The 262592-nt window shown below is 48.6% G+C and overlaps 1 protein-coding gene, 1 long non-coding RNA gene and 1 pseudogene across 2 annotated transcripts; 2 read left to right on the top strand and 1 right to left on the bottom strand.

Annotated features, from left to right (window-relative positions):
* Positions 1 to 4357: 4357 nt before the first annotated feature.
* Positions 4358 to 11692, bottom strand: LOC146199684 (uncharacterized). Its single transcript, XR_014704765.1, has 3 exons — positions 11588 to 11692; positions 9565 to 9714; positions 4358 to 4706 (listed from the first exon to the last, which is right to left on the bottom strand). It is a non-coding gene; the product is annotated as an uncharacterized LOC146199684 (long non-coding RNA).
* Positions 11693 to 39279: 27587 nt separating this feature from the next.
* Positions 39280 to 114110, top strand: LOC146199683 (apoptosis regulator Bcl-2-like). The gene is made up of 2 exons (XM_084595187.1): positions 39280 to 39914; positions 111441 to 114110. Exons 1-2 carry the CDS (start codon positions 39483 to 39485, stop codon positions 111585 to 111587), a joined length of 579 nt encoding a protein of 192 aa, XP_084451313.1. The 5' UTR covers positions 39280 to 39482; the 3' UTR covers positions 111588 to 114110.
* A 10500-nt stretch (positions 114111 to 124610) lies between these two features.
* Positions 124611 to 134215, top strand: LOC146199682 (polypeptide N-acetylgalactosaminyltransferase 5 pseudogene; annotated as a pseudogene).
* Positions 134216 to 262592: the final 128377 nt, after the last annotated feature.

The following is a 262592-nucleotide window of genomic DNA, read 5'->3' as shown; positions in this document are numbered from 1 at the left end:
GAAAACTGCCTCATTAAAACAGTGTTTGTAGGCTGCATTCGTTTTTTCGAATGACTCGACAGCGCACATTATTTTCATTCCTGTACAGTTTTTTTTTATTCCTTTGCCACCGCCTAGCGCGGTTGGAATGGTCAAACTCTAAACTAATAGGCGGAAAAAACTATTTTTTTTTTGTTTATTGGCGATATATATGTTGTGCGCCATATAAATGTACCGGGGCCTTCATGCTCGCAGTCTGCACGAAAAACTCATTTTTTTTTTACCACCGTGTGAATGCCCAAAACTAAAATGGTAACCTCGCGAGTCTTCCGGCTTTTCATTTTCCAGTGATTGCGTCTAGAAAGTACATACATCGTATTCGGTCCTTTCTCCAGGTAAACAGACGATGCTGCGCGTAGTTCCTTATGGATAATACAAAAGCACTAGAACAATAACATCGCTGAGAAAATGGTCATTTGTTCCTTCAACTTGAGGCAACGTACGTTTTCCTTCTCGGCAATGAAAAAGCTACCTTCTAATCACTAATTTAATGTCACATGAACATGCTATGGCGACACGATTTTGTTTTTATGCGCGTTCTCACTGACAACTGGATTTGTACTATAGGTTACGTATAGATGCAGGGATGTAATCGGCGTCCAATACAGGCATATTGGGTCGTGAGTGCTAGCCGGTCTGGGGTATACATATGTGGTCGCACGGTCGTGCTATCATTAGATATAATTGTGCGACAAACGTACGCGCCTGCGACGAAATCTGCATGCATGCCAATAGGCTAAAACCATAAACACATATAGCTGACCCCCAAAGGTGCGCCGCATATGACGAATCCAGACAGTTGCAGCGGTACGTTCTTGAATGCGTTATAGTAATTGTCGTCCCGTACGTGGTACTTGGTGAGGTCCGAACGATCGGCTGAAATGTTGTCGGAATTAAATGCCGCGGTTTGGCGTCCAGCGCACGTGTATTCAACCATAAAAATGGAGAATTTGTTTTGATTGAATGGTCAACGGAAAATATTCACTTCGGCAGCCCATTAAAGCTGCGTTTTTAGGATGGCAATGACATTTGCGAGATCAGGGGAAAAAGTGGTCCATCGTGGGCAGTTTTCATACAGGGATAGCTAATACTGGAAAAACACAAGACAAATTGCAATTGTCCATTACAGCCAGTTTAAAACAACGGAACGGTCAACGTCGGAAGAACACCGGACACCTTGGTCCATTGTAGCCAGTTTTAAAAACTGAACGGGCAACGCCGGAAGAACACTGGACAACATGGTCCATTGTAGCCAGTTTTAAAAAAAAAAGAACGGCCAACGACGGCGGAACACAGGACAACTTGGTCCATTGTAGCCATCTTTAAAAAAACTGAACATCCAATACTGGAAGAACAGAGGATAACATTGTCCATTGTAGCCATGTTTAAAAACCGGAACATCCAATGCCGGAAGAACACAGGACAACTTGGTCCATTGTAGCCAGTTTTAAAAAACGGAAAATCCAATGACGGAGGAAGGCAGGACAGCTTGGCCCATTATAGCCAGTTTTAAAACCCGTGCGACCATTATTGGAGGAACAACGGCAGTCTCGGTCCAACATAGACATCCTGTATGTACAGCAGTGCCAATATCGGGTACTCACTGTACATCTTGGCCCAAGCTAGCCAGTGTTGGCTACTGGCAGCGCCAACACTGGGAGAGCACTGGCTAGACTGGGCCATTGTTGGACATTGTGTTGACTGGCATGTCCTATGTTGGGAGCATGCTGGTTAGGCTGGCCCAATGTAGGGCCACTGCTTGCCGTCGTACTTACAACATTGGCCCAATGCTTTGTGCTGCCGTTTGCCTGACTCTCCGCTTGTTATAGACTATAGTTCATTTCCTTAGCTTGTTTTGCCGTTCTCTTAAAACAACACAGATGTACAGGAACCGCCTGAGGAGAAATATGGGTGACGTATTGGCTAGGCCCGGCGCTAACTTTATCACCGGTGAGGATTTGTCAGTGAGATACTAATGGCTTGGATCATTGATCTCAGAAATCTCTTGCATAATGTGCCAGTTAAAGCTTCTTCCGTGTTTTTCGAGACGTGTGCCTTTATTCATTCGTTCGAATAGAACGGGAAGAGTCACCTATCGCTCAAATACAATAAAGAAAAAAATCCGGCTCTCTTAAAAATGAACCACTGCGAGCGCTCATCAAACCGTTTTTTTGTGTGTGTGTGTGTGTCACGAGCCACTCCATTAGAAAGAGATTATTTTTCGTGCACATGAACTTCTCTTACTTCTAACAAGTGCGAAAAGTTCTAACCAATTCGAGTTTCAAACTGAATAAAATTACAATTACCAAAGAAAAAAATAATAATAAACTCCACAGTATTAGCCCTGTATACTATATCCCGAGAGCGCAGAGTCCGGGTCGCAGTCTCCATCATACTCGGCCGGCAAAGGGGCTTAATGCGTTTCCCGAACAGCAGCTCAGCCCTGAGCTCTATACACGTTGGTCCGGGCAGCGGCCACGACGTCGGCGTTATATCTCGGCGCTCGAGTCCAGCTCCCCATGTCACGTTTACGGGCGGGATTGTCGGGCAGCCCTGACGGATAGTTCCTGGAAGCGCTTAGGCCTCTCTCGTTTTTGCCTTTGTTACTGTTCTTCTCCGCCCTCACTTCCCGCCCAGTTTGCCGGTCGATCACGTCCGGTGTTGTCGATAACGGGCGGTCCTGCGATGCTCGTATCGATCTTGTACACACGCACGCACACGTATGAAGGTATAGAAAACTATAGAATGAGCGGGGTCATCGAGGTGCTCGGAGTGAGAGGAAAATGATCTTTTTGCTCCCTTTGGCAAAGGAGCGATGGTATCTCCGATCGGCGCTGCTTGCACTTGTCCATTTTGCACTTTACTGTCCTTAATCGTGCACGGTCCTCTGTTTGCCGCTTCGGCGTTTCGCGCACGAAAGAGAAAAAGGAAACGAATTCTATAAGAACGGACGGGAGCAAATGGGGTAAAGTGCCATACCGTGTGTCAGAAACAAAATAAAAAAAAATGAAAAAGTTGCGTCATTGTTGGCTCGTGTTGATAGAGAGAAGCACTGATGAAGTCACGCTGTTGAGATAAAAGAAACAATGTCACCAGGATTACAAAGAATTCGCACGAAGAATAATTTAAACTGACTTTCTCCAGGATAAATTTTTACATTCACAGGCAAGTCCTTGTATTTAATTTTACAATCTGACGCCTCGGAATGCTCCACTTTGTGGCGAAACTGAGACTGCGGGTCAAGTACTAGCGATGTGTCCAGCATATTATCGCGAAAAGCTAACGTCAGCAGCTTTCTTGAAGCCCTTTGGCAGTTGCAGGCCTCTTTCGAAGGACTTACAACCGCTTGGCCGTAGAATTTGGATGCTCTATAAGCAATGCTGGCATTTTTCCGCTTCCTAGAGAGACATGGGTCTCGACTATAGCGCCTGTGATATATAAGTTCCCGTGCCTGTGTACGTTTTCATACTGCTACTGACCACATGATCGCCCCATCACGATCATCTTTATTCTCCTCTTCCCCTTCTCCTTCCCAAGCGCAGAGTCGCAGGCCACACACTCCAACTTACATCCGACTTGTATGTCCTTGCAAGGAATAAAACAAGCTGTTAAATCCGAAAAAAAAATGACGTACAGATAGCTGTGGCAGCGAACATAGTGTTTTGAGTTCTACTCTCCGACGCTTAACCTCTGCACTACAAATATATTTAGAGCAGCACACCAGCATTGGTCCAACAATGGTTCATCACAGGAAAAGAATGGCATCAATATTGGACTGATATTGGCATTTGGGCATTTTACTACATTCTCCATTCTTGGCCCATCTTTCGTTCCAAGATTGGTCCAGTGTTCAACCAAGCTGGAGCCACCAATGTAGGCACAATATTCGACTTTCCATTCATGCACCATGATTCTTGCCAATACTGTCCAGCATTATACCATCATTGTATTACCAATATTTGTTTAATACCAGCTATTCCATTGATGGCCCATTGTCAATGCCAGTATCATACCAATGGTTAGCCATTGCAGGTGCACTGGCTACTCCATTCATGCCGCATATTGTCGATACCAATATTAATCCAATGGTTTGAGTACACCGGCTACTCCATTCATGTGCCATTGATGATGTCAAGATTACACATTTTGTGGCACTGCCTGTGCAGGCCATAAAATGCAGCCTTTTTCATTCTAGCCATATTCGTGACAGCACATCGAACTTGCTGGGACAATGTTGGCCTTTCAAATAGGAGTGGCCATATAAATTCAAATTGTTGCTCATGAGCAACCAGTAGATATTCACAAAACAAGGGCATGGTTCACAAAAAGATAATATTTATTGCAATTGTTACTATAGACGGCAGTTGTTACTAGCCAGCGCTGAGGGCACACACAGCAGCAGTTAGCGGGGCAGTGGCAGGGTTGGTCAGGGCAGGGCGGGCTCTCGGGAAGTGGAAGGGGCCAGGGAGCTGGAGGGCACACTCATAGGCGTAGTGAGGAGGCTGACCCTGCAATTGCATTCACAGGTGGCATGCCTGGTTCGCCAGGGGAGGTTTCAGCATAACGCCTTTTTCTTCCACCCCCCCTGTCACAGGAACCAGGCAGCCACCTGCGAATAAATGCGTGTGCCTCCAAATCGTCCACCCCAACTTTTTCGCAAATGGCACCTGCACAAAAACAATGAGGAAACAAAATTTACAACACTATTACGAGGCATATAAAATGGCGCGCATTATTTTAGGAAGATGTAGAAAATTCCAGGATTCATGTACCGAAATTTATGGTCAATGAGAAACACTATACTGATGAGTTCCAGACTAGTTTCAGCTGCCTTAGGTTTATTAGGATGAAAGACGCACACACATTGCATAGCATGTGCCCTGTTGCATTTTGATCGCCTCCACAGCAATACGGCCGAGACAGCCAGTGTTTCATCCCACACTAGGAATTAGTGCTTGATTATCGGCTGTCTCCGCATATGACTGGCGCGCTAGTTTTTTGCCGCTCCTATGCTTTCTGCGATGTGCAAACAGTTTATACTAATAATCGTTACCAAGAGAATGTTCGTCGACCATTTTCATTTTTTTAAATGGCTAGATATAATATACACAAGCGATCTAAGCCCACGACTGCTGCACTGGCCGCTGGTTAGCTGATATACGCTTTTGACTGGTTTTGTGGGTAGTTCACTTAAACGGGAGCTCACTTAAATGGGTAGCTCACAGGTGCATCATTTTTACACATATACTGCTTGTCCAAGCAAATTTGATCCAAGGGATAAAAAAAAAACATTTCGGAGGCAGGCAAAGGAAACCAGATATATATTGCTGGAAGCTACCTTGAGCGCCACAGAAAAGGTTTTGTTTGGAATCCTTATTGACATTATTTACCTAAATTCCAGATTAATGCCTTACACAATAAATGGTGTTGCTACTTTGAAGAGTACCGGCACAATCCACGTTTGAATATTTGTGATAAAGAACCCTCACGTCTGCATTTTGAACGCCAGATACAATAGAAAACCACGAAAATACAGAAATCTGATTCCCGGACAATACAATTGAGGACTTGGCTTGGCTCGACAGCCCTGTGTAGCGTTAGAACTACAAGTTGCCTATGGTTTCTTCGTCCGCGCCAGCACATCGTCCAACAAGACTGTATTTGTATTTTACAGCTGAAAAATACTGTTAAACTCATTTATATCCTTACCGCTTTGTAGTCATTAGCCGCATTGCAAAGTTCGGCGCGCTCATTGTAACTCGAGCCTTCATGTGCGCCAAAGGGCCGACGCGAAGCAACCATCGCCAGCATATCACCCTTACTCATGCATGGGGCTAGCAATCTTAGCGGCAGGTTGTTTTGTCCGCTCAAAATCATGTTGTGAGCAGCACAGTTGAGGTGCGCGAATGGGCTGGTAACGGTTTCGGTATCTACATAACCCGGAATTTATCTACAGCTGGAAAAAAAGGTACACATGAGGTTTCTAACCGCAAATATTGAAACAGGGGTTTCCGAACGTGCTCACCGACTCTGTAAGTCCTATTTATTGTCTAAAGTGAATATTTAGTACTTGAAGCGAATAACCTCACTTCCCCACGTACAAAATAAAAATTTTCTGCGCTGTCCTAAGTGGCTGCCAGCAATGCACCACCGGTTTCCATCGTCTGTTTCTAATGGTTTATTTATAACCCTTGGCTCAAGCTATGGGGCGCAGCAGGTGTAATGTAGCTTGAATAAAACCTGCAAGAGATCATATATATGGGTAAATTTGTAAGGTTTACAGATTTCACTTACAAATTCTACAGGAATCGCGTCACTGCGGCCTTTCTTTAAAATTGACACGTAATAGCGCTATATTCGTGGCTAAAATAAAGTAATCAACTGCATTAATTCAGCTTAGCAAATGCAGCTGTAACAGAAAGTGAGGGCTGGCTACACCTAAGGTGTGCCTAGCTTTCTAATTTTCTTAGATGGCACAACCGTTCGAAATATGGCATATTAAAAAAATGCCCTTGATATTCGCTTTCTCACAGCGTATTATGGGTGCCTTAGATAAGAAACATAATCGAGGTCCCATGGCCATCTTTCGTTTCCAATGAAATTCTTATATGTGGTGGGCAAGTATCTAGACACAAAAGAATTAACCTTAGTTTTTCAAGATACGCGCAGTTTCCTCGAAAAAAAAAAAACAATTGTATGGTATATCTCTAGAGGTAGAAAACGCTGTTTTTGCCATTTCAAAATGTTGCAAGTTTGGATACCATGATTTTGTCATCTGCTCTTTTTTACTCACTAAATATATGCAGGTTTTATATTTACAAACACTATTAGAAACCAATTTTGTTTTTGCAGTTGTGTTATTAAAAAATCGCAAACTTTTCTTCAGGAGCGATACGCTGCAAAAATATTCATTTTCAACCTTATGTACTGGCATATGATGCATTAGGTTGGTTGCACTAAATATGTTTTCACTTCCTGACGCATGTTTTTAATTCCAGGCAGTATCTGGAGCTCCAGACCACTAGGTGTGTTCTCCACAACGCATCAAAATTGCTCAGAATTCGAAAAGAGCAGTAAAGGGCAAATTTGCTGCAATTAAAAAAAGATCATCTTCGATTTTCTTTCAAATCCCTCTCAAAAATCTTCAGTACCTCAAAAATATCACGGACTAAAAAGTGTTGCGTTATACTGTTTAAAAATATAACATTAAATATTAAACCAAGTGCTTGTGCTGATAATGGCCAAACTCAGCCTGCATTCTTGCAAGATCCAATAATATCTTGGCACAGAAACTATTTTTCTACATTATCTAGGTTCCATTCTTTATTTCTGAAAAAATTTGAAGCTCTAGATTTGTGTGTGTATCTGCATATTATTTTGAAATTGGACAAAAGTAAGAAAATGGTAAAATAAGGAAAACTGATTAGAATTGAAGAAACGGCCGCAACATCAATTTTTATCAAAATCTGTGGAAACAATGCAAAGTACTTTGTTAATTTGAGTCACTAAATATATTGAATTCTGTAAAATGTAATATTAGAAATATAAAAATGCTTGTTTTTGTTCTATAGATGTGCTTATATCGCTCTCCCTTATGGAATAGGCATCAAAACTTCAATTTAGTATTTGCTTAATTTAGTAACATTTTACCTTAAGTAAAATTTAAAACATTGTCAGCGCTTAACACCGTTTTTTTGCTTCTGGGACAAATACTTAATATAGCTTAAAATGGTATTAATTCACTATTTCTGTCAATTTCATGGCAGAACGCAAGTGAAGGCTGAACTTTTTCTCTTTCCTGCATTCTTTTTATTGCTAGGTGCAATAGTATTCAATCTAGGTTATTAATATATTATTCCATTTGTCAGCTTTGACCACCACTAACAATACTATATTTTTGAAGATGATTTTTCAATGTGTAGTTTTTATAATTACAATCTTAAGCAAATCGCTTTCCAGCATAATACTTTTGGTGGCGTTACAGAGAACACACATAACAGCTTAGAGCTCCAAATTCTGCCTTAAATTAACAATATGACCTGCGTAATAAACACAGAATATTTTAGTGCAAACAACGCAATGCGTCACGCCAGTATGTAAGGTTGAACATTAACATTTTTGTAGCGCGTTGTTCTTGAAGCAAAGTTTGCGATTTTTTACTAAATCAACTGCATTAATGAAACACACTTTTAATACTTCTTATACAAGTAAACGTTACCCAAATGCGGTGAGTAAAAAACAGTGGATGACAAAATTTTACGCAACCAGCCGGCCTCCAAACGTGCAACTTTTTGAAACGACAAAAACGGCGTTTTCTAGCTTTAGTGATAGGCGTTTTTTTTTTCGAGAATACTACGCCGCATCTGGCAAACCTAAGGGTCATTCCTTTGTGTCGAGACAGTAGCCCACGACATAGGAAAATTTAATTAAAAAAAAATGGGCATGGCACCACGATTACTGTTCCTGTCCGAAGACATCCATATTTGTTTTCATTTCGTCTCTTCAACAGGCTGGTTTAGCCAATGCGGTGAATAAAAATATCATCGCATATATTAAAGATTTTCGCGCTATATGTTATACCTAAAGCTCCCTATATTGTCACAACTGTCATACATTATTTGTAGCTGAAACATTACAAAAGGGATTCGATTGCAAATTGTTCGCTAATTAAATAGACGTACGAGATGACACACGTATACTTTGTAGAATACAATTTAGGAAAGAGCAGATACAAACTGCAGGCGAATAATGCTATGATATGGAGCATATGTATTACTCCGGTTAACAGTAAAAAAATCAACTTTTAACATATTAATATATTCGACAAAATATTGCATGCTCACATAGGAACACAATTAATGAGCTCATCCACGCATCTAATGTCTATGGGCATTAGACGTGTGGATGACTTCGTTTTATTCTAATTCGTGCGTCACTCAAAATAATTGAACGAGAAAAAAGTTAATGTCTACACAATTTTCAGTGAGTATACCCCAAATTATACTAAGGTGCTGGTGCTTCATATATGTCACATCACCTAGCAAGTGAAATGGGATAACAGAAGTAATCAGACTCTAACCCTGATCAGCATTTCGCTTTTGCACCATCTTTGTAAGTTTTTAGGCAGGCTTATCCACTGATTAGCCTCTTCCTTATACCCCTGCCACCCACAAGACACAAATCTTCTGGGGGTATACCGAACTGTTGGTTTTCGCACCAGTGATACAACTTAATCGATCCATTTATACGTAGAAAACACTCTCGATGCGCACCTAAAAAAAATGAAAGCATGTATGTGTAGGTGAATTCATTCACCGGCGATTTAATAATATGATTTGAACAATAAAATCAAAGGATCACACTCGAAGTAACAAAAAAGTGGTGGAGAGATAGGAATTGAAGCAATGAAAGGCGGTTGCTTTCTGCAAAAAGCCAATAGCAAGAGGTCCGCCGTCTATAAGAATAGGCAATAAAAATAAGGCATATTTAAAGGTGCATGCAGCAGTTACAGTGATGCAGTGCTACCTTTTTTTAGGCAGGCTCTTCCGCTGATTTTCTTCTTCTTTATTGCCCTTCCAACCACAGGACACATATCTTCTGGGGGTTGTCGGTTTTCGCACCAGTGATACAACTCAATCGATCCACTTCTACGTAAAAAACGCTCCCGATGCGCATCTAAAAAAATGAAAGCATGTATGTGCAGGCAAAATCATTCACACATGATAAAACAATATGATTTGAACAATGAAATCAAATGATCACACCCAGAGCAACAAGAAAGTGGTGGAGAGATAGAAATTGAAGCAATGAAAGACGGTTGCTTACTGAACAAAGCCTATAGTAAGAGGTCCTGCGTCTATAAGAATAGGCAATAAATTAAGGCTTGTTTATAGGTGCATGCAGCAGTTAAAGTGATGCAGTGTTACCTTTCTGTTTCACTGCAGTGATTGGTATAAATATTACAGCAATTGCTAGGCATCTCAGGTAACCCCATTGAAAACTTCATCCGAGGTACCGAGGAGCAGTGGCGTGTTATTTGCAGCTGTTAACGGAAAGACAGGCTATCGTTTGAGTGCATGCGCATTTCCTCCTTTTTGTATACTTGAATAAAAGCGACTGAACAGTGAGTGTTGTAAGAGGTGCAGCGTCCCTAGGAATGGGGAACAAAATTAAGTTTTAGTAAACAGAGGTACAAAAAGAAGCAAATATGCCTGCAATAATAGCATGATGGCCTACCTTTTGATCAACAGCTGTAAACAACCTGTCACTGCCAGTCGGTTCTTTAGATAGGCTTATCAATGCCAGAGCTTAAAGCTAAGAGCAATATGAGTAATGTTTATTGCGGTCACGGCCGTAAACAATTCTAGCGGAACACTCCATTACTGTAACTATTCAACCGTCCATTTGTACATATCGTTCATTAAAGAACTATGCACATCATATTAAGTTGCTCTTTTCTACTCCCAAATGATTTCCTATAGAATTAGAATACGTGGATCGCTGCTTCGGTTTCAACATTCTTGCACGATGGCTATGGCGTGCACTTCATGCATACGGTACGGCACGTGAGGTACAAAGAGCTGTAATTGCCGAACAGGCGGACCTGACGTCCTGTCTTATTTCGCCTGAAAGTGCGCGCCGTCATCGAGCGCTTCGCGAGCAATATATTTCGGACGATATGGTTGCCTCATACCGGCCGTCAATGTTTTGTACATTGTGTCCCGCGTGCACGTTGTTTACTTTGCAGTGACAGGGACGCAGTGCACACACGGCTGATGTGCCTTTTTGCTTGTATTGTTATTTTCCCCCGCCCTCGAAGGGCGTCTGCGAAATCGCTCTCCTATTGTCGCCGCTTTCTGATAACGCCCTCACCTGAAGGCACGTGCTCAGAAGGGGGGCGTCGATTAAGAAAATTTTGAAAAGGGGCTCACTTGCGCTGTTCACGGCTTTCAATTCCTCAATATGATATTAACCATTATAAAAGTGGAGGTTCATTATGACTTAATTATAGCCTAGTCATCAAGCGGCATCACGCACATGTCTGCCCCACTGTAAAATTCGCTTGCGCAGACGGCACGAACAGTTTTCAAAACTTCGTCTGTACATCTGAAAACAAAAAACTGCCCTTAACTCTTAACAAAATCCAAAAACTGTGTGAACATGGCTTCCTGCGCGCAGAAGAGAGGCTGTCCAAAATATATGTACAAAGCCGGGCGCATAGTATCTGGTTACTAATTGATTGCGGCGCGCTGCACAGTCAAAAAACTGCCCAAATGGCTGCCTGCAGTGTTCTGTCACGTGTTGGTGGCATACACACCTGTTACGCACGGCTCCTCTGTTTTCGGCGCAAATGCTATTCATATCGCAGCCAGCAAATAAGTTCACGCACTTGCTTGCATGTAACCCGGACGAAAATTCGGTTAGTTCTTGAAGTCATGCTTCGCGCAGTTGTTTCGAGGAGAATAAGGAAAGAGAACATTTGGGACTGGTAGGAGATTATATAGAACCAATTATGAAGCAATGGCATGCTGCAAAGATATATACTCACGGTCTAAGATGACGGCGTTCACTGAGTATGATAATGCCGATGGTACCCCGCCGTTGCTGTAATCCGTACTCCGGCGACATTTCACAGCTCAGCTATTCACTGATATGTAGCAAGCACCAACCGGAGCACATGGACATGTATAGGCGCAAGAGAAAATTATGCACAGCACAATGAAAAAGAAAATTAATGAGGGAAGAAATTAAAGAAAGGTTTAAGAAGCTGTCACAAGTCTTGTAGCGTCTCCAACAAGCTCTGAAATGAACGCTTCGGGAGGAGGCCGCACAGCAGCGCAGCTGGGGATGCTGTCTGTTGTGTCTTGCACGTAGACGCGTAGGCGAGGGGGAACAGCGACCCGCTCAACCAGCGCGTGATTCCCGCCGCGGTGTTGTGTTCGCAAGGGCTGCGCGTGGGAACGAAGGACCAACGACCCTCTCAACATTCCATTCGTCCTTTACCCAGCCCTCTTCTGCTTGCGCCGGCCAGCCGTGACTTCGGACCGTGCCGATGAGCGGCCGCCAGCGCGCACCGCTCGAGTCGAGTTCTAATAAATAGTTTTGTTTTGTGTGTTCGCAAACGCATTGTTTCTTCAAGCCAACCACGGACAAACATTTTCTAAAAAAATAGAAAGCCTCCCCATCTACCATCCACATTCTTGCGTAAATCCATACAGCTGGTGCATCGACAAATGCGCGCGTCCCCTCCCTTTCGCCACCTATGATCGAACAAAGGATGGTCGTTCGACCTTTTATATCTACTTCAAAATATTATATACTGTTGCGTGATGACTGATTAATAATGTCAAAGAGGCGGAGTTCCGAGCTTCTCTTCTATTCTGGCCAACTTTGGTTATAGATTATACAAATTATGCTCAAGTTAGATAGCTGTAAATTATCCGACTAAATATATACATGTTTTTATTTGTATTCAGTTAATGTTCGCTTTTCGGGTATGAGTAGATGTTTTTATAAAAATTCTAAACATCGGCCCAGGAAACGAAAATTTTCCTAATTTGCAGGCCTTTATTACAGAAAAGGTTCATGGTAGAGCAGCAATAATTCCACAATATGTTCTCAGCATAATTATCCGCAAACAGCTAAAGCTCATATTTTTAAGACATTTGGATACAGAGATACGATCGCGCTAATTTACAGAAAACAGCGAACAGTGAAAATTTTTAGGAAAACAAAAACAGTTTTCACATTGTTTAAACTTTTTCCACCTATTCTACACTACCTCAGCTTTCAAAACCATTAATACACCTTGCATAATTTTGTTGCGCAAGTAATTATGGCCACATCGATAAAGCCTTTGTCCAATTATAGCGCACCGCGCTGTTGTGAACATTCTACGGAATTTGTGAATTGTTCAAGGTTTTTAAATTTTGGCATATAATTTTGTAACAGGGAGAAATATATTTACAAAAGAGGATTAAAGATATATACATTGAGGAACAGCCAAGGAGCCAGGCTACGAGGGCCGCCCATTCGACGCACTTCTTTTTCTTAATCTTCCACAAACGAGAGCGCCACTTCGTCCTCATCATTCTCCAGCTGTAACAATATTTCTTCGCTCATGTTTTGTCTCGACTTCGCAAATCGACGGTGACAGACACAGCAATGAATGATTCAGAATCAATTTTGTGCGCGTCGAGGTCCTGAAGCGCTGTGGCATCAGGCAATACACAGACGTTTTTCGCAATCACCTTCACCTTAACGCGGATTGCACAAAAAGACGATAGCGTTCAATGAGCAAGCAACGTATGCCAAATCATTTTAGTAGAATGAAAGAATTGGAAAGGGCATGGAAAACTGCCTCATTAAAACAGTGTTTGTAGGTTGCATTCGTTTTTTTCGAATGACTCGACAGCGCACAATATTTTCATTCCTCACAGTTTTTTTTTTATTCCTTTGCCACCGCCTAGCGCGGTTGGAATGGTCAAACTCTAAACTAATAGGCGGAAAAAACTATTTTTTTTTGTTTATTGGCGATATATATGTTGTGCGCCATATAAATGTACCGGGGCCTTCATGCTCGCAGTCTGCACGAAAAACTGTCATTTTTTTTTACCACCGTGTGAATGCCCAAAACTAAAATGGTAACCTCGCGAGTCTTCCGGCTTTTCGTTTTCCAGTGATTGCGTCTAGAAAGTACACACATCGTATTCGGTCCTTTCTCCAGGTAAACAGACGATGCTGCGCGTAGTTCCTTATGGATAATACAAAAGCACTAGAACAATAACATCGCTGAGAAAATGGTCATTTGTTCCTTCAACGTGAGGCAACGTACGTTTTCCTTCTCGGCAATGAAAAAGCTACCTTCTAATCACTAATTTAATGTCACATGAACATGCTATGGCGACACGATTTCGTTTTTATGCGCGTTCTCACTGACAACTGGATTTGTACTATAGGTTACGTATAGATGCAGGGATGTAATCGACGTCCAATACAGGCATATTGGGTCGTGAGTGCTAGCCGGTCTGGGGTATACATATGTGGTCGCACGGTCGTGCTATCATTAGATATAATTGTGCGACAAGCGTATGCGCCTGCGACGAAATCTGCATGCATGCCAATAGGCTAAAACCATAAACACATATAGCTGACCCCCAAAAATGCGCCGCATATGAGCGCACCGAAAAGACGAATCCAGACAGTTGCAGCGGTACGTGCTTGAATGCGTTATATTAATTGTCGTCCCGTACGTGGTACTTGGTGAGGTCCGAACGATCGGCTGAAATGTTGTCGGAATTAAATGCCGCGGTTTGGCGTCCAGCGCACGTGTATTCAACCATAAAAATGGAGAATTTGTTTTGATTGAATGGTCAACGGAAAATATTCACTTCGGCAGCCCATTAAAGCTGTGTTTTTAGGATGGCAATGACATTTGCGAGATCAGGGGAAAAAGCGGTCCATCGTGGGCAGTTTTCATACAGGGATAGCTAGTACTGGAAAAACACAAGACAAATTGCAATGGTCCATTACAGCCAGTTTAAAACAACGGAACGGTCAACGTCGGAAGAACACAGGACACCTTGGTCCATTGTAGCCAGTTTTAAAAACTGAACGGGCAACGCCGGAAGAACACTGGACAACATGGTCCATTGTAGCCAGTTTTAAAAAGAAACGGCCAACGACGGCGGAACACAGGACAACTTGGTCCATTGTAGCCATCTTTAAAAAACTGAACATCCAATACTGGAAGAACAGAGGATAACATTGTCCATTGTAGCCATGTTTAAAAACCGGAACATCCAATGCCGGAAGAACACCGGACAACTTGGTCCATTGTAGCCAGTTTTAAAAAACCGAGAAAGCCGAGAAAGGTATTTATCAAGGCAGCCAGTATTTAGCTTTTCGTCGAGCTCCTCAAAAGTTGATCGACCGGCCGCCTGTGTCGCAAAAATAAAACCGCAGAAACGACCCGGCGGCTCCGCAAGGAGACAACACAGAGCGATACTGACAAATAACATATTGAGAACACACTTGACTTATATGGATCAGACGCGTGTAATCTGACAACAGTCATTAAGTGGATTGGTGCACGTAAACATAAGCATACAAAAAACAACGATCACAGAGCATTGTAATGACGCTGGAAAAGCACTACGAACTATGCCGAAGAAACTTAGAGTCGTGTAGACAGAAAAATGAATTCTCTTCCAGAATGGACACCGAGGACTGCTAACACATTCATGAGGCTGTGACCCCAAGATAGCCTCAGCTTCGACTATTTTTCGTTTCACCTGCCCCTTTCCAGCGTCCTATAATATGTGGGCAATTAAGCTTAGGATAGCAGTCAGTGAAAGGCCAGACGTGGGCCAGTCATGCTCCCCCAGGTTTCTTCAGAGAGAGCGCAGGCTCTTGCAAGCGGGTAGTTTTAGATATTATACCCGTCTGGCAAGAAGCGGCCGCAGCTGAGCGGGATCTTATACACGACGCGTGTTGCGCATGAAATATACCTGAATGCGCCACAGATTATGGTTTCAGAACTCTGCTTTCCAACCGAACTGCTAAGTTTTTAAAGCTTACAAGGCGCAGACATAAGCCCACCAACCATACCTTTAACTGCTGTCCTCCGTGGCAGTTACATCTTTTCATTTTTTGTTTTTTGCTCTTTTTGATTCTGTCGTCTTTGCGCGGTTTTCAGGTCATCCTTGTGCCGATTGGTATCGGTTAGTTTGCACTTGTATTGTGTTCTCAAGTTTCCACCCACTTTAAGGTTTACTATCTTTTTGTTTTTTGTTTTTTTCTGCTTTCATGCCATCTACGACGTGGCTGTTATCGTAGCGCTTGCAGTTGCTTCGTATGCTCATGTTCACACTCTGTGTGGTCTCCTTGCATCACCGTGTCGTTTCCGTGGCTTTATTTTCACGATGCCCCACCAACTGGCCTCAAATCACGCTCTTTTAAAGGAGTGCAGATACCAACATTTCGAGTTCTGGTTTTATGGTTTTACTTAATGCCTTGGTACCCACTGATCATAAGACGTGGTATAAAAAGTTCCAGCGCGCCATGAATGATTAATTACTCAGCGATTTAGCATGGTCAGTTTCGGTTTCCAATGTTATCAGCGCGAACTGCGGCGTGACGTCGACGACGCGCGCGCGCAATAAGTTAGTGATCACGTGACCTCCAAAACTTGTGGCGCGGAGGCGTAAGCATTTGTCTCCTTTGAAAAACACGTGCGCGACACACCACATGCGTCCGTGTTGACCATGACATCGTAGTCGTCGTCGTCGTCTTCATCTTCGTCGTCGTCATCGTTGTTTTCTCCATGGCCATCCTCGCCGTCAACAAGCGACGTCGATGATGTATGGGAGGAAAATTTTGCCGCCAGTGCGGGCCTACAAAACCATTACCGGTTTGACCCGCTGGCGAGCCCGTCACAAAGCCGGCCACCCCATGGTCCGGGCAACGCCGTCGAAAACGAGGAGGCCGGCAACCAGGGTTACCGCCGAGGCAACAACTGGTATTAGTGGTCGATGCAATACATGCTACAGATTCGCTGCTTACCGCCAGTTTGTGCGGTGGGCCTACCACCGGCTTGGCAAATATAACCTAGTAGTACTGCCAAGCTGTGTAGTAAATGCTGTAAGGGAAATATTCCCTTCAGAGGAGTATACGGGATTCATGTATCCTCGATTCCAATAAACATCTCGCACGAAAGATATAGGTATCTTTAATTCAAGTTGCCATTTTTCATGAAGACATAAAAGAGTGAAAAACGTGAAAAACGGGAAAAACGTGAGTGGCAGCAACAAAGGTACAGAACAAACTGATGAGGCACACACAAAAAAGCATGCTCCTTAAGCACATCATATACAGAAGCGATACAGGATCATACAGAAGCGATATCGGATCATGGAGACAAGGTAACATAAGGTCAATTATGTCACATGTGGCGCTAACAAATAAGCTCACCAAATACAGTAAAATATTGAAGCTATAGCAGGTGCTGATAAGTAAGCAACCCATGCATCCACCCAACTTGTTTAAGTGAGAGATGATGGAGTCTTACAGCACTTTCCAAAGGCGCAATCGTCGTCGTGATCATGTCGATGCCGATGGGTGCGGCATAAAGGGTATTTCTCCAGGCATACGAATAAAATCAAATTAAAATATGTTCCAAGCGAAGCCTGCGGATAAAACTCGCTGTAAAGTACCTCGGTTCATTCAGAAGTCGAGTCGCATCGCCATCTCAGCTTGAAAATTTGGTGTCTCTATCCCTTTAAATTACGTCTGTGTCGATTCGCACGAATATCTAGAGAAGAAAGCTGCACGTTTTGTACGAGACTATTGATTCCGCTCGTTCGTTTAATTAAGCTCATTAGCAGCCGTGCATAGATACATTTCCAAATTCTGTACGCACTGGGAAGGCGACAAACTGTAAAGGCAGGATATATGTCGGCGACGTACGTATTTAAGCTGTAAAATGGCGTGTAAAGCCTATACGGAGAGCCAAGCCACATAGAAGAGTGGCTCATGTACGTATTTCTTGCTGAATAATACAAATAGTTGTTCAAAAATATTTTATGTCATTAAAGATGGTACAGGCCTCTAGCTTACACCATTTTATGCTGCCTTTACGCCCTTTATGCCACTATCCATAGTCAGTTATCGGCGCATACCCCAGAAATAAGTAGACGTAAGTAGGAATCCAAAACTGACAAAAATAAAAAAGAACCCGGAAAAGGGGGGGGGGGGGGGGGGGGGGGGGGGTGTCCGGGAAACGAGGCAGACGTAAATGACAGTAAGCCCTATCTAAATAACCAAAAGTCACTAACTTTTCAGCTAACACATTAGGGTAGTCAGGGCTGATAACTACTCATCTAGGCACTTCATGTTATTGGCAATGGGAAGTGTGAAGCTGTGGACAAGCCAATGCCAGGTCAGTTTCTGAGACGGAAAAAAGAACGTTACCTAAACCTCTTTAACGCGAAAAAAAAAAAAAAAACGCTGATTTCTTTTTTTAATCACAAAAGCAAATCTGCGGGCAGAAACCTCGATGGAAACTCGACGTCCGCTGATGATATATGGCAGTGGCTATGGTGCCCAATTCGAAGCACCCCGCCGGGGTGGCGCAGTGGTTACAGAGCTCGACCACTGTTCCCAAGGATGCGGGATCGAATCCCGACCTTGGCAGCCGCTCTTCGCTGGAGGCGAAAAGCAAGGCGTCCGTGTGCTGTGCGATGTCAGTGCACGCTAAATAATCCCAGGTGGTCGAAATTTCCGGAGTCCTCCACTACGGCGTCTCTTATAGCCTGAGTCGCTTTGGGACGTTAAACCACACAAACCAACCAACCAACCAACCTACCAACCAACCAATTCGAAGTGTCTGCGTTAAGTTTTATTTGATACATTATTTTTCTTCACCGTTTTGTGCAAGAATAAGCACAATCATCTCCAATTACATGGCCGTTTCTAAGAGCGAGTGAGCAAAAGGAAGTGCATAACATTACACTGTAGGGCAAGCAGTTCGAATTTGGCGTCATGGTTACTTCAAAACATGTCATCAGTGGGCCTCTTGTTCCTTTCCAATTCCCTTGCACCTTATGGGTTCAGTTTAGATTATATGCGGGAAAAAATGCCGGATTCCTTAGCGCCAGGCTTTAGAAAATGAGTTTTTCTTCATTTCAAAAAAATTAAAATGGCAATGACATATAGGCCTTCGAACACCCCATTGGCACTACCATCCAAATGTGTTAATTTGAGAAGTTATATAGTGATATTAGTTAATTAAATAGCCTATAATTGGAAGGATTCCTGCAATAAATTACGTCCGCTGCGGCATTAAATTTGTTTCTGAAAAAAAAAAACAATTTCAGACTCCCTACCTTTATAAATTTTTTATGGTTCAATAAAACACCCGGTATAAAATTAGTCATTCGATGCAAGTATGTTTTAACAGATCAGTCATTCAGGAAGGTGTCAAAGGCATGCATTGTTCCGAAAAGGGGTGGTCATTCTTTTTTTTTTTTTTTTTTTAGGCTGACCGCTGCTCTTTCCTTTTGTATTCGCGTTACTGAATTTATTTAAATCCTGAAGATGCATAGTATGTGCAGTCGAAATGGTGCCCTCAGCGGCCGGTCATCGAAATTTTCACATGCAAAAGTTTTCTTTCAATATCTTCAACGTTTTGCGCGACAGACGCGGGAGAGAATTAGAGCACGGCATCAGCATTCCACTTCCGCAGGAAGCCGTCGACGCATGCGCAGATGGCACCGATGAATGACTACCTGAATCCGCGAAGCGTAGCTCGGCCTTCGCATAAGTGGATCACGATAGCGTAGCGCGCATCACGCTAAGCTAACTGGCAACGTGCGTCGGGCTGCCTGTATCCATGCAGAGCGCCCTTCATTCCCCGTCTCATGGCTTCAAGGTAATCCTGACGAAACGAAGGTTGATGCACTGACGCCAAGCTTCTTGTAAGGCAGCTTTTCAACCATTACGACGTTCGAGGGAGTGTGCCACCGCTTCTTCTGAATTGTAGCATTTTGACGCGCAAGGGTACGGAACATAATTTATTCTATTTATTCAAAGCTCATACGATCGCCCTTGAAGGGTTGGTTATCTCAAAAAGCTGGTCTACGTCTCTCACAGCAATTATCGTGATTCTTTTGTTTCGGGTATTTTGGCAGAAAGAAATAGGGTGGAAAACGCCAGGCCACATATTATAAAGAGCAAGTGAGCTGCGGCCCATGGGCTTGCAGTGTGATGAGTATCTTCATTCACGTCGACCAAAGACATATTTGGTCTTACCGAGAGCTATATGGCTTAGCCGGTCATAGCTTGCTGCGGGCTCACTGACGTCTCAGCTCCCGTTCTGCTGTACGTGACCTCCCTCCGTGCCGCAGATGAGAGACCAGAAGCTGATATAGTCCGACCTCATTCGCGTTGCTTTAAACGCGGTTTAAGATTTAAAAAAAAAAAAAAAAAAAAAAAAAACGAGAATAGAGAGGTCGAGAGTGAAGCAGAAATCCTATCTGATGAGGACACTTCTTTTTTTTTGGATCTATAACTTTCGACCTCGATTTCTGTTCTGTTATTTTCATTGCTTCATTCTTTTTTTTTTTTTTTCTCTCCAAAAGCGAAGTCAGCAGCAACTGTAGTTGATGGCAGGAACTGATACTTCTCTTTGTTCTCTAAACAAAAAGCAAGCACGATTCGGACGGTGACTCTACCGGGAGACGAGATTGGCTATCTCGCTCGTGTTTTGCTCGGCCGAAACCGCTTCTGCGCTCCCGTCAAATCTGCATACGTGTGGCCGCTCGTGTGTTCCTCCCACACGGCCGAGCTATGAGCTGAATAGGATGCATTACGGACCTCCGCCACTCTTTGCAATCTGGGGCGTGATCAGTACACAAGCTCGGAAACCGACATACGCTTTCGGGTCTGGTTGTTGGCAGCCCTACTGTATGCACACGCTGTCGCACACCCGACAGCTCTTTGGTGCCCGTTGCCTCTGTTTTCTCGCTAAGCATACATAGGCTCATCATGCAGGCCTTGCAAAACATACAACGCTAAAGACAATTATTGTGCCCTCTTTTCTGAAGTACTCAAATGCAAGTATATGCACAGAGGTGGTCGATCTGGCTGTCTCGTATACTTTCGTTTCTTCTCTTAATGTATTCGCTTCTATAAAATAAAACATCGTTAATAATAATAAAAAAAATCTGTCTAAATAGAAGGTAGCTTTTCGTATTCAGCTTAACCTCCATTAGATACATATCTGCTTTATCTAGAAATTATTATTTTATTATGCAGTGCATAATAAAATAAAGCGGGCGCATGATGTTTGTTCTAGCGTCGTTTTCTGTTCCCGACACAGTAGTGGGCGACGTACAAAATGAGTGATCCCATTTGTGCTGAACAAAGCTGATGCTCTACAGCCTTGGGAAGGAACAGCAGTTAACAACAACTAGCGAAGCACATGAAGTGGCAGGCGAATATGTGTATAAGGAAAGGACCATGAAAGGGAAACTATGAGAATAAGATTAGGATATATTGAATTTAGCAAGTAGCCGCAAATTAGCAGGTTACCGGTGTCGCTCAAAGGAAAAGTATACAACAGTTGCATCTTACCTGCACTCACTTATGGGGAGGAAACGTGGAGGCTAACGAAGAGGGTTCTCCTTAAGTTGAGGACAACGCAGCGGGCCATGGAAAGAAAAATTGGTAGGGGTAACATTAAGAGATAGGAAGCGCGCAGAGTGGGTCAGAGAAATAACCCAAGTAACTGACATTCTAGTGGAAATCAAGAAGAAGAAATGGGCATGGGCAGGATATGCAGCGCGAACAGAGGATAATCGATGGTCGCTTAGTGTAACAAACTGGATTCCAAGGGAAGGTAAGAGTAGCAGGCCCCGGCAGAACGTTAGGTGGGCGGATGAGGTTAAGTTCGCAGGGGTCAAGTGGATGCAGCTAGCACAGGACCGGCCGTTAATTGGAAGAATATGAGAGAGGCATTCGCCCTTCAGTGGCTATTGTCCGGCTGAGTGGCAGACTTTATTAAAGTTTATATACGAGCTACACTCTTCCTACGCTATATAGGCTCGACAGGGCTTATCCTAATATGCATTGTTCTGAACGCATTGTTCCATCAGCAAACAAATTGCATTATATAATTTTCGATCAACGTACTATTTTTTTTCGTGGTGAATGGGCAAAGCAGCCGTATCTGCAGTCTGGTTGTTCAAGAATAAAGCTTCATGATAGGGGCCACGTCATAGTGGAGATACTGGCGGAGACGAACGTGTGCCTATATGCTATCCACTAATGAATGCAGATAATGCTGAGGTCACTTACATATATAAGGTGAGAGATATGGAAGGAGATTGTCGCTTTTTGCTAGATTTTAGAGGTTCCTATGCGGGTCAGTTTTCTTACCTGCACCGATTTACGCTCGTGTACATGCGGATACGTTTTTTTTCTTATTGTTATTTCATCAAACAAAATATACTGCTGCTTACAGTAATTTTTCATTGCATTTTGGTCTATATCTGCGCTGAACAACGCCTCTCGATCGAAGAAAACTTTAAAGCGAAAGCCGGTTTCCGTTGACATTTTTACAGGCTGGTTGCTGCATAAGTGGACTTGCTTTTTTTTTTTATTTTAGCAGACAGACAGCGCAGGAAAGAAAGAAGCCCTGTACGCTTCGCTCTTCACTGCGCTGTCTTTCTGCGCTAAAAAACAATCCGGTTTCCGTGGCTACGCTCACAATTGAATCACTTAGCAGCCTAGCCTTTAAGCCATTCGATTATAAGGCCGTAAATACATATAATCAGCGCTTATGAAAAAAATATAAAAGACTGGAGCTAAGAGAAGCGGCATGCCTATTATTAACAGGTATACTGCAGCTCGTCGTACGGCTGGATTTTTGTTTGTTTTAGGATATAAGTATATAGCAGCAGCTGATAAGCCCCGTGCCTTCCATATGGTCCACTCCATATAGGGTGCCCTTCGGAAGGTTCCATATCTGATGAGGGCCCAGGGAAAATGCAGGAGCGATCTTTCCCATCGCGCGGTACAAGAGCAATGTCAACAATCCGGTCTGCATGCAGTATAATTACAAGGTCACACCTGTTCCGACGTACGCGCGTGCGCTCTGGTGAGTGCACGTTTTCTCTCATTTTTAAAACTAATAAGCTGGATACTAAATAGATAACTGCCGCTCAAGGCTGGCTAGCAACAACGTTGTGGTTGACAGCTGAAACGAAACGGAAGACACCATCGTAGTTACTGCCGGGGATCATAAACGGGAAGAAATTATTCTGAAAATAAAACACAAGAAAGCTATTTTATGTCGCCTACAGAACGAACATCAAAATTATTGTTTTTGGTAAAATAGGCGACCATGTCAAAAAATGAACAAAAAACGGAAATAAAACACGAATTAGGCAATTATTTATTAAATAGCCGGATCGAAACTAAAATAGTCCCGTTTTTACGTTAACCCTGAGCAGCAAAAAAAAAAAAAAAAAGAAGAAGAAGAAAAAAAAAAAAACAGTGATAAAGCTCGAAGCTCCAAAGCCTTGCTGCCCTCGAGAAGTATATTGGTCTGCATTAAAGAAAAGAATAAAGCGTGCCTCCTCATCCTTCGTATCTCGGGGGTACTTCGTGATGAAGAAGCAATATTTTTGCGTTTTTTCCTCGCCCTTCGTTGTTGCTGCCCAAACTATATGTACGAGCTTATCGAACGAATGAGGTGAAAAGTGCAAGGTATCATCTACGAATGCGCGGCTCTTTCAGATCCGCAATAGGCCGTTACAGAGCTCCGTAGCAAAAACATAGTGCCCTGCGACGAAAATGAAAGTATACCAGGACAAAAGCCAATGCAGCTACGACAGTGAAGGGGATCGAGTTAAACTTATTTATGTAGTTCCTTAATAGAGTTGAGTGGGTTTGAGAGAAGGCAAGGGAATGTCCTTGAGGCAGGCGAGACAGTTTTGCGCAATCGAGGCCCCCCAGCTTCTCTGACGGGCTTGAACTGGCCGGGTGTGCAATAACGTCGGGCTGCGTCCCTTACATGCAATAACCCGTACAGCGGAGGAGGCCAGTCACCGCTCCGGATGCCCCATCGCTGATGTTATCAGCGCATAGATCCTCGATTGCTGAGGCCGACCGACATACCTCGAGTCGTGTCTAAACGTGCCATGACGTCGCGCCGAGAGGACAGACGCCTGGGCTGAATTGCTGCTCGGCACGTTGGCTCGTCGTGCGTCACGAGCCAAATAATATCGTCGAAACTCGCAGACATCGCAGTTTTGGCCGCGCGTTATTTTCGCATTTATCTAAGTTGCGTTGTAAGAATAGCGACGACTTTCATTAATAAATGCGCGCATCTCTACAGCGGCCGCCCTGTCGCAAATAGAGATTTCCCTTGCGAAAGAGAGCTGCGAGTGGGTAGCCTTTCTATAATGCCAGCCCAGTGTGTACTATATACAAATGATACAGAAAAAGGCTAGATTTACCTTCTTAATTGCACTAAGTATTCCAGCGCCGTTCTTTTTTTATTGCGAAAACAATACTACTTTCACTTTCAAGCCTTTGCGGTGCGACGGCTGTGCACATGAAATGACCTTTCGAATGACCTCTGTGTGACGTCACGCCTCAAAGCTGGGCGACCAACTCGCGCCGTCCGTGAGAGACGGCGGTGCGCATGAACAGCGGCCTAACTCCCGCTCTCTCCGCCAGGAGCGCCACAGGTGTTGTGACGTTATACAGCTGTATACAGAAACGCGGATCGCTATGCAATAAGAGAAGTGCAAACAAAGAGCCACATCTTTACAGACCATCACAGCGTCTTCATTGGCTTAAATAAAATTGAAACATAAAGTGACGCCATGTCGTATCCAGAGTGAATCATTGTATAACCACCACAGTCTAAACATAACAAGCATATACATAAGCACCACCGCCAGCCAAACATTAGCTGAACCTGGGCGTAGCCATGGGTATTGCTTTCGCAACCTAGCGGTCTTAACCAAGCTAAGCCTCTGCCAACTTTTTTTTATATATTTACCTGAACCGTTTTCCCAAATATGTTCATCCACTTCCTTTTTGTCGAGCGCCCCGAAGAAACACCGAACACATTATCCTTGCGCAATAGCCTGCGCTGTTCTTCTTTGTTGCGCAGCATTTGTGCAGACAAATTAAGCCCACCCTCGCATCTGTGTCGCTTCTACTACAATCTCCTTTTTACTTCAAGCCATCTCCAACTCAGCTGCAGTGGCAAAGCACAGGCGTTTTGTTTTGCCTTCTGTTTACGACTATACCCTCCACCTCTCCTCCGAAGGAATTCCGTTGCTCCCGGTCTTCAGTTTCCCTCTTACACCCGGGGCGCTTTATTGATGAGGTCCTGTATTAAATTAGAGCCGTCTCTTTGTTATCTGGTGCACACATGCGCAGACATAACTATGATGCCTGGATGCGAGCACGCTAGACATAAACACGATAGCAGCGCCACGCACACCTTCGCTTGCTTTCCACTGAGTCTTCCGTGCGTACGTTCGTTTGCGCCCCAGAGGGCTGCACGAAGATTTTCTCTGTTATCACACTTTTTTCCCCCTTTTTCCTCTGCTTTCTTGTCCGCGTACTCCCCGTCCGTTAGAGTTTTCTCAGGGCGCTGTTCCTCCCAATTAGGGAACACTTTTCTCACCTCGGCGATACTGCCCCTCAGCGATTTGTTTACCTGCCAGCAGTCCCTCAGGACAGACCTTTTGCACTTTATGACGCTTCCCCTGCATGACGAACGTGTGTCTTTGTGTTGCAATTTTCTTTAAAATTAACTTCGTTTACGTCACTGTATACGAACTGAACCGAGAGCCGCGGAAGCTTTTGTTCTTGTCATTTACCTTCAGGATTTTTTTTTTTTTTTCGGTGCACGCATTTATAGATGGTTTAAAAATGCGGACGGCTGGAAAGAATGATGACGCTATCTAGAGAGAGAGAGAGAGAGAGAGGGAGAGAAAATAAACGCACATTTTGCACAAAGTTTATCGATAAGAACCATGCAGGTTAGTCGGTGTTTCTCACCATCTATCACTCTTGATTCTTTTTTTACTTATTTCTTCTTGCTACTGCACTTTGAGAACCGTGCTTTCTGACAGGTACGCTATGGCGTTCGCATGCGGTTATATCAGCCTTCGCTCTGCACAGGGGCTGCGTGGCAGCGGCCAGACGTCGTAACACAGGCGCGAGACGAATGGGCCGTCTAATTACACATGACGTGAGTGCGCGCGCCCGCGCAGTATCCCAGCCGCTTTACAAATAGCGCACCGCCGGCCGCTCTCGCACGCAATCTCGGACGGTCAGGACTGCGCTTAATCAATGTCCGCTCCAGCAATATTTCTTTTCACTCCCTATACGTCCAACGAAAGGTCGATTGAGGCAGCGCTGGTTCGGAGCAATTTACTATGAAATCTCTTTGCGAGTGTATACACTATTGAACGGAGTATTGTTTAATACAGTATGGAAAGAGCACTGGAAAGTAATCGCTTTTGATGGCTTGTCAGAGACAAAAGAATAGCGCAGTTAAATGGAGTCGATAGCGTAGGATAGGGCCCCCAGTGAACTTGAATTGAAGTATATATCCTTGTTCAATGACACTTGCCTCTGAGGAATAGTTGGCTCACTACAGCTCCCACGAAGAAGTGTAGCGGGGCAGTAAACGCACGAAAGCGCGCAGAGAGCCTTCTACGGCCTCACTATCTTTGCGGCAGACTTCCTGACCTCGTCATTCAACCCGGCCATGTCCTTCCCCAGACTACTTTTGTTTTTCCTTTTTTTTTTTTTTAAGTCCGCACTGCTACTATGTGAGAGACATGTCCAGCTATCTCATCAGTGTATTGCATGCGTGCTGTCGGTCTAATTTCCACTTCTTAATCTTAGAGGTAGCTATCACTATCCTCAGCTTACATTCTAATCCTCACTGATTTCTTTCGTACCTTGCAAGGCAGTTTAGAACAGTGTCGGCGGGGATATATATAGCGATATTCTGTGCACCCCTCGCTTTATCGGCGTCAGTGTTATGCGCATGCGCACGCAGTGGCACCTCGCTATTCCCTTATCCCACTCTGATATAGTGACACCCTATAATTTATACTCGTAACTGAGCCTTTCCTCATTTATGTCATGCCATAGCAGTGTATATCCTACCGCACGTGCGTGATACAGGTTGGAGAAGTCAGTGACCAAACAAAATCCGAGCATATCACTGTAATGATGTAATCTGACAAAAAATAAGCGCTAACGAAGCGTATATTATTTTGGAGAAAAAGAAAGGGCGTAATAAAAACGGATGTTGGACAACTCAGCACGAGCAGGTTGTTTGAGCTATTTTGTTTCCAGCCTTTCACATACACTTGTTCGTGTCTCATTTGAAATCTTGCCTTCTTTCTTGATTCATTCATTTTTTTTTTTTCTGCCCTCACCACTTAATTTACCAAAGCGTTCGTTTCCTTTCGCGACCAACAAGCACGTGTATTGCTAAGTGCTGCTCACTCCAGAGTGACTACACCACGAGGAATGCGGAGTTGCGTAGTTGTAGAAGAAATGTACGCGTGTGTAGGAAACACGGCGCGGACGGAAAGTTACGGGCCGCCAGTACAGACGCTTGCACCCAGCCGGTTTTTTTCCCTTTCTCCTCCTCTCCACCATTTTCATGCACACGCGTACGTCTTCGGCGCGCTCATTGTTTACAAGCAAAGTGAGAAACGTGACCTGGATGGACACGGAGGAAAAGAGGAGGGTCAAAAGAAAGAAAGAAAAAAGTGAGAAGCGCATTTTTTTTTTTTTCTACCACTTCATGACATCTTGGTTGTAACTATTATTCCTCACACGAAACAGACATCCCTCAGGATTGGTTCTACGAAAAGTTCCTCGTCAGCGTCCTGTTCTTTGAGACTCGTGGGCGGTGCTACGCAACAGGAAATGACACGCACGGGTCGGCAGCAAGAACATGGACGTTATGCGTGCGGACGGGAGATGGATACGATTGAACAAATAATGACTTGCCAAGTGCTCCTAGCATGCCATGCCACCCTAGTGGGACTACCCGAAAAGCAAGATGCCCGTGGGCTGTGCGATTTCTGTGCACGTTAAAGAAATCCAGGTGGTCGAAATCACCGGAGCCCTCCACTACGGCGTCTCTCATAGTCTGAGTCGCTTTGGGACGTTAAACCCCACAAACCAACCAAACCTAGTGGGACTACCGTGCCGCAGGCGTTAGGTTTTACTTTCAGACAGCCGCAAGGAGGTGATGTGGTCGACAGGGAAGTGTCACATCGGGACTAAATAGCTGCAGAGAGATAAAAGCATCGCTTTGAGAAATGGAGAAGGCTATCAAGATAGATGGTGTTGGTGGCATTGATGCGACGGCGCTACAGACGCAGATTCCGCCACAGTCTGGACTTAGCTAGAATTTTTCTTGTCCACACGTAAGAAAACGGGAAAGCCTTGCAACCAATCCAATGCAATCCAATACACGCCCTCACGGCGATCTTGTAAAGGCATCACCAACGGCGAATGCAATAAAGCAAACACACGCAAAGTCGTTCGTAGTAGAGCAACGCAAAAGCAATCTGAGGCTGAAGAGGAGAGTTAATAAAAATGCGTTCTTCTCCCTCTCGGAGTTCTTTCAAAGTTATACACAATGATAGAATACAGTATTACGCAAAATACATAATTCGGCAGAGCATTGTGGCGTTGTTACCGAGGGCGTCGACACTGTGAGCGTGTTTGTAATCGACGCTATTCGAGATTGCTACTGCAGAACCGCATACTCGAAACACATATACCAGTGCTCGCAACCAACTGAAAAAGCATTTCAATGGGTCGTGGGCCTAGTGTAGGCTTATGGTGGTCGCCATCTTGTGCGGCATGACGTGACCTAAGGTGGACCTTAGGGTGGCTGCCATCTTGGGTGGAATCATGTGACCTAGTGTGGGCCTTATAGGGTGGCTGCCATCTTGGGTGGATAGGGCGACAACTCATCAGGGTGAACACTGCTTCGGGCTTAGAGAAATTCTAACTCAAGACCTTGGTGGTCACGTGATAAAACCAGACAAACCAAACGGGAAATCGTAAAAAGTGAGTAGTAAGAGATCACGGTCTTAAAATGCATGCGAAAGTGTAGAAGGGGTAAGCAGTGCTACGCACCTACTTCGCATTTGATTAACTATGCTAATTGGAATGTTTTTCTTTCGATTCGCCCCCGTATTCACCGCTTTAGGCGCCGTATTCTACTCGCTGGCGCGCTGACGACCGGAGCTAAAAGCATTTTACGCTTAATAAACGTATAAAGAACTTTTAAAGAACTAGTCTTACCTATGCTCATCGCAACCTGTCGCTAAATCAGCGAATTAACGGAAACATCACTGCCCATCAGTCAGGAAATATTATTAAAGTACGTAGGGAAATTATACGCGTCACAGTGCTTCCCCAGCTGAGTCGCTGAGTGTTTAGACCTCAACTTTTGCAGAGGAATGCTACTTGGTCGGCAGTATTTTATTATTCCAAGTTTATTTGACGTGCGTGCCTGGTTCGGTCAGAAGGAGTTGGATATTCATATCGCCTGCCACGGCGGCGCAGCAAAACAAGACGCCATTGCAGCGATGACGCTGGTGGTGTCATCTCGTTTTTTTTATAGCAACGCTGCCGCAGAGGTTAGGTGAAGGAATGTGCGCGAATTGAGTTCTTTTGTAGATGGGCTTGAAAAGCTTTATCAACTGCTTTTCACCAAGACTTACTTTGGCCAAATTTGCACTAAACTTCAAGAATTTTCTTTGTCAATCAGCATAAATCTTTTTGAGCTTGGAAGGCAACGAGATGACGCCACTGGTGCCATCGCTGTGATAGCCGCTTGTTTTGCTTCGCTGTAGCCGCAGAAGATGACAACATGCGACTTTTCCAATCGAAACAAACAAGCACCCGAAACAAATTTGGTATAAAAAATCCTGACGACCAAATGCCCTTTCTGAGGGAAATTAGACCTCTGAGGAATCAATGGTTTAGCTGGGAGAAGCACGCTCAACACGCTTTATAACTGGGGCTTAGAGGGAAACCTGGCTGTGCTGCACTTCATACACCATGGACTCCTAGGGCTTGCCGGGAAGACAATTAGGCTTCGGTGTGATAATAATAATGGATTCACAGGAATGAAAAGGTGGACACCTGAAATGGGCCTTGAAGAGATGAGGAGGATGGGATTGAAAACGGAAAGAGAGAGAGAAAGAGGTGCCAAAGTGGAGGGTCGGAGTAATTTTGAGCACCTAGGGGTTGTTAAACGTGCACTGACATCGCACAGCACACGGGCGCCTCTCCATTTCGCTTCCATCGAAACGCAGCCGCCGGCGGCTGCTTCGAACCAGGGCACTCGGGAACAGTAGTCAGGCATCTTTACCACTGTGCCGCCGTAGCTGGGCGCGCTGTTCTACGTATCGGATTTTTTGTTCTTAAGTGTCGTATTCGTTGATGCTTTGCGCGCTTTGGCGTCGTGTGATTATCCAGCAAAGCACGCAATGAGATCCGAAACATGCATCCGAAGGGTGCAGCGCATCGAGTACGATTACCGTAAAGGAGGCGTAAGTACAGTAACTAATTCTGTGTGGTAAAATTCACAGACGATATGTGCTTTCGCTTTGAGAGCGTCGATAATTTCACGCGAAGAGCGTATGAGCTCACCCGCCTTTTTTTGTGTGTTTTTGGCTGTATACGATCGAGAAAACGGAAACGATTCAGCTTTCGTTTCCCGTCGTAACTAATGATGGCTGCTGGGAAAACATCGATTTGTCTCATTCACAAAAGCAGTGCGCATGGATCGAGGCAACAAGCGAAATTCAAAGAACGCATTAGCCAGTCCGCATGCCGTTGGAATAGGAAGCTGCAGATTTACCAGCTGCTCTGAATGGTAAGCGGAATTCCACGCTGTTGTGAACTGCCATCTGGGTGGTTCATTGCAGCATATATGCTGAAAAGCTGGGTCATTCAGCCAATTCGGCGTGAACACGGAAACTGAAACTACACCACTGAAACGATTACACACACACACACACACACACACACACACACACACACACACACACACACACACACACACACACACACACACACACACACACACACACACACACACACACACACACACACACACACACACACACATATATATATATATATATATATATATATATATATATATATATATATATATATATATATATATATATATATATATATATATATATATATATATATATATATATATTTGCAATGCGAAAACGAAAGCTCCTTTTGTACTATTTCAATAATAATAACAGTTCACAGGAAAGGCGCAGTGTCTGTCACACTTGTTCTGTGGGCACCGTGGATACCTGAACCGCGCCGTAAGAGACGGAAGGTGGGAGTGAAAGTGGAGAGAGAGAAATAGATTCCGTAGAAAAGGTTGCGGAGTAATTTCGGCCACCTGGGGATCTTTAACGTGCACTGACATCGCACAGTCCACGGATGCCTCCATCGAAACGCAGCTGCCGGAGGTCAGGATCGAACCTGGGAACTAAGGCACAGTAGTCGGGATCTTTAACACTGCGCCATCTCGGCGGGGCTACTATTTTAGGCGCCGCCAACAATGTTTTTAAATGAAAATCTGTTGGTGTTGTGCGTGCGTGTTAAACCTGCTTCTGCACATCTTTTGTGTTTCCCAAGGGGCAGCGGTTGTTTTCTTGTGTAGGTGCTTGCAAATGGGAGCCGTTCCGTACTTCTAGCCTCACCGTGGTGTTGCGTGTCGAGGGTCCGCTAGCTGTGGCTCGGGTCTGCAGAGGGCTGGCTCTCAGCTGCAAAGGTGAGACATGGGGTCAGGAACAAAGAAGCATCAAGAGAAATGTATTCTCATTCTTAACACACACACACAAAAAAAAAAACGAGAAGGGTTCAATGCTGCTGAACCGAATATGGAGCGAAAGCATTAGCTGTTGTTGTTGTCCAAATAACATATGGCACATAACCACAGAGGGGGATCGGCCAAGAATTGGGCAGCAAAGAAATTTTTTGAAGTATACTTTCATGATGATAAAAGAAGAAACAAAAAAAAAATAAGAATGTGATTGCCGGTGACCGAGGGTTCTTCTTGAAGGGGGTCAACGGGCCACGGACCACGCGACGAGCGGTTAGACCTGACGTAGTATTTATTTCGCAATAAAAGAGTGCAGAAAGACGTCACATCGTCGAAGCAATGTAGAGGAATGACAGTAACAATGGGGCCGGTCCACCACATCCTACCCCCTTCGACCAATGAGCGTAGCTTTCTCTTCTGCGCGGGCGTTGGGAAGAGTCGAAGAGGCGGATAAGTCCAACCTCGTTGCCGGTGGGGGGGAATTCTTTTGGGTTTATATTTCTCACACGAACTCAGACCGGAGTGCGCGGCAGTTCTTGAGCTCTCCAAGTCTGCCCGTCCGGAGGTAACAACAGCACGGTCAGTTGACGGCGCCGGGCACAGACGATTAAAGTGTGTTCGTGTGTGTGTGGGGGGGGGGGGGGGGGGGGATGTGGTCTGCCGCTTCTACCGCGGCGGCAACCATCGCCCGACCTTGGATACCCGTTTCGGATGACGTTGTGGTTGTGTTGAGAACGCAACACCGACGAATGGTGTGGCCGCTGGCGCCACGACGTCGCCTCGCTGCGGCGGCATCGACAGCACCGCTCGCTGGGGACGCTCGGTTTACTAGGTGGGGCTCCTCCGGCAAACAGCGGGATACACGATCTCAATAGTGGTGATTTGGCGATTGCATCGGTTCTTTGGCGCGTTTTGTGCACGCGTTCTGTGCGCGCCTGTACTCGTTCTTGTGAAGCGAAAAGCTTCACTACGAGGGTCAGAGTCGAGCTTCGCGTATGCCGTATGTCGTATGCCGCGACCGACCTACCTGTACCTGGCATTAAAAGAAAAGTCCACACCCCAGGACCCGCACTTTAATACTTCGCCGTTGAGCACATCTGTGCACGCTACAGTCAGTATTGCCACATCTATACTGATGGCTCTGTTACAGCTATTTCTTCATCCATCGGCGTGTGGATACCATCAATGCACACCACAATCTCGATAACACTCAGTCGCCGCACTTCAACTGTGGCTACTGGGTTAACAGCGCTGAAAGAAGCTACTCTTCTGCAGCTGATATAGTCTGATATATTCTGCAGCAACCCCCTGCAGCATGGGTTATCTTCAGTGATTGTCGCGCTGCACTGCAATTGCTTAAATCATCAAGAATTCAGGAAGAGCTCGTCATTGGCATAAATAAGCTGCACACTGATGCCTATGACCTGAGTCACAGCATTGTGCTACAGTGGTTACCTGCTCATTGCGGCATCGCGGGCAATGACTACGCCGACGCCGCTGCAAATGTACTACCAGAAGACTCCTCAAGGACAATTTCGATTCCATTCTCACGAAGAGATACAGCAAGGCTTGTAGCCACTGAATGAAGGAGATTGCAACGCTCTCTGTGGTGCGACCCGAACCATCATTACCGTCCGTCCTCTACACCGAATAGATCCCACTTGCGCCTTTCGAATTCCTCACAATTTGTGCATGTGCCATCGTAACTGTCTACACCGAATCCGCTTGAATGTGTCATACACAAACTACTTTTTACATAAAATAGCCATAGCGAGCAGCCCTCCGTGCTCTACATGTGATGTGTGTGAATATTTCGAACATTTGGTAACCCCCTGTCAACGGTTTACTGTACATCTCAGGACACTGCGTAATAATTTAAGCTTACCTAAAGACACAACCTTGCTCCTTGAATATGTCCTGGGTCCTTGGTGCGACGGATCATCGGCTGCGCTAGCTACAAAGGCCTTATTAACTTTTCTCAAGGACACAGGGTTGATCGAAACCCTTTAAAACTAATCTGTGTGTGATTATGTGCGTGTGAAAGTGTGCGACACCGATTCTTTTTTTTTTCTCCTCCACTTCCCCCTCCCCTCCCCCACTTCGTCATCATCATCCCTCAACCCTCATTAGGAGTAGCATGCTAGGCTCACCACCAGGCAGACATCGCCGGTTTCCATTAAAATATACATCTTTCACTCTCTCTCTCCGCGACCGAGTGACGTCACAGCCAAGGCCAGCTGCGCAGCCCTCTCGCCAAGCTCCGCCGGCGTTGCAGATGCCCATAGGAACCCATGTCTTTGGAAGTCATCGTAACTATCACTAACCATCACTTATTAGTTAAGGGATGTTCTAACACTAATCAAACATTAACTAGTACTCAGAAAGTGCAAGTCATGGTTAACTATTACTAACGAATAGTAATGGTTAGACGTTTCGAGACGTCCATAGCCGTCACATGGTGACGTCTCGGCCGTGGCGTCATCAGCAAATGTGACGTCATCGTGGCGTCACATCCGGTCATGTATAATAACCGGATATGATAATGACGTCACATACGATCAGGACGTCATGACTGGTGGTGACGTCACCAGGAGATTCACCATATAATCTCAGATTTATGCGGGGAGCACGAAAGTCCCCTTTTAGCCGCGTAACATAAATCTGAATTGTTCGTTAATAACCCAAAGTACCTCCGCTGCAAGATTAGCGGGGAGTTTCATATTCAGGTGGAGGGCAAACCGGTGCCAAAAGTAGATCAGATCAGGATTTTGGGGACGGCCATAACGGAGAGGTCCTGAAAAAAATTAGAAAGTTACGCGATGCAAACCCTCGGGGCTCTTGAGGAGGGTCGCCACTAAAGGAAGAGGCCTCAAGGAGAGAAATTTACTAAAACTAATCCAGGCATACCTAATAAGCAGAATCAGTTACGCCACGCCCTACCTGAACATCAAGGCCGGCGAAAAAGAAAAGTTAGACTGCCTGATTCGAAGATGCGTTAAGAAGACGCTAGGACTGCCCATGGGTACCTCGAGCGAACGACTGCTCGAACTAGGGGTGCATAACACGTGGGCAGAATTGGCGGAGGCAGCGCGAGTCTCCCAATTAGAGAAACTAAGCACGACCGAGACGGGCAGGGTAATCCTTGCAAAAGTAGGCCTCAGCCCAGACAGGGGAGTTCAAAAAAAAGTCAAAATTAATAGGGAAATCAGGAATGCCTTGGTAGTCCCCCCTTTCCTAGGAATATGCATCCAGAATTTAATGTCGAAAGAAGGGTCAAACGAGCCGAAGCTCTAGAGCGACGGTTCAAGAACATGGGAGCAAAGGAAGTAGTCTATGTTGATGCGGCAAGTGGCAGAACAGGTGCGGCGGTATAGCTTCGGTAGTCGATGGCCGAAGGGCACCGGTATCCGCGGCAGCCAGCAGAGGCCGCAACATAGAGACTGCGGAGGAAGTTGCGATAGCGCTAGCTTGCGTAGGAACAGAAGCCAAGTTCATAATTAGCGACAGCAAAACTGCCATTCAAAATTTTGGTAAGGGGAGGATATCGCCGGAGGCGGCCAAAATCCTCACCCAAAGAACGATAAATAGGAAAATTCAGTTAATTTGAACACCCGCTCACGCTGCCGTCCCTGGTAACGAGGCGGCTCACGAGCTAGCCCGAGCTCTCTACTTCCGGGTAGCCGTCGAGCCCCCCGAACACTGGGCATACGACGAGCGTCTGCAAAATTACGGGGAAATTATCGACCATTATAAATTGGGACGTAGACTGGTGCCCCCGCCAGATGTTAGACTAAATAATAGAGAACCTGTCGCGTGGAGGCGGCTACAAACTAATACGTTCATGAACCCGGCCTGGGCGTTTCACGCGCTACCAGACCTTAGGGACAATGATCTCTGCAAGCACTGTGGGGCGAGAGGGACCCTCGACCACATAATTTGGGAGTGCCCACAATAACCAGGGATAGGGCAAAACATTACAAGTAGAGAAGCCTGGGATATACCCTGCTGCGAAGCGCGGACCCTGCGATCCAGCACCGCACCGTCCATCTTGCGGAAGAGGCGGCCGCAACAAGCCAAGGGCTATCTTCCAGCCTCTAATCCGCGGGCGCACGACTCCCAGTTTCCGATGGAATTAAAAGTTGTACAATCAACCAACACCATATAATCTGGGAATGTGCTAGCTCTCCAGGGGCTAAAACAAATATAAATTGTTGAGAAGCCTAGGAAGCCCTGCTGCGGAGCGAGGTCCCTGCTTCACAGCAACAAGCTATCCGCCTGGCGGAAGAAGCCGCGAAGAGCCAAGACCTCTTTGGCTGCTTCTGATCGCGGAGGTCTCGGCTCCCGTCCCTTAGGCCTGCGTGCCGGGGGCGGGGATTTGGAATTTTGCCACCTTATCTGGTGGAAAAATAAAGTTATCACATCACATCACGAATTAGCCCGAGATCTCTACTTCCGGGTAACCATGGAGCCGCCTGATTGCCAGAACATAGACGAACATCTATTAAATTATACAGAAATAGTCGAAAATTATACACAAAGCAGAAAGCTGGTGCCACCACCGGATAAGCGTCGGAGCAACAAAAAAGCGACCGCATGGCGGCGTTTACAGGCAGGAAATTACATCCACCTGGTCTGGGCCTTTCAGGTCCAGAAATATGAAAGACAGGACGATAAATGTAAGCAATGTGGCGAGAAAGGGACCCTCAACCACGTAATTGGGGAATGCGCAAGCTCCCCAGGGGCTAAGACAAAAATAGTAAAGAAGCCTGGGAAACCTTTCTGCGGAGCGAGGACCCAACTCTTCACAAGCAAGCCATCCGCCTGGCGGAAGAGGCCGCAAGGAACCAAAACCTATTTTAATAATAACAATAATTGGTTGGTTTGTGCGGTTTAACGTCCCAAAACAGTTCAGGCTATGAGAGACGCCGTAGTGAAGGACTCCGGAAATTTCGACCATCTGCGGTTCATTAACGTGCACTGACATCGCACAGCACACGGACGCCTTGCTTTTCGTTTCCATCGAAAAGCGGCCGCCGAGGCCGGGATTCGATCCCGCATCCTTAGGAACAGTAGTCGAGCGCGGTAACCATGCGCCACCACGGCGGGGTTAATAATAATTGGTTCACGGGAAGGGGAAGGCCCAGTGTCTGTCACACGTATTTGTTTCTGTGGACACCTGGGCCCGTATTTCGAGTTTGCGTCGTTATCGAAAATGTCGCTATTTCCCCGACGTCAAGTCAGCTGATTGGTGTAAACGCCTAAACATGATGTTGACAGCTCTTCCGGTTCCCGTAGTGGCAACGCCCGGTTCCGGCTTTTTGACCAATCAGATATCAGATGGCTCGATGTCAAGTGAGATAGCGACACTTCGATAACGACGCAAACTCGGAATACTGGCCCTGAAACGCGCCGTAAGGGAAGGGAGGAAGGTGGGAGTTGAAGTGGAAAGAGAAAAAGAGGAGCCGTAGTGGAGAGGTACGGAGTAATTTCGACCACCTGGGGATTTTTAACGGCGCGCGCTGACATCGCACAGCACACGGACGCCCCTTCATTTCGCCTCCATCGAAACGCAGCCGCCGCGGTCGGGATCGAACCCGGGTGCTCCGGCAGGTAGTCGAAATTACTCCATAGCCCTCCACTACGGCTCCTTTTTCTCGCTTTCCACTTTCACTCCCATCTTCCTCCCTTCCCTTGTGAGACAGTGAGACAGTTACCGCGCCTTCCCTTCCTATAAATCAATCAATTGGCTCAGCTACAGAGCCAGTAGTAGGCCCGTGCATTTTCTTTCCCTTCTTCGTACAGCCACAACAACAGCCGTCAGCTATAAGGACCAAGCGGGAACAAGTGCGCTCCAACGCCGCCGGGCGGCGCTTCTTGCCTTCCGCGAGTGGCAAATGCTGCGCCTTACCTTTCCTGTAAACGAATTACAGAACGCCAGTGAACTTAGACACGCTCGACATGGAAACTAAGAAGATTTAAGCTGCCGGCCAACGGCACAGAAGACTAGAAATTAACTTCTGATCCGAGGTAGTCACTGCTTTTCGCTACGTATATCCAGGCTTAACAGAGCTAAGCTATCTTTCATTTTTTTTTTCACTGCGTCGCCATCATGAATCGAGCTTCTGATTGTTGTTTTCCCATTGCCTGTCACTAAAATGCACGAAAAGATGCCAAAGGGAAAGCTTCGGTACAAAGAGACTTGCTTTGAGCGTAAAAGTTGTTACCGCTAGAACAAGGTACGTGTATTTTAATGTTTACAGCGATATCTGATGCGTACGCATTTGCAGAATGGAAACGAAATATCGGAAGGGACGACGGAAGGTGAACGCCAGCTGCTGTAGTTTGCGAGAAGCATTTTTAGAGCAGTTATATATTGAGCGCATGTTAAGTGTCACCGTAATGTCCATTGGAATGGAAAGACGCAGTACCTCTCACACTTGTTTCTGTTTACACCTGAACCGCGCCGTAAGGGAATGGAGGAAGGTGGGAGTGAAAGTGGAAAGACAGAAAGAGGAGCCGTAGTGCAGGGCTGTGGAGTAATTTCGACCACCTGGGGATCTTTAACATGCGCTGACATTAAAGAGAGGAGACAGGCAGGCCACCGCCGCTTGCGGCGGGGGCTTGCCTGCCACCGAAATTTTATCTGTTGTAGGCCGTCATTGCACCCGCCACCGCTTCGGTGGTGGACGATGGCTGTTTCGGCGCGCGTCTTTCTTTCCCTCTTCCTTTTCTTCTGTATTTTCTCTTCTGTCTATGTCAGCGCACGTTAAAGATCCCCTAGTGGTCGAAATTAATCCGTAGCCCTCCACTACGGCTCCTCTTTCTCACTTTCCACTTTCACTCCCATCTTCCTCCCTTCCCTTACGGCGCGGTTGTGGTGTCCACAGAAAACAAGTGAGACAGTTACCGCGCCTTTCCCTTCCTATAAATCAATAAATCAATCAATCTCTTCTGTCTGCACAATGCAGCGGAGGTGGCTCAGCTACAGAGCCAGTAGCAGCTAGGCCCGTGTATTTTCTTTTCCTTCTTCCTCAGTCACAACAACAACCACAACAACGCTGACATCGCAGAGCCGCGGTGGTGCAGTCGTAGGACGCCCGACTACTATGCCGGAGTACCTGGGCTTGATCCTGACCGCCGGCGGCTGTGTTTCGATGGAAGGGAAACGAAGAGGCGTCTGTGTACTGTACGATGTCAGCGCTAAAGACCCTGAGGTGGTTGAATTACCCCGAAGCCCTCCCCTACGGCTCCTCTTTCTCTCTTTCCGTTTTTACTCCCGCCGTCCTCTCTTCCCCTACGACCCATTTCAGGTGTGCACAGAAACAGGTGTGGCAGCCTACTGCGCCTTTCCCTTCCAGTGAACCAATTATTATTATTAACTATTATTATTCCTCTCCTGTAAACCAATTATAGTTATATGTAGCACTGCAACGAACGCCGATGACAGCAAAAAATAGAAGAGGAAGGGTAGAATAGACATCTGAGACCCTATAGTTTTCTTGTTTTTTAATCTCTTGAATAACATGCAGGCCGCAGCTTTTCAACAGAGCCACTGTGACAGGCAGAAACGAACCGCACGTATCGAGAAATGGGGGTAAACGATTCGCATTCTTCCTGATCCATGCTTGAGGTTCTGCGCTGACAAACTATGCTGCGACCACCGCGACGCTGGCGACTGCTACGAAAGCCATGCGGCGCTGGGATGGCCGATTTTCTATGCGCTTTCTCATCCTTGCCATCGCTGCCCTCTCACCCTCGCCATTACGAGCGCTGAGTATTTCGCCGAGCTACCGGCAGGCGGCGAGGCGCGTCCGGCTCGGAGGCGTTGCTGGCGTTGCCCACAACTGTCTGAACGAAGCAGCCGTCGCGAAAAGCTCGAAGCCGGCATTGAGGGAGCCGGCAGTCGACTAGGCGTGTAGCTGGTGTGCGTTGTGAGTGCGAGCGTCCGAAGGCTGAGTACAGTTTTTCTCTTGTTCTTGTGCCCATAGCCGCCGGCGTCGCCACCATGGCCGTCAGCGAGGCTGAGAAAATCCAAGTGAACGAAATCGTGAATGACTTCATGCGTTACCAGCTAAACCGGCGCGGCCTGCAGTGGAATACGTGCCCGCCATTGCCGCGGCCATCCAAAGTGGCTCTCGTCCTGCGGACACTCGGGGAAGAATTCATCACCAAATACCGCGAGGAGTTCACCCAGATGTGCGGCCGACTCGACATGACTCCCTCTGTGGCTCAGACGGCCTACATGGGCGTCCTGAACGAGCTTTTCAGCGAAGGGATTACGTGGGCACGCATTGTGGGTGCATTCGCCTTCAGCGTGGAGCTCTCTGCTCTCTGCGTCGAAAAGAACTGGTCAGATCTGGTGGACAGTATCGCATCCTGGCTGTCCTCTTACGTTTGTACGAGGCTTCTTCCCTGGATAAAGGACCACCAAGGATGGGTGAGTATATTTTAACCAGGCGATAAAAGCCGCCCTCATTATGCGCGCGCATTCGATTGTGAGCCGGCGTTTTCAAATCCTCACTCAGCCTGCTAACGACTCGGCGAATGGTCATGTTCGGTTAGCCTCAATTTTGGTGGTAACATGAAGCCCTTGACCATTCTGGCGCAAAAGAATATAAAGGTATGTAATTGTAATGCAACCGTTAGTGCTCTATCCGAACTAATATTACGAGTTATTTGCTCTGAATTTAGGCAAAATCGTTTTTGACACCGTTAAAATCTCCTCCGAGCGGTGTGACGTTGTAGTAAAGCACCTTCCGATATCGCCTGCGAACTAGGAAATTAAAATTTGTGATCTTGTAGGTAGCCAAGTCGACGTTCAACGTGTATTTGAGTAGGACTTCGTCCATTTGCTGAATTCAGCGGCTGAAATGTTTTGCTTACGAAACGAAGGTTCGCAAACTACAAAGGTTACGTGATGCATCGTCGTACCTACTGCGCCAATTTTCTGCTTTGCTGTGCATTGTAGAAGCAGGCAAATATCTCCAGCCTTGCGTATTTTCGGATCCCTGCGCGGTCGCGTCGTTCTGTTGCGGCGCTGGGGAGGACGCTGTGGTTGTTTCCAGCAAATAAAGCTGGCTTTTGCGAGCCATTGTGGCGGCGCGAAATGGAAAAGCAGTAGCGTTTGTTACAACGGCGCTGGTCAAAGTGCGGTTCATCTAAATAACGAGATAGTCCTCGCTCCTGTGAGCGCATTCCTTGAGCGCGTGGCTCGCAGAAGCGTCTCCTTGCCCAGTCAATGGGAGTGTCGGCTGTGAGCCACTTCCGGCTCGTTCTGAGCGCTTATCGCGTCGCCAGGCAAAGCCCCTCATCCCCTCCGGCGAGTTCCCGAGCCTATCTAGCGGATGCTGCCTTCCCGGCCGGTCGAGCTCCCGCACTGCTGTTGCGACGGCCGATGCTTTTTCCCAAGTCAGCGCGTGCACCAAGGCCCTCAAGAACGAACCCCTCGTCTCGGCCATTCATGGCCTGGCGCATCGGAAACACTGGAGTCGTATTTCTGTTATGTATAAGCCGTGACTGACCCCGATAATATGTATACGGCCGTTTGTTGTGTGTATATCAGAGCTGGAAGAAACGTGGCGTCCTAACGGTTCGTGCAATTTCTGTAGCACGGAAACCCGCCGACTTTGCCCCTTCTTGCGTGCTCGGAGCTGGAAGTGCGTTCGCCGTCATCTCGCCCAGCTGTGGTTGGCATCAGCTCGGCGTTTTCCGCACGCGCGTTCACGGGGCCGTTCTCAATACGTGCGCAGCGCGCCTCCTGGCCTACTGCGCAGCGGCGTCCTGTTTTTCTGGCGAGCTTCGAGGCCGGCCGGCCTAAGCATGAAATGGTTCACTCTGGACGACGCGCGGAGCGTGGCAACCTAATTAACTTGCGCGTTCGATTAAACAGGCCGAAACGGCGCTTGATTGCGGAAGGCTTTGGCTGCGCGCCGTCCGTTGTCGATCGAAATGAGTGGGGGGGATACGCAGTGGCTGCGCATTTGCTTGGGAGCTGCCATGTCACGTCGCCTGCCGAAAGACCAGCGTTCCGTGTTCGTCTGCAAACGGCGCGTTGTTTCCAAAGCGAGGCGCGCAGTTTCCACATGCTCGCTGTTATCTCGAGATGTAGGCTTGTAAGCTGGCAGCTACCGTTGCACTGCCTCGGAAAGTTGTCCGCGTCTGTGACGCGTCTTGTTTCTGACATTTACTTGCTATCGCTGTCTCCGTTATCACCCGTGGATACCTTTTGGGCCTGTTCCATGTGATTAGGCGTTGTCTGCGGGGGTGTCGGTGCGTTGCGAATTTTCCGGAGACTCCGGCACTGCACGTTTGCATGCTTCCTCAAAGTTGAAAATTCTTTTCCCGTGATTATTCGCGTTCTGTTGGGAATCGTTATTATATGGCTGACACTTCTGGCGGTTCGCGTTCGTGCGAAGGGTGGCGAAGTTCATAAGCGGGTCCTTTTGTAGCCCTTCTCACACAGGCTTATTTTTGCAGTAACGGCGGACTTTTCTTTTTAAATCATATCAAGTAGGCGTTGTTGTTTGGACTCGATCCTGTCGGCCAAGCTCTTACACCCAACGTCCGCACAGGACCGCAGTGATCCTCTGTCACACGAGCAAATTTAATGTCATTCGTATCGAATGACATTAGCATCTAATGTCATTACTCCCCTGCTACAACGAGAAAATTTATTGTCATTAGGTTCGAAGGACATTCTTCATTGCATCAGTTTGGGGAACTCATTAGCATTCGATTGCGAACCGAATGTGTACTCTTGACACCAGATACGCAGCAGAAACAAGCAACGCAACATATTCTGCGCACAGTGAAATTAAAAAATTATATTTCTGGATTTCTGTTTTAAAACCTCTTAATTTAGGTGTAAAATTATTCGCACTGCAGGCTCTCGCGGAACGGCATTACTCGGTCACAGCAGTGGTCCAGTCATGGCAGCGACTCACGATCATTTCCGGCTCTTTGTTCCTTGGTGGCCGCATCTCCCCGTATTTATCTCGGAACTATTTAAAGTTGTGACTGAGCTTTTCACAGTTTGGACGGCATTTACATGCTTTACGTGTCTCCGTGCTTCTCCGCGCTGTGTATCCGCGCTCCGCTGTATTCAGCCATATTGTTTGTTTAAATTTATCGAATTTGTGGGTGACTCAGTATTTGGCTTGGATTTTTAAGGCTAAAGTGCTACAGCGCAGTCAAAAAAAAGTATCGCTTGAGTTCGTACAGAAATGTTTTGATCAGCTTTAAAATGTTACACAGGGATTTCAAACGCCTTTATTATAGCTGATTTTTTTATAGCTGATCGTAATTGCCACCATTTCGAATGACATTTTATTTTACCGTGTAGCATCGAAAGAAACCGAATGACATTCGATGCATCGAATGACATTAAATCTGCTCGTGTTACAGAGGTATTAGTATTGACATTGTTTATGTTGGGGGGGGGGGGGGGGCTCTCTCTGGTTCAGTTGTGTGTTTGTGATGGTTCTGTATTGCTAGAAACTTATTTATTGATTTGTGTCAGTATGGTTCGCTTTTTAAATATCGTTTATGGGGGTTCTCATTTTGCAACTCTTAGACTGGTTTCTGTGGCCTAGGCTAAAGCTGCTTTTCGACTTGTCTTTTCGTCGAAAGCTCCTTGCTTCCGGCGCTTCATTAAAACAGTGCATGGCGGCGTAGCTGAACATATGCCTTCCATTATGCAGCGCATGTCTTTGGGGCTTGTGAGAATACCAGGTAATCTAGCGGCACATTGTCTTGGAAACACCGAACACCAGGCTGTTAGGCGCTAAGAAGAAAAGACAGTCACTTGAAAGCCCGCATGACCACCACCATTATCCCGTTCGCGCGTAAAGGTTTCTTTAATGCAACGAAATCCCTTGCACGAGATCTATCATACTCAGTGAGATTCCGCGAGATGTTCTTGTCTTGCGTTCCTGCCATCTGAAATCCCACACTTCAACGCGCGCCAAGGAACGCCACGCGACAGGACCGATGGTGTACATAAGTCAAAACTCTCACTTGCCTAAAAAAGTGCAACATACTGCGCTTTTCCGTTCTTGTCAGCTAATTATGGTTACATGTAGCACTGCAACGCCGATAAGAGGGAAATAAGGAGAGGAAGGATAGGCTTTCGCCGTTACCTTGTTAAGAGACATCTAAGAGACGGTCAAATATTTTATTGCGAAAGCAATAAATACTACGTCAAGTCTAACTGCTCGTCGCTGTGTGCTTCGTCCGTGGTCCCCGAGCTGGCGGAGGAGCACCTAACAGAAGAACGCTCGGTCACCCGCAGCTAATGCTTTCGCTCCATATACGGTTCAGCAGCTTTGAACCCTTCTAGTTTTTTTTTTTTTTCTTAATTCGTTCCCACCAGCTTTGCAAATCACCCGAGAGTTTTTGTCAGTGCTGCGTTACTTCATCAGCTCGCTCTACTGGCATGACAGTGCTCGCGTTGAGCACTGAAATATGTCGACGCCCTCAGAAGCAAGCAAGCATGGGGCGTAATGGCGAGCCTTGGTTGAGTCCTGGCATAGGCCCGTTTTGGCTCAATTGTAACTGCACGCTTCGGCGGCGGCAGGGACTAAGTATAAAGACCACACCTTCCCGAGTTTCGTTCCTCGCTTGTCGCCTGAGGTAAAAGGGGCGATGGTACCTGTTCTCCGCTGATGAGGCTAGCAAAACCTAGTGTTACGACCAAGCATCCGCATTTGCGCGCTCTATTGTTCGCCTGTGGGCATGGAAAAGTTTTGTGAATATGTGGTGATGGTCCATTGGCTCTAAGTGAGCCTGTTTCCAGGAATCCTGTTTTGTAAGCATGTTTTGCTTTGTGGACAACCTGCAAATGCCAAATTGGCCCTGCCAAGAGAACGTCTGGAAAAACACAAAGAAACGTCCCCCTGCGGGAAATAGCAGGAAGTGCTTTCTTTTGTTCACCCTTCCAGTCGAGAAGTGCTATCCTCCAGTGATGAATGCCTCCTATCCAAAGGAGACGACAGAGTGACATGTCCGCTGACGTGCAGGACAAGAGAAGAGCATGACTCATACGGCCATTAAGTGATTTCCCGGGAATGCAGGAAAGATTTGCAATTGTCGAAAAGGGACCATGTTGGGAGCCCTATGCGGCGCCACGTGCACTCGGGTTTCTGAGAAGTAAAACCCCCATAACCAGCCTGTGGTTTCTTTGCTGAAGAATAGAAATGTACCTCCTCTCCTCGCCGTTCCCAAGCTTTTCCCGCCAACAAGTGATCACGCCCAACGAATGAATGCCGGACCAGTCAGTGCTTCAGACCATCAGTGCAGTGATGTGTTCGATTGGATGCCGATACCTGAGGGGCGTGCCCTGGATTTGGTTGGTCAGCATCTTCAGAGAGGGGCTGGACATAGGGGGTTTTTAAGGACGCTGCAGAGCACGAAATGTCGCTCTGAGCCCTGGGTAAACGGCTCATCCAGTCGCTTCTCGCTATGAACTCTTAACGCTTGCCATTTTGCTGATGTACCCTTCTTTTTCGTGTAAATATTGTAAATAAGTTTTCTCAAAGTGCCATTAAACCTGCTTGTACATATTTCACCAACTTCGAAGATTCAATCCTACTTCAACCCCGAGTCTCTGCACGCTACCAAGTGAAGGCCGGGTCGACTTAGTCCCAGCGTCACGACAACTGGTGATCAGCGGTAGGATCTGAATCTACAAGCACAACGACTGGTGCCCAGCGTTGGGATCTGAATCTACAAGCCACAACATCTGGTGATTGGAGGTGGATCTGAAGCTACAAGCCACAACACCTTGTGATCGGAGGTGGCATCTCAAGCAACAAGCAGGAGCAACAATCGGCCAAGAGGGCAGCTCGGAACATCGATCGCATGTGTGGGTGAGTGCTTGGCTTTTCTTCTGATGTGGACCAGGTTCTAGAACAGGGTTAGATTTTAGAACTGGTAAAGAGAGTGTGGAAACGCCTTTAGGTTTGGTAGTTTGCACTGTTGTTTTGGAAGTAGCCGACACTCGGAGCGATCATGGACCTACAAAAGCTGCAGAAACCGGAACTGTTGCAATTGTGTGAGGAATTGGGAATTGATACAAGTGGTTTGGCACGAAAACCTTTGATTATAAAGGCAATCACAGATTTGGGAGCCGATGATGAGGAGCTCAGTGAAGCATGGAACCTCATCGGTCAAAAAAAGGAACAGCTCAGACAGCAGAAGGAGCGGGAAAAAGAGCAGAAAGAGCGGGAAAAAGAGGAAAAGAGGCGTGAGCGTGAACTTGAGAGGGAAAAAGAGGAAAGGGAGCGCGAACGTGAGTGGGAAAAAGAGGAAAAGAAGCGTGAAAGAGAAGCAAAAAAGCTGGACCAAGAAATTGAGCTCCGGAAATTAGAACTAGAGTTGAGCAAGAGGTCGGGCAATTGTCCCCAGCTAGCGGTACCTCTTCTCAACAAGGAGGCAGATTTCAAGATGTCAAAGTACATGCAGCCATATGTGATATCAGGGGATATCGGTCTGTATCTGGCTAACTTTGAGCGAACCTGCGAAAAACTGTCCTTCCAGCGAGACACTTGGTCTCAGAGATTATTGACGGTTCTGCCCTGCGAGGCAGCGGAGGTTGTCGCGCGGCTTAGCAAGGAGGACGCGGACAACTACGAGAAGGTCAAGGCTTGCCTTCTGAAAAAGTATAGGCTTAGCGCCGAGGCGTTCAGACAACGTTTTCGGAAAGCTAGTAAGACCAGGGACGAGAGTTACCCTGAATTCTTGTACAATTTAAGAGTAAATTTGGGCGAGTGGCTAAAGAGCACAGATTCCTACAGTGATAGGGACGCTGTAGTCGAGCGAATTCTTTTGGAGCAGTTTTATAACTGCCTCCCAGAAAAAGAAAGAAATTGGTTACAGGACCGAGGCGAAATTAAGTCGGCAACTGAAGCTGCCGAACTCATTGAGGAGTACGCTTCGCGCCGACAATTCAGCAACCCAGCAGTAGATAGGCTCCGCAAGCCCAAGTTGAGTGTGAATAACCGTCAGAAAAGGCACTTTGCTAGATTTGCAAACGAAGAAAGGAAGGCTTTTTCGGGCAAACGCCTTAGAAAGGACGGCAGTGAGAAAAGTGAGGAAGTGACCAACGCGCAGAACACAAAGAATAAGTTTGAGGCTAGGAAGCCGCTCACATGCTTTAGGTGTAATGAGCAAGGTCACATTGCCGTCAACTGCCGGAAAGAAAAGATTGCTTTCTCGTATGTCAGTGACTGCGATGAAAATATGCAGCTTTTGGAACCTTACATGCATGACCTAGTAGTCAACGGGAAGCCTTGCAAGGTACTGCGCGATTCGGCCGCAACGATGGATGTTGTCCATCCGGCGTATGTGTCACCTTCCGACTATACAGGTCAGTGTGCGTGGATCCGCCAGGTAGTGGAGGAACAGAGTGTGTGCTTGCCAATCGCGAACGTGGTCATCGAGGGCCCTTTCGGCAAGTTAACAACCGAGGCTGCCGTTTCAGGAAAGCTTCCTAAGTGCTATCCGTATTTGTTCTCCAACAAATCGGACATGCTACTGCGAAAGAGGGGCATCCTTTTCGGAGACAGAGTTGTGCCCGCCTTAACACGTTCAAAGGCGCGAGAACTAGCTACACTGCTCATTCCAGAAAAATCCACAGCGGAAGAAACGGCAGTTAAAACTGTGGTCGATGCGGAAGATAGCGGGTCGGAAAACTTTGAGAGCGAGGCATCTCAGATAAGTCAACTTAAAAGCGAGCTTGATGAGACGCGGAATGAGGACGTTCTTGAGAGTAACCTCTTGCCGCCAGTCTCTAGTAATCTCACGAGACTACTAAGTGGAACCCGAGAGGACTTAGCTATGGAGCAAGCCGTGGTAAATCTAACGTTAAACATTCCCGAGGAGATGGGGGACAACTTGATTTGCCTCAGCGAAAAAGGAAGCAACGCTCAGGAGCTTCTCAGAAAGACGGAGCAGAGAGGAGAACTAAAGAAATCCCAGCTGTCCGATCTGGGCGAGATAATAACAGAGTTTGAGGCCTGCTTCGTGGACAGGCCAGGCAGAACTGATTTGACTGAGCACGATATTGAGCTGACTTCAGACGTGCCAGTGCGATCAAGGTGCTACCGATTTTCTCCAAGGCAAAGAGAAATTCTGGATATGGAAGTAACTCGCATGCTGGAATTAGGAGTAATAAAACCCTCGGAAAGCGATTATGCTTCGCCTATGATCTTAGTAGAAGCTCCAGGTAAAGACCCTAGGCCTGTGGTAGACTACCGAAAGCTAAATTCTCTCACCAGGGATCAAGTGTATCCTATTCCGAATATTGAGGAGAGAGTAGAACAGGTCAGTAGAGCGGCATATGTGACTACGCTGGACCTTACTCGAGGATACTGGCAAGTACCGCTCACTGAACGCGCCAGCAGATACGCGGCTTTCGTCACTCCGACGGGCAGCTACCAGCCAACAATGATGAGTTTCGGGCTCAAAAATGCTCCATTTTGTTTTTCCCGACTCATGGATAGGGTTTTAAAGGGGTGTGAAACATTCGCGGTGCCTTATTTAGACGACATTGCGGTTTTTTCCGACTCATGGGCGGACCATATGGTACATCTAAGAGCTGTACTGAGCCTTTTGCGTCAAGCTGGACTAACCGTAAAGGCCGAGAAATGTTGCCTGGCAAGGGCGACCGTAGACTACTTGGGTCACAATGTAAGTCAGGGTTTCAGGAAACCCAGCGAGATTAAGATTTCTGCGGTAGCAGACTACCCGCGGCCGAGCACGAAGACGGAAATTCGAGCATTCCTAGGTCTGACTGGGTACTACAATCACTACATCCCTAACTATTCAGCTTTGGCTAGCCCTCTGACCGACGCTCTCCGCAAGACAGAACCGACAAATGTAGTCTGGGACGAACAAAAGGAAGCCTCCTTCGTAAACCTGAAGGCTGTGCTGATTAGCCGTCCGGTATTGCGAGCTCCAGACTATGGCCGAGAATTCACGGTCCAGTGTGATGCCAGTGATCGAGGGTTAGGTGCTGTTCTCTGCCAGAGAGATGACGACGGTAATGAGCACCCCGTGCTCTACTTGAGCAGAAAACTGAGTTCTAGAGAGAGGGCTTATTGCGCGTCAGAGAAGGAATGCGCTTGCATTGTATGGGCCATTCAAAAATTGCAGTGCTATCTTGGAGGGGCCAAATTCACCGTAGAGACGGACCATTGTCCCCTGGCTTGGCTGCAAACTGCGACATCGAAGAACAGTCGCCTTCTTAGGTGGAGCTTGATTTTACAGCAGTACAATTTTGAAATAAGATACAAAAAGGGGAAGTTAAATGGGAATGCGGACGCGCTTAGCCGCTCTTTCTAAGCGGTCCGAGATGTTCCTCACCATGTATCCAAATTGATAATCAGGTTTTTTTTTTTTTTCGTGCGCTTGAATATAGATGACTATGTAAAGCAGCACGTTTGGTTTTCGAGGCATACGTGGGTCCTGAACGTCTTGAGAGTGGGCTTTTCTCGAACAACAATGGCAGTTTTCTTTTGACCTGGTCTCTTCAGACGGGAGCCGAGTGCTTGCTTCGACATGTGGTTGAGTTTCAGATAGCTCAAGCAATTTGGCCTACAACAATCAAGACAACGCGACAAGCAACAGCGAGCTTCAAGCGTTCACGTGCAGGCCATTAAGTCGTCTCTTCATGCAGCAGCTGCGGCTGCTGCCCTCCGAGTCTCTTCTGGCGGGGGAGGAGGCTGTTACGACCAAGCATCCGCATTTGCGCGCTCTATTGTTCGCCTGTGGGCATGGAAAAGTTTTGTGAATATGTGGTGATGGTCCATTGGCTCTAAGTGAGCCTGTTTCCAGGAATCCTGTTTTGTAAGCATGTTTTGCTTTGTGGACAACCTGCAAATGCCAAATTGGCCCTGCCAAGAGAACGTCTGGAAAAACACAAAGAAACGTCCCCCTGCGGGAAATAGCAGGAAGTGCTTTCTTTTGTTCACCCTTCCAGTCGAGAAGTGCTATCCTCCAGTGATGAATGCCTCCTATCCAAAGGAGACGACAGAGTGACATGTCCGCTGACGTGCAGGACAAGAGAAGAGCATGACTCATACGGCCATTAAGTGATTTCCCGGGAATGCAGGAAAGATTTGCAATTGTCGAAAAGGGACCATGTTGGGAGCCCTATGCGGCGCCACGTGCACTCGGGTTTCTGAGAAGTAAAACCCCCATAACCAGCCTGTGGTTTCTTTGCTGAAGAATAGAAATGTACCTCCTCTCCTCGCCGTTCCCAAGCTTTTCCCGCCAACAAGTGATCACGCCCAACGAATGAATGCCGGACCAGTCAGTGCTTCAGACCATCAGTGCAGTGATGTGTTCGATTGGATGCCGATACCTGAGGGGCGTGCCCTGGATTTGGTTGGTCAGCATCTTCAGAGAGGGGCTGGACATAGGGGGTTTTTAAGGACGCTGCAGAGCACGAAATGTCGCTCTGAGCCCTGGGTAAACGGCTCATCCAGTCGCTTCTCGCTATGAACTCTTAACGCTTGCCATTTTGCTGATGTACCCTTCTTTTTCGTGTAAATATTGTAAATAAGTTTTCTCAAAGTGCCATTAAACCTGCTTGTACATATTTCACCAACTTCGAAGATTCAATCCTACTTCAACCCCGAGTCTCTGCACGCTACCAAGTGAAGGCCGGGTCGACTTAGTCCCAGCGTCACGACACTAGCAAGACGCCTCGTGCTACTCGTTGCAGGGAGAGCTTGAGGCGTCTTAACATTTTGGCCGCGCGCGCGTCGCGTTCCATTTATAGTTGGCGCGAGGTGTTTAAACTGCCACTGACCTGACGGGTGTCCGGAACAGCTGGCGCGGTGCCATTGCTAAATGCGAATAAACAGCCGCCGTAATCGTAGCAGCAAAGAGCCGCCCCGTTCGAAACGCAGAGGAGCAGGCCGTGCGAAAGTGCCCCAGGCAATCGGAAGAGGGGGAGGAGACCTTGGTTCCCTATTTCCGAGATCATTTGCCTCTCGTGTTTTGCTTCGCCAACTACTCGACGAAGTTGGCTCAGGAGAGATTGCGCGATGCGAGTCTAAACGCTTCTCACCGTCCCTGCAGATCTCGCAGCGAATCCGTTACCAGCTAGTTTCCAATTCGCCAGTGGGCGCGCGGGTTATTTTTTCTCTTTCGCTGCTTTTCTACCCCTCGGCGCGTTGTTTGGCCTGCACCGCTGCAGGGCAGTTTTTTGTGCTGCCTGCTCGCACGGGCTGCTGGCTTCCTTCAAGGTGAATCGCTTCGAGCCTGATCCTCTATCTCGTTCTCCACTGGAGTTGCGGCGCTGTCGCGTTTGCGGCCGCAAGCTGTTGTGCGACGGCAGAAGAAAGAAAAAAACTCCGGATGTTGCCGCATTTTATTTTGGCTCCGGCGCAGCCCGGCGGCGCCCCTGTTTTGGGAACGAGCAGGACAATTATCCGGCGACGCTGTTGGCGCGAGCCGCCGGCGGGTAGCTTGATTACGAGATAAAAAAAAAATAATAATAATAAAGAAACGCCGCGTGCAGGACTCGGTAGTGTTCTGTACATCTGCAAGCTTTTTATATCGGACGCGGTTAAATGTCTCGTGGTCGACGCGTTTTCTCGGGAATGGCTTGCGAAGAGTCTGAACTACCGTGCCGTGGAAGTAAGCTTTTTGAAGGTGTCCGATATGGTGCTGTATGAGTTTTAGCACGTTTCGCTCCCGAATCGATGCAGACGGCCCAGATGATGTGAAAGCTACGCTCTGTGGCGACATCAAGCTGCCGCTGACAAGGCTTTATTATTTTTTATGAACCTGGAGCGCTTCCAGGGTTACCTAGAAAAAAAGAAAAAAAAAACGCGCCCCGGTAAGCGCTTCCGAACGCAAATCTGGAGCAGCTGCACTTCCGCGCTCCGGTCACGTGCTGCGCGCTCGCTCACGCCAGCATTGCTTGCCGCGGTCACGCGTGCGTCTCCGTTGCTGGGCTGTGGTGTGCGAAGCATCTTTGCGCGTCGCCGCACGGTTCCGCAGTTTCTGAGCCCGCGCACGCGCGACTCGTATCGCGACCGGAGGCGAGCTTTCTGCTGCCCGACAGCCAGGTAGAGCGGCGCAGCTGTAGCCGCTCGGCTTTCGAAGATGAGAACGAATTGCTGCTGATGGCAGGGGAGGCGCGCGCTGCCTCGCGGTCGTTCAACCTTTGCTGCTGCTGGCGCTGCACTAGTCGTGAGAGCGTAGGGGCGTTCTTCAGGTGTGTTCTCCCCGTAGCTTAGCTGCGGCCATGAACCAGAGCTGGGTGGAGCCGACACCTTTTTCGTTGCCGCGGTACTTGGTTTCGCTCGTTGCATGTGATGTGCTTAGCTCGATAACTGCCGAACACAGTAGTCGTTGTTCTCGTGTTTTAATCGCGATCAGCTGCGGTCGTCTCATAGCTTAGGTTTTTTAGGTTGGACTTCTTCGCTTTTCTATTAGGGTCGCGAACCAGGCGGTGTTGTATACCCTATAGTGCGTACTGCGGCCGTATAAGTGTCGATCCGCCCAGCAGCGGCAAACGTCGAGGTCCGAGTTAACGGATGCGCTCTTGGCAGTTGGCGAAGTCGCCTCTTCCGTTGCGACGGGCGCCTTAATTGTCTGCCTGCAGTGGCCCTTTTCTGGGGCAATCATTCTCGTGTTCCCCGCCTGCGCGTCAGCGGTAAGGAGGTTAAAATGTGTTCGCTGGCAGGTCTGACTCATGGACGGATCACGCTGGCTTTCTGTGCGCGCTTCATTGGACTGTTGTGTAGTCCCGCTGACTCGGTATGTTTATACTGCGAGAGTCGGCTGGCAAACTGAGTTGGACATCCGGTTGGCGTTGGCTGCGGCGGCACTTAAGGCCGCATTGTTTTTTTCCTTTCCTTTATAGCCTCCTCTTCTGGCAGCATGCGCTCTAACGAGAGGGTAATGTTCTCTTAACCGGCGTGGTTATAACCTTCCTTGTCCTGTCGGCTGCCGCTGGAAACGCTGCGCGAAGCTCACTGTGGCGCAAAACGGACAGGGTGCGCCTTGAGCTGTCGCTCAAATTCTTTGCTGCTTCGTCACGAACAAAGCTTTTAACGCGCAGAGTCTGTTTTTCGCGAAGCGTTACATAATGCTATGGCCAGTTCGTCCTCATTTTACTCCCTTTCTCCGGGCCTGCGCAACAAGCGTGACCATGAACTAACTCGACACGCCTGTGGTGCCCGTCCGGTGCGGCCAGTTTTTCAAGTCTTGCCTTTGATGTAGTGATGTGAGTTGATTCCATTTCATTGCAGCGACTTACAGATTGTGGCGCTCCCTCTCTGTGTCATGACTAGCTCCCGGTCATAGTGATGTAACTAGTTGGCGCACCTTTTCCCAGCCAGCTGAGTAGTTTTGGGACTATATACAGCCGCACACACGCCATACTTTCCTCCCTAGCTCACACATCAAACGTTCATTTAACACAACTATCACCCCCCTCTCTTCTCTTTCCGCGCGCTTCTTTTATATATATATATATATATATATATATATATATATATATATTCGTAGTCTGGCGCGTGTTTATCGCATCCGTGTCCTGTTTTACGGGCGTGGTTAAGCGCGGTTTCAGTTTTTCTTTCTGCTCCGTGCGCGCTGTGTCCCCGCGTGGGTGCAACGCGTCTCTCGTCTCCGTGTTGTGCGTGTGCTGCGCTTTCTGACATGTGCGGAATAGTATCAGGTTTCGCTCTCTGGCCGGATTGTTCGTTGTGCCTCGTTTGTCGGCCGTCACGCCCTGTGGGACACCCCTGCTGCCAATCTGGATCGGATTATTATGTACGCTTGCGTGCATACTATTTCCACCGTGGGAAACGCCAACCCGTCCTGCTTGGCCTGGTCTGTTTTGTTCCATGCGTTGTCGCGTTGGACGGGAATTTGCTAGACCGGGAAAAGCAAGGGAGGCGGAATGCGGCGAGGCTTGTTACTTCGTCGGGTCGATCGGTGATCGAGTTTTTCGCGCCAAACGAGGCGGGTTCACGGCAGCCATTGGTAGCTGTGTAGAGAGGGGGGGGGGGGGGGGGGGCATCCACCTATACTTACCCGAAACCCAGCTCACACCGCTCCCTTATGTGAGACGTCCATACGTATTCCGTTCATGGAATCCTCCGCTTCTTGAACGGCATAGAGTAGCTTTTCTCATTGTGTTCCTCCGCGGCTGTGGTATGCGGTCACCGCCAGCACAGATAGCGTGGCTGGCCTGCGTGTTATATGTAGAATGAGCTCTTCCCTCCTGGTGCTGTGTGCCTGGTCCGCCACCACATAATGGCTCTGGCTGCGTTATGGGTGTCTGCAGCGCCTTCCGAGAATTCCGGGTCACGTGACCGGGCCTAGGCGCGCAACCCATCCGCGGCCGTGTGCGCTGCCCGTGGGAGGCAGGCTGGCATCTCGATCGTTCAGGCGGGCAGCATCTGCGGCACCGCAGACGCCAGGCCGAGCTGCTGCAGACTCCGCGCCGCGCTGCGCTCTTCCCTTCCCTCCCTGTGCTGGCGGCGGAGTGCTTGTCTGCTGCGGCGCTGCGGTTCGCCGCGAAGAGCGTTCGCCAGCGCTCACGCCCTTAATGGTTTGAGAAATTCGCCGCCGCTAGGTTCCCAGGAGTGCCGCGCGCGCGCGGATTCCCTGGGGACGATGACGCCCTCATGAAGGGCCAGTGGTATGCGTCGCACCTCCTTGGTATGCGTGCGTCGGATGAGCGTCGTCTCCGTATACCACACTTGAACTGAAGTCGCTGGGGTTTCTCGTTGGATAGCCTAGTAGGCATTGTTCGTACCTCGGAATAGTTTTCGAAAGGCCTCAACGCGACCCGTGGTGCAATATGCCTTTGTATTCGGCGCCGTCGGCGTGACGGGAAATCATGCGTCGCCTCGTTGGCGTCACGACGCGTCTGACGACGTACTAACGCGCGGTCTCGAGGTTCCAATGTTATATAACATCCGCGATGGTCGACTTTGAGGCAGCGTGACGAAACTCTCGCACTATTCGAATGACGGCAAGAGCATCGTGGGTGATCATGACAACCCGTCGGCCTCCTTTGCTTTGCTCGCGTATAGTTGCAAACATATGTGGTGCCTGCGGAGCTGACTGCTGTGCAGATGGCGGTGGTCCCTGTCAAGTGGAAAGCCTTGGTAGCGCAGTCGAAAGAGGAAGGCTTCGTGTTTCGTTCGTGTGCACTGCGAGGAAGGAAACGGAACACATCGTGTGCGCACAGAAGAGCCACGGTTGTGGAGGAGGAAAGGCACAGCAATCCGGGGAGAGAGAGCGAGGGCACGTCGCCGTGCGACCACCATAAACTCGGCAGGGGGGATGTCCGTAAATCACTGGGACGTAATCGCCACGCGGGTTCGTGTGGCGGCGATGGTGTGCACGCGCGCCGCTCTTCTGCGCTGCGTTAGTGTGTATAGCTTTGCTCCGCGCCGCATCTCACTCCGCTGGCGCAGCGGCGTTCCGTTCGTCGTCGTCCATTGCTTCGGTTCCCCTCGGCACGTTCTTTTGCATGTATCCCCCTTCGTTCGCATCCTTGCAAACCACGAGTGAAGGCAGGGAGGGGGTGCATAAGATGGCTGGCTGGAGTCGCGTGCTCTGGCTGCTTGCCTCCCTTTTCTTGCCTCTCGCGATTTGCATCTTCATCCCAGGGTCGTGTTTCCGTTCTTTGCGAGCAGCAATTTTCCCCCGCCGGAACTTCTAGACCTCCGCCTTTCGGCTTCCCTTATTCCGAATGATCTCCTCGCTCGGTTTTTGTTTCTTTTCTTCTTAGGTCTGCCTCTTGGCCGTCGATATCTTCAGTGGGACACCGCAGCGACGAGCTGCTGATTGATTTCTTTCTCTGTCGTCACCCGTTGGGGGCTTCTCAGTTTTCCATGCCGAGTGATAGTGTGAGAAACTGAAAAAAAAGTACGGACAGCAGCATGGGAGGCGTCGGTTTCACCGCGAGTCGAGCAGTGATGTTTGCAGTCTCGGTCTCTCTCCTCGCGTAGCGGATATAACGGCCCGTGAACTCCTCCTCCACGACGTGCGGAGCCGCCGCGCTGATCGTGCGTCGGCGGCTGGGTGCGTCGCTTGTTTAATCATGAGCTGGGCTAAGTTGGGAGCGTCATTTGCATGCGCCGGCTTCGCCATGCAAATGCCCGTCTCCTCCTCGGCGCTCGTCTCCGTCGCTTTTGCTCCTCTTTCACTCTCCCTCTGGTTCCTTGTCATATACATGCGCTGCTGTGAGGCGGACGTGGGCCTCTCTCCTTGGGCGCGTGAAGCCCTCTCGAATATGGATTGCGGATGTGATGCTCCGAAATTTGTACCGCGATATTTCCACCGTTGTAAACCGCACCAGAACATCTTTTCGTGTTCGCTTTGCCGTGCACAACGTGTCGGGCTCAACCAGCGTGCTTTTTTTTTTTTTATTTAAAAAATGCTGTTGCGGCACTGCAGCGGATGGGCATGAGTGCGCGATAGCCGCTACGCAGAGAATTTTTCGCGACCACTTACTACGACATGGACGATAGGTACGTACTGTTTGCATGCGACCGGTGTTGAGCTTGGACGCTTGCGACGTTCAAAAAGACTACCTCTGGATTAAAAAAAAAAAAAAAAAAGAGAAACAACGGCTAAAATTTCAGGCGGCGTAATCGCGTACTACGAAGTGTTAACGTTCTCTTTCTACCAGTCATCACAGGTGCAATTAAACTTCGTGCGCTTGATCGCACGTGCCATCAGGGGGCGGAGAGGCTGCCGACAGAAAGTGCAATGCGCGAGCGGACAGTGTTTCGTCGACTTCTTGGTCTACCAACGTTACGGCGGTCAACCGCCAGTGGCCGCCGTTACGAGCTGTCTATTCGCTGTAGCCCTCCGCTGAAAAAAACCTCCGGCTGGCCGGCAGCCAGACCACAGAGCCGTAGGTAGAGGGCCTCATCTCAGGCTCACCGCGGGGTCCCTGACTATCTTGCTCCCGAAGTTCTTCCGGTCGTAACCATAGAGGGAGCACTGGTCGCCCCTCGTGGACCGTGCGGGTTATCCGGACGTGGCACCTCGTGTCCGAAACCAGTGGTCGTGCCGGCGCTCGTAAAAAGCCCCGGCGATCTCTTCCTTCCGCCCGGCCATCTCGAGACTTCTGTCCCTCTGAGAATGCCTGTTTCTTTTTTTTTTTTTTCGCACAACCGTCGCGGCGGAGTTTCTCCGTCATTTTGGTATACGTTCGCTTTGTCCAGTCTTCGGTGTTGTGCCCCAGGCGGTGGTGGTATGTGCCGGTAGCTTTTTTTTTTTTTTTTTTTTATAGCTTCACATTGTGCCCCCTCTGCGTTCGGCGTTGTTTCTCTGTCACCTCGTATCTATCCTTGGTTCTCATCGTGGGTCAGCAGTGCGCCTCTTTTCCTCCCTCGCTTGCTCGGTGTTGTTTAGCACGTGTCTAGTAAGCGTCTTTTTAGTCTTCGTTATTTTCAGACGCCGTTGTTTTCAGGCCGCGAGTGTAACTCCTCGCGCTTGCTTATTTGACCAGATAGTGCTAGAAACGGCTCTAGCAGGCACATTAAAGGCGTGGCTGTAATTCCTTCACGCTTGGTTGTGATTTTTTTTTTTCTTTTTTGAGGGCTTAATCGATATTATTAGCTGATTGCGTGTCCGTGCCAGCCATTAGCGGAATGATTGCTTGATACCTGTGCGGCTCGGGGTTCCAGGCCCCTGGCGCTTTCAGCTGCGGTGCGGGTCTCTGTAGCGTTGGTTGTGCACTGCTCGGGGCTGTAGTATAGTACGATGCGCCGCCGCCAGGCGCACACCGGAAACAGGAAGCGCGCTGCTTCCGACGGGCGTGACACGGCCGGCGTGGAAATAGAAACGCTGAGGAGGAGGACGAGGAAGTGGCCGGGGCTGCTAACGCCGGAAAATGAGGGCGCAGGGTGGTGGGATATGGCGCTGCTGCTGCGGGGAGCCCCTCCCGCGCGGAAGCGCGCTCATTGTCTTTTGCTTTCGCCGTTTTCTCGTGCGCCTGTGTAAAGCAGATATTCCAGCTGTTTGAGATTTTTTATTATTATTATTATTATTATTATTTATTTTGATACTGATTTTGTTTCGATGGTGGTGGCGTAAACCTCACGAAAAAAAAGAGGGGGGGGGGGGGAGTTGTCAGCGCAGTAGGGCGCCATCTCCCCCATTTGGTTTATACCGTGAGTGGGAAATTCGTTGTTTCTTTACCTTATTTTTACTTCCCAATGCCTGTGCGGCCCCTATTAAGTCTGACGCGCTTAACGAAGACAACGAAGATGCATTGAGTTTTGACGACGTGGGAGAGAAGAAAACGCGATAAGTGTTCCCTTTTTTATTTTTTGTACATCTGCGCCCGTATTTGCGAACCATCAGGATCCATTGCAGCATCTTTTCTTTCTCCTCTTAGACAGGTCTGACTGTAGCGAGCTACGTGATGAGAATGTTCCCATGCCTAGAGTCTGTTCCCACCGCAAGCGAAGGTTGCCGGGAGAGGGGGCCGCAGAAGCTCCCGGCAGGTCTCGAAGCCGACCGACAACAGGACCGAAGTATATTACACGGCGCGAATGTAAAGGCCCGCCTTTATCGCGTGCGTCTGCAGTGATGCCTGCCGTACGGAGAAGACTGCAGTGGTCCCCTTCTCTTTTCGCGCTACTGAGATGATACGAATGTCTCCAAAAGGAAACAAAGTATTTCAGCTGCCCCACCATTTCGCGGTCTCGTTGCTGCTCAGTCGGCGGTGTACTATTGTGGACAGGCTGGTGGGAAGATATAGTAGAGCAATAAATGCGCAGGTGTTGATAGTCATCTCTCGACGCAGGCGACACGGCTGCCGGTCGCAGAGACTGCTTGGAGTTACTTCAATAACCTCGCGTGAACCTGGCCTATGTGCGTTGCTCTAGGGTGTAAATCAAAAAAGTACCAGGCTCATTTACTACATCTGTTCTCTTGAGAGGGCTTTCATATAAGGCTTAAGACGGCGCCGGTGAATAGACAATGACAAGACAGAAGTCGGGATGGGAATAGTGCACTGTTCATGGTTCGCACTGTTTTCGTCGTCCACGCATGTCTTTCGTACGGGCCGGAGGGCCGTTCAATTCTAAGACTGTGCGAAGCCTGGTACTTGTCTGCAGCCAATTTCAGTGCCACTCTCGAGCTTTTATATACTCTGGAACGAAGTTTGCGTTTCGCTGATGCGGAGGCGCACCATCGGGCGGCGGTTTCTCTTCTCTTTGCGGCGTGGCGAGTAGGCGTCGTGCCTGTGACTGAGAGGAAGCCCACCCTGCTGGATCGGCTGAAGAGCGCTGACCGAGCAGGCCGTGACGGGGCTAGCGGCGTCAGCAGCTGCGGCGGCCACCGCTTCCGCGTTCTCCGCTCTTCCAGGCCTCGCCATCTTTCGCTCCCTCCTTTTTTTTTTCTTTCCTCGCTCAGCCAGCCTGTTTTTCTTTCGGCCCTGCTTGCCGCACTCGCTTTCGACCAGCTGCTGTGCTGCTCTCCTGCCGCGCCTGCTGCTGTTCCTCCGAGGACCATGTACCAAGCGCCTGCGCGTTCGGCGCTTGCATGGCGGGAGGTGGATGCGTTTGCCCTGCGCCACATGCGGCCCGCGAGTGTTACTTTGCTAGCGACCACCTCAGGGGCCGTGCGTATTCTGTAGACCTACTTAATCTTATGCACTACCGTAGCCTAGTGGTAGGTATTCCCTCCCGGCTACGCTCTAATCAACGTTGGGTGACTTGTGACGCGAAGAAGGGCGGGTCGTCACGAAGCAAACGGGGCTGAGGCGTTTTTGGAGATGCGGCCAAACTGAAACCTGGAACGAGCGGCGCCGACCGTGGCTGTATGGAGACGGGAGTTCTTGTAGTATATTGGTCAAGCGGCACAACAAGCTTTGACGCCCCGGCAGGTCGTGCGTGTATCGTAAGTTGAACTCCATGGGATGGCACCTGCATTGTGCGTCGCCTTTTTAGCCCGCTTGTGGCGTCGGCGGTAGCCGGTCCGCAGGGGCGTGGCGGTCTTTTCGCCCGCCTTGATCATGCCGCTCCTACTGCAAAGAGAGGGGACGATTGTGACTGCACGATGCCGCTTCTCCGGATGAGTGACGGCGGCGGCACCGTTTCAGCCGCGGTGGACCTGCGAGAGACATTCATCTCGCCTTATTAGTTATTAGGACCCAATTAGCGTCCGCGCTGAAGCGTGCATGCAAGCTCGAATCCCCCCCCCCCCCCTCTACCCCTTTCCACACACACACTTTCTCGTCCCGGATGTTTGTATATCACGCGGCGCGTAGTTTCGAGATATCTGCGACCCGTGTTGGTGTCGTTCGTTGGACTTCGCAATGCAGGTGCTAGGCTGCGAAATCAGTTTCGACGCTTTTATGCTGTTTCGGTAGTTCTTCTTTTTTTTTTTTTTTTTTTCGTTTGCTACCGGAGGGAATTTGCGGTCGTATCTTGCGCAGTTATGCCATTCAATAATCCCCCCCCCCCCCCCCCCTCTGTTTTTTTCTTTTTATCATCGGGGTGTTGACGCCGCATTGAACCGCTCTTGTCCGCGGCGTATATGTTGATAATTGTTTGACGTGCTCTTGCTGCTGGTGAGCAGGTCGACATCAGATTGCGTACGAACGGTTTCCGTGGTAACCTATGACTCCGATCTTGCTCCCATTTTCTGTCTATTGCTGCATGTTCACCCTTTGTCAAAAGTTTAGAGCCCATGGGGTTTACTTCTGATTTATACTGTGTGGCTCGTAATGAATTCCCAACTTTCCAAACTTGCTGAGGGCAAGAAGATTTTCCGCCCTACCCTCTTCCATGACTAGGACTTCCACAATTGTTGAAGAAGTCATAATATACGGCTTAAAAGCAAACCCTCTGGGCTGTAAACCTTTGACAAAGGCTGTACATTGGTCGGCTGCACCGATCACACTTCCTTCCTTTTTTCTAAATCTGGAAAAACAAAAGAGCCACGAGATCTTCTTTTTTTAAACCTGGTAGGATACTTTAGCGGTGCGCATTCTTATCGCTGCCTTCAATTTCTTTTGATCCTATATATATATATATATATATATATTTCGCCACTTTCAAGATGCATTTGCAGCACATCGCGTATCGCAAAAGGCTAGTACAGCTACGACGTCACATCTTGACTTGGCGCGTGTGCTTCGCACTCTCTACAAGAAAGCGAAGCGTGAAAGCTTTCCGTACGACGCAATTCATTCGCACCTCCCTCTCGATTCATTTCTGGGCCTGGTGCTAATCGGAACGTCATAGCTCAGCCCCCCCTTCCTCTTGTCTATCGGGCCCCGGGGCGGTAAGAGGAATCGGGGCACGTGTATCATCGAACAGCGTAGCTCCGTCTAACCGATGCCGAAAAGCGGGGTGGGTGGGCGGCGAAATCGAATTACGGGGCCAACCGCAGCAGCCGCGTGCTCTTGTGCTGTACACGCTGCTCTCTCCTTCGACACTATCGCAGCGCCCTCTCTCAGCCTGATCTACTTGCGTATGCTTCGCTACCGGGCGTCGCTCATCTACCGCGTGTATAGCGTCGGCACAGGATCGGAGAGCGCGAGAAGAGCAGAATCCGTCGTCGCCGGCGGCCGCCGTTATCTCATTCCCTGTGCGCACGGGCTCGCATCCATAATTCACGTCTTCCGTCTCCCTGCACGTCCCGTAGGAGTTCGCTCTCGATATCTCGGGAACATTTTTGTCGAAGTTTCTGGCTTTGGAGCACATTTTCGTGGCCTTTCCAAAAAGGGGGAGGGTGGGAGCAGGAGCTCTAGCCGAGGTGGTGGAGCTTAGGTCCCTAGTGCTGCTCTGCCATCTCCTTCGTTAATTGGTTGGCTGGCTCCTACCCTTCGTTTTGCACCGCTCTCATCCTCCGTGCCCAGCATTCGCCGAGTGGTGCGGCAGATCCCTGACGCGTTGCTGAAGGCACGGAAATAAGTCTCGAGCTTGTAGTCGGTCACTGGCAATCTTTTTCTGGGGCGCTTTTATTTCGCGACATCAGTTTGTTTTGGAGTGTGAAAATTCTATTGGTTTGTGCAACTCCTGGAAGCTTGGTCGGCTCTGAGATATGATCCGCTACTATCTCCCCCGCCCCTAACCCTTGTCATCGAAATGGAGCGCGGATTCATCCCCGAGGCGCACCTCATTTCCCTTGGCAATCACATCACATCACTTTATTTACCTTAAAGACTCCATTTCGGGGGTCCTGATAACGTAAAAATCTAGTCTCAGTGGAGGTTTAGCATTTTTCGCACATGCTATCACAGACGTTGTAATCCCAGTTCCATATTGTGGAACAAGGGTAAGTGCGCAGCAGTCAGTCAGATGACAATCCGGCTACGTCTACGCTGGTCCTCTGTGCTTGAAATGTCGCCGAAGTGTTCCATGCACGTCTTCCTTCTGGATAACCGGAGTTGCGGCCGTATGAATGGCACTGCGCGCTGCACGGGCCAACTGCTATTCATTGCAGTGCTATCTTGAATGGAGATGGGAGTAAGGTCTGAAAGGACGCGGGCCAGTGCCGCTCGTTGCGTGCACCGTCGTAACTTGCCCGCACGGCCAGTGCGCGTAGAAGGCGAACTGGAATCTTACGTTCACGGCGTACCGTCATTAGCCCGTTCGCTTTGTTTCGTGTCGGTCATGTTTTTCTTGTTACCCTTCGCTGCGCGTCCTTCCCATTGTCTCTGGGTCCCCGCGTGTCACGGCGTCACTACACCCTCCCGCCGTTCTTTTCCCCTTCTATAATGGCCCTAATCAGCGACGCTGGCTCGTTCTTATTGTGATTCTTGAATGGTCCGCGAGAAGGGACGATGCGCATCGCCTCTATGAAGAGAGAGGGAAGGGGACCAAACTTAATCGTGTTGCCGAAATGACGTGAGCGCTTTCTCCCTGGCCCGTTTCTTCTTGGACCGTATCAGCTGACGACGTTCAAGATGTTCCCCTCTCTTGTTCTGCTCCAACCCCCGCCCTCCCTTTAATGCTCGTTCGGGTTCTTCGCTCGAAATCGCTGATCTCTTGATCTACCCCCTCGCCCTCACCATCATCTTTTCTCATTTGCTCTGCCCTGTCGCCAAAAATTATTTGAGCCTGCTCCTCGAATCGCCTCCCTTGCTGAACCCACACCATCCTCTCAACTTTGTTCTCCTCGCCCATCTGGCGTCGCGGAGCCCATTGTTTCGCACTCCCCGGCGCTCGTTGGAAATTAGGGCCTCGACAGTGAGTGCCAGAGAGGCCGAGAGCCCTGGAAACCGAGCCCGCGCGTACGCACGGCACAGGGAGTGCGAGCAGCGTCATTGTCTTCGTTCCGCGCCGTTGCGTGCTTTAACGTGGTGTAACGCTTATCCCCCCCCCCCCCCCCCCCCCTCCGCATGCTTTCTCTTCCTACGTGCTCGCTTGATAGGCCCGCGTTGCTTGTGCCTGTCGCTGTACTCCACTTCTGTGCCCTGAACCCGGTCCTTCACTGAGAGCGCTTGTGTGCGTGCGTGTGAACGTCACTTGCTTGCGTTGGTTGCGTGCTCTCTCGGCTGGGAAAATGGTTTTCTTCGCCATGCGAATAAACAGTTGGTCCGTGCCCTGCCTGTGTTATCCTCTTCTCCTCATCCTCTTTTCGCCGAATTCATTCTTGCGTTCCCTGAGCGTGACGAAGATGGCTGAGAGCCTCAACGGAGCAGTGCAGCTTTCCGCCACTGCGAGGGAGAAGAGGTGGCCATCATAATAGCGAAAGCCGGCTTTCGTCGTTCATGTGCTGGGAGAGAACTGAACCACGAGCGTTTCTCCTTCCGTTTCCTCCGTCTCTCGTACCGTTGCGCCGCGCTGGTCGTGAATCGTCGTAGTCGTTCAGACTCGTTCTACGGCGATTTGTACCAGCACTGCATCCCGTTCGGAAGTGCTGTACGCCTGGCCGTGGAAATGGTCGTATCACGTTTTGCTTACTGCCGAGGTGCGGTGTGTCCCAGGCTCATGCGCGCGTCGGGACACTGCTTCTTGGCGCGCAGTTCTTCGCTAAAGCCGGTCTGCCGAATTTCGGAGCCTATCAATAAATTTTGATCATCATCACCATCACCTGAAGAACCAGTGCCGCTTTTTGACTTGAGTGGAATGTACAGTTTTAAACATTTTCAACCTCTATTTACCGCTCGTACCGATCTCCGTAGTAAATGTATACGTGCTGGCTTTATTTCTGCTACAGGAGGTGCTGGGCGTTTGCTGCCAATGTTCGCGTGTTGCTTCACGCTAGGCGGTTTGCGTTGTTTAACATGGGTGTATGGGGGCGTCATGCCGCGCGCAGTTTCTTGAGGCACCTCTCCTTCGCACTTCCACCCTTTCTTGGACCGCGGCGGGTGGGCACGTCTTTGCGAGGTTCTGCCGCGTGGATCCGCATTTGTTTTGAAAGCCCGGGCTTGTTTTCGGGGAAACTTGGGAAGAAAGTAAAATGTAGGGAAAGTCAAGCAAGTGGAAAGGGGTTACTCTTTCTCTTGCTTGCGGATTGAGCAGAGGGGATGCCCTCTCCTCGTTCATCTCCCTCCCGCTCTCGCGCCTCCTTGCGTCACTTCCAGAAATACGGGCTGTTGTACACTCCCGCTCTGCCTTGGCTCTCGGGAGAGGCGAGTATTTACACCCACTATATACCGCCGCCCTTCATCCGCTGCGGCGGCAAGGGCCGAACGAGCTGAGTCACGCGGACCGCGTTGAACCACGGCGCCTACGAGAGACGCTTATGGGGCGGCCAGAAATTTATTAGCGTTGTTATTTCTTCTTTTTTTTTTACCCTCGAAGTCGGTTGTAGTGCATACGTCGCTCTGCTAGTGCTGGTCGTAGCTTGCACAAGCATCTTTTTCCGGAAGGAACACGAGTCGTGTTGTCTGTGTCGAGAGGACGACTGGCGTTCGGCGCTTCTTTTAATTTTTTTTTTTCGTTGTCTTAGCCTTTTCCGCGCGTGGCTCGCTCGTAAAAGCGCGTACGCGTATACTTGGACGCGTGCGTGCGTGTGTGCGCGGACCTCCCACTACGTGGAGAGCGCTGAATTGCTCAATGCGGCCCCTTTGTTGTGCGAGCGTCTCTCGCTGCGACGTGCGCGTTGCGGTTCTTCGGCGAAAAGGGCGCGCGCACTCGAAAACTTTCTCTCGCTCTTCTTGCTGCTGTTGTTGCCGGGGTCGGGCCAGTCCGCGTCAAGTTCCGTGACGTCTGGCGAGGCAGCAGCGCTTCCGCGTGCGACCAGTTCGCCTCTTGCCTCGCGCATTTAGCGGTCGTGTCGTTTTTCGGAAAGGGTTCTCGGGAGCTGCGTCGAGTGCGTTTTCGCAATAAAGCGCTGCACTGCGACGCTCCTGTTGCTTGCTGGCCCGAGAACCTCTGAAGTGTACACGATTTGGCCGTGAAATAACTTACAGGCGTCTGTGGGTACTTTCCCGATTTCGTCTAGCTTGTCTTTGAGATAACGCTGCCTCTGTTCATAGGCTTCCGTGGATGGCGCAGGAGTGAGACACGGCTTGGTGCTTGGTTCCGCAGGAACGCGTACCAGTTTCTTCCAGCGCGCATCGTCTTTCCAAATTTACGCCCCCCTTTTTTTCCCTCGCGGCGTCTTCCGGGCGCCAGGTGCAACCGACAACAGCAGCCGCCGCCGCAGCGGAAGTCGACTTCGAAACAGGGGAGAAAAATAGAACCTGCTCGGGGACCACGCAGGAGAGATTAGGCTGCTCGAGAAGGGTGGGAAGAGTGAGTGGGGTGCGTGGAAGATTTCTTGGTCGGGTGGAAGTGACAAGAGCTCTGGGTGCAGCGGTAAGAAAGGCTGGGAGCGAGAACTCGAGCCATTTTCGGTGCGGCGCCCTTGGGAACCTTAGATGAGGATGCAGTGATAGACCCGAGCGTTGGAAGCGGCATAGTAGTGTTTGCTGCGGTAGACTTTTACCGCTGGGTGCGTTATCGCAGCAGTGATAGACCCGATCGTCGGAAGCGGCATAGTAGGTAGACTTACCGCTGGGTGCGTTATCGCAGCCTGCTGCTACCGCGCAGTTCGCTGGTTTCCGATTCGGGCTCATCGCCCGCGACGACGCTGCTGTCGCCTTTCCGCGGTTTTCCTAGAGCGATAATCGCGATATGCCGTACCTATGCCCAAGAGGCACGCGCAGACAGGCGTATTTCCTGATTGGCATCACTGTGTTTACCAGGATGCAAGAGTTCCAGTTCTAAGCGAGCTATCGATGGCGGTTGCGCCAGCTATCTTAGCGTGGTCTGGTGCGCTCAACGAATGCTGCCTCGGCGGTCGCGCCTGTGCGGAGTGTTGTAGTCGCATCCAGGGGCTGGCTCACGGCATAGGACTACGTGTGTTCCATCAGATCCGTTATATTGGCTTTGGAAGGTTGTCGAGTTCCTGCGAGTCCGTCCGTTCCGTACTGCTCGTCAGTCGTTTCCGCAGTACTGTCGCCTCCGCAATGGAGTACATGAATCGCTCCAAGTGTTGTGCTGCGTCGTCTTGCAAGGTACGGAATATAGGTAGCCCTTTGTTTTGAACCCTAACAGACTCATCATGACGCCTTCATAAGGAAAAGGAATGTGATCGAGATAAGCCGTAGCTTCCTGGAAAACCTGGGAGGCTGTGGACAAGCTCGCACATCAGTTCATCTATAGTCGGCAAAGGAAGCTGCATCAAGGAGTCTCGGGTTGCTTAGTCACGCTTATGGGAAGATCTCCACCTCCGTGACCTTGAGCACGACCGTTCCGTGTTGGCTGGTGCATGTGGCAGTAGCAACAATGAGGGCCCCGCGTAAAGGTCGTAGGGTAGCGTCTTGCGTCCGCGCGGCAGCTCCCGTAATGACCGCGCGGCCTCGGTGACAGGGCAGGAGCAGCGATTGCGGTGCGATTATGGGCCCGCAACGGACGTCTACTTCCGGCGCTTAACGAACTTGTACGCAGGAGGAAGAGGGGGCACCGCGCCTTCTGCAGTTTTCTCGCATGACAGCTCCGCGCTCTAAAAGCGTCGTGGTGGCCGTTGCTCAAGCGGAAGACTCGTGCGTGTATGTGTCCCTTTCGCCAGGACTGCGAGGGCGGCTGGAAGAGACAAAAGGTCGCCTTGAAAGAAACAGCGGCCCTTTTTGTCCGAAACCTTCTCTCCCTCGTTGGGCATCGGGGTATTATGCAAGCAAGCAAGCGCTCTGTGCAGGTGCTTTTCCTCGCTAAGCGCCGCGGCTTGGCGAGGCGGGCTCTTCGTACGCCTCCGTCGTGTGCGACGATTCGACTCGCCCTCGGTTTGGCCGCCGTTGCCACACGCACGTCGTGTGTGATTGGTCGGCAGCCGCTTGCCTTTTCTTTTCCTGGGAGGCGACGACGGCGGCAGGTGTTTTCGCTTTTCCTCCTCTTCCTCCCGTCGTCGCTCACCTGTGGGTCGCCCCCCCTTTCTCATTATCATTACGGCTGCGTCCAGCGTGGGTAGCTTCCTCTGCGGAGTCTCGTGCGTAGTCTTACTATGTAACCTCCCTCCTTGCGTAAGGACAGTCACGTGGCCTTTGTGTACGAGCACGTGACCGCTTGCAGCGAGGGCAGTACGCATCGTGTACGTTCAGTGGTAGCTCTCAAGTTTTCTGCGCATTATGACCATCGGGACATTGCAGGTTCTCAGCAGTACGACCGCAGAATCATGGGGATTTTTCCGATGCGTGCGTCTGTAGAGAGAGAATCCCCTTCAGCGCCAGCTGATCGGTCAAGCCTGGAGCGCCTTATTCTCCAATGGTTCCCCGGAACGCACCCTCTCTCTCTTTCTCTCTTATAGTATGGTCGTGTCAATACTGGCGTCGGAAGTCATCGCTCCCGCGTTAGCGCAGCTATGTCTATTCCTTCGCGAGCGGCGCGCAAGGGCCGTCAACGTCGCGCCATGTCGACCAGTGGCGACACATCGCGGCGTGACAAGCTGTCGAGGAAGCGCTCCCGGCTCCCCATCCGTCGGGCTTGCTTGCCGTAACTGCGGGCGTGGGCAATTTTTTGACCTCGAGAGCACCCCCGCCCCTCCCAGGAACCGTTGGCCGTTGATCTCCAAACAGCGCAGCTCGCGGCTTTTGGGCTAGCAGCGCGTTTCGCGAAGCAAACACCTCTGAGGTCATATATGTCGCTCTCCTGCTAAGTCATCTTGGTCCGAAAACCATCCTGGTGCGGTTCTTTTCCCCGAAATGGCGGCCTTCGTCACGCTGCACGTGACGCGCGGAATGATGCTGTCGCTTTCTTTTCCCGACCTGTGATGAGGGCGCGCGACGCTGCTACCGCGTGGTGTATTCCCGGCGGTGCCATTCTTGCGGGACGGGAGCAACTGGCGGCGGCGGGGTTGACACGCGCCGCTGGCCAGCCGCCGCGCCCGCCTGCCCAAAAATACTTCCCGCGCCACGGAGGTGGCTTGCCAGGTCGGGGAGCCAAGCCAACACCGGGGCTCGCGCGATCATCGACCGCGGTTCGCGTGCGCCCCTCTAGCGTGTCTGGGGCCGGGGGCGACGTGGGCGCGTGACGTACCCCCTTTTCTCTCTGCCTTTCGGGGAAAACCCGACAAAAACGAATTCCAGGTGGATTGTCGCACACTCGTCGCCGTCGTTTATGGGCAAATTGCTCAAAACGTGGAGCACCACTGCTTAATACGTGCATACGGTCCTAAATTTCGCCTATTTATAGCATATACTGGACTCCGGACTTCAGGAGCTGATCTACAAAATTTTGAGAACAGGATCGATTACTGCGTATCCCTAGAAGTTATATGGCATGTGACACACGCACGCACGCACACACAAAACGAGACTGGTCCAATACATTATTGCACTTATAGAATCGGTTCGCTGTGACATCACCTTCAAAGTAGTCTCCTTCAGCGTTCACACACATTCGGTGCTGCCACTGGTGGTAACCGTTCTCGAACGAGGGTTTTGGAAGGCCCTTCAGGAGAATGGGTTCCCTTTAAGCAAGATTTAACTTTAGGAAATAAAAAAAGTCACATGGAGCCAAATCAGGTGAAAAAAGGAGAATGCTACATCACGGTAATGTCTTTGCTGGTCAGAAACTGCTTGACAGATAGGGCCATGTGAGCGGGTGCATTGTCCTGGCGCAACAGCCATCCGTCACTCCACAGCGGTGACCTTTTTCCAAATGTTTTCACGAAGTCTCTTTAATGCTTCAATGTAGTAGTGTTGATTAACAGTCTGACGACTGGGAACCCACTCAATAATTACAATTCCACTCTGCTACACACTTAGTCTCGTTTCTTTTGCGTCACACTTCGTATACCGCAATTGGTTAGTCGTTCCGCTTATTTGACGGCAACACCTTGATCAAAGTTACCGTACCATTACCGTTGCATATCTTCAACAATTAATACGTTAACACTTCTCTGATCAACGTAGAAGTGTCGGGAACTGTAAAAGCGTGCACCTGACTCGCCCGACTGGCACGCCTTCAGAAATAGCGCTCCGAAAAATGCATGCAGAGGCGCGGAGCGAGAATGCATCATAATGTTGTGCCGAAGTCGCTGCGAGGACTCTTCATTAGCTGTCACCAGTCAAGCTACTTTGCCGGTCAGAGAGGAAGAGGATGCAGCGGCGGTGGCGGCGCTCGTGGTGTCTTCTCTCCATTCATGTTCGCGTCAAAAAGCTTTCTTTCTGGTCGAAGCTGCACTCTGAGAGCGTCGTTTTTGTTCTCCCCGTTGGCTGCTGCCATGCGTTTTGCGCGAACGCGTGTCGCTACTCCGCATGCGAAAGCACCGGCGCGGAATGCCGCTTCCCGTGTTGCCCTTTGTTATCGGCCTCCTCTTCCTATTGTCCGGCCGCCAAGGCCTTGGACCCGCCATTGTGCGCCCCGCAACGGTTTAAGAGCCGCTGTTATGCGCCCGTGCGTCACTCGGCTGCTGGCACATGGCGGGGTTGCCACACAACGCCTGTGTGGGGAGCGCATGCTGCGCAGTGCTGCCAGTAGGGCGCGAGATTCGAAAGGTCGTATTGGTGAAGGCGACGCAGCATCGCGCAGTTGCCGAACTGGCTGGAAATATCTTCTCGGGGCTAGAGCTACGCGCTCTCGGTATGCTTATGCTGTCGATAGGCTATGCTTTCGGTGCACCGTGCTCTCGGCACTAAGACGTGAGGACGCTTCGTATTATTTGCTCGACCTCGCTCGCAGGATTAGGCCGCGATATTGGCCCCTTTTATTTCACGTCGATCAGTCACTTTCCACGAGAGGATCGTTTTGCTCAAAAGGTCCACCCCAACTGCGAAGTTGAGAGCAATGGGGCGAGCCTATATGCATAACCTGCGCGCCCTTTGCCTATAGCGCGCCCATCACTCTCCTCGCATCGCCGTCGTAAGCAACCACCGGGCTAATTTCTCCCCATCCCTAATCCTCGCCACACACACACATACACGCGTCTATTAAATAGCGCCCGGTGCCGCCCGAGCTTCCTGTTTTTGCTGTCGACTCCGCCGGTGCTCCGCGCCTCTGTTCTTGCTGCATGCTAGCTTCGAAGGCGCGCTGTTTGTCCAAAGTGCTTGCACAAGGCACCCGCCGCCACCGCTCGCTCGTTGGGCGGGGGTGTCGAGCATCTCGCGCGGCGCGCATTAGGGTGCGCAAAAAGCAGCAATAGTCGAACCGGCGGCCGCTAGGCGCGCGGGGATCCGTAATGACGACCCATTAGGTGGCCGCTGAGGACAGCTTGCCGCATGCCGCATGCCGCGTTTTCTCGCCCGTAATGCGTGTGCGCCCTGGACTGCATCAGGTGTGCGAGTGAAGGCTAGCTGGAAGTACTTGGACTGTACTTGAGATATGGACTCCATTGGAGAATAGGGCTGTTAAAGACGGAAAATGGAATCGATTCGTATATCTGGAAGATACTGCCAAATTACCTGCTTGTAGGGCAAAACATCGGCTAATAAAAATGGAATAAAATTATGAGAAATAAACTTACACTTATCGTGGAAGCGTACTGCGGCGTCCGCATGGCCTTTTCTTTTTTTTTTTTTTTTTTTGGGGGGGGGGGGGGGTTGTGCGAATGGGATTATATTTTGAGTCGCTTGCGGACTACTTAACTTCACGTTATAGGCGAGTGCCACTGCCATCTCGCGAACATGTCCTCATACGTGCGGCGGGCGCTTTGCGAGCCTGGTTGCCAACCTGCGAGGAGATACGGCAGGTTTCTGACATTGACTCCGCGCTGCGGCATCCGTTGCATACCAATGAATCCGGCGACGCGTACATCAGGACAACGGGCGCCCGCGGTTATTTCACGCTGGACCGCCGCGGAGGAGTTTGGTAATTTGTCGCGTGGGATGCAGATCATCGCGTTTGGTCGGTGACGCGTGTTTTTTGCAGCAGGCGCAGCAAGCATTCTTTTTTTCTTATGCTTCCGGATATACGGCTTGCCTATCGTCTTCCTTGTGCCTTTGAGGGCGATGTTTTGTTTCCCTGTACTCCATCGAAAATTTGATTTGAGCGAGCCTGCAGACTCCTTATAAAAAAGTACAGTGTCGGCTTTTCACGTGTCAGGTGTTGAGTACGGCGAGATGTTTTTACGATGCGAACTTGGTCGGTCATGGTGCCCAGAACCCTCCTTTGTCTCGCCCCCCCCCCCCCCCCCCCCCCCTGTTTTTTTCAATAGCTCAAACCATAACTATGGTTAGGGGAAAATGAGAGGTGGTTCCATGCTGCTAAACCAAATGTGGAGCGAAAGCATTGACTGCGGGTGACCGAGCGTCTTCTTCCCCTTCGTCTTCTTGTTCCTCTTCTTTTCTTTTTTCCGTCTTCTTTTCCTTACTCGTTTTCCGTTTTCTTATTCTTTGTCTTCTGGTTCTTCTCGTAGCTACGCCTCTTCACGGCGTAGCTGCTGCCACCCGAGGTCTTGAATACCTACCGCAGCGTAGCTTTAGCTACTAAAGGAAGAACTTAGTCGTTTTGTTTTGCTTTGTTGGAATCTGCCGGCCAGCCGTGAGATAACTCCGCCTCGCTGCCGACGTGCCTGAATCTCTCGGAACGCTAGGATGCAGCTGTGCTTAGTGGGGGCCCATTAGGGACGACCGGACCTAGACGAAAATGACACGGCACGAATCATTGTTTCTGGAATCGGTGGCGACGCTAGGGATCACTTTGCGTGCTGCGCGTCCTTCCTCAATCGCGTGCTGCTGCGCGTGGCGACCTTGATTGCCGCGAGCCTTGCATGCGCGACCTTTTGTACCTGGCCACCCGCGGGGACTTTTTAAATCTGTTGTCGGTGGCACGGGGACCGGTGCGGTATGCGCTTGATTGCGTGGACCCGGAGAAAGCAACAACTGCGAAGCCGCGGGCGCCGGGAGGGTCTCGCGGGAAGGTGTGCCCGGTAGGCGACGAGTGCGTAATAAGCTCTTTCTCTCTACTTCAGGAAGGTAGGTGGGAAGGGTGGCTATGCAGCTCTGCGGGGCTTGGACTGTCGAGGTGGAAGGTCGCGCGCCTCGCGAAATCGGCGGTAAATGCGCACGCTTACGCGATTGGGCCTTTTGTCTCCGCGCTTGGCACGGTCGCGACGCGCAGGGAGCAGGTGCTTGCATACCTATCGGCGCGCGCCGAGAGATGGATGACCGTATCCTGAGGCGCCGCCGACTCTTGCATTATCGCGCCGCGAGGCTGTGCGGGTATTCTCCACGGGCCCGGCGAAATGTAGGCGTACTTCTCCCGAGACCGACCGACTGACAAACACCTGCGAAGGATGATGTAGGCGTCTGTGTTGAGTGTGCGTGCGACGCGCGCGTGTGCGTGGGGTTCGCAATATTCCCGGGGCGGGTGTTGTAATGGTTGGTGGGCACCCCCTGTTTATTATTTTATTTCGTTCGCTATTCGCTCCCTCGGGGCCCGTATCATTCTGGCCAGCACCACGTGCCGAGCGTGAGTCACGGCGCCTATAGCTTTCGTTGAGTCCTGTCCTATCTCGCCTGGTGGGGTGGCGGGTCAGCTGCGACGCGCGCGGTTTTGGTGGTGGTCATCCTGTCAAACGTCAGCTGCTTGCCGTGCGCGCTTTCCGGCCGTGCACGTGTGGCTATTAAAGTTAGAAAGAAACAGGAAGTAGCCAGGAGAAACTGAAGATTTCTCGGAGGGTTGAAGGATACGATCGCCAGCCTCGTGTGGGCGTGACCGACTGTTCTCTGTCGTGGCGCACGACAGGAAACGACTGTCGTAGTCCACTCAGGTAAGCACAGAAGTGGCTGTCATGGATGCAGTTTAAAATGATCTTGTTTCTTATAAGAAGGCGTGGTGTCTTCACTGCCTTTTCAAGTTCGTGTTGCTGTCTGTAACTTGTAGATTTCAGACAATTATGTCAGCAGTCCCGTCGTGCCCCACGCATACCAGCAAGAGTTCGGTTTCAGAGAGATGCCTACCTTTCTTGTTGCGTAATGCTGAATGCATTCATAGCTTCTGCCTGATCCTATTGATTCCTTTCCAACCCCCACTTCTCTCCCCTCCCCCCGATCTTTTTTTTTTTTTTGTTACTTGGTCTTCTCCGTTGGCGCAGAGATTTTTCTCCCGCAGTGTGCGAGTTGGCAGCGTGGATCCCGAGCTATCCATCACGGCGGGAATTCTCCGCGCGAGGCATCCCTCAAGAATGGCCGCGCATCATGCGCTTCCCGTCTCACCGACCGCGCTGCGAGTTTTGTAGCGGCAGCAGCAGCGTGCGTGGGGGTGGAAAGATCTCCCCTGCCTCTGAAGGCCCCGGCGCGCATGCTTGGATGCGGACGGCCGAGAGGCTCAAATCCATCACGTGTGAACACGCATCCTTCGTCCTCGGCTGCTTTTCCCCGGCCGGGCTTGTCGATGCGGGGGTTGAATCCGTAGCTAGCGCAACTGTCAAGGAAAAAAAAGGTCTCGGTCGAAACGGAAATGGAAAAAGCCCGGCGTGCTCTTCCTTTATTAGCACATGTGGATACAGAGAGAGAGAAAGATGCGAGCGTGCGGAATGTCATTTTCGAGGCGCCTCTTTCGCCGCTGTTGTAGAGTTGTGATGTCATACGACCGATGTTTTGTTTTTCGAGATGGAAAGGGGAAGGAGAAATGGTGCATTGTTCCACTCCGCTTTTTGGCGCCCCCGGTACCACTGTATTGCTGCTCTCGCTGCCGTCCCTATACGGGGCACGTGTAATTGTCGCTCCGTAGGAATGAAACGTGCTTGCGTAAGAGCGGTATTTCTCCCCTCGTTGATCAGTGTCCCGTCACCGGCCTGCCTGTTCGCACGTATACGGCCTCAGATAGCTCGGCTTGCAATTAATCGCATTCCGTGCAGCCGTAACTGAACGCCCGTTCGCTGTATCAGACGCAACAGCGCACTCCTCACAGTTGGTCGTTATATGCGTCCCCGCAATGGGACAGTTTCGGGCGGCATTTCTGATTATCTTTCTGCTGCTATCCGCGCAATCGCCTGTCGTATTCGCCCACCCCGTCCATCTATTTGGGCGGTTATTTTGTGTGTGAATATCTGCCCGAGGTAGCGGGCCTCGCCGTTTTAAAAACGCTGCTCTTGCAGCCGGAGGGCAAAAAAAAAAAAAAATAAGGGGGGGGGGGGGGGTGGATAATGCATGAAATCTCCGCTAAACGGCCGGAAGAGAGGAGCGTGGGGAAAATGTAAACTCCCTAAAATTGAAGGCGAAGCGCAGTGGACGGCGCTTTTTTAATGAAGCGAAAACAAAGCGCGCCTCACGTACTGACACGTGGAAAGAAGGAGGGTATGCGCGGTACACGGACGTTGCACTTGCGCGAGTTTTCCATCTTGTGGCGCTCTATAATCTCGGCTGTGGCGTCCCCGCATCCATCATATGCGCGGGAAAATCGGTCGAGGCGAGGGAGCGACCGCGGCTCTAGCCCCGCGTCTCTTACCATTTTTTTTTTTTTTCTGTTTTGCTCGCTCGTCCTGAGGGTGCTTAAGAAAACCGCTGCGAATGCCAAAAATAAATTCTTTCGACTTCCATTTTGCTATTCTCAGGCCGGATTGAGCGTATCTCGTTTACTGGATTCAGGGGTTCTGACTAGCAATGGAGACTTCGCCTGCGGGCGCGCGGCTTTGTAAAGTTCGTAGTTCGCCTAGTCATTAACTCACCTCTTTAATTCTAGTTCTACTGCACGCTCTAGCGTATATACGTTATTGGCGGCGTTAAAGGCTCTGTTTTTCTTCAGGTTTTGTGTTACTCTCTGGAGTGGAGAGTAACCTCAGCTCGAATGATGACTCGCGCTTAGCTCTGTAGAATCCTCGCTGGCCCTTCTTTAAAAAGTGATTAAAGAATTTTGAAGTGAACTCGTTCGTATAATCCACGCTCGCGGAAAAGCCGCTGCCCGTACCTAAAGTTCCGCCGCCCGGGTATAATCTGTTGTAAGACAGCGCAGACGCGCGTGTGATGCTAGATGAACCTTGGGAAATTCGATAACGAGCTCCCGGGCAGGAGTGCTCCTGAAGCGCGCGCAATGCACGAAGGAAGGAAGGAGTGGGGAGCGATCGCTTTCGGCTAAATGAGTTCGGATCCCATCACCCCCCGTCGTCCTCCCTTTTTCACCGAGCGACACCAAACTCTACGTCGAGCGCGGCTCGGCTCATCCGCGAGGGCATTAGCGTCACCTTCGCCTGGCATCTGGGCTAATTGCTGACGCCACCGCTGCCACGAAACGCTCGCCTGTACTACTGTGGCGCCCTACAGGAGAGGATAGGCTCGCCTGCGTTGTCAGTATTCCCGGTGCGCTCCGTAGTTGGTCCCAAACAGAAAACGGGGTCGGGACATAGGGATTGAAAGGGGAAGGGGGGGGGGGGGGGGCATTAATGCTATCTAGGCCACGACACTGCCCTGGACGCAGGAGATGAGGCTGGGAAATGGAGCCTCTTCCCCCTCCCCCCTCCGTTCCCCTAGCTCTGCGGGTGTCTGTGACGTCGCTGGAGTCCTGACCGTTTCTCGCCCGTATACCTTCCCAGAATCAGAGTCTTAAGGAATGAGCTTGCGTAGCCATCCATATACGCACTGCGGTTGGATCATTAAAGTTGATCAGAGTTGAACTCACCACCGTCCTACGACCGTTATTCTCGTCGCGCTCGGAAATAGGCGTGGAGCTGCGTTCAGCCGCTTTCTTTCGTACCTATGATGTGTACCGGAGGAGAGTCTACATTTTTCTCCAGGAATTTTGATTCAGTTTCATCCGCGTTACTGCACTTCCAGCAGGTCGTTAACTTTCGCTTTTCTTGGTTCTCGTAGAGCTGCGTTGCGCGTGGCGTATCACATGCCGGTCCGCCATATGCACGCTTGGATAATTTGAATTCCTTTCTCGCTGGACGCGCTGTCGACGTGGGTGGCGCCGTGTCCGACGTGCTTCACCCTCTAAGCATGCGGTTCAGTCTCTTTTTTTTCGCTCGTGCACGCCACCTCTGCGCACCGCAGCGAGGCGCCCGGAATGCGCGCATGTGCGCACGATCCGGGGAATGTTAAGTTGGCGCGTGCCTGGGTGCACCCCGGGCCTTCCTCATCGCACGAGGGCGGGTCGCCCGAAACCGAGCCCCGGCTGCAGATCCGTACAACTCCTCCCCGCCCCTCTCCCGAGCGCGGGCCAGCGGAAGCAGCGCGCGCCCCAGATTACGGGTTTTAAAAGCGCGCCCCGGCCGCGCACTCAGTTTCCTATTGCGCAATCTCTCCCCCCTCCTTGCCTTCTCTTCCTTTCCTCTGTTGATTCCTCCTCATCCTCATCGCTCTGCGCCCCTTTTTTCCCGGAACTGCCCTTTCCACTGCCCACCTCTCTCTTTCACGCCCTTAGGTTCGGACTCCGAGTATGGACTTGTGGCTCGTCTTCGCCGTATAGTGTCCACGCTGTTCTCATGGGCACACCCTGGCGCTGTCTAATGAATACTGCTAGGTGGAAACGTTTATTCGTTAATTGGAGTTTGGGCAGTACTGGGTGAGAACGAATTTCATGGAGGAAGCAGGTTCCGAGCGGGCATGCTTCGCCGCTGAATCGTACATAGCATACTGACGGCTTAGTTTTCCTCCTCTTCTGCGGCATCGACTTGCTGACTGGAATTCCCGCTACCACGTGGCGAAAGCTAGCGTGCCCCAGTGTTGCATCGCGCAAGCATTCGGTATCATCCTACCCAGCTGTTTCACCTCTTTCTGGCTCAATGTTTTTCGCCTCTTGGAAAGGTTAAGCACGCGTTTCATGAGTAATTCGGATAAGCCAGGACTCGTGCGTGTAGATCCGCTATCTCGCAAGGCGCGCACAGAGGTGCAGATGCCGGTCGCCCGAGCCAATTCCTGGAATCCTGCCTTATGTGGAAAGGAGTAGGAAAAGCGAACTGCAGCTTCCCTCAAAGCGAACTTGCTTATCCTGAACGTTTCGGGATGTGTCGCTTTATGCGGATAGGCTTTTATTTTTATTTTTCTCCACCCGTCTTTGGCAGGAACAGCAGCCGGGAGTGAGAGGAGTATGGAAGGGCATGCGGCTCTGCCGTCGGGTTTCATTATCGATCCTGGTTGCTCTCTTCCCCCTCTCTGCGAAGCCCCTGGTACCCTTGGGAAGATGGGGAGCAGCGGAGGACTCGCTCGTTCTGGGTGGGAGCAGTGGAGGGAGGAAAAGCGCGCGTATGGGGCGAAAAGGGCAGCGCGGGGCCGCACTACGCATGCGCGCGGCATCATCCGGGGGGGGGGCTCACGCGCTCTTTGTGTTGTCCTTGCTTTTCTCCCTGTGAGTAACGAGGGTGAGGGGGCTGTGCAGAAATGAAAAAGTGCCGAGCCCTTCTGGGGTGCGCAGCTCAGAGGCGGCGTGCTCTAGTTTGTCGTCGGTGCGGCTTCTTCAGGGCCAAGTTTACGCTCGGCTTTTGTTTTGGAAGTTTCTTTTCAGGCGCGTCGACGCCTGTCTGGACGCTGCGGCGGCTCCTTTGTGCCTCGTTGGTGCGGAAAAACGCGTGGCAGGAGCGTCTGCGCGGGAGAATAACGAAAGCGCGCTTCACAGTTCTGCTTCTTTTCTGCTTCTTGTGCGGGCCCCTCGCGCTCTATCGGCGTTTGCGCAGCACCGGCTCGGCCGTTGCGATAAGACAGCAAATTGCGTGGAAGCATGTGCGCGCGAACTGTCTCGGAACCCTGCGTGCGTTTTCTTTGGGTGTGTCGCTCACTGCGCCGTGGGAAGAAGGCGCATGTTTTTGGCCCGATAGGCGGAGAGGTGTCGTCCCCGAAAAAAGTGTGGCCTTGAGGCAAGCTTGGCCCCTTCAACTCAGTGTGCATTTTTCGCAAGTTTCGCCCCAGTGTGTAGTCCTAACGCTTAGCGAGAATTCGGTTTGTGCGACTCCGTTCCGTGCTTGACGACCAGCGAAATGCATGTGCAGCAATGACGGCTGTTTAAATTTAACCCATTGTTTTCGATGGCCTTGATCGCAAAACCGCCGCATGTTCCGCCTATATTTTGCATTCTGACTCGGGACTTCGCTGCGATTTAAGCTTTGAAGCTAACTTCCGTGCTAACATTTCACCTTTCTAACCATGCCTGTTCGGGCAGCAATTCAACTACAAACAAAACAAGCCGCCGTTTTGTTCGAGTGCTGTCCTGCTAAGAAGGCGCAAGCCGTCGTGTTCATCGCTTCTGAACCTCACTGGGATCCGTGCCGCCTCCCTTTGGTAGCCCTGCAGGCTTGCGAACCGCAACGATTGCGCGTGGCCTAGCCAGGCATCGGTCGTTCTCCGTCTCGCCCTTTCCACTATATAACACGGAGAAGGCGAGTGGTTCTTCCGACACTGCTGGTGCGGCCTACGGGAGCCGCTGTTGGCCCCTTGACCGCCGCCCAATTTGTCGGCTCCTCTTTTGGATCGGTCCCGGGGCGATCGTTGACCATTACCCGTCGCGGCGGCAGTGACGGGGAAGGGGGCCCCGACTCTGTGATTAGCCCCAGCCACCGGCATCGGCTCGCTTCTTCGCCACTCTGTGCGTGCCCACGCCGCTGTTGCTCGCGCCAGAACGCTGCTGCTGCTGCTTCTGCTCCCTCTGCCCTGCCTCTCTCGCTGCTGCCGTGCAGTCCGGCACATATGCATGGCCGCCGCTGTTGCTGGCTGGCCTCCGTGTCTGCGGAGCGAGGAACGCGGATGTAGCGAGAGCGCCACTCTTGTTTTGCTTTGCTCGCCGCCTGCAAGGAAGGGAACCGCCGTCCGACCGGCCGGCCTCAGAACCTGGCCTGCGAGGCCTCCCCTTCTCTCGCAGCGGGGAGGAAAGGGGAGCATGGAATGCGCGGGCGGCGCTGATCGCCTGCGTTGCTTTTGCCAGCCGCCGTCTCGGTGCTGACGTGCGCACTGCCGCTTTGCTCGCCTCTGCGGGAGGCTTGGGCGGCCAGTGGTCCTTGCGAAGGTTATCTGTTGTTGTAGCCACCATATTTCAACCCCTCGTTTGGCGGCCACTGGACAGATCTTTCGGGGAATCGGGGCCAGTTGCTACCGCAGAGGAGTGCCTGTTCTGGCCAAAGTATATATATATATAAAAAAAAAAAAGAAACCCTGTTCCCCGGTCTCTGGTGGTCAGCGGTCGCTGCCTTGGGCGTGAGTCGCCGGTATGCCTGCCACTCGACGAACTGGAGCCCTCCTCTACGGGGAGTATTTGTCCTAGCCGTGTTTATACACGTGAGCAAGCGTCTGGGGAAAAATGGGGAAGCCATGGCGCGCTCTCCCTTCTGAGGAGACGAAGCGCTGACCTTGGTCGCATTCTTGAACCGCAGGGCGTCCCATTCCTCTCCGGCATTCCGAGGTTGGATTCGTTCGTTTATATTGTCACCTTGTTTCCTTGATCTTACAATCCAGTGGGAAAAGCGCGCATTTAGGGACTTTTTTTTTTTTCTTACAGTAATTTTTGGCGGTGCAGGTGGCGTAAAATACGCACGAGTCTGCTCGGCTGAAACATGTGCGGCGGTGCCCCATTTGAACTGGCTGTGTCTTCGACAGTTTTCGTTGAGAAAAACGCTTTTCAGCGTTGTGTTCGTACGCTTTGGAAAGTGTGGGGAGGGGCTGTGTCCTCCCTGCGTTAAATCATTCGCTACTTTGGAGAAAATTCCCCTTGTGCATTTTGACGTGCAGCACATCAGCGCTGCTTGCAAATGTGCTACAGCAGTCCCGCTTGGTACGTATATAAAATAATTGAAGAATATAAAAAATAATGGAACGATGCGCACACGTAATCTCGGCTACCGCGCTCTGGTATGTCGAAACGAGACACTTCCCTGTTTTAGCGCTGTTTATGCAGTGTTTCACTATATTTCCGAGTTAACAGGGCCTTGTAAGAACTTAACTGAGCTGCTGCATGTCCGTGCAGCTTCAATTGATGCGGACGACGACCGCCGAGATCTCGGGAGAGGAATCTATCCGTGACAGCTGACGCCGCCAAAGACACGACCGGCACCTCAGTGCGTTTACGGGGTTGCAGTGTTGTACGCAACGAGACGACGCGGCAAATAGACTCGCTCCGCGTGCGCCGGAAATGGGCCTTTATCGTGCCGTCCGCACAGAAGGAGAAACAGCTGGCGGGCGCCGCCTTCGAAGCGCGTGGGTTTGCCAAGGGAGCAGCAGCGCCTCCGGAGTCCCCCCTGTGCTCCGCGCGTGGAGGGAGAGATAGCCGTCGTCGTCTTCCAAGTCTGATGCCGGGGCGGCTGCTGACTCAGCGCCCGAGAATGAGCCGACGGCTGCTTTAGCGACGAGGCCGGGAAGGACGTCCTTCTCCTCCCCCTGTCGCAGTGCCACTGGCCTCGGCGACATTGCTGACCTGCGACGAGCCCACTTTCTTCCTTTCCAGTGCGTACGAACCGAGAGCTGCGGCCGCAGCCCCAAATTTTCCGCAGATAAGCTTGCGGAATCTCGCTTCTCTCAAAGCTGCCCTCCGCAAACTGGTTAAAGCAGCGCTCTCCCCTCTATTCTCTTGCTTTTCCTCTGGCGCTGCTGTTGATCTTCGCAGGCGAATTTGGTCGCCTTCGTGTAAGTAATCGTGGCTGGCGCCCTGCGCGACGGAGGCTTGCTTGGATGTTATCCGAGAGCTGTGCCCCCTTTGCGACTATTTGGACCTTCAATATACTACCGATATACTTTCTTTCACCTATTTCTCGGTGGAAGCTAGTAGTGTCGCCGATATTCGCATAGAAAACATCGCCACGATAGAGGCAACTGTCAGGTTCCTGCGACGTTCGATGTCCTCGCGCGCCTCCTCACATTTCAGCCGTGAGTTCCCGGTACAGTGAGCGCTCACTCCATCAAGCGGCCCCAGTCCGTTGTGGCCTACGTTAAGGTTAAAACGCTTCCGAAGCTAGCTAGAAGCGAAAGCGTCACTTCACCGCATTAATAGGAAGTTCGAATTAACCGAGATTCCACCGTGTTTGATATTCTTACTTTCGGCGTCACGTATCACCTGGGGTTCCTACCTTGCCTGTCCCCTGGCTGTGAAACTGTGCGTACTCTTGAACCGCAAGGCGAGTGCGGATGGGGGGGGAGACGCGGAAACGCGCATAGCACCGAAGGAGGATGTCTACGCTCGCTCGCAGGGGTCAGGCGAGTGCGGCTGCACTGGCGCGCCCACTTCAAGGCCCCGGCGGTCAAGGTTAGTTCCCGCTGGTTAACGACACTTGGCGCCGCCGCGGTAATAGCTGATCAACTCGGCGGCGGAAGAAGCCGTCGTGTCTCTCCGTCGGGCGGGAAAAGCCCGCCCCTCGTTTTTTTCCTTCCCCGAGGCGGGGCGGCGTCGTGATGCCCGCTATTAATTTGTGCGCCTCGGCACTTTTACGGTCCGTGTTCTCGGAGCAGCCGTACGCTGTCTCCGAGGCGTGGACGACATTGCCGGTGCGAACTCCCGTGGCTTCCGTCTTGTTCTGGAGGCTGTCTCCGAAGGTGTGTATGCTGTCATTGCCTCTTAACCCTTTATAGGGCGTAAGCAAGCCACAAAAGCAATATTGTTTTTTAAAAGAAGATGTGCTTATACAACTCAAAAAAAGAAGTTTGAAGCAACTTGCAAGATTCTACTTGATTCTAATAAAGCACAAAAGGTGGGACAACGTATGTCCCACTGTACGGATAGGGGTATAAAGCAGGGTGGGACAACGCATGTCCCGCTGAGCATGAGATGCTGTCATTTGTTGGAAGGTTTCGTTCAAAAAGCGTTCATTTGCCTGAATGGAAAGGCGAGAAACACTGGACACATAATGGCACATTGCAACCGGCACAGAGAAACTTTGTGCGGACCTCCGAGCGCTTTGTGGAGCACCAGCGGCACCTCCTCCTTGTTCCAGATGCTTTTGGGAAGTGATCCTTGTTGGCTTGCATAACGATTTGTCTCTTCAACTATCATCTGCAATACTTCTTCATCAAAATACAAGCTGAATGTATCACACGCTCTGCTTTGCGGATTCAAGTTTACAGAAAATGTCGGGGGCTTTTCATTGATATCAGGAATGTCGGTCGGCAATCCTGCAATCCACCCTGTTGATTGAGGTTCTTCATTTTCATCTGATGAAGGATCATTATTGATGCCTTTATCAAGCACTTTCTTCCCTTGTTTTTTTTCTTTTTTCGACATGTTTTACGGAGTTTAGGCGCTAGCTCGTCAATGCTATCACTTTCTGATGTTTCGATCGGCACAAGGGCTGATGAGGACGGCACATTGAATTCGTCGCTTGAGGAATCAGTGAAAGAATCACTACCGTAGTCATCCAGGAGGCTGAAGAATACTTCTAAAGCCACTTCAGCAGTAAGGGTTTTCTTAGCTACGGTAAAAATGAATAGATCGGGTTTTTTCAAGCAAGTACAGGTACTAGGGAGTAAACGTGAAGCAAACAATAACACGTGCTATACCAGATTTTCATATATAAATCATGGTTCGCTGTATGCAAACCGAAATGCTTGTAATGACACAATCTAGACACATACATAACCACGGGGAATGGAAAATAAGTCTTACCAGCCATTTGGGAAGGATCATACGGAAGTCTGAAAATCACCGAGAAAGAAACTCCACACCTCAAAAAAAGCCGCACATTTGAGCGCTTGTTGGACTGTCTACGCCACCTTGTGTGGCGAATATAAACTAGGATATAGTTAACTGATATATTCATAGATGGCACAAATAGTACTTGACGTTCTAGTTGACTTCAGATTTTCGCTACCATGTTTTCTCTAAAACCATCCAGGTGGGACACCGGTGTCCCTATGAGGTATAAAGGGTTAAGGACCTTCGGTTGTTAAATAAAGGGGGGGGGGGGATAGAGACTGAATAAGCATGCATGGAAAAAATGCTGACAAGGAGGCGTAGAAACATAGCACAAATATAGGAAACCGTGCGCGATGAGCTCCCTCCAGGGGCGTTATTGCTCATGACGTGTGCTCACCACTTGTTTTAACGAACGAATGGCGGATATCATGTCTAAATATGTCTGACGCCTTTAACGGCACGTCATCGACGCAGAGAAATCGAACGCCACGTGGAAGAACAAAAGCTAGCTGTTTACTAAAGTAGAGCTGTCACGTACAGTTCTTCGCCAAAAGCTCAGAGTAGACTCCGGTGGGTCTGTGTGGGGGCGCTGATTTGACATTTTTGGAAGTGCTCTTCCCACTGCGGGAGAAAAGGGCACAAAACAAAGATGAGAAGCAAACCTCCTGGTCTATAAACTTCTGACAAAGGCTACATACGATCGCACACTTCTGACTCTGTGTCGTTACGGGTAGTTTCGATCGGTCTTGCTAGGTGCTCGGAAAGGAAATGTGTCCTGAGGCGCAGCCTGGGATGGTCGAAGATAGGCACCGGAGTAACGACCCAGGATGGCGTGCAGTCTGTCGGAGCGACGTCTCCCTGCGCTGCCGTCCCTTGTCCGTCACTTGAACCCGGTTGCATCCTGGGAAGTGGCTTCTTGGGCGGGCCCCACTCCCATCGCGCTTCCTGGCGTTTCGGGTTGCAGGCTCATGGTGCAACACCGACCACCACCGTCACAGCGAGACGTGCCGCCATTCGTCCTCTCCACCGGGAGGAGACGTCGCTTCTCGGGAGAGAAAGGGGCGAAGAGCCGTCGGTCCTCTGCTTTTCGTCCGTTTGCTCCGTGTTTGGGCGGCTCTGGATTCCTAGCTTTGCAGCTCGCGACGCAGTTACAGAGCTCCGTAGTCCGATGGGGGTTCCTGTACATTGAACCGCATTTCCTCGCCCATATCTTAAAACGTTCCACCTGAGAAAAACTCGACAGCGCGGACAGTTTCCCCGTCTTTCTGAAGCCGAGGCAGCGTTTACACTGCCCTGTTGTCCGTCGCTATCTTGTCTGTGCTCATCGTTTAAACCGATTTCTTCTTTCGCAGTTGGGAAGGTGTCCGGGTTGTAGTTAAATAAACTTGTGCTCTCTTCTGTGCCGACCTACCTCTCGTTGACTGGCAGTGCTTTCCCGTCGAACCGGCTTTTCGCAGGACGATTGCCGAAGCTTTGGCCTCAGTGCCCGAAGTCAAGGAAAGCAGGGGTCGAGGATGAGGGGGCCACAGTTCTTTTCGACCTTCCTCTCTCTTCTCCCTTCATGTCTGTAGTCAGCACGCCTTGAGAGCGCTGTGTGTTTATTTTGTTCCTGCGTCACCGTGGAGGGGAAGAACGAGTCCAGCTGGGTGGCGATTCTCAGAACGCATTCCAGGCGAGATTTCACTTAAGAGGAGGAGAACTTCGCTACGGGCGTGAGGAGGAGGGCAAGGGGCGGCTGCTCGGGGAGGAGAGTTCTCTCTTGCAGTGTGGAGCTAAAGAGAGCCGCCGTTGAGAATTGCCTTGTAATGGCGGGGAGCTGGCAAAAGGGAAAACAACTTATGTAGGGAGGGATTCTTCGATGCTCGCTGCGGTGTTCGTGAAGGACGTTTGAAAGCCTTCCCGGTGCACACCGGCCTTCCCCCTTTCATCTTCATCTTCTTTTTTTCTACCGCCTCTCGTCGGGCATTCCCTGCCGTTCCCCGCGTAGCGAGCAGGCGAGGCAGAAGCCAGCTGCATGTTGTAAGGGAAGCGCCAAGTAACCTTTGCCAGTCATTTTTCTTTTCAACAACAACAACAAAGATTCAATTTCGTTTTCGTGATATTCCCACCCGCCGCATTTCTATGCGACATTGCTTGCTGTCTGAATGCCGCATGTTTGTTCAAAAAGCAAAACCATGCCATGTAATTGTCTGTTCTATGGTGCACCCTGGTACATGTCTAAAACTGACACGTTCGCACTTCTTGCAATGTCCTTTCTGGCGGTTCAGTGGCCGTGCGTTTCAGCGAGAAATTATTCAGTAAAATCTTTGCCAGCTAATTGTAACGAGGTCGAAGTTCGTCATTAATACTTTGGATGGAATCTAGGCAGCGGCAGATAGATGTCTTTAGATAGATGCACTCTATGCGCTGCCTTTTTTTTTTTTTTTCGCCTGCTGTGCGTCTTTGCTCTGGTGTCGCTAATGTTCCTCACCTGTATGAATCGCTGGATTCGTCTCTTCGCCGCGAGATTCCACTTAACCCTTCGCTGCGGCGTCCCTCATAGACAACTCTCATAGGCTAGCAGCGCACGTGTCATGCCGATATTTAGGCTTCCCGAAGTTAATCGTGAGCAAGTGCACGGTCGTTCTTTGGTACGGCATACGTACAGCTTTTATGCAGGCTCTCTGTCGACGGAATCTTGTCCGCTGCCGTTCTTGATGGGCACCGCGTGTACTGCTCCCGTCGGACACAGCAGGAGCGGGCACTCGCAGTCTGTTGGTTTTTCCGTGCCGTTGGCGATGAGACCTGCAGCAGCTGCCTCGAGGTGGCTCGTAAACACGCGTGCGCTGTTTGGCCACTCGGTCACGTCCCGCCGTCCTCTTGAGGCGGTGGCTTTTCCCACCTACCAGGGAGGTCTGCCCGTCTCGGGTGTCCTTCGCACCGGATGTGCACTCGCAGGCATGGAAGAAGCCAGGTGGTGTAGTGTTGCTTCTCTCGTGGCCCTAACCTCTCATCGCCGCCCCCGACGTCATTCGGACTTTGGCCGTTGCGCGCTCTCACGAGGTCACGTGCGGAGGCACCACCGCGCCCTGGCGCACCGTGCAAGAAGGTGCTGGGCGGCGTGGTAGCTTCATTTTTCGTGGTGCACCAGCGTTTACTAGCACCCCACGAAAGTATCGCAGTGGATGTTTGACAAGTACTTTTCGTGTGAAGCAAGCTCACTGTGCGCATGCTCATCCCACCTTTTTGACCTTCTAGAGGCATTTTTTTTTTGTTTTCGCTCACACTGAGTTGCAAAGCGTGCGCTTTCTCTTTAGCGCGTGTTTTGGCGAGCGTCGCTGAACGGACTACAGCGCACATAGCACCGCAAACTGCTGCTGCTGCTGCTCCTGGCGGCATTGGCACCATTGGCGGCAACAGCGGCAGTTCGACGGCCCTGCAAATTCCTGAAGCCGAGAGGAGAGACGTGTCCCAGCAGAGGCGGCGGCGGGAGAGCCGCATCACTGTGCGCCGCCAGCAGCAGCAACAGCAGCTCGTAGAGCCGTCGGCGGCGGCCCTTTTACTGACAGAGGAGGGAGGGGGGGCAGGAAGGGGGCCCCGGTGGGGGGACCCCGCGCCGCCCCCCTGTGATGGAGGGAGAAGACAAACAAAAAGCGGCTGCTGGCGAGGAGGGCCGCATTCCATCGTGCCCAGGAACAGGAACTCAATGGGAAGCGTGCGGTCCCACGACCTTCGCCGCCGCTAGGAGGTTCTTTCTCGTCTCCGCCATGCGATGGCTGCTGTGGCCCCTGCCGAAATTTCGGAGGACGCCTTCCCAGGACCGGCCGTCGTCGTTTGTCGGCGCTTTTCGATTGCGCGGGTCGAGAAGATTTTGGTTCCTGCGAGTCCAGAGTAGCGGCAGGCTAAACGTGCATTGTGAGTGTGAATGGAAGGAGACCGGCCTCGCGAGATAAACTCTTGAAAATTGCAGGCAGGAACAAAATCCAAAATCTTGCGAATGCGAAGTCCGCGCAACCGTAAGTGTTGGGCCGGTTTTCTGTTCAATATATGATTAAGCCTTCTTACCAGCCCCATTTTGTAATAATCAATCAGTCATTCTGCGAACAAGCGGAGAGGGAACGATCGAGTTCTTCCGCTTTCCCAAGATGCAGCAGCAGCACCTGGAACGGCTGCGGCAAGGTTTAGTGGTCGATTCCTGTCCTCCTCTTCCCCAGTCATCTGCGGGGGCGGGTGAGTCCGCTGTCATCGCTGGGGCCGCGAACCGAGGCTTCGCTGTAGGTGTCAGACCAGCGAAAGTGGAACGCGCCGGGAAGGGACGCGAGAGAATGGGGAAGGACAGACACCGGGCGAAGGCTGCAGTATATCGCCAACCTCGGCAAACGGTTGCGCCCCCCGCCCGCGATCGATACCGCCGAAGCCTCAGCTGGGGTACATGGCCCGACGCGCTCGTTGTGAGGACGCGGCCTTCTCTCTGTGTGTACGTATGGTTGGCCCGGCTGCTAATTAAATTTCGCAAGAGGGAGCTGCCGCCTCTGTGAGCTCTTTGTCTACTTAGAGTGTCGCTCATCGACTGCCGACACAGGGTCGGTTTCGAGCAGGGCTGCTTTTACGCGCTGCGGAAGCGAGCGCGTGTGTGCTTCTCAAGGCTTGGTGAGAAAGGTCGCCTGTGTCCATTTGTGGCAGTATTTTCCGGACATCGTTTCCAGGTGCGTCATGCATTCTTTATCAGCCTGCTGCAAATAAGTGCATCCACTATCTGATACAAAAGTTTGATCATTAAAGTTCTGATGTCTAATTCATAGGCAGTAAACAGCAGTAGGTATTGACAGTCGTATGAAGACTTGTTGAGCTGCCACATTCACTTGTGGCTTGTGCTACACCGAAGGACGCCGCTCCGTCCGCGTGCGTAGAGCCGCAACATAGCACAACCAGCCGGCCCTCTACGGGACGTAAAAGACGACCTGCGATGGGGAGAAGGTTCGTCCCTTTCTCCGTACCGAAGTGGTGAGAATGTGATGCAGCCGAGCGGGAGAGCCTGCATGCATAAAAATACGTACGCCTCTGTCTGCGTGGAGAGGGTGAATCTGAGGGAAAATAGCGTAACTGAAGCTCTGTTCTCTCTCGCTCGCTTACTCGTTGCGTTTTTGTTTTCCTTTTTCTTCGTGTACGTGCGGAGTGCATGCCGTTCTTTCTCGCATCCTTGTTCCTTCGTTCTCCAATTCTCGGACGTCCTTCTCGTTCTCTGCTCCTTCTCCTCCTCCTCCTCTGTGGCGTGCGTGCGTTCTTTGCGAGCGCCGCTGCTGGGCGGCTTCGCGAGCGAGCGTGCATAGGTTGTAGGGGCCGCCGCGTTCCAGGAATTTTCTCGCCTCCTCAATGAACTTTCTCCCTCTCCTTCTCCTGGCTCTTTGGCGGCGTATGCCGCGTCACGTGGAAGGGAGAGGGCGAGTCACGTGGCTCTTTCTCCGGCTCTTTCGTTCGTTCGTCGTTGGCGTCCTTCGTTCCTTCTTTCCACATTCTTCGCCCGCTCCTCCTTCCCTCTCGCCGGGTGGCTCCTCTGCCCGTGGGAACGCGGTTGGCGCTTGTCGCCGTTTGGTCGGCCGGGGGTCGTCTGCCTCGGCTCTGGGGCAGGGCGCACCGACTCGAAGTAGTTGCCGAGCATTTCAACTTCTACTCTGACGCTGCGTGCCGCCGCCTCTAACCTTGGCCCCTCGACCTCTGCTTCTGCTGCAGTGGCGGCCCGGGCCGCTGCATCTTTGCATTGCACTTGTGGGCTGCCGGGGGAACGCCTTGTTTTCCACGCGGCTTATGCGGCCCTTCCAAGAATGCCGTGGCCTTTTCTCCACAGGGCGACCATAAAAGCGCATGTTTTGGGACGTCGGCACTTTCTGGCAGTAGGTAGTGTGTAAGTGCCTTCGAGTTGCTCGTGTCACGTTTCCAGTCCTGGGCATTTTTCGCAGCTGCATTTCAGCCGTCGCGGCTCATAGTGACTATCTTCGTTGGCGAGACGAAAAGAGCGGACGTCGCCAAGCTTTTCGTGTGGAAAGCAGATTGCTTCTCGCAGTCAGTTTCTCGGCTCTGTGGTGGCGAAACCAGCTGTTCTCGCTCGCGGCCAGCTGTCGAGCGCGGCGAACTCGTCCTTGTTCGCGCGGTGTTGCAGTTGGCGAACTCATTAGCTGCGTGCTGCTATGAGCCAGGCGTCTCTCGAAAGGCGGGGCAGGCGAGGCGCCTATGCCGCCTTGGCAAAATGGGGCGATCGCGGCGATATATAATGCTGGCGGGCGGCGCATGGTCAAGAACGAGATCGGCCGGGCCTCGCCCGGGGTGGATGCGCTAACCCGGATGTGGGCCGTGCGGAGGAGCGGGTGGCACGTGACTGCCTGCCGCTGCTTTTCGCTTGGGCCCATTGTTGCTCTTGGCCGGGCGCCCGGCGGCCTCCTCCTTAAATGATGGCGTCCACAACACCGCCATCCACGCGGCGTACAGGGCGGACGTTCCTCGAGCGGACAGCTTCGCTTCTTTGTGCGCCACGCGGAGAAAGATTGAAGGCGCAGATGAGGCCGGCAATGGCGCTCAGCCTGGAAGAGAACATCTTCGCCCATCTTGGACGGCGCGCGGACCGACGTGCCCCCTTCGCCGCAGTCACTAGCTGCGTTGGTGCTCGCGGCACCTTTTCTAGTTCCCATCACTCCTCGCGTGCTTCTTGGGGTACAGGGTTTCCGGAACGGACCTACGGTTGCTACTCAGTATACAAAGCTCGAACCACTTCTAAACGAGCTTACTGCGGGGGGGTTGCTTGTTTCTGCGCTGCCTTTGGTGGCCGCCCGGTCTTCTCTCTTGCCGGAGCACGTGGAAGTGATTCTTGTCGGACGTCCCGCTGCTGCCAGGCGGAAACTGGCATCTTCGGCTTCTCCTTTTACCCTGGCGGTTAAGTCCTCGCAGTCGATGCATGCGTGTTTGTATTACGCTCCCGCACGCCTTCCGCGGCATTTGCGGATCTGGGAAGCCTGGGGCTCCGGCCTGAGAGTCCCACACCCGTGTACGAGGGCTCTCCAACGATGTTTTCACCACCACACTTGGCGAAAAACTGCCGTCCTTTCGCCGTATTGAGCTCGCAGAGCTGCCCAGTACTAGCTCGCTATCCGATTGTTGTGGCTCGGTTTGGAATTTGCTAGTGCGTGCTGTCCGCGGTCTCTTCAGACCTGGACCTCCGGATCGAAGAGAAAAGCGTTCCGCGGCGGCGGCTGCTTCGTCCGGGACGATCCGGTTGAGCGAGGGTGCCGTCGGACCGACCTCGCGCTAGCCGCTGTGTAGCGCCTTCGATATAACATTCGCTTACATTATAATTTATAGCACACTTTGGGTGAGTCCTCAGTCGAGTTTCCGTCTCAAGCTCACGTCTGCCGCGGTCGGTCGCCGATGATGGGGGATGGTCGGTACGGAGCTCTCGACGAATCGGAAGTTCGAGCAGCTGCTATACCTGCTCGTTCCTTTACGGGCGCCCGTACCCATTGAGTTGCGAGCCCCGAAGCGCCAACACTTAGCACTCGGAAGGCGCTAACGCTGATCGCGCGCTGCCTAGGGCCAGAGTGCTAGTCTTCACCGCCGGTTTCCGCCGCCACATTCGATTTCCGGGTGTGTGATTGGCCTTTTTGTTAGCATTTCTACACGTCCGAGGATAGCATGATCGCATATCTTTTTCCTGTCGCGTGCGCTGGCTGCTAGGGGTCGTTTGTGCTCCCGACCGGCATTATAGACGCATCCGAAAGGTTGACCACCACCGCGTCGGTGACACTTGCCGCCCAACGGTCGCGATGCGTGGCGAACCGATTGACCGCTGTCAGAAGCGCTCCTTCGCGGGGGTGAACGTCCGGCCATCCGCTGCCGCCGCGTCCATCATTCGCATCGGTGGTGTGTGTGTGTGTGTGTGTGTGTGTGTGTGTGTGTGTGTGTGTGTGTGTGTGTGTGTGTGTGTGTGTGTGTGTGTGTGTGTGTGTGTGTGTGTGTGTGTGTGTGTGTGTGTGTGTGTGTGTTGTGTGTGTGTGTGTGTGTGTGTGTGTGTGTGTGTGTGTGTGTGTGTGTGTGTGTGTGTGTGTGTGTGTGTGTTTAAATATGGCTCTTCGCCGCCGCTCCGTCCTGCGGCTGTCACGGCGAAGGTCACGTAGCGGCGTTGCATCCGGCACCTGCCCATCTTGTTGGGTGGCAGTCTACGCGCGGTTTTCCTTAGTCGGAGCTGTAAAATAAGACGGGCCGGGACAGATTGCTGCATTGTCACTATCCTAGTCGCGTGTGGGTACACATCTGAGCACCCGAGCCAGTTTCCGTTGGTTTGCGATGAGGGAAGGCTGCAGCAACAGATGAAATAGCGCCGACCCTTTTCCCTGTTATCCCATGGCGGCCATTCGCATGAAGTGACGTCATCACTTGAGCCTCGCATGACCGGGACCCATCTCCATGTCAGCCGTTGAAGCCGCTTATGCATGGCTATTACACCGCGCTCACGTACATCGAGACTCGTGTCGGTTAGTTTTTGCATTCCGTGAACGCCGCCCCTTTCTACATTTTCGTTACTCTCTGTCGCATCTGTTTTCACCTCGTAGCAGGCGAAGCTGCAAGGCCTTGTCTTTGCCGAAAGATATACGGCGACGTTTCGGTCTTGTGCTGTGTGCAGAAGAAACGCGCACGCCCCTTCGCGTGCTCGGTCACACTTTTTTCCCCTGGTCTAGCGTGCGAGATTGTGTCGGATACCTTCTTCCGCTTTTACCCCTAAAGCTCGCTGAAGCGTAGCCAAGATAAACCTTATAACATGTTTCGTGATCTACGGCTTTTGTGCACCGTCCTTCGAAACTCTCGAGAGCGCCGTCTCCTTTTCATTATCTCTTTTCCATTTATTCATCTATCCTTCCGGAGGAGGCGGTTCGGTTCGGCCCTGGAACCCATGAGAGACGGACCGGGAAGCGATTTACGTTGGCAGGCCGAAGCAGCACGTTTTTGCCCGCCGGCGCGGGCTTTTTGATTCCAGGTCGTGTTTGTTGTTTGTATATACGTCTCGGAAAATCGGCCAGTTGGCTCTTACGCGGCCTGTCTCCTTTCCTCGAGTTTTTAAATCGTTTCCTTTAGCCGTGTGAAGCTGGAGCGAAGGTCGCAAAGTTCGTCGAAATAGCCGCGATTGCCGTTTGGGGACGCATGAGCGGCGGGAATGGAACGACAGTTTCGCTGTGCCGTGTTCCTCGCTTGGGCGGCGTTGTTTGGAGTTGCGCGATGCGTTCCTCGTCTTGAAAATGCCGTCCATTTCGCTGTGATTCAGTTCTCGTCTCGCTTGTGCAGGCCTCGGAGCGATAATAGGTTGGTAATTTTTACCGATCGGTATTAATGGAATTATGTAAATGTACCAACGTGTTCCTGTGGCGCAAATCGCAGCTTTTCGGCCCGAACGTAACGCGTGCAGGCAGTTATCTCGCCATGACGCGGCCGGAAAGGTTATAAGTGCTCACGCCGGGGGTTGTTACGGTATTCAGACAGAGGAACAACTAACTTCATTGAGTCTTCTCTAATTGTTATGGCTGAGCGTGAAACGAGCAGACTTGCTTGTTCGCGACGGAAATATAGAGCCTTCTTTCTACGGTGGTCCGATTTGTTACGTGGCCTCTTGGTGTTTCCTGCGAGTCACGTACAGCCTTTATCAAAAGTGTAGAGCTCAGGGGGTCTGCTTCTAAGCCACTTCGTGCGATCTGTAATGAATTTCCAGCGTTTTGAATATCTTGATGGTAAGCTTTTTTTGTCCTACCCTGCCCAATGAGAAGGACCTCCACTAATGCTGAGTCAGCTTCACTACATGGCTCAGAAGCAGACCCCCTAGACTATACACTTTTTACAGTCTGTACCTACTTGTAAAACTTGGTACGATGCTCCTGATCACAGCCTGGCGCTGTCCATGCATTGACTCGAAGTTATCGCGTGGAATATTCCTGGGCTATTATTGCTGTGGCCTGCAGCGGTGATCTGGCGGTTTTTATCGCAGAGCCGTTGTTTTCGAAGTCGCCGAAATTAATCCGCGCTTGTCTGAAGAGCGGCTCTTGTGATTTGTTTCGTGACTTGGCCGTCGGGCGAGACACTGTGCAGTCACGCCGACGGCGGCTGCAGCAGCGGCGACTCTGCAAATCCAGTTTCGCAAACAGCTGTGCGCCCCCGCTGCAAGGTCAATCTACAACTGGTCGCGCAACTTGGAAGAAAACGCGTGCAGCTGCCTACTGCCAGCGGCATCAACTCGATGATGAGGGCTCCTGCGAACTGTGAGGCAAATTACTAGCGTACAGAAAATAAGATCTGCCAGAACTCCAAAGAACTAGGAAGTAAACATAATATTCGCGCTCAGGAATGAATGCAGTTTTTGTTTCTTGCATAAGAAAAAACGTGTCACATTTTTAATAATTTTTTAACTTGTTTCTAACGGCCTCTCTCGGCCACTTATTATCCGCTGCGTAGTTGCCCAAAGCTCAGATATGGCTCAGACCAAAGCTTTTTTCATCCGCGGAATGGTTGCGTCATCGGCCCCGGTTCAACGTTGATCGTTGCGTGCTGCGTACACAGTGGGTTATCTGTAACAAACTGTCAGTATTTCATTTTGCTGGTTGTGGTAGAGCTTTACAGCAAGGCGAAGAGTGTCTGTGCTCGATGAGAAACTGATTGCCGCTGCATGTGCGCATTTCCGGACGATGGGACAGCGCTGCGTCAAAGCTCGGCGGCTCGGCTCGGCCTCCCAGGCACGTCGCAAAAGTGGTGGCTTGTTTTACGGATACACGTCTGCATGAGCGGCGTATCGCTGCATGTTTTAATTGAGCGGTGAAGGTGAGATTTTATTGCCCCCAAGACGCGTGTCGCATTGATCCAAGCCTTCCGTTCCGCTCCCTTTGCTGCGTGTTTTGCTTACTGCGTCGTATTACCGCACCAACGTTCGCTGAACGTGTTTTAACTGTTATTACTGTGATGTTCCTATTGTCAATGGGATCTTTCTCATGAACATGTTAAATGCTTAAGTTGTAAATTTGTAACCTCACATTGACTCCTTTCAGTGGCAAATGAAGTGCGAGTAAAATATGGGAATCATGAACAGGGCGAGATTTATTGGAGCGAAGCTATATCGTAGATATTTTCACTTTTCAGACGCATTAACTTCTAAATACTAGCAATCCCAATTTGAATTGCTTACCTAAGCTCTTACAGGTTGGCGTTCTAGCGCTATCGTTAGTTATTCCGTTTGTTTTTGTTGTTCTTTGACGCTGATATGTACTTACTTTGTTAGCAAGATATTTTACCCTTTTATAATCTCACCGCGTCTCGTTTGGAGACCTACGCTCAGGTCATTTTGTTTTCACGAGGATTTCATGAAGACCGTGACGAATTAGCGGTGGTCGCTTTCCTACACTTAAAGATTTCATTGTCTTGAAGCGTCTATGTAAGCAATCGTGAATTAATAAAGCCTGGCTTTCTATGCAGCACAGCTTCACTCATTTATGCCCTTAGTGAAATGCCTCAAGCCATATGATTCTATCTATGTGCTTGCCGAATTCACTTGAAGGCCCTTGTTCACAAACGTGTCCGAAGAAATAAGCCCCAGAATGCGTTTACATGACGCGCGACGAAAGACTAGGCTAACGACGACGGAGGCAGAACGATGCTATGATAAGGTGGTTAAAGATGCCGTAACATTTCAGTTAACGTAAAACTTGACAGTAGAAATCCATGTCAAGTAAAGTTGGCTGAACAGTTACGGTGACCATTTTTCTGCCTTATCCGAGCATCGTTCTGCCTCCGTCGTTGTTGGCCTTGTTTTTCGTTCATAAGTAAAAAGACAGTCAAATCCCCCGCCAAAATCACGTCACTGTGGCGTCACAAGCAACGTCACGTGTTTGTTGTGCCTCACAGTTCGCAGGGGGCGCCGAGAAACTAAAGCCTCGCTCAGAGTCGACACGCAGGCTTCTATGGGAGTTACGCTACAATTTGTTGTTCTACCATGCCCGCTGCACACACTGGACGCAGTCTGCTTTGCCGTTGTTCAGTCGAGCGCCTCAGCAGCAGCAGCGGTGGCGCTGTCGCACTGTTGTTTTTCGACCTTCGCAAGCACGCGCGCGTCAGGCAGTGCACTCGTGCGCGCCGCCGATCGCGCAGCCGCGTCCCGCCAAGCGGAGCGACGAACGGCGGCCGCCGCTCGATTTGCGCAGCATGATTCAACGGTGCCGAACTGGCGCGCCTTCGAGGAAGTCGGCCTCAAGTGCACACGGCGGCCTTCATTGATGAGCGAGTCCGATATGGGCGTTCATTAGTGCCTTGGCCAAGGCGGTGCTTGTGGTGGTGGCGAGCCACTTCTCCTACCGACCTTGCTTCTGTCGCCGCGGCCGCCCGGTTTTCAGGGGGCCTTTATTTAGCTGCTCCTGGCGCGAACGAGGTTGTTGCTTAGATCGCGATATTGTGTAATGAAATACCGGATGCTCGGTATTGTGCCCCCCCCCCCCCCCCCTCCGGCCTTCTTTTTTGCTTCGTCTGTTCTCGTTCATTCGAAGATCAATCGAGTTCCCAGCGACTCATTGGAATTGCTCTGTTTTCATTGTGTTCGCGCTGTTGTATCTCTTGGCGCAAGATAATTCGCAGGATAGCCGGCAGCCCAACCTCCGGCCAGTCCTTCTCGTCGTTATTCCGCGACGCTTTCTCGGGAATGCGGCGAGCGTAAACACCTTTCGTCAGCGGCACGCGTGTAGCTGCGCTTCCTGTACCTTTAGCCGGTGGAATAAAAAGAAAGGAAAACTTTCGAGCATGATGGGAGAGACAACGAACTGTTGCATATAACCGGGAAAGCTTGTCGCCGGGACGATTAAGACGCGTCGCGCTTCGCCGAGCTCTTCTTTCTTCGAGAGGCGGGAACAGTTTTTCCTGTGCGCCAGGCGCTAACAACACAACCTTGTCGTGCCTGAACAACGCACCCCCTCTCGGCCTGATATTTTCGGACCATTTTCTATTTTTACTTTTACCGGGCCGTGCAGAGCTCTACTGCGGCGCGTGCCGTACTGGGGTGCGATGCAGGGCCTCCGAGCCGGTCATTACGGGGCGGTAACTCGCGTCGCTGCGTTTGGTAGGCGGCCACGGGAGAGCATTAGAGAAGCGACCGTCTGGGGGAAAACCACGCTGCGTTCGCTTCGTTCTTGGCGACTTATCACCGCCGATCAGAGAGCCACTGCGGATCCGCTTTGGAAGTAGGCACGACGCGAAAGCTGTATTTATGCTTTGGTGCTACCGGTGGCAGGCGTCCTAATGGTTCACGAAAGCCGCCACGCTGGCTGCCTTTTTTCTGAAACAGTGGGTAAAGTACTTCATTACTGGCCGAGCTACTTTCGTTACGCAGAGATGGCCGAAGCTCACTGCCGCGTTGCCAGATGTCCACCGTGAACTACATCACTAAAATATACAAATGACCTTTCCTTTTTTTTTACTGTTTCTGGTCTTACTGGAACCGTTACTTGGTGGCGCATACAGCAAGGGTGCGGGGTCGATACGTTGGATGTCCGAGCGACGAAGTGAAGTCCCGGGCGATCGGAGCGCACGCAGCGCCCACTCCCATGTAGCGCCTGACGACAGCCGTCGTGAATGTTAAGCGCGGTGCTAGTCGGCGCAATCGTGAACCATCCCGCGCAGGATTACGTTACGTGATGCCTCGACGCCGTTCGGAGGCAAGAGCTGGATGCCGCGCCCTCGTGCACTGCTTCACACTATCCGGCGGACCGCCCGCGATCTCTCCGCGTTGCGTCACGTGCGCCTGCACCGCGCGGAGGCGCCTGGCCGCCGCCGCCTCTCCCTGTTCTAGCGAAGTAGCGCCGCCGCAGCCTAGGGTGCGCGAACTCTGCCCCCTGCTGCCATCTCCTTCCTTTTCTTCGCGCCTGCTTTCTTCTATCGTCGCCGGTGAGCAATGCCCGCGCGTCTCGTGACGCTGTGCTTGCGAGGTAGCGCCGCTTCGAGATTAGACGACGCCCCTGTTGCATTCGCTGCGTGCGTTGAAGAAACTCTTGCATGACGCTCTCGAGAGCTGCTTTTCCCAAAGCTTTCATTCGCGGTTCCGCGACGCTGAAAGACTTCTTCGATATCGCCCCAGTGATGAACTGGTGGTGGTGAAAACAAAAAAAAAAAAGGGGGGGGGGGGGACGTTTGTCAGATGATCAATGGGCTTCTTTACGTTGGCTTCGTGAAGTGGTCGTCAGACTGTGTCTTCGGCGACGTCCAAAGTCCAGCTCACGGCCCGCAGTTGTACCACAGGTTCGGAGCTGGAGAAAGGTCCTTACTCGTACGAATTACTCCAGGGCAAGGTGCTTTCGGGTGCCAGGCCCGCTTTCCATCTGACAACGGCGATCAGCTCCTATTTGAGGCGTCATTAGGTGCCTGATGAATATCAGAAATGTACTACCGCAATTTCGAAAAGAAATGCTTGTGCCACCGTCGTGTGAGGCGCTCTCTGAGAAACTTTTTCTGCATTTTTGTTTTCTTGAGATATGCATTTTAATTATGCATTTTAATTGCTCGCGTAGCTTTCCGCGCGTCTTCGAGCATTTCACTCTTCGTTCAAGGAGGTGTTCTGGCGTTTTCAAGAGCGCGCGCATGTTTCGTGGTCTTCGATCATGCCCGTCTCGTCTGCATCCTGTGCACACGCGCTGAACTCCAGCACTGAACTCCAGCACAGGTGTGCGCGCTGTCTATAATTGTTTTTTTTTTTTCCTTCTTTTTTTCCCCAGTTGCGTCTTCCGGGCCCTTGCCGGAGGACGCATCTTCCGCGCATCGACGTTCACGCACACGCGGGTGAGGATGCAGCGGCTTCTCGTTTTCGAGCTCTTCCTTGTCGGTCGTTTCCACCGCGGCGGCGATGACTGACGTCGGCGTGTCCCGTCAGACGTGGGAAACGAAAGGGAACGAAGAAAGCAACGCGAAGTCGCTGCTTGGAATCGCGCTCGCGAACACGTTGAAGACTCCTCTATCTGTCGTCATCGTGCTGCAAGGGACGAGCACTTTGCTCCTAGTACCTCAGCTGGGAAGGGGGTTGAAAGGAGAAAGGGAGGAGGGTATAGTGCATTGGGGAAAGGAGGCGGCTCGTCGGCGCTGTTCCGTAGCGTGGGAACGCCGCTGCCGGTCGGTTCTTGCGCTTTGCCGCCGTCTTTCTCTTTCCCACTGGCGCTTCTTTCTCTCTGGCGACCTGTGTGTTGTCTCTTCTTTCCTGCTGGCTTTACGGCGTTGGTGTTGATTCGCGAGCTATATCTTGTTTGCTCGCATGCGAGCAGGCGCCCAGGGCCACCCCCGACGTCCTTTTCTTCTTGGTGACGAAACGTTATATTGACTCGACCTCTAGCCGGTTTCGAGCCGTTCGCTCAACTGCCCCTCGCGAGGACGAACCAGAGGCGACGGCCCTATTTTTTATTTATTTATTTATCTATTATTTTATCCCTTGTGTATACACATCGGCGCTGCCGCCTGTGTATTCGAGTGGGATTGGAACGGTAATAGGCGCTGTGAATACTAGAGGCGAGAGAAGGAAGCTGACGAAAATAGCGCCCGGTTTCGTTTGACGCGCGCGTGTACGCGTCATCACTTCGGGGGATTTTCAGCAGTCAGCCTTCCGCGTCTTGGCCGTGAAAAGCGTCTCCTCCCCCCCCCCCCCCCCCCTTTGTTCCCCTTCCCTGTTCGGAGGACTGCGGATGATTTCGACCAGCTGGCGCTCCTTTAATGTGCTGCTCTAGTTTGTATTCACTTCACGGGATTGACATGGACATGTATGGGGTGTCGGCCACGTTTTTTGCGCACGGTTTCTTCGCGCATTTCTTCCACTTCCTGGTTCTGTATTTTCGCGGTTTTTCGTTTTCCCGAGTCCGCTCGGATCCTTTGATTTTCTCGTTTCAGTTATGTTCTGCCGCTGTGTTTCCAGTTGGTAACGTATCGCTTTTGTCCTCGGCACATGACTTAAAATGCCGCGGCACTGACTCTGCCGGTGCTAGCAGTGCAGAACTGTAATACAGCCAGCCGTTCACGTACCAAAGCCAGGTAATTTGAAAAGAACGTTCTGTTTCCCGTGTTTGTGCGGTATGATAAAGTTTTGAGTATTTAACTGTGAAAGTAGTTTAGCGCGCATCGAAACGGCTGTGTGGAAGTGGTCTTCCGCAGAGCGTGTGGATGTATAGGCGTAACGTGCGGGGTTAGCAGATGGTCACTGCGTCAACCTTGGTTGCAGTCCATTTGTTTCAGCCTGCTTTGTAGTTAGCGCCGCGTACGTTGGTGGTCGTCGACCCCGTACTTTTGCCAGCTATAAGAGCAAGCGCCTCTACACGATGGGGGAGGCGCCCTGCACACAGCCGATCGAAGCCGTCGCTGATTCACACCCTCACCCGGCCGCGCTTGCGCCTCCGAGCCCAGCGCGTTTATGGCCACTTTGGCGTTATTCCGCTGTCACCAGGCGCGTGAGGGGCACTTATTAAACCGGCGCCTTCGCGTCGCCCCCCCCCCGTAGTCGTCGTCGAGATGGCTCCGCTCCATCCGACAGCCCCGGAAGGCACGTTTGCTTCGTCGCTTCCGGGGCCAGGCGTTACTTTCGCAGAGTTCCCGTTCGCACATTTCGCTGGGATGGTCTCGATTCCCGCGCCCTTTTGCACGTGCTTGCGGCCGGCTGGTCGATTTCGAAACTATGCGAACACCGCCACCACTGGCACTTTCGTAGTCCGGAACCGCCCCCCTGGCGAATGTAATTCGTTGTCTTGGGTCGTGCTTGCATCACTTCATATCGCTTGCTTTTGTTGTTTGTACTTTTTTTAGCAGCTGTCTCCTCACTGACCGCACTCGCAGCTTCTCCCGCTCACTGTGGCGGCGCTTTTATGCAGTTTGATGTGACGGCAGAGACAGCGTGGTAGAGACTGAGTACAGTCACTCTCTTCCGCGTCCTTTCCTTTTTTTTCCTGTGATGTCCAGACACTGCGATTTAAGAATTCTACTCGAGTCGTAATGCAGGGAGAGTTTTCAAAATAATACATTGTGTTTAACTCGATTCATAGTCCTGAGCTCGGCGACTGCGTTTAACCGGTTCGCAGAGTGCGGTTGCCACTCCTCCTCTGCATCCGTCCCCCAGTGGTTGAGATACGGGGAACTCTATCCTTGTCGCTTCCTCCGCAGTCTCTCATATCAGGTCCTCGCGCAGCAGCGGCGGCAGCATCAGCGAGCTGGTGGTAACGCTTGCGGTGCATTTTGTTGCTCTGCGCTCGTGCACTCTGCGGCTCGCGGGGTTCCCATGTCGCGATGATTCGGTGACGGCGTCTTTTTCCCATGGTCTCCCCCCGCCGTTGCTATGCTCCGCTCCGTCTTCGTCGGGAGGGAGCGAAAAGGAGGAGGGAAGGCCTCTACGACCTCGCGAGGCGGCGATCGCCTTTACGTTCTCTCTCTCTCTCGCCGAGTGCTGCCTGTCGTCTTGTGTCACCCTCTCACCCTCTGCTACCACCCCGCCCTTCTTGAAGAGACGGGCGTTTGCATTTTTGCTCGCGGTGCGTCAGTACTTCGCCCCCTTCTCCTCCCCTCTGCGCCGGTGTCGCGTCTCTTTGCGGTCTTGGAATGCGGCTCATGGGCGGTGGCGGCGCCGCCGCATCGCTTTTTTGACGGGCCGTCGAACGCCGCAGTCGCCTACCGTGCGGTCCACGAATGACGCGGAGAATGCGAGTCTTCTTTTTGTCCCTGCGCTCTTCTCTTGCCCATCGGGTTCACCAGGCAGCGGACGGGCGGCAAAAAAGGAGCGGCCCCTGGGTCGTTCCGTGACTCGAGGGTTGTTGTCGGATGCTCAGCATCTCCGTGATCAACGTTTTTTCCCGTCCTCTTCCGAGGATCTGTGACAGTGCGGGAGATATGCACATATATCTTGCGTAACTGATGTGTTCCCGTGGAATCTGTTGTCGGAAGCGTTTTAGCGTGCTGCAAGTGCGACGATCCCTCAGTTCGTATAGAGCTTCAGGTCCAAGTTAACGGGCCACCCCGTGCGAAACCGCGGTACACTGTTCGTTAGTTTATGGGTTTATGGCGCATATAAGTGACGGTGGCTATGATGCGCCAACAACGGGATATCCTCGGCTCTTTTTTTATTTTTTTAGTCCTCGTCATTCTCCTCCGATGGCGCCTATTTTATTTCCCCGTTGCTTTTCCCTTCGACGGCTGCGTCTCACGACCCAAAACACGACGAGCGTTCGTGCCCGCAGCCTCGTGACAGGCTCTCGCCGATTGTTCTCAGCCCACCAGCAGCAGTAGCGCGGGAGCCAATTTCGTTTCGCGGTTGGCCGCGCGCGCGCGGCCTGTGGCTTCCCCGTCGAATCAATCACGGCGTTCCTTTTCCTTCTTTAATGACGTTCCTTTCCGAGCGCTCCTCACGTCGACGATGGCCGACGTTGTTGTCCTCGTTAAGCAGCGGTCGCCATGCCGGAGCAGGTGTACGAGTGCTGCTAAGACAAACCTTCGGATAGAACTGGCCGGCTTGGATGGAACTCTCTTCGAGTGGTTCGGGAATCGATTACCGTTCCAGCCTGTGTGACAGCTGAGGGAGAGGGTGCGAATCCACGGAGAGGCGTCGAAGGCGGCGCTTTCCTGCTTGAGGCTACCGCGGCCGGCTCTTGGTTGCTCGCAGGATTCACGGGGCTTTCCGTGCCTCTGGTTGTGCGTGCTGGAATGCCGCCATTGGCCAGTGCGGACTTCCATCTGAAGTGTACCCAGCGCTCGTAGATGTGGCGTACAAAGCGAAATTGCCGGACGGACCCCAAAACACCGCCCGCGTGCCTTCGTCCATCCTCATTTTATTAGCCCGTGTGCGTGCATATTTCTGCTTTCGCTTCCTCCTTCATCCCTTCTTTTACGGCGTGGTTCGGTGTCCACACCGATGGAAAGGCCCATTCACACTTGCGAGCCGCTCTGTTCGACCGCTGTTCACATTTGCAAAGACGACGTGCAGGTCTCGTCCGGAACGGCACTTGTCGATATTGACGGTCCACCAGCAACGAGAAGCCGGATGTAAAATTAATCATTGTTTCGGTGTGAAATTTGGTAGGTAGGTTAATTATTACCACCACTACCACTCCTAATCATTATTTGGGCCTCATTGGTGTTAGTTATGCTTCGCGGAACGCGGACACTTCCGTTCACGGACACTTCCGTTCACGGACACTTCCGTTCACGGACACTTCCGTTCACGGACGCTTTCGTTCACGGGCACGAACGATGAGGCATTAGAGCCTTTCCCCTCAAAAATGACTTCCGTTCACTTAAGCTGAGCCGCTGATTGGTTACCGGTTTGCTACCACCGGTCGCATGGCAGGAAATTCGAACAGTGTTGAAATGGCCTGCGACTGTCTCTTTTCGGCCAATGCGACCGTTTGAAACAGTGGCTTTTCGACCAAAACGGTCCATTCTTTCTATCGAAGAGCCAGCGACTTCCGTACATGGAATGTCTGCGTTTTTCGTCGGGAGCGCACCGAACCATCTGCTAAAACCGCAACGTATGCGATGTGCGGCAGGAGCTGCTGCGGCTGTATGGTGAGGGGCCATCATTTGCCTTGAAAAGCGTGGTTGGCCACCGTGCGATTCGCCGTGGCTACCGACGGCGCTCCTACCGCTGTTCGGGCCTCGAGGTCTTTCCTCCTAATGACCCGCGGGCCGCGCTGTAGACCCACTTCTCCGCGCCACGCCCCGCCCGCAGCAGAATCAGCCGTCGTCTTCCAACCCCCCTCGCGCGGCGTCCGTTTTCACGGTCGTGCCTCTGCCCTCCCGGTCTTCCACGACGGCGCCTCAAACAGGATGCGCTCCCCGCGGACGGAATGAAGCGGGCCGTTGTTCCTGTCAATTCCAGTAGGACCTGCGCGGCATTCTGCGCGGGCCATCGCTCGGCTACCTCCCTCTCCTCCGCCACCGTGCCCTGCGTGGTTCTCGCGGTTTCGCCTCTCATCTCCGCGATCATGCTGCTTGTTGCACACCCGCTGTGTCGGCGGAGGAGGGCCGTTGCGGAGTCGACGTCTTCGAACGGGATTTGTGTGGGGGATGCTGGCTGGCCGCGTTGGTTCTGTTTGCTGCCCCTTGGAGACTCGTCCACTGCTTGCCTTCCCTCGCGACCGGGTCTCTGCGTCCTTGCGTAGCGTGCCGCGCTCCCTGGGCAAATCGGTTTTGCGGCTCGCGCATACTCCAGGAGTTCTGCTCGATTGGCCGCGCGTCGTGTGGGCCGGAACTTATCCCCTGCGTCCTCGAGTGGCGAGGTCGGTTCCGCGTTACGCGTCTGTCACGCGCCCTGTTCCGCCGTTCGGTGACCCGTGGAGTGCCGCGGTGCGCTTCTATGTGCGTAAATTTGCATGCCGGGGGGCAAGTGACAGTGTGCGCCTACCCGTAGCCAGCTGAACGTGAAGATCATGCAGCCATAATCACTTGCATCGGTACGAGCGGTGTGCGACGTTAGTTCTAACTGCACTTATTTTTCTTTCTTCTGCCGGCTGGGCACGGGGCCTTATAAGGGTCGGCATTTAGTCTGTACTGGCTGCAGTGGAAGTTAACTGGGTCCTCCTGCTGTTGCTGTTTCATCCCATTGAAATGTAGCTTAACTTGTCACATACACGCGAGTCTGGTGAGAAGACGGTAGGCGCCGCCGAGTCGCTAACGTTCGCAAGTCGTTGCTTGAGTCTGTTCCCGGCTTACATCAGTGTGCGAAGAAAGGAAGCCGCTTATATAAAGCCGGTCACTTCCTGGATCGTGCCGCCGGGAGACTCGCGCTGATGCCGCCGCCCCGTGGCTTAGCCGCGCCCTTCGTCATCGTCTCCGCGTAGGCTCGTGCTCCCAAGCCGTGCGCGCTGGCTCGGAAGGCAAAAAGTCGCGCCGCGCCTTCTCGACGTGTGTGGCACCCGCGGGCTTCTTTTCTTTCCTTCAGGTCTGCCATAGCTTCCTCGTCCCAAATCTTTTCCCTGAATAACCGGGTTCGCCCCGTAAAAGCGCGCCTCCGTTCACGGTGGATGGGCTGCTGCCACGGGATGAGGAATACACGTGTCGGACAATTTCGAGGCTCTATTATAATAAAATTGTCAGATTACGCGGACGTCAGCTCTGTACTTCGGTATAAAACCTGCATTTTCTCGCTGTCGATATGAAGTAAAGGGAACAAATTGTCGTGCCCGAACTACATTTGCGCCGAATCGTACGTATGTATATGCGTTGTAGCGACTGAAGTACGCCTAGCGGAGAGTGTTGATCACGGTGGTGTTGATCTTTTGTTGTGTCTGAGGCAGCAGTTTCCAAGTTGCGTCTTCATGGCATTTTTTTTCTTCGAATTCGTTACTCGGGACGTACAGAGGTGGTGGATGGCTTAAATACTGTTCTCCGTGTAGCGGCTCGCTCCGGGCTTTATGCAAAGAACACCTTATGGAAAGAGCGCCTTCGCCGACTCGTTGGAGCCTGTGCCCTGTTTTGTTTCCTATGATCTCGCAGCGCCCTAACCAACTAAACCTAGGGGCGGACAGATTTGTTCACCCTATTAAAATGACCAAGGCTGCACATCAATTGCTAACGTCATTTGCGCCCAACATCTTGGGAAAATGCGAGGGCGTGTGAATTTGAGGCGTGATACACTGAAGACATATGTACGATGCGCATTTATCCGGTTTCCTCCTGTCTCTCTCTCTCTCTCTCTCTCTGCGCTATTGTGATTTTAAAATACAAACAAGTTGGAGCCGTTATTCAGCGCATCGCCGCAACGTGACACGCTCGTTGGATGGGTATTGTTTTATTCTCGACGCTGGCGATCGCTCTTCCTCTTGCTGTACTCGTGACTGCCTGTTTGTGTCGTTCGGCTTTTGAGTAGCGCTGTGGGGGTTGGAGCACTCTGCGATTAGGAGCTGCGTGAAGGGAACTTAATCGCGAGGGCTATGAATCACTACCCGGGGCGATGCTGGTTGGCTGGCGGATAGGAGCAACTCTGCTGCGGGCGTCGGGGTGGGTATTGCATGGTCTATTCTTCCCGCCTCGTCGGGAGGGTAACGGCGGCGTGACCTTGGGAGGCTGTTGAGCCTCTACCCTGGGAAAGGGCTGCGTCATCGCCGCGTTGCTGATGGGCAGCATCCGTCGCATGCCGTCGCCGACTGCCTCTGCTGACCCGCCCCGGGCGAGTTTGTTGCCACCGTATCGAAAAAAAATATATATATAATTACGCGCAGTCATTCGTGCAGTCTCGGTATAGCGAGCTTTTTGCAGCCTCATCAGTGTGGTGCGAGATTACTAATTAGCCTAGTTGACTATATTAAAATGAATGTAGACTAATTGGGCGTGTAATGATCTCGGTTTCGAGAGCGCGTACTTATTCTATGGCATTTCAGACTATATTTGCCTATTTTCGTCCAGGTTACAGTAAGTTTGCGGAATGGGGAGGGGGGGGGGGGGGGGGCGACAGTGTAGCTGGCCTCTTGCATACTCATGAACGCAGTAGAAAGCTGCGTCAGCCTTCCACCACAGCTGCGTGAGAAATATCGCCTTTTTCTTCATGGGCCAGGGCGAACCAAGGGCCGCCGAGTAGGCACGTGGGAGCCGAAGGGTTGTTCATCGCGTGTGCGTCTGCATTCCCGGGGCAACCTTGCCCGCCCTTGTATGTTGTGTGGGGATTGCTGCGGCGGCGGGAACAAGTACCAGCGCTGAGATAGCCCCCACCGTCGTCACGCGCGTGCAGATGCCGCCGTGACCTGCGGTGCGTGAAATCCGGGGGGCCTTGGGCGATCCCATCTGCGAAGCGCAATACGTCTTTTTTCCTTTTCCGCGCTGTTTCTGCTTTAGCAGCTCTACGCCTCCGCTCTGTTGCTGCCTCCCCTTCGTGTCCTTCGCTGGTTGTTTTACTTTGGTGCGGTCGACGCGTTTGTTTCTCCCCGCCCTTCTTGCCCAGCTCTTAGTAGTGCGGTCACGAATGCCGGGCGCGAAATCAAAGGCGCACGTTTGTGGCGCGCGCGTGCATGGAAAGCTTGTTTGCCTGAACGCAAAATGCGGGTCCGTTAGCGGGGCGCTGCGGCTAGGTCCGTTTACGAAGAGCCGCTCTAGGTTACGAATTCCCATGGTTTTAAAGTGTCTGTCGTGTATGACGTGAAACGCAACCGGTGAAACCAAACCACTTTCAAGGTTGGCACTTTTTGGTGCCGCGATGGATAGCAAAGTTAGTTGCCCTAGCAACCGTGAAGACTGCTCACGATCAGCACTTTTTCAAGCCAACGGCTGTGTGGCGTTTGGCGGCTGAAGCATCGATAGGACAATGTCTGCTCGCTTCCAACGGCCTGCTTGTCAGGACTGGGATTTTTCTCACTACGCCTTCGATGACGGCAGTTTGCGGATAAGCGCGGTCCCCGAGCGAGTGTCTGTCTTGGCCGCGAACGGTCTACTTTGCAGTAGCTTGGCTGCGAAGAAAATCCGGCTAACGACGGACAAGGAAGGGAAGGAGCGCGCCCTCGCTGGAGAAGGGAGAGAGGAAAGTGGATAGGTTCGGCGCATTCCAGAGGAGCCGAAGGCAGTGAAAAATGGCGGTCCGGTGGCGGCGGTCCGTCAAGCTGGCTTCCCACGGCCAAAAGGCGGCGCCTTTTCGACGGCGCTCGCCAATACCGCGAGATAGATCGCTCGGGCTCGCACTGGAGTGCGTCGAGCCGGTGTGGCCGCGCTCGCTGGTTGGCTGTGAGGAGGATAGTGACGGGAGGGGGAATAGCCCTCCCGTAATGGGAACTGTGTGTGGCGGTCCCGAAAGACAAAACGCCGGCGTCCTTTTTATTTTTATCTTCCTTTCCCCGCGAGGCTTCCTTCCGGCTATCTTGGCGTGCCTCGCTCTGATCGAGGCTGTGATTTACGTTCGGCGGGAGAAGACCGAGCGCCAGCTCGCCCGCCGGCTGCCGCGGTCTTCATTTCTGCTGCCCGCGCTTTCACTCGCCAAATAGCTCGGCTGCCTGTTGGTGATGCGCACACAGATTTCTCGCCTCGAGGCCCGAAAACTCGGAGCCGGTCGGCAAGGCGTGGAAGCGAAGCCCGTTTGCAGCAGGCATCAGGACGATGCCCCGTTCACCTTGCCGCGTCCAGACAGCGGAAGCTCCGGCCCGTACGTGCGGCTGGTTTCCGAGGGGTGCCCGCCCGCGAGCACACGTGGTACGGTGTCCCCTACTTCGCCAGAGCCGGCGTTGCGGTAATGGTGGTCACGGGGAAGACTGAACAAAAGCCTTTTGTTTCTAGGTGACGCTAGAATTGCTCATATGATGTGGCGCCCCCTATTGCTGCATCCGGGAGTGGAAGGGAGGCGACCGCTTTGTTTTTTGAGTGCGCGAGGTAGGGCGGGAGGCGGTGCAACACTTTGTCCCGATCCGTCTTCGCGTCCATCATGGTTTCGAGATCCGCATGGAGGCCGTTGCCTGCACAGCGCTGCGCTTTCTTGTGTGCCCCAGGGTGCTGCGCTAGATGCTCCCTTAAAACCAAGTCTGCAGTATCTTTCCTGCGCGGATTCTTGGGCGTCCGTGGTCAGGGGCACAGACGTTTGTCTTTCGCGTGTGCCTGTAGAGTCTTTTGCAAACGGTGCAGCGCAGGTGGTGCGGCGTTTTGTTTGCCATCCGAGAGTGCATATCCCATGTGCGCGCGGGGTATTTCCGTGGCGGTCTCCTCTGTAATGGCTGTCGAAGAAAGCAGACTGACTACGCCCGGCCCAAAGCGGCTTCGCCGCGCACACGTGGGACTGCGGCGGCGTGAGGGGCCTTTCCTCAAAGACGTTAGGGGCTGAATCGTCGTCGCTTCCCGCGCGGGAGGCGCCTCCCTCTGGCGTCTGCGATCCCACGCCCGGCGCCGTCACTCCGCCTCGCTGGCGGCGGCCGCGCAGTCCGATTGTGTTTGTGTGTTGCGCTGTTAATTTCCCCAAGGTCGTTCTCACGGAGCGTGTGGCGGACACGTTGTCGCTGTCATAAAGAGGCGCCACTGCCGCTGCGCGCGTGTTGCGTATATGTGTGGGTTTGTGGTAGTCCCATCCCTCTCTCTCTCTCTCTCTCTCTCTCTTTCTCTCTCTCTCTTTCTCTCTCTCTCTCTCTCTCCCATTTATTTGGCTAGCATGGTGGTCTTCGAAGGCGCCTCCCCTCCGTTTGCTTCCTCTATCCTGCTGCCTGCTTGTCGTCTTCCGTCTCTTTGCCGGCACTGTTCCTTTTCGCAAGGCCACTCTCAACTCTCCGCTACAAATCTTTTGTTTTCTGTGTTGTTATTCGTCCCGCTGAGTATCTCCCTCGCGGCAGACGGTGGCCGCCTTTTACGACAGTTGCGGGCGATACCGCGACGGTTCTTTCCAAATGTTTGTTGGTGGTCGTCTGCGGCTCTTCCTTGGCGCTCTAAACGAGACGTTTTTGTGTGTGTACTTCTATAAAGCGACTGTTGCTGCACGTCGATGGTGGCCTTGTGTTGAATGGCGGCAGTTCTGAGATAGAGGACGTTACTGAACTCTGCGCTGAAGTGACGATGATCAATCCGCCGGTTCCTTTCCTGCCCTTACCCCTAGGCTCTCTTCACTTCTGATTAACACCGTTGCGCGCCGTAAAGCACCGTCTCATTTTCTTCTGTCTGCTGTACGAGCCGTTTCCTCGTCCAATTTCCTACCCTGTCAAATTTAGTAGCCCCTCGCACACTCCTAAAGCTTTCCCGTTTTCTTCTCCCTCTCCTGCATACTCGCACCGCTGGTAAACGCGCTGCCCAACTCTTGTTTGGCCACATGTCTGCACACTCCCCTACACGCCGCGCTTCTGGTTTGCTTCCGGCGTCTTTTTTCCCACGTCTAACCTCGCGCCATAAGTTGCTGTCTTACTGCGCGTCAGGGCCATGCAGCCGGGCGAGCTCTTCTCCACGGCCTCGCATGAGTTGGAAGGAGGGGGATGTCTCCCGTGTCGCGCCGTCACCTCGCAACGAGCCTGTGCATCTCTCCTCGTGACGTTGACACACTACCCCGTGTGAAACGAGGCGGAACGCGAGGCGCATCGAAACAATCCTCGCCAGGCAAGAAGAAAAAAAAATGCTAATCAATTCAGCCCAGAGGAGGCGAGACGACAGATTAATAAAAGAAAGCGACAACACACCCCCTCCCCCCTGCCTTGTTCACGTTTTCAGTGTGTTCTATCAGCCTCTCCCCTTGCCTCAACCAATGCGCTAATAAGGCCGGCATCGTTCGCCCTTTCCTTCCTTTACGGGGGTTCTGCAGACACGGATACAGGGTTCACGTCTGAACAGGGAGGGAACCGCGCGCCGATGGCGGTAGAGAACTCGCCCGTAGCTGCTGCTTTGTTCCTTGAAGTCCTTACGCGCGCGCATGTTTGCCTAACCGTATTGTAATACGCACTTGGAAGACGAGGCTGCCGCATGCAGCCGTTTCAGCGCCTGGCTCGGCCGTCGCCGCGTGAGAAAGAATACGCGGCGCGCCCCGCGGTCTGTCATTCTCGAAGCAAGGTGCGCGCGTCACGGTGTTGTGCGGAGGTGCGGGAACTCTCGAAGGTCGCACCTTGCGCCGTGCTTGTCTTCTCACTCGGCGCTTGTGTAAATAGGGCACGCCTTCCCGGCTGCTGCGGCGGTGCATTCATGTCACGTCAGGTTCGCGCTTGACGCTGGAAAGAAAGGATTACAAGGAGGACGCGCGCGAACACAAACCGTTTCTGCCGTTGCTCTGCCTCCTCCTTTTGGAACCAGGAGGACTTTTTTTTTTTTTTTTTCATTTTCGTGTATTTGGGAGAGGCGGAATCTGCGTTTTCGCTCCACATTGCAAGGAAGGGTTCTCTGAAAGCCTGTTTCGCAATACTGTGCGTGGAAAACCCGTTAAAGAGCGCAGGGCAGCGCACCGTTCCCAATTTTGCGCCACGTTTAGTTTGCGGCAGGTCTCGGCGCTTTCCCGTATGCTTTTAAACGCTACTCCTAAAACCTTGTAGGCGCGTCAAATGCGTGCGCGCGAACTCCGTTCCCCGATCTTGATCGGTTGCGGTTAGCGCGCGCACGGGAGAGCGTCGTAGCTTCATGCGCTGTCGCCAGCTGCTAGCCGTGGTCTTCTCCTCAAAACGCGCGCTAATATGCTCTCTGGGCGGGGAGACGTCACGCCCGTTTAGAGAAGCGCGTGCGCGTTTGAAGCAATTTGCATAAACTGGACCGGGAAATTGAGGGGTCGTTTCGCTTGTTTCCTTTCAACGGAGTTTTTCTCTATATTTATCGAGTCTTTATGACTGACGTGCCTGAATTGCGAGCGCATTTTTAAATCTTGCGGCCCGTGGTGTCAAAAGCGCTGACGGCGGGTACTGTGTTGTGTGCTTGGGGCTGATGTGGAGGGTTTGAGGTGCGCGGAATTTGAACCGGCAGTTGAGTCCCTATTCTTTTCTCAGCGGCGTTTGGCGGGCCGGATGCGGTAAAGGGTGGCCGCGGTGTCGCATTTGTTGCCACGCCCATTCATGGCGGCCTGTCGCGTCCTTCCATCCACATTAGCCCGCGCATCGCTCATTGGACTTTTGGTGTCCGCAGCCTCTGCTTAATGACAGCCAGCTGCTTGTTTTTACTCGGGAGCGGGTTGCTGCACTCGCTGGTCATGTGACATTTAATGGAGCATTGTTCGGTCTTTCGACAGCACAGGTATTCGTGTGGTGCGCGCGCTTTTTACTTTTCGTGTTTGCCACGCAGTGAACACGTTAAAAACGGTACCGTTCGCCCTCATTCGTTAAGCACTCGCAGGTATACTCGGTGACTGGCTGCACCATTGCCAGACTGGAGAAAGCTCGCGGAGTGACGAAAGTCGACGAAAGTGCAGACTCGAGTCCGCGAGCGAGCGCACCAGCTTGCCTGCACACATAGACATCCTTGCGTCGCGAAGTGCGTCAGCGTCTTGTTTTCCTCTGATCGCTGTTGCCTCTATATCTCGCTTGCTTGCGTGTCAGAAATGGATCCACCAGTCAAGTGCCGATTAGGGCGCGTGACGCCGGCGCGTTATGGATGCCGGCGCCTTCAACTCGGCATGGTTTATTTCGACGCAAGTCAAGTTGCCGCATAATTTTAATTGCGACGCGCGCCATGCGCGTCTCTGAGACGTCGCGGTGGCGTCAATGGAAAGTTTGTGGCAGCTGTACCGAAAAGACGCAGAAAGTTGGATTTTGGCCGTGCGGTGGAAATCTCGACTTTCCTCAAGTGCTTATCAACTGTCGGATTCAGCGCTACGGCAATTCGATTCCCACTCGGTTCCTTGCCGCATTAATCGAGGACGATATTTTTTATGCTGCTTACTTTCGGATATTCTGCCATGTCTAAAGTAATGATCCGAATCTGATGTCTTTATTTTCTCCGGTGGCCTCCCGTACCCTGCACCATAGTCGCCTTATGTGGCTGCTCTTCGAATTGGTAGGGTCTGAAAGCTAGCAGGGAGCTGGCGAATCGATCGTCAAATAGACGACGCCTGCGCGTCGACGCTTCCAGTACTTGTGTTTAGTGCCGTGCAGTCACTCACGGCTATTTTTTATTTTTGCCTTGCGTTTTTTTTTTTTTTTTTTTTTTTTTCTTGTCATTTTATTGACTTCAAGAGCTGCGTTCGTTGCTTCTCTCTGGCCTGGTGCTCTTGACCTGTCGCTTGCCAGGCATTTTGACCTGCCTGCTGCTAACCGGTCAGCCTTTGTGTCGTCGGAGGCATTTAGCGGCTACGTTATTGCTTAGGAGTTTCGTTTTTTTTTTTTCTTCCTCTTCATTGACCAACTGGAGTTGCGCTTGCTAATTTGCGCCCCGGAAGTGTGCTGTTCGCCAAACAATAAATCAAGTATCCCCCTTAAGCCTGCCTTTGTTTTGCGGTGCTTGAAGTAATATAATCGTCGTGTACACTGTTGGCGGGCAGTCTTACTAGGGGCCAGTTTCGTCCGGCATTGATGTGTGGCTCTTTCTAGAGTCCCAGTATAGTTAGTCTCATATAGCACTCACGCTTCTAACTGCGCTTGAGCTACGCGATCGTGGGGGCTGACGCTTAACTGATCCGTTCTCCCTTTTTGTTTGCTCCTGTGCAGGACGGCCTGGTCGTGTTCAGCGAGGAGCGCGACGACACCGGGGCGGCCGAGTCTCCGTGGCCCATCTTCAAGAACGTGGTGTGCGGCGTGGCCGTCACCGCCCTGGGTGCCCTCACGCTCGGCGCCTTCCTCACGTCCAAGTCGTAGTTTCTCCACGGCGACGCTGCACTGGACGACGCTCCTCCGCGTCCTCGCGTCGTCGGTGCGTGCCCTTTATTACCTGCCTGACTGACAACACCAACACACAGACTTCACGTGTACCTGCACCAACGAAGGGGGATCCGGTCGGGTCCTTTTTGTAACCAGCTGTCCTGCTGTGTTCACTGTGCGCGGCTCTGCTGAGACGGTGGTATTGCATCTCCCGTTATGGCGCACGTCATCTGGTTCATCGTGCGGGGATTCCGTTGACAAGTGCCGCATCTCCTCCGGGGTGACTTGCGCGTACAGTGGTGAAGCCAGCGACTCTCGTCTATGCGGCCGCAGCGTTGCTCACTTGCGAGTTCGTTTTATCACCAGCGTCTGTCTCGGTTGTGTTGCACGTTGCTGCCCGGATGAGCTTAGTCTCGTGTTGTGCGACCTCTGTGGAGCGGCTGAACGGGCCTAAGGAGTGTCACGTCTGTGTAGTTGGCGTTTGCCGAAGCAGATGTGAGTGAACGTCCAACAGCGGGCCCCCAGGGGCTCTTTCTCTCCGTCAAACTACCGCCGCACACCGTCGATGACCAACATGTGTCGGGGTGCTTGAAACTGCGCTGCTTCGCCATCGGTGTCCGCCGGGACTTCCTGAACGAAAAAGTGATGCCTAGTGGCAGCGACGAACAGTGCGATTGCCATTTTCTTTTATGGCATGCGTGCGTTTTAGAAGTCTGTGCGTGCTACTTGTGTGCGTGTGTCTCGCCTCCGGTAAAACTTCAAACTTCCCTCCCTTTTTGTCCGACTTTGTTGAACGCGTTTTGTCTCGTTACCTTATGTCACGTGTAAGCACACGATGATTACATTTTACACTGTGCGACCACATGCAAAAACAGCCGAGCGAACTATATCGAAATGTGGGAGAATTTTGTTTATTTTTAAAACTTTTTACATTTACCTGATTCCTGTGAATGTGTAAGCGTCTATCACCGATGGCTCTTTGTTGTGTTTAAGACTTTCGTTTTGTTTTTTTGTTTACGTTTTATTTGCGTGAAAATGCTCTAGCCCTCCAACGCCGGACTTCGGTACTGCCAGCAGCGCCAGCTAGTCCAACGTGGCCAGTGAAAACAGCCGTCAGCTGAATCATCCGGGGCTGTCAGTTAGTGCAAGTGCCGAAGCCCGCTTAATCAGTCCTGCCCCAGATTCGTGTGGTTGAATGGCAGATTGCTATTGCTGGATGTCTGCGTGGAACAGTCCTTCACTGCCGTTTTTCGTGTCATTGGTCTTTTTTTTTTTTTTTTCGAGCGTGCGTGTGCCTTGTACTTGAACCACCACCACGTTCTTCTCAAACTCTGGCCCGGGCTTCCACCGCTGCTTCTGATCTGATGTCACCCCAACTCGATTTTCTTGCAGTGAAAAAAAAAAGTAAATAGAAGCTAATTGCATTTTAATTTCGCGCGGAGGTAATTGTGCGAAGTGTTGTGGTCACTTTCACTGTCCTTCAATTCTGTGAACGCATGAATGTTCTCTCGGATGTCGAGCGTATGCGAGCTGCTTGCAAAGAGTATTATTTCGCGTTATCGGTACGGGCCCCGACGACCCTGGCAGGTCCGCCACACCGGCATCACTACGCCATGTGTTCAAACGTGTCTCCAGTATACGCGCATTGGCTGACATGTCCTCCGATTCGGGACGGTGCCAAACGCGCTAGTATGAAAATTCATCCGGTGCTGGAACTCGTTTCCTTTGTTGTTTCGTCCATCTAAATGGCGCCCAGTTCATGCCGTTCACTTGGGCAGCTTTGACTCTACATTGCCGTTATTGGTTGGCACCCCGGGTCGCGGGTCTCCTCTGCCCGAATTTTATTCACATAATAGAGAGCAGCAGCTCGCTTATGTACACTAGCTGCGTCCCTGATCCCCCCATATTTATAATTTATGCTCGCGCAGGACTCGCGTTGGTACCTTCAGCGAATCTTATAGGAGTACATCAAGGACTTTTTTATGATGGGAGTGGTTGCTATATCGCCGGGCAGAAGGGTGTAAGTGACGTCATTCTCGCTCGTCTCTTTGTGCTCAGTAGAATATTCATCGCTCTACGACCCCCCCTCCCTCCCTCCCTCCCTTTCTCTTCCTAGGCCTCATTCTACACCAGTCATGTGCGCGGCTCCAGGGGGCCGCCCAACTTCCTTTTGTTTTCCCAGCAAGCCACATAAGTCCATTGGTAAAGGCCTTGAGCATACCGTAACCTGAGGCTTGCGCGCGATATCCCTTGCCGAATACACGCGGGGATTTTTATACAGTTCAATGGCAAGCTTTTATACATAGTTATTTGAATATTGCGTTTATTCTACTTGGCTTTCGTTCAACATTTTTAGTGTTACTGAGTTGTTCCTTTTCCCCTGTGGTGATCCATCTTATGTTCCTGTGTCCAGCCGCAGTTTCTGATTGTTCGCGTTCGTTCTTTAAATATTTTGCGTTTTGGAATCTGAAGAAAGAAGCTATTTGAAGTACTAAATAAAAATCACGTTATGCTGTAGAACCTTGTGTGTGATGTCTCGTTTTTTCTTCTCTGCTTGCGGGAGCATAGTACTCTCGTTTTGTGCCCTGTTTGGTGCGCCCAATGAAGGGGGACGCATCGAAAACACCCTGGGCTGTAGTGGCTATGTGGCCGCTTTGTTCGGCGGTGTTGTGGGATCGATGCTCGATCTAATTTTAATGAAAGCGAGGACGAATGCAAAGTCCTCCTTGCACTGAGTTGCTGGCGCGTGTGAAAACTAGGTGGGCTGCAATTATCCGGAGAGCTCTGTGACAAAGGGCTTACAGGTCCTCAGTTTTCAAAGCAAAGGTGCAGTTTTGGCACCAAGACCTTGTGCTCCAGCATATGTTTCCAGGACGACAAAATTTGCGTGGTGTCTGTGATCTAAGACGTGGAAAACTGCACGAAAGATACTTTCTGGCAAATATTTTTGTCAGGTTATCAAGTTTTGAACATGTGAATAAAATGTGATTTGCAGTGAGCTCATCACCACAGGATTCACATACAGGGGCACGAAAGATTCGGGTAGTAAAGTGAATGGTTGAACGCCTGGTACAGTGCGCAACTCGTTAATCGTTGCCTTTGGTCCACCTTTCGTGCCGTTTTTCCAGTCTTACTTTGTTGCCTACCTACCCGCTGCCAAGTACGCCGAGTGGACGCCCTTGTCAGAGCATGATCTCGCTCATGTCGTGCAATTTCGAACCCTAGCTCTGAAATGTATGGGAAGTTTACTTAAGGGACATCGAACCTGGAATGTATGTAAGTACAATTCAATACACCTGCGGTTAAAAGGGGGAAAGTAGAGAATGCATCTAGAACGGGCGCGCCTTCGTCGGCAAAGCCACAGTCTCATAATTACGATGAACTATTACACAACACGGTTGAGTATAGACAGAGGGCGATAAGGACAATATCCTCTTTGTCGGCTCAGAGTTGTCACTGGCGCATCAAAATCGTGGCACACCAAATAGCCCATCAGCAAGTGTCGCCTAAGTGTCGCGATCGATGAAGAAAGGGGCGACGGCGGAGTGGTACGGACAGATTGAAGGCGTAACCTCGCATTAACGAAGTACCATGGATGTTTCACCTCGTCCGTGGCTGCGGTCACCTCTTTTTTTTTCCCGTGGTTGCGCTTAGTGCATCGTGGGCGCGACGTTCTGCTTGATGTCTGCTCGCTGGAAAAATGGTACGATTTTAACGTAGTTTAACCGAGTAAGACGTGCGAAAACCAGTAGGAAGCGCGAGAGTTTGCTACAGTCTGCATGCGGTGCGTTCAGTTGCGGCGATCCTACGAAATTCTAATACCCTTGCGAAAATAAATGTTTTGTCCTCCTCCCACTCGCTGCCCGCAAGTAATGCCTGGGTTCGAAGCCACTTCACTCTGTCGGTTTTTTTTTTTCTTTTTTTTTCTTTTTCTTAGTTGGAGAGCACTACGTGCGGACACACAAACGTTAGTCTATTTTGCTAGGCTGTATCAGGGGTTTCATCTGGTTGGACCGACACCTCGCGAAAACGCTGATTTGCCCGCGTCAAGATACGTGATCGGGATGTCACGGTATGACTGGCCAGTGGGGAGTCGGGGACAAACAAGATAGTTGTGCTGCTCTGAGGGCCGTACGAGTGCTTTCGCACCAATAGTAACTCGCAAGGTTTCTGACCGTCGCACCCGGCTTCGTCTCCGTTCTCCCTTAACTTGCAGGACCACGTAACGTGCGCGCCATTAAACCGAATCGTCTTTGCGCCATAACTCGGGTCGCTAACGGCTCGATCGAAGTACGCCGCCTGTGGGTCGCACACTACTATTATATACGGACTTCGCTTGAAGTGGCCGCGTTCATTTGTCACGTGGAATGCGCGCACTGTGAAAGAATGAACGACCTGAATGTCGGGCGGATTAGCAGCGTCTTTGGTGCGAGCTTATCGCCCTGGCCGTAAATCTGAGGAGCGCCTATCGCGTGAGCGTGTGTATGTGTTTCAAAGATAGCCCAGCCGTATCAAACAAGCGGAAAGAATTGAGGTAACCTTCCATGGAACGTTTCTTTAACTGGCACATGACAGTCCAGCGCGCATATACATCTTCGAGTTTTGTTTGCTGTTTACACGGCGTAGTTTGTTTAGCGCCACCGTTGGGCGGCTTAATCATTCTTCTCTTTTGTCAAACGGGGCGTGTTGTGTATATATAACAGTGATATTGCACACAACTGTAAGCTGGGATTCGCGATCACCTATAGTGAGTAGTAAGGAAAATAAAACCGCAGCATTGCACAGGATGGATTTTCCTCATGTCTCGCCAACTGGCTTACACATCTACCCTCCTAGGTTATATAGTAAGTAGATTCTAAGCCTAGCGTGACTTTTGTCAAGTAATTAGGCTTCACAGTCTGTGATGGTAATTTTTAGTTACATTTAATTAATGTACGTATAGTGGAGGACAAAAATATGTACTTGTTTAGTATAAATTCAAAATATTGGAGAAAAATATCGATTTGCTATTGAATATATTTTGGTGCAATAATACCTGTTGCACTAGCCAAGAGCAGCTCGGGGCATTAATCGTCTTGCTTCAGTTCGTTGTTCAACATTGTCTTTAGCGGACTCTTCCAATTTCTTTATTTTTTTGGTTTGCTAGAAGTTACAAATTACAATTAAATATGTCCTTTTCAGGCGACACGTTCTGCCAGAATGTGGATAACTAGATATTTTTATAAGCAACGTGCTTGATGTATTAGTGCTACAACGATTGATCAAGTGACTGCCACAACCTATGGGACAGCATCTTTCGATAATTTTCCCAGTGTCGCAGTCAGCGGTTATGAATTGATACAGGTACAGAGGAGCTTTCGCTTTTCAATGCTCACCGAGACAGGCTATATTGACAAAGTAATCTGTTGAAAAAACATTGTTCGCATGAGCCGAGAAAGCTTTCGACTCTCTTTTATCGACATTTGAAGATTGTTTTCCTTGGTTTCAATATCTAAAATAGTCCCTCGGACTGTGAAACATCATGCGCTGAGCTAGCGACCGAAGCGCACCTTGATACCTACACACTTATGCTTCCAGGTTGATGTAGGCTGATGAACACTACGGGTATACGTGTCAAACAGAAAATAGTGGTTATATTAGACGAATCGAAGTTATTGTCGTGTTTAAATCGTAAGATTCGTCGTGTACGCTGCCTCGAGCGTACTTTACGGAATCTCTATATCAGCTTTCTTCGTTAAGCGATAGAGATTGAAACTTAGCGGCATGGGCCTGATTCGCGCTTCATGTTGTTGGTATCCTCCACCGAAAAGACGATATGCTGAGTAAAACGGTTTATGTGGTGACTGTTAAAAAAGACTATGATTCCATATGTACGCAAGATCTGGGCTTTAGATACAAGCTCGAAACAGAACGATGACCCGAAGCACCCTTTTTTACGTCATCACCATGAATTGTAAAACAAAAGCAAAGGGCAACTTTTCTTAGCGTCAAAGTTCCGGAGATACCTTAAGTGCTCGGAACTGTACCTACTAACATTATGGGCCAGGCCATCTGTACATATAAAGTTCGAAAATAAATTAACAGCCTGACATATTCGTGTGATGACATCTTTCCCCTTATTTTTCTTTCTTTTCTAGTGAACTCAGTGCACTCTATTGTTTCTGAGCAAGGGACGGGTCAGCGCACTTCAAGAGGCGAGGAAAGTGCGAAGGCTCTGTAGCGAAAGCGCTGCGTCTGTTGCCGTGACTGACTCACAGGCTAAGACACGAGCTGCCAACACTTTCCCACGTTAGGCAATTTTTCTGTCGTTCGCAGTAACGAAGTCTGTCTGTAGCCGAGTGCTTCATCTGCCGGATATGTACGCTTTGGCACCTTACACAGTGAGATGCAAGTGAAACGTGGACTTTGTCTGTATTGCCTAAAATACAATAGGCACGGCTTCCTTTAGCCTACTGCATAGGTCATCAGAAGGGAAGTCAAAAGACCCTTTCGGCACGAAGAGTGCAATGCGTCACTGTCTGAAGATCCATGACACTTATTATGACAACGAACAAATGCGTGCAGGATGTTAAACTTTTTGTCACTTCCACTAAAGCTTCCTTTTTTTTTTTTTTTTTTTCGTTTCGACGATCTGAGTACGAAGCTACGGCTGACTAAACTGTCCAGCGTCTAAGCTGAGCACACACACAAACTCAGCCGAGCGCTGCGTCATTCTTGTTAAACTTCCATTTGGATGCCGTTTGTACATAGGCTGACCAAACACGCCCTTTGTCCGGTAGCACACGGGCAAAGTGTCCGCGGCCCCTAGCTTTCTATCTACTTCTGTGCTTGGGAGTCCGATGGTGATTCATATGTCGCTGAAGAATTACTGCAGGGCGCTGAATGTGCGGTGCGTCACTTTTAGTTTCAGTGCTAATTCTTTTTTTTTTTCTCCCTATATATTAGCTGCTCGTAAAGTCCATCCTTATATAAAAACATGTTGTCCGAAGTTAAAGAAAAAAAAAGTATTACGGAGGAAAAGGACAGCGCGTGAGAAATAAAAAATTAAAGAAATTAAAATGAAATTTGTTTAGCTCGTCGTTCCTAGCCGTTATTATTCACCAGTTTAACGGACGCACCGTAGCGCTAAAATCGGCATCTCACGTGGGTAATTAGGTGGTTGCATTGGTTTCTATCGCTTCGCATCAAATAGATAGTCTTTACGAGCGTGATGCTTCTTCCGTTTGTGCAGGATGGGCTCTGCTTTTCTGGAGTGGGACGTCCAACCAGTGAACGTAACTCCTGACCTAGCGTAATCTATTACTATTTCTCTTTCCCTCCACCAGAACTCTGTTTATGAAAGGACAGTTGCGATTCAAACATGCTTTCAGTGTCATTCACAAGAACATTATGTCATATCCCTGTTCTGCACCGTTCAACTATCATTTATTCCGCAGCATTTCGAAGACAGGCGGGAGTGAGGTTACATTATACATGATATCAAGTACACTACGCTCTATATATGCACTTGTTGAGAGTGTTTGAACCGACTGTTTCTGGGAATACGCTGACAAGTATATACGATGCTGCTTGCTCGTAATGAGAAGCAAGCCACCATATACAGCTTACAGCAAAGCGAAAGTAAATGAGTAATCAGTGCACTGTACGCGAGCTCTGCACGATTATGTGGACAACGGCTGTACACACGGCAAGTTTCTACATATGGCGCGCAGCGCATTCTCAGGGCGACGTGTCAAAAAGTGCTACGAACGCTGTTTCCGCATGTGAGAAACGCACCGCGTCTGCAGCGCACTGAAGAGCATTCCAAAGCTGCAGGGGGCGTGGAGACCCAGTTCACTCAACCCGTGCCGAATCCCGCGGCCGTGTGATATATGGCGAGGCCGTCATTCCACCAGAAGGCAACAACGGACCTGCAGGATGTGTCTGGCGGGCACGTCCGGGCGTGCGTGCCGGAGCCGTGATCAGGCCCTGGGAGGCTTTTCTTTTTCCGACGGGACTGGCCATTGTGCTCACGCAATGAGACCCCCGCCCTCCTCCCGCCTTACCCTCTCTCGCTTCCAACCCTTCGGAGCGGACAAGCAGGCCGGAGGTGCGCAACAGTCGGACACAATGGCCGTCGTCTCACCTGCCTGACGCAAGGACCTGCAAAGAGCGAAGGAAAGGGTTCCGCCCGCTCTTTAGACCTGATGAGGGCCGCTATCTCGCTCTTTCCCTCTGTCCGTGGCTGTCGCTGCAGAGACACAGCGCAAACGAGTGGAAACCACGGCTGAATCACGCGTAGGCCATGCGCATGACCACTCCGTCGTCGAAAGGGGTTAGCAAGTGCGGGCCGCCTTTTTGGCTTCATCGCGAGCCACTTGGACCGGGAATTCATTTGTCAACGAGGGGCCGAGGGTGAACAAAAAAGAAAGAGAGAAATCTCGGACTGTTTCCCTATTCTCCTGCCATTTGCGTGCCGCGGACAAAGTGATTTCTCATTCCGCGCTCCTCCAACTCTTGGCAGCTGTCGTGCGCGCTCACGCTGCCTCAATGGCGTGCTCTCTCCTCTCGTTGTTTTCCACCACCCGATATCCTGGGCTGGCGACGGCGGCATGTGGGAAAGATTTGCCACACAGGGTATGTGGGAAACGCGGGAAAAGGGATCCCTCTCCATAGTGACCCGCCCCAAAGGGAGACCGGCCACTCTTGGACCTCCCTGCTGGCTCTCGCGGGAAGTGCGCGTCTGCACAATCAGCGGACGACGCTGAAGGTGTACGCCGCTGAAAGCAGCCGACGACGGTTGAGCATCGACGGTCCACGCGACCAAGTTTGCTTGCCACGCCGCCACTGGACAAACCCTTTTTCCCTGAAAAGGGAAGGAACACCGGATGCTGGGCGGTGAGCTCGGACCGTGGATATAGCGCTCTAGAACCATGGCCTCGCACAACCAACGCACTTCCGCCTTCCCATCCGACCGCGGTCTAGGGTGCCGGCCGGCACCCGGTCCTTTGTGCTGGCTCTTTCTCTCTTCCCAGAGAAAGGGTTCTGTATATATACGGCGTGCGAAGTGCGGTTTCCCGGGAAGCAAGGGTGGAGAAGGGAGAGTTCCCCGTCGCCTCGGTTCTCTGTTATGCTTGTGTATACGCTGCTTCTTAATGACATCTATTAATCTTTCGTAAGAAAAGACTTGCCGAAAGCCGGACCACAGATGGTTCATCATCCCTGCGTGATCGGGAGCTGCTGTCCTCTCGACTTGATTGATCGCAGTGAGGAGGCCCTTGTAATTCCGCCGCGAGTGACAAGTTGCGCAAGCCACTCTCGGGAAGCCAGGGAAGTGAGAGTATACTCCCGAATGAAGACTGACCGACTTCTCCCGTCTCCCGAGGGTAGACTGTCCGATCCGTCTTCAACGCCCAAATGAGCGCAGCAAGCTAACGCTTCCTTTCGCGGGATGCTTCACGAGTCGGAAGCGCCGACGCAGGATGAGTCCAGTGTGGCTTACAGCACAATGATCGGTAATTACCTTTTCTTGAAACCTCTCAAGTCGCATTATATTGACGCTTTGTAAGAGCGAAAAACGCACTCTAGACTGCAGCACGCCAGGGTTAAGCAATCCATTTTTGTACGCTTAATGAAAATCTCAACAGCGATAGTTGTTCACTGAAGAAAGGACAGATTTGGCGGCAAAACGTTGGTTAGTGTCAGAGTTTCCTTCTGTGTAGAAAACCCAACCAGACGGACGTCTGTTAAAAATGTTCATAAAAGAAAAAAAAAAAACAGTAATGAACTTCTTAATTCGTCTCTTCATCTTCCTCTTGCAAGCTCGCCTGGAAAACACGAATAACCGACTTATCATCAGCCGTGCCCTGTTTGCAGTGCATGCTATATCTTCAGTGTAAAGATATAGTTTTATTGCTAGACAGGTGAACAAACTATGTACACTGCGGACTGCATACATAAAGATGTATAATTCGTTTTCCAGGCGATCTTGGAAGAGGAGGAAGATGAAAGAGACGAAGTTGTTCATTGTTTTTTCTTTTTCTTTTGATTTTTCTTTTTAGTTCTAGTTTAAGACTCATAACTCATAGTTATCCATATACTCCACTCCTTGTCCACAAGGCTTTTGTACCTGCAAACGCACCGTGGCCAATCCTCCGCCGTGAGCATGTACCATTATGACAGGAAATCATCACCATCATCATCACCATATTCGGAGTTCGGATTATACCGGTTTACACATTACAGTTCCTATTAGTCCTGGCAATGATCCATTCTGCAGCTCCAGAACAGAATGGTGTCACTGCTGGTATGATTAAAATTTTAGCCCATAATTTTAGAAGGGCCCACTTCGAAAACGCGTGGATTCCAAGCATTTGGAAGATGGCAAAAATTATTTGAGTGGTAAAAGACACAGGGAATGGTTACGTCAGATAATATTTGGCCAATTACGGCAATTTCAAATTGAGTAAAGTTAATAGAAAGAATAGCGCACAGTCGCCTCACAAAATATGTTCATGTGTTCGCACAGATTGGCTTTCGTCGCGGTTGCTTTGTATGGAAAGCACATGTGGATCTAGAGAGTAGAACCCGTCTCTCGCTACGCAGAAGGGAGGATTCAGCCTTGGTGACACTTGATGTCACAAAGGCCATATGAATGCATCTTTTTTTATTGTTTCTTTGACTGCCGAAAACTACTCACCACGCAGCATGCGCTTACTACTCCTCTTTTCTTCTTCGAAGCACTACATACTTTGCATGTATCTTCTATTTTGCTCCACGTGACAAAACACGTGATTAGCAGCAAAGTCTCGGTACATCGCCGTTACAAAATGTATTGGCGCGATTGTTATACCGCACGTAATGATCACGAATCCTGAGGCTGCCCGATATCTGTGAATGGCGGCTCTGGCGCTCTAGGAAGCGACGCCTCGCGCAGCCCGTGCAGCTAGCTCTCTGTTTGGGGTCGCGGAGTGAGAGTTCTATTTTTGGGATGTTGCCGTCCGACGCGTCTTTTTTGGGGGCGCAGCGACGGCTTCGTTTCTTCGATTTTTCTTCTTTTTCCTCTGCGCTGCAGCTGGTCGGCACCACGCGGATTCATGAATGACTCGTTCTGAGCCACAATGTGCTCCTCCCTCGCCTGGCATGGCCCGAAGCGCTAGGCCGAGGAGACGTGCCGCGGTCATCTGGACCATCATTCAGGGCCGCGAAAAGAAAAAAAAAGAAAGTACGGAGAATAAAAGAAATATACTCTTCTGGAAGTAAAGCAGTGTTATTCATTTTGGTTTCCAGCATGAAACAAAGTATCTGGCCGTGCATATATGCCTGCCGCCGGCCGTTTGTATTTGCATTTCTTTACGCGCCTGTGTTGAATGTTTAAAAGAAGAAAAAATGGCTCACATTTAAGCACGCCCTTTAAAGGTGTGACTGGACATCGTGAATGGCTTCCTTCTGCTGCGCCTCTTACAGATGCTTCTTTGCGTACATTCACCTCTCGCTTACATGCACTTGACTTCTTGCTTAACCACTATTTACTTATTTTTCCTTCAATATTTCACAGTACTCATTGGGATGCAGTGGTAAGTTTTCAGATAACGTGAAAGTCCACCCGACATACACCAAAAATGGGCATTTCGAAATTCGAAGTACCTGCCCTCGAGCATGTTTTCTATGGTACTTTTCAGTTTCTTCAGAATTCATGAATTGTCCGATAGGGGACCCATTGCGTTTCTTCATCGGCTTCACGAATGACGTATGACCGACGAAAGCGTGTAATCATCAATTTTGAGCACCAGAAAAAAAAAAAAAAGCAAAAAAAAAAAACAACAACAACAATAAAAAACCAATAGAAATGGTCAACCATGTATACTCTGGTTTTGGTTTCGCTTGAGTGGATTGGATTGTGGCTCTGCAGTGCTTACGTGTACTTGGGATTATATTTAGTGTGTCACGTGACTAAGTGCTATAAGTAGTATAGTGGCATCTCCCTCGAATAAGGAGCTCTGCGTTCAACCCCAATCTGAGACCTGGCTGTCTTCCGGCGTCCATCTCGGGCCCCGAACCCACTATAGGTAGACAGACTCAGAATTCTGATTCTTCTTCTTACGTTGAGGTTACAGAAACAGGCAGAGAACGCGTCCACCCACACATTACCGTTTTTTAAGTTTCGTGGCGAGAATCTTCACTTTATCCTTGACATATTTCCAAACACAAGCTGCAGTGATGATGTCGCACACAATTATATCACCTTAGAGTGCTTCCGGTGGCACTTATTCGCCGCTGACATGCGCTAGCGTGAAGAGGACTCGAAGAGGATCCTTTCTTTTTTTAAATAGTTCGTTTCATATAGGCTCTACTTGCAAGGGATCGAAGCCATGGCTCAGAGGGATCATCTTGACGCTGTAGGTTTCCGTAGCTCTCAAAACGCGTTTTTTTTTTTTTTTTGGGTAAAGTGAAACCGGAGTAGAGGGCGAAACTTTAATCTAACAAAATAAAAAAAATATTCGAAACTTCGCCGTCTTTCGTGGGCCTCTTGGTTGAAAAGCACAGCCCCGCTTGCAATTTTTCGCGCACGGTGAACTAGCAAACGCTGATAGCCGGGCAAGAAGGAAGTCACGTGGCTGGCGACTCACGCATTCATGAAAAGGTGTACACATTTCTATAGTTTATTTAGGGTCCACAGAGATCAATATGTATTCCGGCATGCAGCAGGACAGCCAAGGTCAACTAATTTGTGAACTCTGGCGTTAACGATCAGGTTATGCAAGCCTAATTTTCCTACGAAGTCACTTTATTCCTGTTAAGTTTCCACTTGCCACCAATTTCCCGTTCTTCTCCATAACTGTAAAGTTTGAATTCTTTCTCTGATACAGGTACTTATATTTATACCACTATATTTCCTTGATCGCAAAGGGATTTTTTTTTTTTTTTTTAGTGTGAGATCCTTTTCTTCCACTGCGGTCAGCTATAGCCCCATTGCTCACAGCGGGCACGTTCAGGTGACACGACGCAAAGAAGAAGAGGTAGGGTCATCGAAAATTCGTCATGTGCCTCACGAACCGGCGACGTCGTACTAGCTTTGCGCTTAAGCTCTGCATTGGCTTTATGATCGCCTTCACGCTGTTCGTCATTTGGAAGGACGCCTGGCACCAGCACAACCAGTCTCGGGCCGCCGCCTCCAGGAAAAGCGTCAAGCGTTCTCGCCGGCCCGGCCAGAAGTCAGCCAACAATGCCTGGAAGTTCATGCCCAGCACCGAAGGAACCGCGGTGTCTTACTACGACGCCCTGTCGACGCCCGATCCGGCAATCGACGGTACGGAGGACCCCTCGGGCGAAGATGCCGAGGAGCAAGCTTTCATGGCTCGGATTCGCCAAGACTGGGGGCGTGACGGCCGTGGCGTCTACCTGTCCGGTCCGGAGAAAGTACAGGCAGACAGGGAGTTTAGCAAGGCCGGTTTCAACGTGTTCGTGAGTGACCGGATACCGCTCAACCGGACCCTCCTGAACAACCGGCCTCCGCAGTGCTTGAACGTGAAATACCCGAGAGACTTGCCTTCGGTGAGCGTGGTCATCACATTCTACAACGAGATCCTTTCGGCGTTGCTACGGACCATCTACAGCGTGGTCAACCGGAGTCCCGTGCACGTCTTGCGCGAGATTGTGCTCGTGGACGACTTTAGTGACCTGTCCGAATTGAAGGCGCAGCTCTACCGCTTCCTGAAGCGCCACTTCCGACCGGGATTCGTCCACCTGCTGAGGCTGTCGCAGCGTGAGGGCCTGATCAGGGCTCGACTGGCGGGCGCCAAGGCGGCCCTCGGGGACGTGGTCGTCTTCCTGGACTCGCATTGCGAGGTTCACGATGGATGGCTCGAGCCCCTCGTGAACGTTGTGCACGAGGATCCCACTACCATAGCGAGCCCCGTCATCACCATCATTAACGAGAAGTCGTTTCTTCATGAGGTACGTCTTTATAACGTGCTTGACAGGAGCATCAATTAACAGAGAGGAATCGATGATACAGCTGTGCGTGTAAAAAATAATAGTAATAATTCGCTACAGGTACCAACACACATTTCCCAGGTCACATGGTGCAAAATTATAGGAGATAGCGTAGTCCAGAGTTGCTCTCTCTACAGCGGTCAATGTTTTTCAGATTAGTTACTGACAGCTGAATATGAACAGCCTCTGTCAAAAGTGTATAGAGCCGAAGGGGACGGCTTCTGAGTCGCTTCCTGCGGCTTGTAGTGCATTTCCAATGCTGTAAATCTCTTGATAGAAGATTTTTGTCCTACCCTTAGAAAATAGTAGCGCAAAAAAGACAAGGACAAGGACGAGATGACAAGGACGGGCGCTGAACTTACAACAGTAACTATGTGAACTATGTAGCAACACGCCCAACTTGCCACATTAATTTTGCCCTACCCTCTGCAATGGGAGGGACCTATATCAGCGCCACTACATAGCTTAGAAAGAAAGCACACATTTCCTGCTGTTAACAGTTCTTACAAGAAGCAGTTGCGAATGCTCAAGAAAGGACCGCGCAGTCGCACGTGAAATGTTTATTGAGCTGCGCCCTTCGTTCACCTTCTACCTACTGTAAACGACGTGTTATTCGTGAGCTGAAAATCTCACGAATTCACCTATTGTAGCATTTTGATAAAGTTTCAAGAGCGCCAAATTTCGTCAAGCAGGCGTGGCAGCACCATTTCTGACGTAGCAACGACCGTTACATGAATGCGTGGCGCCCTACTCTAGCGGAATCCACTTCGGCGGGGACTAGGCAATACGCAAAACGAATACACTTTGATGGCAGTTCTTAAAGAAGGGCATTTTCGAAAGCCATCCGAACGCCCTCTGAATTTCGCACAAGCCAGCTGGGCTTAAAAACATCCCCCTTCCCCTTGCTTTCTCTCAAAATCGTCTCGTATGCGCTCAATGCAGAAATACGCTTGCAAATTATTCAAAAACTATAACGAACTGAGAACCTGTGGCTGGATTCCAGGTGTTTAATTAAGAAATTTTGTGTTCGACATAAAGCATCAAAGGAACAGCACAAAAGGAGAGGAACTGAGGAGACGTAGGACTTAGGAAGATTACTGCCTTTAAAAACTTTCCTTCCGGGGTAAGGCTAGTTTTGATTCCCAACTTGCCTACTTCAACTTGGAATGTGCTGGCCTCAGATATAGTTCTGGCCATTTTCCGCAAATAAATCTAGCGAGAACATTTTCCGGAGCTGTATGCGATTTTCGGGAAACACGAAAATTAGGTCGTTTGCAGTATTCCTTTGGCGGGCGATGAGCACGATGCGAAAGAGGTCTTTTCCTATTTGCTGTATGGGCCGCAATCATTGTTTTATTTTGCTTGTTTTATTATTCAGTGGGCTTTACCGCACAAGGCACATTTTGGTCCTCCGCGGATAGATTTTCCATCGGGAGAGGGGTCTTGTTCCAAGACCATTTTCTGAAGCATTTAACTCCAGAAGAGCCAAGCGCTAGGCCTGAGAAAATCTTGCACCTGTTCGAAAAACCGGTGGGTGACAGGGGTAGCTGGAGATTGAACCCGGCACCCCTCGAATGCGAAGACCACAATGCCACCGCTCGATGGTACTTTGGAATGGAGTGCAGCATAGTTCCCGTGAAAATCCGCACACAGTTTAAACTCGTGGAAGACGCCAGCTAGTAGCTCCAGTCTCGCACCATTCGCTATCGATCAGGACTTCCCAGATCTCGTATTCCTGTCGGTTACTCGCACCATCGTCACTTTATCTGTCTTTACATTGGCGCCGTACGGCCTGTTAGCTCATTGCTGCAGGCGACTGAAATGCCACTTCCTTGCAATTTTTGTTTTCTCTGGTTATTTGGCACTGCTGCTACGCTAGCGTAAGTGCGTGGTCCTTCTCACGCTGAGTCACTCTCTCAGGAATGCGTCAGCGTCCTTAAGTGAGAGGCACCGGCAGCCTTTCGAGCAGGAAGGAAAGCGGCCCTAGCGCTAGCGTTGCTCAGCGCCAGCACTTCCCCTTTCGTATACACGTACACGCTTAGCAACTTTCGCATCGGCGATTTCTTCGCAGCCGCGTCAGCGGGTGGCGGAGTGCCGCCTAACTACACACAATCCAGGGAGCAAAAGCAAAGTCGCTGGATGCGATATATATCTAACCCATAATACAGCATATAGGGACAAGAAGGCACTCTATCGACACGCGAAGTATGCGAAGAAGCTAAAAAGGCCGGCCATTCCTCCGTCAAGGGAGAGACTGTCTTGCGTAAACAACTGGGCCCCAGCCAAGGGGCCGTCACTTCATCAATGAAAGAGCCTTGATCGACAAACTTCGCCCGCTCCCTCTCCTCTTCCTTTCCTTCGCGCCGCCGCGGCGGCGTCGTAGGCATTTGGAGAAACTACTCCTCCCTGATTACGTGTCCGGCCGGCCGGCGAGCCTAGAGCGCGTAGTGAGAGGGAGTCGTAACGGCCTTCGAAGAACGCAGGTGGAGCACGCGCACGCAGGTGGTGTCTCCGCTGTGGGTGAGAAGTGGCGAGTGTACCCAAGAACTACAAAGTAGCCGCTATATGTGTATAGTTCGTTTCCGGAGTGTTCGAGCTTCTGCTGCGACGAGTATCCCCTGGCCATCGCCGACGAGTATCCCCTGGCCGTCGCCAAAGAGTTATACGTTGTGACCTTGGCACTGTCCCCTATAGCGCGACGTCCTGCTCTTTCGCGTCCCCCCCCCCCCCCCCCCCCCCCTTTGTTTTCTTCTCGTTGTATATTCTCGCTCGCGAACGGTCGCAGCTTTTCCAAAGCCGAGTAGAAACGACCTCGCGGCCAGGTGCCGTAAAAAAGGAGAGGGGAGCTAGGCCGCGCGAGCGCTATGATTCACCAGCGTGTATACAATTTTCATGCTTGTTTCCTCGTTTCCTCTGCGGGCGGCGTGGGAGAGTCGCAACAATCGACTGTCGTCAAGAGCTCAGGCGGCGGCAACTCTTTTCATTTCCTTTCTCTTTCGTCATCCTTTATTTGCCGCGGCGCCGGCTGCCTTGAATCCGAATGCATTAAAGCGTGGGGGGTCGCGGAGGCACAGGAATGCGTCGTTGCCTTGGCCTCTTGAGCGCTCTGAGTTAAGCCTTTCCCACGGCACTCGCGCACCACGCGTGATGATCGGCGCAACTACTCATCGCGATTATCCTACTTGTCTGGAGTTGGCTATTATTAACCCGTCAAGGCCCTGCCGGTTTATTAAGACGTTCAGATTAGTTAACGCAACTACTGTCTTTCGTAGCAAAATTTGTTTTCGCTTTCCATGAAGGGCGCACGTCTTTTGAAAAGTGATGTGCCTTCCTCCATGAAGGGCACTTCTCTTGAAAACCGATATGTGCCTTCCACGTACTCTGAAATTCTGTACATTCTGACAAAAATACTTTTTGAGTATATTTTTTCGCATATTTTATAACTGCCCGAAACGCTCACTATATCCTACGATTCTCTCTCGGCGGGCTTCTGGATATTAATTATTAATTTTCAAACACACGCCCCATTTGCAAGCGCAGAAGAAGCTTCAGAAGGAAAAGTTTATAACGCATCGATATATCTCACCATTCACTGGTTCTATGTAGAGCCTGAGATTGCCAATATGCTCTTAATATTGGGTCGATGCTTTTTGCTGTCTGGAGTCCCAGAATCCTGCCATGAGCAGCACAGGCTCCGGAGTAAACATAGGCAAGATGAGCGCATTGGTAGCAGTAACTAACACGGAAGGTTGGGCTCGTTGGTATTTCAATGCATGTTAATTGAACTGATACCCAGCGCTCCTTTTTGCACATCCGCTGCCTTTTAAAGCGATAGCTCTATTACATAAGCTTTCGCCAAGGTCATCGGGTGAAACAATTTGACCTTGAAGCCAAGAACATTCAGTTTAGTTTAAATCTAAGTACAGCGCTTAACATTGCGTTGACCAGTTACCCCCAACAAACTTTACCCCTGACTTTGCTTTAATTGCATTGGCCAAAAATATACCCCATGCTCATCGCTTGTCCTTTGACCTTTGACATAGAAGCTTGGCGACAAGCGTAACCAAGCCAAACAGATCTCTTGCTCGGTATCTAGGTTTTGAAGAGTTAAATCTCCTTAATTTTCTGCGCTTTACTGCGAGCACTGGATAGGCACTAATTACTTTCTCGCTGAGGTTTCCTTGTCAATAGTGAGCGCGTCTCCTTCCAGGGCGGAGGTATGTTCTTCCTTCAGCTGGGCAGCTTCCGATGGGACGGCGATTTCGACTGGATCGCACCCCCTTATGGCTGGCGCGACCCGGACCCGACGAAGCCCGTGCGTAGCCCCACCATCGCGGGCGGCCTGTTTGCCGTGGACCGGCGCTACTTCTTCCAGATGGGAGGCTACGACCCCGGCATGAACGGTTGGGGCGGCGAGAACCTCGAGCTCTCCTTCCGCATCTGGATGTGCGGAGGACGCCTCGTGGTCGTGCCCTGCTCACAGGCGAGACATATTCTACGTCCCCTTCCGAACCCCATCGCGCCGAGCGGACATGCGTTTTTTTTCTGTTTGTCATTTCATGCCCAACGGTGGTGATACCTGCATAGCCGCAACTATGGCTGTAATGCTGTAGCGCCGATGGGAAGAAGCAAAATACAGAGGCCAGGCGTTAGGAAAGCAAAGAAAGAAAAGAACGGTATTTTTCTTTTTTAGAAGTTGTTGCTAATTAGGCTTTACCGTTTGGTCCGTTGCGATGCGAAAATACAGGCAAGGCACCCCAAAAATTACCCCCCCCCCCCCCTAATCTACAGAGAGAATTATCCCAAGAATTTCGAGCTGTTTTGTGAGCTGCTGAATGCATTGTAGCCACGGCACTGGTTAACACTGTATGTATCAATGGGTCCTCTTCAGCAAGCGCCACCTTTAACTAATACCACGAGGCTCCAACGTGACGACCCGAGTGGGATGACGCGTGCCTCTTCCTCTTAGCGATACATTTCAAGTATATTTAGGCATTGTCCTTATATGTGGTCCTGCTTACAGGCCAGCATAAACCTAAATCGACAAAGCACTTGACCAAACTGTAACAGAATAACGTAGTAATGCCTATCCGGTACTGAAACAGTGCAGTGACCAATATTCCAACTGAATAGAATTTCTACGTTCAGGGTGTGGATATTTGCAGTACGTAAGGTTAGACCAGTGCGGTACAATTCCAAAGTGAGCGTGTCAAATCAAGTGCGGGCTAGTCGGTTTCGGGGCTTCCGGTTGACTTATCTGTTTGTATACTACTGTCGACTATAAGCAGTTTAGCGACAACTCCACTAACGTAATCTTGCTCCCTAAACTGTTTGTTGCGCACGTGGAACGACAGGGTGAATTCGCCGTTTGCCCATTCATAACCGTGGCAGGAGCATGAATGAAGTGCCGCTGTTACCACGACGACACGTGATTAGTGTTTGGCGCAGGAACCTGCTAACACGGGAATCTAATCGGAATACAGCGACCTGTACATAACGTAGTACTCCTTTCGAGGACTCCTCCCTGCAGCAACGGGAGTCATGTTTACCCCTTTGAGGTGCAAGGTCTACGGTGGCGACGCTTGCTCCACTTTCTTGCTCCGTGCTCCAGTGGTGGAGCTCGAGCTACGGCGCAGCGTTTATATCATCATCATCATCATCATCATCATCAGCAGCAGCAGCAGCAGCAGCAGCAGCAGCAGCAGCAGCAGCAGCAGCAGCAGCAGCAGCAGCCTGACTATACCCACTGCAGGGCGAAGGCCTCTCCCCATATTTCTCCAATTAACCCAGTTCTGTGCTAGCCCTTGACCCCTGCTAACTTAACCTCATCCGCGTTTATCTATATAAACGTAAACTATGGCGAATGTCCGCGTAGGGTTCCGGTTTCGGGGTCACGTAAACCGACGAGCGCGAGAGAAGAGAGAAAAACACTTTATTTAAGAGCGCAAATTAAGCACTATACATATCCTTCGCCTGGTTTACCAAGGCGCAGTGCGTGGTTTGTCCCCGAAGAAAGTCTTTGGCTAAGGTTGCCAGGTTTTAGTAGCCGGAAGACCAAGAGAGATTATAGTATGCTCCGTTTCCGAAAGTTTGTGAAAAAAAAAAAAAAAAAGAGCTTATGATGAGAGGTAGCCAATATATTAACGTTGATTAAACACCGCATTGATCCAGTCTGTCTATCCGACCTGTCACTACATAGCGTTTTAAAGTCGTTCGAGGTACATTCGCAGGTTCTGCTGGGCTGGTATCGCGCCACGCTGGTTGGATATCGCGCAGTTACGTCATGCGTGACGTTAGAGAACGCGCCATTAGGGACATTAGCAGTGGCAGCGCAAATGCATCATGTAAATTCTTCCAGAGACGACAAAATAACAAATAATAAGCGATATTATATATTCGACAACTGAACACCGAGGCTTTTGTTTTTGTTTTTTTCCTTTTTTTTTTTTTATAATCCACACGGGCTAGGGCGGGCAGTGTGATATAATACATGGCCAGTTTAGTTTCAATTTCGACTTCACAATTAATACACATCAGTGAGCCCCAATCATAGCATGGCTAAATGAATTACTGCTCCTTCGCGCCTGCCGATTTTGCTACTGCTACCACTCGTGCGGCCACGCGATGGAGGGAGAAGACCTTTTTCTCTTGCGTCTTCGAGATCTTGTTTCCTGACTGAGCTGTTTGTCTGGCGGCATGCAGCGCAAGCATCACGAAGTGCAGTGTCGACTTTCTCGCCGTGTCCGGGGCGGGCTGCCACGCCGGCGTCAGGAAGACTGGAAAACACCTGTGCTGTTTTTCCCCTTGCAGCGTACACGACGCGAGGTGTTGGTTACGCGTTTGCTGCATCGAGTTCCGAGAGCGTTCGAAGTCGGGGGAACACGGGCGAGTCGGGGCGACATCGGAATAAGCCGTTGTTTCTCTTCTTCTTTTTATTTTTTCTTTTGTCAGCAAAACAACAGTGCAGATCATGGAGGAAGGAAAGCTTAGGAGAGGCCCTGACGTCATTTTTTTGAAGCCGGCGCGGCCGCGCCGCGACCGGACGCTGCAACGTCTCTCCTGCTCCTTTACGTAACCTTTCTCCGCGACGCTCACGTACCTCGGCCCCCTAGTGGCCCGAGTACTCATAGCAACAGAGTCGCCGTTGCTAATGGCCCGACTTGGCTAACCCTAAATTTTGACGTCACTTCCGCCACACTTTCTCCAATGCATTGGGAATGGTAGGGGCCTCTCCTAAGTTGTTTCCTTCCTCCATGGTGCAGATCTTGTCCGCGAAAGACATGATATGTGAGATTCTGCTGAAAGCCGCGTGCGCGAATTCTAGCCCCGCACTACGGTAAGCGCAGAAAGCAGGGCGTACACAGTGCTGATGTGAACTTAGCCAATCAAAGCGATTCTACATGCACTTTCTCATAAGTATACCTGACCCAGTGCACGTGCTGCCGAGTGCGTCGCTTGAATTCAATGATTTTTAGCCCGAAAGCACTATTCAGAGCGGTTCAGAGCCTAGAAAAGTTCTCTTAGGTTTATGTCGTCTTGTTGTGCTTTTAAGTTTAAAAAAAAAAAAAAAAAAAAGAAGAAGAAAGCCGTCGGAGCGGAACTGATTTAAATCAAAGACTAACCATGAGAAGCGAGTGCGGAATATCATAGCTATATGCAATAAAAATGCGTCATGTCGGTCATCCAGCTGCGGCGTGGAGGCTTGCTCAAAGAGAATTCGTACTTGTATAAGAGCCGCTGCTGTAAAGAGATGTAAAGAAGGAGAGAGAGACGAGGGGGGGGGGGGGGGGGGGTGCGTGCTCTTTTCTTTAAAATGAGCAGAAGTGTATATGTAAAGCCGCCTGTGCTCCGGTGCTTTAAAATAGATAAAATTTTCCGGAAGGTAAAGATTAATCTCGGGCTTGGTGAGCCCTTGCTTATATTTGCATTTTTCGCTGGTTAGCTCCTCTGTAGCGCTCCGAAACACAGAAAATGCGACCATCACGCACGCGAAGTAAATATTTGGGTGACTGTACGTTGCGTAAATTATGGCGTCATGCGCTGTATACTGCGAACACAAATGAGTTCCCTTTAAATCGATTTCCTCCCTTCTTTCGTTGCGGGGTTCAGGGGTCAAGAGAGTGAGATATTTACCGCGCTTTTCCTTTCCTCATCGTAATCGCCTCCCCCCCCCCCCCCCCCCCCCCTCTGCTTTGTATTTAAAGGTGGGTCACGTGTTCAGGTCTGAGCGTCCCTACACGATTCCCAACGAGAGGGACAGCCACGCCCGCAACACCAAACGCGCGGCCGAGGTTTGGATGGACGAGTACCGGTACATCTTCTACGAGAGGAAGCCCATCTTCCAGGAGCTTGACCCGGGAGATCTGAGCGAGCGCAAGAAGCTGCGCGAGGACCTGCGCTGCTACGACTTCCACTGGTACCTGCAGAACGTGTACCCTGGGGAGGTACCACCCCTGCCGCACCACACCGAACCGCCACTAGGCGGCGGGGTGGAATCCAACATGCACGAGCCCTGAGCGGTCAGCCTCCGGGACTTTGTGCACCCTTACCCAAGCTGCGGATGACTTTTAATCCAGCTACTGCTACCTGGGCGCTGCGAGTCTGCTCCTGTGGCACCAGGCTTCTTGCTTGATTGATTATAAATGACTAAATTAAAGGTGTGTTGTGTTTCAGCTAATGTTCGTCAAACTTAGCATCTACCTGGAGCGGTGGATGAAGACGGTAATATTGAAGACATGATGGCTGACATAACCTTGTCGGTGCTAAAGTTGTGATGAGCCCACGTGTTGTAGCGAACTTATTCTAGAAGACATCGAAGTCTGGAGCGGATCCCAAGCCGATGTTAAGTTACGATCGTTTAGCGAAGCGCTTGCAAATGCTATTAGAGGGCAGGGAGCGCAAGTGCATATAGAGGCCTCATATAATATTTCAAGTGGTGTTGCTTCCCGTTAGTGTGGTACATATTTCTTGCGCAGGACGTGAAGAAAAAATGTCAACGCGATGAGCGTACACTGTTTGCTCGTTATGAGCGACAAAATTCGCAGCGTGGAATCGAAGTGCTTTAATGTTGGCTGCTTGTGTGTACGATCGCACTAACAGCTATTTTACACATCGTATCATTATCATCATCATCACCAACAGCAGCAGCAATCTATGTACTCTTACTCTATAGGATGAATGCCCCTCTCTCCCACTAGCCGCCAATCAACTCTGCTCTTTGTCCACTGCGGCCTCCCATGCCTCCAAAAATAATCTCATCCGTGCATATCGACATACAGCTATGAAAAAAAAAAAAAAAAAGTTACAGGGCCTCTTAATAGCTGAACGGCGAAAACATAGTAGTAATAGTAGTAGTACGAGCAGCAGCAGTAGTAGTAGTCATGTTAGTTATTACTACTAATACTAAGCATATTTTTAGTTCTTTCTAATCGATTTCAGTGGTTACAAGTCAATCGTCGTTAGACATATTCGCCATTACAAGTAATTAGTAGTCATTTTAGTCATTTCTACTTTTACGAAGCATATTTAGTAATTTGTAATCAGTTGTAGTTGTTACAAGTCGTCATTAGGCATATTGACCATTAGAAGTCATTAGTAGTCATTACTAAGCATTTTTAGTCATTTAATTCTGATCAATCGCGTTTCTTTGAACGCATCAAAGTTACCGGCGTTCTATAATTGCTTTACAGGAAAGGAAAGATGCAGTATCTATGACTCGCGGAATCTCGCTGACACATGTCGCGAAGAATTCTCGCTGACGCGAGATTTTCACCATGAACTTAGAAGCATACAGCGGTGCTAAAGTGCTGTGAATTATGGGTAGCCCGGCCACTTTCGTTAATATACACTGCACGATTGCAGCACATTGGTGGCGGCCATTATTTCGCTTGGGACCGAACTTCGCGTGATGTGAGTTGCTTGAATTTTCCAGCCATTGCCATCGAACGATATAGCTCACCGCGCTGAAGTACCAAGCCACAAACATCTTATTTGTTCAGTGGCCCCACTGTATGTTTCTACAATCATTGTTTCTTTGTAGTCTCGTTCGCGAGCTGTGTACAGTACTAGGAATTGTAACGGCTACACCTGGCACCACCAGAATGACGGTACAACACGACTGTCCCGTTCTTACACGTACCGTGGTTGACAGAGATCGCCCAATAGCTTTAGTACTGCTGCAAACAGCTTGTGAAACGGAGTATAGTTACCTGTCCTGAGAATTTTACAGTACTTCTTTAGCAAATAAAGAACCGCTAACGTTCGCGAAAACAATTAAATACCACGAAAGGCACACTGTAAGCAAAATCTCCTTTTGTGCATGCATATTCCCCTCATCTTTTTACTTCTCTGCTTTCTTTAGTTATTAGAGTGACCTCATGCGCTCGGATCCTTCACAAAATAGAGAGCCGACGATGGTGGAAATCGCCTCCGACTCGGTAGCCTAGCCAGTCGTCGCGCGTACCACGCAGCGATGTTGCCGGAATGTCGGCGGTGCTGGCGTGGCTAATAGGAGGAGGCCTCCTGCCGATGTCAGCTACCCCCGACGCGACGACGCACCGCTACTGACAGGGACGCGTGTACGACAGCGCAGCATGGAGCAACAACATCACCGGGCCTCGACGCGTGTTGCTAATTGGACGCGCTGACGTGATGGCAGTGTACAGGAAGAGAAGGCGATCGCGACTTGGCGGCGCCTGTCCTACTCCAACGTTGGAGCCGGACGGGGGGCCACACGACGCGCTTCGGTGCTGCACAGCGCGTGCTCGCGTTTATCTGGCCGCGGCTGTTGGGCGCCTGGTGCTGGGCGGACATCGCGGCACGCACAAAAGACATCCATCGTGGCCCCGTTATCGTCGGCAGACGACGCCCCCTCTTCCGCTCGATAATCGCCAAAGGTGCCGCCGCCGACACAAGTGGGGCGACGCGTGGTTGCTGGGTGCAGCGTCGCAGCACAGCTGACTGCGAGGCTGGACGCTGCAAAGCTGCCTGCGGATGGGGACGGGGTCTTTCCGTCTAGAACGGCTAATCGAAATCCTGGACAAAAATCTCGCCGGTCATAAGTTCACTGGACAAAAGCTCGCCAATCTGGAAATGGAACGGTGTACATAGTATCACCACACCTCAAGTATGTACAGGGTCTTAACCTCTAACCTAGCCTAAACAAACAACGTAACCTTAAACATTTACTAATCCTAAGCAAGTCACACTAAAGACTGGGTAGGCAATCGAGTTGGGGACGGTTTTCACCATCGTCGGTTCTGTATTTCGTGAAGAGTCTTATGCGCATGAGGGCCCTCGAAATAAAAGAAGCTGGCAAGGGAAAACCATGTGCTTGTGGTGTGTGTTTCATAGCATTCCTACAGAATAAGTCATGGACTCAGTTACTGTATTAAGTGTTGACCGTTAATTGTTTATGCATCGATTTAAACCTTGGTCTGACCCTAACGTATACTAGCGGTAAACTGCTATGAACTCACAAAACTAGTGGCCAATTCTTGAACGTCGTTGTTAAGGGTTGTCCTTTAATAACTGGCCTAATAATAAAGTTGTTTATCCTTAAATCTGACCTAACCTAATTTGACCTGACTCTAAACAAATCTCTGATGGACTCATTGAGTTAACGGTATTTAATGATTAATTTCAATGCATTTATCTAAAACTTGACTTGAACCTTACCTGCGGTAAACAAACAGAACGTCATCAATATATCTTATGAGGTGAAATTCTCTTCTGATTCGGCAAACCAACTTATGTTGAGGCCGGGTCAAACTGATTCGTGGATGAGTCCCGGTGAGCTTTTCTCTCACCAGAGTCGAGTCGTCGTTTCAGGACAGAAGGGTAAAGTTCTCCACTGTAAGTATGTACCACATATTCCAGTCCATAATATACTCCTTCTTTTCCTAAAGAAAAAAAGAACTTATTTGTGAACAGTTAACTATTGCGAAATATAATAACGAACCCATAGTTGAAAGTTATTCACACGCTGCATCCTCATCTCATGCATGGGCGCAGCCACCGAACACCTCCGTTGTGTATTGATTGAAATGGACGGCTGGTGTCCTCGATCTTAGCTGGCTGCAAAATGGCACTGCATCCCGACTGAAGCCTGAGGTATAAGCGACATGAGTCAGCTGCCGGGGTAGCGCAACGAAGCTGCAGCTGCTTGCGAATGAACACGCCTCCTGACGTAATGCACCTAACAATCACCCGGTTCGCAACTACACCTGTAAAAGCACGAGCTACATCAGGAAACGAAGGCAATTACTCATCGTCTATTTATCTCCAACACATTTTTAATGAATAAATCAGTTAATAATACAATTTAAAGCATTCAGATGTCCACCGCAACGTGCTTTTTGCTTCGAAGGCGTGGTGGCTCTGACGCAATATCGGCGAAGTTAGCGACAGATAAGGCCTTGAATGAAAGGAAGCGCGCAGAGAAAGAGAAATAAAAGCAGCCATGTAAGAACACTGCTCTCACCCCCCCCCCCCCCCCCCCCCCTTCCTTGCTTAGCCGTCAACTCTTAAACATGAACAGAAATATAGTATATAACCCATAAGTCCCACTAGCGCGCACCAGTAATTACACCAAAAATTGCCAGTTATTCATTCACAAAAATGTATACATATAGCTGCCAAAAACAGCGTAGCGAGTGATGAGAAGGAATGATAAATAGGTATGTATCATTGTGGGAGGCATGCAGAACGCAGCATGTGAAGAAAAAATTAGAGGGTCTCTTAGATGTCTCTTAAAAGGAGAATGACGAAAGCCTACCCATCCTCTCCTATCATTTGCCTCTCCTCGTTTGCCTTTTATCGGCGTTTGTTGCAGTGCTACATATAATTATAATAACGAGTGACCTTAGCGATTAAAATATTGAAAGGCGAAAGCCTATTAGGGTCGCATTTTGCTACGCAGTTTGCACTAATTAGTAATAAAAGATTAATTAGTTAATAAGTTAATTAGTAAGTAGGGCGTGGACTAATTATTCGATTACTATGCAATTAATGAATTACCTAGTCAGTCATCAATTATTAATTAATTAATCATTAATTAGTAATTGGACATTGACTGACATATATATGGCCCTATAAGGTACGCATTCGCGCATACTGTGGTGGTGCTCTGTAATTGGTCGATACCTCTAATACGTCATCCCGTCTCGGCCAATCAGAGGAGCCGCAAAAGCGGGACACATTTTGTACACGACAGCATGAACCATTAAAGGCTTTCGCCTCAAAACGCCGGAGCCAGGTTTATTGTGTGAAAATGCCTGACACAGAGAAAATGTGGAAGATGGCTGTTTAAAGGCTGCCGTGAACACTGACCTAAACGACCTTCTGTCTATAGTTTCTTGACAGGTTGATCTATTTACTTCCATACTATGGAATTAGAAAAAGACGATTCGTGTATAGGGAAGAGGATGTGAAGACCACCTTTCTTTGAATGTATCCAGTGCGGCATTATCTGGCTTAGGAAAATTTGAGTGAATTCGCAATTAAGCTCGTGGGCAGACTGCTAGCATCTGCCCATTTTAAGTGCGAACTCGCTCAAATGTTTTCAGTTGAGATAATAAACTTCATTACAAACTGAAGTCCCAGTCGTCGCCTAATTTTCATTGGAGAAAAGATGCTTCTTCCTCGTTTACTTCCTGCAGGTTCGGCGATTTTCCTTTGCTACCTGATGTTCCTGATAGACAACCGCAAGAAGCAGCGTATATAGTTTTTAGCTGCACTCCCGCACAAAGGCTCACTAGTTTTGTACTGAGCCGTACCAAAGCATTATTTAGTGAGCCTGGGCCAAAATCTCAGTGCATCAAAATCTGCTAGTGCCCTTATCTATTCTCGCGGACAAAAGTACACATATGTCCTTACGACTTCATCAGAGTTTGCCATACTATTCTTTTCTAGGCCCAGCACCATTTATTACGTTAGACCTGTTTTTTTCGTCACCACCTTTTTGTTTCACGGCGCATACGGAAGCAAGTGAAATAGCTCATATCTGGGAATTGTATAGTGCCTCTATTTGAAACCTAACCTACTAATAACGTAATGTAATGTGCCTATTTTAAGTTCGTCTAAAAATGCAAAGCATTGCGATGAAGCCGCAAAAGAAACTGGAATTTTGTCCCAGTCACCTCAGAATCGGAGGATTTTATGTTCCCGTTGAAGTTCTGCCCGGCGCCTGTAGTTGTTACCGGTCAGAAGTTGCGGTTACGGGGCACCGCCATCCTGCATTATTTCTCGCCCATAGTGCACAATGTGTATGTAGCCTATGTACGTAAACGTAAACTGCGCAAACGCCTTCCTGTTGTGTCTTCTCGGTGAGTATACCTATAGAGACGAGACGAAGGTGTCCGCGCAGTCTGCAGGAGGCAGAGCGAGTGCACATGTTCATTTCAAGGGCGTTCGCCGCAGGTATTTCGACTGCGATGTTTCGTCCTGTGTGAGGAAAGCATGCACCGACGAACGTTCTGCATATCCGACAATCTCGCGAGAGTGGCGGCGTCGGTTTGGCGGCGACCGCACACTTCGCAGCTGCGCCACGACATTGTCGAGCGTTCAGCAACAGCAACTCCGGCGCCACAGTTTCCTCTCGTCTGTAAAGAGACATATGCGCACTGCAAAAACATGCACGTGCCACCGCGTTTTCTGCTGGCTGCAGGCGTCGCCTGTACACCGAGCGAGCGCATGCATATATATACAACAAGTATACTTCTACACCTTGGAGAGGCTGATACCCTGTTCCAGCAGCGCCGACGAGTCTGCTGCACACACACACACACACACACACACACACACACACACACACACACACACACACACACACACACACACACACACACACACACACACACACACACACACACACACACACACACACACACACACACACACACACACACACACACACACACACACACACACACACACACACACACACACACACACACACACACACACACACACACACACACACACACACACACACACACACACACACACACACACACACACACACACACACACACACACACACACACACACACACACACACACACACACACACACACACACACACACACACACACACACACACACACACACACACACACACACACACACACACACACACACACACACACACACACACACACACACACACACACACACACACACACACACACACACGCACACGCACACACACACACACACACACACACACACACACACACACACACACACACACACACACACACACACACACACACACACACACACACACACACACACACACACACACACACACACACACACACATATGTATGTATATATACACATACACATACAGCAGATTCGTCAGCGCTGCCGGAACATGGCCGGGTATACTTGTATTGTTGGTGATTGTGAGTATACTTGTTGATTCTGTAATTAGCAGGGATATAATAATAGTATATTCCTAAAAAAATTATCGCCTCACGTTGTTCGTCATTCTTGGCTCCTACTTTGCAGAAAGAAAAAAAAAAGGTCAGTGTATTGAGCCAGTGGGTTTGAGCAGGAATAAATAAAGATGACAAATAACTGTGGCAATTTTTAGCTAAATAGAATCAAAATGGCTGCGAGTGCGAGTTGACTTCAACTTTGAAAAGGGTGAAACGGTGAATCTGCGCGCATACACCCGCGCAGTTAAAATTAGTCAAGCATACATTAATTTGATCCATTCCCTAACCTTCTGGTGTATCAGTACACCTGTAGCAATGCCAGGTTGTGCCACGCGCGGACGTTTTGCCAGTCAGCGCCCTGCTCAGAAAGCTGAAATTTCCACTATATTATGAGAACTATGTCGAGACTCTGAAAGCTGAAGTTTATTGTGAGGGGTATTTCGGGAAAATCTATAGTGATAGTTGAGTACTATGCAAGAAATAAGTGCAGAAGGCTTTATAAGATACCTTCCAGGCATGTAGCGATAGTAAAAGACTTTATTGCAAAAAGGACAGAAAGAAAACATTGACTTCGATCGAATTTCATCGCGTCGTGGATAATCTGTGCATGCATGGTTACTATACTAGCCGGTCATGATGATTCTCGAGTTTTATCCGACTTTGAAGAGAATTTCAAAGTGATGTCTAACTGAATTCGTCTCCTCCAGATCTTACGCAGTTGTGTATTAGTAGCTGCTTGAGCTCTCACCACCTGAGAGACTTCGCGTCGACCACACAGTAGCTTTAGTTGATGTCACACCTTCGGACTATACTCTCTTTTGTTTAGCTAGCGGTACGGTGAGACCAAGACTTCAGAGTCGCCTTACCAGTGAACTGAAAAAAAAAAAAAAAGAAAAGAAAAGAAAATGAGCGCAAATGGCGTCGCTGTCTGCTCACTCTGAGAGGTTCGGAATCCCACCTCCAGAGAAGGCCGCTCATACGGCTCACATAAACAAAACCGGATCAAGGCGCTTTTGACCCTGGGTGGCTCCTGACTTTCTACAGGTGCTTTGTCATGTGATGATCGAATCTAGGGACGCTATGAGCACTGCGGGAAACCTTCTCTATTTGTATCATACTGGAAACCACCGCCTTTTATTGTTGCTCTCCCTGAGTGTGCAGCATGTAAACTAAGTACATATACTTTCTCCTGACAGTCTCAGTGCTTCCTCGTACGCGTTACGCATGGCATTCAGCTCACTGCGTGTGTATAACTCGAACTGCATGCTAGGAAGACGGAGATGAGAGGCCGGCTCGAGGCTCGTATAGTAACCTACAAAACACCAGCTGCCCGATGAAGAACGCTTTTCACTTGGCAGAGGAAAAGGTATAGGGAACCATGCTACAGAAGACATTCGCGGTGTCTGAATCGATCAAGTCCAAGGCCTGGTAGTTGCATCCGCATCGACTACGACGACAGCTCCCAGGAAAATATGCAGCTCCAATTGCTTCTGGACAGCTGCTGTCGTTACCTGGATGGCCGGCTGCCTCCTCGTTCAAGGGGCCTCTTTCTCCATCTGGCCCTCGGCCGGCCGATTTCGGACCCTTCCGTGAAGCAACTATGTGGGATCATGTCGTCAGAAACTGGCGCGTGGCCCAGCACGCTTTAATATATAGCTACTTTTTTTTTTCTTTTTGTAGCGACTATGTAGTGGATGCACTAAACGTTATCAGACTTGCAGCATTGAGAAGAGCAGCACCGAATCAACAACTTTATAAAGTTACATGAAAATTGAAGAAAAAGCAGCACAGCCAAAACCATTGCACACTACGAAGTCGGTTCACAAAAGCGTTCCGACTTACAAATTATTTAATTTTTAATTTTGCGTCTAGTTGCTCTGCGCTGAGATGCCTTGCGAATATCAACAAAACCAGAAGAAACGAACGCCAGACGGAATGCAGCTCAGCTCTAAGGCATCACTGTTGACCTATACCGCAGGAGGCCACAAAAAACGTTTACCCGCTTTATTCTTTATTCAATGATTACCCCGCTTAGCCCGAGGGCGCTACAGCAGGGGGGTTACATAGTGGAAAAAAACACATCTTCATTTATGGAGCACACTTGATGACTTGAAAGCCGATTCCATTCACTGATGGATCGAACAAAAAAGGGACTGGCATACATGTTAGTTCTGGCACTGTATTCCAAAATTTTAAAACAATGATCTGTGCGAGCAGAAACATAATGTGGCCTATGTAAGTATATTTCCTTTCGAATGCCTGTTTTGTTGTGGTAAATTTGGTACAACAGTTTAAGTCTTAATTTCCTTCTTCGAGAGGAGAGGGCTTCCCATCCTAATTCATTTTTCATGACAGTGCAGCTATCAGTTCTCGAGTACTGACACAGGACAAACCTTGCTGCTCTATTTTGAATGTTTTCAATTTTATTGCTGAGTGTTATTTGCCAAGGGTCCCATACGGCACAAGCGTATTCGAGCAGTGGTCGAACGTAGGTTAAGTAGGCTATTGATTTCAAACAAGGCGGCACGTGTTTCAGATTTCGCTGTATAAAGTTTAAGGTCCTGGCGGCTTTTGAAACTACGGTATCCACATGTGTATTCCATGAACAGTCGGCGGTAAGTGTCACACCTAAGTATTTATGCGCCACTTTTTGTGTCACTACAATACCGCTGATGCTATACTGTGAGGCTAACTTATGTTCACGTAACATGAACACATTTTCTTAGTATTTAACTTCATTTTCCATTTAGAACACCATTCAAGAACATATGATAAGTCACTTTGTAACTGGCCAACGTCGTCTTGATTTATAATTTGTCTATATAAAACACAATTATCGGCAAACAACCGTATACTGGAATTGATTCCGGAACAAATGTCATTTATATATATTAAGAACAAAAGTGGTCCTAAAACTGAGCCCTGTGGGACACCTGATATTATATCTACAAAACTAGATTTCATTCCATTTAATACCATGCACTGTCGCTTGCCGCGGTATTTGTTAAATCAGCTTAATATAAATACGTATATGATTCCCAGTTGCTGATAAGCGCTATAAGAATTTTAAGCACGTGGACTGTAACGCATGCGCACGCGTATATGGCGGAATGTTATGAATATAAACATGAGGGAAAGCCAAAACTTCGCTGGGAGGCTAGCAGTCCTTCGGAATAAAAACATGCTTCGGCGGCATCTGGACGACGGCGCCCTCTACACATCTCGGAGCTTTCAAAACATGTAGTCTCGCGGGCGCCATCTGGTCACTTGCGTCGTAGTGCATCCGCGACGACTCGGAAACTAGCACCGACGGGCTTCAAAAGAGAGAGAGAGAGAGAAAAAAAAACTCGAGGCAAGGGATGATGAAAGAACTGCGTATTCAGCGTTTGAAACCGCTGGTCGTACCCATACAACGCAGTCAGCGGCACCTAATGCGAGGTGTCAGCATTTTCCCGCTTGAGCCAATGACGGAGAACATTGCTCGGAAGAAAGAAAAATAAACGAGACGATAGAGGTTCTCCGCCTCCTATTTTCCAAATTTAACCTCGCGCCTATCCGCCGCCCTTCTTTTTCCTCATTGTCCCTTTATGCACGTGCAACTGTCAGTTGACTGAAATGCAGGGCGGAAGAGAGCAAATAAAGAAAAAAAATAAGAAAGAATGTTGGAGAAATAAGAAGTGGCACCACTGAGACCAACGGTGAAATGAACAAAGCTGACAACTTTCTTTTCTCCGCACTTTGTCAGCTGTGCGGGTGCACGCGCGGGCCTCGCGCGTTCAGGCCCGCGCGTTCAACGTTTCCTGAATCCCGTCCCGCTTCCCTTTTTGGTGCAGATTGACACTTTTTCCCCTTGCGAGGCGGGGGAGGAAGACAGGAGGAGCGGGTAGGAGGTGGAGCTGAGGCAGCAGTCCTGCTGCCTGCGCGCCTTTTGATCGATTCGCAGGCTTCACGTCGCTGCTCGCCGAGGTGTGCGTGTGTGCGTGCGTGCATGTGTGTGTGTGGGAGTGCGTGTGGGAGCGTGCGCTTGCATGCACGCATGCAAGTGCTGCGCTGAGCCCAGTCGCGTGGCAGACAGGCGGAGTGCGGGCGGCTCGGGATTTCCGCTGAAGGGAATGGTTTAAGGCTGGTTGGGATGGCGGAGGAGGAAAGAAGAGGACACCTTCCCCTTTTCCCTTCACTCTGAAGCGACAGCGGGCGACGGCGCGTGCAGGCGCTGACGCGACACGGCACGTCAGAATCGCATCGCCGGTCCAATTCGGAGCACGCCGCGCGCTATTTATATACATATAGCTGTGCCGTGAGTTGCGTGCATGCTCGAGGTGCGGAAACTGGGAGTGACTGATTCCTTCTTTTTGCCTCTTTCTGTCCCTTTTCTTCTTCCTTCTCTTCCATTCGATGACAGGAGTCACACGCGGTCGACGTGCGAAAATCAACTTTCATGGGAAGTGGATCGGAGTGAATCCTGCGTGGCTGCCAACGAGGAGAGGCCAGGCGCGATAGGCGGAACGCTTTGAAGCTACGCTGAAGCCTGAGGTTCTACAACCCTACGCTTGTGCGGCTCGTGCGATGCGTTTTCCATGAGAGCATCTATAGGGCGAATGAGGTGGGGCGATTAAGCACCCTGTCAAATTTTGGAGGTCGTGTCGGGAAAGACATATTAATATTGAAGATGCTGTTGGTTTTGGCTCCGTGCGATGCTCTACAATTTTAATCTCGCTTGCTCCGAGATAAAATTGAGCTGGGATGCGGAAAATCAAACCGTGATCGCAATGAAATTGTTTATTTCAAAGAGGTATAGGCGAGAATTTGTGGGTACGCTCGCTCACTAAGAAATATGGTACATTCTATTGTCATAAAACTAATATAGTTACCGTTTATCTTCCTCAGCGCGCTAAAGAATCAGCTGTGCACCTGCCTTGGAACGTACCAGTTTCACCTCGACGAAGCTGAACTATCCTTTTGTGGGAGGGACTTTGTCAAGGCTTTCCTACATATTTGGTCTCGTTTTCTCCTTTCTAGCATAAGAGAAAAAAAAACTGAATTAAACTTGCTCTAGACACGTGCAATAACACGTGAAGAGCAAAGGTAGCTAAAGAGCATGTTTCTTTCAAGTGACTCCATATCCATATCGCAGAAGAGGACGCGATAACGTGGAATTTCGTCAGTCTTTCACACTCTTTCTCGGAAGGATGATAACAGGGTGCAATAGAAAACGTCACTGGTGAATGGGAAGGAGTTGTATCTGCTGCTGGTTCAGCAATATAGGCGACAAGCTTGTGCTGTTGGAATCGTATATGTTTGCAGATCACGAATAACGTTCAGCCGTCCATGCTGAAGGAAGGCTGGCCCGCCAAAACACTAACTCGCTAGGTAGTTTTTCTTTGGGACCTTCCACAAGAGGCACTTAAGAATGACCGCCTATGCTTGAAATGACACATTTTTTCAGGTCGAAGCAGTGTTTCAGATATCGACCAATAGCGATTCCCATTAAGCAATTTTGCATGACACTCAACGGAGTTTGAAAGTATGTCTGTCTCTGTCTTTGCGCGTGGGCATGGATTTGTTGCCGCTTCTGCGACAAGAACTTGGGATGTCGCGAGCTTCTGTGTTTGTGGCGCCAATAGTAAGTCCGCCCAGAATATAATAAGAAAAGCCGCGCCTGAGCGTACATGTTATCTTCGTTTTTTTTTTTTTTTTTCGTTCATTTAAAGCGTTAGAAAAAGACCACGTGTCGATCTGTGCCCACAAAGCGGGCATGTACAAATAAGCATGGTTTCTACACTTGTCGCGTTTTCTAAACGCAACAAGGATTAAAGACGGACCTAATGCGCTTCAATAGGCCGCCTGCGCAGCGGAGACGCAGGCATCGAGGACCGCCAGAAGGGTTACGTGTCGTCACATAGCTGTGAGACTCAACTCCGCACGTGGAGCTCCAACCTACAGAAAGAAGTAGACGCGTCTACATTCAGAAGACCTCTATAGAATCAAAGCCTGTACACCTCAGGAGCCATCTGCAGATTCTCTTGTCTCAGCCACGAGAAGCCGTTTGCGAACCGAAGCCGATCGGCATTCACGCAGACAGCGTCTCCATTTGCGCCCCTCTTATGTCGATATCGCGGCGCCACTATAAAGCTGCCGGCGCGCGCAATAATTAATCAACGCTGCGTGGGCAGTCGCAAAGCGTGTGCGTTGATTCTTTCCGCGGCGCTGGTTTGCTCAGCCGCGTGGTGGTGGTGAAAAACTTTGTGATGCAAATCGGAGTCGCCAGGACTGCCAGGCCGGTCAGTATCTCGTGTTTGGCGCCTTTATCGCTCCCAGAGACAGCGACAGTGTTTGTTGTTCCGGGGAAGAAAGATAAGCACTGCTTCTTCTCTTCTTTATTATTATTATTTTTTGCATATCGGTCGCGATGTCTGCGGACGACGACAACGTCTCGACAGACAGTGCAAGCCAGGTCGCTGTTGCTTGAGATAGGGTACCTCTTTCGTTTCTCACGCTCAACTTGGGGCACCCCGCGGGGCGTATAGTGCGGTCTCGCGCTCTCATTTCGGCCGTTCGCTTTTGCAGCTATACGCTGTCGGTGTATACACGTATAGGGAGCAAAGTGATATGTCGCCTTAGGTGACGCCGCAGGAGTCCTTAAGAAGCCATTTGTCTTGGCTCATAGGTTGGCGAGCCTCATTATTACCCGATTTACTCCTACTGCCTGATTGCCGATCAAGCAAGAAAAAGGGGCCGGGGCGGTGGTTCTACGCAGAGTATCCATTACTGAGTAGCCGCCTTGCTGCTTGAGGCAGTTTTCGCCTGCTCCAGCGAAACTTATCGTAGAATTACAACCTCGATTCTATTCGAACGTATGGTCATCGCGATCTGGTGCGGCGATTGCCGACTCGATCAGAGCGCTCATTTTTGTCAAAGCGTGCGCGCGCTTCCTTTCTTTGGCTTTAACCATTGATACGAATTAGGTCAGCACGGATTACGAGTGTAGGATCTTCTGTGGTTATCCTTGAAACAGCGGGAAAGAGGCGACAAGGGCACTCGCGGAGTCCGCCATCCCTCTGTGTCTTTCGGGCTGTTTCAAGCGTGGTGGTAATGACCTTACGCAACTACTTTGTGTTCGTTTTTGTTAGTGCTATTTTCCTTAAAGGGGACAGAAATGATTCTTGATGCACAGCGCAGAGCAGACTTTAGAATATACTATGTTATATATAGCGAAAAATCCTGCCACTTCGCTTTCTTATTTCGGATATGCTAACTTCACGAGTTTATAGGCAGCACGCTTGCAAACGTTTCACCCGGGGCTACAGCGAGATTTTTTCGCCTCCAAGAACACAGGAAAGCGATGCAAGCAAACGGCCACCATAAGCACTCCATCGTTTCGGCGTACGTAGGCTCTTGTGATTTAGAAAGGGGGACATCGAAAAACAATCGCTATCATAATCGGAGCCGCATCCAAGCGGGTACGCGCAGAGGGACGATCTCCATGATGTCGGCCGGGCGCCCCATTACAGGCCTTTATTTCGCGTGCCACGAGATTGCATGCACGCGCACCACTCAGTGCGACGGGGCTCGCCCATTTGAAAGAGGGTTGGAGTGGCTATCCCCCCCTTCTATAGGCAGATACATACTAGCGGCCTTTGATGCCGCCGACGAGGAAATTACTATGGTCGCCACTCAAGAAATCGTCCCTTCGCGGCGAGCCCGGACCTATAATGCGCCCGGCTCTCCTGCGCAGCCTTCACTGACATAAACGTCTGTTCCGGAACCAAAACAAATGCCTTTGATTTCGATTGGCGTACATGACGTTCGGCGGAAATACAACGGGCCGCAGTATTTCGCGTTGTGCTATTCCTTTTTTCCTCTTTTCTGGCTCTCTGAGCGATCATCTGCTAAAACACAAAGCAGCCAATTCTTCATCAGCCAATTGCAATTTTAGTGTAATTATATATACTATTATACCCGACTTTGTCCTATCTTGTAGGCGGCTGCCTCAGGTGGGCTCAACCTTAGGGAGGCCATCTCTATATGCCCATGGTCATGCGCGCGGGGCTTTTCTCTATCTCATCAACAGATGTTATGCCATGCCAGTCACCGTGAGTTTCGCTTCGTTGCAGCAGCAGTAGTATTAGTAGGGACAGTACGGGGCGCAACTGGAGGACGGTACCACGGAAGGAAGAGGGTGGGGGTGGAGGAGGAAAGGTAGGTAGGTTAACCAGTCAAAGCAACCGGTTTGCTACCCTGCACAGGGGGAAGGGGATGAGTGGATATAAAAGTTGTGAGAGAGGGATAGTTGAAGTTAATACAGTCACATAACACTGATAACAGACACACCACATCACATCACGTCACAGTCATATCATAGCAAACTCATAGTCTTTCGATTAGGCCTGTGCTTATGTCCAAATTAACTGAGGGATGCTATACTAAAGATAATAGTGGAGTGGTTACCATGGTAACTATTAGAGAGGGGGGGGGGGGTTATTATATCGGTCTGTTCAGATAACAACGGTAATCGCGAGGTCCCATGACAATTTTTTTTTGTTTTCAATGAAATTTTTATATGTGATGGGAAAATGTCTCCACACACAAAAAAAAAAAATGGGCTTTAATTTTGCATGACACGGCGTAGTTTTCTCGAAAAAAATCGTATGTCATTACAGGTAGAAAACGCCATTTTTGCCATTTCAAACAGTTGCAAGTTTCGAGACCTGCTGCTAGTGTACCAAAATTTTCTCATTCGTTATTCTTTAACCACTAAATTTATGCCATTTCCGCTTTCATGAGAATTATTGAATACCTGTTTTATTATTGCAGTTGATTTAGTAAAAAATCTCAAACTTTGCTCTAAAAGCAACACGCTACAAAAAAGTCAAATTTCAACCTGAAAGGCTTGCATGATGCTTTGTGTTGTTACCATTAAATCTTTTTCCGCTTATCATTCAGATAATTCCCTTCATTTCAGGTAAAATTGGGAGCTCTAGACTTCTAGGTGTGCGCTCCATAGCGCATCAAATTCACCCAATATTAGAAAATAGCAATAAAAGACGCAAATTTATTTCCAATAAAAAAAATCGATTTTTATGAAAATTCCTCTCGAGAAGCCTCAGTACCTCAGAGATATTATTGCTTGAAAAGGTGTTGCATGATATTGTTTAAAATTTAAAAAAATAAGTATAAAACTGCGCTGGTTTTTAAAAGCGTCAGTATTCAGCCCTATATTCTGGCACGACTTAATGTTGCCACTGAAACATTTTCTCTGTAGTATCCAGGTCTAGATCTCTATTTATAGAAGTATTGGAAGCTCTAGATGTGTTTGTTCTTCCTGCATATTATTTGAAATCGGCCAAAATTCAAAATGATAAAAAAAAGGACAAAATTGACTCGAATAAAAAAAAATACTGCATCTTCGATTTTTATAGAAATCTTCTAAAAATAATCCCGAGTACTTTATAAACATCAGGTACTAAAATGTACTGCACTATGTAAAATAAAATATAAAAATAAATATAAAACTGAACGATCGAATGTTTTCATTCTATAGAAGTGCTTATGGTTTCCCCCTCAGGGGTAGGCTTCAAAAGTTCGGTTTAGTATTTGCGGCATTCAGTCACATTTTAACTTTATGCAATATCCTAAGCCTTCTTAATGCTATAAAGTCGTTTTCTGCTTGTTGGCAGTGTTGATGATTGCTTAATGTGGAATGAATTCGCTATTTCTGGCAATTTCATGGGATAAAGCAAGTGACGGTTGAATTTTTTCTCTATTATGTATTTTTGTTGTTGTTGCGAGGCGCCGTGCTATTCAATCCAGTTCTTAATTATGTTATTTTATTTCTTCTTTATGAGAAAAATTGGCAATACTCTATTCTTGGACCATTTTTATAATGTGCATATAATTACAATCATAAGCAAAACACTTTGCAGCATGATAGCTTAGGTAAAATTCTATATTTCTAGGAGCAGCATGAATGAGCCGAGATGACGAGCAGTCTTGTCGACAGAGCCATCAAGCCCAGAACAAAAGGCGAGCCAACACGGAGCGAACCCGTGCACCGTCCACCTAAACTGCAGGTTAAGTGGACAAAGGGTTCGCCCCGTGTTGGCTCGCCTTTTTTTTTCTGGGCTAGATGGCTCTGTAGACAACAGTGCTTGTCATCTCGGGTCGTGTGTGTTTGTGTGTGTGTGTGTGTGTGTGTGCGTGTGTGTGTGTGTGTGTGTGTGTGTGTGTGTGTGTGTGTGTGTGTGTGTGTGTGTGTGTGTGTGTGTGTGTGTGTGTGTGTGTGTGTGTGTGTGTGTGTGTGTGTGTGTGTGTGTGTGTGTGTGTGTGTGTGATTGTGATTGTGATTGTGTGTGTGTGTGTGTGTGTGTGTGTGTGTGTGTGTGTGTGTGTGTGTGTGTGTGTGTGTGTGTGTGTGTGTGTGTGTGAGAGAGAGAGAGAGAGAGAGATGCATGACGACAGTGAACAGGGATGCGTAACCGGGGTTGATTACCCCGACAACCAATAAGGGAGAGTACATTGCCATCGGAGCTGACTGTAGCAGGGAATACACCTGTGGAGGCAATGGTGGTAACGCGCGCATGGAACGGCCGCAAGTTATAACGAAAGCGAGTAGCAAACTAAAAAGACCACTGTCTAGAATCATATCTGCATGTATGTTTCAGATTGTTTATTTCATCATTATCATCATCATCCTGACTATACCCACTGCAGGGCGAAGGCCTCTCCCATATTTCTCCACTTAACCCGGTTCTGTGCTAGCTGCATTCACTTGACCCCTGCGAACTTCTTAATCTCATCCGCCCCCCTAACTTTCTGCCGCCCCCTGCTACGCTTTCCTTCCCTTGGAATCCAGTTTGTTACCCTAAGCGACCATCGGTTATCCTCTCTTCGCACTACATGTCCTGCCCATGTCCATTTCTTCTTCTTAATTTCCACTAGAATGTCAGTAACTTGAGTTATTTCTCTGACCCACTCTGCACGCTTCCTATCTCCTAATGTTACCCCTACCATTTTTCGTTCCATAGCCCTCTTGGTTGTCCTCAACTTAAGTAGAACTCTCTTGTTTAGCCTCCACGTTTCAGCGCCATAGGTATGTATGTTTATTTCAAAATATAGCAAAATGAAAGTACCTAAAAGGTTTCTCTGCATCTTTCTTTACATAGTGCTAAAGTAATCTGTCTTTGTTTTTTACTACTTTGGCCTTCTTTCCTTTCCCGTTACGCTAGCAGATACAGTCCAGACGTCACACACTGACCCCATGACGCTCCGCTCAAGAATACACATTCGCAGTCACTATCAACGCCCGCGAACGCGCGCTTTCGTGCATGCGGGTAAGAAGTAACGTGGGGGAATAATTAGAATCGTTTAGTTGTAAAATACACAATAAAAAGTTTTCACGCGCCTCCTGCAACTCAGTAGTATTAATGACTAGCCATTAACCTTATTAACATATTATATTAAGGCGAAATCACTTATCCTCAGGCTTAGAGTCTAGAAACATCGTCTAACGTTTGTATATCTGGTTCGGGTATATGTGTCCCCCGTGGAGTGAGGCAGATACAGCGCTTTTCTTCACCCGAAATCAAAGACGTTTAGTACAGCTTTGTTAATAGGGTTTAACTTGCCAAAGCAATTCAGGCTATAAGAGACGCCGCAGTGAAGGACTCCGGAAATTTCGACTAGTTCTTTAACGTGCCCTGACATCGCATAGCACGCGGGCGCCTTGCAAACTCTGCATAATTTGCGAATTGGTGTATATGTACCATCTAAGTAGCCAGGCTGCATGTTTTTCTTCTCACTTTTTATTTAAAGTCAATAAGGATTCCCAGAATATCACAACTCGTTAACTAGTGAGGACAGGCTCTCGCCTTTACTTCGTAGATATTTCAAGTTTTGGATGTGGTATGAATTGACTACCACACGGCCGAGAAGCAGACCCTGCAGCCTGGTTACTTTTGGCAAAGACGGTACCTTAGTGGGCGGCTACGGAATAATTTCCTCCACCTTGGGACATTGGGTGCACTGACATTGCTGTGCCAGTTTCCTAATGCTGAACCACCAAGAAAAGCCATGCAAAGCAGTACTTTCGGTCGTCTTAATAGGTTTGAGCGGAATTAAACGCTGGGTAATTTTTCTGCAAAACATATGCCTACTCACTTTAGCCTCTTTTGTTCCTATTAGAGGTGCGCACGGGCTCCGACCGGCCCGAAAACCCGTACCCAACCCGGCCCGCGGGCTGGGCTCGGGCCACTCGGAATCTCTCTGCCTCGGGCTCGGGCCGTGTCCGGGCCAGGGTATATTCCTGTCGGGCGAGCCGGGCCGGGCCAGATCGAGTGGCGAGTACATGCCTATGCAACTTCGTGAAAGCAGGAATATGGCCATGGTGCTCTAAGTATTTTCCTGCCTCCCTTCCGAGTACGAGCGCCCGATCTCTTCCCCCTCTCCCCAGACGTAGGTCCCATCTAATCCAAGCGCCCTCGCTGTGAGCAGATCTGATAGCCGTCAGTCACCGAACAGAGGGACCGCTTCTGGATATCGAGCTTCGACTTTCGTGTGTCCTGCCGGCGTAGATATTCAGGTATCCGTTTCAAGGTTCGCTAGGCGCCGTCGCCTCTTCTCACGGCTCTCTGTTGAGGCAATGTTGCTGGCATCTACGTAGCCGTGGTGCAAGCGGCACATTGCGCCTAGTCAACGCATCCGCTGTGCTTCAGTTGGCTCTTGTTTCTCGGCGGAGACAATGCATCGCCGGCGCCTAACCGGCGCCGTGAAATGCACACGTTAATATAAACAAACAAGAAGATCGCAGATTACCACGGCCTTGAAGTTCTTTGTTTCCGCTGCTGGAAGTTCTCGAGTAGGCTCGGTTGTGTTTCGCTGGCCATGACCGCGCCACGGTTGTTTAAACCGTGAGACTTAAACTATGTCAAAGTATAGTGTTGAAAATCATAGAAGTGGCATCTCCGCTGGACGCGTTAAGCTGATTTCCAAAGTTAATGTGAAAAGTGCTGAGTGGGAGAAATTTGCGATCGTAGTTGACTGTGCAACAAATTCGCCTCTTGTATATGTGCAGTGCAAGCTCTGCAGGACATTATTTACTTACGAATCACCAAAAACGGGAACATCGCGCCTACAGAGGCGCCGCTGTAAGGCGACCAGCTCACCTAACGCAAATACAGTAACTACTTTTCTGAAGCCAAGTTCACGGCTTCCACTATAGCTATGAAAGAAAAATTGACTGCAGGTTTAGCATATTTTTGTGCGAAAGATATGCTCCCATTTGACATATAATGATTGTGGCTTCGCAAAAGTGGCCCGAGAGTTAATCAGTACTGGAGCTCGCCATGGAAATGTTCAGGTTGACGAGGTCTTTCCCCATCGCATCACTGTCTCGAGAAAAGTAGCCAATTTAGCCGCAGAAGTTCGTGGCAACTTAATAACAGATGTTCTGACAGCTATGAACGAGGGAAGCTGTGCGATCACTACGGACATGTGGACTAACGATTTCCGAAAAGTAGCGTACACTGTACTGCACATTACTTTGACAGTGAATGGTGGCTGCACTCCCACGTTCTTGTCACGTAAACAATTTTCCCCATGAACGAATAACAGGGGAAAACATTCGAAAAGAGCTACTACGGTGTTCTTATAAACTGGGAATCGACAGGGGTGCTGTGCAGAAAGCCACGTTTGTGACAGACCAGGGTCCGAACATCATCTGTGCTCTTCAGCCCTACAAGAGGTTAAACTGCTGCGCTCATCTCCTTAATACTGTGCTTCGAAACACATTCTCCGAGCATTTCATTGAAGTGGAAGCCCCCTATTACCCATGACACATTGTAAAATGTCAAATGACTGGTAAAATTCTTGAAACAAAGTGGCCTAGCTAGCCAACTGAACCAACGCGTGTACCAGGAAGTTCCGACCGGATGGAATTCAATACTTTCTCTGCTAAAATCTGTATTTGGTCGAATTGCCGAAATTGAAGAGCTTCTTGAAGCAAGCTAGGAACTCTTCAGTCATGGACAACGTGGGCAAGAAGGTTCTAGAAGAAATGATAGCGCTTCTGGAACCATTTGCCGAAGCAACGAGTGCCCTGGAGGCTGAGAAAGCCAACGCTGCCTCTAGCGTTTCTAAATTTTCTCAAACTCGAAAGAATTCTCAGTGAGCCGATCAAACCATCAAAGGCCACAGGTAGGGCGAAAAATCGGCGGTGTGGCAGCCATTTCTTACAGACGAAAATCATCTTGGCGATGGAGAACAAGGTGGCTACGATTTTCTGCCCACAATTTCGACATCTGCGGATGGTTTCCGTCGACGAGCGGGGTGAAGTATAAGGCACCTGAGAGAACTCGTTGCGTCGTCACCACGGGCGTTAATCAGCCACTGCGCAGGAACCACCTCCGGTGAAAAAAAAAAAAAAAAATCGTGCATGGACCTGTTCAACGAGTGGAGCGACGCAACCAGCCAGGAAACTACAGTGCGTTGGATGAGCTTAGAGAGTACCTGGCCACGGAGTTGACGCCTGGCTGACACTTCAAGCAAGCTAACTTTTGGAGAAGCAAATAAGCTGCGTATCCAAAACTTTCTCTTCTACGCTTGATTTCTTCCTATGCTTGATTTCTCAGTAGATTAATGAGGGCACAAGTTCAAGAATTCTTGATGCCGTAGGCAGAATAATGTGTCCTCATACATCTGCCATTATTATTATTCAACCAGGTTCTACCTGACACATGTGGTAATACAAAGCGTCCTATGCGCTCCACTAGGACGAGGGTGGCTTCGGCAAAATCTCCCGAGTTTAGGTCACACGCTGCATAAATGCCCATGCGGTGATTTTGGTGCGCATCTAAAGATTAGACCATTTGCATCGATATATTGAAAATAGTAATCTCACAGTATTCCGCATGTGTCTCAGAATTAAAGAACGCCGGATTCGACTTCGGCTGTTCCACTGTGCGCGACACGTGGAAATCGTAGGTACGAATCGCGCGGTGGCATATACTGCTGCTCTTACTCGAAACGTACAAAGCTCGTTCGGTCGAAGAGGCGTCGCCGTCACCGTAACCCAGAATTGGGAAAAATCATGTCGGAGTAAATAGTATACTCCTGATTTCGTAACAAATTTGGGACGCAACCATTGTTTGTGCTGCGCTCAGTGTATGTGTCATACCATTCCGCTTCCTGTTTAGCATCCATCTTCTAGTCAAGTCGGAGGCTAGTTTGCGACAGAGCATTCGAACCGGCCACATATGTACCTACCTTAGATAAGTGTACGTGTCCACTGTCCTCTGAGAAGTGGGACAGATAGCTGGTTCTATCGGGCTTGAAGACTGACAAGATTTGGTGTATTTCCATACATAAAGAAAAAATAAAATCAGATGCTGTTTTTCATAATTATCGGTACATAGAACATGTACATCTGTACATGTTCATCTACATAGAATATTCTTTTAATGTAACATGTACCATATGTTAAAAATAATAAGCGTATATTCATGTTGTGTGTTTGCCGCGTAGTATTCTGTATGTATAAAATCTGGTTTTGAAGTTGGCAGTAAGGAAAACATTACATATAGCATAGCCGCTTGCGTGCTCGGCTGAGGAGCTGAAGGATGGTGGTTCGTCTAATGGTGGTTCGACTAATGGTGGTTCGACTAATGGCGGTGACACGACTTTTTCTTTTTTGACAGTTCGTGCCGACATTTCTGTCTACAGGCTCTGTCTACGTCACCCATGAACAACAACAACAACAAAAAAAAGTTTCGCATTAAAAAAATAAAATCATTTGCGGAAAGAAAATGCAGCGTTAAATAAGTCGCTACACTTAAGGCGACGCTTGAGCGTCCCTGTGAGTTTTATTTATCTTTATTTTCTAATAAATTCCTTTACAGGTATAAAACTGTTACACTAGTAATTTTCCTATGACCAATGCCTAAAAGTTAAAGAGACGATACTCCTCTGCTTTTTCTTGCGTTTGCTGGGTAGATTCGAATGTACAAATTCTCATGGAAACCAAAACTAAACCAAAGACCCGCACAAACTGGTTTGACAGAATACTGCGCAGAGAACGCGGCGGCCTCCAATTCTTTTTTTTTTTCCTGCAGCTGAGGTAAACATGCTCAGTTTATTGAACCCCTTTTTGGATTGCATCATTCGTACTCATGCGACGAGAACCTTAAATAGACCCAATAGTATTAACGCACTACTCCAAGCGTAAAGAGCGTGCCTTTAAGAGAAAGCGATCGGCGCGCGACAGGCGACGGTCTTCGCTAATTGATATGCACCGACGAGTTAGGTGTTAATGGAGCCTCCCAAGAACCGCTTTAGTAATGAGCAGAGGAGAAAGCTTTTACAGAGAGAGAGAGCAAAACGAGGATCTTCCAAGACATGTCGCCGCTTGTCTGTCTGTGCGAATGGCCTTTTACCGCGGGTCGCTCATAACAGCGACAATCAAGATGGACATTTCCCGAGTCTGTATCAGCGTCACGAAGTACACCCTCCGCTTTATCTTCGTCCCATGGACTGTTTGCCGGCAGCCTCAGGCGACGCGATGGCGGGCACGTGTCGACAATTTCGTGTTTGAGCAGTCATGTCACCAGGGGACAGTACACAGAACCGCATGCCAACTTCGCCTGTAAACACCTCTTGCCAGGGAGGCTGCAATATTCGCGATGTACAGTACACCTGAACTCGAGGCCAATGTGGTAATACTTTCTCACCGGCGACGAGCTCAGTATGCACCACCATCTGCATGCTATGCCTCGTCGCTTTTTTTGGACGGAGGGCAGTACAAATCGTAATTCAGGTCCACAGGAATGCGTCAGCTTCGGTCGGAGTTGAACCTCGGTGTCTCAGGTCTCGATGTAATGTCACGACTGTTTTGTGATATCAAAAATATGTACCGCGTTGATAAATTATATAAAAGCAGATATCGCTTGGAAACAAGCGAGGAGTTAGGAAAAGAGCACCCCCCCCCCCCCCCTTTTTTTTTTCTCTCTTCCTGTTCACTTCCATCGCGTTAAGATTTACCACCGACGTAGTGAGCGCCAAACAGGAATAAAATTGAGATCTGCATCTGATCTTTCTCACGCTTACGCGGCAGGACGCAGAAGGAATTACGTTTCGATCTATCGATTAAGGCCGCACGAATATCAGCCGTCCAATGACTCTCGCGTCCCGAAATTCTTGCCAGAACCTCTAACAGAACTTGCCTTCTCAAAATAAAATTAAGGCGACATATATCCATCAGAGCACCAGCCCTCGGCCCATCTTGCATGCATCTTCACTTCACTGAACTTGACTTTTATTCTCGACTGGAAGGTTTTCATGGCTTAAAGGACTGTTTATTTATGCTACCGTGGCATTCAGTGATTCGAATCTATAGGCAATACATAGCGTGCTATTTTTTATTTTTACACTAGCATTCAAAATAATGTCATAATTGGCGATAAAAATTTAGACTATTTGTCTATTTCCCACAGTACAGAGAAGTGCGGAGAAGCTCGGTAATGACTTCACGGACGGTAATATTTCTATTCTCCACAGCTCCACCCTCATCCTGCGGTGCGCCCAACAAAACTTCACGATCTATAAAATGTAGACGACTGGCGTCGTGCGAACAGAATGCTTATCAATCCATCCAAAACTGAATTTATGACCTTTAGTTCATCAATTAAACACCGCTCCAGTGCTCCTTCTTTATACCTTGATTCCCTCCCCATACTGTTCGTAGACCGTTGCACATTTTGGATATCGAACTCGACTCGGTTATTTTTTTTTATTAATTTAACCAATCCATATTCCTTTTCCGAAAAAGAAACTGGCGTCCAGGATCAGAATGTTTTTTGAAAGCCCGCCATTATTTCCTGCAACCAATAGTTACTATTCTGTTATTCATAGCCAATCATATCAATTATGGTATTGCTGCGAATAATATCATATTCTAAGCTTTTTCACATTCAGTACCTACAGAAACGAGGTAAGGATCATAATACACAGTGCATACAATGCTCGCACGGCTCCACTCTATCTATTCCTAAACATCATGCCGATAAATGTGCTTATATACATATAGCATTGGCACAACATCGTACCGACTCATAAAAAGCCCTATAGTCTTCTCTACATTATCTCGAAAGTCCAAACAACCCACACATCACTCGCTTTTCGAGTGCGAAAACATGTTGCTTCCAAACATTGGCGCCAATTATGGAAAACTAAACCATGTTAAATTATTGAATGTCCTTCACTTTTGCATTTAATCATCGGGCTTTCTATCATAATTCAGAAAATCATTCAGCCAACACATTTTCGATCATTCCGTAGTGTTGTAGAAGTTGTACAACACAAATTGTTTAATACATGCTATTGCGTATGGTTCTCCTGCTTAAACATCTACCATTCTCTTCTTTAATCATTTTAATGTGTGTTTGAACTTTGCCGTTGGTATTTGCCCCGAGCGGAAAGTATGTGGTCAGCCCGTCCTGGGCCCGTGGAAATGTATATGACCAACCGAAACTCATCGGACCAAGATCGGCCGCTGGGCCCCAGGTCGGGGATTGACATTGGCCTTAGAACTGCTGATCATCGGCAGTCGACCTCGAGTCGACGAGTACCACCGACGAGTCGCCAACGTCAGATTCCGGTCGTAGTTAATTGGGCCATGCATGCGCTGCTGTGTACCTTTGCGTCTCAACCGCGGCCGAAGGCTGTGCAAATAGGCGATGCGTCCGATGTAATCGCTAGCCTGCGCTTTACCCATGAATTGGCTCTGGTTTACCCATGTATCGCCCGCAGTTCGGTGGTGGCATGCAAACTCTTGTAGTGGGAGCATTTTTAGATACGCAAGTTTTGCTTGAAACGGGCTCTGACTTCAATATTTAGAATTGCCAATGTATAAATACGTTCCTCGGATAGGTTCTGATTATACCTGATTCACGAACGTTCTTTTGTTTTGATATCTATAGTTGTCCGACTGCTTTTATTTTACTTGTCTTATACATCTATGATGAGCTGTTCTAGTACAGTATTGAATTTGGGACCTGTTGCTGTATAATGACGATTCATTTTCCGTGCAGCTATCAGTGATAATATTTCAACTTTAACTTCAAAGGCTCTGTTTTCCGCGGCATTGGTTTTTCTCTTTTAAAGAAAGCGTTTCTATGATGAAAATTCACCACACACACGAAGTCATCATGCGCCCCGCCTCCAGGGCGGTGATTAAGTCGTCATTTGAAGTGCTAATCCAAAAACACTTTGGATGCTTTGCCGGCGAATTTGCACACAATCTGCCCCATTTTCAATATTCTGATAATAAATAGCCCCGTACTACTACTTAAGCTGCCCTTATACATGCGTCTTGTGGCCTCTGAAACGCTCACTCGAAGTTCAAATGCAGGCTGTGAAAATATCCTACCCTATACAGGCTATAAAATATATAAAATACAGGCTGTAAATATATCAAAGGCTATACAAATAACGTATAAGATATGAGAGCGGTGGCCGTGATAGGAAGAGGGCACACTATGATGTTCGCTTACGTTGGTCTACATTTTGGCAAAGTACGCAAAAATGTGCCAGCCAAGGGAAAAAAAAAAAAATTCCAAACGCTCAGTCTAGAGTGAGTGAGTGAGAACTACAGCAGTGCATTTATCACTCCTCCCCTCAAAACAAGACACTCCAGCATTGTTCACTAATTGGGTGCGCTTACACGTCGACGAAGGAAGGCAGTTATGGGCTATCCGCCCACCACTTAAGCCCCTGGCCGTATAACTACCCTAGCCAGACACTGTGCTACAATCACTCTTGGCACAATACGCTCCAGTTATTCTTCTGTCGGCCGTTTACTAATACAACAAACTACTCGGCAGTCTACACGAGTTCCTCGGCTAACTTGCAATCTTCGAGAGAGCATTTCCGGCAGGCCTCGCGTCCTCGAAGGACGGCCCGAGCACGCGTACATACGTGCGTGATGGGAGCTATGGAAGCGGGCTACAGAACCAAGGCACCTACACCTAACGGCGTGGAAACGGGTCGGCGCACGCCTTCTTCGGCGTCTTTGTGCGCAGCAGCAATCGACTTCGTCGTCGCCACGTCGTGACTCGTTAAAGAGCCCCATATCCGCACCTGTTCGCGTGACTGGCGGATTGCTGCGCACGCCGCCTCGCCGACCGCGCGCTAGCGTCCAGTTTTAAAGCCGGACGGGGAGAAAGAAAGCACCCGCACCCGGTGTGTGCCATTATGGGGTGACCTTGTAGCGAGGGAAGCTGACACCTGCCGCAATCGGCCGAGGCGCCGCGCTCTACGAAACGTCGCTTTATGATTATTACTATATTTTTGGGGGGCTATGTTATGCTCAACTGAGCGACGCGGTGTCGAAAGAGTGTGGACACGTGAACCCGGGATGCATGACGCCTTGGAAAATACCGTGCAAATTACCTCAGGAGAAAACCGAGAGCATAGAGGAAACAGAAAGCGCTGAAATGGCAGCAGCAGTTATCATCACCGCACAAAGACCGCGAGGGAAAGACGACGTACCCACCAATATAACAAAGCTTGCGAAAATTGTTTCCAAAGCCGTCCGAGGCTTCTTTGTGCGAAACCTGATCTTTAGTATGGCTCACTGGTTCCCATATCCTTCTTTTTTTTTTTTTTCTGTCTTGGCGGGCGGCTTTCTAACGGTTCTTCCGGTGATCAATTTCGAAACATAGAGGCGTTGGCAGCTCGCCTCCACCCCCAACTTTACGCTTTTTCTTTTTTGAGCCGCCTGCCTGGGTGGACGATATAATGACACAATTTCAGCAAGGACACGGTGACCTTTTCATGCGAGAAGGATAAAAAGAAAGAAAAAAATTGAAGAAAATACTGTAAAAATAAGCCGGCTAAAGCGTGTGGCTTTCACAATTCGACAGGCAGTATACTGTCCAGCATTCTGCCCCTTTAATTGCTCAGTAGGGAGTAAATTGTATAGTCCGGTGCACTTTCAAAATCGCCACGTTTTATATTCGCACAGCGTTTGAAACATTAATGAATAGCATGCAACCCGCAGTGACCAGGGGACGCTGACATTGTTCCTCAGGGAGCCTCAAGACTGCTTCCGTAAGTCACTTCGTGCACTTGAAACACGAGGACCGCTTTCTGAGCCATTATAGGTGCGCGTATGGCTAAAGTTTCTTACCTAAGTTTTCTGAACATAGCCCAGCTTGCTGACATACGCGTGTCTTCGACAGTGCGCACCTACTCCGATAATCACATGCAGGCGGTGATGTGGAAAAGCATTGCAGCGGACCAGTGACCCCCCCAAGAAAAAAAAAAAAAAGAAAAAAAAACATGCTTGTGCCGGTCACTGTATAGACCGTTTACGGAGAGCAGTTTCACCCTCTCCAACAGGTGGGGCCACTTGGATGGCCGTCATACCTAGCCTTCGGAACACACTGGTGCGCATTGCCGACTGCTGCTGCGCAGCTTGGATAAGAGTGCCGATTACTCTCAAGCGCCGCTGCTTCGGAGCAGGTGTCATCTGTCTTGTCGAAGAAATATGCGGGAAAGTAGGGCTAATGACTTCGTGGTTTATTGGAGGAAAAAAATAGATGACGCTTTCTACATAGGGTGCACAGCATGGCCTGAGGTCGTTGTTTTTCTCGGAGTTGTAGCACGAGTTCAAGTTCCTTCCTGGGAGAAGAGAGCGCCTGTGAGTTGTAGCGAAAGGACTATCGTAAACTTCACGCGCCAGCTCATTGCAGCGCCGGTAGCTGCGGAGATGCGAGGACGACTCCGATGTTTTCACAGGAGTTACATATATTGCGTATTTGTACTGCTGCCGCGTTATTCTATAGGATATTAAAAAAAGTGCCTGGGTGCGGCTATTAATGTCTGCGCATTCATAATGAATTAACACGCGCTATGAGGGAAGGTCGTGCATCTCTACGAACCTACTTACTTCAGGCAAGCGCAGACTCAATCCATGTAGCAACTGCCGCTTTTTCAAACTAATGCACGGATCAATAGATAAGTTTACCATGATAAAACTTTTTTTTTTTTTATATTTCCACTAGTTCGGGCTGGCTACATCTGTGGGTGCTGAACTCCGGTCTCTTACTTTCGCCTGGGCGCAGGCGAACGTGCATGCGGCCTTTGAGCAGCGTAATAGTCTTCATAGCCAGGACGTTTACGGGAGATAAACTAATATCTGGCCAATTATCGGGGAATTACGTGCGCGTCCATATTCAGTAGTAAATACTGCGCGCAATGCTGAACGGTGAACGTTCCCAATGCGTCTCAACCAGCACTGCCTGAACACGCCTTCACCCTTTAGGCGAGAATATTGAAAAGAAAGGTTTCAATCGATTCTCTGCTTGTAATCTATTCAGTTTGACAGTAGAATATGTTGTCCACACAGAGCGTCAGAAAAATTACGCGTCAAAGGGTGACGAGTTTGTCGGCACGATCATGTCAATGCCGGCAGTCAGGAGGAAGCAGTGAATGAACTAGATGGTTCAATTAAACATACTGTAACACCCACACACACTGTGCGCATTCACATGAAGTTTCTGTACTGTCTACCACCTCGTTGCCCCCAGTGATAAAGGGTACGCAGCACCTTGGAGCCAGCCGTCGAGACGAGAAGACCCGAAGGCCGGCGATGGCGGAAGGTTCACGTGACCAAATATGGCAGAGCCCATGCCCTCACGTACGCTGTGGCATCTTTTTAGAAGGTCCGAAAAAGAAAAAAAGATAACTGACTTTAGAATAATTTTAGCCCTGCGGATATATTTTGGTATACGGTGGACACCAGGAAAGAGTCCAACTAATTCAATTAGTTCGCTAATTAACTAAATGCGGAAATTATTTTTTTAGTTTTCATTTTAGCTTGTATGTTGTATTTACATAATTGGAGCTCAGCCTCCGAATAAAAAGATTTTCTTTAAAAAAAATGTAGCGCGCATTACAAGGCACCCAGATATGACACAGGAGGATGCACACAGCAACAAGATCGCTCCACCCATAGCTTTCTTCCCTCTGCTGTCATCACTTGAGAGCTAGACGGGTGCGCGGAGGTTCGTTGCCAATTTCGTTTCCACTGTGACCTTGCTGATACAGCCGCTGCGGTGCTACACAATGTCCGCACTCATGAACTTGCAGTCCGGCCTCAAAACGCGCATTGAACGAGCGGTCTACGCCGGACGACGCGTCACTGGCGCTGAGAATCCGCATATTAGGGTGAACTTTAGGGGCCTTGTACGTAAGCTACAATCGCTTTGAAGAAAATCTATTTGTAGGACGGAGTTCCAATTTGAAAATACAGCATGTCCCTTAAAATAAGAACTAAAAAGTTAATTACATTCAGTTAATTAGCGAACTAAGTGAAATTTTGCCTCTTACCTTGTGTCCGCCGCAGCCGCCATATTGCCGAAGGGCTAAAATTATCCTAAAGTCAGTCGCCATTTTTTTTACCCTGCTAAAATTAAAAAAAAAAAAAATCTAGTATAGGCTGTGTGTGGTAGGCGCTGCTATCGACACGGCTAATTTCATTGCAGCTCGCCCATCTACAGCTTCTCAAGTTTCCATAAAGACAGATTCCATCACGGGAGCTGTTGCAAAGCAGCTCATGATAATGACTGAAACGGCTGAGCCAAAGCGTCATGACTTATGCCGCCATGCATGATAATAAGCATGCCAGCACAATAAGTGCATGTGTCACATTATAAAGAATGACAGTGCAACCCAGGTTTTGACGAAAATAGTTGGCTCCGCGTATACATAAATAAGACACAATGGTGATCTGGATCTTAAGTTAACAATCACGACTGTGACAAAAGCCTGATATTGCTTTCTCACTCTCTGCATTCCCAACCAGAAAAAAAGAAAATAAAAAAAATGTTCAGAAATATATGCATTTTGCGATTTGTTTCGTAACGAATAGTCAAATGCTCATCACTGTGCAGCCCACTTCGCCGGACAGATTTCTGGAAGGGGGAGAGTGAGGTCTGTAATTTGATCTGTGGACGCAGTTGCACTAATATTAAAATTTGGCGGCCGCAAGTTAATCGCTTGCTGCGGCACTAACGCACACTGCTTCACCAATTAGTGACTCACAATTTCAGAGGGACAATGCGAGTTCGACCTGACCTGTCGACAGTTATTGCCTACTCCGGCTGTTGCTTGCTCTGCCATGAACAAGCAAAAGCTGCTACGCGGTAACAATGTTGTCAAGTTGCTTGCAATCAAAGCCGGGAACCGATGGAAGACGCCGCCTGCACCGGTCTGCGAAGCGAGATGTCTCTCTTGTCTCCCAACCTGAACGAAATCTACGTTTTCTGAATTGGCGAACCGTTGTGTGCGACATCAGCAGCGTAGAGTGGGAACTAGAAACCAACGGCGAGGTGGGTGGGCCGCCCAGTTGCCATACGGTCGTGGGCTTCAAGAAAAACGGCGCGCAGGCTGCGCGAGCAATTCATCACAGCATCACGGCAGGCTGCTGACGCTGTACAATTCCTGGGGCTCTTCAGTGGGGGCGTACAGCCGGCCGGTTGTCTTGGAAAGCCTGACGGGGGACTGGCACTCTTGCATAGTGCACGGTCACCGGCTGCTCTCCATCGATGCTCTTGACGTGTCTTTTTTTTTTCTTGACGGGGCTCCTTCGGGCCCGGATGGCTGACTCGCATCGCTCAGGCGCGCGCTGCCCACTGGAGACGCATCCATCAGCGTCATACGCCGCGACCATACGGCGTGCGACCCGCACCAACCCGGTCGTCGCTGTGTGTCACGTCCGGGCAGCGACGTATACGTGTCAGAGTAGCAGAAAGGGGGATGGGCGTATTATAAGTCCCTTCCTCCCCCTTCCTTTAATATCTGTCCCGCCACCCAGCCCCCTCCCGCTGCTCCATGGCTAGCCGAAGAGCACTCGTGTCTCGCCCCCACCACCGCCCAACGGTCAGTTGTCGCTGACGTCTCCCGTGATGCAGGCAGCCCGGCACCACTGAAGCACGCGTCCGTCATCATTCTGCCATTTCCTCGCGACTTTGAATGGCGATTACGCACGACTGTCAAACCAAGGCCGGAGCCAGCGCCGTGAGCTCGGGCAAGTAGCAGCCGGATAACGGAAGTTTTGCCATTGTACGGCTTCAGTAACGTCCGCGTGCAGCAGGATATTGAGATAGGAATAGCGGTATTAGAGAGTGAGAGAGAAAGAGCCAGAACGAAACACCCAGTTCACGCTTAGAAGTCCAGTATCTATTTCATGTTCCGGATAAAACTTTCTGAAATGTGCGGAAACTAAAAAAGCTGTCGGAACAGAGCGAAATCTCCACGCTAGATGTTCGCTTCCTTTTCGTCTCCCACTGCAGCTCTGTGTTTGCACTGGTTGAGCCGAAAAATGTTTTTAGATGGAAATTTGGTGATGACTTGGATATGCAATCACTTCTCTCTTGCTACAGTGAATCACATGATTAATAGCGGTCACCCTAGAACAGTGGCCCGTCGCTACAATGTTAACATTAGTGGAGGAGAGAATTTCCAAGGTTCACTATTGTACAGCTCTTCTCCGTCCTGGGCTCGTGTCATTCACCCTGTCAGCGCAGTTGCTAGTTTGACCATAAGACGATTCCTTGAAATTCACTAAACTACTGATGTTGAGCCCTTGCTATGTTCCCCGCAGTTTCTAATGGGTAATTGTTTCTAACGAGTTCTCTCTTCACGGATAACAAATGCAAAACTAAATAATATAATAAAATAAGTATCTTGACCACGTATTATAGGCCGCCTACTTATAAACGAAAAAGCAAAAACAAAAAACAAGAAGATATTATTGTTCCCCCAAAACGGGTCACGTGACTCTATATTGCAAACTAAGGCGAATATACAGGACGATGGCCCGTACAGTTTTATTTCGTGGAAGAGCATAATACTCGGTTTGTATACGCCGTGTAAACGTTGATAACGATTAGTATACTACCAGATATGCACTACCAGGCTCGCTGTTGCATCATTCATATCATCAAACACAGATAATCGTCATAAGGGACACATTCGATACTGCCAGACCAATGCGAATTTTAACTCATTTATTCTTAAGGCTGTCAGCGATTTGTTAGAATTAATCTTCTCTGTCACTTTATATCTCTGATTTTGCTTGAGCTTATGGCTTTTCTTTTTTGTATTAAATTTTCTGTCACTGCATTGTAAATCACCGCTGAACTTTGTGTTTAATTTGTTTTGTTATTTTGTGTTAGATTCTGCGTCAGGTTATGCTTCGTATTAGACTTTATTTCGCGGCGTAGTGCTTCTACTTGATGCATCCACTCCCTAATTCTGTAACGTCCCCTGAGGCCATGAACAATTTGAAAAAAAAAAAAAAAAAGTAATAATAATAAAACGAGTAAATGAACACATAAGTAAATTGTTTTAGTTTTCGTCAGCGGTTTCCGATTTGGTGGTAAGAGGCGCAGGTGAACAGCTTGAGGCCATATCTTTTGTGTTGCTGCCAGTCCGCAGTCATAGCAACTACCCTCATTCCTCTAGTGTAGAAACGCGGTGTTGAAATTTGCCTGAAACAAATCAATAACGCAGACGTCGGAACGTTATCCTGTCGCTGCACTCCAACCGCGTCTATGCAACGAGCGGAAAGAGAACACCTGTCTCGCTGCCCCATGCATCTTCTGGAAGGCGAACAGCTGTCCCACGGCAACGAGCTCTTTCACGTGAAAGGCTTTCCTGTGAGCAGTCACATGCAGAGAGTATGCAGCACATCTGTTGCTAGCCCGTACACGAAACATATGTTAACGAGCTCGCCAACTGCGGGTTTGTTTCATTTCGTTTTAAATGTTATTATTATTACTACTATTATTGTTATTTTCTTTGCAAGTAGCATGGTACTACAAAGAGCGCTTTTCAGTGATCCTGAAAACATGCCACCGGAAAATCTGTATTTATATGCATGTAGATACGTGCAAATTGTTTCATAATCACGTTGCAATCCGCTGAAAACTCGGCGATAGAGGTGGTTTTTCCCTCTCGGCGGTGTATACGGGTAGCGTAATGGTCATGCGCTCGAGCACGCGGATACGCTCATGAGACCGGAAGGTATATGACGGCAAGAAAAATTAAAGAGGAAGTTTGGATAGTTTTTTTTTTCTTTTAAAGTATGCGGATCCTAGATATACAGCCAACCGGTGTGCGTCACCCCCTCGGGAATCCACGCTGTTCCAAAGCCCCCTCCCCCGACACGTTTGGAATAAGTCGTCAAACCAAAGCAACGGCACGGAAGGGAGTGAATCACGAGGACGTTCCGGTGCAATTAAGTACAGAGTTGCCTTAGATGCAATCCACTTCCTCATCCAAGAAGCAAACACTGATAGTGACCTAACACTAGTCTTCAATCTTTCGGCAGAACATGCAGTCTAGTGTCGACGCTGCACGTTCAGCTCTCTCTTGCGCTTTTTTTTTTTCTGATACCGTGACACCATTCTTAGCTTGCACAGCACTAGGATTCCCAATGTTGCACCATATAAAATAAAATATCGCCACTGAGTGAAAGCATGAGGAGCAACACCTACGATCATGACCGATTTGCCCATGGAGAAAATATTGCACGAGCTGAACTGAGTAGTTCGGCGATTTCAGATAACGTTACGCGAGGGAATGGCAAATCTCTTGGGCTCGCTTAATAAGTATTTTTCCGCAGGGAAGGCAGGTTTTCCGGCGCCTCGCTGTTGAAGACAGCTGACGCCATTCCGAAGTTCAGGCGCATTAAAGGGCTAATGCCTTTCTTTCATTTACATAAAGAATGCCATCTGGGGGACGAGGCCTTTCAGTTGATTTTAGTTGAAAAAATGAGTCTAGTGGTAGAGTTCACTCGTGAAACTTGCACACGCTTGCGGGAAAGAGGCTGAATATTCTTTATTTATTTTTATTTTTTTTTAGGGGGGGGGGGTAGGATCACACAGTTTCGGGGGCTGCCGCGTGTTTGAGACCTCGGCTCAATGACTCAATGAGAAGGGTGAAGAAATGAAATATTTTAAAGAATTAAAAAGCAAATAACGGCGATAACAGTTCACACTAATAGGGGCTGAATAGTTGTAAAAGCGGAGCATACGCTTCCCTGCATTCCACTTCTTTATAGCAGCAAGAAGGGAGTCGCTGATCAGAGCGCATTGCATGCAGTGTGAGCATTCGTGCTGACTGGGTGTCCATGTTGTAGTTCAACGCCCTCCCGTTACAGCACAAACGAAGTGACTTCGTGACTGCATGTAATTATGCACGCAACGGCAGCAACAACAGCAGCAGCAGCAGCTACATCCGTTCGCATTTAGTTATTGCACAACATGGCGTAATTTCGCGCGAGCCAGGCACACGGCGGGCACCAAACCGGTCAAATCGTCTCCGCGTGCACATCTAGGCAAGAGCCGACTTCGTTGTTTTTTTCAGCAGAGAGAGAAAGAGATAGAGAGAGCGATGAGTTAAGCTGAAGGTACTTTATTGACTACGTAGGCTCATGGCCCATCCGAGAACTGTTATTTTAGAAGAAAAAGAATTTAGCAGGCGTTCCGAACTTTTTTGCTGGCTGCTCTGATTAGGGAAGGGAATTGAGTAGAGAAAGAAGAGGAGAAATGTAGGGAATAGATAAAAAACTAGAAGTACTACGAGATCATAGAATGGACAATGAGACGCTTCACATTGGCATGTTAGAAAATATTTAGGGTTGATGTTCCTACAGATGGGATGAGCGTGTTCTTTAATCTTGGAGATGTTGAGAATATGGAGGTCTTAAAGTTGTTCTAGGGGTCCAGTATACTTAGATAGGAAAATAAAAGTTCATTGTATGTAGCTTCCGCTTTTGGTAAGCTAAGGGCACATATTCAAGTCAGGGTGAGTCTCAGGCTCTCAGCAATATTAAAAAAGGGCCTGAGAGTCCGCGCGCTCGAATGCATGAATCCGAAGCAGGCAGCAATTTTTTATTCTTGTGAGCGGTGGTCGAAACAGTTCTCAGTCGTTTCGAAAACTTTCGAGTGCGTTTCAGTTGGAATCCTCAACATGTTTTCTAAAACACTAGACGAAGAAAAGTAAAACGTCGGTCGCATCACGCAGTCTAGAACTGACGTAAAAACTGCGCACGCACGAACTCTCCCCGATTTGTGGGTTCGACTGAGTGGATTCTTGGATGCGTGATATTTTTCCTTTTCTGTTTATGTGATTTACCCGCACTTGCGTTGCAAATCTGGAATTAAATAACAATTACGAATATTGCTTAGAGAATTGCTTTGCATAAAAATGACTTTAAAATTTATTGTTGGATTTGTATTATCTTTATAATTTTGCGAATAATGATTTGTGTTACGCCCTACCATTGTAACGGACTCATTGTAACGGAATAATGTTTGTAAACAAACATTATTACACCATTGGTTCCACTTCTCGTTTGCCAAGCTCACCAATCTAGTTTTTCCTATATAATTTGTGTTAATTTTCAAGCTCACTGTCGGAAGAATTGTATTGTTTAATATTTTCCATAAGTTGATGGACTTCATGTTTAAGATTTAATTAAACCTCGCATTTCTACTATAAGTATATTTAAAGCACATTTATTTCCGAAACCTTATTAATGCTTGTTTTTGTTTACAAAGCATCTGTTGCGCCAAAATGTCGGGTCTATTCAGAAATGCTACCTTTGTCTTCGATGTCAAGAGCCCTGTAGGATATAGTGTTCTGCATCAGATATCGTCGAGCACACTGGCACAGCGTTGGGACAATGTCTTTTCAGATCAATGTGTCAATGTGAAAAACCAGGTTTAAAATGATTCCTCCCCTTTGCATATAAGGATGTGTAAAGCAGAACGCCGGCCACTTTCACGATCGCTCCATATTTGCTTCCTTCTCCACCTGTGCTCAAACCGCTAAAGACTGTATTCCGTTGGGGCCAGACTTTATACAAGGAGTATAAGGCCCAATGTTGAAACGTCGGTCTTTTCCAGTGCCGGACTGGGTCCAAATATTTGCGCCGATTCCTTATGCTGCTCAGGTGAGCACTGGCTAAGGGACCTAATGCAAAATCCACTGTCAGCAAACCTCAGGTGAGTGGAAGGCTGTTGGATGAAATGCGCACGTACGCTGGGCATTCAAAGCTCCACTGTTTTCACTGTGGTGCAGTTGTCACGATGGAGCCTGGTTATTTGTCCTACACAGAACCGTAAACATGTAGTTTTTCAGCGCAGACGCTTGAAACGAGGTCGGTGATAAACATGCAGTTTCTGGATGGCGAGAGAGTGGATTTGGCAGACGACATTCGAGATATAGGTTGAAGAAAGGGGCAATGCTGGGATGGCGCCCTAGTGAAAGAAACCTATGAGTCACAATAAGCTCACACAAATTTTCTGATAATTAACTAATACAAATTTTGATGTACAATGTCATATATTTCTTATACGCTGAATGATACTTGTATGAGATGATATGAGATCTGTACGGGTTTAGTATTAGTTTAGTATGAGAACCCATGGGCAGGACCTCTGTCAAGCTTCCGAGCTTTTAGTCCTGTCTCCTTCTCTAATATAGAGAAAATAAAAGGCTGATTGATTTATTGATGTACTAGGTTAATAATATCTCATAGATTTCTCATAGCTTTTTCGGTAGGGCAATCTTCAAAGCCGGCTCTTATCTTCGTAACTACATATTTCAGCCATTTGGGGCGCATCGGCTTTTGTGAAGAAAATCTACTTTATTAAAGCCAGTTCGTTTCAACTAACCTCAGGTCACTGGCGAATAAGGGTCGAAGGAAGGGGCAAAGTCAATGTGGGAAGTACTCGCGTACGAGATTTGTAGGATTTTACACTTTCGAAATGTTCATTCAGCGAAGGCATGTGCGATCCTCATTCGGTGATCGACGGAGCGCAGCACAAACACGCATTCGTAGAGGTTGAATCATTAACAGTTGAATAAGGATACCCTGTCCAGTTGCATGCGGCTCGTGCTAGCCGCTAGCTCGACTTCAACCTCGAACAGATCATGATACTCACGCGACTGCAAGGATTGAAAATGATGACCGCGAGGAAGGCGCTAAATGTTCTTTCTTCAGCTGTAGCCTGCCCCCCCCCCCCCCCCCCCCCCCCCCCTCGTTATTAATGCGAAAGCATTACCAGGCTCTGTCGGCAAGGCCGCGCGTACGGAACGGGTGTACAGAACGTGTCCGCAGCCGTTTTGTCGTTCTCGAAAGAGAGGATCAAACGTAAGGTTTGATCGATAGAGGATGATGTGAGGATGCCGCAGAAAAAAAAAAGTTTGTCAATAGGATTATTAGTTAATTAATTAGAGCCAAAATGGAAAAGTAAAATTAATCAGACGCTGAGATAACCATACCACTAATGTCGACGTCCAAGGGATGTGACGTCACGTCAACCGGAAGTAGATGTGTTTCTGCCTTAATGAGTCAATAAATGCGTGATAGTGATCAGAAGTAGTATCAATTAATGAAAAAAAATTCCAAGAGCACTGCAGAATCCTGCACTGGAGAAACGCGTGAGCCTGAGCGCAATTGCTGTGGTGTCCGCGAGATGTGTCAGCGCCTTTTGTTTCCGGTAAACCACAATTATACAACGCCGGTGAACTTTGATGCTTTCACCGGAACACTGTTTGTGTTCGCCAAGCTAGGGGCGCGCGATATATGTATGCCGTGTGCAGCGGCAATGCTCAGGCTTTCGTATTTCTCCACTGAAGATTCTGCAGTGCTCTCAGATTTTTTTTTTTTTTTCGTCTTTGTTCAAGCGATAGCACTCAAGCTTATAGATTCCAATGAACGGCATCGCAAAGTCTCGGCGGCAGACCCGGTCAAATGCGAAGCGGCACACCAACTTTTTGCGAAGGACGTACTGCACCTTTACTGTGTACCACCGTATACCAGCTCCACTCGCAAGTGGCTTCATGTCTTCACCCACCATTGCTGGCGTTGGCAGTTGTGTCTTGTCCTCTTTATTAGGATTTAATCGCTCAATGCCAGAGCCGTAAGCCGAGCCAAGCACGCCTATCACACGCAGGCGCTGAGTCCATGCGAAGGGCGGACGCACGCGCAGCTGGTTCAACTCGGCCGCAAACTTGCGGTGGCGGCAGCGGCCTGCAGCGAGATAGCGAGCGAGAAGAGAGGTTTAAAACATAAACCGCTCGGGCCGAGAGGCACCACGGCTCATTAGCAAGAGCAGCTCTGCACGCAGCCTGGGCTGCCACGCTGAGTTAAAGGGGGTTGCAGCCGAGACAGCCCTTTGCGTTTTATAAACGACCCCACGCACTCCCACGGCTCGCGGGGGACCTTGGCCACCGCCGTACGCCAGCTGTTTCACGGCGTCGAGAAGTGTTCAGGAACTGCGCCCAGTTAGGCCGCAGGCAGCGAGCGCCCTAAGGAGTGCGCCGCGTGGACCCCGCGTCTTTAGCCCTAATTCCGCCTGGAAAGCGACCGCGCGTTCCAGGAAAACCATAGAGCACTGCCGGACTTCCACGGACGCCGAATGCGTCAGAGGGAGCGTACTCGAGTTTCCGTTCCCACGAGTCGAGAAGTCGGGGGTGAATCGAAGGGAGTTTAAATACTTGTCTGCCATATGCAAAGGGCAAGTTCTGTTGGGGGCAAGTATCGCGAGTTTGGGATATTTGTGCCGAAATTACATATGCGCAATGTTCATGGGCAGGACATGCAACACACACACACACACACACACACACACACACACACACACACACACACACACACACACACACACACACACACACACACACACACACACACACACACACACACACACACACACACACACACACACACACACACACACACACACACACACACACACACACACACACACACACACACACACACACACACACACACACACACACACACACACACACACACACACACACACACACACACACACACACACACACACACACACACACACACACACACACACACACACACACACACACACACACACACACACACACACAAACAATCAAACAAACAAACAATTGGTGAGGGTGTCAGAGTGGACACCAAAGTGTTGGATATGTTTTTTACGATGTCAGGAAACCTGTTTTGTTGTGCAGTGGTAAGACGCCCGACCACTGTGCCGGAGTTCCCGGGTTCGAACCCGACCGCGGGGGCTGCGTTTCAATGGAGGCAAAACGAAGTGGCGTCCGTGTGCAGTGCGATGTCAACGCACGTTAATGATCCCCAGGTGGTCGAAATTACTCAGTAGCCCTCCGCTACGGCTCCTCTTTCTCTCTTTCCACTTTCTCTCTATCACCTTCCTCCCTTCCCTTACGGCGCGGTTCAGGTGTCCACAGAGCAAGAGCGACAGGCACTGCGCCTTTCCCTTCCTGTAAACCAATAACAACAACAAGAGCTAGGACATGGTTGGTGCCAAAATGGTTGTCATTAGGACGTGCCTTTCAGGTGCATTAGATTCAGCTCAGCTTCTGATGATGATCCCGCAAAGTTAGCAGGGGTAAAAAGCATAAAGACAGTAGCGTTCATCCTCACATGATTTCGTCGTGACAGCAGCCTCCACGTGGTTCATAATGAAGGCGTCTCGGCCTCTGCGGTGATTAGCGTAACAGTAGCAGGCGTGGCTGCTGTGTACCTGCTGTGTATTTTCTTTTTCTTTTCAGATTAATAAGAACGTAATGGGGACACCGCATAGCACATAATCGCCTGTCGTGTTCGGTTAATTAAATTAATAAGTACGGCTGCGAGCCGAGACAGTGAACACATTGATTCTATACTGCCTCCGAAACCAACCTCCTTTCTTTTTTCTATACAGCCGATAGAGAACGAAGCGTAAGTTGAAGCTGGGAGTGACCCACAAACTGTAGGACTGATTACATCGGTTAATTGCGGCCTGAGGCGACACAGTCGGGGCCTAATCAGGAGGGCACGTATACGCGGCCGTAATGGAGTAAGTGCTTTTGAGTGTGGAATGAAAAAGCACTCCGCTGCAATCACGTTGGCCATGCCTTTCATCTTTGCACCAAAGAAGGCAGGGACTAGGATCAAAGGCAGGGATGCAGAGAACCTACCATTACGTAGCGACGTTAAGTTTTTAATCGGGAGAGACTGACCTAAATATTCTAAATCAGTGAAATTTAGCTTTTCTTTTCAAGCATATAACTTCCACGTAACGACGGCTTTCACCGGCGACGTTTGGATGAATGCGGAACTGCAGGTGTAAAAACTGAATTGAAAGCAGCAAATACCTGAGCCTGGAGATGTTTTTCTCGGTAAAAACCCATAAGTACGTGGATCGTCTATTTCGTGTAATAGTTTCAGAGACGGAGACCTGGCAGAAGTCTGTTGCATCATTTTTACAGAGACAACTCAAGCTACCAACTGTTGACGACCCATTTTTGGTAAAAAATGCAGGACCTGTGGTTGACTTTCTAAAAGCTAACTCCGAAATGACATTGACAGGATGTTCTATCGACGTAAAGGACTTATATCATTCCATCCCCCATGACGACTTAGTCAATTGCATTAAGAATTGTATCGACCAGCTTGAAGCTATAAAATTTCAGAACGCGAGTTGCGTCTCAACTGCAGGCTTCCTTGAGCTATTGTCAACATACGTGAGATCCACCTTCGCGGAATGGAACAGTTCACTTTTCATTCAGAAGAATGGCATCTGTATTGGATCATTCATTGCACCCATCCTCAGTGATCTTTACTTGGCCATGAAAGATAGAGCGTTACTCAGGTCCATTCAGGGAAGCTATGTGAAACAAATCTTTAGATTTGTGGATGATTATCTTGTGTTGTTAAGTGTGAACAGGAAGTCCTCCCTTCCGAAACTTCCAAAGTTCTTAGCAATTTTGCAAGCACTCTGATTGTCACTCATGAACTTCCTACTAATGGCTTCATGCGGTTTTTAGCATTGGGAATTTATTTTAACCTCAGTCACGTGTGCTGGGCCTTTGAGCCTCGAGCCAGCAAATCACTTCTTCCTTTTGACTCAGCACATTCAAAGTTAGTTAAGCGCAGTATCATCAATTCATGTTTTGATAATTCATTCAAAAAATCCTGCAACCACAAACTGGAAAACAGCTTTTTTAGCCCAGACACGCCTATTACTACAGGCTGGATACCCGCTAACCCTTATATCCTCAGTGGCTGAGGCCTTGTTGAAAGCAAAAGAAAAAACAATCAGAGATAAGGGCAAGATCGCGGTCATCCCCTACGTACACGGAATTTCCCACAAATTGAGAATAGGAAAAAGAGTAGGAATAGACGTTTTAGTTTCAGCTATGGATCGCTTGTCAAGCCTCTGCAAGCGCGTTAACCAGATGGGTCGTAAGCACACAGGATGCACCGTTTAATCATCGTGACCAGTCAGTTTGCTGTGCTCAGGGCGTTGTATATTCCATCCCCTTGTCTTGCGGCCATGCATACGTATAGGCCAAACCGGCAGATGCCTCAACAAGAGATTGTCTGAGCACAATTACAATGTTACGCAACGTATCTCGGGCCATATGTGCATTCATTGCCGAGATTGCAGGTGCACCCCTCAGTTGGACAACACGAGCGTGATAAGCAGGTGCGGTGACAAGACGACGCGAGAGATTATTGAAGCCTTAAACATTGCGCATATTAAAGAGCATTGTGTCAGCACCCCCTCCATAGCCCTAATAGATAAAGAGAGAGAGAGAAAGAGAGGGAAGGCAGAGAGGTTAACCAGGAAAGCTTCCGGTTTGCTACCCTGCACTGGGGAAGGGTAATGAGGAGTTTAAAGGAGAAAGATAGAAGAGAATGATAGGAAAGGTAAGGCGGCGAGGAGCACAGTCACAGTTTCTCAATCAAGTTTGTGTTTCTCATAAAACACATAAGTGCTTTGAAGGCTTTGCTGTTAGACGCCTTCTGTGGCCATGGGCCGAAGATTTTCTCCTCTGTGAAAAGAATTGCAGTTCTTATCGGGGGCTGGATGATCTGTGTTTTCCTGTATGTTTTCTGGTGGCGATGACTGTTTCCAACTAGGTTGCTGTTGTATCCCTTGATGCTACTGCATATTTACCGACGTGTCTGAAATAAACCTTCAGTTGTAAGTCAGCGCTGTGTGTGTCTCGTCCTCCCCTTTTTGTCCGTGCGTAACTTGCGCTGTTCCTCCTTGTAAATTAACGAACAAAAAAGGTTTTGAATAATTCCCATAAAAGTAAAAGTTACATAGATTTAGTGGGCAACAAAAAAAAAATAGATGTCAAAATTTTATTACGCTAGCAGCAGGTCTCCAAACTTGCAACTTTTTGAAATGGCAAGAACGGCGTTTTCCACCTGTAGCGATATACGATTTTTTTCCTGAGAAAACTACACCGTATCTTGTAAAACTAAAGCTCATTACTTCGTGTCGAGACATTTGCCCACCCCCACATGTAAGCATTTTATTGAAAAAAAAAAAAAATTGCCCTCGATTACCGTTATTATCTGAACACACCCATATATATGTATTCTGTGATTGTGCTTCTGTACGTGTGTATTCAATTGTACGCTTATATGCGTGTGCACCTGTTTAGTGACCTGCTTAGAACAACAGCGTGGACCTGGTAGTTTCCTTCTGAAGTTTTCTGCGCAGAACATAGACGGTGTCATTGGAAAACACAACGAGCGCTGACTTTCAACGGTGTTTATATTTGTTGTTGGATTATCACACATATTTTTTTATCAGTTATTCGTCATTGAAAAGTGTATATTAACGGGCACCCGAAGTAGGGGTTATTGACAGCTCAACGCAGAATATATATATATATATATATATATATATATATATATATATATATATATATATATATATATATATATATATATATATTAAGACTACTTTTTTTTTTATCTCCATAATATATTGGCAATGATCGACGACGCGATAGGTTTCTTTTAAATTCGAGTCAGAAATGTCTTTTTCGTGATTATTTTGAATTTTGGCCGATTTCGATATATTATGGAGATAGAAAGAACTAGTCTAATTTTTCTAATATATATATAGATATATATATATAATGCTGCGCTGTCGGAGGGGTAAGCGAAAAAACATGGGCTTGGCTGTGACATCACCGAGTGCTGATTCGTCAATGGGTTGTGTGACGTAACTGTACAAAGTTGGAAGGCTGCCCACTCGGGTTGCTCATCTGAGGTGGGATAAGTATCAGCGTCCCAAAGCTTTGCAATGCCGAGCCAGGCATGCCACGCAAGTATACGTTCATACGTCAGGATTAAAGTGGGGCTTTGCATGTCTGGTGGACGCTTACAACCGGTAGCTTAGCAGTCTATGGAGGAACGTGTTACGTATTACTGGTACAAATTAATGGATTGGCAATTAAGCGAGCAGAATTATGTACGTGAACTAAGAATAGCGAGGTGAGCTGCAAACATGTCAGGGGAGCCATTTGACACTGTCACGTCATACTCTTATAGGCGGAGTTTAAGTGTCCCCCCCATTTTTTTTTTTTTAAGTGGGCTTGAGGTTATCGTCTTCAGGCATATATCGAATGTCTTTGTGAGCAAGCGCAAAAACGGGTGGATAACGAGATTTTAGAAGTAACGCGGCAATTAATCGCACTTATCAGCTTGACGCTCTTCCGTCTTCACCCTTTCAAGAGGGTGTTCGCTTTCTCTCATCCCATATAGAGTTAGGGTTGCTTGGTGACGAGTTGCCGGCCACCGTCCACTGGTGAGCGATGTAACCTGAGAACAGCCCTTGTTTTTACAGCTGTGCACGCGCTCGCGGATGCACGCATATAACCGCCGTCATGCGCAGCATAGTCCGGGCTATCATCATCCTGCTGCTGCCCAAACCGGTCTCCTATCGGCGCGTGACACGGTGCCTCCAAAACCCGGAAGTTTACGAGCTCCCGAGAATAGCAAGACCCTGCTCGAGGGAGTGCACGCGCTCCTACACCAGAACGCCTCGCATGAAGTGCCGCTTTCTTTACGCTTCTCTTGCTCTTTTTCCCACCATCTTACGTATGCATTACGGGCACAAGGTATAGCCTTTGCCCCAACGTGCAAAGTGAACGGCGGCGGAAGCCAACGGCGCCTACGTACCAGCTCGCAGTGGGCGTACAGCGCCTATGCCCGATCAAAGCTGTAAGCCACTCCAATGCCATATGTTGTGTGTTTCCGGTGTATACGTATATGTAAGTAGCTGCTACTGCACCCTGCTCACGTGCGTATAATTCCCAGCTAATTTGCAGCAAGATTGGCTTGAAAAGCTACACTTGACGTGGTGAATCAGTGGGCTGTACAACGCCATAGGTCGCTGAGTGCTTGCTAGCATGTTAGCTTCTTGGCCTCAGAGATGTCTTTCCTCCTAAAACACGCTTTAACATGATCACTCTTCTTTGGATCCCCGAACACGTGGCCCTAGATAGTCTCACGCCTGTGCCCGAGGTTTTACTGTCCGGCCGCAGGCAAAGGGACTCCACCTTCGGCCACGCGGTCCCACTTACTGCGCGGGAACGCCTCCTCTCTTTTCATGACATATCTCACCATTACCACCTCGTTCGCATTGTGTATCCTCCGGCACACCGCAAAACCTCTCGTTATCGCGAGATTCTCTGGCGCCAGTTTCAGACTCGCACATTTCCCACTCCAGCCTTCCGCCACATTCACCCAGCTATCTATCCCTCCTCAGCTTGTCATTTCTGCCCGGCCAGAGGCAACGTTGACCAAATCATCTGGACTTATGCTCGCCACCCCCCGCCGAAATCACTCAATATTCATTGAAAGGAGCAGAGGACTCTGCCTTGCGCAGCCCAGCGGCTGATCTTCAAGACCACATCCTGGATTGGGCTCACAAGGTAGAGGAGCGTAGAACCCTGCCCCATTGCCCCTTTCCCCTGAGGTATAAATAAAGTCGTTACTCGCCCAAAGTTTGTCCTCCTTTAACCAAACCTTTCGAACGTGCCTTCATGGCCCTGGGGATCTAAGAGTCTCTTAAGGTTCGATTCCGATCTCACCCTCCAAACTCGCAACTCGAGTTGGCAACTCGTCGACCATATCATGTGGCCAGCTAGTGTCACACAACCCGCTGACCATCACTGGTAGGCCACGCCATCTGCCAGCTACCATCTTTCATTGGAATGGTCGTAATTTTTAGCCCACAACGTCAACGCCAACATCGGACAACGCCGGATATTCAGCTGAACATGGGTCTTGAACGCTATCGCGTTATCCCGAGTGTTCTGCAAGACCCAGTCGGAAAAAAACGAGAGAAAATTTTGTATTATCACCACAGAATTTCTGTGCGGTTTTCGGCAGTTAATGTCACAGGGATTTCGGTAATAAGTACAGAATTTTTTGTAGTTAGAATAGAAAAGTACTACAAAACTACGCAGACTACAGAAAAGTACTACAGAAAAAATATATAGTACTACTGGTGAGTACTGTAGAGCTACAAACAAAATTTGACGTTTACGACAGAAATTTTGCGTAAATTTCAGAATTACACAATATTTTGTCGTATTTTTGACACAGTTTTGTTTTCTCTTTCTTTTTTGTCGACTGGGGAGTGCCTCAAATAGAAGTGAATACGCACATGGTCCCTTAGTCTAAACCAGGCCAGTGTTAGCTTACACAGCCAGTTACTCGCGACATTGGTATATAGTATATAGCATATGTGGTTTAACGCCCCAAAACTGCGCATGGGCTAAGAGAGACGCATAGTGGAGGCTTCCGAATAATGTCGACCATCTAGGTCCAAACCCATGGCGTAACTATGCATACTTTGCTAAATTAATTTTTCCATAGTTCACAATTTTCATGGTGGGTGGTTTCAAGGCATCTTAGATTCAGAACTAAATATCCCGCCATTATGAACATCGCAAACATCAATGCATGCATACACGCATTCATTGACCCCTGCGAGGTTTCGGACATATATCACTGGACACTACTTCCTTGAGAACGCTAAAGCTTATGATGTTTTGCATGCTAGAAATATAAGCTTCATGCTCCGGATTCTATGGCTGTCAGCAACAGACTCGAACTGTTGTATATCTATCCCCTGTAATGACGAGGGTAGCGCCAAGGAACAGTGATATGTCATGCGTGAACAAATTTTAGTTAATGATATACTATAGAGCGGATGAGGGTGAAATGGATGTAAGCAGGTTATGTAATGCATATAATAGACACTCGATATTACTGCTCGACAGAATATAGTGCCTAAAAATAAGTATCGTTTTTCTGAAGTAAGAATAGACGTCGCAAAAAATCTATGGTGCGTTTGGAAAGTACTATTTGGTGTTTTTTTCTTCTCTCACGCAGTGAAATTTTCTACAAAACGACCTTGTAACCTATTTGCCCTTGCGAGAATAATGTGATAAATATTTGAGCATAAATGGGCTTTTTAGAGGATGGCTAAATTTACGTGAGCATGGGAGTGCGCAGCGAGTTTGTGAGTTATGGAAGCCTTTTTTTTTTTACCATTCGATGGTGTTATTATTGTAAAATAGGGGGTTAGAAGCCCTTACGTTTTACAGTTTTCTGGACTGTGGAACGTAATACGCGGCTGAAAGTTATACATGGCCGCGAAGTTGATTCGAGGAAAATTAAACATGCAGGGCCAGTGGAGAGAAAAATGGGAAATCGACGCCGCGAGAGAAAGCATCTAGCGCTATCGCTCATTCCCCCCGAAAAGGCCGCTGAATCTTCACCACTTATAAATGGTAAAAAGGAGAAAAACAAAAATACTCTCATACCATAATGACTCCTGAGGGAAATGTATTGAAGACAAGAAAAACTCCATGCATTATTTAGATTTGTTCCAGAATGAAAAGGCAAGTGTTTTCTTCCTTCCTTTTTTTTTTTTTTGTACTGGCATATTCAGTCGTCATCATGTTGACTTTACATTCATTTGTGCCTCGCGTTGCACCACACAGACGGCGAACCAAGCTATATGCATTGCTTGCACAAATGTACGTCCACTTAGCTAGTACTGCACTACAGCTGAGGTTTAATTCGAGCGTCTCCATGACCCACGATATAGCGCAAACATAGCCGCTTCATTTCCAGCACTTTTCCGCGTATCACCGAACTCTCACCAACAACAAAGAGTTATTATGAAACCGGCCGATCTGCCGCGAGCTTCGACGCCCATCCATTAGGGACTGCACGTGGCGCTGCAGTAGAACAACGGCTGGGAAAAGGGGGAAAGGAGGGGGTGATGAGGGGCGCGGGATGAACGCTGCATTACGGGTGTGCTACGATGTGTCACTCTGGACAGCGCGGAAACGTTTTACACGTGCGCGCCTTGCCGCGCGTTTCCGGTTATGAAATACAGCGCGCGCGCGAGCCACGTGCGCGCGCAATTTACACTGCCCTGCACTATATACTCTTCGGCGAAAACGATGCCTCTGCGCATGCGCGGAGGGAAATGTATCCTTGTTTGCGCTCGCAGGCTGTGACACACGTGTCTCTGATGTCCGCAGAGCACGCACAGCACATTTCTCGGCACATTTTCCGCGTTAATGTATATTTGTATTGAGCTTGCGCATGGAGCGTCTCGCGAAGTGGATACCTAAAACAAACACACACGCAGCCGGAGTCACGTGGCCGTCATTGCGTGTGTGACATATCCATGAAAGTGATCCGCCGTAAATTGCAATGCGCACGAAAGGGAAGGCGCCCGTTCATCATAGCGTTCCTGGGATGTTTGTTTGCCATCGCTTACTGAATTTTCAGCCCGTGCTGGCGCTATCATCACTGCTGCTTCTCTGGGAAATTTGAGACTGTGATGCATCGCCTCAGTGTGTTTTGTTACGACACAGTAACTTGCACGCTAGAAGCATGTCCGAGACGGTCGATATGCAAGGCGATATTTTTTTCCTGAAACTGGATATTTATTTTGAAACAATATTTAATGAGGCCATGTGTTTCAACACTATCGAAATTACTGGACGGAGGAAATCATATCTGAGATCACACAGTTCGTGCGAGGGGCAGATACAACCCCTAGACTACCCAGACCGGGTTCCGGTAATAATGTCCCCAAAAAACACGGCCGCGCAAGGAAACGTCCCAGGAAGAAATAAGGTCCCCATTTGCAAAGTAGAAAAAACAAAAAGAAATGTCCCCAAACGGGTGCAATATCAAACATTGTAACGTCAAGCTTCTCCTTCCCTAGTGCCCGGCTTATCAGTGATGAATTGCTTTTACGATCACCGTCTTTTACTGATTTTAGTTTGTATCGTCTATGGTTTCAGATTGAACCTATAGTCTGCACAAACCGCGCTTCCCCGTGACATGCTGCGGTATTATGTGATACAGCGCTTACATTTGAAGTATTCAAATGGCGAAACATCATACTGATGCGGGACGTTCATAACAAAAACAACGATGCTATAGCAAAAAAGTAATGGCAGAGTGCAAGTGCCTTTCTGGATCATTCTGGGCTTCAAGGATATCACTGGTCGAAGGGTTTCGTAGTGCGATGTTTCATGACGTGACCTGCGCTGCGCTGCACTGTCGATCGTGATGTGATCTGGTGCTCTGGTGCACCAACAGCGGCTCCGTCGACAACGTTCTCGTTTAGTTTTTTTTTTTTTTTTTTTTTTTTTTTTTTTTTTTTTTTTGCAAGGTAAAGGATGCGCTGACCACTGCCCACGGGGCAGAGGGGGGGGGGGGGGGGGGGCGAGGGGGAGAGGCGGAGGACGCTGCGAATAGTGCTTGAGGGGGCCCTCTGGTACAGCATCTGCACCAACGGAAATGTCGCAAGAATTCTACCCTGTCGCCACTGAAAGTGTTGACGCCCGTCACAGCAACATCTGCGAGGGTCTTCCAGTTACCCCTTCTGCCATGGGTGGTTCTCAAAAACTACCAGTTCGGCCAGTACGCTTCTTAATTAGTAATATTACCTAGAAGATAAGACCTTGGGGACAAGGCATATTTTATTTTTATTTCGAAAGCAATACTATACGCCAGGTCTAACCGCTCCTCGCTGCGTACCGTGTCCTTATTTAATCTGAAGAAAAACAAGAAGAAGAAGAAGAAGAAGAAGAAGAAGAAGAAGAAGAAGAAGAAGAAGAAGAAGAAGAAGAAGAAGAAGAAGAAGAAGAAGAAGAGGAAGAACGCTCGGTCACCCGCTTTCGCTCCATATTCGGTTCAGCAGCGTTGAATTCCCTTCTCATTTTATTGCGAAGGCAATACTACGCCAGGTCTAACCGCGGCCGTCGCTGTGTGCAGTGTCCGTGTCCGTGGTCCCTCATAAAATATCAGCCAGCCATGACGTTTGAATTCCCGTTACCCCTATGTCACAGGCAGGAGCCTGCCAATACGGGTCACTCCTTTCATACTGGAGGGTAATATCAGAATCAGCCTGCTAGAATTCCGCTTGCATTCTTGTTACCCCTATGACACGCAGGCACGTAGGGGAATAATGTAGCAGGCGAATGAAGCTTCCGCCCAGTGGCATCGCGAGGGAGGTGTGGGGGCAGTGAGGGGGAAGAAGGGAAGAAGGGTCGAGGGGCAGGGCGAAATGAATTAGTATTGTCTAAGGACGCGAAAAGGCGCTCATTGCCCGCTTAGACACTGATTGGCAAGAGTGATTTTTTCGTAGAACGAATTATTCCGTCGTGAAAGTGCTTGAAAACATATGCCTTAGTTTATGCCAAAAACTCCAAGCCATTAATCCGACACCCATTGGAAACCCTTGTGCACGGGAGCGTAGAAGACAGTCGTCGGCGGTTGCGCCGCTTTATCGCCTCTTTTAGTGCATGTGCAGTTCATGCAGTATCTCTCCGGCAGTTTTTGTCTTGTTCATTTATCTCCTGCGCCTTAATTTCTCGCTCATCGCCCAGTCGCACATCCGTCTCACACTTTCAAAACGCCGAAAGGCACGGAATGTTTACACAATGCGTAGTTCATGAGGCCCCTCTGTTCTGATGGTCTCGTACTGGGCAGCTGTTTTCTCAGTGAATTAAGCTGTTTTCTCAGTGAATTTTCTCGCAACTTACACGTGCTAGTGTTTCTGCTTTTTTTTTTCGGAAATATCGGCTTTTGATCTGATGTTTTGTTGAATTATCAGTCGTGGGGCACGATCGCTGCGTCTAAGTGTTAAAAAAATGCAATTCACTCGCACTGCGGGGTTGGGTGCAGGGTGAACTTGGCGTCAAAGCAAACCATGAGAACAGAGGAGATAGAAAGGAAGTTACGATTCTGTGCTTAAAACGCGGAAGGGGGGGGGGGGGGGGGCACCGTGTCTCCGCACCGGGTGCGAGTGACCATAGCGACGCCACTGCTTCCGCAATTCAACTATAGGCTTAGCCAGAGCTAAACCACAACAATTCGGTAGGCACGGCGCGCCGCGGATGAGATAATGACGTCACTGTGACGTCATACCAGCTGAGAGATGGGCTACCAAGTCGAGTCGTCGTGTGGCGGCGGTCGGTAGGAACGGTGCGCTGCAGCTGGAGCCGTGCTGCTACCGAGTGGAGGCGCTGCTGTCACCTCTTCTCTCGCAGTTGATAGGAGGAGGAGGAAAACTATGGGTATAGACCTTTGCATCGGGCGAGGAGGTTGTCGAAACGCCTCCTCTCTGGACTGTTGCAAACCGGTTCCGCTGCCGCCTCCACCGTGTTGACGTCAGGCGCACACAACAGCCCAGAGAGAAACGTGGTGACGCCCAGGAGGTCTTCGTTGCAAAGGTGCTCGCGCTTGCTCAGCTGAGGCCCTCGCTATGCATCCTGATAAACAGAAAAAAAAGGTTACGCCGTCTCGATGAAGCCAGGAAACGACAGCGGGCTGATAGACAGATGAAGAACGGAAATGAACGAATGAAAAACTTTATTTCGACAAAGGGAATTCTCCCGACGTGGGTGAGGCCCTCAGTGCAGGGCCCCAACACAAGTAGCGCCAATAAATACCACATCAACACCGAAGCAGTGGGAGGCTGCGCTGTCCTGCTCGACGCCTGATGACCAGCTCAAACTGATCGACAGAGCGCTTCATGAAGAACGAGAACAGCGTCTCGCTTCGACGACGCACTCAAGATGCAGCTAGACGAGCTCGTCGCGCTTCTCTTGAATCGTCCTCAACCGGTGACGACTCCGAATGGAACGTAATGGACGCTTTGAACAGTGAAGACTCTTTGTCGACGTGTTCACTCAGCAGTCAAGAACGTATGAATGCAACTAGGCGGCAACGACGAGTTCAGGAAACAGAAGAACAGCAACGGAACTATAGCATAGCCATGCTATTATTGCTTTCGCAACCTACCGGGCTTAACTAAAGCTAAGCCCCAGCTTTCTTTTTTCTTTGTTATTTTATTTCATCTATTTATTTATTTATTTTTTTTTTTCGAAGTGAGTTCTGAAACGGTACATTTTTTGTGGTAAATTTCTGGCTTAGGGACGTATTTTTGTAGGGGCCGCTTATTCTGAGGTGCCTTTTTTTCCAGGGACGTTTTTATCTACATCCACAGGCCTAGACCACCCGTAGTGTATATTACCCTTATCTTCCCATTTCTCTCCTGTCACCTCCTCCCTCGTCCTTTCCCTCACGGCGTGACTCAAATATCCACCCAGAGTGGAAGAACGCTCCTCTCCGCAACAACCAATAGTTGAGACGACCCACCCGAGTTAAGTACGCCAAATATAAGGATTTGAAAACTACTACGGCGCAAAGAAGACGAAAAATACAAGGAGTCTGTTGTCTGCGCCGTAGCGGTTTTCAAGTCATGAACGAACTCACCCCACAGGACGCGTCATTCCAAATATGAGGAGGTTCTTTTCGTTGATGCTTGCACCTGTAGCGACAGAAGAGGAACCCATTTAAAGTTGCGGCCATCGAGGCCGCATGCATGTCAGTTTGCTTCTAATGCACTTCGTGCTCCTCATCCTCTACGCCGACCGCTGACAGCGCTTCGACGTCTCGCCTTCATTGCCACGAGTGCTACGACACCCGGGTGACCTCCGAGAAATTCTACGCACCTGTTTACCGCTTGGCACTAGAAATAAAGTGCTGTCATTTATTGCATACATTGGTGTCACTCGGGCGCTACGTGGGTGGATACGTTCAGGAACTTATTGCAGCAATGACTATGACGTCCACATTGGGCTGCCGGGCACGCTTTATTTTGCTCGTGGCGCAGACATGCCGAAGGAAGGGGGAAGAAAAAGCTTTATGGTAGGAAAAACTGCCCTATGTTATTTTTGGACAGTTTTTGGGCCGTCCTCAGAGGTGTCTCCTTGTTGCATCTCCAGAAGTCTCCTCCGTCGACCTCTTCCACTTCTACCCAATGGTCGGTACCCTCAGTCTCTGCTGGCTACTGCCGCCCGTTGAGCTCGCTGTACCAGACCTTGCTGGTCTTCGCAGCGGTCGCTGGACAGCAGAGTCTCCCATTGCTCCGCAGTCGTGTTTGAATTTTGGGGACCACGTCTGTTTTGACAGGCCCATGTAACGTGATATAGTGTAGGCTTTTTGTCGCACCATGGACATCTGTCCGCGTATATGGTAGGGTGCATGTGTAGGTTTGAGTATAAACCTATCTATAGTTGTCTCCACTTATGCAGTTTCTCCTCTTTTGAGAGAACTGTGCGGTGGGGGATATCACATTCTTCTGCCTCTATAGTTTTCTTGTATGGCCGAGAATACCTTGGGTTCTGGCAAAAGTTCCGTGAACTCGTCGGATGCCCGGAAAGCACACATGCCGAGAAATTCTGGACGAGAGCACGTTTTAAATGCGTCTTTTTCAAAGAAATTTTTTGCGTGGTGTAAAATCTCACCGCGACAATCGTCCTCATATATCCTTCAATTATCTCTCGAGAGCATCTATTACCTTGCTACTGTAAACAAAAACGAACCCCATTGTTTAGCCCGGCCGCGGTGGTGCAATGGTTATAAGATGTCCGACTACTGTGCAGGATTATACTCGGGTTCGATCCCGACCGGCGGCAGCTATGTTTCGATGGAGGTGAACGAAGAGGCGTCTATATGACTTTAAAGATCCCCAGGTGGTCGAAATTACTCCGTAGCCCTCCACTACGGCTCCCCCTTTCTCTCTTTCCACTTTCACACCCACCTTCCTCCTTTCCATTTATGGTGCGGTTCAGGTGTCCACAGAAACAAGGGTTACAGATACTGGGCTTTCCCTTCCTGTGAACCAATAATAATAATAATTAAAAAAAAAAAACGCTGTATCCCTATGTATGCTCAGTGAGAGCCCTGAACACACCTCAAAAGCAAGATTTGTGCTTTAAATGTTTAGGCCATTCCCACCAACACCTTAATAACAGTATCGCGGATTAATTCACGTTTGCCTCCCAATTAAAAGGTGCCCGTGAAGGCTAGATCTGTATGAGGTTACTGCGAAAATCAGGTGGGCGGACAGAGAGATGGTGGAAAGCACATCTGTCGTCGATAGAAAAAAAATAAAAAATAAAGAGCATGACGTTAAGGAGAGTCGACAACTGGGCAATATCTTTCCACCGAGTACTTGCTCTTGAAGAAAAACCCTTTGGACGAAAGCGCAAAGAAGGGAATCTCAGCAACAGAAAAAACAAGAAAAAAAGAAAATGCGTCTATAGTCAAACTATAGCCTTGCGCTATTACTCATAAAATGATGACATTGTTCATTGTTTCGCATGAGATTGGTCAAAACACATGCAACGTTCGATAAGCCTGCAGTGAACCTCGCGGTGGCGACGAAGTTGTGGGCATCCGGGTCTGGAGGACAAACTCTTCCGGATCTTGGGCAGCCGCCATACCGAATATACGACCAGGGCTCTTCTTTCTTTCTTTCTTTCTTTCTTTCTTTCTTTCTTTCTTTCTTTCTTTCTTTCTTTCTTTCTTTCTTTCTTTCGCTCAGTCATTGGTGGTCAAAGTGTTCCGGCGGAGTGAGAGAGTCGGATCGCGGCGGCTGAACCGAAAGCACCGTGACGAACGACGACGAGCGCGCTCTGCCGCAACGCAATGACGGCACGGATGGCCGTAACGAGGGCGGTAACCCGGGCGTCCTCTTCGAGGGTCGCGCGGCCTTATACCATATAGTAACTGCAGTAGCAGCGGCACCGAGCATATGCAGCACATAAGTACGTCTTTCGCGGCGTCAGAAGGATACACCACGCGCTGCCGCCACACGAAGGAGCCAGTCCTCTTGCTTTCCAAGTGCGAGGCGGCGTGTCGGCGCGTGCTGCCGCAGTTGTTTTAGGAGCCGTCGGCAGAAGCGCCTACTGTCGTGGCCGGCAGCTGCCGCGCTCTCGGGCGAGACGTGTAGGAGGCAGCGGCGCTGTGCAGCTGACGCTCCTCCGTCGCGGTCCCTGGCCGAGGGACTGCCGGCGCTTTTAAGACTGCGACGTCTACCCGCCGACACCTGTAGTCATGAGGTCACGCCCCACGGGAGGCGATTTGGGCTCCTTGAGATGGCACTAATTTGCCGCTGCCTCACGAACGTCGTCCGTCCGTCCTGCTGCTTTTTTGCACCTGGTGGCCGCGAAGGCTGCCCCAGGAAGAGGAGCGAAGAGAGAGAGAGAGAGAGAGAGGGGGGGGGGCTCCATGTTCTGAGGCGGATGTGCGTAATGAGTCGCATCACGCTCAGTTGGAATCGTTCCGAAAGTGATGCCAAAGAAACGGAGAACATCTTGTACTCGGCGCGAGAAGAGCTGACACCCGAGCACGGTGTAAGCACCCGAGTCACGTGAAGAAAGAGTAAAGTAAACCGTCGAAAAATATCGGGGAATCTACATAAACGCAGACCGATATACCATGTTACCAGTCGCAGTGGCATTAAGTTCTCAAGTGCTGTTGTATAACCTCTACTCTCCGGCTCCCTCTATTGTATTGCTTACAGTATAGAAGTCGTCTTCTTTTTTCCTTTTTTTTTTTGTTCTTCGTTTCCTTGTAATAAGCTGACAAGAATTAGGTGCAAAGAAATTTCATGGCACTTTCTTCAGCATGCCAAAAGCGCAACGAATTAATAAAATCATTCTATTTCCTTCACTTCAGTAACAAGTTTGGTTTGATTTGATTTGTGGGGTTTAGCGTCCCAAAGAGACTCAGACTAAGAGAGACGCCATAGTGGAGGACTCCAGAAATTTCGACTACCCGGCGTTCTTTAACGTGCATGACATCGCTCAGCACACGGGCGCCTTGCCTTTCGCCTCCACCGAAAAGCAACCTCTGACGCCAGGATTCCATCCCGCAACTACGGGCACAGAAGTCAAACGCCCTAACCGAGTAACAGAGTGACGTTACAAGTTCGCAAATGCAGGTGCGCTGACGCATACGATGCATCGCATACTGACTCAACAATTAGCGTTAACATGTTATCCACTTGTAAAGCTTTGTTCTGATATGTCCGTGCTTACGTTTTCTGCACTGTCACTGCATTAAGTGTTGTTGTGAAAAACCGTTGCCTTGAAAAGAAAAAAAAAATAAGCGCAATATCGCTTACAAAGGTGTTTGTAAAAGACTGCGAGAACCTAACATAATGCCGTAAGATATGCATGCGTTAATTCGCTGCCAATGCTGCGAAAATATCCGACGCAGCAACACAAGCTGGATTTCCAGATTACCTCTGCATCCCTAATATTTCTTCGCTATCCCGATCCTCCTTTGAGAATGTGTTGTTTCGTGCAGCGCCCACGAATTTCGTATCCATCGTCCGTTCCGAGTCTGGCTGGAAGCGATTCATCCCATCGTTCAGCAGCACAGCTGTAGTGCAGAAGAAGCTCTTGAGCTGAAACAGCGTTTGCAGGTCTTTCTGTTTCATTTTGCTCCGTCGGATACGCAGAAGCCTGTAGCGCAAATGCTGATGTAAGTGGCGCAGTTCCGACGCAATATGCACCGCACGGAACCGGAGCCATGATACGGGAGCCGCATTTAAATAACGCATTTCACGGTGGCCGCCATCGCATGTATACGCCCCTAGCAGATTGAGGCCGCAATATGTTGGGCTCCGTTTTTACGACGACGGCTACGCGTTCTCCCCTCACCGCAGTAGCAGCGCACCCTGGATGCACCGCGAATCCGAGCGGGAAGAGCCTCGCGTAACGGTCGACTTGCACGGGTCGTAAAAGAAAGAATCGCACATTTCTCACGAATTGCCAGATTTCACGAAGACAAACGGCAAAGGAGAGGGCGTCGTACAGTAAAATCAAAATGTAAAGGAATAGCAACCGAGAATATGCAAAAGAAATCGGAAAAAAGGTTAAAAAAATCTGAGGCGATCTACGAAATGGCCAGATGTGTATGGCTTCTTTTAGCGAAAATGGCCCAAATTTGAGGGTTCGGATGCGGGCTGCGCTTCGATGTCGGCATGTGCGAGCACTTTGCAAACTGCAGTAAAGGGCGCATATCACGTGTTTCAGGTCCTCCCATAAACTTTGCGCGTCGCACCTGCCTATATGCGCGTTTCATTCCTGTGCGTTGCGTAATTCGAAAAGACTCCTTTGGGGCTGGAGGCGTGAAAAAAATAAAAACGAAGCAGACTTGGCAGGTTAAGGTGGGGCAAGGTAGTGCGCGAGTGCTAACAGTGGACCCCCGCGATATTGCTTCAAAAGTTGAAATAAGCAAGAAAGTAAGAAAAGATGGCCTACTGTAAAAAAATAAATAGTTCAAGTCAAGGGCCAACAAGAGCAACTAAGCCGATTCATTCACTATACAAGGGCGTCAGACGTGTGGTGGAGGTCTAAACGTTCGTCGTCATGCTACCTGCCTCTCATTTCAAAAGGAACAAAAACAAAGGATTTCATTTATGAAACATGACCATTTTTATTTTGCACCACTTCAGCTCATCCACTGCTGTCTATATAGGCTCTTTTCGTGAGTCAGTGAGACAGCTGCTGAAGACAACGCTCGTTATCTCTGAAATGGCCAGGACCCGTTCTCAAGCCATGAAATTTGATGTTGGAAGTATGCGCTTGGCTCATTCAGATGTGAACTCCGCGTCGACGAGTAGAAAAGACAAAGCTCAGACAATAATTGCTCAGAAACACCAGCCACGCGAAGCGCACTCCTAGTGGTAAATTATAAAACGCTCCAGTCCCGCACTGGAACCGCAGACAATTCGACGGCTGCACAGACTACAATCATGAACGAATGTTCCTCGAGTGCCTCCCTCCCGTCCTCATTCCCCCCTCTAATGGTTCCATTTAACAAGCGATCGTAAGGCGGGATTCAAGATATAAACAAAGAAATTTAAAGAACGAAATGCAGTCCTCAATTTCAAGCCAATGCTCAATGTTACTCTTGTCCCGAAAGCAATACCACTAATGACCGCGGGGCGCGCCGTTGGAACTGCGCCTTACATTTATGCAGCGTCCACTGGCTGCCATGAGAGCAGCGCGCATTCGGCTTGCGTTCTTAAATTTTTCAGCCGCTTAACGATCGGTCGCGAACTTTGGATGTTTCGGATCTCTGACTCAATCGGCAGCTTACGACCGAATTCGAACTATTACGTGGCCTCTCGCGTCCACAGGGCACGCACGTGCAGAGACTTGTATGAAGCCCCCCCTTACCCTCCAGCAAGCAATCGATGAATGACACAGTTCGCTCGGTTGTCGCCCACGAGAGAAGGACGGGGAGAAAGAGAGAGGGGTCCCGGCTGCAGCGACGGCTGTGTAATCGACCCGAGGCACGCACGCCACGCCACTCGATCGGCCCCCGTCTCGAGAGGCTAGCTGCACGTGTATACGCATATGCAGTTCGTATGCAGCGACGAACTGCTGCATGTCCGTCTTTCGCGCATGTATTATACCATCTAAGATGCGTGCAAGTGTTGCGACACCGCGAGACCAGTTGCCGTACGTGTACCGTAGATGATAATTTCGAAGTCGAAACACACCCCCGGCCCCGTAGAGTATCATAGCGACGACGGGAAATTACGGTGACGTCATGAGGAACGATTTATAACCGCTCTAGATAAGCTAACAGTACTTTGTTTGCAGGTAGGTGGCTAGCTTGTTTGCATAGGTATTCTCTTCGTTTCTCTCGGGCGTCTTTCCACTTTGAAAATAGGTAAAATGGTTGTTATATGTGTTGGAAGCCAGTGCACAGCACAGCATCTTGCTGAGTAGCAAAGAGGCATTGTAATCACACCCTCCGCCACCCTCCTATTTCTTTTTCATGCACTTCGCCTATATCACTCTGAATTGCTAGCTATTTTGTGTCCCTTTGGTTTTATAAACGAAATTTACCACATTGAAATTTGTTTTATTAACTTTACCAGTTTATGCTTATTATTAACCACTTAGACGTCACTTCAACGCAACAAGCGAACATTCCGACGACTATATCAAGGCATGTTACTGGCATGGAGTTTCAATTTTATCACGGCCACGTTATTTATAAAACAACAAATATTGCTCAGCTCTTTTAGTACATGGGCTGAACTTGCCAACGCAAATACGTTGATTGCTTTGGTGTTTGTAGGGTTTAACGTCCCAAAGCGACTCAGGCTGTGAGAGACGCCGTAATGGAGGGCTCCGGAAATTTGTGCACTGACAAATACGTTGGATATATATATATATATATATATATATATATATATATATATATATATATATATATATATATGTTTTTTCCTTGCGGTGCTTCTGGGTACTCACATGTCCCTGTCATTATGGTGATGGTGGAAACTTGTATTCTGTAACGAGAGATGGTGATGCCCGTGGGAGGCACTAAATTAGCTGGGTGTCGTCCCTATTCCGGGACGTCAATGGTCGAATCCGCCGTTCAATCCCCGTTGGACCAGAGCTCGTTGTTGGTCTAGTCCGGAGCTGCATGCTGAGTAGGGTCTCCTCCCAGGCCTCTCGAGTGGGGTAAGGAATAAGGGATAGCTTGATATTTTTCTGGCAGGCCCATGCCACATGTGGCAGATATCTGCCGTATCACCAGTGTTGGCACTTCCCATTGATTTTTGGATCAAAGTGTTTTACTATAGCTGGGCAGTGCAACGTATTGGTTTGGAGGCGCCGTAGGACTCGTTTAGTTTTAGATAGGCCTTTTGCTGGAAAAGGATACACTCAGCGCTGCTCTCAGTAGTAATCTGGGATAACTCTGAACCGCAGCAGGAGGTAGGGTAGCACATTTAGACTGAGCAGGGAAACAGGCAGGTTCCCGGGGAATGAGTGCGCGGCCCGTTGCATCTGCAGCTTCATTGCCTGCGAGACCATGATTGCCTGGAGTCCAGTTCATTCGTTTTGGTGCGGGATCCTGGTCAGTGGTCCCTGATGCAGTCTCAGAATTTTGTTGCCTAACGGAGAGATTTCCCCCTGCCAAGTAGCTCTCACATGCCCTTAGATAGTTTGTGAGTATTTGTATTTGGAGGTCTGCAGCCGCGAAGGAGATGGCATCGTTATACTTACATGGAGCAGCGTGTAGGTGGCTTTGGTATAGGAAGGAAGTGCGACTGTTGACTCGGTAGACTTATTCGAGACTAGAGCGCATCCATGTTAGTTCTTTATTGATACTTTTGGTGCGCGTTTTTCCTTGCATTGCTCGTTCTCAACTGTTCACGCTCGGGCTATACTGTTTTCCTTGACAGTCAATGCATTCTTTTTTCGCCTTCGCAGATCGTTGTTTTCTTTGCGTCAGCTTTGCGTGTTTTTTTGGTTTCTACCCTGCAATAGATTAATAATAGCGTATATAATTAATTAATTTAGTACATTTCCAGATTTTAATAACCGTTGTTATCTCCTTTACTTTAACGTCTGTGATCTACTTCTGTATGATCCTGTCAGAGTTTAAAATATATGAATGAAACATCCTAAAACAGAACCGTGGGCGAGTTTGTAATGAGCGCTGACTTTCGTTTGAAGTTTATTGCTTGGCTCATGGAAATAAATACGGCGGGCTACACGAACAAAAGAAAACACAATGATGAACACAGATGCGTACAACAAATGCTGATGGCAACGGCAATGGCGTCATTTACTTGTGGTTAAGAACCTTAGTTCTTTTTCTAATACTGCCAGAGAGGGACTGCTGATATCTTACCCTTGCTTATTTGTACCCTCGCGATTTCAACGGTTTCATAAATTTCGCGAGTCAGCACAATGTTGAGCCTGTTTAACTCTTCAATTCTCATAAGGTATACACGGCATTTGTGTGTTGATGTGCTGTTTACACCCATCGCGGATTATTATAGTGAGGTATGATGTGCAGGGGAGACTGGGAGGTGCCATTGTGACCTATAATGCTGAGGCGCGCCCAATTCGAAGAAACATTCTTGAGGTATGCTTAAGCTTACCATAGTTGAAGGAGAGCCCCACACAAGCATCGACCACTTTTAGCTATGGTGAGGCACATCAGAGTGAAAGGAAGGCTTGACTAATCACGCATCACGGCGGGTTATTATGACGAGGTATACACTGTAGTGCAGCGAGGGCTGTGAATAAGGTCGAACACTGCGAGCTATAACGACACATCGTGGCAAATGAAACATGCCAGATAAATCCCGACCACTGTGAGGTACAATGAATAACGCTGTAGTGGACGAAAGGCGCCAGTCTAGTATCAAAGGCAGGATTACAGATTATAGTGACAACTCTCGGCTATATGATGAGGCACATCACAGTGGGAAGAAGACGTACCGACTATATTGTCAACCACAAATGATTAATATTGTTGCGAATAATAATGAAATGTTGCGGGCCTAGCGCGAGCGCTCCTGCCCGCGCCACTGCCCGTTTCTTCCTCCTTCCTCGTCCGTAACAATAAGAAGAGGCATGTATAGTGTGGAGGAAAAAGTTTAGCTAATATCGACCAGTTTAAGCTATATATATTGAAGTACAGGGATAAGTCCAAATTAAGAGCAACCGCTATGGACTAGGAAGCACGCCGCAGTGGAGCGAATGTTTCAGACTATTTCGACCAGTGTGAGTAGTGCATCAGACATGGCATAGTGTAAAGAAGCCTCTTGTGTTGGCCGTGGTGGCTCACTATGGAGAGGAGTGCTGCAGTGCAAAAAAATAAATAAATAAATAAATAAATAAATAAATAAATAAATAAATAAATAAATAAATAAATAAATAAATAAATAAATAAATAAATAAAAATAAATGGTGGGGTTGAACCTGGCTGAACCTAATTAACGAGCGTGCGCTGGCGTTACGAGCACGTGCCACTCAGGCTTCTCAATGTTTCGAAGTCTCGACTCTAAACCTGGTACGACTGAGTTCAATATAGCTGCCGCGAGGAAGGCATCGCGCTGGTCTACATCAGCAGGATTGTCCGACGCAGCCTGACGCTAGCGAAAGACTGTAGACATCGACTGTCCGGGCACCGCATTATCTATGGCTAGACTGAGGAAGCGAGCCACAGATATATAATCTCTAATCAGCTGTCACGTGGCGGCGGAGGAGTGCACTGCCCAGCTGATGGTCACATGATTACGAGACTGACACCATTTCGTGGCTCGGCCGGTTTAGTGTAGTTGCTGGGAGGCGCAGATGAAACTGGCGCATGCGCAGTACCTAGCTTGTGCAGATGAATGACCTTTTAAAATGGTTCCAATTGAGCTTACCCTCCAAAAACTGCAGATAGTATCGACGGTGGGGCACACTGTAGTGTAGGCATAAGTCCGAATCAAGGGCGACAGCTATGATCTATATGAAGCACACAGTATATATTGGAGGCAAGATTTCAGACTCATCTTCGGTGACGTGAGTGGCTGTCAGACATTCCCCTGTGTAAAGAAGCCTCCTGGATAATGTTGACCATGATGGCTCATTGTGGTGTGTGCTGTAGTGAAAAAACTGCAGCTAATTTCGATCGTGAGGCTCCCGTGCGGTAGGGATAAGTTCGAATCAAGAGTGACCACTATGGGCTATGAAGCACGCCTTTAGTGGAGGGAAAATCCAGATCAACGGTGACTGTAATGGGTGTGCTGTGTAGCGAAAGCAAGATTCTTGACTTATTTCGGCCGATGTCAGTGGCGACCAAACAGGCCGCTGTGTTCTTAAAGGAGCCGTTTGACTAAAGTTGACCATATTGGCTAATTATGATGAGGTGTACTGTAGTGTAAAAAAAGGGCAGCTGATATTGACACTGATAGACTTTGAGTTGTTCGAATAAGTCCGAATCAAGGAAAACCTCTATGGGCTATAAAGGACGCCATGCTGTAGGGAAGATTTTCTGCCAGTTTTAGCGCTCTGACCTAAATAATGAGAGACGTTGCACCAGGATGTATAGAGCCTAATGTCGACCACGTTGGTTCGTGATCAGGAATGCCGTGGTGGGTCTAGTTTCGACTGTCAGTACGATGGGAAGACTCCCTGACAAATGTCGAACACTTTGTGCATGAAGCACACCATAGTAAACAGAAGACTGTGTGCGCCACTTAATGATTACTTACGTTATATCAAAATCCCTGTACACCGAAATTTTTGCATTTCGTCTCCCACCACCGCGGTCAGGAGCTCCTCCGAAATGTCCAGCTCAATGGTTGAAGGACGTAGCTAATGACTTGTCAAAGAAAATCGCAGTGGATAGGAAAAGCAAGCGCATGTACTCGACGGCACTTTATGAATAATACCAGCCAGTTTAGCGCTTATTCAGACACAAGTGTCTGTACGGCACGAAGAAGCGAACGTCACTCGAACATGTCACAGGTTCAACGCTCGCAATCAACACTATACATATTGTCGCGCTGTGCACACAAATGCGTCACTGCGGAAGACGATGGCTGGCTCGACAAGTACGGAACGGCGACGGCGTGTCGACTTATTTTCAACGATAATATACAGGCCAGCCTGTGAAGCCTCGGACTGACCCCGCGGCGTCCGGGCCGGAGGCCTGAACCGCCGAATGAGTGGGATCGCGTTGTTCGAGCCATCGTTCGTGGCGCCCCTCTGGCGCGCGCTTCGGCCGCTGCGCTGAGGGCGTATGCACTGCACGAAGAAGGCGGTGTCGGCAGTGCTTTTCCGGCGCCACCGCTGTGCTATGCGGCGTGTAAACACTCGGCGGGGTTAGTTTCGCTCGCGCGGCCTGCTTCAGAGCAACAACGGCCGTGACGTGCAACGTCAGGAAGGAGGTTGTCGCCCCCGTGCACAAGGAGAAGCCGAGCGGCAAGGGCGGGGAAGGGGCAGGAAGGGCCGACTTTGCGTTTCCTCCTGTTGCGAACGCGGCTTCCTTTTTCCTTTTCGGTCCCTGTGCGTGTGTGCTCTTTTCGGTGTCGGCTTCCTTGCAGTGTGGGGTGGGTAGGCAGCCGCGCCTCGACGTTGCCGACTGGTCCACCCTGCCAGCTGACTCAGCGCTTCCACCATCTCCTGTTCGCTCAGAACATGGCGTTAAAAAAAAAAAAATCGAGGCAAAGGAGAGATAGCATTTTAAAAATGTCATCACTACAGATCAGGCAGAGTCACTGGAACTCTTGCACAAGTTCAACTGCGCCACATAGCGGAACATACAATAATATTGAGAACGGGCCACAGCACAATTAGCAGCCCCCAACACCATTTCTTCTGTGGAGCGTGGGAACAAAAAAAAAAAAAAAAATGTTTTTCAAACTATATACTGAAACTTTGCTTGTAAAGTATTTTCTACCAACAGACGTTTTTTTTTTTTTTTTTTTTTTTCTAGCATTCGCAGGGAAATACCTGCCTCATCTGTAAACGGGCCGAAACTATTGATCACGTATTTTTACATTTTTGAGAAGGGGTTTATTTTTAAAATGTGATGCAAATAACCATTAAAAAATATTTACCTCTGAACTCGCATGGAATCAGGTTCTTTCATACAGATATTGAAGATGGTTGCCCTTTGATTTAGTTTTCCTCGTGGGCCTCCATTGTATATGGCGCTTCCGAATGGCATGGATGAAAAACAGATCACTGTATTTGTCCACGTTTTTAATACTAATGTGTCCTATGTTATATTTTACCTGAAATGAAATAGGACAGAAGCAGCGAATATTTACGCTATGCCACGAGGGAAGGATATACAAGAGTATTGGGCATCCCAATCTTTCCTTCAGTGGAAATGCTACTGGAGCATGATCATCCATAGCACTATCGAGGGAATTGCGGTCCTCATCGGACGGCTCAGTAATTCACAGACTACAACTTCTGATCCCATATCTCATTTGGGACCACGCAGAAATAGCAGACTTCGCAGCAAATTAGAAAAAAATAAGATTTCAGACCTAATTTTTCTTCACATAATGTATAGCTTCGCTATAAGAATCAATATATACTTTTCAAAAAAGCGCCCTATTGTCAGTGTTATATGCTAGTTGTGAACGCAAGAGAAATTTCAGAGTAAAACGTTGCTATGTATCGGTAATTTTGACCATACCTATATCAATATGGTTATATATTCATTAAGTATCTCACAATGCTCCACTGTTATTGCCTCACAGTTATTTTCAGAAACTCAGCCCATTATTTTCTATAGCACTTTTTAAGTACGTACTCGATAAAAGCGCAGGAGAAATATTTAAATCTTAAAAGCAAATTAGGCGGCATCAGATACTTAGACAATTCCCATCAACATGTGCATTACAGTGTCCCAAAATATCGCACATTTGCCTCAAAATAAAGTATGTCCTAGAAAGCTGAATATGCATCAGGGTCAATCCTCTGCTATGAAATATGTACCCGGCAATAACTGAGGACAGAAGAGCAGCCACCAGGTCACGTTATATATATAAAAAAAAAAAAAAGATGAAATAAAGAGGTATAACAGTGTATAATGATGCCGCTGAGCCGGTCAATGGAGAACGACGGCTAGTCATTTGAGGAGCTACGAAATTGTACACCCATCAGATATGCTGACCTAACATTGTGGCAGAAGAAGAGGCAATAGCACTGGTCATCTTTACGAAAGCGTGAACGCCATTGTATACTCTAAAGAAGTCCGCAGAAGCATTACTATAGAGGTCGGATAGACAGGAAAGAAGTCTGTGTGCTTAGGAACATAAATTGGTTTGGTTTGGTTCACAGGGCTCATAGTCCCAAAAGCGACCCAAGGCTGTGAGAGACGCCGCAGTGGAGGGCTCCGGTAATTTTGACCACTTCACGTTCTTCAGCGTGCACTGTCATCGCACAGCTTTTCGCTTCAATCGAAAAGAAAGCTGCCGCCGCGGCCGGAATTCGATCACAAGTCGTTGGATACAGCATTCGAGCACCCTAACCACTGAAAAAACGTGGCGGTGCGCTTAGGAACACGGAGAACAAGAGCGTACGGGCGCGACTGATATAGGCATCCGGACTTTAACCTGCACAGGGAAATGACGGCACTCACGCCGCTGCTCCAGGCACTTCTAAACCGGGCTCCTGATTATACAGAACAATGGAACGGCGCCAATGCACTCTTCACATTACCTCGTGTTTTAGCATCGCAGACTCAAAAAAAAAAAGGGGGGGGGGGGGGGTAAGCTACACCAGCGAGGGTATTTAAACAATGGACCAGATATTATTTGGAGCAGCTTATAAAGCAGCATGCATTTAAATTTAAAGTGTTTACTCGCAATGCAGCCTGAAGAGCACGATCCCAACTGTGTTTCAACTGCGTGATGACGGCAGATCTGTGCCACAAGTCAATGGACCTGTCGAGAGAATCTAGGGCTCTCCAGTGTCCACTATCGATAATTCGACGCCTGAGTGATAATTAAGGCGCTGTTCACCCAGCTATGTACAAAGGTCTCCTGAAATAAGGAGGCCATCCCCACTTCCTTTAGGGCTCGGTTAAGTAATGTCATCATCGTCTGCGTCAAGCCACGGCATGCCAAACCAAGAGTGAGGGAAAAGATACAAGGGAGAAAATGGAGGTGCCCCGTCTTGGAAGGAAATGTAAAAAGAACAGAAGAAATTAATGAGTAAGAACAAAGGAAAAAGTGAGAGGAAGGAACACATAAAGACGACGTAGAGGTGCGAAGAAGAATAGAAGTAAGAATAAAGGAAAAAGGAAGACACAACGAGAGAAAGACTATAAGTAGAAATGAGAAAGGACAGAAGAAGGAGGAGAAATTTGAGGCACACGACTGCTGTCGCCGAATTCGTACTGAAGTCTTCCTGGAGGCATCTGGTGATTTCAGTCTTAACTGAGCAGTAGCTTAGTTTAGCCAGTTTTATTTTTTTTTTCCCGTTCCATCAGGCGTCCCCATTTCAGGGAGGTTGAACTTGTGGCATAATTAACAAAAAAAAAAAAAAGAGCTTTTCCATCGTGTTTGGCCCAGGATACGCTTAGCTTTCTTATGTGCCATAGAACCCAGCTCAGCACACAAAATAAATACTTATTAAGTGGATTGCTGTCTGTTCTGATAAGCTTTGTTCAAGTTACTGGATATAAGGAGTAAGTGTAATTGTTGGCCTCGGAAACACCTAAGCAATAAATGATCTGCAGGCAGATTTCGTTATCAGTAACTCAGTTCGCACTTATGTGGTTTTTTGTTGGTTTATTTTTCATTTATCAATTTCATGCCATCAGCGCTACAACTAGTTATTCCTTTCGCTCCTGAGTTACTTTGGAGATTGCTCATGTTATCGTATATCAATGCGGAGTCACTGATCTGGCATCCGTTATTCATACATATCAAAGGAGATCATAGATATAAATCTAAGATGTAGAAGTGCTTCCCCCCCAACAACGGTGTTTTGGCCTTTGAACAATGCGAGCATGTGACGCATGCCTCGGAGCGGCGAGTCATGCTTTCTGCGTTTTGCTTCACCAGCAGCACCCATAACTTTGAGAACGTCAAAACGCCACAGTCATCGTCATGCGCAGATTCTAAAACGAGTGCAATACGAACGTCTCACCAAGCAGTTCTCTCAGTTTATATCGTATATAAACGCTGACTCTGCATTGTTGTGCACATAGTATCTTTGACGTAGTTTTTTTTTTTTTCCTTTTAAATTTGCGCGAATGTCTTACTCTGTGAGTTGTGTTCTGCCTCCTCCACGGCCCTACACAACTGCCCTCCCCCTTCGTCGCTTGTAACGAATTGTTGCGCTTCTCACGCATTTTAAAATTATAGAATCGTTATCAACCTTATGGTGGATCGGATAACGATGTAAATATTTATGCAAAATGGCTCCCTGTGGTTCGCATATTCTCTTGCAGCCTGACCTGCGTGATCTCATACCGGTTGCGCAGAGGCCTCGATTTGTGCGGGCAGTAAGGAGCGGAACTGGGCATGGTATTACTGATTGGTTTCCGATCGAGAAAGGAGTGAGGCAAGGCTGCATACTGTCGCCCTGCCTGTTTAACCTATATGCATAGTGCATCATGAGGAAGGCCAGTCTGGACGAGTCTTCAGCTGGAGTGAAGATTGCTGGAAAACGTATCAACAACCTTAGATATGCGGATGATACCACTTTAATGGCAGAAAGTGAAGTGGAACTCAAGAGACTTCTGATGCGCGTACAAGAAGAGTGAGAAGTTTGGGCTTAAACTGAACATTAAAAAGACAAAGATCATGGCGTCTTGCCCTATCAAGTCCTGGAGCATCAATGGACAAGAAGTGGAAGCTGTGACAGATTTTCTGTTCTTGGGCGCCAAGATTACCTCGGAAGGAGACTGCAGCCATGAAATTAGGAGACGCCTGCTTCTGGGAAAGAGAGCAATGGTTAGCCTTGACCGAGTAGTAAAGAGCAGATACATTAGTCTGCCAACCAAGATCCGTATAACCCGTGCTATGGTCTTTCCAGTTGTGATGTATGGATGCGAGAGTTGGACTGTGAAAAAGGCTGACCGCCGAAGAATTGACGCGTTTGAATTGTGGTGCTGGCGGAGACTCTTGAGAGTTCCTTGGACTGCCAGAAGATCAAATCAGTCGATATTGTCAACCATAAACCCTGACTGCTCATTGGAGGGTCAAATTCTAAAGTTAAAGCTCAGCTACTTTGGTCATCTGATGAGAAGAGAGGAGTCGCTGGAGAAAGATTTGATGTTGGGAAAAGTTGAGGGTCGCCGGAGAAGGGGTAGGCAGCGAACGCGATGGTTAGATATGGCATTCTCGAGGCACTGCAGATGAAGTTATGTGATGTTAGGAAGATAGTGAGAGACCGGAAAGCGTGGCGTGACATGGTCCATAGGGTCACGAAGAGTCGAACACGACTGAACGACTGAACTGAACTGAAGGAGCGGATAGACGCAATTGCCAAAAATCTGAAAATTAAGCGCCAGATTGCTAGCAAATAATAAAAGGTGACGCGTAAATAGTGCATACTGCTTAGCTTTACGCAGTGAACAGGCGCAACAATAGGTTAAGGGAAATCAAAGAGTTAACTAATGGCCTTTACTTTTTGTTTTAGCCGATGTTTAATATTAGGTTGTATACGAGAAGTTTTAATGTTTTCAGGCTAAGTATTTCGGTACTGTATCAATCAAAAGGATCAGTCCTTATCAGTCTTTTTTTTTTTTTTCATTAACATTAATTTTCTGCGTAAATGAAGCTCGCTGAAAGTCTCAATAGATTGCAAAACTGCTACGCCGTACACGGTATAACGTTTGGATAAATCTGGAATATTAAGGGCGCAAAAACCTGGGAATAGTTTAATTCCTGAGTATACCCAACTACTAATCAAGTATGGAATAAAACCGATGTATAAGTAAGGCGCATCAACAGCTCACAATTCGCGTGAACAAATTACCGAAAGATAATGAGAATGAGCCACATCGCCAACTAGAAGCTGAAAGTGCAACGACTAAATGAAAATTAAATCAACAATCATCTACGGGTAGAACAACTACATGGATTACAGCTCGGGCGAACCAGAAGCTCCTTTCGCAGTTTCTGCTTCGTTTGAAATGCATTGCTTATAGCTCCCTCCCCTTCATGGCAAATAAAAGTCAGCGCCAGGCAGCTACGGCTGGCCATACAACGAGAAAGCCCACCAACCGTGCGCGGCAAGTCACACGAAAGAACAAACGAACGAACGAAGCTGCTAAAAGCACCCTTTTCATCCCTGCGCGACTCCCATCACGCACTGGCTCATTACGACCTAAGCTACGAACGTAGTAGTCGAAGAAGTGCCCGTTTCTGCTGTTCTTCGCCTCGCGCCACCTGATTGCTCCAGCTCGGCCTTAATTTGGGATTCAAATAGGGCGGCGCGCCGTAAAGGACCTTGCGCCGTTCTCGTGTTTTCTTTTTTTTTTTTCCCTTTCTTATTTTCCCGGTGAGAAGTGGAAGTACCACTAGAGGGCAAAAGAAGAAGGAAAAAAAAATAAAATAACGAGAACGCTGTGAGAACGAAAGCAGTATAGGAGTCACCAGCGCGTCTGAGTGTGAGAAAGGGCCCGCGGGAAACAGGCGCAAACAAAGCATATGCCTTTAATGCCTCCCAATTATGAGGAAGTGCGTAATTAAAGCAAGTGTCTTTCCTTCCTCCTCGACCGGCGCTTCTCTTTCTTTTTGTGCGTCGCTGTCGCCGGAGATTATAGAGAGAGCGACGAGCTTGCGTAATCCACGCGGGCGGGGCAGGACCACTTAAAGACCGAAATCCCCGAATCAATACTCTCGACGCATGTACGCTTGGACTCGGGAATCAAAAACAAAGAGAGCGGTATACGGAAAGAAAAGATGAGACAGCGAGGAGTGACATTTAAATGAGCACGTAAGGAAGCTTAAAGAGAGGACCGGGCCCGACCGGCACACATTTAGTTTTAAGGGATGACAAAGCGTATAATTTAGCCAGCTCTCGAGCATGTCTTGAGATTGAGGGCTGAAACTGAAATTTTTTGTTTGTTCTCGTTATAGGATGCGCCGATGCTATGATCGTTTGTGATACTGCGTGATCGAAGGTGGTGTTTTTCCGGCTCCCTTTATCGCAGCTTCCTCCCGTTCAGCCAGCCATATTTTCCTCTTGTGTTCTCACGAACTGCACACAAACAGCTGCCCTGCTCCGCCGAAGGAATTTCGGCTCACTCTTAACTTTCTGGAACCAGTTTTGGATAAATTCCTCGTCTTTGAGGAAAGAGATAAAGCAAAGAATTGCTGGCGTCTGTTTTCCGCACTGCAGGATATATGCTACGTTTTATCTTGTGAACGAGCTGTGGTGCAGAATACGAAGGACCTCCTTGACGAACGAAGCCTCTCATCGCTTGCACACGGCGCAGTAGCATTGGCTTGTAATCACTATTGGTAGGCTGGGGCGAGGAATCCTTGCAAGCCTTTCCCTTCCCCCTTCCCCTCTCCCCCAACCCAGTCGAAAAATCTTCAGAACTGTGTCAAAAATACGACAAAATATCCTGTGGTTCTGTCGTAACCATCAAATTTTTCTGTAGTTCTGTAGTACTTTTCTGTAGTTCTGTAGTACTTTTCTGTAGTTCTGTAGTTTTTCTGTAGTATATTTCTGTTGTCTGAGTTCTGTAGCGCTTTTCTGTTGTAATTACAGAATTGTTTGATGTTACTACAGAATGTTCTGTTTGCACAACAGGTCTCCCCTCAAAAACCGCACAGAAATTCTGTCGTTACATCAGAAAATTTTCTGTAGTTTTTTCCGACTGGGAAAGTTCTCTGCATTGTGAGACTACGCGTAATACGGCTACCTACTAAAGTACTGCATGCTTGTTTGAAAGCTTTATTTATTCCACGTTATAGTGTGCACTAATCGCGTATTTGTCGTCACTGAAGCCATACTATATGACAATTAATCCACCAGGCCCTGTTGTGGTAGTGCAGTGGTTAGGGCGCTCGACTACTGTTCCGAAGGATACGGGATCGAATCCCGGCCTCAGCCGCCGCTTTTCGATGGAGGCGAAAATCTAGGCGCCCGTGTGCTGTGCGATGTCAGTGCATGTTAAAGAACCCCAGGTGGTCGAAATTTCCGGTGTCCTCCACTATGGCGTCTCCTATAGCCTGAGTTGCTTTGGGACGTTAAACCCCACAGATGAACCGAGACGACCACCAGTGAGTGATCCATTAGGATGCATTGGCCTGTCAACGCTTTCGAAGAGAGAATCCTTAAAGAAGCATGCAGGACACTTTAGGCCATCCTGCGCTTAGAACTCTGCTGAACAATTCTTTACCAGAAAACTATGAAACGAAATGGGAGAGTTATGTATAAGCAAGAGGCGTGGCCCTAACAATACTTGTCAGATGCTAAAAACATTGTAAAGTATGCCTGTGTAGTATGGACACTTTGGCTCCCGGAAAGAAAAGCTGCCCATAATTCAAAACGCACATAGGAACTAACTGGGAAGCAAAACTATTTAAAAATGCTACGATTCAGGTCTGTTTTTACGCGTAGTGATGACCACGGGGGTGCTCAGTTCAGTTCAGTCGTTCAGTCGTGTCCGACTCTTTGTGACCCTATGAACCATGTCACGCCACGCTTTCCGGTCTCTCACTATCTTCCTAACATCACATAACTTCATCTGCAGTGCCTCGAGGATGCCATCTAACCATCGCGCTCGCTGCCTACCCCTTCTCCGGCGACCCTCAACCTTTCCCAACATCAAATCTTTCTCCACCGACTCCTCTCTTCTCATCAGATGACCAAAGTAGCTGAGCTTTAACTTTATAATTTGACCCTCCAATGAGCAGTCAGGGTTTATGGTCGACAATATCGACTGATTTGATCTTCTGGCAGTCCAAGGAACTCTCAAGAGTCTTCGCCAGCACCACAATTCAAACGCGTCAATTCTTCGGCGGTCAGCCTTTTTCACAGTCCAACTCTCGCATCCATACATCACCACTGGAAAGACCATAGCACGACTAATACGGATCTTGGTTGGCAGAGTAATGTCTCTGCTCTTTACTAGGCGGTCAAGGCTAACCATTGCTCTCTTTGCCAGAAGCAGGCGTCTTCTAATTTCATGGCTGCAGTCTCCTTCCGAGGTAATCTTGGAGCCCAAGAAGAGAAAATCTGTCACAGCTTCCACTTCTTGTCCATTGATGCTCCAGGACTTGATAGGGCAAGACGCCATGATCTTTGTCTTTTTAATGTTCAGTTTAAGCCCAAACTTCTCACTCTCTTCTTGTACGCGCATCAGAAGTATCTTGAGTTCCACTTCACTTTCTGCCATTAAAGTGGTATCATCCGCATATCTAAGGTTGTTGATACGTTTTCCAGCAATCTTCACTCCAGCTGAAGACTCGTCCAGACCGGCCTTCCTCATGATGCACTCTGCATATAGGTTAAATAGGCAGGGCGACAGTATGCAGCCTTGCCTCACTCCTTTCTCAATCGGAGACCAATCAGTAAAACCATGCCCAGTTCTGACTGTGGCCTCTTGTCCTTCATACAGGTTCCTGAGGAGACAAATGAGGTGTATTGGAACTCCCATCTCTTGGAGAGCTTGCCACAATCTGCTGTGATCTACGCAGTCAAACGCTTTCGCATAATCAATAAAGCAGAAGTAGATGGGTTTCTGGAACTCTCTTGCTTTTTCCATGATCCAACGAAAGTTGGCAATTTGGTCTCTAGTTCCTCTGCCCTTGCGAAACCCAGCTTGCACGTCCGGAAGCTCCCGATCCACATACTGCTGCAGCCTACCTTGGAGGATTTTCAACATCACCTTGCTACATCACATCACGGGGGTGCTACATGTTCATTATTCCAATGAAAAGCCCGAGACGGCAGCTCCTGTTAATCACGTGGTCTCGCGACGTCTTCCCAATTTTCCCAACCTGTATTTCCAATTTTGGACGAGCCAGCTCACCCAAATCTCGGCCTCCAGCCAACTCTGGCTGGTAAACCAGGCTGGGGCGGCGGTTTTCTTCGGGGCCCTAGACTGAGGGCTCCATCCTGGTTTTGGTGCTTCGGTTTTCTGCCCACTCTATTTTGCAACTAAATGTTCTACTACTTCTACTCCCTTCAAGGCAACTCCACGGCAACTTAACAGGCAAGTTGCCCTTCCAATGACTAAACCGCCTCACTCTACGTACCACCCTCTCAGTCAACCCTCTCGTAACTCACCCTGGGACACCCTCCACCTACATCAACGTCACCTGCACTCCACCCATTACATCGTCAAATCTTACTATACTACTAACCGTGTTTCTCCTTACTACACCTGCGACATGCACTGTCAACTCGAGTAGTAAGCAGCAAGTTGAAACTGGCTTCACTCAGATTGAGGCTCGTTTATGTCAGCTAGAGCGACACTGCGGTCCACTCATACGACTCGAGGAGCAGGTTGCTCTGCCCATAAACCAGGCTGGCCAACTCATGAGTACTTCAATCGAGAGCCTCATATAACCACGTGGCACGTGCTTCAAGCCCTGGAAGAGAAAACTGCGGCAGCCGTCTACAAAAAAAAAAAAGTGTTTTCCCGCATCTCATAGTGTGACATGTATAGTAATATGCCTCTCCTACAGTAAAACAATTGCTTCCCTAGGCACCCTGTCTTGCCCATTCTACCTGACATCTCCTCTTAGAAGAACCTCGCGATACTTCTTCCATTCATGGCTTTTCTGCTTCCTGCGAACCCACCTCTTCCAATGACCCAACCCTCTTTTTGACCCTAATTTGTAAGCACCCCACGGTAACTATAACAATTCTCTTATGAACCAAACTATACCCATTCACATACTGATAAAGGTTCTTCCTAACCGACCCATATATCTGCCTCGTTAGAATTTACAGCAGGCAGTGAAACTTTCATGACTACTTCGCGGCTTTGTTTCACTCGTCTCGAAAATCACCCTACCCCTCCTAATTGAAGGGGTTTTAAAGCGGCTCATACAACCTTGGACTACACTGGCATCTCTGCTAAACACCGCTGCATAGATAATACCCTCCACCGCGGACAGTACCACAGGCGCACCCTCAAAACACAAATACCCCAATTATTTCATCGTGGCTGGAAGTCTTGCACACGTAAGTACATTGAATCCCACACCACTACACTCAAAATTGCTCTCATAGACCTATTAATTGACCCACATCTCCTTCACTCTTGGACCGCTTGACGAGGTCTCGTGCGTAGATTACGTCGACAGCGCGGAAAACAGATATAACACAAGCTTGCCAAACTCCATGAAACATGATTTGGTTTAGTTTGTAGGGTTTAACGTCCCAGAGCAACCCAGGCTATGACGCTGTAGTGAAGGACTCCGGAACTTTCGACCACCTGGGGCTCTTTAACCCGCACTGACATCGCACAGCACTTTTCACAGAAACAGAGGAGCACGCCAATAGTCTTGTCCAGTAATTGGAACGGAATCTGTGATGCATTATATGCAGTAAATTTAGCACAGCACGAACCTGACACGTTCTACAGTATCTTATTTCTCCTCCCGCAAGCAAGCCAGTCACACCCTCCTATGTCTTCTTTACTCTTGTCTCACCCACACACAAATCGTTACCTAACTGCAAACCCGCCACGTCCCCTAGTTTCTTCCCCTCCAAACATACCCTATTTACAGAGGCTCCTACAAAGATGCACCTTAAACGGACCATAAAAAGCTAATAACTAAAACTAGAAAACGCATATACTACCAATAGCCATTCCATTAGTGCTGTACCCAACCAAAAATTAAGCTAGCTTCAGTAGCATCGAGATGAAAGGTACTTCCTTGTTGGATTCTGTCGGTGAGATCAAACAGGTCCTTTACATCGACGACATCACAGTCAATGTTACAAGGGCACCACGGGACATGATTGATCTCTACTGCAAATTGCAGAGGACATCATTGCGATTATCTTCTGTCGGATGTCTTCGTTGCTTGTCCAGCAAGGCGGCAATCCTCCATTTCTACCGCTCCAACCCCAAGTACCCACCACTTCTTCCCATCATCATCACCCGCCGTAACAAGCAACTACCTATAGTAACCCAAAACAAGACCCTGGGACTCATGCTCCAGTCGAATGCAAAGACGCACTCACCCTCGCCATTTTACTCAACCAGTGTACGTTAACAGGTCCTTAACATGTTAACCAGGCTCACTAATAAGTACCGTGACCTCAAAAGAAAAGGCGTTTTTCTTCTTGTCATAGCCCTTTTCACATCTAGACACATATAATCTTCCCTACCTTAATCACACCCATACTGCTCTCAACCCGCATAGAGCTATACTCCCACGCAAAGCGCAGAAAGTAGCACTTGGCATTTCCTACAACGCCTCCTCTTGCAACATCCTTCTAATCTAGGGACCAACATGCTCTCCGAGTTCATAGAAGCTTATTTAACCTCTCAACTCGCTTACCCGCAATACATGGGCGTACTGTCTTCGAATCCCATGGGCTCCCAGTACCTCCTAAGCAAACACTACTCCACACCCCCTCTCCCCAGAGGCTCGCTGCCAACATCACATCCTTCCTCCTAACCGCAACATGGATTCCATACTTGACCCTGGCAAGGAGGGGGGGGGGGGGGAGGCATCAAGAGAAGTGCAGAATCAGCATGCTCTCGCCTTCTTCCACACAACATACCCGCCCTCTTTGTTGATGACGCTACCTCAACTCCACAAGGAGGAGTCGTAGCGGTTATAGGTCCCAACCTTGCGCTCCTCCACGCGAATACAGAGTTGGGCTCCTCGGATCCAACCAAACTCGAAGAGTGGGCGATAGCTCGCGCCATTTTTCTCATACCTTACCTCCCCCCATACAACATAATGCCTATTCTCACAGATTCCATTACAGCCTGCCGCCGCTTCCTGACAAATGCTCTCACATCTCGCACCTACTTTTACCTCTCCAGCAATGCCCACTTTTACAGGCGAAGTGACACTGGTTCGAGCCGCAGATAACGCGAACATACCCGGTAATGAAAGTGCTCACGTTGGCTCGAGAACTAATATCCGACCGAATCCCGGGCGATGGCGATGGCAACCACACTCCGGTACCTATACATTTCTCTTGCACTATCGCGAACTACTACTCTACACATCACTCCTTCAAATCACCCCATACCTCTATCACAAGACACGAGGCTGTCACCTGAACGGAGCTCCAGATCAACTACTTCCCCATCCCCTTTATATGTGCCAGACCGCTCGAGTGTACATTCCGCGGAGTCACTCCCAATCTGGTCCACATAATTTGGCAATGTTCACACAACTAATTCCCCTCGCGCCCAACCCGGCTTTCCAAGCCAGGACGATCGAACCAGCTCACCCAAGCCTCTAGGCCCCAGCCAGCTCTGGCTGAAAAAACCAGTCTGAGTCGGCGCTTGTTACCTTTGGGGCCCAGGACTAGGGTTCCCTCCTCGTTTTGCTGCTTGTGCTCTTTTTCTGATTCCGTTCCAATAAAGTCTCTTACTACTGCTACTACACAGAGTACACCGACTACTACACCGGGCTTTTAATATCGCATTAAGACCGCCGCGTATGGCTACATGGCTGTGGAGGTCATTGGTAGGAAGCAATTCTATCCGTGTCTCGGCAAAGTAACCTATAGAAAGTGGTAATGCTGAAGATGCCACCTTTTTATGTTCTAAATATTTTTATTCTAACATGGACGTACAGAGATGTTGCGATTCGTGGAACTGGATATAATATTTGTTAATTATTGCTGTAACACACGCACACACGAACGCGCAAAAGTTACTTTAACCGAATTCTTATCCGAATCCTAATCAAACGGATATCCACCATCGCTTTATCCGTCAAAGAAACGAGGCACTGACTACATATGCACGAGCAACACGATTGTTGTCAACTGAGCTTGTAGTCCCCCTTCCCTAGTAACATATAGCCAGCGCAAAGTTCGTTCCTTGTCTAATATTCTTTGAGAAATCATACTTTGCAGTGTGCCTGAGACGTGTGCGGTTTGGCCGCGGGCTGCACTAGATGTGCTTTGGGTGACAACAAAGAAGGAGGAAGAACAGAAAATGTCCATTGAAGAAAGACATCGCTGCATTTCTTCGATTTAACCAAGTTCATCCGACGTTGTTCAGAATATTTCAGGTTGTCGTTTACTGAATTTCTGGAACACGCATACCGCGCGCGCATTTTCACGACCATACGTGATTCAGCCCACCAGCGTGGAGCCTTTAAGGCATTCGCACCGCGTCGCCGCATAAACTTGATTGGTGTCAGGCCTTTTAACTTTTTGTTCTAGTGAACACGGCAGTCCTTGTAGGTACATTTTACGGACAGGGGCCAGCCGGAACGCTTTTCTCACTATAAATAACTTATGTGGACGAATCTTATTCGGCACAAAAGTTCAGGCACTACACTCTGGTCCACAAAACTAAAAGTTCTGCGTCATTTGGCAGTGAACGAGTGCCGGCTTGCCGTGAAAATAAACTTAATCGATATCCCAGTCATGATCGGGTCAATACAGCGAACGATAAAGGCTCTAGCCTTTATGCCAGCTGGGGTGCGCATATTAACGTCTAGAGGGAAGCCGAAATTATCAGCTTACACACTGCGTACGGTCGTAACTGGCGCGATTAATAATAATAATAATAATAATAATAATAATAATAATAATAATAATAATAATAATAATAATAATAATAATAATAATAATAATAATAATAATAATAATAATAATAAAGACACCTATGAGTGATGGCGCGTTACCCTCAGGCAAACTGGCAGGAACAATGGCCGACATGCTCTCTATTTTTGGCACATAGTACATAGAACACGGCACACAGTGTTTATGTAACTTTGCTTAGCGTATAAATTCACTTGTGCGTAATAAATCGTCAGTGGAAAGTCAGCGCTCGTGTTGTTGTGCGTGTTCCGTCTTTGTCTTTTTCGCGCTGTTTTAATATGGAATGCTTAGATGACATCTGGACGAAAATGTATCTGAATGTTTTCGACAAGGTCAGTGTCATGTTTGGCCTCATGTTCGCCACAATTTCTTGATGATGTTCTGAGAACAGAGTTAAAATCATTTCTTTATTTACGTGGACATTAAAAACCGCTAGTGTCGTGGTACCAGCGCCGAGGTCTTGCTTGGCTGCTCAGACCTTCAAACCTAAAGGGCCTTGGTCCACAGAGACAGGCCGCTTGGACCAGTTGGGTCCTGAACTATAGGACACCACCAGGTATGTAGATCCCCACTAGGGGTCCGCAACTCTCTTTACTGTGCAGTAAAAGCTTTTCATGCCCACCACAAGCACAAGTTTAAAGAGCCACCACTTGCACTGATGACATAACACTACATCACACAACTAAAAGATAATGCACCAATAGGAAAAAGAAGAAACATTAATGAGCGAATAATAAGCAACTTGACGCAATACACAATCAAGCACGATCAAGCACAAATAATGGAGGCTTGAACGTTGTAATAAGCAAGGACCGATGAATATAAGAAAATAGTCAATAATATACTGACTTGAGAACGATTTAAACGCAGAATGATTAATATGAGTCTAAAGCATCATGTCCCTGTGCAAATAATGGCAGGACAGGAAAATGGACCTAATATACACGGCAGGCGAATAGCTTTAAGTTCCACCTTGAGGATACCACGGAAACCTCCGGTCACGTGCAAGTCGCAACGGAAACTCCTTGTTGTAGAAAGAGCCAATTCTCGCCAAGACATGTTCTTGTTTTATTTTTTTCAGCATCGCATGCAGAAAAAAAAAAGGAAAAAAGAACAGTGTTCGTGGTGTGAACGGCGACCGGCTGACCCCGTCGCAGAGCAGGCAGCTGGCCCCACAAGAACTCGCGGCATGCGAACATCCCACCCGTCGTGATTTACTCCGACGGTTACGGCGGCGGCGGTATCCGACCAACGAAATATGCGGGGACACGCCAAAGCCGCCTCACTGAAAAAGGGAGCGTCGAAAAAAAAAAAAGTGCAAGGAGGGCTCTCCGAAATTGGTTCCTGAAAAAGGGATTCCCCCACTTAAAAACACGTCCACTCCCAGAACATGTGCGTGCTACCATAAACAACAGGGGGAGAACAGGAAAATAACAGCAGCAGGAAGAGAGCGAGAGAGAGAGAGACCAAAGAGAACCAAGTAGAAGGGAAAGAGAGGGACTGTAAGAATGAATTGCTGGTTTGGCTGAGCCTAAAATGCGATTCTCAGAGCCCGCCGCCGACACCACGGCTGAGCTGCTGGTCGGCATTCGGCGTATCGGGCCCTCTTTTCCCTTGAATGAAGACCCACGGGGTGGCGGACGGGTCATCGACAAGTGAAAGAGAGCGCCTGCCCTTCCCTCACTGTGAAGTCGCTCAGTACTCGCATAGAAAGAAGCCGCCTCAGAGTGGAGGGGACGGGTGGGGGGACGCGGCGGTTCTGGAGCGAGAGCCGTCCGAAATTTTATCGGGCCTCCAGAAGCCGCTTCTCCATTACTGTCCTAGATAGAAGACACAAACGGCCCTCGTATTTTACCCAAAGTGAGGAGCGCATCCAGGGTTGCCTCTTTAGCTTGTTTCATTATATATATTTTTTGCTTGTGTCTTCCATGTTTCAGGCCGAGTGTTTTCTATGGGTCTCCTTCGTTGATATACTAGGTACACACGCGAGAGCGGCCTGTGCGAGTGGCGTGTTCGTGACGATGACTTCTGGGCGTTTTTTGCGCGTCACGTGCCGTGTCTGCGAGAGATCCGCGCTTTCTCGTAACGGGAGAAATCCCACAAGCACAGCTGAGGGCAGTCTTCCGTGCTTCGGGAACACGTCTTGCTTTAGCGGCGGGCATCCGAGACAGGATAATCCACTTTGGTTTAAAACGCAGCACACTCTGAGGTCTTCCAGGTACACGGCGTCTTTGTGGGGACTGAGATAAAAAACTAAATATCGAAAGCTGTTAAGGGCTTCGGGTTTCTTGGGTTTTAAGCTGAGGTGACTGCTGTTGGAACTATGCGTGATACGTGTTGTCGTCCGCGCTTTTGACCTGGTGCCACGCCCATAGAATCAATGCGAATGTGCAGGTAAAGGAGGAGCTTTGTGCGAGCCGTGTGCACACCACTCGTTCAGGATGAGCCAGCCAGGCCAGGTCGCTTGGTGCAGACCAATTTAAACCAGAACCAAAGCGTTTTGGTTAAACCTTGGATCTGGTAATGATGCACAGTGAAAAGGAAATAGTGTAGTTCAATGTCCTGAAGATAGCACGTAGGCTATGCGCGACGCTGTACGCGTAATTATTTCCAAAGTTCAAAGCGAAACCCGCGGGCGCACTCTCATGCACACGCTGCGTGCATTTTTGCTAATTGCAGTAGAAGACTATTTTGATAAGACCTGCTAACAGCCACTCCCCATTGATCTCTGAACAGACTACCGGATGTATAACCTGGCAGCAACAACCTTCTGTAATAACGTCATAATATATTTATTATACGAAGACCTACACCCGTGAGCAAAAATGTAGAGACCACGGGAACCGCTACGATTGTTTGCTTTTTTTTCCCTATAAAATATGCTCCAGACAAAATCTGTTAGATAGATGTCAAGTAAATTTAGAAAGGTACCTTATGCATATCTCAGAAATAACTGCTTCACTGTAAGAAAATGCTGATGAGCAGTTTTCTCGTAGCGCGTGGGTATGCCACTTTTTCTCACGCCTGTACGTAACAGATAACAGTACCTCGATGGCCGCCATCTATGTGGCATTTCTGTAACAATTCTAACATCATGCATCCAAAAATTCTAAAAAAAAAAAAGAAAACATGTTTGTTAAATACATTACAATATACATGTTCAAGCAACGAATATAGATTGCTATCTTTTTTTTTTATGCCAAAATTATTGACAGCACCCTGCCCCTCTGATTTTACCCCTTTGAAAAAAATTTGGTTGCCTGTTTTCATCTTTGGAATGATGTATATGTATGCGTGGATCCCCGTATGCCATTATCCCAGTGTGCCATTATTCGCCTACGATTATTATTCGCCTACGACCATTAAACGATTAACAGCTAAATTCATATCTCTTGCTGTTTTAGTTTCGGTTTCAACAGCTGAATGACGACTGTTATATAAATGTTCAGCATATAGGGCACATGAAGCATGAAAAAACCATTACATAAAAGTCGGTTCCTCGTTTAACAGGTGCAGCCCTCTTGGTAATCACTTTTAGTTGCGAGACAATTGTGGAATATTGTAAGATATCGGGTGCAGTGCCAAGCGGAAGCTTTTAAAATTAGTCCTCCGCTCAGACTGAATGGCTAAGACTGACGCATGAAAATGTGCGTTTTTGACGATATACCGCCGAAAACTACAAGCGTCCTGAGGGCAAATCTAGAAATGTATTGAATATTATGCTGCACTCATACGACATTTGAAAAAATTGCGTTCAACAATTTCCTTTTGAGAAATGCACTTGTTCTGAAATTCTTGCCTACCTGAATTTCCTGCCCAAAGTGACAGCGAATAAAAAAGCAGTGACTGTACCGAATTTTTTTTTTCATGCCTCACGTGACCCTACTTTGACGCAGCAGATATCATTCCGCAGTTGAAAACTTTTCAGTCGATATTTACCAAACGCGAGCCAGTACACCCTTGTTTTCACGCCTATGTTTTCTTTCTATTGTACGTACTACGATTACTACCAAGTGGTGATCCTCTATACTGGGGGCTTATATTTATTTTTATATTTATTTTAATATGAATATTCTTGCAGTTCATCTTCATCGAACTTGACGCGTTTCCACTTCTTCAGGTCTAATAATCAGTTCTTAAATATTATACTTCTTATTTTTTTCATTTCATGCGAAAATGAGCCGCACCACCCACGAGCATATGCTCTCCAGTCCAGCCTTATATAGATACGCTGGAGCTATACCGGGAAATAACGTTCTTCGGTGTTTTAATAGTGCGCGTATGAGGGTATGCGAGCTACATTCCAACGGGCGCTGTTGGACGGTTAGCGCCTCCGGAGAGGTACCGTGGAGCGCCATGGAGACAGGACTCTGCCGCCATGGGGATGCGACGGAGCCCTGCGTTCGAAAGCCACGTTTCTCAGAAAAGTCGATACCCGTCCGCCAGTTCCAGGAAGCGACGACGCCAGGGCGCCTGCACACTCGCCTGCATCTCGGATGCGTCGTTAGTCCTCGCTACGGCGAAGAGGTGAAAAAATTTGGTCCTTGTGTCTTGATAATACCGGGACTGTTCATTCTATGCGAAAGTGATGAAAAGCAGTCTCTTTAGTCTTTTATAATGAAATGGCTAGGCGAACCCCCTCCCCCCTCCCCCCTTCCCCCCCTCTAGATTTCCCCCCTATTATATATATAGCGATGACTGCTTAGTAATCGAAAATACAGGGCCGAAACAATGTGTATGTATCAAGAGCCGCATAAATGTTGATGATGATTACTAGTGCTAATTGGCGAAAGGGCATCTGAGGCCAAAGAGCGTTATGGTCATGGATGGTTAGTATGTGAAATCGCAAAAACTGATGAAATGCTGAAAATCTAAAAAAAGCAAATAGTCCACTGTAAATGGCTACAGCGGACTATTTAATCGGAAATATAAATACGCTAAAACGATGTGATCGCTCAGTGAAGATAGGTAACGTTTTTAAATTGACAATGTTCTACATGTGTTCTAGGGTGTGTTTTGTAATCTTATAATGTACTATAATGATTTCTTGCGCAGATATTTTGTCCTTCCGTGGCATTGCAGAACTCTGATACGCTCACGTACCACATGCCATACCGGTTGCAGATTAACGCGGGAACAGGACAGCATTGTCGAAACAATTGAGAGGAAAATAAAGCGTACAATCCGGCCCTTTTCACAGACAAACCAAAGTTTGGTGCGCGATATTCAAAAAACTGTTTCGAAGTCTCAAAGCGCAAATATGGAAACATTTCAACCATAGAAACTGGCTTTAGAGGATAACAACTCGGTTGAAGGATCTGCGAAGTTTAAACAGAACCAGGAAGAGTGTAGAGGTAGCAAAAAAATTGGCAGCATTTTCCGTCTCGCCAACAGATTCGGCTGAGCGAGTGTATTTGACACGAAACTGCGTGCCGTGGCACCTCAGGCGCGTACGCACGCTTGAAAATAACACGCGTGTCTTCTCATGCAAGATGCAGAAGGCCGGATACGTGACCGAGAAGCTTTAGCACGCTACGCATGATGCACGTGTCTAGAGATTCAAGGTGCTGCTTGCATTGAGGCGGATAGCGCACAGGTCACGTTTAAACGCGATGCCACCCTGCCTTCCATTTCTCGGAGTTGAATAAGACGAAAAAATAAAAGTAAAAAGAACTGCAAGAATGATGCGCAGACGGAAAGAAACATTGTGACCTCCAGAAGGGTTACATATGAGGCTTAGAAGCGCGTGAGACTGATCGTCACTTATTCTACAAGCGAGACTCGTGATCTCTTCGCGCCAAAGCGACACTATATACAGCGAAGTATGTGCACTTCACTGTCAATAAATAAGTCAATAAATAATGGTGATCAGACGTTGCATTTCTTCGGGTGTTGTTAAGAATGGGTTAGAATAAGGATGAGCCAAAATTGTGATCACCTTTTTTGCTGGAGTATAGACGTGAGGTTGATATTGGCACACGTGAAGATCTCACGGATTTTACGCCGTTGCCCTTCTCACGTTCCTTCGAACGTAATTAAGCACATATTTTTTCTTTGTTCTAAGAACTGTGTTGAAAAGAAGTGGAAGCTTCGTAAATATGCTCATGATAACAATAATCACCGTCACAATCAAGTTGGGGTCAATTGAGTCGAAACAATTGCTCTCAATTTTCTCAAAATCGAAGCTGTTCTGTTAAAAAAAAAAATAAGATCTACAGCTATATTCACGATAGGACAAGAAGGACATAGAACGCCCCGCCTGGGTGGCACAGTGGCTAGGGCGCTCGACTACTGAGCCCAAGGATGCGGGAACGAACCCCGGCCCCGGCGGCAGCTCTTCGATGGAGGTGAAAAGCAAGACGGCTGCGTGCTGCGCGATACCGAGCCCTCCACTACGGCGTCTCTCATAGCCTGAGTCGCTTTGGGACTTTAACCCTGTAAACCACAAACCTATTTAGAACGCTGTTCAATCATCGGTGAAAAAGTACCCATTAGCTTAACTAGCTTAATACCGTGTGCCATCACGCATGCTGTTAAAATCAATCATAGTGCTTTTGCTTTTTGCCAATCACTGTGCAGTTTGATGTATACTGAGAATGCTAAACAAAAAGAAAAAGATACAAGTGTGTGAACAGTTTCATTCACCAAACATGTCGAATGGAGTTTACTTTCGCATCATAGAACCAAAGGAAAGCCGATGGCTCACAAGGATGCAATTCATCAAAGTTGAGTTCTGAAGATCACTCTTAACTTTCAGCCTGAGTCGCTTTGGGACGTCAAACCCCACGAACCATGCAATCAGCCAGTTCTGAAGAGAACCAAGGGTTCATATGTTCTTCCACTCGATACCAAGATGGCGGTCTTCTTAGAGGCAAGCCGATTATTTTAGAGAGAGAAAGCGAGATAGCGAGAAATGAAGGAAGCGGGATAGCAGATCAGCCCACGAAGGGAAAGAAAGATAAAGATGGCGGCGTCTGAGGGGGCTTCACACGGAACGGACGGAACGGGCAGCATCCTCAGTTCTCACTTCAGTGACGGCCGTGCGGGTCCATACATCACCGATAGGCGGCGCGCACACTCCCCAGGGTGTGCTTCGTAAATCAACGGGCCCTCGGCGTCGGGGCTGTAAACGTCGCTCTCGGTGCGCGCCCAGTTGTTCCACGGCCGGAAGCCGCACACCTCGACTTCCTTGTTGTGTGCGCGGGCACTCGCCACTTCCTTCGCTGACGACGCCTATGTGTGCGTGTGTGCGTATGTACTACACGAGTATATATAGGCGGCCGATGTTGGGGCGCTGGAGACGGAGGAACGGAGCGCCCTCTGGGGTTTCGAAGCACCCACACCCACCCTCCCCTCTTCGTCCGCGAATTTCTCTTTTTCTAGCGGCCGGAGTCCTGCCCCGGGGCGCCGCTGCGTGCATTAAGGGCCATTATGGCCGATCTCGGTCGGTAATGGCCTACTACCCCTGGCGTATAGTTGGACAATACCGCGGTAAAAGCTGCAGGCTCCGCGCGCCAAGAACTCCCCTGCTTGTTGTTGTTCTCCCCAGTGATGATGCTCTTATTCCAGCGCATTTTCCTTTTCATCATCCCAAGATAGCAGACGATCTTGGTGTTCTGTTTGCCCCGCGATGTCTGACGCAGGCTTATATTCCGGTGATAACTTCATGAAGCGCGATCCGGATGCAAAGTTAGGGGAAATTACGGCAAAAGGTGGCATAGGCGATCGAAGCTATGGGAGTAAAAAAAGTGTCTTCAGAGTTTCAGCATCTTGTGTGCGCACTCTCGGATTAATGACTAATTTATTCTTTACCCGAATTATTTATTGCTTTTGGTTTTTTGGCGACTCTTCTTAATTATTTTGTTGGTACTGTTTTAGCCTCAATAACAAATAGGTATTCGTTTCCTTCCGTTTCGCACTCACGAAAATTACTTCTATGCCTGGCTATCAACGTGACAACCACGCGCCTAGCGACACAAAATACTATATATCCCGCGACGGCGGTGCAGTGATTAAGACGCCCAACTACTGTTCCGGAATGCCTGGGTTCGAATCCAACCGCTGGCGCCTGCGTTTAGATGGAGGCGAAACATAGCGGCGTCCGTGTGCTGTGTGATGTCAGTGCACGTTAAAGAACCCCAGGTGGTCAAAACGTCCAGAGACCTCCACTACGGCGTCTCTTATAGCCTGGATTGCTTTGGGGTCAAAACATCCAGAGACCTCCACTACGGCGTCTCTCATAGCCTGGATTGCTTTGGGGTCAAAACATCCAGAGACCTCCACTACGGCGTCTCTCATAGCCTGGATTGCTTTGGGACGTTAAACCCTACGAACCAAACCAAACCAAAAAAATTGCTACAGATTATCTATCACGCCACTTGCGATACCGCGATAATGAAAGGAAATAGACAAGCAAAAACAGCAACAAATTCCTTCACCGTATACGAAAAAACAATCATTATAGATTGACAACCGAACGTTTCTTCCCGAGCTAATTGAGACGCTGCGCAGCAAGATCCTGCCCAGAGCATACATGCTCTATCAGCCGGTTCCTCTTCTGTGGGTGGTCTCAAGAATCGCGTGCTGAGACAGGATGTATACCACCAACGCGTAGGCGCGCACTCGAAGAGGAACTGCATGAGCTCGTTCGCCTTTTCTTCGTCAGGGTGTTCTCTGGCTTCTTTGATCACGCAGAGCGAAGCGTTGATTGCTGCCGCGCCCCGCAGTGTGTGAGGTTCAGACTATCTGAGCCGCCCTTGCCTTGGCCGTGGAGTCGCTGGACGCGGAAGCTGTAATTTGCGTCTCGCCATTACGACACCGCCCGCCTGCCGCCACTCATAAACACCTCATGCTCCCAGATGCATTGCGACCGCCTCGTGTAGGTTTTCGTGCGGTCGACCCGTTGACGTGGGGTGAATGGAACGTTTTCTGCTTCTTCATAGTACACAGCTCAGCAGTAAGGTTGCTACGCAGGCGTAACACGGCCTCGAATGGGGCATGCGAGCTATTAGCAGGAAACGTCTTTGGTGGGTCCGAGGTATGGCCATTCATCCCAGCTGTAACGTATCACAAATAGAGGAGTCGACGTCGCGTCGTGGTTTTAAGACGATATAACCGTCGGTCCGTTCGTCAGTGACGCTTTCGTTATATGGGAGGCGGTAGCTGGCAGCTGAAATGGCTGAGCACTAACTGGACGTAGGGCTTCCTGACATTACATTTGGCAAGAGCTGCCAACTCAGGCCTCTCCTTTCATATGGCAGAGTTATATCAAAATCAGATTGCCAAGACACTTGCATTCACGTTATCCCTAGGCCACGCAGGCACGTTCATGCGGGGCTTTATATGTTGGCTGGTAGCTTACGCTATCGCGTCATTGCGAAGGTGGGAGTGAAAGCAGAGAGAAAGAGGTGCCGTAGTGGAGTGCTTCGGACAACCGCGTGATAAAGGCTTTCGCCTATCCCAGTTTAGTGATCCAAAGTGCCCCTTAGACGTTTTTGCTTCTGCGTTGCAAACAATGAGCCGTGAGCAAGTGAAAACACTATACGCAGATTAACTTATTTTGAACTGTTTGCAAGCGTTAAGGGAAAATATAAGCACCCGCAGTGGCCTCTGCACAGCGGGGCAAACTGAGGTTTCTTATAGGCAGGGGAAAAATAACCTTGCTTTTGGTACCGCGCATTTGGACGATGTTCGAAGACTAATTTGGGAAGGACATAGACGGCGGCCAACCAAGGCGTTGTATATCAAAATACATGTATCCTTACCCCTAGATTGAACACCCAGCCAGTTAAAAGAGTATCTGCCTAGCAGCTGCTATAGCCGAATACAAAACCTTCTAATCGCAGAAGTTATACAAGGTCGAATTTAAGCTTGCTGAAGATGAAAAAGCGTTTTACTTTAAAGATAAAACAGAAATTTTCATTTGCTGGATGTGTATGCGCAGTCGAGGAAAAGAATATGGACCACGTTTCGGCAGTGAAAGACTTGTGAGCGTTACCTAGTGCAAAATAATTGTGTTCGTGCTTTCATGTACAAGAAGCGGACATCGCTGTTTTCCATTTCATAACGCGAAAGGAGAGCTTGAACGATGAGACATTACTCTGTCCGCGACATTAATTCCCATGAGAAACATTTGGAAGCAGAGCTTTTGACGAGACTGGTGTTATGGCAGGCATTAAGAACTTGTAAGGGAAAGTGCCAAATGCCGAAACCTAAAGAGAGATCTACGTAAATGCGATACCCAGATACATGCACTACGAGCGGCATAAGGGTAGACGGAAAGCCAGAGTACAACCCATCGCAAAACAACTATCGAAAGGCTTGGAAGCAGTCTACGTGGACATCGAGGCCTATGCCATGACAGGCAGGTTCACGATAACTGCGACCGGTCGACGGTTACAAGAGGCCAACAATCAGAGCTTCGATCTATGCTAAGAATAATGCGGAAGCAGAATTCCCAGCCATAGCAATCACTATCACGATCCAAGATCAACGGGGGATGTCATCAAATGTAGTAACCGGCTTGCAACAGGCCTGCAGAGACTTGCAAGGAAATCTAGCGGAAGGGGGAGCGCACTATTAAATACTCTTCGACTTACACAGCATAACATGGACGCCATGGGCTCGAAGACTTTGAGGGAAACGAGGTGGCAAATTATCTAGACCGAGCTCTTACCGGACGGATCCTCATTTCTGCACCCTCCCCACCTCATTGGACCGTATAGAGACAGGCTAGATCATCTTAGGCTGGAAAGAAGAAATGTTTTACCGCCACAAAAGCTACTATTCCCCTCAGACGCTATACAAGAGGACAATACAAACGAACACATTTCCTAATCTTCATGATTTAAACGAAATTATCCCAACCAAATATCCCAGTTACTGTCCTTACGCTATATACCATAAATTTTGGAAATGCCAGGACACACCTGACAAAAAGCTAATAGTGCCATACCCGACATACGGGAGGCGGTCCTAAACGGCGACAACCTGGACCAGCAAGCCTGGATCATCCAGCTACTCCGCAAGTCAGCTGCAGCCAACGGAGCTGAATAGGAGCCCCGACCATCTACCATCTTTAATAAATGCTCTCTCTCTCTCTCTCTCTCTCTCTCTCTCTCTCTCTCTCTCTCTCTCTCTCTCTCTCTCTCTCTCTCTCTCTCTTTCCACTCCCGCAGCCTCCATTTTAACCTTCCAATTATATACTACCTTATGCGTATACACTTCTTTATGCTTGCCTATAGTGAATTAATGCCGGAGCCTTCGGACACCATCGCTATGCACGTTAATAAAACACGGGTGGTTTCAATTAATCCGGAACCCCCCGCTACGGCATCCTCGATAGGCTATCTGATTCGGTTCGGTTTGTGACACACACACACACACACACACACACACACACACACACACACACACACACACACACACACACACACACACACACACACACACACACACACACACACACACACACACACACACACACACACACACACACACACACACACACACACACACACACACACACACACACACACACACACACACACACACACACACACACACACACACACACACACACACACACACACACACACACACACACACACACACACACACACACACACACACACACACACACACACACACACACACACACACACACACACACACACACACACACACACACACACACACACACACACACACACACACACACACACACACACACACACACACACACACACACACACACACACACACACACACACACACACACACACACATACACACACACACACACACACACACACACACACACACACACACACACACACGCACGCACGCACGCACACACACACACACACATATATATATATATATACACACACACACACACACACATATATATATATATATATATATATATATATATATATATATATATATATATATATATATATATATATATATATATATATATATATATATATATATATATATATATATACAACACGTACACCATAAATTTGTTTTATTTTTCCCCACTCAAGCATGAAATGCTTATCTGTAGTCATAGATAGCGTCAGCTCTGTAAAGCTTTGCCTAAAGCCTTCTCAAAATGGCCATCAGTCGATAAAGCTTTAAATAAAAAGTACATCTTTCTGGGACTCTGGAAAACAAGCCTTAAATCTTTCAGTTCTAAAACTAGTGCTGAGCCCTTAACCTTCGACCTCATCGGCTGGAACTCGCCGTTGATGCGCTGCCACCTGTACTGGCGTCACATTTCTAGTAAGTTGTATTTTTTCTTTGCGGTTATAGACAAAAACACGTCATGTCGTGACTGCGACGATACGATCGCGCACTTCCTTTGTGACTGCACCCGTCCCATTGCGAATGAACGACGCCTTGCGGTGCGCGCAAGACAAGTTTGACAGCTGGCCTTTATCAAACTGCAGACGGTTCTCGGACAATGCTTTTAATCCAATGCAGTGTTGGATTTTTTCAACTCACTGTTCGGCGTTTTGAGGTCACTTGGCTTTTGCGCGAGTCGCTGTTGGTGCACACTCGGCAAAACGGCACTCCATTATGTGCCACACATATCCGTGGACGTTTCATAATGACACGTACCTGAATCGCTGCGGAGATTTTAGATGTTAAAGTGGCAAAGAATATGTGAAGGACAAATTTAACCATGAATGGAGGAAAGGAAGCCAGACAATCATGAAAGAACCATGTCAGAAACTTACCACAAAGAACGTAAAAACGGAGAATAACGTAGCACCACTTGCGAAGACTGCAGCCTCCAACGCATCCCTCGATAGGTCACGAGAACGGCGGGGCAAACTGACTTATTGTTGATAGCAAGTTCTGCGGCTCAAGACGAAAATCGACTTTCAGCGGGCACAATTAACAGCAGCTGACGGAAAGGAGCCCCACCCCAACTTCCAGCTTTTCTTCTTATGTGCTCGAGCCGTGGTTTTTGTTCAACTCCTATCCCAGTTTCTTACCAGCCTCTGCACAGGGCAATTACTGCTTTCTTCGCTTAAACTCTTTTCATCGGCCCATATTCCTCTCCCGTATGTACACAAGACAGACTAAAAACTCCATCCTGCTTTGATGCGGGGTCCTCGCTTATGTCTGCAAATTCAACGACCAGACAGCCTGCAGTACTAAACCCATCTGACCAGAGCCTTACGGCACGTAAAGCATTCGCATCGGCGACGAAGTAGACTCGTCGTCCCGTAATGAGAAGAAAACAGGAGTGACAGCATCAAGGACTTGAGAGCAGACGGATGATGCCTGGATCCTCAACAGACGCGAAGGTCCTCCCCGACGGCGACAGCTCTGCGGCTACTTGCATAGCATGTAGCCGACGCGGCGGCCTCGATTCCCGTGTGGGAGGCGACTGTGCGGCGCGCTGCTGTGCCACATTCGTGGGGCCTCGACGATCGTTTTCGTGCTCGCTACTCGGGATTCGGGTCAGCGTCCACAATGGCTGCCGCCACTGACCTGGAGACGCGATGCCACGTGACTCACGCGCAGAACCGGTTGACGCCTGCCTCTGCGACCTGTGCACTGTTCGTGCACGTAAGCATCGAGGTCGTCGCTGCCTCTGCCTACTGTCCGCGCTGCACAGCATTGAGGATTTGCGCTGCAAACATGCATATGATGAGCGGCCGGGTTTGTAAACTTCGCCTGGCACTGAGGGAGGGGATGGCCATGAGGAATATTGCAACCCAGGTCGAAATTACGTTCATGCACAGCTTTCCATTGTTCGCGTAGTAGAAAGTACGTCGACAAGCACATGCATTGCAGATGTTTTTGGTTGGCGTGTGAACGTGTTAACCCATTGTGCACCGAACAAGGAAGAATGAAGATAAGGTCATACGAGAACTACACAAGGTGCACAGGTAATATTGGTGCCTCGTTTCAGTCTGTCTTTATGTTGTTATGGGAATGAGGCACTCCAGGCACTGTTGCAGACAGTTGCAATTTTGTCCGTACATTATTTTTTATTCAATACATATATGGAGCCTTTAATTTAAGACTAGCTATTAAAACATTTTTTCTTGCCTCATTTGCTTTAGTAAAAATCGCAAACTTTACTTTGGGAGCAATGCGCTGCAAAACAGTCGATTTTCAATCTCATATTCTGGCACAAAGCATTACGGCATACTCGCTGAAACGTTTTAGCTTGGTTATGGAGGCTATGTTCCTAATTGCAGGCAAAATATGAGACTCTAGGGCGTTAGATAAAAGTCTGCTTAATTTCGAAAACAGCAAAAGAAGAAAAAATTAGCTTCCAATAAAAAAAAACATATTCAATATTTATTAAAACCTCCCTCAAGTACGCTCAGTACTTCATAATTGTTAGGGACTAAAATGTTGTTGCAATATAGTGTTTAGTTTTATAAAAATAAATATAAAATTGAAAGCTTGTAGTGAAAATTGTCAATATTTAGCCCTGCATTCTGGCATGATTCAATAAGTTGTTGACATTGAAACTTTTTCTCAATATTACGCAGGCCTGGATTTTCTCAGGAAAAAAAAATTAGCTCTGGAATTGTCCGCTCTTTTTCTACATTACTTCGAAATTGACCAAAGTTTAAATAAAAATGAAAGATTGGGTAACTTCTGATTCGAATATAAAAAGCATCTTCATTTTCACGTAAATCTTCTAAAATAATTTTTCCTTATTCATGAGTATAATGCACTAAAATGTACTGCATTATATGGAATAAAGATGTAAATATAGATATAAAAGTGGGCGCGTTGATTGCTTATGTCTTCCCCTTAAAGAATAGGCGTCAGAAATTCGATTCATTATTTGCTTAACGTAGTTACACATTATCATGCAATATCCAAAGCCTTCCCAGTGCTTATAAAACCGCTTTCTGCTTGTAGGCAGGGTTTGTGATGGCTTAAAATAGAATAAATTCGCCATTTCGTGGCATTTAATGGGAAAACGCAAGTGACGGCTTAGCTTTTACTCTATCCTGCTATTTTTTTATTGTGCGATGCGTTGATATTCAATCCAGTTCTTAATTATATTATTTTTTATCTCGGTTACGATAAATAATGTTTTTGAAGACGATTTTCCTCAGTGCACTTAGGTACTATCATAAGCAAAACGCTCTGTAGCATGATGGTTTTGGTGGAACTATGTCTTTACGCCTGCGGTACGAATAAGCCGAGATGGCAAGTATACTTGTCGACGAAGCTATCTAGCCCAGAGAAAAAGCAAGGCAACACAAAGCCAGCCCACCACCCACCTAACCTGCAAAGTCTCAAGTAAAGCGAGAGACCCGAGGCTTTGCATGATTAGGTATTTGGCGGGTTCGCTTTGTGTTGTCGCACCTCGCCTAGCCTAGATAGCTCTTTCGACAAAACCACTAGCCACCTCGGCTCACCCATGCACTAGTCATAAAGACCTAATTCCGCAAAGACTATCACGCTGCAGAGCATTTTGTTTATGATAGCACGTAAGTACATTTGAAGGAAAATCGTTTGAAAGCCATATCGTTGTTAATATTTATCATGACCGAGATATGAAATGATAAAATTAGGAGTTGGTTTGGTTTGGTTTGTAGGGGTTAACGTCCCAAAGCGACTCAGGGTATGAGAGACGGCGTAGTGGAGGACTCCGGAAATTTCGACCACCTGGGGTTCTTTAACGTCCACTGACATCGCACAGCACACTGGCGCCTTGCTTTTCGCCTCCATCGAAAAGCGGCCGCCGAGGCCGGGATTCGATCCCGCGTCCTTGGGAACAGTTGTCGAGCGCCGTAACCACTGCGCCACCCTGGCGGGGCTGAGAGTTGGGTTGAATACCACTGCACCGCGCAATAATAATAATAATAATAATAATAATAATAATAATAATAATAATAATAATAATAATAATAATAATAATAATAATAATAATAATAATAATAATAATAATAATAATAATAATAATAATAATAATAAATAAATAAAAATCTTACAGGATAGAGTAAAAGCGAAACCGTCACTTGCTTTTTCTCAGGAAATGGCAAGAAATAGCGAATTCATACCATTTTAAGCTATCATAAATACTGCCATCAAGCAGAAAAGACTTCATAAGCACTGAAAAAGTTTTGGATATTTCATAAGGTAAACTTTAACTACATTCAGCAAATAATGAATCGAATTTCTGAAGCCTACTCCTTAAGGGGAAAACCTAAGCAATTGTATATAATAAACACATGTACTCAGTTTTATATTTCCTTTTATATTTTTATTCTACATAATGCAATACTTTTATTGCCTCATATTTATGAAGAACTGAGGATTATTTGAGGAGGTGTACGTGAAAATCAAAGATGGTGTTGTTTTTTAAGGTCAAATCAAAGTTGTACATTTTTTATATTTTTGAATTTTGGCCAATTTCAAAGTAATGTGGAGAAAGAACGGACAATTCTAGAGCTACAAATTTTTGCCGGTAGAGAAAAAAAGGCCGCGTAATACTGAGAAAAAGTTTCAATGGTAGCAGCTGATTGTATGGTGCCGAAATATAGGGCTACATATTCACAATTTTCAAAGCAAGTTCTCAGTTCTATATTAATTTTTATAATCTAAAACGACTTAATGTAACACCTCTTTAGTACCTAATAATTCTGAGGCACTGAGAGTCCTTCAGGGAGACTTTAATAAAAATCGATTTCTTTTTCTTAATTGGAATCGAGTTGTCTTCTTTTTGCTCTTTTTGAAATTTGGCTGACTTTGATGCGGCGCGAAGAAGGCTAGAAGCCACCTAGCAGTCCAGAACCTCGAATTTTGCCCGAAATTAAGGACATAACCTTCATAATAAATCTGGTGCAAAGTTTGATATTTTTTATTAAAATAAATGCGGCGAAAAATATGTTTAATAAATGTTCTTAATCTACTTAATCTAAGGGTAGCATAGATTTATTGAGTAAAAAATAATGCGCAACAATATTTTAGTGAGTAAGCAGCAGGGCTTCAAACATGCAACTTTTTGAAGCAAACAAGGCGTTTTCCACTTCTAGTGATACTACGCAATCTTTTTTTATTTATTTTTTTTTTCAAATAAACTACTGCGTAACTTGCAAAACTATATAACGCTCATCACTTTGTGTCGATACATTTGCCCACAACGTATAAACATTTCATAAAAAAAAAAGGAAATTGACTGCGGCGCCACCTTAAAGCCCGTAAACGCGTCCGAGATAACAAAATACGCTTTTATCTGCAGAGCTCTCTCTCCAATGAAGCTGGTTGTACGCAATTGGCGAATGAATTAATATAACAACTGGACACGCAAGCAGCATTTTTGAAGGCCTATAATAGGGCGGCGTGTGTGTGTGTGTGCGTGCGTGCGTGCGTGCGTGTGTGTGTGTGTGTGTGTGTGTGTGTGTGTGTGTGTGTGTGTGTGTGTGTGTGTGTGTGCGTGTGTGTGTGCGTGTGTGTGTGTGTGTGTGTGTGTGTGTGTGTGTGTGTGTGCGTGTGTGTGTGTGTGTGTGTGTGTGTGTGTGTGTGTGTGTGTGTGTGTGTGTGTGTGTGTGTGTGTGTGTGTGTGTGTGTGTGTGTGTGTGTGTCATATCGCGCGGAGAGAAAAAGGTCGCGAACAAATGTCAACAGGAGGAGGTATAAGGTGATGATGGTGCTCCGGCTGCGTAAACGGGAGTATACGACGATTGCAGCCAAGTGTATAACTGAACCTACAGCTTACACCCGAGAAAGGTATGCAATTCAAGGACTCGCGCTCTAAGGAAAGTTTTCGAACAAGTCTTGTTTTGTGATAACAAGAGAACGCCTAACAGAGACGTCGGACAGCCAGGCACGCCTACAGCCAGAGACTTGGCGTCGTTCACGGAATACTAATCCCCGACGCACTTTACCCTTGTCTCCGCTTGCTGCAACTCTTTGTGAGGAAATAAGTCAAGACGAGGGAAGTGGTTGCTGAAATGCACGTAAAATATCCCAGCATAAGCATTGCTCTAGATTTCGCCCTGCTATATTGCCTTTTTGTATGCATGTTACAACTCCAAAAAAAATGAGAACAAAATGTCGAAACGTGTCGTTTTTTTTTTTCGAAAACAAACTAAAACGATGTAAGGTTCACCTCTTTAATATTAAGAAACCTAACCAATACACCAAGTATTTGGCTGCATGTTTTCTTCGTTGCCACCTAGCTCAAGACTTTCCTATTGATAGCCTACCGACCACATGGGGTAAATATAGTTGAGCGCTGAATTTTAATGCGTAAGCGTTCTTAGGCGACTTCCAAACGGTAACTTCCGCAGCAAGTCCGTCTGTTAGTATACGTAACGTATACTACACAACCTCAGTATGCTTACACCGTGCGATGTCATTGGTGTAAGCATACTGACCACTGATAGGCATAACGACCATTGGTGGCCAAAATTTCCACAAGCCTTCAATCCAACATCCTGAGCAGCGCGTCATTTTCTGACGTTAAACGCCACAAACCAAATCTCAGTCTGTTCATTAAGTGCGCGAAGCTAGCGCAACCACTACGATGATTTTTTTTTATTTCCTCTCTCTACATTTACTTTCTCTTTTTCAATCCCCGGTGTTGGACGACAAATCGACTGCTAGAACTCTTGCGAAAAAAAAGGAGAACTCAAAAAAAAAAAGAAAAAGAAAAAAAAAGGAGACAACCATATAAAAATAATTTGGCCATTCCTTACAAAAAGCTTTTTAGTTATATTTCTGTCGAGTTGAAGAAAGGTACAACAAAACAACCTTGTACGAAAGGATATTTTTGGAAATCAGGAAGGACACGAAGAAAAAAAAAAGGTACATAATTTCTACTTAAACAGGAAACATCCTAATGAAATTATTACAGAAATAAATCTTGAAGGCATTGTCTATAACACTGCTGGAGAAATAGCTGATCCTTTTGACGAATTTTTTTTTCAAGTCGAATCATACCCACCCTCACAAGACAGCCCTATTCTAAACCGGCCTTTTCGTACTTTCTTTTTGCTTCTAACCACACTTCTCAGAATTAGTCAGCAGTTTTCTAAACATGAAATCATCAGCTAGGTCCGGACGACATGCACCCGAGCCACATAAAGCTCTTTGCTCACCCGATATCGTAAATTCTTGCATTCATTGCCTATCTCATGTTTAAATCTGGAGCTTTCCAGAAGAGCTAAAATAGGGAAGAATTACTGCAGTTTTTAAAAAGAGTGATTCGCTCCTTAATAAACAATTATTGACCAATTTGTATACTACCTGTCCTTAGCAAAATAATTGAAAAGCTAATCGAAAAACTGATAACAAGTTACGTTGTAAAATTTAACATATTATCACTATCGCAGTTTGGTTTCCGCCTAGGTTACTCGATCGAGCTCGCTCTTATTATGCTAACAAATCAGTTAAAAAGTTGCCATAGAAGAAGGCTTATACGCGCGATCTGTTTTCGTGAGTTTATTTAAAACATTTGAAAAAATATGATCATCCTAAATTATTTTGAGCAGTCCCGCACTGCAATTGATAAAATATAACTTTAAGGACAAGGTCCAAAAAGTAAATGTTCCAGGTGTTTATTCTCTGCCAATGCTGATTAACGTTGGAGTCCACAAGTGTCCATACTGGTCCCACTTTCATTTTTAATTTACGTGAATGGCTTGCCCAATGGTCTCGTTTCTGCAAACTGTATACTGTAAGCAGATGACACAACGATAATAACACAAATAAATATTTAGATGCTCTAACTTGTAAACTCAATAACGATCTAACTTGCCTGCTGAATTTGTATCATGTTAATCTACTGTATATAAACCCATCAAGAACTAAATTTGTCTTGTTGTCATCTCACCAACTGCCACCTACGTCCTCTCCTTCAGCATTCGTTTGTGATAATCCCATACATGCAAGTCTTAGCTGCAATTATTTAGGGTTGAATTAGGCTGTAATCTTAAATTCATTTCTCATGTAGTCCATGGTGGAAAGAAATTTTCTAACGGAATAACATTCTTTTGAGAGCGCGCCGTGCATATAACGAAAAAAAAAAAAAAAAAACACTCCTCGCTTTATATTATGCATTCATTAATTCACATATTCATTGTTGCATTTTATGCTGAGGCACTAAATACGTAAGTAACTTGCATTCCTTACAGAATCTTGCAAAACATGGCTACTAGAATATAACTTCCACCTCCTATCAGAAGGCTCAAATACAGCCCATGGCATTCCATCTGTGCGCAAACTTGTCCAATTTAACCTTAGTACTTTTTCTATTTAAACGAATAAAAAAACCGTCTATGTGACACACTGATACCTTACAGCTCTTTAGTAAATACTAAAGTCACCAGACTTGCTTAATTCACATAATAATTACATTTTGCTAAGGTTCGTACGAATTGTGGTAATCGGAGTGTTCATTTTTCGTCTATTGCATTCTGAAATACACTCCCACTAAATATATTAAATCATCAAATACTTACGAATTAAAAAAAGGTTAAAAGTTGTAGTTTATCCACTAGTATTACTGAGTTTAATTTCTTATTGTTCTTCTGTTACTGCCTGCTTCATATTTTTTGATTGCCCAGAAGGCGTTAAGATGTACTCCGTGCTCTTTTCTGTTTTCTGCGCTTTGGATAACGTGAGAAATGCTGCTATTACAACACGCTATTTTAAGTTTCGTCTCATTATTTGTGCTTATATAATTGTTGCCCATCTTGTGTATTATTAGTAAAGGAGGTCCCATCGCAGTTTATCACTTCGGGGCTTCCTGCTGTGTACAAATATCTTGCATTACATTGACACACCACTAATAAATATCATTATAATTCTGAACGTCACAACATGGCTTCCATGCAAAACAATTACCACAAAATAATTATACATGCTTAGTCATCCACTGAGTGCACAGGCGGCGATGCGTAATCTAAAAGGATGCGAGCTCTGAAAGCTTTAAGAATAATAAACTTATAGTACGTGATTAGTGAATGTGAGATTAGTTCATGATTAATTAGTTAACAATCAGTTAGTGAGTGCTTACCAGCTAACTTAATTTGATTGGCTAACAACTGATCCACAGTCCACATGACAAGATAACAGTATGTAGGTTATAGTAACCAGACTTGCGTCTCATGCAAAAGACAGCCCTGAAAATCGCGAGAAAAAGATGTCATGAATCAAATCAAATCAAATCAAATCAAAGTTTATTTTCCATGGGCATGGGTCCGGCTATACCTTGTGTCGTCTGTGGGTAAATGATTGCTGCATTCGGGCTGACGTCACACCAAATAAAATAGTAAATTGATAATGGATTATGCCAAAGTTTTCTCAGCTAATGTCCTGGCGCGGTGATCGCATATGCTATTACAGTTTTTCACAGAATTAGAAAATGAGGACGACCAAATTTCCCAGAACGTGCGGGCCGTGTACAGAGTAGATCATACGTAGTTGTCTAAAGCGGTCGAGTTGCAGATAAAATTAAGTAAAAGTTTAACGCAGCAGAATTGTTAGACAATGTGCTTATGTCTCTGTGGTTCACATGAAGTTACGGCTCCTCTAGATCACTAGTGTCATCAGTAAAATTGAGCACCTGCCTTAGAATTTCCCTTTATACGTCCTCCACACAACACCGCTCAAAATATTCTCCCTCTTTCTCTCTCTAGACAGGCGTCATAAAGATTGGAGATGCACCTCAAGCAAAGGCAACGTGCCTAACGCAAGCTCCACTAATAACAACGCTTCTTTACAAACTCATATACATGGGCTTGCAGACTGAGACCGAGAATGTTACCCAAAAAGCTAAAAAGTATGATGTTCCAATGAATGTTTATCGAGAAACTTTTTTTTTTTTTTTTTAGTGGTTGAATGCCACAATCGATGGTTATTAGCGCGAGGCGACGCAGGAAGGAGCACACAAAACAGCGGCTCCCGGCTGCGGCGCTGCCCTCCGTTATCAACCATGCCGCATTCTAATAAAGGACTGTGCTTATCAACCCGAAGCCCGTCAATATGAGTCTATAGTTCGAGGAGAATGCAGTGTGCATTATTCACTCCTAGACCTTATGTGACCTGCACTCCAAGGTTGCTGCACACGTTTTATAAGCTCATACCTCTATACACGGCTATCCAGGAGGCGACGCACGCTCATAAATAAACCGGCGCCATTATGCCACGAAAAATAATTAAGTCGCGAAGACATAACGCACCACGACCCAACTTCTTCGGGTAACGCGCTGGTAATTTTTCATTGAAAAAAAGAAAAGGAAGTAAATCAGCAAAACGAAACGAACAAGTCACGCGAAGAGGCCACAGAAAGTATTACGGGCCGCAAGGAAGCGAGCAGGCCCCCCAACAAAAAAGGCCCATAGCCCAGGCCATTAGCCTTAATTTGTGGCGCGTGGATGCGCAATGTTTTCCGTCAGCTGTTATGTGGCCGTGGGTCGTGCATAGGCAAGGGGACGCGGCGGAAGCGTGAGCGATTAAAAGTGCCGCATATGCTGCGGTGTCGGCACGACGGAACCCCACAGACTCATAAGGCCCGCATAAAAGACGAGGCCATTACTGGCACCCTAATCGTCACCGCGACAACCTCGGGGCGCCCAAGTGTGCAAGGTATAGCGCGTGGCATCATAGAGAACTGCCTTTCTCTACGTGTTTGTGCGTGCTAGCGAACAGCAGGGCGCGCATGGAAGAGTCCGCCCAGAGTAGTTTCGCGAGGATGGCTGGCGCGCGATACTCGCCGGAAGCGAGCCACGTTGTGTCCACGTGCGAGGCGACCGCAGAGTCGTTAAGGCGCTTCCTATTGCGTTGGTTCGTGCGCCAGTGGATACCACCTGTCCACCGCTACCATCACCACCACGTACCGCGGGGCCGCAATAAACCACTCCCCAACGCCGCGTCGCGGTATCGATGCGTGCTCGAGGCGCAGCTGCTGAATGGCCTCGGACACCGCGCGGTTTATACGCTGCCGAAGAACTCGGCTTCTGTCGTAGCAGATGCTGTGGCTGGAAGGGTCCGCTGAAGCCTTGTAAAAGATGGAGTCTTAGTGGACTTACACTTACCTCGAGTGTGAAAGGAACGTAAATTGGCGATTGTCTTTTGGTCAAGAAAAAAAAAAAAAAATGTAAGCAAGCGCTAAAGTCACATGTAGTTAAGGCAAGGCAGGTAAATGGCTTTGTGGACCTAAGAGCTAATGCAAGCGACTAAGCAGTTCTATAGTTGGAGGCCGAATTACTGCTTGTAATATTTTACAAAAGTTTCCTTTTTAAGCACGCTTGCTCGAATATGGAAGGACGGGCACCCTTTAGGGCGCGCTGTGGTAACTAATGCACGGGCTGTAGTCATTAAGAAACAATGGTAAAAGATCCTCAAGCTATAGCTCTTTCCGGCTCGTATGTCTTCTGAATGTGTTTGCTCTTCCACGTACATACGTAGTGCGTTGCCTTTACCGTGAGAAACTACGGCCTTGTTTCCGGCTCTGTAGAAACGAACGCTTCGTAGACGGTGCTCATGTTTGCCTTACTTCAAGGCTTAGATGTTAGAGATAGGCCACTTGCGCGCAGTTAGTGACAAAAAAGCCACTGTCCGGGGAAGTTCTGACAAGGCCGCGTACCCCAGACAGTACAGGGAAGAAAGCGGCAAAGCTATTTCGACGCGGAAGGGCAGAAGTGCAAATCAAGGCGGGTCTACATTGCACACCTATTTAGGACTTTGTTTTCCTCGGCTTCTTTCTTTCAAAAATAACGATCAGATAAAAATAAATCTGCAGCGTAGCGCATACGAAGCTTCTCTGCCAAATGCAAAGCGCGGATCCGGGAGAACCGTGAAATCAGGCCTGTAATGGCCGACCTCCCCACGTATTACCAGCAATTGCAGAACGATTTGGACACACCGCAAGGCGCTTAGGACGTTGGCCAAGGCATGGAGCACCTTCGGCAGTTCTAACTAACGGCAGATGGCTTCCAGTTTCTTGCAGGCGTCTCATGGTTACAGGGCCCCGTTCCCACTGCCAGTTAATGGTCATGGCGGTAGCCGGAGGCTGCGGTGGTTCCGAAAAAGTTCCGCAGAACCTTTGCTTCGTCCGGCTACATCAACGTATGTACGTACTGCGGCTATACTGCGGGTTTGGTTGTTTGTGGAGTTTAACGTTCCGAAGCGACTTAGGCTATGAGAGGCGCCACACTGCGAGTCAGAAATCACTCCTGCGCATCTGCATAGTGCGGTTGGTCCTCAGAGAAACGTAGCGCGCCGTTAGAGTCGGCGCGGATTTTTTTTTTCCTCCGAATCGCAACCTGTAAGAGTGCTGGCCAACGTCCACGCGCGATCCCGCGGGCGCTCCAAATCGCGTGAGACAACGCACTGTTGAGAGGGCATTGCCGTCCTCCACAGCGCGAGCGCATTTTCGGGTCCTTAATTTATAACTCTGAAAAAATTCTGTTCATAAATCGACGCACAATCGGCAGTTTTGTCGAGCTGATTTTGCATCTTCACTTAAAATAGCTCAGGCACACAGGACAAAGACAGAGATCGAAATACACGAATGCGGCGCTGCCAATCGCGTGTATCTTTTCCCTGTCTTTTTCCTGTGTCTCAGTAATAACATGCTCTGTAATAACATACAGCAGCCGTCATTGGTCACTGAGAGTAATGTATAGGCTAACTTTTCGTTAACAATTTTTTTTTATAAATTAAATTCGCATTGTAGCTTGCCCTTGCTGTCTGCTGGAATGTTATTTTCCGGCTTTAACTGTAATTAGTGCTCAGTATTGCGAATGTGCGACAGAATCGATCTTTGTTCAGGCTTGATACTTCGTTTGCACAGCGAAGGGAGGCAGCGTGAAAACGTATACGAACTAAATACGAAGCTCAGTGCCAGCGCCCTGTCTGGCTTGGTTTCGTTACATTTAGTTTGCGCACTCTGTGCGCCTTTCTACTGTCATCTTGAAAGCAAAGTTTGATGTCGGCATGCTTTCATTTGCCGATGTTTTCCTGTATCAATGCGATTGTGTGATTCTCAGCCAAAGCCGAATATTCCTATTCTCTCAATTTGTGACTTTTGCAGGAAAAGTAGCGCGAAATTTGTTGGACAAATCATGCCTGCTGTTCTATATAGGTCTTCGAAGAGGGTTTCCTCACAATTCAGACCGGCTGCACAAAATGTACTAAATTCCCGTTGTTTCGATTTCACAACAAGCCTATTTCTAATTTAGGAGGCTCTGAGAAATTTGTTAGTGTTGTCTTTTGAAAGCGGCTTAAATGACGAGCATAATGAGGAGGTAATATTTTTTTTTTCTCTTTAATTTCTTCATGCTGTCAGTCACTAAACGGTCAGTGGCCCTTGTGGCGTTATGTAAAACGTGGAAGGAGTCTGATTCAACCAAAAAAAAAAAATAATTATTGACCGCAATTTCTCGGTCCGCACGTATTTACAAGACTGACTTATATCCTTGAAAATTCGACATAATATTTTGAATATTTGAAAAAGGTTGCTCCCTTACCCTGCAGCCCGCAAGGCCTAACAGTAAAGCAATAAAAAACAACGATATAAAATAAACGTATGTGTTAATATCACGTGTAAAAGCTGGAGCTTCGACTATAGAAGAAGGAGGCTTCGAAACTGAGCATGTTGGCGGACGTGTGGGCTCACATTTTAAGCCCTCTCACGGTATAGCTGTGCCATAATTGTATACCTGGTCTTAAGCTTAGGCCTGCCACCATTTTTGGTAAGGTATACCCGCCCATTAGCTGCGGCTGAAAATATTGTTTGGTGTTATGAGCACAAGGTAAAATGCAAACACAGGCACAGTGGGTACGCGGAGGCGGTATACGTAAAAATCGTTGCGTTCTGATGAGATCGATGAACGTTCAACACCACGCGGACACAATTACACCTTTGCCATCGACTAAGACATGCCTCAGAACCGCTCTTTCGTATCTGGGATTTAAATGTACGCACATTAAAATAGTTACGGAAGAATATCGGTCTCGGATGAGCTGCAAACAAGAAAAGACCAGAAGCGACGCATCCCTAACTGTCTGCGGCTTACCTGGGCTACCATTACATACGTGGAATTAAAGAATACTGGAATACGTTATTAAAAAACAAATCAACTTTTATAATACCAAAGGAACGCATGCTGCAGGTGCAAGCTATAGATCTCCTTCATGTTTGCAAACAAACAAGATGATCGAGGTGGCGCTGCTATCGTTAGCGATCTCACGGTAGGCAAAAAGCACGACCGCGGCCGCGGCACTGTGGCCAAGCTTGTTAAGGCCGTGTTATTGTGATTTGTAGGCGCCTTCTTGGCAGACGAAATGACCATGTGCTAGTATTCGTGACCCTCAACGGTGAGGACAGAAGCGATACATCGAAAAACTCTACCTACACGGCGTGCAGCGTACGAACCCGCACGCCGTACCGATGGAGATTCGGTTCAAGGCGCACAAGAGAAGCGTTGCTGCCGCCAGGAAAAATGAGCGACGTTGACATCTATTTGCTGTTTTCTCCGAGAAAATTAAGCGCAGAACGCATAGAGAATTACAAAGCTTCGGATGCTTACAACTACTTTGAGTCGAGTACGCTGACAGTGATTTTTTTTCGCTCATATATAGCGCCGCAAACCGCGTACGATGTAGTCCGCTCAAAGCATCATTGCGTTATCGGATGATTCTTCACCCCGAGCGGCAAATGAGTGTTCTTGGTAAGCACGAAGCACCTCGCTAGCGTCGAGCGGCTGTATGGGTAAGGTGATTTAGGTCAGCATGGCAACAGTAGCTTTAACACTGCACGGACTTGCGTATCATTTCGTTATTCATTGAAATCACAACGCTGCGCGTCTGTTATATCTGCTCTGTTCGTGGGCGGCTGTCGTCGTTAATGGTAGCAATTTTAAATTTTATCACGAGTAATCACGCTGTTAGCTTGCATTACAATTACGAGCTGCAGCGGCCAATGTGGTTACGTGGGTCCCGGTAAAAACGTCACAGGAAAAAGTGGTCCCGGAAAAAATGGCCTCGGATAAAATGTCCCCAAATAGATGCAATTAAACGTACTACAAAGTCGAGCTTTCGCCTTGCCCGGTGCTTGATTTATCAGCGATAAATTTCGCTCATTGTAATCAACTTTTACTGTTTTTATCTGCCATTTGTGTTTATGGTTTTAGCTTGAACAGTATTTATATTTTGAACCCCGCCGTTTTTATTTTTGTTTTTTTTTCACGTCCTGTAGTTCTTTTAATAAAGACCTATACTGAGTTTCCTCGAGTCTAGCCGCAGTAATGTAGGCTACAGTGCTTCTTTCTACCCGTCCGCTTGAAATTTGCAAAACATGGTACTGATGCTGTGCGTTCTCAAAAAAAAAAAAAAAAAAGATAAAAAAAAAAAGAATAAAACCATTATGGCACCGAAATTTGTGCGGTGGAGGACAAGCACGTCTTTCGAATGTGTAATATTAGCCGGGTGATTAGACCTATACTAAAGAGCGATACTTCCCAGCTTGGAAACTGGAAACTATGCACCGCATAATACTCGCTGGATATTATGTAGTGGTGGGGCTTTTTTTTTTTTTTTCGATATGCTTTCATGCTAAGTCTTCTCCAATTTCTGTAAACGCGTAAAGCACCCAGAGGACCCAGTACCCAAACAATGGTTACATCTATTCTAAAAAAGAAAAAAAAAAAAAAAAAGGCATCATAAGATGTTTAATTTTTCGCGAAGTGAGTTCCGGGCAGATTTCAGTCAATTTCTTCGGTGACATTTTTTCCTAGGGGCCGCTTCCTGAGGGGACCTTTCCGAACGTTTTTTCGGGGCCATATAGTCCAGGGGCCTTTGTTTCGTGGCTGTATCTTCTGGGGACCTCTTTTCAGGGGCCGTTTTTACCTTCACCCGTGGTTCCGTAGTTAGGGTGGCCCAGTTCGGTCTCGCCACTGTGGCCGCGGTAATGTAGGATAAACCCCACAACTCTCATTCACAATCAGGCGCTGTGATTACAAATAAAAGCGCTCGGCATAAATAAAAAAATGCAGCTCCGATTCAAATCACTAGCTGTTAACGTGAAGTGGGAGTCTTTATCTGGAAGTAATAAAAATAATTTAACGTGAACGTGGCGAAGGTTAGCCATGCAACATATATATATCACCGATCGAGGAGTGCAACACAGATCTTTCGAGTAGCAGCTCACTGCGCATACATACAATTACCAAAGTGAAAAAACGGGCTTGAGGAACAGTTCACATAGGTAAACATCTATGCATGCTCCAACAAAGAAACAGGCCTACGCAATACAACATATATATGACTGCCTCGTCTATGTATGTTACCAGCGCACCCGCGCCCGCACACCAAGATCCCATCACGCGTCGTAAAAAGGCCAAACTCGAGTGATTCGCGACCTTTGATCCGGTAGACCGCTCTGGCGTAAAGGTGAATAAGCTCCAGCTTAGCCGTAACGAAGTGTTTGCCGCATATTCGATGAGCAGGCGTCGGTATTCAGCCTTGGCGCTTCACCGCGGCGGCCCACAACTGTTTACGGCGACCATTGTCGGCAAGAAGCCTTTGCAAGCTTACTAAACTTCCTCTTGTGTGCCTTTCAGCACATATGTCATAGTGAAGCGATTAGTCGGCATGGTACTCTGCATTTCCCGGCAACAGCAAGCCATCGCACAACCACGGGAGGCAAGGCGACTGAAGCGTTGTTTTGCCTACCACGCGAAAGTCACTAACGACGACAGCGCCACCGCATTTTCGTGACGCAGCCGGAGTGAAGGAGGTCTATAAGTACGGCTAAGTACAAAAAGAAACCGATCTATGGTGAACGCTGCGTCTGTTAGACGATACGTTGCATTATTATTTTAGTATGATGACTGATTGAAGGAAATCCCAGGAAAACAGGAGCAGCGGTGAAATCAGTCCCGCGTCAATGTGTCACGGCGAGCACAGACACGCGCAGCGACAACAATAAAACCGGAGCGAATGTCAGTCTTCACCTTTACATTACTATTATTGGTGACGGTAGCATATTTGTATATCTATTCAGACTATGCTAAGGCGAAAGCAAGGTGATGGTTTTTGAATTCTTTATCCGCTACTCTAGCACGTCATTCACCTACGCGGTCTCTACGTTCTCTGGGCTTTACATGCTTAGCTGATCGCTGCTACCGCTGCATTATTAGAGCTACGCGACACCGAATAAAGAGACTCAGTATCGCGTAAATTACTCTTCGTCCGGAGTTCTTTGTCATGCGTTCTTTCAAGGGCCCAAAGGGGCAGCCTCCATCGCTTGGCACGTGAATAGATGGCCATCCTTTTGGAAGACGACACTCGATGCAAGGTGCCGAGCGAGTGAAAGAGCGGTAAAAAAAAAAAATAGTAAGAGCCAAACCACGTGATGTGTATACGAGTCGGCTTTGTGGCGGCAACAGTGAGCGCTGCGAGCCTCCGAGACCGCGCTGACAGCAATAAGTGAACCGGAGTCTAAGTTACGGGCGGCACCCGGCACAGTTGCCCAACGGCAGCGGGTGATCCGCTTAGTGGATGACTGCGAGCAAGGGCGGACATTGGTGGGGATTAGACGCCTGATTTAAGGACGGCGCGCAGAACACAACCACGCACGATGCCCCCGGCAGGCCACAATGGTGACACCAGAGGAGAAGAGGACGGTGGCGACGCCGCCAAGGGGTTGCGGACGTGGCTTGGGAAGAGGGGTGCCGGCACTTGGTAGACAAGACCGAGGGCCACCACGCTTCAACGGCGGCTTCTCAAAGTGCTCTCGTGCGCCGCTGCGTTCATGCGTGCGTGTGCGTGTACTCAAAGGGCGCGGTCCGCGCACATGGCTGGAAGCACTCTGGGAAAACCGGCGCCGCGCACCAGGGATGGGGAAGCATTGATTCAAGGTGGTAGGTGCGAACTCTTGAGTATAGCGTCCGGTTGGTCGGTCGGCGTGACTCCTGGACGCGCCTCTCCCGCCTCCCAATGTAGGGGAAAGGGGGAGAAGGAGGAAGAGGCTGTGTGTGTGCGCAGTACGTTATATACGGTAGAGGATCTCGAAGAATGCGTTCTCCGAAGTGTACGCGCGCTGCAAACACTCGAGCCCCTTTGAGAGAAGAAAAAAAAAGGGCTTCGTCGACTGCCTGGCGCACTTGAGGGCCGCCCAGCAAGCGTTGCGACACCGAGTCGGCTTTAGAAGCTTCCTTCCCTTCTCTTTTACGCTACGCGTATATGCTGCGTAGTGGGAAGGGGGTGGTTGTCTGTGCATGCGTGTTTGAAAAACGGCCTGCAAACTGCGCGAAACCTCTACACCGAGGAAATCTTTACCGCACGGCTTCTTAAAGTTGAATACCTTGCCGCATGTTTATGTGGCTTCGGTTGCTCAATAGGAAAACTAAAATTTTGGAATTCACAGAGAAAACGCGTATGGCTCTTTGCGATGTGTGTCGCAGTTGTAAAGCTACGGCTGCGGGCGGAACTTGTCTGGTTTAATTGAATAACTATATACTGTCGTGACGCTGGGGTTAAGTCGACCCGGCCTTCACTTGGTAGCGTGCAGAGACTCGGGGTTGAAGAAGGACTGAATCTTCGAAGTTGGTAAAATATGTACAAGCAGGTTTAATGGCACTTTGAGAAAACGTATTTACAAGAATATTTACATGAAAAAGAAGGGTACATCAGCAAAATGACAAGCGTTAAGAGTTCATAGCGAGAAGCGACTGGATGAGCCGTTTACCCAGGGCCCAGAGCGACATTTCGTGCTCTGCAGCGTCCTTAAAAACCCCCTATGTCCAGCCCCTCTCTGAAGATGCTGACCAACCAAATCCAGGGCACGCCCCTCAGGTATCGGCATCCAATCGAACACATCACTGCACTGATGGTCTGAAGCACTGACTGGTCCGGCATTCATTCGTTGGGCGTGATCACTTGTTGGCGGGAAAAGCTTGGGAACGGCGAGGAGAGGAGGTACATTTCTATTCTTCAGCAAAGAAACCACAGGCTGGTTCTGACAAGGGGTTTTACTTCTCAGAAACCCGAGTGCACGTGGCGCCGCATAGGGCTCCCAACATGGTCCCTTTTCGACAATTGCAAATCTTTGCTGCATTCCCGGGAAATCACTTAATGGCCGTATGAGTCATGCTCCTTTCTGGTCCTGCACGTCAGCGGACATGTCACTCTGTCGTCTCCTTTGGATAGGAGGCATTCATCACTGGAGGATAGCACTTCTCGACTGGAAGGGTGAACAAAAGAAAGAAAGCACTTCCTGCTATTTCCCTCAGGGGGACGTTTCTTTGTGTTTTTCCAGACGTTCTCTTGACAGGGTCAATTTGGCATTTGCAGGTTGTCCACAAAGCAAAACATGCTTACAAAACAGGATTCCTGGAAACAGGCTCACTTAGAGCCATTGGACCATCACCACATATTCACAAAACTTATCCATGCCCACAGGCGAACAATAGAGCGCGCAATTGCGGATGCTTGGTCGTAACAGCCTCCTCCCCCGCCAGAAGAGTCTCGGAGGGCAGCAGTCCCAGCTGCTGCATGAAGAGACGACTTAATGGCCTGCACGTGAACGCTTGAAGCTCGCTGTTGCTTGTCGCGTTGTCTTGATTGTTGTAGGCCAAATTGATCGAGCTGTCTGAAACTCAACCACATGTCGAAGCAAGCACTCGGCTCCCGTCTGAAGAGACCAGGTCAAAAGAAAACTGCCATTGTTGTTCGAGAAAAGCCCACTCTCAAGACGTTCAGGACCCACGTATTCCTAGAAAACCAAACGTGCTGCTTTACATAGTCACACATATACAAGCGCACGAAAAAAAAAAAAACCTGATTATCAATTTGGATACATGGTGAGGAACATCTCGGACCGCTTAGAAAGACCGGCTAAGCGCGTCCGCATTCCCATTTAACTTCCCCTTTTTGTATCTTATTTCAAAATTGTACTGCTGTAAAATCAAGCTCCACCTAAGAAGGCGACTGTTCTTCGATGTCGCAGTTTGCAGCCAAGCCAGGGGACAATGGTCCGTCTCTACGGTGAATTTGGCCCCTCCAAGATAGCACTGCAATTTTTGAATGGCCCATACAATGCAAGCGCACTCTTTCTCTGACGCGCAATAAGCCCTCTCTCTAGAACTCAGTTTTCTGCTCAAGTAGAGCACGGGGTGCTCATTACCGTCGTCATCTCTCTGGCAGAGAACAGCACCTAACCCTCGATCACTGGCATCACACTGGACCGTGAATTCTCGGCCATAGTCTGGAGCTCGCAATACCGGACGGCTAATCAGCACAGCCTTCAGGTTTACGAAGGAGGCTTCCTTTTGTTCGTCCCAGACTACATTTGTCGGTTCTGTCTTGCGGAGAGCGTCGGTCAGAGGGCTAGCCAAAGCTGAATAGTTAGGGATGTAGTGATTGTAGTACCCAGTCAGACCCAGGAATGCTCGAATTTCCGTCTTCGTGCTCGGCCGCGGGTAGTCTGCTACCGCAGAAATCTTAATCTCGCTGGGTTTCCTGAAACCTTGACCTACATTGTGACCCAAGTAGTCCACGGTCGCCCTTGCCAGGCAACATTTCTCGGCCTTTACGGTTAGTCCAGCTTGACGCAAAAGGCTCAGTACAGCTCTTAGATGTACCATATGGTCCGCCCATGAGTCGGAAAAAACCGCAATGTCGTCTAAATAAGGCACCGCGAATGTTTCACACCCCTTTAAAATCCTATCCATGAGTCGGGAAAAACAAAATGGAGCATTTTTGAGCCCGAAACTCATCATTGTTGGCTGGTAGCTGCCCGTCGGAGTGACGAAAGCCGCGTATCTGCTGGCGCGTTCAGTGAGCGGTACTTGCCAGTATCCTCGAGTAAGGTCCAGCGTAGTCACATATGCCGCTCTACTGACCTGTTCTACTCTCTCCTCAATATTCGGAATAGGATACACTTGATCCCTGGTGAGAGAATTTAGCTTTCGGTAGTCTACCACAGGCCTAGGGTCTTTACCTGGAGCTTCTACTAAGATCATAGGCGAAGCATAATCGCTTTCCGAGGGTTTTATTACTCCCAATTCCAGCATGCGAGTTACTTCCCTATCCAGAATTTCTCTTTGCCTTGGAGAAAATCGGTAGCACCTTGATCGCACTGGCACGTCTGAAGTCAGCTCAATATCGTGCTCAGTCAAATCAGTTCTGCCTGGCCTGTCCACGAAGCAGGCCTCAAACTCTGTTATTATCTCGCCCAGATCGGACAGCTGGGATTTCTTTAGTTCTCCTCTCTGCTCCGTCTTTTTGAGAAGCTCCTGAGCGTTGCTTCCTTTTCCGCTGAGGCAAATCAAGTTGTCCCCCATCTCCTCGGGAAGGTTTAATGTTAGATTTGCCACGGCTTCCCTCTGCACATAAGGCTTCATAAGATTGCAATGATAAATGCGCACTTCTTTACGCCTACCGGGAATTTTCACTGCGTAGTTAGTGTTAGAAAGCTTTGCAACGACTTCAGCCGGTCCTTCCCACTGTACTTCGAGCCTATTCTGCCTTGAACTTCTCAGCAACATCACCTGGTCCCCGATACAAAACGTCCTTTGACGGGCTGTCTTATCATAGTACACCTTGGAACGAGCCTGGGCTGACTTCATGCTGGCCTCAACGAGTTCCTTAGTGTTATGTAAGCGATTCAAGAGGTTCAGAATGAATTCTACTACTGTTGGGTCTTCTCCGCGCCCCTCCCAGGCTTCGCGCACCATTCGCAAAGGTGAGCGCAGTGACCTTCCGTACACCAACTCGGCTGGGCTAAATCCAGTGGATTCGTGCGGCACTGACCGCAAAGCGAAAAGCGCTGCAGGCAGGCAGGTATCCCATTCGCGCTTGTTTTCATAGCACAGTCCCCTCAGGACTCGTTTGAGAACAGAGTGCCATCTTTCTACGCTGTTGCTCTGCGGATGATGGATCGAGCTATGCACTACCTTAATGCCGCATCGCTCGAGAAATGAGGTGGTGAGGACACTCGTGAAAACGCTACCCTGATCACTTTGGACCTCGGAAGGGAATCCAACTCGTGCAAACACTGACAGCAGCGAATCCACTACACTCTCGGACGTCACCTCGCGCAGCGGAACAGCCTCTGGAAATTTCGTGGCTGGGCATAACATAGTGAGGATATAACGGTACCCTGACTCTGTCACAGGAAGTGGCCCAACTACATCTATTACTAACCGGTGAAACGGCTCGGTAATGATTGGTACTAACACCATCGGAGCTTTCCACTTATCTTGCGCCTTTCCAACCCGCTGGCACGTGTCGCATGACCGTACAAAATTTTCCGTGTCCTTAAAACATCCAGGCCAATAGTATTCTTGCAACAGCCTCTGCTTTGTTTTCTTTATTCCAAGGTGACATGACCACGAGCTGCCATGGGAAAGTCGCAGTAAGTCTCCGCGATACTTTTGGGGAACGACTAATTGGTCCCGCTCTACTCCGCGCTTATCCTTGAATAAGCGATACAGCACTCCCTTTCTCATCTCGAAAGAAATATTGTTTGCTGTCTTAGTGGCGCGGTGGCGCTCCCTTATCTCCTGTATCTTGGGATCATTGGCTTGCTCTATAGCTAAGTCCTCTCGGGTTCCACTTAAAAGTCTCGTGAGATTACTAGACACTGGCGGCAAGAGGTTACTCTCAAGAACGTCCTCATTCCGCGTCTCATCAAGCTCCCTTTCAAGTTGACATATCTGAGATGCCTCGCTCTCAAAGTTTTCTGACCTGCTATCTTCCGCATTTACCACTGTTTTAACTGCCGTTTCCTCCGCTGTGGATTTTTCTGGAATGAGCAGTGTAGCTAGTTCTCGCGCCTTTGAACGTGTTAAGGCTTGCACAACTCTGTCTCCGAAAAGGATGCCCCTCTTTCGCAGCAGCATGTCCGATTTGTTGGAGAACAAATACGGATAGCACTTAGGAAGCTTTCCTGAAACGGCAGCCTCGGTTGTTAATTCGCCGAAAGGGCCCTCGATGACCACGTTCGCGATCGGCAAGCACACACTCTGTTCCTCAACTACCTGTCGGATCCATGCACACTGTCCTGTATAGTCGGAAGGCGATACATACGCCGGATGGACAACATCCATCGTTGCGGCCGAATCGCGCAGTACCTTGCAAGGCTTCCCGTTGACTACTAGGTCATGCAGGTAGGGTTCTAAAAGCTGCATATTTTCATCGCAGTCCCTGACATACGAGAAAGCAATCTTTTCTTTCCGGCAGTTGACGGCAATGTGACCCTGCTCATTACACCTAAAGCATGTGAGCGGCTTCCTAGCCTCAAGCTTATTCTTTGTGTTCTGCACGTTGGTCACTTCCCCACTTTTCTCACTGCCGTCCTTTCTAGGGAATTTGCCTGAAGAAACCTTCATTTCTTCGTTTCCAACTCTAGCAAAGTGCCTTTCCTGACGGTTTTTCACACTGAACTTGGGATTGCGGGGCCTATCCACTGCTGGGTTGCTGAATTGTCGGCGCGAAGCATACTCCTCAATAAGTTCGGCAGCTTCAGTTGCCGACTTAATTTCGCCTCGGTCCTGTAACCAATTTCTTTCTTTTTCTGGGAGGCAGTTATAAAACTGCTCCAAAAGAATTCGCTCGACTACAGCGTCCCTATCACTGTAGGAATCTGTGCTCTTTAGCCACTCGCCCAAATTGACTCTTAAATTGTACAGGAATTCAGGGTAACTCTCGTCCCTGGACTTAGTAGCGTTCCGAAAACGTTGTCTGAACGCCTCGGCGCTAAGCCTATACTTTCTCAGAAGGCAAGCTTTGACCTTCTCGTAGTTGTCCGCGTCCTCCTTGCTTAGCCGCGCGACAACCTCCGCTGCCTCGCAGGGCAGAACCGTCAATAATCTCTGAGACCAAGTGTCTCGCTGGAAGGACAGTTTTTCGCAGGTTCGCTCAAAGTTAGCCAGATACAGACCGATATCCCCTGATATCACATATGGCTGCATGTACTTTGACATCTTGAAATCTGCCTCCTTGTTGAGAAGAGGCACCGCTAGCTGGGGACCATTGCCCGACCTCTTGCTCAACTCTAAGTCTAATTTCCGGAGCTCAATTTCTTGGTCCAGCTTTTTTGCTTCTCTTTCACGCTTCTTTTCCTCTTTTTCCCACTCTTTCTGCTGTCTGAGCTGTTCCTTTTTTTGACCGACGAGGTTCCATGCTTCACTGAGCTCCTCATCATCGGTTCCCAGATCAGTGATTGCCTTTATAATCAAGGGTTTTCGTGCCAAACCACTTGTATCAATTCCCAATTCCTCACACAATAGCAACAGGTCCGGTTTCTGCAGCTTTTGTAGGTCCATGATCGCTCCGAGTGTCGGCTACTTCCAAAACAACAGTGCAAACTACCAAACCTAAAGGCGTTTCAACACTTTTTACCAGTTCTAAATTCTAACCCTGTTCTAGAACCTGGTCCACATCAGAAGAAAGCCAAGCACTCACCCACACATGCGATCGATGTTCCGAGCTGCTCTCTTGTTGGCCGATTGTTGCTCCTGCTTGTTGCTTGAGATGCCACCTCCGATCACCAGATGTTGTGGCTTGTAGCTTCAGATCCACCTCCAATCACCAGATGTTGTGGCCTGTAGATTCAGATCCCAACGCTGGTCACCAGTTGTCGTGACGCTGGGGTTAAGTCGACCCGGCCTTCACTTGGTAGCGTGCAGAGACTCGGGGTTGAAGAAGGACTGAATCTTCGAAGTTGGTAAAATATGTACAAGCAGGTTTAATGGCACTTTGAGAAAACGTATTTACAAGAATATTTACATGAAAAAGAAGGGTACATCAGCAAAATGACAAGCGTTAAGAGTTCATAGCGAGAAGCGACTGGATGAGCCGTTTACCCAGGGCCCAGAGCGACATTTCGTGCTCTGCAGCGTCCTTAAAAACCCCCTATGTCCAGCCCCTCTCTGAAGATGCTGACCAACCAAATCCAGGGCACGCCCCTCAGGTATCGGCATCCAATCGAACACATCACTGCACTGATGGTCTGAAGCACTGACTGGTCCGGCATTCATTCGTTGGGCGTGATCACTTGTTGGCGGGAAAAGCTTGGGAACGGCGAGGAGAGGAGGTACATTTCTATTCTTCAGCAAAGAAACCACAGGCTGGTTCTGACAAGGGGTTTTACTTCTCAGAAACCCGAGTGCACGTGGCGCCGCATAGGGCTCCCAACATGGTCCCTTTTCGACAATTGCAAATCTTTCCTGCATTCCCGGGAAATCACTTAATGGCCGTATGAGTCATGCTCCTTTCTGGTCCTGCACGTCAGCGGACATGTCACTCTGTCGTCTCCTTTGGATAGGAGGCATTCATCACTGGAGGATAGCACTTCTCGACTGGAAGGGTGAACAAAAGAAAGAAAGCACTTCCTGCTATTTCCCTCAGGGGGACGTTTCTTTGTGTTTTTCCAGACGTTCTCTTGACAGGGTCAATTTGGCATTTGCAGGTTGTCCACAAAGCAAAACATGCTTACAAAACAGGATTCCTGGAAACAGGCTCACTTAGAGCCATTGGACCATCACCACATATTCACAAAACTTATCCATGCCCACAGGCGAACAATAGAGCGCGCAATTGCGGATGCTTGGTCGTAACAATACACTTGCAGATAGTACGAGCCAAGAGATCTGCTTAGAAGATCTAGCCTCGTATGTTCCGCTCACGCTTGACGCAACTCATGCACATGACGCGCGTGTACATCCTCGTTGCTACGCATCTCTGATCATAATTTCTTTTCGCCTTGGTTTGGTCAACACTTAATCCACAGGCGCGCACACAAAAGAAAACCCATAGAATAGGAACACCGTCTCCTATATATAGCACGGAAATTCAATCGTGCACAGAGGCAGGGCACTCAACGGCATTAGTGACCACACCAAACTGCGCTTTCGTCTTCTCCTTCTTGAAATGAAGCCGAGCGGATAATGTACATCCTCGAGAGTCAGAGCGGGCTTTCAGAGCCTTTCTTTTTCCTCGTTTCAGTCGGCGTCCGAAATCCCAGGGGAGCACCAACGGACCCGTCGTCTCGGACACTACTTTCACGGCTTCCACAATCTCCTCCATATACCCAACCTTCGCGCCTCTCAAGTGTTGTAGCGGCTTTCGAAGAAAGAAGGCGCGGAGTGTCTCTGTATACTTCTCCTCGGCCCTAGAGTGGTTTTTTGTCGCAACTAGCGGTCCACTTCAGGCATTAAGAAAAGAAGAAAGGTGCTGCGTAGAGAAGGCAAGGCATTGGAAAGCTCCTGTGCGTATGTACATAGAAAAGATTCAAAACGGGCAGCCCAAATTTCTTTATACTAATGGATTCTTTTATTTGTGTCATGCCTTCTCCTATAACCCAGCAACGTTTTAGATTGCTCTTTGTCTCTCAGCCTCCGCCACGCAAGTCGCGGTGATATTGGCGTACGCCGGCTTGCCGTGGGAGCGGAGAAGATCTATATAAACACCGAGCCATAAAAGCGAAGAGGTGCTCGATTTCAAGCACCCATCCCATGGTGGAAAAATAGCCAGCTCACACACACCCGTAGAAGAGCCGGGGAAGGGCCAGCCAACGTCGCTTTTCTTCTCCCCCTCCCCCACACACTCTTTCTAAAGTGGAGCAAAACTGGCTCAAACTCGCTCGTTTTCCCCGACGGACTGCAATTTAACCGCTGCCGGACACGCTAGCGTCGTCCTCGTAGAAGTCGTTTTTGCAAAACGGCCGTGCTGGCAGTTTTTCCTGGTTGAGTTCGGACTGATTGGCCAGCAGCGAGGGTGGGGAGGAGGATAGACGCTCAAATGAAGTGAACGAAAATGCTAGCTTCCTGTATCCACTGACGCGGACGTAGTTTATTGCCCGTACGGCGAGGGAGCGCTCTCCCTGGACCGATCGCTACTCCCCTCCACGCAACTTTTCAACTTGTCCAAGGGTCGTACCAGAATTGAGCACATCGCAGGGAATCTAACTCGCTGCCCATCGCTGTACTGTCCATCTGTTAGTTTACTTCGGTTCTGTATAGGAGCCAAGCAGGGGAATTAATTGCGCTCAGATGGAGCCACGGTCGCACAGTCTATTTATTGCACAGTGTTTGCTAGGTGGTTCAAACAGCACTGTCTATTCCATCTCCTTGCTCATAAATTTTTCGAAACCGGCCGTCTTAACTTGTACTAAAGTCTGGACATTTGGTACTCAGGAAAAGCTAAAAGACCAATTTAAGAAAAGAGTAGAACGGCGAGGTAAACGAATTATCGTGTATTGGGAATCAAGCAGTCAGTAGTTACGCTAATCAAGGTTTAAAATATAGACGGTCAGTGAATATTTTTCGTTTTTTGTTTTTCCAGCGCCACAATCACCATTGTGCAAAGCGGGGAACCTAGATAGCTGTGGTGCGCGTCCGGTTGCCATCCGCGCGGTTTCGGGAAAAATTGCTATTCGCGATTTCTCGGAACCGACGCCATTAGAGGGACGGAGAAACCGCCCTGACTCTCGACGATAAGAATAGAACCCCGTGAACTCGACCGTGCAACGGCGCCAGAACGGCAATCAAACACGACACAACCAGAACAAAAGGACGACGCGGAACGAACGCGGTAGAAAAACGCGAATGCCTTTGAATCCGAAAGGAATAAACGAACGGGGCTCAGGAACGTTGAAGATCTACCATAGACGTGTAGGTTCTTTCTTTACGCGGAAGGCTGTAGAATAAGAAATGTTACGAAGAAGGAGGAGGAGCAGCCCACGACGGTGATGCAACAACGAAAAAGAAGCATAGAAGCGATTTCTTCCTTGCTTCCTTCAACTCGTGACTGTAGTCGCCATGAGAAGGCTGCGGACCGCGACGCTGGTGGTAAGGCCCGTGGCCGTAAACGATGAGCCTAGGCAAGCGCATCGCTGAGCTGCTCGGATGGCTACAGCGCAACCAAGTACAACGAACGCCAAGGGTAGCGGTGGATGGAGGATCGGCGAGGAGTGGGAAGGGCGCGCTTCGCGGATGGTTAATGGCGCGCGGAGCATCCGCCTCCTCCGGGATCGCTGTCCGCACCGACGACATGCGCACACTCTTGAGCTCTTCTAACTATTTTTTTTTTTTACTGCATGCACTGAAGCCCACGTCGAAGCACGTCAGTGCAGCGCGAGGAATGGTACGCATGTGCATGGAGTCTTCGCCCACCGGCACCTCCATTCTCATTTCAATCTCACTTCTCCGGAGGCCACGTCTTATCACGGTCAGAGCCATGACTCCTTTACTCCTGGCCGCGCACAGATCCCTCAGAGACTGCCAGACCATGATGAACTCAGCGGAAGCGCCTTCGTTCTCCTTAAACGCCCCTTCTCTAGCTCCCTCGCCCGCGAGATCGCATTATATCGCATCAGGAGGAATTACTGCCATGGCAACGGCTCGTCAGGCCGCGCATGCGGTTATCGGTAGGCGTTATTCTAGTTCACCAAGATTGAGGTAGTTCGTTGATTTAAGCGTGAATTGTGCGGCATATCGTCGAGACGTTGAACTGGACAACGCTTACTTGGACAAAGGTAAAGAAGAACAGAACAGCGCTCGTCCTGTCCATTGCTGTGCCATTCGCACTTTTTTCCTAAGTTCATCATCAGCCTCACGGTACCCACTGCACGGCAAAAGGCCGTATGAGGAGAATATGAACCTCAAATTAACCCTTTCCTGTGCCAGCTCCACCCACGCGAACTCCGAAGACGTCTTAATCTCATCCGTCTACCTAACTTTCTGCCGCACCTGCTACGCTTCTCTTCCCTTGGAGTCCCGTTTGTCATCCTTAAGGACTTCTGCCTTCGCCCTGAGTTAGCACTGTCGAATTTAACGGGGCGCCTTTGTGTGCCACGTTAAAGAGAGCGCACGCACGCACGCACGCACGCACGCACGCACGCACGCACGCACGCACGCACGCACACACACACACACACACACACACACACACACACACACACACACACACACACGCACACACACACACACACGCACGCACGCACACACACACACACACGCACGCACGCGCGCACGCACACACACACACACGCACGCACACACACACACGCACGCACGCGCGCACACACACACACACACGCACACACACACACACACACACACACACACACACACACACACACACACACACACACACACACACACACACACACACACACGCGCGCGCGCGCGCGCGCTCGCGCGCACCGCGCCGTTCCAGCATCGCGCAGTTCTGTCACTGATGAACGAGCTGAAGCAGGCGCAAGAGCCCCGCTCCTCAGCTCTTCATTGTAAGAATTGATGAAAAGCATCCAGTTGAGAAATCACTTCATCCTCGTCCTAGAAATGTTTCTCGTGCTGCATGTTCTGCGCGGGATCGGGAAGAGAAAGAAGTCACTCGGTGCGCGTGAATATGAAGGAAGGTGCAATATTTCGCCGTAGGCCGCCTGTGTCACCGTCCCCTGAACCGAGTGAACCGTGACATTGTGGGGAAGCAGGCGGAAGATTTTTGCACGCACGCGGCAACCTTCGCCATGCGCAAGTTTTAGTGAAAAATACGTGCACTAATCCTGCACACATGTTATCCTGTTTTACTATTTAGTCGAGACTTATTCGTCACTTAGCGATCACCGGAGCCTTCCCTCTTAGAAGTCTGTGGCTCGCCATTGAGCGACGCTCGGCCACTCCGGTTTTGACCGTCAAAGCTTGTTTGACCGAGTTAAAATCACCTGCGCCGTTCTATGCCCTTTTTATAGACTGAAACATCCTCGTCATACACCGCCAATAGTTGGGCATGAATTTTGTTTTCAATAGCGACCATATAAATACAGAAAGCGGTTACCTGGTTGCGCTCCATTGTTTTCGATGGAAATTGCCATAGTGGCTTTGATTATCTACTGATATTTATTGTACGATAGCATATAGAGCGCACTTTATATATATTAGGCTAAAAGTAGAGAGATGTACGTTCATTTTGGTGCCCCTCTCGTGTCTCTTTGATAAATTTGTTGCACTTATAATACTAACTTTATGTATGCCCTCTATATAGCCCACTTGCAAGCCGACCAGCTCTCGACTAACATTCGCTATCATACATGCAGCATGCACAAAAAAGGCTATAATCAATTGATACATCCCATTGGCTCTCCAGGGGGCTTTCCATGACCGTACCTCATATGGGCATATGGGCGCCTTCCCCCCCCCCCCCCCCCCTCCCTTTCGCCCTGTCTTTTTTTTTATTTTTTATTCTTTTCACCCAGCTAAGTAATGCACCTATTTCCTAAAAAGGAATGCAACTGGAGTGCACATATTGACCTAAAAAACGTCGATTATACCTTCTTACCTCACGGGATTCATTACCTGTAGGCGTCGCGCTAAAATAAATTTACTGCATTTTTGGCTTTGTCTTTTTACACCGTTTGAGCAAACGGCCTCGCGCAATCTCAGGGAATTCAAATGATTCCGTCCTTGTGGTCCTACCCCACTTATAGTATCAGCGCTTGTCCCTTGTGCTGCATTCGACCCTCGGTATGTATGTAGTACGTACAACGTATACGCAGTGGGAAGCAGCCCTGCAGTAAAGTTATAGCCTAAGCTCATCGAACGGGTCCACAAAGCCGCACAAGTCACCAGCACAAGGATTTCGACCACCTAACTCAAGAAATTAGCTGCTTGTGCAAAGAACTCTACATCTCTCTCTCTCTGTGTGTGTGCATGCGTGCGTGCGTGTGTCATCGACTGATCAACTGCGTTCGTTGTGCGTCATTTTTCTACCTGATATCAGAATTGCGGGCACCTCTCATCACCACCCCGAAGGACCACTCAGCAAACTTCGTCGCCCGCTTTACATTATGTAAATTCAGTTTGAGCAAAATGTAGAAACAGGAGGTGCGTGAAAGCGAGAGTGGCTAAGTGAAGAGATTACGAAACTCCAGCCGCAAATCCAATCTGCTCTGTATGCGAGCATCGCACAAATAAACAGAAGAAAAAAAAAAGAGAAAAAGCTCGTGCAAATAGAGCAGGAATCCCCCACGCGTCCACGGCAAGGCAAACTGACCGCTGCCGCTTTGCGGGCTGTCCAGACGGGTCGATATCGAGCGCTCGCTTGCGTCTTCATCTAGGCATTAAAGCGTCTCGCTGGCGCCGCATACACGGCTCCGGGCGGTGCATTCAAAAGAAGGAGCCGCGCAGGCTTTCCTGTACGGCTTCGCCCCCGAGGACCTCTCTATTCATCCACGGAGGGCGGGCCTCTCGGCGCTTGCTTTCAGGCGTTCCTTTGTCCAACGAATGCGCATGCGTCGTTCCTCACGCTCGGCCCTTCCTGCAGCGGCCCCAAAGGCGAACAAGCCACACAAGGCACCGCGTATGCTATATGGCCTCAACGGCCAGCGCAGGAGGCCTACGTACAACAGACTTGATTCAAAGGTTTAGGAAGCACTGCAAGCAAGCAGCGTGATGCATGTTTCGAAATGTATGCCGCACCGTCATATAAAGGTCATATAAGGCGCCCGAATAAAGCGAGTCAGTAAAGAACTAGCTTTGTGTGGGCCTTGCTGCTTGCAGCGCTTCGATATGGATGCAATTATGTTAAAACAGCGCTAGAAACGCGGACAGAAGGAAGACAAACACACAGTGCGCTGATTGTCTTCCTTGTGTCCGTGTTCTTAGCGCTGTTTTAACATAATGCCCAATCAACTCGCCCAACAATCCACTTTGATATGGATGCGTTCGCACAGAAATGCGGCGAACTAACAGATGATTGAGAAGACGAGGCAAACATTCACTACAAACAAGTTTTGTTGAACTTGGTCACGCCTAACTTCACTAACCACAACCTCAATTACGTCCGCGGAACGCGTGCATGCACCTCGTACGTAAAGAATTTGAATGTGTGCCGTAGTAAAGCGCTTTGTCTGATTTAGAGACCCGAGTTTCACCTGCCACCGAAGGAGGACCTTAATCTGAGGTGAGGCTCAGCATCTGTTTGTACCACGCCGTAAAGGAAGGGAGGAAGGTGGGAGTGAAAGAAGAGAGGGAGATAGAGGTGCCGTAGTGGAGGGCTACAATCCAGCGCGCTATAATGGCTTTCGCCTCATCGCATTCTAGTGCCCTATATTTATTTTATTGCGAAAGCAATACTACTCGCACTTTCAAGCCTTCGCGTGACCCGGTCGCAGTTACGTCTTATCCACTTGACGCTGTGACGTCACACACCACGTGACACAAGGGCTGACAGGAGCTGCCAACTTGGGTCTCTCGTTTCGCATGGGATGGTAATGTCAGAACCAGCCTGCTAGGACCCTGGCATTCACGTTCACAAACGTTCACATGGGTTGGTTAAAGCGGTGCTTTATATGTGGGCTGGGGAAGAAGAAAAAGAGAAGAAGAAGAACGCTCGGTCACCCGCAGCTAATGCTTACGCTCAATATTTGGTTCAGCAGCGTTGAACCCTCTCTCGCTCTAGAAAGCGTGACACCCTCTGTCGACAGCTCCTGCTGACAACGATGAGAGCTTCAAGGTTCTCGCCTTAATATTGCTGTGCTACCTGGGTGTAAGCAGTGGCGAGTGGCTGTTTGGGTGATCATGCTGGACCACTACAGCAGCACCGCCTGTGTTGTTCCACGTTCAGAAGTCTGATAGGTATTCAAGTTGCCACCTCGACTGTTCCCGCAAATTGCATAGACGTAGAGGTATCTTGGTTGATGAAAGTGCGATTAAATATAAGCGCTATCCTTTCGTTTAAAACTACACCGTAGTTTAAAACCATGAAGGAATTGGCACCTGGGATAAATCAAAAAGCTTGAAACTGCCAATATTATGGACCACAACACCTGCTTCCGTTAGCAAACAAAGCGGGAATGAACGATGTAGAAACTGGACCACGGGTACCGCACTTGAAGTGCTAAAAACACAGAAAAATAGAAAACCAAAACGGCAAGGCGTAAAAAAAGTGACAAAAAGATGAGCAGCTTGTGCGTATTTATTTTACATTTGTGAATAATATCTGGTGCCTATGCCACTTACTTAAGGCACTTTGCATTAAAGTAAAAGTGTTATTTGGTGCAGTTAGTTACAAAACTTTGTACACGTTAGTCGGGACCGTTAAATATTTTCCTTGGGTGCCTGTAGTACTGTACATTTGTACTTTCGGATTTTTTAACAGACAAACTCCTGCAAACGAGGTGAAGCAGAGATTTCCGCGGTTGCTTCAAGCGCAATCAAGCTGGCGAAAAAAAAAAAAAAAAAACTCCCAAACTTCTCAATGAGCTTCGCTATATAAGCCCAGCTATCCCTTCCTCCCATACGCCATGGCGCAACGCTCTCCAGGAGCACGCTCCCGACCATCTAGCCACCTGTGCTTCAGGGCCGGGGGCGCGAAAGAGGCCTGCATTATACGACACCCGGCTCATTCGATTCAACGCGGCCCAAACGAGCCCTCCTTCGACCCTCGACCCCTTTAGGTCCTGTACACAGAGCGGCGCAAAGGAAGAGGTATATACCTACCACGCCACAGCGTAGAGAAGGGGCGCAAATCGAATTTAGCCGCCACCGCCGCCGCGCAAGGAGCTAACGAAATCTATGGATCCGATGCGCGCGGCCGGGCAAACAAGGACGGGGCGGTTCCGTGCGAGGACGTTTTGGGGGAACAAAAGCAAAGAAAGATAGAAGCGGAATGGAAAGAAAAAGAAGAATGATCAAACGAGGAAGCTGGCAACGTCGACAACACTGCCTCCCTCGAGCGCAGGAGACGACCAAATTAGCAAGACGCACGCAGCCCGCATCACGTCCCTCGATTCATGCGTATACTGCAAGGAGAGAGCGTTGTGAAAGGGCGAAGGAGCGTCTGAGACAATGGGCCATTCTGACAGCAGCAGATTGTCCCTGCCTGCGTCGTTTCCGCCAGTAAACAGACACCGGGATGCGAGGGCTTCATTCACGAAGGAGGAGGAATAAATAAATGAAGAAAGGGTAAACAGGGCAGAAGAGGAGGGAAAGAGAAAAAGAAGAAAAGCAAACAGACCGTTTATCGCGAGACACGGCTCCCGTAATTCCGCGCCGCGGCAGTTACCACGCCTCCGGGACGAGAGCTCCGTCTGTGCGATTTCCCAGCGCCCGAGCTCTCGCAAAGGGCTGGGCCGCGTTGTCGTTTTTTTCCTTCGTCTTGCCGTGCTCTGCAGGTTGTACTCGGGCTCACGTGGTATGGCGCGTGTACACGTTTACTCGCGACTGCATTGATTTATCTTCCTGTATGTTCGATTTGTCTTTATTTCTAAAGCTACCCTCAGAAAGAGCCAATTGAGTCAACTCCTTCTGGCAGCTCGAAGCGCTCTCATTGGTACCAAAGTCCTTCAACCAACACTGCCACTTGCAGCCCTGCAGCGAAACTTTTCGCTTCAAATTTTCGAATTCAGAATTGGTTGGACCGCACGTTGCATACGTTTGGGCAGTGTTTCGCCCTCGTCATATGCGTGAGGAGTCATGGCTCTCATCATCGAAATCATAACGCCTACGCAAAGATCTGCAATCCACAACCACGCTTCACATTTTTGCGAATGTCCCCGCGTTCTGGAAGGAATTCTGAAAAATAAATAACAAATGAAACGAAAATACGGCATCGTCGTGCGTTCTATTCAGCTATGTCAACTCGTGCTCGAGCGAGAGCGACAACAATGGACGCTTCCCGTCGGCGGCTGACATCTCGCCAATCATCCTGTAGTGGAGGAGAGCAGCCAAGGCTCCGAGGAGTGAGGACGACAAATCAGCGGGCGACAGATAAGCCTTGGCCCGCTCCCATCTTTCGCAGACACACGCACGCACGCACATACGCACGCACACACACAAAAGTACGAAAACACTCTCCGCTCGATGGTATGTTGGCGAGGGGTTGCTGAGAGTTTTAGCAGAGTTGTACAGCTATGGCCAATGCTGTCGCCGTAGCTGCTGTTGGGCAGCACAAATTACACCGCCTTAGTTGCCGCAGCAAGCCTAGCTTCTTTGAAAACTGCTTTTAACGTTTGTCCCGCGCCCGTATTGAGCAACTATGACTCCCATAGAAAACTGATCGCACGTGTTTTTGACAAATAAGCAACAAAAAAATAAAATTTCTAAAGTTGATTTGCGGTTATATTATTTGCTATGATGCGATCTTATGACATGCGAAAAAATAAATGCGCTCATAAACAGGTTTCTCATGAAAAAAAGAAAGCATTGTCCAGAATTTCTGGCTATGTATTGTGCATTAGCGGACACGATTGTGTTAAAGCTCTACTGTGCTGCGAAAATAAGGACGGGATGTCAAAGTATTCTGACGACACGCGAGCGAACGACTAAGTCCAGGAAGCCAATACAAGGCTTAACGTACAGCAATGCGACATCTAATTAGAAATCATCCGTGGTTATAAAGCATATAAACATATTTAATAGTGAAACATAATGCACAAAACAAGAGGCGCGGGATCCTCGTGTTTAACGACGAGGATAAACGTACACGAGAAAGCATAAGTGGACTTGTCTCCGAGCGGATACCAGTACTGTTTATAGGGTAGGTAATAGTTGTTTTTAAGCTATACTAGATGTTAATTCCTATAACCTTCCGTGAATTATTAACCTTTACTTTTTTATTATTTGAATGAGCCAAGACCCGGTGAAACCGTGACACCAACGCCTAAAGACCGATTACTGCAAGAGTTCAGCCCGAGACGCGCCTCTAATCCTCGCTACTGAGACATAGTTTCCAGGATAAAACCCGGCAGCGGCGGCCCGCGTTCCGATGAAGGCGAAACGCAGACGGCATCCATGCGCAGTGCGATGTCAGTGCACCTTAAAGATACCCATGCGGTCGAAATTATTCCGAAAATCTTCGCTTCTGCCACTCCCATCTTCCTCCCTTCCCTCAAGGCGCGGTGTAGACTTATATTGCGCTTTTAATTTCTTCAAAACAAATGTCCGGGTTGGCGCACTTCATTTTGTGAACCGGAGCTTTGCTTGGCGAAGAGTGGTGGTACATTTGTTGCTTTCTCGTGTTGGGTTTAATTAGGTTTTGCTTACGGTGCTTAACGTCCCAAGGCGACCCGGGCTATAAGGGACGCCATAGTAGAGGGCTCTGGATAATGTACCCGCTGTGTCATCGACTGCAAGAACGATCGAAAGGCTTAAAAATTTCCACTGTCGGGCCAGAAATGCTCTTCGGTGTCCAGATAAAGAAAATAATGCAACAAACTTTGTTTTGGTCGACTATTTAGGAGAATTCCCCAAGGTGGAGTAGATTTGTGATAAGGGAGTAGAATTACTCCCTTTTTTATAAAGCTTTTTTTTTTTTTTTGACGGTAAGGCGACGAAAAACTCGGAGAAGGCTAACTGGCGCTCTCACGAGTTGTGAGAAAATTCTTTATGCATGGAATGGTTACAAGGTCGGCTAGGGTAATACGTTCCCGGTCTGCTACCCGTTCTACGAGTTACAAAAAAAGGGGAAAGAGAAAGAATGAATGTGAGAGATGATGATGATCGAGTGCAGTGATGTATTTGGGATGCGGAAAGCCAAACGTACAGAGCACTGCTCACGAGTCAAGAATGACTTGTGGCTTGGCTGCTCACGATGCGTTCGCTTCCGTCGTGACTTCCGCACGACGTGCGGTCGTCCGGTTGGGTCGCCGCTTTCCCGTGTTCGCCGGCGCCGCTGTAGTCGCGCTTTCTGCCAAACAGCGAGCTCTGCCTGGGTGGCACCGACAGCGGGGCGGGGCGGCTGCCAACGCCGACGAGCAAGCCAGCGCAGACCGCTTAAGTAGCTTCCGTTTTGCGAAACGTCGAACGACAAGGGCTTCCTAGGGGATTACCTATAAGTAAATGTTTGCAGCTGCAGTCGGTAAAACTCATGAAGTTGTAACCCTGCGCTGTCGCGCTAGCATGTCCAAGTCGTCATGAGAATCCGCCAACCCCATTGGCTGCTGGGGTGTCCTTTGAGGGGCAAAAGCCCCCTTTTTTTCTATACTTGTAGTGTCCGACTAAACTTCACCTGTAACGACTCTGCCTGTACTCTCGACGCAGTCCAGGGTTCGACAGAATCCTGTCTGGCGAGGGCCGAACATAGTGGCCGACGAAAACATATACACTCCGACCAAGTACTGAAAAAAAAAAAAAAAAAGAAATGCTTTAAAACTTTGCGAGCGTATATGTTTTCTTCAGCCATCACTATACCCTCGACGTGAGTTGTTGTTGCTGGCTTAGCAGTTCATGCACCATTGCATACACGTACACCAAGACGAAATCAATCATATTTAGGAGGAAGCGCGATTTTTTAAATGAATGTTTCGCTAGACGTGGGGCGGGTCATATAAATAGCCATTTACTTTTTTTTGTTTTTCGTTAGACAGGGCTCTTTTTACGTTTGCACCATGCTCTAGGGAGATATGATTGCTATTTAAGGTGGAGTTCGATTTCTCTGAAACATATATACTAGTTCAAAACACAGGTGTTTCAAAACACCTGAACGCATCGGACAGCTTGGTCAGTATTAATATCTACTTCGAGCCATAATATTTCCATTTCCTCGTAGCAGCGATTGCATACTCCAGTTGTTCCTTTGGGACGGCAATCAGAAAATTCGTTGATTAAGGTGACAGTGTATACGTAGGTGGGCAACCGGCTGCGCGGTAGCGAACCACTTCCTTCTCTATATATATATATTTGCTCGGTGCTGTTAAGGCCATGAAACAGCAATATCGATATATTGCAGGTGGACCTCGTTTTCCATTATATCTTATCACCGTTCCACCCATATCTCAATCCACTTCATTCCTACCCACAACCACTTAACCAGTGACTCTATTCCTAGTTTTAGATATTCTTAAATGTGCCTTCGTTGTTTTTTTTTTCTTTTTTTTTCACGCTGCAGACTAGAGAGGGACGAACAAAAAGAAAAGATGAAGATAGCCAGACGTAACCACCAGTCTAGTCAAGTACAACTTAATTGGGGCAGTCGGTTAACTTATATGAAGAATGGGGTAGACAAGACTATAAAGTGGACATAGAGAGTCATAGACAAGATAATGTTGAGTTCGTCGTTTGCATTACTGTTCACTGTGCTGAATAAAAATGAATTCATTAACTCTTGTATTCCAAATGTGCGGACAGTGCAGACAAGGCACGCCTTTAACACGACAAGATCTTGTATGCATATTATTTCTCTCTTTGCAGACATTATCATCAGCGATGTCCTTTCTGAGGGGGTGAAGGAACGAAGAAATGAAATGCACCCGAAAACCCCTTTGTACATAGATCCAATTTTGATATATAAAGAGGGGTCAACGCTGAAACGCTAGCGATTTTTTTTTTTTTTTTTCAAGCTCAGA

Source organism: Amblyomma maculatum, chromosome 2 (genome assembly GCF_055883805.1).
Source record: "Amblyomma maculatum isolate TAMU_Amacu chromosome 2, ASM5588380v1, whole genome shotgun sequence".
NCBI classification, from domain to species: domain Eukaryota; kingdom Metazoa; phylum Arthropoda; class Arachnida; order Ixodida; family Ixodidae; genus Amblyomma; species Amblyomma maculatum.
Note: the sequence above shows the minus strand (reverse complement) of the source record. Positions and strands in the feature narration are given on the sequence as shown.

Coding starts and splice junctions, on each gene's coding strand:
- LOC146199683 (XM_084595187.1), top strand. CDS start 39,483: ATGGCCGTCAGCGAGGCTGAGAAAATCCAAGTGAACGAAATCGTGAAT. Junction 39,915..111,440: donor TAAAGGACCACCAAGGATGG/GTGAGTATATTT, acceptor GCTCCTGTGCAG/GACGGCCTGGTCGTGTTCAG.